At 40.3% G+C, this 243,793-nt stretch overlaps 1 protein-coding gene across 3 annotated transcripts; it reads left to right on the top strand.

The window, feature by feature from the left end:
* The first annotated feature begins 458 nt into the window (after positions 1-458).
* Positions 459-140,126, top strand: MAP2K4 (mitogen-activated protein kinase kinase 4). Of its 3 annotated transcripts, XM_044744691.2 has the most exons (12): positions 460-648; positions 10,520-10,552; positions 35,193-35,295; positions 61,210-61,384; positions 75,990-76,109; positions 88,225-88,344; positions 90,663-90,714; positions 93,634-93,761; positions 120,942-121,019; positions 123,927-124,075; positions 136,221-136,266; positions 137,466-140,126. In XM_044744691.2, the coding sequence occupies exons 1-12, from the start codon at positions 534-536 to the stop codon at positions 137,577-137,579; spliced, it is 1,233 nt and encodes a 410-aa protein (XP_044600626.1). In that variant the 5' UTR covers positions 460-533; the 3' UTR covers positions 137,580-140,126. The 3 variants fall into 3 exon arrangements, with proteins under 3 accessions (XP_070338421.1, XP_044600626.1, XP_044600628.1); XM_070482320.1 differs by lacking the exon at positions 75,990-76,109 and having other exon boundaries at positions 459-648; XM_044744693.2 differs by lacking the exon at positions 10,520-10,552 and having other exon boundaries at positions 462-648.
* The last annotated feature ends 103,667 nt before the right edge of the window (positions 140,127-243,793 follow it).

Here is a 243,793-nt window from a genome sequence, read left to right as displayed (position 1 = left end):
ACGAGACCCCAGGGCCGTGCAGCGTGTTGGGGTGTTAGGCAGGGCTTAACCGGAGCTCCAGATGGAACCATAGCTAGAGCCAAGTCCCCTCTGGAAGTGCCTTGTCAGAGACCAGACAAGAAGCATGTCCCCCTTTCAGCTTTACTATTCTGATTTTGAGTTCTGAGATTCCAACAGGGGGGTTCTTAAACTTTTGGGGACACATACCTCCGTGGGAATGATGAAAGCTACATATGCGCCCTCTTTTCCTGCAAATGCACACACTCTCCTACTTCTGCAAACCTCTTCAGGCCCCGCTGCCCTGGTGGAGGATTTCTGCCCGCCTTTCGGGTCGAGCACCAGGCACCGGAGCGGCTCCGCAGCCCAGCATCTGGGGCGGCTCCGCGGCAGGCCGGGCGGGCCGGGCTGTGGGCGTGTCCGGGGCGGGACGGGGGCGGGTCCCGACGGCGCAAGCCGCGCCCCTCGGCCGTGCGAGAGGCCGAGCTTGCTGCATTGCAGCCGCCGCGGCGCCGCTCGGCTCCTCACTCCCAACAATGGCGGCTCCGAGCCCGAGCGGCGGCGGCGGCTCCGGGGGCGGCAGCGGCAGCGGCACCCCGGGCCCCGCAGGGTCCCCGGCGCCGGGCCACCCGGCCGTCAGCAGCATGCAGGGTAAGGAGCGCGGCCGCGCCGAGACCCCGGCCCCCCGGCGCGGCCGTCGGCGTCGTCGCGGCCTGTCCCAGCCGCCGCGGACGCCCCCGGACCGGCGGAGGAAGCCACCGGAGCCGCCCGCGCCGGCCTCCCGCCCTCCCTCCGCTTCCCGCGCGTGCCGGCCGCCCCGCGCTCGGCCCGGACCCGGGCTCTGGCGCGCACAGGCCCCGAACGCGGCCTCCGCCTGCGCGCGGCCCCGCGGCCCTGCCGGGCTCCCCGCCGGCCCGCGGGCCCACCTGGCCCGGCCCGCCCCCGCGGCCGTCCGCCCGCCCGCGGCGCCGCTTACCTGGCGCGCGCCCCGCCCGCGTTTCCGGGAACGCGCCGGCTGGCTGCGGGGGGCGGGCGGCGCCGCGGGGCCCGGCTCCCCGGGCGGCCGCTCAGGTAGGCGGCGGCGGCGGCGTCCGGCCCGCGCCCCTCGGCCCGGCGCCCCGGCGCGCTCCCCGCCCCACCGCCGCCGCGGGCCCCGCGCAGGGCCATCTTGGGTCCCTGCGGGGCCCAGCCGGAGCCGACCGCCGAGCTGACCTCGGAGCCCCGGGGGCTGGTTGCACCCCACGTCTCCCAACTTTTGCAGGGCTTCTATGCGCTGGCAGGGGCGGAGGGTCTCTCGGGCCTGTGCCACCTGTAAGGTAGGTAGACAGCCCTTGGCCTGGGAGAGGCGGTTTGTCCCGGGCCAGGGATTTCTGTGTTAGCGTTGCATGCAGAAAAAAATAAGTAAATAAATGAAAAGAGTGAATTCGGTGTGAAAGGAGAGATACAGGAAATAGCCAGGCAGGGGTCACAGTGGGACTGTGCAGTGTCTGGACATCTGAGGCAGCCCTCCTAATTGATGGCTTTCCCCACTGGGAGTGCTTATTAGCTCTGTATGGCTCTTGACAGAGGGTGTTGTGAAAATACCAGGCCCCAGCCTAATGGGGATCATTTCCTTGAGTTTACTGGGGGATTTCGAGTAGTAATGCTATTTTTAAAACCAGAGTTTCAGAATATCTCATGATGACGACTTTAGCGAACTGCTCATATTCAATTAGCAGAATCCGTCGGCGTACCCTTGGTGGTGAGGGTGACGGTGCTGACTCTTTGATTGAACTCTTCCTAAAGGGCCTTGGTCTGTCTTCACCGTATGTCTAGTTAGATTCAACATTTATTGAATATTTCGTGTTTATGAGAGGGTGTGTGATTCCGGAAGCAGAGACAGGATTTTAGTCATTTTTATATCCCTGTCGCTCTCCCTGTGAGATAATTTTAATAGACATACAGAACGGTGATAGATATATGGACAGGATGATGTCAGAACTCAGAGGACACTTTCTGTGCAGACCCTCAGATAATTAATTCAAATTGAATTAGTTCCTGGATGCCACTGTGGTGCACAGCACAGTATACCGGTGAAATACAAGGTGGGTTTCCTCATCTTATGGCTTTCCACTCCTCCTGGTGGTGGTGGGGAAATGAAACAGCAAAATGACAATTTAGGATTGTGTTGCTTATCCAAAACGGGTGACTTAAAAAGTTTATAAAAATAAAGCAAGTTTTTCTGGGGTGGGGCAGGGACTTGATAGTTTGAAAAAGCTGTATAAATTTATTTATTTTTGTTAAAAAAAATATTGAGCACCTGCAGAGTGCCAGGCATAGTACTCTAGTGCTGGGTATACAGAGAGGAGTGAATCGGACAGTCTCACCCCTGAGGGAGCTTACCCTCCTAGCAGGGTCAGGGAGGGAAGACAATGTGCAGGTAAATAAGGAAAATTACTAGTTGAGAACAGTGTGATGAAGGTAAGAAAAGCTGAGTTTTGTGATAGACGATAATAGGGGAGAGGGCAGTGTGCTTTGATAAGATGATCAAAGGATACCTGTCTAGAAGGACGACTCTCAGTATAAAGAAGAGGGAGCAGTGTGTTTGAAGATTCCAAAGTGAGAAAGAGATGGAGAGTTCTAGGAACTCAGAGTGGTTGTGCTTAGGAATTATTCTGATACCTTCCATTCTCCTCCCCCACCCCTCTGCTTTGGCACCAAGTAAACTGAACTTTTTAGTAAGCAGAACCCATTTTAAAAGGGAGAAGGAGGACTTATATAAGACTTTTCTTTGAATTACTGTTGAATTTTCTTTTATCAGTACTGCGTCTAGCCTTGATGGATTTAGGAACCTGCTAGTTATATCTTGTTGTTGAACTCCCCCCTCCCCCCCTTTTTTTTTGATGAGAAAGATTGGCCCTGAGCTAACTGACATCTGTTGCCAATCTTCCTCTGTCTGCTCAAGAAAAACTGTCCTTGAGCTAATATCTGTGGCAGTCTTCCTCTATTTTGTATGTGGGACGCTAACAAAGCGTGGCTTGATGAGCAGTGTGTAGGTCCACCTCTGGGATCCAAACCTGCAAAGGCTGGGCTGCTGAAGTGGAGCTCAAGAGCTTAACCACTATGCCAACCTCTTGAACCTGTTTTGATTACTCAGAATGAAGAGAAGTGTTTGAAATTATCAGGATGTTGTCTAGTGCAATCCAGGTTATAATGCATGAGCTTAAGCAGCAATTTAGGATCTCTCTTTTTTGTTTGTTTTGTAATGTTAGAGCCTAACCTCCCATATTTCATCTACCAAAGACCTTTGGCTTTAGATAAGACTTCAGATCCTTAGATGATAGTGGTATATGCCACCTCTTCCCCCCAGTCTGCTTCCACTTGCCACCCCCAGAACACTGCCTTTCTAGGAGTTGTTAATGATCATGCTCGTTGAAACAGTTGTGGGACATATGGAATACATTTCATCTAAAAGGCATTGGAGGTCCTTCTGTGTGATAGCACTGAGCTGGGCACTTGGATGACCCTGCAACGTTTTCATGGCCTGATATTTGTGGCCCAAGAGTGAACCACGTTGGGGAATACTGTTTTCTTACTATTATAGTGCTTAAGAGCCAAAGCTTTGCAGTCCTGTATTTGAATCTCCTCGTCAGGACATAAGATTTTTGTGACCTTGGGCAAGATATTTAACCTCCCCAAAGCTTCAGTTTCTCAATTGGAAAGTAGGAATAATGCTTTCCTCACAGGTACTTTGAGAATGCGTGTAAAGCATGGGCCTGACATATAGTAAGACATGATACATGTTAGCCAGCATCATTGTTAACAGCAACAATACTGTGATTTGTAATGGTCTCATTAATGGCTTCTTTCATTATTAGTAGATGAGTCCCTGACCCCTCATGATCCCCTGCACAGTTTCTTTAGCTTCATTATTACTTGGTGCTACCCTTCTCTCTAACTTCTTGATTTCCACTTTTCATTATCGAGCATTTCCTTGCAGAATATGCTTGATGGGTCTTTATCCTGCTTGCACTGCCGTGTAGAGCACTACATGCTCTGTGACCTTGGGGAAATTATCCACCTTTTCTCAACTCTGAGTTTCTCATCTGTTAGAATAGAGATAATATGTTACAGGGCTGTTGTGAGAATCACATCATTTAATGCAGTGGAAGTGCTTTGAAAATTACAAAATATCTATAAGTATATAAGGATTGTTATTAGACAGGGTTATTCATCTGCTTTAGTTACTAGTCACTTAAAATGTAATAGATTTAAAAGATCTCATAAACACAAGAAGTTAAATTTTTATGAAAGACTTAAAGCAGGGAAACATAAAACTTTCCCTTAAACTTCACTTGGGTAGCTGAGAAATGTCAGTTTTTAAAAAGTTTTTTAAAAACAGTTCAGTTGGTTAGAATCTATAATTGGTTCTGAAGAACACAGAGGCATTTGTAAAGTACTTGTTACGAAATAGTTACAAAATTTGTATCGTAGGTACTTCTGATTTTCTTGATGTGCTGATCTAGAAGTTTTTCTTTGCTGTTTCTTGAGTCTCAAATATACATGTATCACAGGAAACTTCTGCACTAATCCAGTCCGTAGTTATTTGCCATCAACTGAATCTTTTATAAATATCAATTTAAGTAAAAAAGGATAATCTGATTCTACTTTAAAAAATTATGCAAAACTTTCGAGTGTAACGAAGCATCTCTGTTAAGAAAAGGTGAAGAAAGACTTAAAATCAATATACGTTTTTCTCCCAGTAATATTTGAATATATAAAATATGTATGAAGTGCTCTACTTGTGATAATATTTGACTGTTTTTACCATTTAGTCACAGTTTTTCAAGAACCGTAGGAGGGTTCCTTTATCGTAATTTTAAAGAACTGAATTGTGTGGACAGTGGATATAGTTCCAAACTATAGAATTGCTTGCTTTTTCCAGTGTATTAAATACTTTTTTTTTAGGAAGATTAGCTCTGAGCTAACATCTGCTGCCAATCCTCCTCGTTTTGCTGAGGAAGATTGGCCCTGAGCTAAAATCTGTGCCCATCTTCCTCTACTGTATGTGTGGGATGCCTACCACAGTATGGCTAAGTGGTGCCATGTTTGCACCCGGGATCCAAACTGGTGAACCCTGGGTCGCCAAAGCGGAATGTGCGCTCTTAACCCTGCGCCACTGGCCCAGCCTCCTTTTTTTTTTTTTTTTTTTTTTTTACCTGTTTATTTGAAATAACCTGATAATAGTCCAGCTTAGAAATTAATCCCTGGTCAAAGCACATATTGCATTTCTCTGTGTTCCCTTAAAAATGTGAGAAACCCAGGGCCAGCCTGGTGGCATAGTGGTTAAGTTAACGTGCTCTGCTTAGGTGGCCTGGGGTTTGTGGGCTCAGGTCCTGGGCACAGACCTACACACTGCTCATCAAGCCATGCTGTGGTGGCATCCCACATACAAAATAGAGGAGGATTGGCACAGATGTTAGCTCAGTGACAGTCTTCCTCAAACAAAAAGAGGAAGATTGGCAACAGATGTTAGCTCAGGGCCAGTCTTCCTCACCAAAAAAGAAAAAATAAGAAAAGAAAAAGAGAGCAATCCTAGTATTAAAATTTTAAACATTGGAAAACATATTCCTTTTAGGATACTTATTTTCTCACATTTTCCTCTGGTGTGCCTTATCAGAGTGAATTTATGCTGAAACTTCTTTAAGATGGGATATTAGTTAACCCTCTATTTTTGAGTCATGTTTTCTTTTTTCATAAATTTCTCTTTTTTAATTCCATTTCTTTTACCTATTTGAGAAGCTGGATTGATTTGGGCCCATGGAGTTTTCCTTATTTGTAGGGGTCCGGAGGTCATAATCAACTCCATTATATGTAGCCAGGTTGATCTCCTTTGCACTCTCCGCCTCTAGGAGGTAGAGGCAGCCCAAATGAGACAACCTGAGAATCTTTAATTCAGACTGAAAATTAAGAAAGGGAAACTAATAGTTATCATAGGCCTTTTTCACTGCTTTTGCATAATTTGATGCTTATATGCACCTTTTATGGGTGGCTGGGTACAGGCCCCTGCATGGATTAGGGAACTGACGTTTAAGTAAGTAATTTGCCCCAGTCAAGGTGGGTTTTAATTCACCTGTGTGATGAGTTGCCTTTGCTCTTCTTACTGCGCCACTATGCGGGCTCGCATGGGTTCTCTGAGTCATTTCAGCCGCTCGGGTCTGAGGGAAGAATCTTTGCCAGACGTGATGCAGATTCAGGAGTAGGAGGAAGAGATTATTTTAGATTTTTCCAGGGGGTGGAAGCTCTAAGCGTCCTGCCACCTCTGGGTTGATTTTGGAGCCACCGTGCTTCCTGATGCTCCTTTATGATATAGAGTTCTAAACAGTGACATCTTGAATTTGGAGGCATTTTGATTGGGAATCTACAAGCAAGTAGAAAACTTTAATTAGGCATTGGCCCAGGAGACCAGTGTAGATTTGAAAGGTAATGGAACTCTTTCCATTGTTTATATATTAAAAGGAACCAGTTTCGCGTAAGAGTTAATAACATGTATTGCCATTCTGGCTAAATTTGTCATTACTGTCCCTGCAAATGGGCATGGGTTAGCTTCTAGGCCTTTCCCCTCAACTCCACAAAGTCTTCATGTGTCTCTTCACACTCTTGGCAAGGTCGAGAATTAATGTGTACTCAGAAAGGATTCGAGAGCAAGTAGTGACAATACTGACCTAACTTGTGGCTACACAATGAAAGGGAGCATGGGCCAGCAGGTAACACAACTCAAGATGGGCCTTTTGAAAGAAGATAGCAGTTACATCCTACACAGCTTGATTCCTGAAGAACACCGCATCATTCCCCACCACAGGGAAAAGACGATCGAAGTGGATGCCACGGCAGCTTCTGCAAGCTGTATTGTATTTCATCTTACCAAAAATCACTCAAACAAAATTTACGAAGGGGAAAACAAGAAGAATGTTGCCAGATACATCTCTGATATATATCTGATGTGCCTATGTCTCTTCATTGCCTGACTTTGCTAAAAAATAAGCAACATTAAGTGGCTCCCCTGACGTGCTTGCCAGTATCCCTGAGATCTGGGTTAGGGTCCTGCCAGGGAGAAGCATCCTCTCTTGTGGAGTTGTCGAGTCCTCAGGACGCTGGGCCGGGTCTAGGAAGGGCTGAGGCAGAGGCGGAGAGAGTAGGCTGGGGATCCCCGAGCCGTGTGGAGTTCTTCCCTTGTAACTGTCTCAAGGTGACTGGGAATGAAGGAGAGGGCCTGCTTTTGTGTAGGTTAAGCTGGCCTTGTCAGGAAGGTGCCACAATCATTGCTCACCTGGGGGAGAGATCAGCAATAATAATGACTATGATAATAATAACCTGCTGTATTCCAGATTCCGTGTTGGACGTTTCAGATATATTACCTTATTTAATCATCACAAAACACTTGTGGGTATTATTATTCTATTATACAGATGAGAGAATTGAAGCTTATAGAGGTTAAATACTTGCCCACAGCCACATACTAAGTTGCCCTCCCTGGGTGTACTAGGTAGGCTTCATTGAACAGGCTTGAGATGATCGTACTGTAGCATTTAGTTACATAACCAAAGAGTAAATAAGGTAGTCTTTGGCCACAGGGAGGGGAAAGAACTGGCGTGTGAGGATTGACAAGGTCCTGAATTTAAAAAAAGAGGAGAGGATTTGATTAGTATTTATGAAATCGTGAATGGTTCTGGATGATGCAGACAACCTGGAATTACTAAATTAAGGTGGCTCCCTTTTAAGTTTGAGAAAGATCAAGTAAGGAAAGCTAAAGGAAGTAACACAGCAGGAAATAGATCTTGTGGAACACACTCTAAATACAATGAACATACAAATTTTGGGCAAGCTTAGATCACTCCTTAGATGTTAGGGCTATGATGATGTACTGTGAGTAACTTTGCAGTTTAAGGCACGTGCCAGAATTTGGAGGTCGAAGTTGGAAGGCGGCAAACAGCTAGACTTCATGCTTGTGTCAGGGGAAGACTTGGGAGGTTGGTCTGTGGGCATGGCCGGGTAGGGCAGCTCTGATTTTCTTTACGTTAGTGTGGGTTCCTTCTGTCATTCATATGATCCTATTTCAGCAGTACCAAAATCCCGGATGTCCAGGGAACCAGAAGGAACTACTGAAGAGGTGGGAAAGCACTTATGCCGCTGCTCTGCACCCTCCCTGGATTCTACCATCAGCCCAGAGGAAGGGCATGGGGATGGTTACAACACCTCATGGGGGCCACCGCACATGCAGAATTAGGTGTAGACACACTGTTTTCAAATTCTACGATAAGATTACCTGATATTATTCTTAATTTTATTATATAAAAGAGGAAAACTGGGCCTCAAGTGAAATAACTTGAGTTTCACAGTTGGAACTAGAACCCTGGTCTCCTGACATTCTTCATTTTTGTATTCTACTTTCTCAAATACTGTTTGCCTATTGTTTTGATATACACTTCACGCATCCTGAAGAGCCTTTTAAACTAATATAGACAAGGTTACTTTATTTGGTAAATACAGTATAGACAGTCCTGAACTTACAATGATTTGACGCAATTCTTTGACTTTATGACGGTGCGAAAGCGATACGCATTCCGTAGAAGCCGGCCTGCGAATTTTGAATGTTGTTCTTTTCCCAGGCTAGCCATCTGCAGCACAATCCTCTCTGTGGTGCTGGGCAGGGGCAGCGAGCCGCACCCCCAGTCAGTCCCACGGCCACGAGGGTGACTACAGCCGGCACCCTCACAGCCGCTCTGTACCCGGACAGCCATCCTGTTTTCACTTTCAGGACAGTATTCAATGAATGACGTGAGGTATTCGACACTGTATTATAAGATGGGCTCTGTGTGAGATGATTTTACCCAGCTGGGGGCTAATGTAGGTGTGCTGAGAACGTTGAAGGTGGGCTGGGCTAAGCTATGACATGCAGTAGGTGATGTGGATTAAATGCATTTTCGACTTAGGATATTTTCAACTTACGATGGGTTTATCAGGACCTATCCCCATCGTAAGTCAAGGAAGATCTGTACGTTGTAGGTTTCGAGTTATGGCCAGTTAAGGGTTCTCAAGATTGAGGTAAGAAGGTGAGAAAGGGGGGGAAATGTGGGAAGGAGGGTGGGAGAGGCCTGCTGAGAAAAAGGAGGGAGGGAAAAGCCCCCCGTACTTTTATTTCTTTTCTAGGCTTCCTGGCAGTCTGCCCTATGCATCTTGAGATTTATTTTTGGGGGTCTAAGATTTAGTGACAATAAACTTGCCTGGGCCCAAATCAAATAAAAGAGACTCAAATTTGAAGTAGAGGATTGTGTAAAATTAAGTCCCAGGGGACAGATACCAGGCTAAAAAAGAGTGAGGCGCCGAGGTTTTAAAAGTTAACTGGTTACTAGCAATAGATTCAGCTGATATCTAGTACGCCTGGAGATGCAGGACTTAAAGTATGTGAATGGAAAGACAGAATTTAGACAGAATTTTTGAGACAAGGGAGACCTCAAAAAGTGAACATACGCAAATGAATGTTAATGGACTAATTATAGCATAGCTGCAAACTTGCTTTTCATACAGTTGAGGACATTGGAAGTTTTCCTCACTATTTCTTTCCTACTGTGTTTCTCCTCTTGTATGAGATTGCTGGTGGGCCCCTTGACCCCTCCCTGCCCTTTGAGTAAAATGAGCGAGGGGGGTTATTTGGTACTTTCTCAGATCTGTACAGTAAGTAAGCGCCAGCTTTCTGATTTTGGCAGGTCCTGTTTCATATATATAATCTTTTTCTCCACATAGTCATATATAGAGGCAGGCTGTGTGTGTGTGTGTGTGTGTGTGTGTGTGTATAGTGTTTTAGAGGTCTAGAAAGATTTAGCTAATAGCTTTTTATCTGATGTGATTGATAAGATTAAATGGAGTTCCAAGGAAAAGGTGAGCCATGTTCTAGTTAGTTAGCCCGTGTTCGCTGGTGGACTCTGGGTCAGTTAGCAAGTCTTCTGAGTGAGAAATAATGCAGAGATAGATGTTGGTATGAGGCCTCAGAATCCGTTCACCTGGTCGCTTCAACTATAATTAGATAAAAAGAGCAAGTCTGTAGTTATGCTTTGAGAACTTCACCCCCTTCCGTTTTTAGCCACTTGTATTGATTCTGGACTGATGACAGAACTTCGAGTTTTGAGAATTTTTTAGCACTTAAAGTAGTCTTAACTACTTTAAAATTACTCCTCACTTCCAAGGGCTAATAGCTATTCTTTTTATTGAATAGATGTGGAAAGTAAAGGTAAAGACAGTATACTTAATGTAAGTTAAACTTGATTTCAGTTCCATATAGTACAGGCCATCTATATCAGAAAGAGGTGAACTTTTAAAGAAAGCCCATGTGTTATAGTTATCTCTGGGATAGTCACAGTTATATGATTTGAAATTTCTTGAATTAGTTTTATTCAAAATGAAATATAAAAATGCAATGTCATGTTCTAATTTTGGTTTGTTTGATTTACAGTAAATGAACTGGAACTTATCTCTTTTACTTTAGGCTTTCAGATAAACTTCTGTGAAAAGGCACAAAGTAAGCTACAAATTTTATGATATTATGCTCCTTATTTTTTTTCATATCCGTCTTGGTATTGGGAATGTGTCCACTATTGTTTCAACTAACCAACCATGGCAATTTTACATTAAAAGAGCTTCCATTTTTCATTCTTTTCCCAAATACAAAAAAATTGTGTTATAGTTTCACTTGAAATTGAAATAGGAGAAAGATATATATAAGTATTCAAAGGTATGTAGGTATAGAAAGATGTATATGGATATTAGATGTACATAGATATTCAGATGTATATACCTATAGAAAGACATGCTAGATTTAGATGTATACAGGTATAGAAAGCTACATATAGGTATTCATGTATATACAGTTATAGAAAGATGTATGTAGGTCTTTGGATTTAACCATGATTTAAATTACAAATTGAGGAAAGTTCACTTTTCAGATTGTGGTGCAAAAAGTATATAATGGTACTCAGAGATCGCATGCTTTACAACTGATTTATTTTAAACCATGCATTTAATGCATCTGAACTTTTTTTTCTTTAAAACAAAGCTTGTTTCTTCCTCCTGCCTCCTCCCAACCCCCCAATATAGACTAGTGTTCTATATTAGGACACTAGTCTTCATAGAATACAGAATAGGTTTCTATACAGTAAAATTTATAAAGTTAAATGCATTTTGAACTTAGATATCATTTGTGTAAAATGCACTTTAAAAAATCCTAAGTCAAGGAGGATACTCTCCAGTTAACGTAAAAATATCCCCAAATATAACGTAACTAGTTTGTTGTTCTGCTTATTTGTTTATACAGTGGGGAAGAATGGTGGCCGCTTTTTGATAGATAGCATTCTCCACCCCCCAGCTTTATTGAGATGATTGATGTGTACCATTGTGTAAGTTTAAGGTGAACAAGTGAACAGTGTAGTGATTTGGTACACGTATGTATAGGGAAATGATTACCACAGTGGGATTAGTTAACACCTCCATCACCTCACATAATTATTTCTTTTTTGTGGTGAGAAGGTTTAAGATTTAATCTCTTAGCAACTTTCAAGTATAATATAGTGTTGTTAACTATAGTCGCCATGCTGTACATTTTAGATCCTCTGATATGCATCATTTTTAAGTAAGTAAGTTCAAAGGAAACAAAGTTTAACCTGGAGAAAACATTTTTGCTGTTTTTAAATTTTCTGACAGAATCAAAATACTTAATTTCCATTAGTTGAACATTGTGACTTCCTTTGAAATGTAGTTGGCAACAATTTATATCTTGAATGGTTCACTCATGATATAAATATGTAATGAGTGGTAGAGTAGGGCAGCTAAACCCTAGGATAAAAACTTTTTAATTGGTCCATTATTATCATCCTTTACTTACCTTAAACTAAAAATAGTATATGATTTTCTGCCCTTAATGAACCTCCATATATGATATGTGTCTATATGTAATGAAGTTGCAACTTCTATTTTATGCTGTATTTTAATTTCTCTTTTTTTGGTGAGGAAGATTGGCCCTGAGCTAACATTTGTGGCAGTCTTCATCTCTTTTGTGTATGGGATGCCACCACAGCATGGCTTGATGAGCAGTGCATAGGTCTGTGGTGAGGATCCAAACCTGTGAACCCTGGGCTGCTGACACGGAGTGTGCGAACTTAACAACTATGCCTCTGGGCCGGCCCCTGTATTTTAATTTTAACACATCTACTATGGCAATTTTTAGCTTTCATTTACATTTTAACATAAAATATTTCTATTTAATATTTAATATAATTTTTAGTTTTTCATGTCTATATTGACAAAATCTGATGAAAGAAAACCGCTGACCATTTAAGAAATTTAAAACTGCATTCACGTTGTTGCTCTTTTCTCTAACTTAGTCCTGTTGGGGACACAAAACAAGAGAAATGTATTGATCTTATTAAGTTTACAGTTGTGACTACAGTGTCTATACATAGCTCTGTAGGTAGATTAAAAATGCCTTTAGACTGTCTACATGGTCCTTTCCCTGTCCTGTTGTTACAGAATGATGGGTTTGTGGTGTTGCCTACTTTCGTACATATGGAAGAATCTAACAAGGAAGCATATGTAATCCCACTGTGATGCTCGCTGTTGGTTGTCTTCACTTCGTCTTCCCACTGTGACTGCTTTCTCATGTCTCCCTTTTTATTTCTCCCTCTCTCTTTGGGAGGTCCTCCTCTTTATTTTCCAGCTTTTGGGATTCAACACAGTTTTATACATTCATTCATGAAGCACATATTGGATACCTAGATACTATATAGTGAGGCAGATTATTGGTCTGGAAATGAATCAAATAGGTTCCTGCCCTTAGAGGGCTCTTAGTATAGTGGACTGGAGTTGGTCCTGCGTTGATTCTAAGTGTTCAACTACTGACGCTACAGGTTGATGAGTAGCTGGACCCAGGGTGAAGTGGTGCAGGAGCTGATGTGTGCTGGACACCTCTGTTCTTCGTGTTCTGTCATGAGAGAGAACAAGCATGAGGGGTGCTGTGGTCTCACGATGGATGCTTTCCTGACTGGGGACCGTGGCTCAGAGATCCAGCAATGGGTCTGCCCTACTTTGAAGTTAAGCAGAGCTGTCTGTGCTGGCTTGGACCTCAGTGGGTGACTCGAGGAAAGGGAGCACACGTATCAGGGAGAGTTGGAGCTGGGATGTGGGTAGGGATGGCCAGCTCTAAGTTGACAGCATTTATTTTTGTGCTTTTGGTACCTGTATTTTAGGCTAAGTTTTCAGTTGCTGACATATACTAACACTTTTTTCTAAGACTAGTCCTGTGATTTGCATGACTTAAAAATTAAAAGTGCAATTTTGGAATGTTTGCAGTCTGTCTTCTCTCTTCCAGTTTGCTCTGGAATATAGACATTGACTTTATGTTGAAAGTGGTCACTCATTTCTTTAAAAATAAAGGGCTTGAAATCACCAAAGGAGTGTTTTCTCACCTATCAGGGCATACTGTAGTACCAGAATCTTCAGTTTTATTCTAAGAGTGTTTCAAAATTATCAGAAAAACTTACGTTTAATTCATTAAAAATAATTATATATCATACAATTACTGGAGGAGGGGATGGGGTACTAAGAGAGCAAAATTGGATATTGTTAGAAGTCCAGTAGGTTTGAGGACTACTGCTTCAAATGCTCAATTCTCCGTCACAAATCAGCAAGACTTATTGTAAAAAGATTCTGATGACTAATGGAAGCTCTGAAGGATTAATTTTTTTCCATTGTTTGACTTTCACACAGTTTTTGTTTTTGATGCTGCTGTATCACTATTCCTATCAGTTTGTTACAACTGCCTGTTATAAGTTAGTGGAGTTTTATTGGAGATGTGTGTGTGGGTAGTCACACACATAAACAAATAGTGTGAGATTACACGTTTAATTTTGCAACTAGGTTTTTATAGAAATTCAATAAAAATCCACTTTGCACCTCATGATCCTCCTTTTTATCAGTTATAGTTTGTGCGTTTATTTGCTTTTTGGTTTTCTGAGTATATATGTTTAAGGTAATACATATTTAAGATAATAAGTAAATAAAGTTAGAATTATTTAAGACAACAGTGTTATACTTCTTTTACCAGTGTTGGGCATTGAATTTTTCTGAAGTCTGAATCTAGGACTACTTTAGGGAAAAATACTCTTTTCATTGCAGAGCTCCTACATTAGAAGGTGGATTAATTCATCATTTATCATTTGGAGATAATGATTTTGTACTCGTGAAGATGTTTATGTGATTTATGAACAAATTTGAATTATACATCAATGGCTTTAATGGGCTGGTGCATAAACACGGTTCTTTAGAATATGATTTGCTTTGCTTTATAAAACCATTTTTTTTGGAGGGAGGGGTGAGATTTGCCTAGAAAGAAAGTTTTTGAGAAAAACTTTTATAAATGTCAAATTTACCTTAGTGTATCAACATTCTGGTTTTTTATGTGGATGAGAATTGTGACCCATTAAAGACCTTGGGGCATAGGGATTTTCCTCAGAAAATACCTAACAAAATCCTGTGCTAATCAAAGTGTTAGTAGTCAGAGGTTTGGCAAATACTCTGTTAATAAGTTAGTTTTCTCACAGGGGCACTTTTAGGTCCCCCCCCCCCCCCCCCGCCCCCTCAATGTATTTTCAGGCCATGGCTGTGTAGGGTTCTTGAGTGCTAAAAGTTCGGGTAGTGTTGAGTTTCTGTAGCTTTGCTTACACTTTTGATAGCTTTAAAAACTTTTAGTGGCTTTTAAAAATTGTTTTACTTGGGAATGTTTGTATAGCAATGGGATCTTTATTTAGAAAATTAGATGCTCCAGAGCTGACTGTTACCCTTGAAGTCACTAATAGAAATTAGATCACAGGTAGTGATTGCTTTTGGTAACGCTGCACATCAGAATATTTGGAGAAAAAGTGGAGGTATCCTAATGACAGATTCTCATTGAGTTGTGAACCTATTCTTTTTGAATAAGTATCCCTAATTGTTTTTAAATTGGTAATAATGAAAAGGAAACAATAAAGAAAAGGAAGGATATTTTGTGAATCTTTCCAGAAATTTGAGGAAGTCATTAGTCAGTTTACTGACCTGATAAGAAGTGTCTGTAAAAGATGATGTTTTGCTCGGGAGAGCATTTGACTTTACTGGATGTGGGGTGTAGAAAACCAGGGGCAGTAAGGAGTAGAGGGAGGGTCAAGCTGTTCTGCATGGGGCAAAAATCTACACCCAATAACTACAATTTTATTGTTTGGAATTTATTAAACTCAGCTAAGTTTTTCAGCAACCCTAAGAAACAGAACGACTGCACTTGCTACTATTGGAGTTTAACAAGTTCTATTGAAATTTATATAGATACTGAAGTTAGTTGAAAAATGAGGCTTTTTAGGATTTGCCATAAACCCTACTTGCCTCCAGTATAGATATATATATATTTTTTTACGATTGGCACCTGAGCTAACAAGTGTTGCCAATCTTTTTTTTTTGTCTCCCCAAAGCCCCCCAGTACATAGTTGTGAGTGCCTCTTCTTGTGCTATGTGGGATGCTGCCTCAGCGTGGCCTCATGAGTGGTGCCAGGTCTGCGCCCAGGATCCAAACTGGTGAAACCCTGGGCCGCTGGAGCAGAGCGTGCGAACTTAACCGCTCGGCCATGGGGCCGGCCCCTCCTCCAGGATATTCATCACTATCTTTGTGGCCTGTGATAAACTGCCAGCGGAAAGTCCATCTGCTTGGAAATGGCTTTTATACCAAAGCCCCTGAACGGTAGCAGTGGTATAGGCAGAGTCAAGGTTCACGTATTCTTTATACCTTGTGCTATGTCAAGGGGAATGTTGCCTAATTATCTTGGATCTTGAAAGTGGTGGGAATGTTAATTCCTCCTGAAAAATGGTTTTTGTTGCTAGAAGTAGCAATATTTCCAACAGCTATTGCACCTTAAAAATCATTTAGGAAAGCTTAATGTGTGATATTTTTGAACAATGACAAAATTAGTGATTCTCCCACATTGCAGAAAGTTTCCCTTCATTTGCCAGTTGAACTTTACTACTAGCAATGAAGATATATATATATATATATATATGTTTTTTTTTTTTTTGAGTAAGATTAGCCCTGAGCTAACTACTGCCAATCCTCCTCTTTTTGCTGAGGACGACTGGCCCTGAGCTAACATCCATGCCCATCTTCCTCCCCTTTATACATGGGACGCCCTGCCATAGCATGGCTTTTGCCAAGCCGTGCCATGTCCCCACCCGGGATCTGACCCGGCGAACCCCAAGCCGCCAAAGTGGAGTGTGTGCACTTAACTGCTGCGCCACCAGGCTGGCCCCTATTTTTTTTTTTAATTTTATTGAGATCATACTGGTTTATAACATTGTGTAATTTCAGGTGTACGTTATTATATCTGAGCTTTTGTATAGACTGAATCATGCTCACCGCCAATAGTCTAGCTTTTGTTTTTGTTTGTTTTAAGGATTAGCACCTGAGCTAACATTTGTTGCCAGTCTTCTTTTTTTAATTTTAATTTCTTCTTCTTCCCAAAGCCCCCCAGTACACAGTTGTATATTCTGGTTGTAGGTCCTTCTGGTTGTGCTATGTGGCACACCACCTCAGCATGGCCTGATGAGCGGTGCCATGTCTGTGCCCAGGATGTGAACCGGTGAAACCCTGGGCCGCTGAAGTGGAGCATGTGAACTTAACCACTTGGCCACGGGGCTGGCCCAGTGAAGGGATATTTGACACAACTTTTGTGCTTGAACAGATACAGGGCAGAAATGATGTGGAAAGTTTCCAGAGAGTGTTCCCAACTAAACCTCCAGTTAATCAAAGTGGTTTTCAATTTACTTATCAATTTAGGGTGCTGGTTTTTAAACAAGGTGTAGTAAATACTTGAATTCTCATTACATGATATTATAAGCACTTTCAAAATTCTGACACAAGTGTCTAGATGAAAAGATGTACTGGAAGAAATTTGCAACTCCCATGTTTGTTGTTCATCTACTCATTATGTAGAATTAAGTGAACATTAATCAGAAATGAAGATCAAGTAGATACAAGCATATTCCCTCCCCTTTAGAGAACCTATTATAAGGTGATATAAACAGAGGCCCAAATCTAACATTTAACAGATGTGTGTATACCACTAATGGTAAGAGACACTGAGGTCTATAAAGATGAATTAAATCTGGAACCTAGTACTCTGACGAAGCTTGTGTTCTTTGAGAGACTGAATATGTAGAAACAGACTCTGTGGTACAAACAATAATAGATGACTCTTATTTACTGTGTGCTCAACCTTGTTCTAAGCACTTTATATATATCTAAGTACTTTACTCCTTTAATTTATTTTTAAGATTTTATTTTTCCTTTTTCTCCTCAAAGCCCCCCGGTACATAGTTGTATATTTTTAGTTGTGGGTCCTTTCAGTTGTGGCATGTGGCATGCTGCTTCAGCGTGGCCTGACGAGCTGTGCCATGTCTGCACCCAGGATCTGAACTGGCGAAACCCTGGGCTGCCGAAGTGGAGCGTGTGAACCTAACCACTTGGCCACAGGGCTGGCCCACTCCTTTAATTCTTACAGCAATGCTTTGAAGTAGGTTTAATAATTATTATAGATGAGGAAACAGAAGCACAGAAAGGTTAAGTAAATTTTCCAAAGTAAGACAGCTGATGAGTGGCAGACTGTGCGACCTTGGTCTGGTCATAGGTGAGGACATATTTGTATACAGGCTCTCTTAACAATGAGTTGATTCTTTTAGCAAAAGATTTATGTCCCTCTCACTTTCCTTTAGTTAGAGGTGGAAGGAAGAACATTATGTAATTTTTAAAAACTTTTAATGCAGGCCGGTCCTGTGGACGAGTGGTTAAGTTCACGTGCTCTGCTTCAGAGGCCTGGGGTTTCGCCAGTTCGGATCCTGGGTGCAGACATGTCACCGCTCGTCAGGCCATGCTGAAGCAGTGTCCCACATAGCACAGCCAGAGGCACTCACAACCAGAATATACAACTATGTACTGGGGGGCTTTGGGGAGAAGACGAAGAAGAAGATTGGCAACAGATGTTAGCTCAGGTGCCAATCTTAAAAAAACACAACTTTTAATGATAGAAGTTTTCATACACAAAAACAGAAGAGTATGTAATGAACCCCTGTGTACCCATTACATAGCATCAAAAATTATCAACATGTGGCCAATCTTATGTCATTTGTTCCTCCTCCCTCCACCTGTCTCTACTGAAGTATCTTAAAGCTAATTCTGATTATCATTATTTCATCCACATATATCTCAGTCACATGTCTTCTAAGTGATAAGGACTCTTAAATACATAACCTCAGGATCATCATGTACAGTAATATTATCATTTTGTTAAATAAACAAAATGATATTATCAGCCACTCAATTGTTCAGATTTCCTCATGCCTTACAGATGCCTCATTTACCGTTAATTTAAATTGAGATTTCGACAAGGTCCACATACCTATTGCATTTGGCTGATATGTCTCATAAGTTTCTTTAAATCTGTGGTAGTTCCCTCTTCTCTCCTTTTTTTCTTGCCCTTTTATTCATTGAAAAATTGGGTCGTGTATTTTGTAGCATTTGCACATTTGGATTTGGCTGATTACATCCTTTTAGTAGTCAGTGTTTCACATGTTCCCCTTTGCCTTATATTTCCTCGTAATTGGTGGTTAGATATAGAGGCTTGATCGCATAGAGATTCAAATTTTTGGCGCGAACACTTCATAGGTGGTGCTGTGTGTTGTTGCATTGCATCAAGTGGCATGTGCTTTCTGGTTGTAGCTCTTAGTAAGATCCATCGGTGGGTTTAGGTGCTGTCAGTGTGATTCATGGAGGATAAAGTTCCCCTTCAGTCTTTCACATGGTGGTTTTGGCCACCATCAGTGATTTTTGTCTATTTTGTTGGGGACTGGTTAACTTGTGTTTCCAAATATTTTTGGGCTCTGCAAATAGTAGCTGTGGTCAGCCAAAAAACAAAGTTTGTGTTTGGGGCATACCATCGAATGCAAATTAGAGAGTTAAGCATTGATCATCTCTGACCTAACTGCACCAGTGTTGGTGGATATGACAGTGTGTGCATATATGCACACACATATACACAAACATTTACTGTGCTTTTCTGTACTTTGGGAGAATTAAGGGTGGGCATACATCTATCTGTGCTTCATACCCTGGAACATGAGTTGACCTATTCATTAATCAGCGTTCTTTTTAACTTCTCAACACCTCCTAATCTGTGAAGATAATCAAAAACCATGTCTAATAATACTTCTTGACGTTTTTTGGTGAAGTTGAAGAACCAGTGGGTATGCGAGACCAGTTCTGCTTAAGATGAATCTCAAACCGGAGTGCAGCTTTTTTAATTAATTTATGTTCAGTGCTCAGGTCGTTTAGGGCATTGCCTTCTCTGTACTTAGGAACCAGAATTAGTCATCAAAAGGCAATTTGGTGAGAACAGAAGTAAACAAGAGTCCTCTTCCAGGTTATAGAAAAGCTTGGTGAACTTCTTGTATTGCAGTTAGCAGTTGCCTTCTCAGTGACCTGTTTATTCTTGTCCAACAGGTGTCATTATTCACCCTTCATTATTCATTATTAGTAATAATTTCTTAACCAACTTTCCTTTTTCACTATTCTTGTTCAGTCACCCATCTAGTAACTAAATTATTAAAGTCTTTCCATGATGTTCTAAAACTGATTTGATTTTACAGGAGTTGTAGATAACAAATTAGAGAAAATTCAATGAGGATACTGTCATGTCCTACGTATTCAGGAAGTAGATAGGATGCAACATATCCTCTCTGCGTGCTGTTTACTCTCTTGATTAATCTTACTTTAGTCTAACCTTTTGAAAACCTCAATTTATAGAATACATTTGCAGGCAACAAATAGTACTTAGTTGTGTTCAGTAAGAGATGAAGGTGTTATTCACATCGTGATTTTTTTTTTTTTAAAGATTTTATTGTTTTCCTTTTTCTCCCCAAAGCCCCCCAGTACATAGTTGCGTATTCTTCATTGTGGGTCCTTCTAGTTGTGGCATGTGGACGCTGCCTCAGCGTGGTTTGATGAGCAGTGCCATGTCTGCGCCCAGGATTCGAACCAACGAAACACTGGGCTGCCTGCCGCAGAGCGCGCGAACTTAACCACTCAGCCACGGAGCCAGCCCCTTGATGTTTTTTAAATTGAGAAGTATTCAGTGGGATCCAAGGCTATTCAGATGCTGGTGAGAGGAGTATAATAGTGCTGTAGTTATCGCTTGTACATAGAGGTACAGTATTAGCTTTGTATAGAAGATGTTTATTCATGTTCCACCTCTGTTATTTGCTTTGGTAGTAACACAGTTGGACTTGAATTTAAATTTGGATCAAATTATTACATAAAATTTCTTTAAAAAAATTCATAGTGTAATGCATCACTGAAATGGAAAAAGTCAGTTGAGTATACAAAAGTTGTCACATGTCATGCAATTCAAGGCAGTTAAAAATGTCAGATATCTTTTTTAAAGCCAAAAGATGGCTAATTCATGTGTCAGGAAGTTCTGTCAGTTAGGAGCATTTCTCTAGTTAAAGCTTCTAGCTAACTTTTTCAGAGAACCTACTTGGACATATTTTGATTAATGGAAAAAAAGCAACAAATTAGATCTATCAGGAAATATGGGTAAAACCCTCAATTGAGATGTCTGAAACTATATGTTCTAAAGGTGTTAAATTAAAAACTTGAGCTTGAATAGCTTGAATTATTCGTTTATTCAACAAGTATTTGAGTTCCTGTGTTATGCCAGGTGCTGTTCTGAAAAGCACTGAGTTGCCCGCCTGCTCTCTCTAATTTCCAGCGGTCAGAAGTCATCCAGATGAGTGTTTAGGTTCTGACTGCGAAGAATGCTTATGTTCAAACGTTGACTGTGTTCCCAAAGAAAAAGGGGTTCTTAGATAGATAAACATAGTATATTGTTGATGCTAGTTAAAAATTATATAGTGTGACTTTTTTCCCCCTCCTCTGCAGTTATTAATTATTGCTGATCTGTTGATGGTATTTTAGAAATGGGGAAGTCATCTTACTGCAATACAGCTCTACTTCTGCTTCAGGTAGAGTAAGCTACTGGGAAAACGCTTGTGTTCCACTGCTTCACAGAAGTAAGTAGGTCACGTGTTTGAGTGCAGGTTGTCTCCAACCGTCAATGCAAATGGTCAGTAAAATTTAGCCTTATTGTCCTTTAAAGGTGCCGTTTAGTGGTAAATGGTTACCTGAAGGCTGTCTAAAGGATCTTAATTGATTAAAATGTATGCAAAATTATGCATATAAACAAAATTGATTCCTTCTTTTGTCTTTCTGGATCGCTAAGGACATGGTGAAAAGCAGGGTTACTACAGGTAAAGTTTTATATGCTGGTGTGAATTTTTTGCTTTGGGGATAGGCTATTTGGGCAATAGGGTCAAAAAGTCAAGTATTCCCTGGAGCTTGGACTAAAAAGTTACCTGGGATCCATTGTGGAGTCTAATAGAAAGGAAAAGAAGTAAATAAGACCCTCTATCTGATTTTCCTGAGCTAGTATAATGTGGTCATGTATTTTATTGTTCAGTCTTTGCTCTAAGAAGACCTACATGAAATCAAGAATCTGCCAAGGTGTTTGAAGGACTTTTGACTTGATAATCCTTGATAAGATGTTTTATCATATCAGTTTATAAATCAACTATTGATATGTGATAGAGAAAAATACATTCATAAACCGTATCTTCCCACTTTATCTCTAATTGGACTGGAATATTTTTCACCTCTTTTTAGGCTTGCTTATAGATTTGGATAGCATAAAACATCAATTACAAGTATTAATGGAAATTAGAAAAGATTTATTTCTTGAAACTGACTTTTGTTGCCTTTAGGAAATCTTAATATTCCTCACTTTTCAATGTTTCAAATTTTGACACTCTGAGGTGTTTTCTGACACTAAGCAATTCTCCAGTTCTCTGACACAAACTGGGTGTCCAACAATTCAGTTCAATTCTGAGGTTATCTACCAGAGTTAGTGTCAGATCTCACAAGTTAAAAGGGTTCAGCCCACAAGAAACTGCCCCCACTTTAGATCCAGCTGCAAATGGGGTGCCCAGGCTACCCACACGTCTGCTTGACCCACTACAAATTAGAGGGTTGCCTTGAACCCAAACCCCCCCCCCCCCCCCCCCCCCCGTTTCACTTATTTTCTAGAGTGGCTCACAGAACTCAAGTAAACACTTTGCTTACAACTCGGGAGCAGCCAAATGGAAAAGATGTGTATGGCACAGTATGGAGAGTGAGGCTGTCCATGCCTTCTCTGGGTACATCATCCTCCTAGCAGTTTGATGGATGTGTTCACCAACCAGGAAGCTCCCCAAACTTGTTGTTAGGGCTGTTTATGAAGGCTTCATTACATAGGCATGATTGATTACGTTGTTGGCCTTTGGTGATTGAACTCAATGTCCAGCCCCTCTCACTTCCGTTGGAGGTTAGATGGGGCTGGAAGTTGTAACCCTCTAATCAGTTGATTGGTTTTTCTGGAGACCAGTTCCCATCCTGAAGTTATGTGGGTCATGACTCTGCCTCCTCCAATCTTGTTAGTATAAACTCAGGTATGGTTGAAAGGGGCTTGTTAGGAATAACAGAAGACGCTGCTCTATCACTTAGGAAATTCCAAGGGTTGTAGGAGCTCTGTGCTAGGAACCTGGGACAAATACCAAATATATTTTTATTATACCACAGATACTGTCTGTAGCAAAACTACCTTGCACACAGTAGGCCCATAGCTTTGAATCTGTAAGGTTTTAGAGCTATGGAGGGCTAATCTACAGTTGCCTGGAAAGACGAGTGGGTACCCGATATCATTTTGGCTAGTAGATAGTTGATATTTTTGTTGTGAGATGGATCAACATGCCCCATCTCCTCAGACCAAAGGGGTCCCTTCACTATGATGCTAAATTGCCTGAATTTACTTGCTAATGAAGTTCATATAGGTTTGAGTCTAGAAGAGATTAGTAATATATAATTACTTATATATTTATTTACATATTACATACATATAATTAAATATATAATTACTTATGACTGGTGGCAATCCTTATTGATATTTTGGGCAGATAAGGGAAGAAATTAACGTTTGACAAAAATCTGGCTTTGTTGTGTAGTTAGTAATATTATTCTAAGTAAACTCTTCAAGAAGTCAGATCTGGTTGTTTTGGTAGCTCCTCAGTTTGGATGCTGCTTTGAACACAGCTGAAATACAGCCCTCTTAGCTCTATGGCCTGAGGCAACTCGCTAGAGCTCTCAGTCGTTGGCCTTTAGCCAAGAACAGCCTTGCATTTCCTTCATTGTGTGGTGCAGATATTCTTTTCTTTACATCATGGCACAGATAAAAAAGGTTTGAACACTGATTGAAAAAACACTGATGGTGTGGTTAGAAGATATGGTTAATGTGTTTCTTTCATTTTGGGTGCTTGAAAGTTAAAATGCAACTATAGGATGTTCTGGGGTTTACCAAGCAGGAAAAATAAATATGACCTAAGAACCAGTGGGCACTTTGGTTCCTTGCTAGAGTTCAGGGAAGCCATTCTGAGAATATCTGCTGTGTGTTGAGTGCCTCTGCCTCGACAGGGATGTCATCTGGAAGCCACTGCGTGGGCTCTGGGATACTGATGAAAACCAGAAGAAGCCTTGTGACTTTTCTTGACACAGTTTTCATGAGTATGCGTATTATGTGCTTTGACCCACTAGAAAGATGGCTGTTAAGTAAGTCAGGGGGCTGGCCCCATGGCCGAGTGGTTAAGTTTGTGCGCTCTGCTTCGGCAGCCCAGTGTTTCGGTGGTTGGGATCCTGGGCGCGGACATGGTACCACCCATCAAGCCATGCTGAGGCAGCGTCCCAGATAGCAGAACTAGAAGAAGCTACAACTAGAATATATACAACTATGTACTGGGGGGCTTTGGGGAGAAGGAAGGGAAAAAAAAAAGATTGGCAGTAGATGTTAGCTCAGGTGCCAATCTTTAAAAAAAAAAAAAAAAAAGTCAGTTATGTGGATAGTTTTCCAGAAATCCTAGTATCTTGTTATTGGTGCATGGTGAGACTTCAACTTGAAACTTTAGGGAGCTGATGAGGAGCTTAATTAGAATGTCGACGGGTCACGGTCTGACCTACACATCACAGAAGAAGGGGTCACTTTGACCATTCTGCATAGAAAGTTTTGTTGGAATTGGTTAACACCAGTTTTGTGTCTCACTTGTCTCCATGGGACCCCTCACAAATTTGAGGCTTAAGAACATCAGTGTCCTGTGGATTTGGCTCAGTTTTAGGCGTTATGTGGATTTAAAGTGTTCTGAGTGCCTGGACAAGGTGCTGATATCTTTACCAACTTGCTGTGCTGTAAACATTGCCGTTTCCTGGCCAGGACTCTCAGCACCGTGTATAGCAATAGTGCTTCTGTGTGAATGGAATTAGTGCGAGTGTGCAGCAGGTTAGGCCTTTCTTATTAAGGATTGTGAATGATGATGGTATAAACAGACTGGGGACACTTGAAGAACTCAGAGAATTATTAGCACATTCTTCCTCCTCTCCCCTAAAATGGGGGTGGAAGTGTGCTGACGGTAATGGCTGCCACCTTTTGGGTATCCATTTGGAACCTTCTCAAGGTGGGTGTGTAACTGGAAGTCCAGCTCTTTCAGGTTCCCCTGGAGGGTGGGCCTGCACAATCATTGGAGCATGGAGTTGGGGGGAGGTGCCGGGGGGTGGGATTGTGTTGGATAAGCTTTTCCTGTTTTGTTGGAGATTAAATTATTGTTAAATTTAGCTAATACATATACCTTGAAAAATCCCAAAAGATATCATTTGTGAAGTACTCCAAGATTATAGGGGTATGGGAATGTCCAGGTTGTATTAGCAGGCATATGAAAGTGCCTATAGATGTATTTTTTAAGGCCATTTTTTTACTTGTTCTCTAGGCCTCAGTACGATTGGGCTTAGAGAAGAGATTAATCCCTTTTAGAAAGCTCTGGTATGAGTAGTGAGGAGATTATATTTAAAACAGATATAATAAATGCTTAGTGTAGAAAAACTGAAACACGGAAAAGTAGAAGGAGAAAACAATTACCTATAATTGTAGTACCTTGAATTAATCACCAGTTTTGGAGAATGGCCTGTGTATGTATTATAAATTATCATAAGCACATATGCTTTACTGAAATGATAATTTATTAGACACATTGCCTGATTAAAAAAGGCCCTTACTGTTACTGACGTTTTCTAATGTCAGTAGTCTTTTGTGGTGGTTTTCTTTGGTGGTAATGTAGTATTCCAGTTAGGGATGTCCCATAATTTTTGCAACTAATGTAACATAAATATCACTGCTTTGAATAACTTTCTTTGTATAATCTTTAACTTCCTAAAGCATAAATTCTTAGGAATGGAGTTATTGGGTTAATTGTAAGGACATTTTGAGATGTTTGCTAAATATTACCCTCTAGAAAGTGGACCAATTTATATTCACGGCAGTAATCTGTTCATTTATTTGTTTGTCTGTGTTCATTTGTTTACTGAACAAATGTTAGGGATTTATGTGTCAGGTGTAAATATAGGCATTGAGGCATGTGAAAAATAGAATTTCTGCCTTCCTGGAGCTTAGAGTGTGGTGGGGAAGGTAGACGTCAAATAAAAATAGGTGTAAAAGTACAGCTGTGATAAATTCTGAACAGACTTCTTCATACCCTTTTTAACATTGATATTGGGATTCTTTTTATTTGTGCGTGGTATTAAAGGCAAAAACTGAATTTTAATTTTTTAGATAATCAGAAGAATTTTATAATTTGATGATTTTTTCATGTTAATGGTTTATTTATATTCTATTTGTATCCTTTTGTTAATAAATGATTTGTGTGCTTTGTTGGTATTTTCTTATTTGGGATATTTGCTGTCATCTAGATTAGATGAGGCTCTTTTTTACCCCCCCAGTTTGTCGTTTCAGAAGGTAGTGACTTCAGCTGGGGCTACATCATTCAGACAAAAGTATTTTCTTTTTGCTCCTCAATGAACCTGGGGACCTTACAGAAGAACTTGGAACTATGGAGATCCAAAGCTAAGATCCTGCTCAACAGAATCTGTTTGATTCCATCTGCATGACTGTGTGGGAAGGCATCTCAGGTTCTGTGTATTTTGGTAAAGCCTTGACGTTTATGCTGTGTTGGTAATCCCAGGAGGGTCTTCCTGAATTAACTGGCTCCCTGGGTATCTTTTTTTTTTAAAGATTTTATTTTTTCCTTTTTCTCCCCAAAGCCCCCCGGTACATAGTTGTATATTCTTTGTTGTGGGTCCTTCTAGTTGTGGCATGTGGGATGCTGCCTCAGCATGGCTTGAGGAGCAGTGTCATGTCCGCGCCCAGGATTCGAACCAACGAAACACTGGGCCGCCTGCAGCGGAGCGCGCAAACTTAACCGCTCGGCCACGGGGCCAGCCCCTCCCTGGGTATCTTTGAAGCGTTTAGACTAATCAGGACTTGGCCAGTGTAGTGTGAAGAATTATATTTGTTTGCTGGTAGTAGATATCTTGGCTTAGTCTGATCAAAAGTGACGCTCTTGGTGCCTTTAATTAACTGCTAGCTCAGAGATGTGGCTACCTATAGAAACCCATAATAATGACATTGTACGTAATTGAGGTAAAATTATTGCTGATCACAGAGGGGCTTGTGTAATCAATGTCACAGTTGATGGTTAGCTGAGTCAGAGACTGAGGAATCAATTATAAGTTTCTACTATTAGGTTTGGAAGGATTTCAGGGCATATTGTGAGCTTCATTCCATGAAACTTAATAAACTCTCCATTTTACTATGATAGAAAACTAGTTTAAAGGTTTTTTTTTCCTAGTTGGATGATCAACTTGGGAGCGTGTTTGGGGCTTTTAAGCCTTGAAACTCTCCCTGAAGACTTTCGTCAACCCATCAAGGGCCTTGTAGTTTAATGTAGTCTACAGCAAGCGAAATGCTTCTTTTGCCCTTGTGTGGAGTCTGTAAGAATCTGCTAGAAGCTGATGTGCCTTTGTGTCAAAGCAGTACCCCTTCAGGAACTGATAGAGGAATAACAGAGTCGTTGATATTTCAGGTTAAAAAAAATTTTCTACCCAAGGAGAGGACTGTGAATCATCTGCCAGAGGTCAGGAAAGGTGAGAGTAAATTAATTTGGTTCTTTCTTTGGCACTGGAGCCTCTGAGGCCCAAGCTTGTCAGATGAGGAAAATGTTTAATATTTAGGAGGCAGTGGTGTTGGTGATCTACCATCCTAGTTCAGGACCTTGCCATCATATACCTAGATGTACCAGGTCATAAAGGCTGAGAAAAAATAAGTGATGATGTGGCTGACACTGTTACACATAGTAACATCTTTACTCTTCCCAACGCCCCTGTGAGCAAGGTAATATTAATCCCGTTTGGCAGGAGTGGGACTGAGGCAGAGAGACGAAGTCACTCGCCCAAGAGTAGCTAGTACGTGGCAGAGCTGAGTTTCAAAACTGGGTAGACTGGCTCTACCACTGTGTATTGGTGTCTCTAGTTTCTAATTGAGCACCATTGGGATGCTGGATTTGGATAGGAATGGGATTTTTATGAGAGAGTAGGTTATTTTATTTATGGTACATAGTTGTGTATTTTTAGTTGTGGATCCTTTCCAGTTGTGGCACGTGGGACGCCGCCTCACCATGGCTTGATGAATGGTGCCATGTCCGCGCCCAGGATTCGAACTGGTGAAACCCCGGCCACTGAAGCAGAGTGCGTGAACTTAACCACTCGACCATGGGGCTGGCCCCGACATACCTAGCTTAAATGAAGCTACAGAGCAAGCTGAATTTTTTTTTCTTGTTGCTCATGTATTTTGTTGGTTTAAAACGTATCAAACTTTTTCCAGTTTTTTTCTTTTTTAGAGAATTTAATAATTAACTTTTCAGTTACGTTTTAATACTTATAACTAACATAGTAGTTACCGTTTTTTATAGCTATTTACCAGCCATTGCATTTTTAAGTTATATTAATCCTCACCACAGCAGTGCTTGCCAAGTAAGGGACTGTTTTTATCTTGGTTTTATATATGTGCAAATTACTAGACCACAGAAATATCTCTGTTTTTATCTCCACCCGTATTTCAGTGGTGATGACTTAGCATCTTCAAAAGTAACTTTTTCCTCTACTTCTACCTTTTAGCTTCCTCCTACCACATTCCTTTTTAATTTTGGCAGGATGCCAAACAAAACAGTCTTTGTGGACAGGTCAGCTGCCTTATCTATCTTTTTGTCTCCATTGCCTGGTACAATAGCTTGTGTAAAATTGTGATATTTCTGCACCTACCTGTGGCTGTATAAATTATCACATTGGACTTCCCAGAAATCCATCTTATGCACAAAAGTGTTAAAATGTGCTAAAAGGGACTGTTGGCATGTTTACTTGGTTTCCTAAACAAACTCAGAATAATCCAGCTTCCAAAGTGCTTAGCTGCATGGATGAATAACAGTTTTTATTTTATTGGTGGGAGTTCAAAGTTCGAAGTGAGATTTTATGAATTTTTGGAAATTTCTCTTATGTATCAAAGGCTGGAGGAGAGGGGCAATATAATATTAGCCAATAGTAGCTCAGTCAATACTTGGAATGCCTGAGATTGCAAGTCTAGGATAGAACTGACAAAGTTGCCTGTTTCTTCTAATTCCAAGTCTAACATCCTTCCTCTCTTATTCTCTTGAGCTTATGAAATGAGTTAGGGCACTGGTCACTGTAGTCATTTAGGCAGAAAAGGAATGAAAGTAAGTTCTTGTCTGCCACTTTACTTCCTCATTTCTGAAATTGTTTAAATGTAAAATTGCATAATTGGAGTTGTGTGTTCCTCATTTTATAACCAGTGATTACAGATAATTAAAAAAGTTGTTCTGGATACTCTTTCTGTTTTGAAAATGAGATACTAAGAATTAGAGCTAAGGGAGAAGTGAGAATTTGAGGCAGTCCTTTTTCTCCTACCTCTGGTGGGACGCTCCGAACACTTGTAGGTCAATCACCAGTATTTTTTTTTTTTTAAAGATTTTATTTTTTTCCTTTTTCTCCCCAAAGCCCCCTGGTACATAGTTGTGCATTTTTAGCTGTGGATCCTTTCTAGTTGTGGCATGTGGGACGCCGCCTCAGCATGGCCTGATGAGTGGTGCCATGTCCACGCCCAGAATTTGAACCTGTGAAACTCTGGGCTGCTGAAGCAAAGTGCGAACTTAACCACTCACCCGTGGTGCTTGCCCCCGCCAGTATTCCTGAAGGTACTATATGAGTGACTTGTACATTGTAGTTTTAAATTCTCACTTTTTCCTATGCTTGGTTCTAGGGACCCCCCTGTGGTAGCGGTGGGGGGTTCCTTAAGGAGGACTGATTCTGATTGGTTTTTGATTATTCCTACCTAGCTTCTTTGGCCTGTGAGTAGTGGCTTAAAAGAGCAACTGTTTAATTTTCATGATTCTATTTGTTAGATGGGTGGTAGTTCTCTGGTCTCACCTGAGCTCACTAGTGGGTGTTTGCATTCAGCTAGTAGGTCTCTTGCGGCAGACTCAGCTCAGCTGGGAAGGCTGGGACTTCTGGACCTCTGCTCCACGTGGCCTTTGTCATCTGGGAAGCTGGCCTGAACTGCCTTACATTTAGACTCGGTAGCTTCCCAAGAGGATGAAAGTGGAAGCTGCAAGGCCTCATGAAGCTTAGCTTTGCTCATACAACATCCCTTTGGCTATATTCTTCTGGTCAAGGCAAGTCCCAAAGCCAGTCCAGATTCAAGAGGTAGGGAAATAGACCCCGCTTGTCCATGGCAGGAGCAGCAAAGTCACATGGCAGAGAGTTATGGAAATGGGGAGCTGTAATTCATTGGTAGCTATTTTTGTAACCATCTACCAGATATCCCACAGTGATCCATTAGCGTTATATCAGAAAAGCTGTCCTCTAGAGCCAGCTATTACAGGTCCTTCAGTGATTTTTATTGCCATCAACAATAAGAACTTTGCTATTACTATTTCAAATTAGGTGAAATTACTGCTGTTGAAGATAGGTAGATTGAAGAAATATTTTAGAGATGGTCTCCAATCTTACAGAGTGGGTGGGAAGATTCTGGTTCTCTGATTCTGACCGTGAGGGTAACAGAATCCTTCTTTCCTATGATATAATAAAAGAAAATAAGCCCACTAGGTTGTATGAGAGGATAGTGCAATGTTGATTAAAAAAAAAATCTAATAATTCTAAGTCAATAAATATTTGTTGATCTGTTTTGTTCTAGTTACCTATTACAGGTGATTTGCAGAGTTCAAAGATAAATCAAGATAGTTAAACATTTAGAACAGAAAATTGCTCACAATTTAATGAGAACAGATTTGAGGAGGATGGGAGAGCGTGACAGGGTGGACTCAGTGTAAACAAAGTATCTCTCTGAGGACAGACTGATTTTGATGTTTTTGGAAACGCTAAAAGATGTTGTTGCTTCTTAGTGAATAATGAGGAAATGATCTCTTTTCCTCCTCTGTGGAAGGTGAAGAGAGATGCTGTTGGTAGCCTAGATTGCAGGAACTGGTCATCTTCCGTACTGGAGTGGTGGACTCTCAAGTGCCCTTGGTGGGATCTTCGGCCAAGGTTGAACTCAGCTATTAGGTCAGCTTAGCTGATTGTGGAAAATGATGTTAAAGGTTTGTATTGCTTGAGAAGTTGGTGGAGGGAGAATATTCGGGGCTCTTTATCATCTTGCTTAAGGCCAAAGAAAGCTGAAAGATGTCATCCTTCCAACTTCCATATTCTGAGAGTCTGTGAGTTGCTCTGTGGTCAGAATTAGGGCAAAAGATATTCCTGGGCCTTAGTGAGTATGGCTATGCCTGGACGAATCCTTGTTCTTCAGAATCATAGTTCTGAGTATTCTTGAAGATCTCATGCTGTGGAATGCTTCTCTCAAGAAAACTCTGAGGAAGAAATTGTACATAGATGATATGGAAAAGGTTGTTTAAGAAGAACTGGGCCTTAAGGCAGAGCTTCGAAACCACAGTTTCAAGGGTGATACAGGACATTGATCCTCTCAGTCCTTGGAGTGGCTGAGTGGGGCTTCAGGCTGCTTGAACCACCTAGGCCAGCCTCTGGGCCAGCTGTGATTCTAGTTTTCCTGGTGTGTTGAACAAATGTCCTCATTTTCTGTATAAGCCACATCGTGAAAAGAAATGGGCAGTGTTGCCCTAAAGGATGTAGCAGTGCTTCAGAAATATGATGGCATGAGGACAGATAATATTTTCCTTCTCAGTCAGGGTTCTTGGCTGCAAACAACAGAAACCTTTTCTAGTTAGTTTAACCCACAATTGAGTTGTCTGGGGTTGTCCCTGTCAAGTTTATTCCCAGATCAATAAATATTTGAAAGCGTTTTCTATATCAGGCACTGAACTTAGGTTTTAAGTATACAAAGATGATCTTCTCCAACAGGAAACTTCTTCCGTGTAGATAATTTAAGATGTTTGATCATACCTGCTTTCTGTCCTGCTGTAGATAAAGAGGAGGCTCTTGTCTGTCTCTGTTGACTGGTTAGGAATTGATTATTTGTCACAGTCTCACCAAAGGGGGAATTATAATCACAAAATTATAATCCTCTTGATCAATTACTTTAAACCATGTTATAAATATTTTATTCCTAGTTAGTTTTCTAAAACCTCCACAGGCCGTTTATGGTATCACTTCCTTCCTTATACCCTTTTCTCCCTGTGGAAGTTATTGCAGCTTTTGAAAGAAATCCATATTGATATTGATCTACTGTCCTTTTTGTTTGTAGTTTTTTCATTAAAAATATCTGAATCCGTGGTGACAGGTTGCCTTTAGGGTTTTGTTTTTTTGGGGCCCTTGAGAAGAGAAGTAAAGATGAGAGGGACCAGTCCTACTAGAGAGTCTTCCTTAGAGAAAGTGGATAGGAGGGGAACAGTTGCTAAAACAAACAAACAAACAAAAAACACACATGCCTACAGATAGGCAGAAACAGTCTCTCTAGAGTATTATAAAAGCTGTGTTTTTCTCCCTTTCCCTGAATCTCAGCCTTGATTGACTTTCTGAGGTGTTCCTTCTCCTCAAGACTGCCTTATGATTCATCTTAAACTGATCATCATTTGGAGGGTTGGGGTGCACCAGTGAGAACAGGCCATGTAACTTGCTCTTATCCCAAACCCCTTGGCCCCAGTTTTAGGCTCTGAGTCGTCTCTGCTTGGAGAGTCTTTGAACTTTTATAGAATTATTTAGTATATTTTGTTGGTGAATGATCAGAATATGTGCTTGGATAGTTTTCAAGATACTTGCAGATGTTTCTGAAGTATGGAGTGTGTTTAAATCTAAACCGTGACACTTGTGTGCTTGTTCGTGTATGCAGTATATGTCCTTTAAAGACCTCAGTTTATTTTTTGTTTAAATGTGAATGTGATGTTGAAAAAGAAGCTCTGTGTGTATGTATGTGTGTGTATTTAAATAAATATTTTATTTCCAAGACAAGTTTGTTTTAATTATAATAATATATTTTATTTACCTGCAAAGATTAGCTACTGTCTCCTCAAATTGGGCTTTTGAAGAAAGGGCCAATTTTGGTGTTTTGCTTTGCCTACTTTTCACAATGATTCTTTGTTTTGTTATTGTCCTGCCTTTGATCTTAGTCTTTTATCAGTTTTCACCATCGAGAGGTTATGGGTGATGTACCAGGTGGTTTCAAGCACACACCACATGACAGGCGGTGTTCAGCTTTTGATTTGGGGAATTTGTGGGTGTTGAACTCGTTCAAATTTATGATTGTAAAAATCCTTGACTTTATTTTATCTCCAGAAACTTTGCCATATAAAATAATAGTCATAGGTTCTGGGGATTAGGACCTGGTATCTTCGGGGGCCACTGTTCAGTGCACTATAGTTTGCCTCCTGGCCCCGAAATATTCACATCTGCCCCACATGCAAAATTTGTTCACTCTACTCCAACATCTCTGAAAGTCTTAACTCTCTACAGCATCAGCTCTCATCTCAAAATCCTCTTAATCAGGCGTGGGTGAGCCTGTGAGTATGATCCGTTGTGACACAGAATTCCTCTCCATCTGTGGACCCAGGAACTAGAAGACAACTTATCTGCTTCCAAAATACAGTGGTGGGTCAGGCATTGGATAACAGTTAGAGAGATTCTCAAAAGGAGAGAAAATTGAAGGAAGAAAGGAATCAGCAGTTCCAAGCAAGTTCAGAGTCCAACAGGGCAAATTCCATTAGGTATCAAGGCCTGGGAATAATCTTCGGCTTTTGAATATTTCCTAAAGACGAATTTCTAAGCAGTGAAAGAGCACATTCACTTAAAAATTCTCTGTCTATTGCTGTACCTCTCACCAGAAAGTTAGGTCAGTTTACTTTTCCATCAGCGATGTATTGTACTAATGATTCTTTTACCTCGTCACTCTGATCAACATGTTATCCTTAAAAAACACGTACATGTATATGCATAAAGTAAAACCTCTGAGTTTGCCGGTTTCACATGAACAAAAATTGTAGCTGTTTTTGGTGTTGGTGAGTGCCTTTCATACTTTTTCTCAATTTTCCTTTACTGTTCATACCCTTGCTAATTTTTCTCTTTTTCTTGATTTGCACGATGTCTTTATATGTTTAGAGTTTCTGGTTTTGTATTGTAAGGATTTTTTCCCAAGTTTTCATTTTCATTTTTTAAAGTTTTTGTTGGTAATATACCACAGTTTGCCTTTTAATACAGCCAAATTTGTCATTTTGCATAGAGTACTTTTTGCATGCGTAGTTTGAATGTCTTGTCTCTACTTGCTGTCAGATAAAAACTGCTTTAAAAGAAATGTTTGGTACCTGAAAGGGCAAATTATGTGGAAAATTCACACTGTACTATGATCATTTCTGAAAATGATATGTCTTGTTTTGGGAATTCACATTATCCTCTAGAAAGAAAGATCCGTCCCTGAGAGGTGATCCAGGAGCCGTGGCCAGGAGCTCTGTGCTCTTGTCCTGCAGCCCTGTCCAACTAGTGTGGTACACTCAAACTTTCAGACCTCATTGAAAGCACCAGCCTGAACAGGTTGAGCCCTCCCATGCGTCTTCTGCGTCCACTGAGGTGGGGGAGTGTTTGGATCGCAGAGATGTTTGAATAGGTAGACATATGTGTAATAAACTGGGAAGAGTGAGTGCTAGAAAAAGTGCCTGTAACATGTACATGAAACCAGGATGTGCTACAAATACTTAAAAACCCAACTGTGTTAAAAGTTTCCATATAGGAGAATGCGAAAGGAATGATCTTGTAAGGTTTATTGACATAGAAAGAAATATGGCCAGCGAGTACAGCATGCTACAAAACAGTATTGTGGTCTGATTTTACTTACAGGAAAAAAAACAATGTCTGTATCTTTTTATGGAGAATAGTCTGCAATAGATAATGATTATTTTGGGGTAATTGGACATAAATATTTATGAAATTTTTTAAACCCATATATATTTTATGGATGTATCTAATATTTTGTATATTTTTCTGTTCTTTATTTTTTTCTGAATTTTCTGGCCTTTCTGTAATGGACATGTTTTGTTTGTATGATCTAAAATATTGATACTTTTCCCCTCCCCATCCCAAAGAAATTGCTCCAGAGAAATGATTATTTAGAATACCTGTGTTGTTAACTTGAAGTTGACTGTGCTGTGATGTGTTTTAGCCTGTTATGGTTGCAAAATACTTTAGAATCTTCACTCAACTGTTTATATTACATTTGAGGGAAAATGGTTTTTATTAAACCAAGGCATTAAAGTGTAACACTGGAAAGGTGGTAATATTTTAGTATTTTTCAATATCTATGCTGAGGTAAATGACTTTTATAGTGGTAGTTTCATTTGCAAAAGTGTTAACATCTCTGAACAATGTAACCTTGAAGCACTGAGCATAGTTTTCTGTTGTATTGGAGCATAGTGAGTGATTTGTGGTTAGTAACAACTTTAGATTATTTTTATTTACTTTTTCTTAATTCTGACTTCTTTGTTGGCTTTATGTATTATATTAACTATATGTTAAAGCAAGTTTTTCTTCCCTTTGGTGTGAATTTCTTATGCCCTCAGAATAGTACCTGTTTTATAGTACTTGAAACTTTTACTTTTTATTTGTTATTTCTTAGGTAAACGCAAAGCACTGAAGTTGAATTTTGCAAATCCACCTTTCAAATCTACAGCAAGGTTTACTCTGAATCCCAATCCTACAGGAGTTCAAAACCCACACATGTGAGTATTCCTGGTCATCAAATAAAAGGCTCAACTCAAGCAAAGGTTTTAAAGTTACTGTATTGTATGATTTTTTTTTCAAGTTGAGGGGTTGGTATTTCTGTTACGGGCCATTTGAAATATTATGGGCCATTTGAAATATTACTATTTGAACTTAAATAGAAAGCTGTTGATTCTGTAGTCTAAAGTAGGTAAACATAATTTTCCTTTTTAAAGTTTATTTAAAGGGGAAAAAGAGCTGAAGATCCAGAAACATTTATATCTTTTAAATTTCTCTCTTACTGAATTCTCTGAGAATATTGTTTATACCTTAGCTTCTGGATTTCTACTTAAATTGTAAGTGATAATTAGGAAACTTAACTTTCCTCTGTAGATCTGCACAAATCATCCCCACTTACTAGATGGCAAAATAGATTCCTATTGTTAAGAAACTAAATTCCTGCAAGATTTCCATGTCACAGGAGGTTCAAAGAGTGTGTTCATGTCAGTGTACAGGTATCAGTGATTATATTTTTATTTATTCCCTGAATATTTGTTATTAAAAAATGGAAATGATATTGTAGCATCTCACTGAAAGTATTAGAAACATCTGTTAGTTAATTTAAAATAATATTTTCAGAATAATATTTTATAGAAACCTTTGATTGAATTCAAGTGAAGTGATGTATTAAATAATAATGTCTTCTTCCCCCTAAAACCTACGTGAACATGAAGAGTCAAAGCCAGGCCTTTACATTTATACTCATGTCCATGAAAATAATTTTCACCTAGTTCTTGTGTTGAGAACTGTAAAGCAGGTGGTGGAAGGTATGGTTAAAGAAGCTGTCAGCATACATTATTTTATAGTTTTTAGTAATTCCTCAACAGTTTTTATTCAACCTTACTAGAATGCAAACATATTTATTCTTCCCCAAGAGGTACCTCTATTGCTATTTCCTTTTCTTTTGATGTTGGGATGCATTTTATTTGCAAACAATAACAAATTGGTGGCAGGTAGAGTGTCTTGCAATAGGAATGCTGAAAATATTTTGTTATTTTTAAAACAACAGTGCCTAGAAGGGGGCAACGTGTATGTGTGTACATCTACTGTTATACTTTCACCTGTAACCTTAAAGGGAATCAAAGGTATTTTAAGTGAAAACTGGAGTAGCAGTTTATTTGACTGGGAATGGTGTCTATCAGTTTTATTAGACAGGTGTTCATAATGAGATTTCTTGTCAGAGCTCAGTCTGGAGCCCCAGCCTTTTTACCTTCTCTGAAACATCAAATGAAGGCTATATTGAGGAACGAAACCCGGTGCTTCTTAATTAGTCAGAGCTCCAGCAGCAAAGAAATACTCTTAAAAGAACCTTCTTCCTCATTTCCTAGAATTTCTGGTGAAAGCCAGTACAAAACTAACTCTTGAACGGCCTGTTTCTGTTAACTTGGTTGCTAGCTGAACCACGTTTGTAGTCAAAGAAAGGATATGTGTTAATTGCCACACTTAACAGGCCTTTCTTTCTTTTTTTTTTTTGAAGCCCCCTTGGACAAAGACTCAGACAACTTGACTTAACATTTAAAACTGGACAAACATTCACATATTTGTACTCTCTTCCCTCAAGAGTTTGTTCGTATATAGGGAGTTCATGGACAAAATCTTTTTTTTTTTTTCTTAACAGTAAACAGGATGAAAAAAAAACCCTTCTTCCAAAATTTGAGTTGATCAGATTTTCTTTTTTTAAAAAAAAAAAACAAAAAACCATCTACTACGTAATAATAATCCTATAACCAGCCAGGTTCTTACTCTTTCTCTCTTCCTGGCGGGTGTTAAAAGTTTGAGAGGACATGGTATTGGCATTTTACCTGATGATACAGTCTTAAGAATTTGATTCTGGCATGTAAAAATTTGGGACCCAGACTTTGTTTGGAATTTACTATTTTGCTCTTTGACTTTTCTTTCATATTTTCCATCTCTTTTTTTCTTGCTTTGTCTGTATCCTAGGAGATTTCCTTAATTTCTACCTTTGTATGCAATAATCTATTTTGGCAATTGATTTTAATTTCCAGAAGTTGATTTTAGCTTTTTCTTGGTTTCCTATTCTTAATTTATGGTTGTAAAATCTGAAATTTTAAAGTTCTTTTCTATCCTTTAGGTAATCTATTTCCTCAAGGGTCAGTTTTTCCTTTATCTTTGTCTTCCTCTTTGTGTTAGTTTTTTTCCGAATTTCTTGATCATCCATTGATAGTTGAGGATGAGGAAATTAAAAGGCTGATTGGAACTTCTGGTTGTAGGTGGTCAACTGGTGGGCTTGACTTTACTTTTCTGAGTGTTTTGAGATCTAGATGCCAGAATGAGTAAGGCCTTTGTTCACTCTATGAGGTCTAGTTCTCTCCACATAGGATGTTTTTCTTTAGAGACATGCTTTCTTTTCGTTTTGAGGGGAGCATGGAGAGAAAAGGAGAAACTGACGAGACCTTTTTCCTAGAAAGAATTTTAATGAACTCTGTTTCTGGGCCTTCATACTTTCCAACCATGGATCTTTTTTAAGGTTCTCTTGGGACTGTTGTTTAACCCTCGCTTCTGCTGCACGCTGCTCCCCCACCAGGGGTTATGGGTGGTAGTTTTTTCTATTACTGGTTTTTTTTAAAACCCCTTATTATGGAAAGTTGCAAATATATCCAAAACTATGGAAAGTTGCAAATATATCCAGAACTAGAGAGTGGTAGATGACTGTATATATTTATCAGTCAACTTTAGCAGATTCAACAGTTAATGTGGGGGGAAAAAAAACAAAACCCAGTTAATGTGACAAATATTGTTTTTATCTATTTCTCTACCTTCCTTAGTTTTAACCAAACCTCAGACATATTATTCCATCTATAAATATTTCAGGACATATTTCTAAAACACAGGGATGCCTTTTTAAAAACATAATCACAGTACCGTTATTACATCTGGTAGAATAAGTAATTCTTTAATATCATCAAATAAGAAGATTACTTCATCCACTTTTTTTTTTAATAGTTTGAAGCAGGATCTGAACTAGTCCTGCACTAGTTGACTGGTAAATTTTGAAACTGTAGAGTCCCTTCTCTTGGAATTGGTTAGTTTTGCTTTGTCTATGTATTTTTGTGTGCTTTCAGGCATTCAGAAATTTGTTTAAATCTCTGTTTCTTCATTGTTTATTTCCTTTTTTAAAAAAAAAAATCATTCTTTTCATGTGAGTCGTTGGAGGGTGAGGAGACAACATGAACAGGAAGCTTTGGTTTTTAATTATCATTGGTTAGAATTATAAATATTTCCAAGACATAAAAGATGAGTATTATAATAGAGACTCTTAGAACTACTACCTACATGTAACAGATGTTAACATTTGTCCTTTCGCTCTTTAGATGAAAGAGTAAGCTGTAAAACTAAAGAGTACAAGGAAAAACTAAAGGAAAAATGTGTGGCTACCTTCTAAATTTCCATCAGGATTGGATTATACTAGGCACTCGAAGTCTTTTTGATACTCCAGGGGTATTCTTATAAATGTGGCAGGCTTGTGCTAAAATCATGTTCTTTATATAAACTTGACATGAACAGAAATAGATATTCTGCTGTTATATTCTGTGCTTTCATCATGCTGACTAATGTGAGAGCTCTCAGAGCACTGAGTCGTTTAGAATGCACCAAATACAATTGTTGTTCTAAAAGAACAGCCCTTTCATCTTCACAACGTTATCAGAATTGTATGAGAAGAAACACTAGCTTAAAAGCTAACACTGGAAATAAATAATGATAAGTACAGATATATTTTGGGGCTTAAGCTAAACATTTTGGAGTCATATGTTCTAAATTTAAGGGAATCTCTTTGTTGAAACCAAGAGGATCTTATTTATCTTTATTATGTTTGAGCAGAAAAGGCTCAGTTGTGTTATAGAACATCTAGGAATTAGTGTTAAAGAAGTTATTTACGTCCCTAGTTAGTAACTGGTATTCTTAATTCTATGATGAGCCACTCAGTAGAGCCTTACCTTAAAATGTAGAGCAGTAATTATAAATTATCTAGGCACTTATTGCTGGTTAAATTGTGGAAACTTTATCCTTTAAACTTTATTATCTTGGATTAACGGTTTTAGTTAATGTTGGAGTCCTGGTTTCTAACTCTTTGATCTCGGTTCAGGCATTGAATTAGAATAGTGACTTCAATTATTTTGTATGGTGAATTATAAGAGAGAGAGAGAGAGAGTGTGTGTATTAAGCCAGTTTTATGCTATTTTCTTCAAATAAAATCTTATGCACAAGCCGGATAGGCTGAGTGTTTGTGAGCTGGAAGAGGGCTTTGTAGTCTTGTCTGCCCTCGTTCCCCACAGTAGTCCCTAGGACATCTCTGGGCAGTTCCGAAGTGTGAAAACCACTAGCTACCTGAGCTTAAAAGTTTTTCCCAAATCTGAAATTTTTCGATGTAATCATAGTAATTTTGAATTTCTACATTTCTCTGGTGGACTACCTTCACAAAATGCCAGTAATGGCAGAGATATTTAAAGGTACAAATTAGTAGCCCAAATTTTAAAATGCCAAATGTGTAAATTCTGTGGAATAATCTTTTTATTTTTCGCTGGTTTAGATTTACTACTGCAAAGTTTTTTCCTTACTGTGGCAAAATATACAAACGTAAAATTTACCATCCTAACTGTTTCTAAGTGTGATTAAATGTTAAGTACTTTGATGCTCAGTGGCATTAAGTACCTTCATGCTGTCGTGCATCTACCATTACTATCCATCTTCAGAGCTCAGTCATTTTCTCAGGCTGAAACCGTATTCATTAAACACTAACTCCCCATGCCTCTTCTGCCCAACCCGGGCAGCCACCATTCTACTTTCTGTCTCTGTGAATTTGACTACTCTAGCTACCTCATGTAAGTGGAATTACACAATATTTGTTCTTTTGTGTCTGGCTTATTTCACGCAACATAATGTCTTCATACTCCATGTGTGTTGTTGTATGTGTCAGAATTTGCTTTTTAAGGCTGAATAATCTTTTACTGTATGCATATATGACATTTTGTTTATCTGGTCATCCATTGATGGACAGTTGGGTGTTCCTACCCTTTGAACATAGTGAATAATGAATACTGCTATGTGAGATAATCTTTTAAAGCTTGCATTCCTTGTACTTCCTAAAGTTCACAGGTATTTAGTTCTCCTTATTCTAACATTCTCCCGCAGTGCATCTGGTGGTTGTGGTCTATTTCCCTAAGTCAGGGATTCACTAAAGAAGTGATTCTCAGCAGAGGATACTGGTAATAGGTGTGGTTGACCTGACTCCCTCTGTGGTCCCCACCCCTGGAGATTTACTGGTGTAATTCTCTTTGAGCTGGATGTTTATAGCCAAGGTAATAGATGCTAATTCTGGAATATTTATTTAAAGAAATTAATGAGAAATGCTGTTGAATTGCTTGTCTCCTAAAAATGAATTTAGTTTTGCTGTTTTAAATCGTCTTTGTTTTTTCTTTTAAAGATTTTATTTTTCCTTTTTCTCCCCAAAGCCCCCCGGTACATAGTTGTGTATTTTTAGTTGTGGGTCCTTCTAGTTGTGGCATGTGGGATGCCGCCTCAGCATGGCCTGACGAATGGTGCCATGGCCACGCCCAGGATCTGAACCATCGAAACCCTGGGCCCAAGCGGGGCGTGTGAACTTAACCACTCAGCCACAGGGCCGGCCCCCTCATCTTTGTTCTTGAATCAGAGACTTAGGCAAACATTAAAAGGTATCTCTGGTTCTTTAACCTATAGTACTGCAAAGTTCTGCTCTTTAAGGAAATGTCTGGTTTCTTTGCTTTCTATCAGTTTTCTAGCCATTTCTAATCAGGCAGCAAGTTTTTGAGTTCTGATTTAATTCAGAATATTATAGAAGTCTTTTGCCTTTGTAGTGTGGGCACGTTCTGGAACCTTTTATCTATTAATAAGGAATTATACTATTTAAAGGAAACATATCATTTCAGAATACTCTTTTTTATTGTTAACAGCTGTCACACTAGGATTACATTACTGTCCTTGTGCAAATTTGTTTTCCACAGGCGTTAATAATCGCCTCGTTTAATGCCCTGTGAGCCATTGCCTGTTACTGCTTGCTCATTTACTTTTGATTTTCCAAGGATGTGTTGCTGTTTTTCATCCAATGTGGGCTCTCCTAGTGTCTTTTACGTTGTGTGTTTGTATATTTTAAAAATCCTTTTCTCTTGTTTCACTGGTATTTCAGAAGGGAGGGGACACTAATGCATGTTTATCTGGAAATCTCTTCATTAAGTGGGCTTTTAAAATTGAAGTTCTTGACATAATAAGAGTTATCAAGCATTGCGTGTTTCTTTTATAACTGATTATCTAAATATTTGTTTCTTAATTTAGGCATTTAAAAAAAGACAAATGGGCGTGAATTAAACTCATTTGAAGGAATGACTATAGATTCTGAATGAATCAGAAAGAAATAGAAAATGTGGTGATATTGCTCACAAATATTTAAATGCCTAGGCAAGGAACAGACACAGAATCACTAGAAAGAATAAGGAATAACATTAGGGAGCTGGGAAAAGAAGAGCAAATGAAATGCAAAGTAAGTAGAAGAAAGGAAATAATAAAGATAAGAGCAGAAATCAATGACATAGAAAATGGACAAATACTAGAGAAAATCAACAAATTCAAAAGTTGTTTCCTGGAAAGATCCTTGAAAGTGATGAACCTGTAACAAGACAGACCAAAGAAAAGGCCCAAGTTACCATTGTCAGAAATGAAAGAGGGAAAATAAAATCTTAAAGAAAAAAAAAAAAAAATGGAGCCAGCCCTGTGGCTGAGTGGTTGGGTTTGCGCACTCTGCGTTGGTGGCCCAGAGTTTCGCCAGTTCAGATCCTGGGCGCAGACATGGCACCGCTCATCGGGCCATGCTGGGGTGGCATCCCACATGCCACAACTAGAAGGACCCACAACTAAAAATACACAACTGTGTACCGGGGGGCTTTGGGGAGAAAAAGGAAAAATAAAACCTTTAAAAAAAAACAAAAAAGAAATGAAAGAGGGGCTATCACGACAGATTCCACAGACAATAAAAGCATAATAAGGAAATATAATAAGTAACTTTATGCCAATAAAGTCAATAACCTGAGTGATATAGACAGATTAGAATGAGGTAGATCATAAAGGCGAAATAGATCATTAAATGCGAAAATTCTGTAAAGCTTCTAAAAGAAAAAATCTGAATACGTTAGTGATCTGGCATAGGCAAAGAGTTCTTTGAGAGAACAAAGAAAGAAATAACCATTAAAAAATGATAAATTGAATTTCGCCAGAATCAGAAATTTCTGTTCATCAAAAGTTTCTTAAAATCAGTAGGCAAGCTACATATTGGGAGAAAATATTCACAGTTTATATATCGGACAAAGTACTTTAGTATATATAATGAAGTACAACACAAAACCAAACGCAGTTGAAAATATGGGTTAAAAGACTGAAACAGACATTTCATAAAGGAAGCATAGGAATGGATAATAAGTACATGAAAAACATACTTAATAACATTAGTAATTAGGTAAATGCAAATTAAAATCCCAAAGATAGCATTTGTAAAGGAAAAAACTCAGAGTTTTCACCTATGTGTTTCTATCCTCTGAGTCTCCTTTACTACTATAAAGATGAACAGCTAGATAAAGAGATACATAAGGCAAGAGATGGGAGAGTCCCGAGCGCAGGAGCTTCTGTCCTCATGGAGTTGGGATGTATTTCGGTGTGGATGTGTTCACCAAGCTGGAAGCTCTCTGAATCCCCTACTGTTGGGATTTTATGGGGGTTTCCTCACATAGGCATGATCAATTATTGACTCCATTTCCAGCTTCTCTCCTCTCTCTGGAGGATGGGGGTGGGGGGGAAAGCTGAAAATTCCAAGCTTCTAATCTTGGCTTGATCTTTCTGGTGACCAGCCTCCATCCAGGAGCCCACCCAGAGTCGCCTCATTGGAACAAAAGATGCTCCTAGTGCTCTTATCACTTAGGAATTTACAAGGGTTTTAGGAGCTCTGTGTGAGGAATGAGGTCAAAGACAAATATTAGAACAAGAGATGCTGCTAGTGTTCTTATCACTTAGGAAATTACCAGAGTTTTAAGAACTCTGTGCCAGGAGCTGGGGGTAGAGCCCAATATATATATTTTCTATTATCTCACACCATTACACATCCACCAGAATGGATAAAATTTAAAAAGACCACACAGTATATAGGCAAGTATGACATATAACTGGAATTCTCACATATAGTTGAGGAAGTAGAAAATGGTACATCCACTTTAGAAGACTCTTTGATGGTTTCTTATAAAGTTAATGTACATCTACCCCATGACTCAGCAATTCCATTCTTTGTTATTTACCCAAGATGAAAATGTCCTCAGAAAGACTTTCATATGAATGTTCATAAAAACTTTGTTAATAGCCCCCAAACTGGAAACAACGCAGATGTCCAATAATGGAAGGATGGGTAAAGAAATTGTGGTATAGTATTCAATGAAATACTCCTCAGCAATAAAAAAGAACAAAGTGCTGATGCCTGCAGTCACACTGATAAATCTCTAAAAATGCTGAGCAGAAGCCAGACACAAGAGAACATGCTGCTTGATTCTATCTTTATGAAATTCTAAAATAGGCAAAACTAATCTGTGACTGAAATCAGAACATATTTGTGTCTGGAAGGGAATGACAAGAATGGCACAAGAGAACTTTCCAGGGTGATGACATGTTCTACATCTTGTTAAGATTTTGAGATATAAGGGTGCGTTTGTTAACTGATCCAACTGTATACTTATGATTTGTGAATTTCACTATGTGAAAATGATACTTCAATTTTCAAAAAGCCAGAACAATACCAGTAAAAATTATGAGTGTATTATTTACTCTCACTGAACAGTACTTGTAGTTTTCTGTCCTTATTCTCAAAGCACCTATGTGTTTCACCACTCACTTGATAGGTATATGAACACTGTTTTTATTGAATGCAGCTCTGATGCCTATAGAACAATAGTGTGGAGAATTTTGTTTCTGTCCAGTTGATTTCCCTTGTCATGATGTTTGAAGAAAGCTAGAGTGAAATTCTTAAGTTTATCAAGTATCTTTTGAGGATTAATCTAGAACATCTGTCAAGTTACATCAGATATGGTGTACCTCTAAGTAGTTGGATTTCCCGAGAAAAAGTTTGGAAACACGTTGGCTTTATTGTGCTTTAAAAGAACATTTGCTAGTGATTCTTTCTTTCTTTTTTAAATACAGAAAAGTATAAAGAAGAAAATCAAAATGGCCCATAACCTTACCATCCAGATAGTTCGTTTCCCTTTAAAAAATGAGTAATATATGCTTCTGGTAATAGAATTCACTTGGTTCAGAAAGTTATAAGAAGCAAGCTTCATGCCCTTAATATTTCTTTCTAAAGATAAAACCCTATGAAGTGTAATATGTCCTTGAAGAAGAACTTGTTCAGATATCAAAATATATAATTTTTGAAAATATTTATACAAAAAGCAGTTTTATTGTACACTGCTTTTGTAGCTTGATTTTTTTCACTTAGTACCTCTTGAAGATATTTCTAAATTAGTATATACCCTATTATTTTTCTGTCAGTTATATATCTTTCATTACATTGTATACGTGTATTATATATTTAACTAGTTCCTTACTGGTGGCCATTTAGATTATTTTCATTTTTTTAATTTAAAACAATGTTTTAAAGAACAACTTTGTGCTGGTGAAATGTTGTATCTTTTTGTTTAAAAAATGTTTAAGCCTTCATAGATTGGCAGTTTTTGGCCCTTCTCCTATTTTAGGAGACTGTGGAAATAGCTGTGTCTTCCCAACCTTGGCACTATTGACATTTTAGGCTGGATATTTCTTTGTTGTAGGGGCTGTCCTGTGCATTGTAAGATGTTTAGCAGCATCTCTGGACTCTGCCTACTAGATGCCATAGCACCGTGCTCCCCTAGTTGTAAGCACCAAAAATATCTCCAGATATTGCCAAATGACCCTTGTGGTGCAAAACTCCTGATGGTTGAGGACCAGTGGTACAGAGAGCGTTGCAGATTCACACAGATGGTTCCTGTTACCTCTCTTGTGACTGAGGAGCTCCAGAAATTAGATGTGAGGCATATTCCTCCTTATCTTGGGGTGTGAGTGGATACAAAAGAAGGGGAGTTGGAGGAATGGATGTAGGTATATCTCATAGAGTCCAGGGAGTGCGTCAGAGTTCTTTTTGAGCAAGTGATAGCTGTCAGAAACCAAAGTAACCCAATATATATTCTATTATATATTCAGCAAGTGTTTGTTAAATGCCTACTATCTGCTAGGTACTATAAGGGGCACTGGGTATTTCATGTTAAAAAGATGTGATTGCTGCTTCGTGAAGCTTAAGGTTTAGAGGTAGACACAGACATTTAGTAAGTAATTTATAAATAGTATACATGCTGTTGAAGGAAAAGAACCAGATGTCATGAGAGAATAAAAGAGGGGCTTATTTAGAGTAGAGCTGGTAGCCGTTGAAGGCTTCTACTAAACCTGTAGGTGTTCACTAGATTTGGGGAAGGGACTGATAAGAGTGTTGCAAGTGGAGTGAATAGCATGTATTTGAAGTTGCCAGGTGTCAAGGTGGGAAAGATTCAGCTTTTCATGGAACTGAAAAAATGCTAGTTTGATTGGAGAATGATTGAATGAGAAAGGAAAAGTCGATTTAAAATAAGGGGGGAGAGATGGTCATGGGCCAGATAATGTCCCTTGTGGGTGAAGAGTTGGGATAATATTCAAAGTGCAGTGGGAAGCTCTGTAAGGATGATAAGCAGGCGAGTGAGACAATCTGTTTTACATTCCAAAGTGATTATTCTGGCTGCGGTGTCGAGTATGTATAGGAGAGAGGCAAGAGTAGAGTTAGGGAAACCTAGTAAAGCTGTGGTAGGTAGCTGAAACCTAATGGGTGATAATGATATTAGGTTGATGACAGTGGAGGTAGAGGGAAATGAACAGATTCCAAAGAGATTTTGAAGGTAGCATTAATAAAAATTATAACAGTTTGAATGTGGGTGGTGAAGAGCGGAAGATGTGCATGGTGACTTCCAGAATTCTGGCTTGAATGAATGGATTCAGTTGCCATTACTGAGATGGAGACCACCAGTACAAAGCATCTGTGCATGAGGGAACATAGAAGAGCTAGAGTTCAGCTTTAGATAGGGGAAGTTTGAGATGCCTGTGAAGTATCTTAGAGATATCAAGGAGATAAACATAACACACACACTGGTGTTGAAAATAGAAATCTGGTGCCCAGAGGAGAGGACGTAGATTGGAAATGATAAGTTGACAGTTGTCAGCATATAGATGATAATGTTGTCTAGGAAGAGAATGTGTCTTGATGAGAGAATTGGGGCCAGGGCTGAACCCTGAGGAAATGTGATGTTTGGAGGTTCGGTAAAGAGGAGCAACAGGCAGAGAGAGGACTAAGATGCTTGAGAGGTGGGAACCAAATCGGTAGAGTGTGATGTCATAGAAACCAAGCTGTGTTCCACAGGGCAGTTGGGAGGGGATTATGGTCAACTATGTCTGATGTTCTGAGAGTACTAGTAAGCCTGCCTTGTTGCTGATGACTCCTTAGACACACTGAACTATTCTGATTTCTTATAATACTTGAGGGGGATGGGGTTTTAGCCACCGGTGGAGATTAGGGCCCAAACAGGGAAAGGATCTTAAGAAAATTTGTAGCCTGTTGGATTGGGGCAGCTTTCCTAACCTTTTCTGTAAGAAGCGTAGCACAGAAAAACTATTCTATTGGTAAGCTTTGAGTACAGCTGACACACGACCCGCTCTTAGGGAATACGCCACCCATAGCAGCAAGATATAAACGTGAACGTTTGTCATGTTCTCTCTAATATAGCTCTTTTCCTTGGTGATAAAAGTTGCTTTCCACTTCATACATCAATACTACTTCAAAATACTGCAGATTTGTATAATAAATACTTTCTATTCCCTGAATATGGATATGAGAATTTGAAAATTTATATTTGGGGTATTTGCGCAACATCTTTCTTGTTTCAGTTTTTCCTTTTGCCTCATCTTAGATCTTAGCAAAGATACTCATTTGTTAGTAGTGCCAGGAAGCAGGCAGTTTCCATGGTAACTGACAGACTGAGTTTACTGTGGAAATTTCCGGAATTAACAGAGCTGCATTGCAGAAGGATGCATAAAGCAGTATTCATCTAGAGATCCTAACAGTATGGACACAGAAGAACAGTTGCAGTGGTGTGCAGGGTATGTGTTATGTTTATTTTCCTGTCTAAGGAGGATTACTAGTTATATATATATGTGCTGAGGAGAGAGTAAAACAGATTGAGGCATTTTAGAATATGTTGGCTTGATAAAATCAAGGATGCTTAGGGGAAAAGAAGGAGGAAATAACTTTGGAAGAAAGATATATTTGATGGCATTGAGAGGAAATCAAGACCAAGATAAATGAAGTAGAAGAATGTGCTAGTGAAATAAGAGGAGAAGACACACTTCAAACTAATTAGATAATAAAAGGTTCTTACAGATGGTGGTTCTGGCACAAGAAAATATTTGTTTATCAAAGGAAAATTAGTAGGCATTAGCAAATTTGAGGAATCAAGTTCCCATGTCCAGGAAGAAGAAATCTGTTAAGGTAATCAGCTCTTAGTTGCTGTAAGATACATAGATAAGAGAGGTGGCCAAGGTGTTAAGGAGGTTTGCTGCCTTCTTATTGTACTTATTATTTACCTAAGCTGTAAGAGAATCAGGGAAGGGTTATCAGACCCCTAATCCCCCTTCCTGTTGATCTGTGGGGAATTTTTAAGAAAAAGCCTGAAATATATCTTGAGATTAAATTCTGCAAATAAAACTACAGGCATACCTTGGGTTGTGGTAGCATAATTCCAATCACCACCTCTGTCTTCACTTGACCTGCTTCCCTGGTTTCTCTGTGTGTCTCTGTCTTCTTCTTTTCTGTCTCTTACAAGGACTCTCATCATTGTGTTTAGGACCAACCCTAATCCAGGATGACCATTTCTCAAGATCCTTATCTTTAATGATATCTGTAAAGATAGGGTCATGTTTTGAGGTTCTGGATGGACATATCATTGTAGGGGCCACAATACAGCGCACTGCGTATGGTATTGAAGAACTTGGTTTTGGCTTCTTAGACCACATTCTGGTTTTTTTTTTTTGAGGAAGATTAGCCCTGAGCTAACTACTGCCAATCCTTCTCTTTTTGCTGAGGAAGACTGGCCCTGAGCTAACATCTCTGCCCATCTTCCTCTACTTTATATGTGGGACGCCTACCACAGCATGGCTTTTTGCCAAGCGGTGCCATGTCTGCACCCAGGATCTGAACCGGCAAACGCTGGGCCACCGAGAAGCAGAACGTGCGAACTTAACCGCTGCGCCACCGGGCCAGCCCTTAGACCACATTCTATGTTAAGAATAGCTAGCTCCTGGCAAGTTTCCTTTGGAAACCTATGAAGAATATACTCTGCAATAGATGTGTTGACCAGAGAGGATATTAAATTCACTTTTTAAGGACAGAACGATACAGGCATAGTTAAAAATCCTAGAAGACAGCCTCTGTGATGCAAACAAAGCAAGAGGGTAAAGGCAGAACTAGAATATTCACAGGAGGAAAACTAAAAAAATTCCTAGGAAACTGGTGAGCAGTGTCTGATGCTTCATATCTCCATCCGTCTTTCTTCAGCTCCCAACCCCCCCAGAAACAAAGTGAATTTGGAATTTTAATGAAAGATGGTTGAGGGGCCCGGCCCAGTGGCACAGTGGTTAAGTTCACATGTTCTGCTTCTGCCGCCCGAGGTTTGCCGGTTCGGGTCCCAGGCACGGCGGACATGAACCTCTCAGCACGCTATGCTGTGGTAGGCGCCCCACGTATAAAGTAGAGGAAGATGGGCACAGATGTTAGCTCAGGGCCAGGCTTCCTCAGTGAAACGAGGAGGATTGGCAACAGTTAACTCAGGGCTAGTCTTCCTCAAAAAAAAAAAAAAAAGAACAAAAAACCACACACAAAAAAAGAAAGATAGTTGGCACCAAAATAAGAATCAGAGTTTTGAGGGATTGGACTCATGACTAGATTATGACAATGGGAAATATATATAGGATTAAAAGTAAGTAGTTTGTAAATGAGTGGTGGAGTGGCAATGTAGAATTTATACACCAGCATATAGAGCAGTGAGTTTAAGATTTGACTCTGGCTGGAGAACCTTTGTATCATTACGGGAGTGTACAGGCTGTTGGCATAGGCAGGAGTGGTCTGTGATATTTTCTTATCATCTCAGCAGGTTTATAAGTCATAGTGGTGATAGTAGATCTCTATCCTTGCTTCCCTTGGAAGTTTCATTTAGCTTATTTGGGTGTGTTTGGAAATGTTTAAGAAGTGATCCATGCTCATGGTGAGCAATCATTAGTAGGCAGGGGATTCCAGTGTGGATGCAGGAGCTGCAGAGAAAACTGTCATTCTGTACTTTGTTTCCTAGCCTAACGCATGTATCTCACCTGTGCACCTTAAAGTGAAACCTGACTTAGACCTTGTGGAGATAATCATCAGGAGAATTTAGCGGAAGTTGTTAGAAGTGGAGCCAAATTAGGGTTCACTAAGAATAAACAGTACCAAACTAGCTTAGTATACTTCAAGAAAAGTGTTCTGGGACTGTAGATTAGGAATTTACCATTGACTAGGTGTTTCTTGATTTCAACATATATGGGTACAGAGGAGGAACAGTAAGCCCAATCCAGGCTCTTCAGGCAGAGTTTCCTGAAGGACCAGACTGGATGAAGTCTGTATTTCCTTTCTGATCACATTCTGTTCGTCTGTGACTCTGTATCCTGAACACCAAATTGAGATTTTAGAAAACCATGGGAATGAAAGCTTTCTTCCTTTAACAAAATATTTCATGCATTGTGCCGCCCATGTTTTTTATGCTTAAGCTTAAATAGCTTCACAGAAAGTTTCAAATTCAACTATAATTAGACTTTAACTTTTTACTTTTCTATTCGCATCTGGAGTATACATAAGGAAATAGAATGAGATAAAGTTTAAAGCATAGATTGGGATTAAGTTGAAACCGGTTGATCGTAGTTCATACAAGCTAAAATTTGAACACTATAAGGGGTTCAGAAATACCCTAGATTTCAGGTGTATGTATTATATGAAATACATGTGTTCCTAAATGTCTGTTAATAAAATTTATTTCCATAAAATCTTTTTCTCATTGACTTGTTTAGATAAGTGTCCCCCCAAATAATAAAGGTAATCTTGAGAATATAGTTCTTTCATAGGTATGTCTTTAAAAGACAATTCACATAGTAATAGTATTAAAAATTAGTTACAGATTATAAGTGAAAAGTAGTTAAGACCCTTGGTTCTTATTTGCTTCTGGAACTAAAGTTCTGATTATGTAAAAGCAATTTCAGATTTGTAGGACAAAATGGTGTATAAGTAGCAATGTCCAGCTAAAATATTTATTAAGAAACAAAGATGAAACAGAAAATTAAGACAACTTAATGCTAAACTCTATATAGGATCTGTAGTAGTAATAACATCCAGAATAAAGAACAAATTTACCTAGGGTTTCTGTTAGAGCATACCTGCAGAGACTGCCTGAGGAAAGGTGACTTCTTCTGAGCCACTAGTCTCAAAGACAGAGCATCTTCATCCCCTTTCATTCTCCCCGGCCCCCTAACACTGGTAACTACCAGAAAATAACAGTGGGGAGGGATGGAAGGAGGAAGGAAGAATGATTATAGACACATTCTGTCGCGGAAGTGTGGTCATTATGAGTAATGTTTTAGGTGAACGTAGAGAAGGATTGTAGTAGCAATACAGACAGAATTGTATTTTTGTATTTGTTACTGTCAGTTGAGAGTATAGTATTAGAGAAAGAGGAGACTGGGGCTTGGAGAATTTGCTGCTGGAGCAGTGAGTGCTCCAATTGGTAATACACTGAGCCCTGGATGTTTCAAACTATAGCTATGCCTGTGAACTGTAGAAATGTAGTAGGCAAATCCCTTTTACACAAGAAGAGTACGGCCTGAGGACAATCTTCTCTCCACAATTTTATTGAGATATAATTGATGTGTAATAGACTGTACATATTTAAAGTGTACAGTTTGATAAGTTTTGACATATATACACCCGTGAAACCATCACCACAGGCAAGGTAATGAACATCTCCATCATCCCCCAAAATTTCCTCCTGCCCTGTTGTAGTTTGTATATCTAGATGTTTGAATTGGTTCTTTTTCTATGTATTCCATGTCTATTTAACATAGTCTCTCCATCCTTTAGTTTCTTGAACATGGGGAATATAGTGATAAACACTGTTTCATTGTTGTTGTCTACTAATATTAGCATCTCTGTCATTTCTGGGTCAAGTTGATTCAATTTTCTCTTCTTTATTGGTCGTATTTTCTTGCTTCTCTGCATATTTTGTGATTTTAGATTGCATGCCAGACATTGGGTGGTGGATGTTTTTATATTCTTATAATATTTTTGAGCTTTGTTCTTTGGTTAAGTTACTTGTAAATAGTTTGATCCTTTTGGGTCTTGCTTTTTAACTTTGGTAGATGGGACCAGATCCTTCTAAGTACGTTCCTGGATTCTCCATGAATCTAGTGGGCAGGATAGGAATTGTTGTATGTGCCAGGGTGTTGTTCCTTTTCATCCATTTGGGTGCTTCTTTCCTCAGGCTTGTGTAGATTCCTTATAAGTGTCTGCTGATCAAGGAGGGCCCTCTGTGTATGTGTGGGGTTCTCTTTCTCTCTTTCTGTGCAGTTTTCTCTTATCTGGTACTCTGCCTTGTGAAGTCTAGCTATGGTGTCTACCTAGACGCCCAGATCCATCTTCTCAACACAGGGGTACTGCCAGGATGCCCCTGGATCCCCCTCCCTGCATCGTGGTCTGTGAACTCTGTCCAGGCCCCCAGTAAGCTGGGTGCACTTGTAGGGCTCCCCTTGTGTGTTTTCTGTCTCTCAGTGCTCACTGCACTTTGTTGTCTGATGTCTTGTGTCTTGAAGACTGTCTCATGTATCATTTCTGTTTTTTCAGTTGTTTCAAGCGTGAGGGTAAGTCTGTCTCCTGATGCTCTGTAGTGGCCCAAGCACAAGTGCCACACAGATACTCATTGTGAGATGGGAGCAGGAATTATGCAACTGAGGAACAATATCTTCATGACTTTGAGAAAGAGCATCTCTGGATATATTTTGCAGCATTCAAAAGAGTTTTTTATAAGAATGGTTGGCATTCCTAATAGAGTAGAAGAAATCATGACATTTATAAAAGAGGACTGGAAAATCTTGAAGGGAGAACAAATTTAGATAAATAGGCAACAGGATTACTGAAAAGGGTGATAGATGAGAAAAGAAGACATTGGTAGCAAACTGAAAATGCGGTGGTGGGATAAAGTGTATATTGCATGCAGAGGTGAGCATAAATGATACTGCATGACAGCCAAACAAAATGCACAGGGAATGATTGATTTGAAAGCATACAAATTACCGAGTTTTTTACATCTATAAATTCATAAATATAATGGAAAGGTAAACAATACCCTGGGGAAGTATTTGCAATGTGGGACAAAGGGGTGTTAGATGTTTTGATAGATAAAGAACTTTTTAGCAGAAGCAGCAACAACAAAACCAGTGCCTGCGCAAGGAGGGCTCAGTGGTGTTACCTCAGGCAGCTATCTAAAGGTGAAACTCTTGTTCACCAAATAGCTAAGAATGCCCAACGCTTATAAGAGTAATAAATAAAAATGCAGCTTCCAAGAGTAATCTAACCCTAATCACCTTCCAGGTTGGCGTGAGAGAAAAGGGTGCTGCTGACTGGGCACAGTGGGCGCTTCGCTGCTTGTGCTGCTCAGTCAGTGGGACTCGCTCTGCAGGTTACTGTAACCATGGGGACCATGGAGTGACGCGTATGTCAAAAATGTATTCAGTGAAGACCATAAAAGAGTAGGTGTGATAGGTCGTTTTGTTAACCTATGCACATAGTACACAAAAATATAAAGGATATATACTAAACTATTAATAATGGTTTTCTCTGGATTATGACTGATTTTTCTTTTTTTTATTTAACTTCTGTCTGTGTAACTGTAGGGGGTATTTAGGACTGGGTAGTCTGGTTGGAAAAAGAGGTTCAGGTACCCCTACTGTACTTGCACGCCAAACACTATTTTTAGTAGAGGGTACGGTGGGGTGCAGGGCTGGGCTAGAGCTCTCCTAGGGAACCTTGGCCAGGCCACTGTATTTCTTTAAAAAACAAGTCCAGGGGCTGGCCCAGTGGCGCAGCAGTTAAGTGCACATGTTCTGCTTCTCGGCGGCCTGGGGTTTGCCAGTTTGGATCCTGGGTGTGCACATGGCACTGCTTGGCAAAAGCCATGCTGTGGTAGGTGCCCCACGTATAAAGTAGAGGAAGATGGGCACGGATATTAGCTCAGCGCCAGTCTTCCTCTGCGAAAAGAGGAGGATTGGCAGTAGTTAGCTCAGGGCTAATCTTCCTCAAAAAAAAAAACAAAAAACAAAAAACCAGTCCAGTCACCTATATGCAAAGCCTGGGCAGCTTTATTAGACACAGTAGGTAGAAATAAAGCCTTTCTCAGTGCTCAGTCTGATTAATGTTCTGGAACATTATGTCATAGTTCTTTAATTTCAGAAATTTATAGATTAGTCTGGGTCAGTGAAAGGATGACAATTAAAATACAACAGCAATGATTCGGTATTGAATAGTAAATGGAGAAATTGGTCATTTCAGTCCAGAAGATCAGTTATCAAAGAAAATACTCAGAATGGACTTCAGAGCAAATATGTAGGCTCAAAAATTAGCGTTTTCAGATTTTCTTGTAACAAGATAGTTCTCTAATTTCAAAAGAATAATTTCTGTACATTGAATTGTATTTTAATAAGGCCTGTGTTGTATGGATTCAAACTGTATGTTAAGTGTTATGCCTATAATCTTGCATATTTTGTAAAAGTTACATTTATGAACACATATTTCACTTTTTGGGGATGCCTGTAGCATCTGTGTCAGTTGTTTTTCCTGTGTGCGCACGTGTGTGTGTGTGTGTGTGTGTGTGTGTGTGTGTGTTCCCTAGTGTATGGAACTACTAGTCTCTGGGAACCAAGAATTATTAGGTATGAGATTTCGATGGGCTCTAAGAAATCAGACACAGCAGAGTTAAGGATTTTATTCAAGGAAGTGCTTTTGGCCTATTGTCTGGAACTGGTCTGTGGATTTGAAGACATTTAGCATCATTGGCCCTTAGCCACTAAATACTCATAACACTTCCCAGTCATTGTGATGACCAAACAGCTGCCCATCTCCTCCCTTCCCATCATTTCCAGATGCTCGGGGGGTGGGGTGGTAGCTCCTCCTATGAGAATCACTGGGAAATAAAGTGTTGTTAGGGACTGTGTTAACTAAAACTAAGTTTGTTTGCATATAAACAACAATGACAAGAACAAACAATGGGTTAAACGAGATAGTTTATTTCTCTTTTCCATAGTTACAGTCTGGAGATGGGCAGCCTATGGTTGGGGTAGTGGCTTCATAGGCATCAGAGTCTAGAGTGCTTTAATTTTCTGCTTCCTCATTCTCAATAACGGTTTCTGTTCTCAAGGGCCTTTGAGGGTGGCTGGAACTCCAGTCATCACCAACATTCCAGGCAACAAGGAGAAAGGGAGAAAAGAAAAAAAAGACCTTCCTTCCAGCTGAGTCAGTTTCTTTTAAGTACTACATTCATATTGCTGCCTCTAACTGAAAGAAGTTTGATATCTTAGTCTGCTGAGGCCACCATAACAAAATACCACAAACTGTGTGTTTTAAACAGCGGAAAGTTATTTCTCACAGGTTTGGAGACTAGGTCGATCAAGGTACTGACAAAGTTCGTTTCATTCTGAGGTTTCTTCTCTTGGTAGTTGGCGCCTATCTCTAATTGTGCTCACATGACATCTTCTTTGTGCACGTGTGAGGGTCAAGGAGAGACTCTCCTGTGTGAGCAGCTCTCTGATGTCTCTTCTTATAACTACACTAATCCTATCAGGCTATTAGGGCTCCATCTTAATCAATTAAACCTTAATTACCTCCTTATAGGCTCTATATCCAATATAGTCACATTGAGGGTTAGGGCTTTGACGTGAATTTTGGGTGGGACACAATTCAATCCGTAGCATTTGGAAAGTGTAGCCTTTTAGCTGAGTGTATTGCTGCCCTGAATAAAAGAAGTTCCCATTAAGAATAATAGGAGAAATGGATGTTGGTAGCAGCTGGTGGTAAATGACACAAGGGCTCTTGGCTGAGTTTCCCAGGTTGATAATCAGGGGCTTGGAGTTGGAACCCTATGGAATGTTCAATGAAGGCAGCCAAGGATAATCTGTATAAAATTATGCATAGAAAATTATGAAAGGAAAGATGAGGGATATGTAGGAATTATTTAGGATAAAATACAGTCCCTATTCTCAATAAAGTGATATCCCAAAGAGAAGTTGGGGAACCTTTTTTCCCTTTAAGAGTATAACTGTAGGTAAATATCAACAAATAAGGGCAACTTTGCATTGCTGCTGGTTTTTACTTTTCCCATATCTTCTCAATGAGTGTGTTTTATACTGTTTGTATTCTTCTTTTTCCTAGGCCTCCTATGTAGTTCAGGACAGAAATTGTATCTTAGGACAGAAATTACAATGAGCAGACTGCACACGATCCCTTGTTGCCCTTGAGATTCTTGGTGAACTTTTTCCAGAAGTGAAATAAACTAACACTTTGAAGCTACGGGTATAACTCAGTTTCATCAACAATATTTATCTTACGCACTTTGTGCGCTTCTACAATGGAACTAAAGGGAATTGATTTTAGGTTATAGGGTCCGTTACACAGTTCTTGGAGCCTGGAAGATCTTAGGTCACATTGAAATTGTTTTAGTCTCTGAACCCTAGGAATTGCATGGTTGCATTTAGTTTTATTACTATCCAATACTTTGTTAAATTTTTTGAACATTTATGGGTCTTGGTTATATGAAAATCTAGTAAAAAATGCAACAGGCTCCTTTCCATTTGTGTTTGGAACCAATTGAGAGAGATGCCAGACAGATGGATATTATAAGATGCATCTTATTCTTGATAAAATTGGAAATGTAGCTCTACAGTTGAGGCCAGAATAGTTTGCTAAGTCCTCCTGCCCTCGGATAATTAGACTTACCTGTCCCATGAGTGGCAGCCTCTTATAAGGCATGACTGAGGGGTGGCCAGAGTGTATGTACCCTCTCTGTAGGCAGGCTGGCTTCAAGAGAAGAATTGAACGGAGTGTGTTCATTTTCATCTTCCATATTCACTGATCATCCAGTAAGGGCTGAGCTGAGAGACAGATCCTTCTGCATGGAAAGATGAGGCATGGGGGGAATAAGTGTTCCCTTAAACAATTGGGAGAGGTAAGCCCTAAAATCCTCCATATTTTCTAGTTATCCATATGGCGTCCCTTTAAAAAGCCAGGGAATGTAGTCTTTTCAAAAGGAACATGAAGATATAAACCACATGGGATACACACCCAGTCTGTTTATATTCACGAGCAAATCTGGTGGTAAGATTCAGTATGTCCGTGGATTGATTTTTCAAATTTGATTGAAATCAATCAATAAGGTTGATTTTTTTTTTCCAAATTTTAATCCTTTGTATTGGTGTCTGTAGATTTCACCAAAGTTTATTATTGCCATTAAATTTCTACTTACCTTTATATAGGAGAAAGTATTTTTTTTTATGAAGGTTATGATAGTTTACAACCTTCTGAAATTTCAGTTGTACATTATTGTTAGTCATGTTGTAGGTACACCAGTTCACCCTTTGTGCCCCCCCCCGGTAACCACTGATCAGTTCTCTTTGTCTGTATGTTAACTTCCACCTATGAGTGGAGTCATACAGAGTTCGTCTTTCTCTGTCTGGCTTATTTCAGTTAACATAATACCCTCAAGGTCCATCCATGTTGTTGTGAATGGGACAGTTTTGTCCTTTTTTATCTCTGAGTAGTATTCCATTGTATATATATCTTCTTTATCCAATCATCAGTTGCTGGGCACTTAGGTTGGTTCCATGTCTTGGCTATTGTAAATAATGCTGTGATGAACATAGGGGTGCATGGGACTTTTGGAATTGCTGATTTCAGGTTCTTAGGATAGATACCCAGTAGTGGGATGGCTGGGTCATAAGGTATTTCTATTTTTAACTTTTTGAGAAATCTCCATACTGTTTTCCATAGTGGCTGCACCAGTTTGCATTCCCACCAACAGTGTACGAGGGTTCCTTTTTCTCCACAACCTCTCCAATATTTGTCACTTTTTGTTTTGGATATTTTTGCCATTCTGACAGGTGTAAGGTGATATCTTAGTGTAGTTTTGATTTGCATTTCCCTGATGATTAGTGATGATGAGCATCTTTTCATGTGCCTATTGGCCATCCTTATATCTTGTTTGGAGAAATGTCTGTTCATGTCCCCTGCCCATTTTTAGGAGAAAGTATTTTAATGGTAACATCAGTCTATATCTAAATAGCTTCCCTGGTGTTGTTAATATCTATCCAAAAATGCATAATGTTTGAAATAATGTATTCAAGAGATACATTGTTTAATTCAGATTTGCCTAATTACAAGTCCCATTGCAGTAAAGACTACTAAAACTTGGTTTCGTATTAAAGGCCTCTAAATCCAGAGGAGAATGTTAACTGATTTTTTCTATGGACTTTTTCTGCTGGACTTTTCTATGCAGAAGGTTAGATATGGGGCTGGGATTGTTTTCCTGTTTGAGATTTGGAACCTCAGTCCTTTGCTTGTTTCTTAAATGGACCCCACAAAGAGTAGTGGGATGTCTTGATTAAGAATTACCCATGTAGAGCACTTATCGTACACTTTAGTAGAAATGTAAGAGTAAACATAAGTTCATAGGCTGAACTATTTACTGATAGGGCAAAGGCATTGGGATGACTTACTGGTTTGTGGAGTCAAGTTGAACTAATTTTCAGGTAAGAAATTAAGTAATGAAATAGCTGAGAATTTCTGATACTGTCTAGTAGAAGTAACACTTAAGCCTTGTTCGACATATTTGCCTCAAGATAAAAAACTGCAACTAAGGTTTTGGCCACTCGGTACACTTGCCTCAGTGATTGACTGCTAGAGTTTAATGATAAAGGTGCAGGTGAGGCTTCCAGGTCTGCTCACTGCAGTGCTGTGTCTGTATAGTTCTCCTTCGGAAGCTGTCACGGTTGGACTAACTCTGAAAACAATAGCTGTGAAATTGATTCAGTTTCACTGGAAAGATTGCCAGCCCAGTGTGAATGAAGACTCTTGGTGATGGCTTAACTGTAGCATGTTTTTCTGTGGTTTTCATAATTCTTTTCCTGTCTAAACGAGAAAATGGAGCTCTGGGTTGTAATCACATTCTCCTCTTCATCTTTTTCTTTTAGCAGCTTTATTGAGATATAAATTCACATACCATACAATTCACTCATTTAAACTACAATTCACTTTCTTTTAGTATGTTCAGAGTTGTGCATCTATCACCTTATTCAATGTTTGAACATTTTCATTAGCCTGAGAAGATAATCTCTTAGCTGTCTGTCAGTCTGTTCACTTCCAGAAAGAAAAAAAGGACCTTATCCTGGGACCACATAGCAGGCTGAACTATTAGCAAGATACTCTATAATTCTAGAATGAACATCATCTTTAAAGTAATAGGTAGTATTTTAACTGTTGTTATTCTGTAGTTTTTTGTAGTAATGAAATATCCTTCATTTCATTTCTCAGGAAAGCTGGCAACAGATGTCATTATAGCACAGTGTGATCGTGAGAGAGAGATCCTTTGCCGTGTTCTCCAGGGCTCAGGTCCCATCAATGCTCAGAGAGGAGCTTACACAAAGATGTGAATACCAGGAAGGTGCAGAGCATGGGGTCTGCCTTAGAGCCTGTCTGCCACAGCCTTTAAATTAGTGAATACTTTCAAAATGTTGCTCCTAATTTACACATAATTTTAATTAACTGTTTTTTCCAGCAACCCTCAATGGTAGGCTGGTGCCGTATATTTCGCTAGTGATTAAATTGAGCCATAGAGATGGTGTTTACTTTGCCAATGGTCATAGAAAAGTGATCATTATACATGGGACTTCTTCATGTTAGAATATTTCCTGGCTTAATCTGTCTACTTCATGAAAAAAAAACCACTGAGAAAATTAGTCACTGGGCTTGATCTGCTTGCCTAGGTCTGATTTCCATCTTGAAGAGTCAGTTCACACTTCACCTCCATACCTGAATGGTCACTTATGCCACTGATTTCTGAGTTTCTTGTGACTCTAGATGCTATAGTATAAATAATATTGGTAAAAGCATTTTGTAAACTGAAAAGAACTTGTATGAATTAAAGCTGATATTGTGACATTAATATTATGATTTGAGAACCTGGCATTTGGAATGCTGGCTCACTAAGTTGTTATTTAGACAAAGCGTATTAATTTTTGAATTATAACCTTGAATTTGGTTATTATTAATACTAGTAAATATGGTTATTCTGGGGGAGCTATTTTAAAATTATAAATATTTTGAGAACCTTAAAAGTAGATACAAAGAACAGTTTTATTAATCTGAGAAATCATTCCTAAATTTTGGAAGAAGAAAAATAAATAACCAAGCACAAAAACTTTTCTTGCTTATATCACCAGACTAGACTTTAAAAGAGATTCTGATCATTTAATATGAAATTGAAAAAATGTAGATGATATTCAGTGGAATCTTTTTCTTTATGTGTGTTGCTCTCTTTGGTTTGATACATTTCATTCCTACATAATGGTGTGTGTGTGAGAGAGAGAGAGAGAGAATGAGATAAATGAGATTGATTTTACACATTTCATTGTTTTTACCTTTTTACAAGCAGGGTTAGAAGTTAATACTCTGATTTCCAGGTTGGAACTTTGGAGGTGATTTTTTATATATAATGGAAAGCTGTAACGAGTGAGCTCTTTAGTCCATGAATCATCTGTTTTTCACTCCATGGCTCCATCTATTGGACAAGGGCTGAAAGGTTCAATTTTGAATAGCACGTGACAGTTTTCCTCTTAGAGACAGCTGGCTGTTCATTTAGCTATTCCCCCACCTTAGCATGGCACTGACATGAATAGGGCAGTGTACTGAGGCAGTAGTTCTCTAACTTTCATAGCATCACCCGGGGATCTTTAGAAATACTGTTTTCTGACTCCTGTCCCCAGATATTCTAATTTAAGTGTGATGGGATGATACCTGGGCATTGGGAGTTTTAAAATCTCTCCAGTAGATTCTGGGTTTTTTTTGAGGAAGATTAGCCCTGAGCTAACTACTGCCAGTCCTCCTCTTTTTGCTGAGGAAGACTGGCCCTGAGCCAACATCCATGCCCATCTTCCTCTGCTTTATACATGGGATGCCTACCACAGCATGGCTTGCCAAGCGGTGCCATGTCTGCACCTGGGATCCAAACCCGGTGAACCCCGGGCCGCCGAGAAGCGGAACATGCAAACTTAACCGCTGCGCCACCGGGTCCGCCCCCTCCAGTAGATTCTTATGTGCAGCAAAGTTTGTAAACAGCTATACCAAGGATTGAGAACCTAGAATAATTAATGTCGTTAAGGTAGGCTGAGAACTTTTTGGAAATGAGGTTTATAGCTCCTGGGATTCTGCATTTGATAATGCAGTTTTGCAAAGTTTGAAAAAGATTTTATATTTAGAAATGGAATTTCAAAAATGGAAATTTTAGAATTAGTTTCTTCAATAAATGAGAAAACAAATTTTCCCATGCATTAATCAGTGCTAGCCAAAAGGAAAAAGTCAATACCTATTTAAAATGTGGAAAAATTGCTTCCCAATATTTTAACAGAGAGAGACTGAGAACACACAGCATTGAATCGTCAGGAAAACTGAAGATCTCCCCTGAACAACACTGGGATTTCACTGCAGAGGACTTGAAAGACCTTGGAGAAATTGGACGAGGAGCTTATGGTTCCGTCAACAAAATGGTCCACAAACCAAGTGGGCAAATAATGGCAGTTAAAGTAGGTGATGCCCATAATTATTTTTGGTACTTTAATCCATTAGGTGCAATTTCTTGCTGCAGTAATACTACTGTTGTTCTCTTCTTACTTTTTTTGTAAATTTGGGTGTTTATAAAATTGTTTCTTTGAATTCTTTGAGTGTGTTTTGTATAGAGGTCGTCTTATTGGTGGCACATTTTCTGTCTCTGAAAACATGAGTGTATGAAGTGTGCATGTTCACTGCACTTTTGGCATGATACGTTAACATGTTTTAAACTTCAGGCCCTTCCACTGCCAAGGTGAGTTCAGGCTGGGCGGCTGCCCCCTGGGAGGGAGCAGGGCAGTGCTGCACTGAGCCAGGCGGGGAGCTGGAAGAAGAGGCAGCGCACTGGGTTGGGCAAGGTGCGGGGCTAGGGCTAACAGCAGTCTTACTGAAGGTTTCCTGGAAACCACGCACATGCTGTTGCCACTAACCTCAACCTTACTCGGTCCTGACCGGCTCGGCTTCTGTTTGTTTATTTCATCTGCACTCAGTACTGCCCTGTTCCCTGGTTTGAAAGTTATATTGAAATGCATACTTTGTGATAATGCTGTCACATTCTGTCCGTATTGTGAGTGTCATGCCACTTATTATGTTCATTTAAAAAAGAAAAATCAAGAATGGCCAGAAATGGAGATTGGCCTGTAGACTGTACTGGGCAGGCGTATGTTGGTGCCTGTAATGGACCGATGATTTTCATCAGCTCTTAGTTGGCCTGTGTAATTGTAATCCATTCATTTGTTTGTTCAGATGTTTAATGGATATTTGCTCTGTGTAAGGTATTTCAGGAAAATCAACAATTGGGGCAAGGAGGGAGCAATTTAAAAAGAAAAAGGAAAAACAAGATATGGCTATACATTCATCAAACTTAAAATTCACGTGGGAACAGTATATGTCCCAGTTTGAAAGAATTGAGAACGAGTTTGCAGACAGTCTAAGCTAATCATCTTCCCTATTTTGAAAGTTTATTAAATTGGCTTGATGAGAGGAGGAGCCTCAGTTCCTTACTTTACTTTTTGGAGTGGATTTGTATCATATTAATATAAAATGCTACTTGTGTTGAAGTTTATCGTGAGCAAAATGTTACTCTGTTTTAGCCTATTTTTGTTGAGCATTTCTCTTTGCTGTGTCATGTAAAACTAATGAGAAAAGGTGGGGGAAGATTTTATGATTCTCTCTATGGATTCTTAACGTTGTTTTTGGTCATATTTCTTTTACGTTGTGATGAGAACCATAGACTTTTTTTTCTTAGGAAGATACACATATAAAAAATTTTGCTTATAACCCACAGACCTCTAAAGATATATAGCCTATGACTTCTGCTCTGAATTATCTGTTGAAGTAAAATGTTGTGTTTCTTGGAATATGAAATGATTTTTCTAGTTTTATTTTGTGCCGCTGCAGTGTAAGTGGAAAGAAAGTCCTTTTATTTAGACTCTTTTGGATGCATGTTGCATTGCCTGTATGTATTATCTGTACAGGACGTCTGCTTTTCTTGGCTAGGTCTTAAGGGAAAGCTATCCTATATAACTAAAGTTCTAGACTGTTCTCCCAGATACTAGAGAAAGTACTTTTACATAACTATGTTGTGCTTTTTTATTCTGTGCTATGTGTGCCTTACTTATTATGTTGATCAACATCATAATCTGTTTTAGTAATCTGGATAGACTTTAGCTATGGTTAATAGGTCTTAAAGGTAAATAAAGAAAGTACTTCATTTTGACATAAAAAAAGTTTTTCTTAATTTGATAATATTTGGAACTGTGTAATGATGATTCAAGTTTTGAAGAAATTTAAGAGTGAAAATAGGAAATTGTTGTCCTCCATTTGTAATCTGACCTTATTTTGAGTGCTCCTGTCGGAGTGCTATTAAAAATCCCAATCTAAGAAATACTTCTAAGGTGGTCATAGGACCTCCTTATTGGCATCTGTCACATCTATGCCCACCAGATGCTACTGTTTGCCTTTGTTTATCACCTGGAATTCTTTTTTTTTGGAGGAAGAGCTAACTGCTGCCAATCCTCCTCTTTTTGCTGAGGAAGACTGGCCCTGAGCTAACATCTGTGCGTATCTTCCTCTACTTTATATGTGGGATGCCACTACAGCATGGCTTGCCAAGCAGTGCCATGTCTGCACCTGGGATCCAAACTGGCGAACCCTGGGCTGCTGAAGTGGAACGTGTGCACTTAACTGCTGCGCCACTGGGCAGGCCCTGTCACTTGGAATTGTTGATCAAGCATGATAGTTTAGCATGGGGAGAGTAGTAATATGACATATCAATCAACATGTTGGTGGGATGTACCATTGGATTCCATGACTATACAATAGTGGAAGAGTGTTTTTGCATTAAGGTACATTAAAATTTGATGCCAATTCGATGATTAATATATGCCATCTACTGCAAGTTTTAAAATGTATTGGGCTGACCCAGCGGTTAAGTTCATGGGCCGAGCAACGCCCGGGATTCCTGGGTTCAGATCCCAGGCTCAGATGTACATGTGTACACTGCTCAGCAAGCCATGCTGTGGTGGCATCCCACATACAAAATAGAGGAGGATTGGCACAAATGTTAGCTCAGTGACAATCTTCCATAAGCAATAAGAGGAAGATTGACAACAGATGTTACCTCAGGGCCAATCTTCCTCACCAAAAAAAAAAAAAAAGAAAAAGAAAAAAAAATCTTAAAATGTGTTTATTGTTGGTCTCTTTGAAAAGTAGCCTTTCATCATACCTGAGGGAGTTCGTTCCCTCATTGCTTAGACACAGGCTAGATTGACAAGTGCATACACAGAGGTAATGTATGATTAAGGAATTAAGTTGACGTTTTACATGTGGACGACTCAATTACTTGAGCAACTGTGTTTAGCTCTGGTAAGGACTGTGGAAACTTACAGGAACTATGAGACAGTGGCTCACACTCCTGTGAGTTTTTCTTTGCTGGTGGTGAAATGAGGAGCACGTTTGAAGTAGCCCTATACTAGTATTTTAATATGTACTTTGGGATATAAAAGAATTATTTTATTAGATATTGAGCTTATCCTAGAAATTATCCTTAAGATTTATTTGCAATATTGTACAAAAATGAACTGTGGAATTAGCCTCATTTTTTAAAATTATTCCTCACTTTTAGCTTTGAGGGAGCCCTTCCCCAAATTATTTTGCCACATATAAGAAATATTTGAAAAGATGACTTCTTAGTTACCAGAAATAATTATCTCCAAGACTTAATCGAAAAATCAGTGGTAATATAATAAATCAGATTCAGCAAGATAACATACAGCATATGTAAGAGTTATACTTAGAACAGTTTCTTCACCTTTGGCTGAAGACAGTTCCCCAAGCTGCCAGTAAGTTCTGTGTTAGGACGAAAGATGTGGAAAATTTTAACTCTTTAGTTTTAATTGCACGTGCCTGGGGAAACAGGTCTTGCTCTTCTGTGAGTGAGAGTAATACTATTAGTTTGTCTAACTGCCTGAATGGATGAGTCGTAGGGCTGCCAAGGGCAAAGCCATTGTTGCCACAGGGTCTTCTGAAGCTCAGAAGGACAACTGTTGGCTCTGGCTGGGTACTTCAGGCTTTGATCGGCGTCCTCTGCAAATAACACTTATTTAATGTCCTATTTTGCATGATGGTGGGATAACCAGTGAGTGAAAAAATTAGACACCCACAATCACTGTCCTCTAAGAGTAAAGTCAAGTCAGTGTCTTGTTAGCTCCCTGGCAGGGTTAATTATACTGGGGGAAAGCCCAGGATTCAGACCAAATGTTTGAAGAAGCAGTCAGGACTAGGTTTCCGAGCTAGGGTTAGAGAAATTCAGATATGGGAGAAACACCCAGCAGAGTTCGATTCACAGATGATTAGAATCAAGGTGTCAAGGCAAATCCAGGGACACAGGAGTAAAGAGTTAGAAAGAGTGGCTGTATTGCCACAGTTCAGGCCCATGGGCTGGGGTTGAGCGCCAAAGCAAGCACAGATTACTAACAGAGGGAGGAATGATTGTTTGTGAGCCTTCCAGACCTGGCAGTGTGTTCTCCACCTGACCCTGCCCGCAGCATAAATCCTGCATACCTAGACTGCCAGCTTCCCTGTCGTTTTCTAACAGACTCATGTCCGTATTCATTTCTTGAAGGTATGCGTGCCCTGTTCCTGTTTGTAGGCTATGAGAGAAAAAACGGGAGAGTAGAAAAGAATGGAAATGCGAGGGAATATAAGGAAACAAAATTGCTGTTGCTAAAGATTTAGGAAGGCAGTGGAATTGTTATTTGGAGGGTTAATGCTGGAGTAAAGCTGTTATCTTGTTGGAGAATGGAACTAATATTGGGCAGGTAGGTGGGGATAGAAAGGTGTCATGTTACGGTTGTCTCTATTGATCACTCTGATGAGCTTTCTGTCTTCTACTTGAGAAGTTATCTGGGTAATCAGAAAAACAGATTGGCTGTTTGAGGTTAGGTGCTTAGGCCAGGCTGAGTTAGTGATGTTAGGGCGTTTTCCCTTTCTTAGTGATCTGCCTAACTTGTCCTATTCCTTCAACCCTCAGAGTGTTTTCTCTACTCTTCCAACTCTCCTGTTGCATTGACTTAAGTCTTTCTGATCCTGGGCTGGTAACCTGCATTGTTGCCTCCTTGGTATTTGGATCTTGACTTCAGTGGCCTTGACCTGGGATTGAGACCTAGGTTGACCCTGATGCCTGGTGGGAAGGACCAGAGCTCTCCATCTGACGGTATCAGCAGCCCACAGCTCAACCCTTCCCTGAACAGGATGAGACTTTCATCTGCTTGTAGGTAGGCCTCCTTGGTGCAGATGGTACCACAAGTGTGGAAAGTCAGGGGTTGGCAAAATATGACTGGACTGGTTTTCCTGGTCATGCAGGGACCTTACCATTTCTGTCATAAGTTCCATTACTGAATAATTTTGGTGGGGACTGAGAACATAATTGGAGAAGGTTCATTTTAGTCTTTAAACACTGGTGTTGCACATTGTTCTGAAAGCACTAGCATGATAATTGACGTGAGTGGCCTTAAATTGCAAAAGCTCCTTTGATGGTATAGAGTGCTTTGTTAGGCAATTGTGCTGTTTCCAAAGGCCACAGTGCTAATATTTGATTATGCAGATCGCTTGTGGGATGCAGAAGTCATGGATATCTTGTTTTGAATTGGGACTGGATTCCAGTGTTTTATGCTCTTATTTGATTGCCTAGATCATGTGGCTTAATTAAGAAATCTACGATTGATTCAGCCATATCATTTTATGCTTCCTAATGTTGCTTAAGTGTTGTAGTGTTGCAGATGAAAAGTATAAGTGGAGCGCTTCCAGGAGTGAGCCGATCCCAAGGATTTGGCAGGGCTGCCCTCCAGTCAGCCTTGGTTTTGAACTCAGGTCCCTTGCGTAGTTGGGGTTGAAGCTGCTAGTACACATGTTTTTCTTTTGCTGTTACTCGTAGTTGTTTTCAGACTTGGATTTTTTCTGTTAACAGAATTATATGTAGTCCTCAATAAATAACGTAGACAAAATTAGTACTATTCTGGTTCATATAAGGGATAGGAGATGGGAAGGAACCCTGTCTACCCATGTTGGAATCCCTTGGGGCATGAGCTCTGAGGAAAGCTTTGGGGTCCAAGTGGGACTATTTGGAAATGGTTGTTCTAGGTGAACTTTCATCAACCATTTGTGTTTCTCAACGTCTGGATGCCTAGTTTCTGAAACCCTGTGCTGTCACTCAGTTGACCTGACTGAATTGTGATGTAGGACTGTATCCCAGTTCATGTAGTTATTTGGAGAAAAACCTGTCTTATGTCACCTCACTCTAAATGAGGGTCATCTGAACCAATATTTGATACACCACCTGCATATTTTCTGTCATTGTTGGTTGTCTTATGGCCGTGCCTCTGAAATTGGCAATACATCAGATTTCTACTCTTATCTCACTTTATTGTCATGGGTACTAAAGTAATGATCTGTCAATTATGATCTTTAGCCCTTAAAAATTTCAGTGCGAAGATTAACATTGTACCCTTTATATGTAGATAATGTAATTTGTAAAGTAGAAGAAGATGATGCCACTCTTATCAAGAATATCAAGCTTGTCCCATTAACTTTGTCCTCAGTGCAGCTCTTCTCATGATGTGGTATAGCATATATTTTTGAAACTAGTCTCCCAGGTTCTCTGATAATGCATAGCAGAAGATATGTAAAGGGAATTAATTGGGCCTCAGTATCCTCTGTGAGTAGAGTGGGAGGTACTTGTATTAATTAATTTGACTAAGATGTGATTGAGAGTTCATTAAATTGATTCTAAAGACTTGGATGATTTTGCAGTTAAGAATTAGTATCTCTTCTTCCTGCCTTAGTAAAATCATATGTTTTCATAATTTTAAACAATTGATTTAACAGACACTTATTATATCTTACTCTTTGACCAGTTTTGCATCTGTGATCAGCATTCCAAATACTTTGGTTTTTTTACTGTTTGTTTTGGCTAATGCTGCCATCTGCCTTGACCTTCTTAGTGATGGCATGGTGAGCGATCATGGGCATTTTTGTATGTGATCTATTTAGAAGACTCTTTGGCAATCAAGGATGACCCTGTGCAGCAGAGATAAGAATCTTGCTGCATCTGTGGGATATAGAATCTTTGTTTTGAAATTGGGAAAATAAGAATGGCTGAGATTTCCTGCAGCTCAGAGGAAGGTGAGAGCACACTGATGTGCTGCAGTGGTTCTGGGCTTTTCCAACTTTGTATTAGAGCTGAATTCTGGACATTTCTTCTGGGAAAGTAGCGTATTTGTTTGTAAGGATCGGAACGTTTGGAAGAATCCAAGGGGACACTTGGGGATCTGCGTGTGATCCTTGCTCTCCTATCCCCTATGTCACTGATTTAGGTTGATCTAAAGTCAGCCGCTGACTGGCAGCGGTCTCCTCTTCATATTTTATCCACAGACACTAACCTTAGGGTGGGTTTTTAGCAAGGAATGCTTGATGAACAAGGGTGCATTTATGGTATAGCAGTATTGGTGTTTGTAGAGCCCAGGAACTGGACACATTTTCAAAACATCATTATTACATCTATATCAATTAGGATAATTCTTGTTCTTTTCATCCTTTGATTTTAAATGAAATATTCTTGAGCCTTCACTATGTCACTCTTTATTTTCTGTGTAGGGGAGTTCTACCTAGGATCCCCTGTGGTATGGTCGCTCTTGTACGATTCTAGGATTTCCGCATGGCTGATATTTATCAGTGTCCACTTGGTACAAAAGGTCGACACAGAGGGCTTTTGATTTCATTCTTGTCCTGTGAGTGGTTGTTCTAGCTATCATACCATTTTGGCAAGACATTTGTCAATTACTTGAGAGACGGACTGCAGATACTTTTGGTAACCTTAGATGATGATGGGTGCTTATGTAGAGGAATGAGCCCCAATCACTGAGATACGAGTTTTAGATACCTGCAGGTGATAGCAGATCCAACACGGCTTTGCTAAAGAGTAAGTATTCTGGTACTGTGATTTTGGTTGGAGGTAAATTGAAAATTTACTTGCCTTTGCCCTGCTAATGGCCAAAATACTAATAGCTTGCATCATTTTATCTTATGTCAAATTGTTTTAATCGATGCCTAGAATAATTTTTAAAGTCATACACTGATTTTCTCTATAGTTACTGTATCCATCACCTTGCTGAGTTTCGTTGTGTCTCTGCCTTGATTTCTGATTGGGTAACTCGCCCCCCTTTCGTTTTTGAATACTTGTACCTTATTCCAAGCTTATTCAAAGCAGCTAAAGATGAACATGTGCAGCAGGGATATGGGTCACCGGCCTTACTCTTATTATCTTGTTATACTGCCTTTTGGACCCTCAGCTGAGCCCTACAAAGACCTCACAAGAATTTGTCATGTGAGATTTTAGAGACCTTATCTGCCAGGACTAGTGGTCATGCCCTTCCATATTAGTTTTCCCATTTCTTCTGTTCCTCGCATCTCATTCTCCCATATATTTTCTCCATTTCAAAACAAAAGCAAAAACAGAGTATTGGTTAGAATTGATAGACATTTTGTGTGTTTATTTGACTATATGGCTATTTTCAAGTCTGCCTTTCTCAAGTTAGTTCCTGGACTCCTCAGTTGTTGATTGCTAATATGTTTGCAGATGACTCATATCTTTTTTGCCTGGAATGCTCCAGATCCTAGGAGCTAAGTTCTGTCATATACACTGTGGAACTACTGTTTTTAATCAAGAGCACATATGACTTGTCATCAGTCTCTCTTTGACTCCTTTGAGTGAGCATATGATGACCTGTTTTTCCCTTCTCTAATCAGGAGTGGGATCAGGTAACCCAGAAGTCCACCTCCTTACATACACATTGTCCAAGAGATAGAGCTTGTCATCAGCCTAACCTTTTCTTACAGCTTCAGTTGGTGGGAAGAAAAACTCTGGGTTTTTGCTGAGAGTCAGGGATTCTCACATCAGCGGACAGACTGGGCTCATTTCCAGGCAGGCCCTGGTGCTTTGGTGTATGCCTGACCTCTCTAGCAACTGAGGTATCTTTGAGAACTCTGACGTGGAGACGGAAGGGTTAACTCAATCAGAGTGAATGGCAGGGACCACTACCAGAATCAGTAAGTATTTATTTAGCACCTAGGCAGAATGCTCCTTGGTGACCTGCTTCTGAGGACTTACCTGTGGGCCTTTCTGATTTTTCTTCCTCTATAGCTCGTCCCTTAGCTGCTGTGTGGTCAGCCTTTCCTCTGCCACAGTAGAGCTATCCTAGCCTTTCCCCATAATAGTGATTGGGTCATCATCATACCCTTTCCTTCTACCCCTTCTCCCTGTTGCTCCTGATCCCTGAAAATAAATTTAGGAAAGGTAGAGGAAAAAATGACACTAATGCAGTCATAATACCTCAGTAAGAGGGGTGAAATCAGTGTCCTTGAGAGTGTATACTGCCTATATCTCTCCATCCTCTGCTTTTTTCTCTCTGCCCTTCCCAGCTCTAGTCCTTCAGTGAATTTGCTTTTAATAGTTCCCTCAATCCCTTTCCATTATAACAATGTGTCTTAATCTCCTTGGAAGTTCTTCATAGTTACTAATGTTCGTTTTTTCCCTAGCCATTCATCCCTGATGAGTACTAACAAATTGTAATTTGTGTGGGAGGTCCACTTGGCAGGGTTTGGAGATAAGGCGGGAGAATCATGTCAGTGTGAAGATCTCAGGGTGAAGTTAGAGGACATCTAGAACTACACCATATTTGAACAGTTGTTCAATATCGGTAAAGGAGTATTTATACTTTTAATTCAAATTGTTAAAAATTGAGGCATTTCAAATGAGGCCTGGTATAAGCTGTCAGCATTTAAATTTACCAATGCCTTCTAGATGCCACATTGCACAGAAAAAAGGAAAGCAGACCTTTAGCAACTTCTTGGTATTTCTATATGATTGGGACTGTTCTCAAAGCGGACATTGCTGTGTTTTGTGCATGAGGTAGGAGAGGGCAAGAAGACAATTTCTAACTTAAATTTTTTAGCTTGCCTTATGGAATGTAGCTTTTTGCCTTACTTTCACTGTAGCTTAATCCATACGGAATTCCTAGTAACTGAACTTGTGGCTGCTCCAGCCAATAGCATGAGTTGGATTGGCTGTTTTCAAAAAGTGAAGCTCTTTGGAATTTTTTTTTTTTTAAATTGGATAGGAACCATGTATAACGCTAATAGTCCCAAAACCAGAGAACTGGAAATTTATTTTTTTTCCCCTGTGTCTCTAAGTGACTTTCAGTTGGAGTCATTTTGATGTTGCTGACTTTAGCTACATGCTGTTTTTTATTGGCATTTGCCTGCTTTTAAAGCTTTATTAGGAGTATAAAACAACCTTGAATATAGATTTGGACAAAAATTTTTGAAACATTTTTTTAGCTTCAAGTGTATAAATTTCCTCATTGTGGAAAACTGCTTTTATATGTAGGATAATACTTTTTGTTTTGATTTTAAATGTTTTCTCTACATTATGTTCCAAAGAAAGTAAAACTTGTAATAGTTTGAAAATACTTGTTATTGGAAAGCAATGTGGATTGATTTTCAGAAGATATGGTTTAACTTGTCACGAGAGCATGTAATAACTTAAGCTAGGTTAATAAAATAGTGGCAAGTAAAAGAGCTCAATAGCCCATAATGAAGAAACAAGAGTGATTTTAATGAGTTCTGGTATTTGGGTGAAAATAAAATATTTTTTAACTTAAGGTCCTTGAGATGATTTTGTTAAATATTTTATGGTCTTGTGTGGGCTTTTTATCCCCACTCTTGATAAGAGAAAAAAATAATGGTTTGCTGAGCCCAAATAAACATTAGTCTTATCTTTTAAATTTATAATATAAATAATTGAAAATTTACTGTAATTCAAGGTGTTTATCAATACATTTGATTTCTGAACATCCAGTTACAAGAGAATTTCGAGAACAGTCATGCACTGCATAATGATGTTTCTGTCAATGACAGACCACCTATATGGCACTAGTCCCCTAAGATTAGTGCCATATAGCTTGGGTTTGTGTAAGTACTGTAAGGGAGGAAGGCATTTTCCTCTACCCTTCTAGGTCCTTCTGGCTGGTCTGAGAATTAAATTGACAGGAGACAGATTAACAGGAGAAAAACAACAAAAAGTTTAATCACTTGTATATGTGAGAGAAGCCCGGGAAGACTGAGTAACTCACCAAAGTGGCTCAAGTCCTCACCTTAAATACTATCCTCAGCTAAAGACAAAAGGCTTCACCTTTGCATTTCCATTTTCCACTGCCCTTGATTAAGGACCATTTTACAAAAGGAAGGGAAGTTTGTTCTCGTTGCTGCATTTCATTTTAGGTGATTATGCTTCTTTAATATTAGAAAATCCTGGTCTTATTTCAAATGGTAGAAATCTTTTCCATACACATTGTTTTGGTGTTCCATTAGAAAGACTTTCCTGGTAGTGACGTTTTGTTACTAAGTATTCACTCATTTGAATCACTGATTATCATTACGTATTCTCCAATTTGAATCATTTATTGAATTAAAATCATTAATTAGAAACTACTGCTATTGTAGGTGTGTGCTTGTAGTTAATCCCCTTTTTGAGTCTTTTAGGCCTTTTGAATTAGTTTAAGTGCTCACATGTAATAGCTGTTGAAATAGAACCCTGTAACTTTAGTATAATTAAGAGTTAGCTATACTTGTTCAATCCCAGACAATTCAGATGCAATAGCGGCAGCTGCCCTTCTTCCCAGTGCTGGTCACTTGGACAGGATGTCCAGAGAGCCTGAAAAGGGTTGCCAGTTGACACCAGAATCAATTTCATGCGAGATCACTAGGCCATCTAGCAGCCCCATGCTCTATTTTGCACTAGCAATGGCATTAAAGGATATTATACAGATGAGTAGATTTTCCTGCCATGATGATGATCTCAAAGGTTAGAGCTGTGCCAGGAACTATTTCTACGTTCTGGTTAATAATAATCCTGTCCAGGATTGAGTATTAGCTCTCGGTCAGATGCTGGGACTTCAGTTAGGCCCCCCGTTCATGTAGTAACGTGTATCGTTTCTGTAGCTACAGTAGTTTTTTTAAGAAATTGGTCCCCAAGAGTCAGTTACTGATGATAACTACAGGCACACTGTGTTTTATTGCACTTCACTTTGTTGCGTTTTTTAAAACAAGACCCTCAGCCAGCAAAAAGATTACAACTTGCTGAAAGCTCAGATGATGGTTAGCATTTTTTTAGCAATAAGTATTTTTTAATTAAGATATGTATATTGTGTGTTTAGACATAATGCTATTGCATACTTAATAGACTAGAGTATAGTATAAACATAACTTTTATATTCACTGGGAAACCAAAAAATTTGTGTGACTTGCTTTATCACAATAACCACTTTATTGCAGTGGTCTGGAACTGAACTCGCAGTATCTCTGAGGTATGCAGGTTTTGAGGTCTTCCCTGTAATATACTAGCCAGTAGTTGAAATATAAGCATATGCACAAATGTAAACTTAGAAAACCATATAACCAGTTTAGGGAAACAAAATAAACTACCAGTAAAGGACACCTTTTAGAATAGTGTTTTGTAAGTGTATATGTTAGTATATTTACCCTTGCCAGTATATCTATACAAGTAAAAAATAGGAAAAAAAAAATGTTTTTAAACCTTTTAATAATGAGAATTCTTTTGTTTTTTTTTAAAGATTTTATTTTTTTCCTTTTTCTCCCCAAAGCCCCCCAGTACATAGTTGTATATTCTTTGTTGTGGGTCCTTCTAGTTGTGGCATGTGGGACGCTACCTCAGCGTGGTTTGATGAGCAGTGCCATGTTCGTGCCCAGGATTCGAACCAACGAAACACTGGGCTGCATGAAGCGGAGCGCGCGAACTTAACCATTCGGCCACGGGGCCAGCCCCTAATGAGAATTCTTTAGTAGGTAGAAATCTTTCCCAACAAGAGGGTCATTTACTTTTTATTCCCTGTTTGTCTCTAATTACCAGCTTCTTGTCTTTTAAATTAAGATATATAGGACTAAGTCTTTTTAAAACTAATTACCTTCCCAAATTATTATTTTTACAGCTATGTTTTTAAAGTTATATTTTTAAAACAGGAATAAATGTAATTAAAATGTTTATAAAAATTATCAAGGTGTTTTGAACAAATACAAGCTATATCTCTGGGCTATTTTGGCTTTTTAAAAATATCCTTTTTGAGTGAACATTCTTCTGATAATTGATTTGAAAGCAAGATTGTTAGTCCCCAACCTATGAAAATATAGAAATGAGACAGAAGGGAAATTTTCTTAATTTTAAAAGTACTAGTCTTATTTTGTTTTTATTTTTTGTTCTTCTCCTTTTTTCTTGCTTGTTCATCTGGGGAGTGACATTCACTGTAAAAGTTTTGATTAAATCAGTGTATACAAGATGGATGACAGTAAATTTTATTTGGTATGAAGTACTGTAGCTAGCAGGTGATAAATTTTTTTTAGGGGGGGGAAGATTAGCCCTGAGCTAACGCTGCCAGTCCTCCTCTTTTTTGCTGAGGAAGCCTGGCCCTGAGCTAATAGCCATGCCCATCTGCCTCTAGTTTATATGTGGGACGCCTACCACAGCATGGCTTTTGCCAAGTGGTGCCGTGTCCACACCCGGGATCCGAACCGGTGAACCCCGGGCTGCCAAGAAGTGGAATGTGGAAACATAACCGCTGTGCCACCAGGCCAGCCCCACAGGTTATAATTTTTAAGTAGCAAAATTAAATTTGTTTGTAGTTGGAATATATGAAATTCCTCATTTAGTGTGGAAAAATGAAAATGAGAGGACCTGCTTCTATTCCTTATACAGCTGCTTATTGTCATGTCACATAGAATACACTTTTGTATCTCTCTGTGCCTCTGGCTTCTCTTCTGTAAAATGGGCTCAAGAATTTAATGACTGCCTTCAACCCTTTCAAGAACATTGAGGACAGATACTTTGAAGTCTTTGGAAGACAAAATGCCACGTTGTGTATTTGTTGGTACTAACTTGCCTTGTAAGTATGTGCTGTGTATTGTACACAATGACGTGGTGTGACATTGTGAACTTTTTTATGAGGACAGAAGTTGTTTGCATGCCTTGATGTTAAACTATAACTTCATTATTAATGTTTCACAGTTTCTGAACTTGATTCTTTCCTCTCTCTCTAGTACAGTGGGAACTGACCCTCTGAACTGTCCGTGTCCTGTACTGTTCCTGGGCGGGTGGTGGGAGGCTGGAGTACTGATCTTTCATGGCCGTCTTAGAATTGTGCACAACAGTTGCTGTACAGGTGGGTTAGGGATGTAGCCCGGGTCTGCCATGTGCAGAGGAGGGCCTCATCAGCCTAGGAAGACAAAGAGACCTATTTCCTCATTTGTAGATTTTCTTCGGCATGTTTATGCTGTGCTGCATTCTGACTCATGAGTTGGAGAGTCAGGTGGAACTTTCTATTTTTAACATGTAGGAAGTGTGGCGAATGGGGAGAATTCCAGCCTAGGATTTGGGAGACCTAGATTGTTGCCTGTGTGCTGCCCCTACAGTAGTTCTCACTTTTACCTGTTCTGGACGATTTGCCATCTCTAACGGATGAGGATGCTGTGGTGTAGGGAGCCAGGGAGTAAAGAGGGCTGTTCTTGCATTGAATGCCTAGGCTCCATACAATTCTGAAATGCTGATGAGAAGTATATGTGAAGCTATCTATGGTTTTTCACATGAAAACTGTTTAAAGTGTAACTCATTATGATTTTCTTTATATTTGCATCTGGGGGTTAATTTTCACTGCCCAAGAACTTTGTTGCATAACTTCCAACATCGTCAGTGAATGCTTGTGGTTAAAAAGCCCTCTGTCCTTCACAGAATTCCTAAGTGCTATTTTGTTAAAAAAAAAAAAATTCCTAAGTGCTGTTTTGTTTTTCTGTGATAAAATTTGTTCTTGTAAAGTTTTAGGAAGATGATAATTTTTATGTCTGGTTACTATTTGTGAAGTTTGCTTGGAAATTTTCAGTCTCGTTGTGGTATAGTGGTTTTTCTGTTTCCCGAAGTTGTTTTATGTTTTTATGACATCTTTTGTCATTCTTTTCCAGAGAATTCGGTCAACAGTGGATGAAAAAGAACAAAAACAACTTCTCATGGATTTGGATGTAGTAATGCGGAGTAGTGATTGCCCATACATTGTTCAATTTTATGGTGCACTCTTCAGAGAGGTAGGAATAAGTTATTCGGGCTTTAGCTGACAAATGACTATCTAATTGGAATAAATAAGGAGATGGCAGGATTAGATTCTAATCTTCAATTAAATGCCATACATTAGTCATAACTTAATTTCTCAGTATTTTAATATATAACCATGATAATCTACACGTTAATTTATGCCACTTATTGTTACTTTGGTTAAGGGGTGAATCTCCTGGTCTTTTTTTTTTTTTATGGCTATCATTTGTGAATCCTTTATTTCCTTCCTTCATTTATAAATATTTTGTTTTCTTTCAGAACCTGATAGCACAGCTGACTTATAACTATTAACCCTTTGCTGTAGGTTTAGATCTCTCTTTTTTGGCCTTGAGCTCCCTGTCTCCCCAGCCCCTTTTTAGAAACTTTTATTCGTTTCTGTCATCAAATGTGTCTGCATTTAACGTAAGCATTTATTCGTCCCCACCCACAGTTCTTGATAAAACCCATCGGACATGGAAATTAGCAACTGTAATAGAAATTCTTTTGCTAATTCTGTTATCCAGACTTTTATGTAGAAACTAGAACGCTGATTTCTTGGTCTCATGATCATGTTTCTTCTTTTGGTCTTTCGTTATTCTGTGTCCTCCTGTGGGTTATCACTTCTGCCTCCAGCTGTCAGCTCACTTACTCATTTCCAGTCATCCCAGTACCTAAAGCGAGGAAGTGAGTTAGGGCCAGAGAGTAAAGCTGGAGCTGTAAATGAATCAGATACTTTATGTGTCTTGGACAGTCATCAAACACTTGTGATGTTTAGTTACGTGAGTAGGACTTGAACTGAACTCTTAAGCATTTTAAATACTCTTAAGAAAATACTATTCTCATTTTGAAAATGTTAGGATGAGCTGGTGCTGGTGGGGTTGTTGCAAACTAGTAAGAAAAAAACCTCTCCATCCCTCTCGTCTTTTTGGGATTGGATCACAAAAAGTGTAGCCTTGGGGTTTTTATTGTAGCTATTCACTTAAAAAATAGTATGTTGTAAGACAAGACTGAATGTAACACTGAGTAGAGATATATGAAATCTTACATTTGGAGAACACCTTAGAGGTTAGTCAATTAATTCTCCACCCAATCCCGAAATTTTTATTATTTATTTTTCTGTGCTCTTAACAGGTAACTCTAATAACGAGAAGCATTCTGCTTCATGGAGAGCCCGTTTCTTTATGGAATCACTAATTAATCACCATTAATGCTACACTCGTATAGTTTCTTTCTGCTCCTGTCCTTGTCCTCTTTATGACATAATTATTTATTTTTATGACCGGATACATTGAACTTGTTGACTTCCTTCGCCATTTCCCATAGCAGTCTCACATCACAGCAGCGTTCAGCCGTGCGTTCAGGTACGGAGCTGTATCCTGGACTTAAGTTTCACATAATGGTATTCTGTTCGTAAGGTCATGAATTTGGAACTTTCTTCATGTTGCACAAGAATCTTGCCATCTCCTCCTCCCCTTTTCCTCCAGACTCTGAGTTTATTCTTCATAATCACTAAATCCTCTGGCCACTTTACTCTTCAAATCTTATGCCGAACAGTAGTTATTTAGGGATTGGACTAGATTTTCTCTCCTAACTAGCTTGCACAGTCAGCTTTTGCAGTGCAGTGTTTACTGTCACTCTAGACTCGTAGTGGCTCCGTCTTAACCCGAATTCACCTCCATAGTGCTAGGGTACACCAGTTTATTTCTCATGTTTATTTAATCATTTGTTTAAACAACATTAAATATATAGCCACAGGCTAGATAGTGTGAAAGTCTGATCTTATGGAAAAAAAGGCAGAATAAGTGATATCCATGATTGAAAATTTATTGGAAACAAAATAGAAAGCTTAGAATAGTATTTGAACAGTATCCTTATGATTTCTTATGAATAGCTGGGTAAAATTCAGTTTTATATCTTAGGAAGGTTGAAGGGAGTTGAGATACACAACTAGAAGCATTGACATCTATATGAATGTTCTCTAGTTTTCACATGTATTGTTGTCACAGCAGTCTCAGGGGTTCGATGGTATTATCCCCCTTTTTCCAGAGAGGAAAGTGAGATTGGAGTACTAATTTGACAAAGATCACACAGCCAATAAGTGGCAGACACAGAACTTCAAAGATGAAAATTTCACTCTTCTTTCTGTTACACTGCAAGTGGTCCAGGGAGGAACTTTTAGCTTCATTTAAAAAAAAATCTACTTTTTAAACATTATAGTTTTTGAATGTAATAAACAAAGGCTTAGGAATTATACACTTAAGTTGTGTAAAGTCCCAGTGCCTAGATAGAGTGAACATGAACTTCCCCTCAAATCTTAGAATGGAAGAAGTAATAGGTACTTTCTGAATAGCAAACAATGAAGTTTTAGAAGAGAAAGCTCACCTTTAAAGAGTGCATAGTCAAAGTGTGTTTCCTGAAGTTACAAAGATTAAAAATTTTAACCAGATTTAATAAGGGTTTAGAGAAACATTTTTCTTTCGAGATTCATCACTTCAAGGAAAAAGATCAGGCCTGGCCTCATGGCTGAGTGTTTAAGTTCGCACGCTCTGCTTCGGTGGCCTAGGGTTTCGCTGGTTCGGATCCTGGGCGCGGACATGGCACGGCTCATCAAGCCATGCTGAGGCAGCATCCCACATACCACAACTAGAAGGACCCACAACTGAAAATACACAACTATGTATTGGGGGGCTTTGGAGAGAAAAAAGGAAAACATAAAATCTTAAAAAAAAAAAAAAAGGATCTTTTTGGTGACATGATAATCTTTTTGGTGACATGACATTCAGTTCTGATAATAGACACAGAATTCTAGGTTTATGGAAGGAAAGAATGGAGGTGAATGTATGCAATCAGGATGCAGTCTTACCCCACCATCCCTAGGAGAGAGACAGATGCTTTTAATTCGTATCACTGTGAGAAACCCTCCAGAGTATTTCATTTCACATAATTTATATGACCACAAGACATCGCCTCTTGGTCTAGTTCAATCAAGCATCAGTCAAGGAGCTTGTGAGATGTTATTTTTCTTCTTCTTGCAACTACTGTGTAGAGACTAATCTTGCCATTGACTAGTATTAAACCTCTGGAATTCCCATAAATTCATTGAGAGCAGTGGTTACATAAAATTTAATACTGAAGTTGGTCACTTATTTGTTGCCATTGTATCGAACCATGTATATAATTCTTTCGAGGATGGAACTAAACTCCAATAAAAAGCCCAAAGTAAAACTAGGATTTGATTTAAATGAGTTATTAAGACACCTAATTGCAAGGTTTCTAAAGTCATTTTCAGACTTTGTGAACAGGGAACAAAGAGCTTGACAGTATTGAAAAATAAAAGTAACTTTTAGCCTGTAGCTTCCAGAAGAGCCTGTACCTACCATTTACCTTATCAATACTGAAACCTAGAATCATCTAAAAAATCTTTTAATATATAAATTTTCAGAATTTAATAGAAAACAAACCCTTATTTCAAATATTTTTTGAGATTGGAGAGTTTCTAGTGTTGGAGATACTATTCTGAGTAACTTGTGATTATAGAAATTCGTTGGATTATAGCAAAGGCAGTGATATTAGCTGAATTTAGTCTCCTCCTCCCTTTCTGTCCCGACTTCTACTCCTGTTGTCCTTTCCCTTGCAAGCTTTAAATACAACTTTATGGAGGTAAAATTGACATACGATAAACCACTGATTTTAAAGTATACAATTCGATATGTTTAAGCAAATGTATACACCTGTAGAATTATCACCATAATCAAGACAATGAACGTATCCATCACTCACAGGTTTCCTTGTGCCCCATAGGTAATGCACACTTCCTCTCTGCTGTCACCATCCTCAGGCAACCCCAGATCTGCTTTCTGCCACTGTTAGATGAATTTGCATTTTGTAGAATTTTATGTAGGTGTAATCATACAGTATTATGCTTTTTTTTTGGTCTTTTACTCAGCGTAATTATTTTGCAGTTAATGTTGTGGTGTGTATCAATAGTTGGCTCCTTTTTATTGCTGCGTAGTTTTAGTAGTATTCCATTGTGTGGATGCACCAAAGTTTGTTTACTCATCCACCTGCCGCTGGACATATGGGTTGTTCCAGTTTTTGTCTGTTACAAACAGGGCTGCTGTGAGCATTTGTGTAGAAGTCTTTGAGTCGACATCTGCTTTGATTTCCCTTGGGTAAATATGCGGGAGTGGAATGGCTGGATCATATGGTAGGTGTATGTTTAACTTTTAAAAAAAATGGGCAAACTGTTTTCTAAAGTAGTTGCACCATTTTCAGTTTCCACCAGTAGTATATGAGAGTTCTATTTCTTCCACATCTTTTCTGACACTTGGAACAGTCAGTCTTTTTAATTTTTAGCCATTCTAATAGATGTATATTAGAATCTCATTGTATTTTATTTTTCACTTCTCTAAGGTGTTGAACAACTTTTCATGTGCTTATTTGCCAACCGTATGTCTTCTTTGACAAAGCTTCTCTTCAAATCTTTTGTCCATTTCTTAGAAAATTGGTTTTTTGTTTATTTCTTATTAATGAGTTTTGTGAGGTATTTTTTTATGCATTCTGGACACAGGTTTATTATCAAATGTATGATTTTAAATATTTGCCCTCAATCTGGGGCTTATTTATTGTACTCTTAACACTGTTCTTTTAGAAAGCATAAATGTTGATGTAGGCCAATGTATGAGTTTTTTCTTTTATTTGTTGTGCTTTTGGTGTTGTATCTAAGCAATCTTTGCTTAACTCAAGATCATTTAGGTTTTTCTCTTATGTTTTCTTCTAGTAGTATTGTAGTTTTAGGTATCACATTTATATCTGTCATCCATTTGGGGTTTTTATGTGGTGAGAGGTATGGATTGATGTTTACTTTTTTGTATATGGATTCCTTTGCTCTTTGTCAGAAATCATTTGTCGATATGTGTGTGGGTCTGTTTCTGGGCCATCTAACCTGTTCCATCCATCCATTTTGTCTGTCTTTGCCCTAATTCCACACTGTCTTATTTACTCTAGCTTTTTTTTTTTTTTTAAAGATTTTATTTTTCTCCCCAAGGCCCCCTAGTACATAGTTGTATATTTTTAGTTGTGGGTCCTTCTGGTTGTGACATGTGGGATGCCGCCTCAGCGTGGCCTGATGAGCGGTACCATGTCTGTGGCCAGGATCCGAACTATCGAAACCCTGGGCTGCTGCAGCAGAGCACACGAACTTAACCACTTGGCCACGGGGCTGGCCCCTTATTTGTTCTAGCTATGGAAAGTCTTCAGATCAGGTAGTGCTGGTCTTTAAACTTCAGTTTTTTAAAACTCGTTTTGGCTTTTTCAGATCGTTTTCATTTCCATGTGGATTCTGGAATCTGCTTGTCAGTTTCTACAAAAAAAAAAGTCTCCAGGATTTTTGGTTGGGATTACACCTAATCTATAGATCAATTGGGGGAGTTCGATATTTTAACAATATTAACTCTAATGACCCATTAACATGGTATCTCACTTCATTTATTTACGTCTTTAATTTTTCTCAGCAATGTTTGGTAGTTTTAACTGTACAAGTCTTTTACATTTTTGATTATATTTATCCTTAAGTATTTAATATTTTTTGGTGCTTTAGTAAGTGATGTTTAAAAAACTTTGTTTCCTCTTGTTTTGTGACTAATATATACAAATAAAATTTGTTTTTTGTTTATTTACCATGTGTACTGCAGCCTTGCTGAACTCACTTATGAGTTCTGGTAGCTTTTTGTAGTTTCCATCAGAGTTTCTATGTAGAGTATCACGTCATCTGAATAAAGAGAGTTTATTTCGGGGTGGGCCTGGTGGTGCAGCAGTTAAGTTTCCACGTTCTGCTTCTCGGTGGCCCAGGGTTCGCCAGTTCGGATCCCAGGTGTGGACATGGCACTGCTTGGCAAAAGCCATGCTGTGGTAGGCGTCCCACATATGAAGTAGAGGAAGATGGGCACAGATGTTAGCTCAGGGCCAGTCTTCCTCAGCAAAATTTAGAGGAGGACTGGCAATAGTTAGCTCAGGGCTAATCTTCCTCAAAAAAAAAAAAAAGTTTATTTCTTCCTTTTCAATTTGGGTTCCCTTTATTTATTTATTTATTTATTTTATTGCTTGCACTGGCTAGATCCTTTAGTACACTGTTGAATTGACATAGGGCTAGTGGACATCCTTGTCTTGTTTCTGATCTAAGGGAGAAGCAATCAGGCTTTCACTGTTAAATGTGATGTTAGCTGTTGGTTTTTCTCATGGATGTTCTTTATCAGGTCGAACGTGTTTCCTTCTACTCCTAATTTGCTGAGAGTTTTTATCAGGAATGGATGTTAGAGTTTTGTCAGATTCCTTTTTTACATCTTTGAGATGATCATATGGGGTTTAAAAATTTCTTTTCTTACCATGGAAAGTTACATGGATTGCTTTTCAAATGTTAAACAAACCTTTTATTTCTAGGATAAATCCACTTGATTATGATGTATTATTTTTTATATGTTGGATTAAATTTGCTAAAATGTTATTTAGAAGTTTTATATCTGTTCATGAGAGATATTGGTCTATGGTTTTCTTAGAATGTTTTTATTTGGCTTTTGTGTCAGTGTAATGCTAGCTTTATAGAATGAGTTGGAAAATATTCCCTCATTTTCACTTTTCTGGTAGAATTTATATAGAATTGATACTATTTCTTTTGTAAATATTTGGTAGAATTCACCAGTGAACTCCTTTGAACTTGGAGTTTTCTTTGTGAGAAGATTTGTAACTACAAATTCCATTTCTTTCATAGATAACAGCCCTATTCAGGTTATCTGTTTCTTTATGAATGATCTTTGGTAGTTCATTTCTTTGAAGAAATTTGTCAGTTTCATTTAAATTATCAAATTGGCATAGAGTTATTCATAATATTCCTTTATTATCATCTTAATATCTGTGGAATCTATAGTAATGTTACCCCCCTACCCTTCTTGTTCCTGATATGGGTAATTTTCACCTTCTCCATTTTTTCCTGATTAGCCTGGCTAGAAGTTTATCCGTTGTATTGATCTTTCAGGGAACCAACTTTCAGTTACATTGGTTTTCTGTATTGTTTTCCTATTTTCTATTTCTCTTTTCTTTCTTTTTTTTTTTTGCTGAGGAAGATTCGCCCTGAGCTAATAACATCTGTTGCCATTCTTCCTCTATTTTGTATGTGAGGCACCAACACAGCATGGCCACTATGCATGTGTAGTTCTGTTCCTGGGAACCAAACCTGGGCTGCTGAAGCAGAGCATGCTGAACTTAACCACTAGGCCACCAAGGTGGTCCCTCTATTTTCTGTTTTTAAAATTTTTCATTCTGCTCACTTATATTTCCTTTCTTCTACTTATTTTGATTTAATTTGCTCTTATTTTTCTAGTTTCTTAAGGTAGTTCTTGCTTCTTTTAGACTATGAAATATTTCAAACATACAGAGAATTAGAGGGGAATAGCACTGTACCCACACCGCTGGTTAGTATTTTGACATATTTGCCCTTTAGTCGTCTTTAAGTTATAGATATAGTTACAGCCCCCATTCTGTTCTCCCTTTTACTCTCCAGATCTTAACATTACCTTGAAGTTAATGTTTTCTTCAACTTGTTATTTAGGCCTTCCAAATATGTATTTTATCCTAAGTAATACATAGTATTGCTTTGTGTGTTTTCAAAGTTTACATAAGTGGAATCATCCCGTGTGTATCCCTTGTAGCATTTTTTAAAATTCAGCATAATTTTCAAGGTTTGTCCATGTAAATATAGATCTATAATATATAGAATTGATTAGTTTATATTAACTGCTATGTAGTATTCTAATGGTTAAATATACCATATTTTATGTTTCTTTAATAATCCTAGTGTAGATTGTTTCTAATTTTTTGCAATTATAAACAGTGTAAAAATGAACTTCCTTTTGCGTGTCTCCTTGACAACCTAGGTTACAGGTTCTGTAGAGTATATACCTAAAAATATAATTGCTAGGTTAAATGATATAAATATCTTCAACTTTAGAGGATATTGTCATACTTCTCTCTATAGTGGTTATACTAACTTATATTCCTATCAGTAGGAATGAGGATTTCTGTATCAGGAATTGTATTCAGGTGTCAGTAATGGAGGCTTTTAGTGGTTTACTTAGTTTGTGGTTTCCACTGTTAAGATTGCCTCATGGTCCAAGTTGGCTCCTAGAGTTCAGCTATCATGTCCACACCAAGTAAGAGAAGAGGGAAGGGGACTAAACATGCTGTCCTGGAATCATCAGCCGACTGCAGTGATATCTTGTTGGCTGCCCTTCTCTACATAGAAGACTGGGAAGTGTCGTTGCACTGGCACATTGTACGTAACAAAGGGGAAGTGTTTGTTGGGCGGGTCATAAGCATTTATTGTCACAGATCTCATTGTTTCATTTTTGGCACTCAGGTGGGTCTGAAGTGGTATCTTACCTTTAACATTACATTTCCCTAGTTACTGGCAAGGTACAGGATTTTTTACTTGTGCGTTCAGGTTTTCTTTTTTGTGAATTGCCTATTCATCTCCCTTTGCCATTATTCTATTAACTTTTGTCTTTTTCTAATTTATTTAGCATAGTGCTCTATTATTCAGGATACTAATCTTTTGTTTCTTTTTATCTAAATAGACATTTTTGTCTTATTTTTGAACTTTTAGTAAGGTGTCCTCTGTCATACTGAAATATTCATTATAATGGAGTTAAATTTAACAGGTCTTACCTTTTGTGATTTATTCTTTTCATCTATGTTTTTGGGAAGAAATTTTTTCCTGCCCTGAAGTCATAAACAACTTTTATAAAAAAAGTTTTAAACTTTTGTTTTTCAAAAAATCCATTTGGGAGTTTTTGTATTTTTACTTGCGAATGATTTGAAGTAATGGTCTAATTTAATTTTTTTCTATATAGAAGGCTACTGGCCCCAGCAGCATTCAATGAGTAGTCAATCCTTTTGCCACTATGTGCTTTGCTATATCTATTATAAGTCAAATTTCTGTACATGCCTGGGCTTTTGAGTCTGTTCTCTTGGTATGTTTATTTTCCCCCTGTATCAGTACCACCCTCTTTTATTGTGATGGCTTCATGGAAAGTCTTTGATGGTCTAGTGGTTAAGGTTTGGCGCTCTCGCTGCTTCGGCAGCCCAGGTTTGATTCCTGCTTGTGGAGCCACACCACCCATCTGTCAGTTGCCAGGCTGTGGTGGTGGCTCACATGGAAGAACTGGAAGGACTTAGAACTAGGATATGCAACCATGTACTGGGGCTTTGGGGAGAAGAAAAAAAAAGAGGAAGATTGGCAACAGAAATTAGCTCAGGGAAAATCCTTTCCTGCAAAAAAAGAAAAAAGTGAAACTAGACTGAATCAGATTTAAAAAAAAAGTCTTTGTCTCTTAGATCAATTCCCTTTCTTTAAAATAATCTCGGCTATTCTTGGCTCTCCTTTCCTATATAAGTTTTAGGATCAGCTTGTCTAGGTGCCTGATAATTTTGATTAGAATCTTACTGAATTCTTGGGTTAATTTGGGGGAATTTGAGATCTTTGTGATCTTGAGTCCTCACATTTGTAAACATGCTTTGCCTCTCTATTTGGTCAGGTTGTTATGTCCTTTAGTAACAGTTCTTGCTTCTTTTCATAAATGTTTTGCCTCTTTTGTTACATATATTCCTAGTCCTTTATAATTTTCCTTTCTATTGTGAATGGTGTCTTTTTAAGCATTTTATTTTCTAAGTGGTTACTGTTGGTGTGTAAATATGTTACTGATTTTATCTGGATCTTGTCTCTAGGATCTCTTGATCTTAGTAGTTCAATTTTTCATTATCGTCTACCCTTTTTTCAGTAAATCTGTATTCGGGAATTTCTACTTTTGCATTTCAGTCATGTGGTCATCTCATGGAAGTAACGTTGCTGTCACTGCTTTTTGAGGCAGCTCAGACCATTCCATTTCTTTAAATGCAGCTCATTGCTGTTGTCTGTTCTCAGTTATGTCCGAAAAGAACTGCCAGAAGAAGTAAGAAGTTTATATTGGGTTGTGTGCCTTAGAAACTACAAAGATTTCCCTTTCTGGACCTAATTAGTCCTTCACACCTCCTCTTCTCAGCCTCAGTTCCCAGTTTACTTGTCACCTTAGCCCCCTGTGCCCAGGTCTGTCTTTCTCTTTGGTTGCCTTCCTGTTTTTCCATCCTTCCCCCTTCTCTCATTTTCTTAACTATAGCTTTCAGTCCCTGCCAGGCATTTTATTTTGTGCTTTACATATGCTGACTGATTTGATCTTTATCGTAGTCCCTTAGGAAGGTCAGCAATCCCATTTTGTAGATCAGGAATTGAGGGAGCTAAAGCTTATGTAAGTAGAAGGTGGGAAAGCCTGGATAATAAGTCAGGCCTTTCAGATGCTCAATCAGTGATCTTTCCACCTCATTGTACTACTGAGGTTAAGTTCCTTCCCTGCTGTTTTTCTAAGTGGATGAGTTAAATGTGCTATCTTTTTCTCTAATAAAAAAATTCTAGTAAATCTATTGAAATGGTGTCTTTAGATGAAAATAAATTCAAGTGTGTGTTTTGGGTGAAGGGTGTCACTCAGTCTTTTGTGAGAGCCATTCTGCAAGAGCATTCAAAAGAAAGAGAGAGAGAAGAAAGACTTAAATAGGGAAAACATAAGTAAAAGGTCACTATGTCAAATACGCTTTACAAACAGCATTCTGTGAAGCTGTGTTGCCACGTGAACGCTGTAGCAGGTGGTCCTTTTGTAAGAGTGCTGTTACCATCTGGTCCATCATAGGATGCTTTCTCTATGTGTAAGTTAGGTATCCTTGCGTCATAGGAGAAAGGAGTTAACTAAACTGGCTTCTTTTCATGGCTCTATCACTAATTAGCAGCACTGTTCTGGGCAAACCGTTTTACTTTAACAGGCATTAAGCTCTTATATAATCAGTCCAGATCAATGTGAGGGGTAGGTTAGTGATAGAAAATCTCCAAGGATACAGCTGGATCCATAAATTAGTAACAACATGCAAAATCCTTTAAGATATCTTCTGTCATCATCCTGGTAGCTGTTTTCACTCTTATAAGGTATTTTGCAGTTCTTGTTCATATGTGCACCTAGTTGTACAGCATTATAACGTATCTGCTCATATTCTGCGTTTTCTTTTGCATACCTCTCATGAACTGTATAGTTTTTCAAATAATTTTGTTTTAGATAATCCCTTTAATAGTGTACCATTCCCTCTTGTGAGATAGTTCACTGGTTTCTAGTTTTGTTTTTGTTTTTTCTTTTTGTAGTTTATGGACTATTTGTTTTAGTTACATTCTCAGTCATGGGATGACTCCATCAAAGGGTGTAAACACTTTTATTTCTCTTGTTTTCTTGTCAAATTGCCCTCAAACTGGTTTAAACCACTCTATATTGCAGCCAACAGTTTTGAATGATTCAGTTTAATTATAGCCAGCTTTCATTCATTTAAGGAATGTTTGCTGAGCCCCTCTCCTGGTAGAGTGTATCTTCTAGTAGGGGAGATAGATGACAAACATAATAAATCAGTAAATTGTATTCTATGTTAGAGGCTGATAAGAGCTGTCCAGAATAGAGCCGGGTAAGGGGATGCTGAGTGGAGTGACTTGCATTTTGAATCAGCTAGGCATCTTAAATGTTAGCCACTTGAGAAGGTGACATTTTGAACAAGGACTTGGGCATTGGGTTTGCTTTATGTATTTTTTTCTTTCTTTTTTACTAGCTTAAGAAGATTATATAGTATCTCAAGATTACTGTAAGCTGTTTTCTTTGTTAGTGAGAATGAACAGGTTTCCACATATTTTCTATTTTTATATGTAATTGTGGCAAAATTTGAAATTTTTTTAAAAGCAGAAAAGTTTTCTATGTAAGGCTATCTATGCCCTTAAAATTAAGAGTGGGGAAAATTGGGCAAATAAGTTTGTGTTTAAACATGAGGAGAATCTTCTATCCAGGGCTTTAGTAAGGAACCAAAAATTATCACTAGTTTGATACTAAAAAAAAAAAAAGAAGATTGGTTCTTCTCTAATTGTATTTCTATTTTAAGTAAAAGAAAGGTGGTACTTAATATTAAGATGTATAAGAATAACGTATATTTATTATTTTATAGGGTGACTGTTGGATCTGTATGGAACTCATGTCTACCTCGTTTGATAAGTTTTACAAATATGTATATAGTGTATTAGATGATGTTATTCCAGAAGAAATTTTAGGCAAAATCACTTTAGCAGTAAGTATCTGTTTTTCAAATTGTTGATTCTATATATACTTATATAAAGATGCTGCTGGGGTTTGTATGCACATATCTGAATGTCTTCACAGAATGTTATTGATGTTACTGTGAAATCATTTGTAATAGGAATAGAGACAAGATCACTTGTGTGGGGTAATTAACACAACAAGTCGTAAGAACAATTTTCAAAATATGCTCTATATAAATACTACAATTTTTTTTCATTAAAATCACATTGAACCCTAATAGAGAGTGCCATAAATAAGACTAGTATAAGCAATTTTCTGTTTCTTTTTTCCCCTGTTGCTTTAACTCTTTTTAAATAAGTTATATTATCACAATTATCAGAATCTCAGCAGTCTCCTTGAAGTCCCTTAATTGAAACTCTAGACAAAGTTTATTTCCTGTGGTTTAAGATTTGGGTTATCCAATTTAAACTATTTTTTTCTGTAACCAACATTACTACTAATTTGGTCAATTCACTTTTACTAGAGTACCAGAAAGAAAAGAGGTACTCTTTTGCATATGCATTTATAGGTTTGAAAGTGAATTCATGATCATTTTATTTCTCGCTCTGAATCTTTCAGTTGACAAAGCCTGTTCACAGTTTTTTTCCCAAAAAAATTCTTTTTAGAGTAAAATTAATAAGATTCTTACGAATCTCTGAGAATCTGAGCTAATGACATGACCTAGGTGGGTGGATGTTGTAAACTAAGTTTTATAAGAAGTTGTATGATAGATATTCTGATTGCATGTAGTTTCCTATCTCTTTCTTTCCTGCATCTGCCACCTCCAGCAGAGTCTACCTCTTAATTGCCAACTAATGCTAAAAATAGATAGACAGTGCTGAGCTGTATTTTACTTGTAAAAGGTGTATGTGTGTATAATTGGAATTGTAAAAATCTGATTAAACTAGTCATTGTAATCTTAAGATTCCTAGGTGTCATGTTAATATTTTAAGTTATTCACTTGAATTAATGCTTAAATTTGTTTTATGAGCTAAATATTAAGATATTTACCTTTTCATATAATTTTTATAAAAAGAAGCTGAGTTATATTAGAAACGTATTCATTTTTCAGATAGGTATATGGAATTTTGTATTGATCAGTTTAGTCATCTTTCTCCAGTATACCACACCCAGTATTATTTTGGAACTTATTACTGTTCATAATAATTGTAATGGAACAGTAGTAGAATAATGATAGTAGCTAATGGTTATTGAATGTTTATTTGTCAGGCCGATGTCTTATGACATTTCATCTCCATAGCAATTCTCTATGGTAAATAGTGTAACCCCCCTCTTTACAGATGACAGATCTCAAGCATGGAGAGGTTAAGTAATTAATTTTCTTTGAAGTTTATACAGTTGTAAGTGGTAAATGATTTAAGCCCAGGTAGCCTGATCCCAGAAACTTGGTCTTAACTACTGTACGACAGGGTGATCATGAAGTAGAAAAACATAGATAAAATTATTTTATCATATATTTCAATATGTGTAGTATAAATATGCTAATAAATCATTTATTATGGGTTTGCCTGTGCTTCTAGACTTGGTGATCACCCTTTACATTAAGCACAGCATTTAAAATTACTCTGTGTTAAACTGCTTCTTGCTGATTAGTAACCCAGTGAACACACGAGCCTAGCTGCTGGACATGTTACAGGTTTGCCTGTTCTGCAGTCCTCATACCCAGCAGCTTGATGCAGTGGAGACCCGACCTTTCTGTAGCAGATTCTTCGTCTGTTCTTAGTTCTCTTTTAGTTTGAGGTTGTGGAATTTTAATTGAAGTCTATGTTACCTTCATTCCTGAAGAAATCTCTGATTTTCTGATCATGAGCAGTGATCAAACAATAGGGTAAATTCTGGATAAATTGCTGTAGCGGCTGAGCAGAGAGATTCTGGCTCTAGAAAAATTACTTTAAAGGCTCACTACCCAGTGAGAGTGAGTGATTGTGGGAAAGTGAGAATTTGGAAAAACTTAGTAAATGAGGGTTGATAATGGAAGCAGACTGTTGGGCTTTTTTGTATTCTTGAAAAGTTCAAAGGTACAAGAAACATACAACTTTTAATGACTAAAATTGTAAGTTATCAGGATTTCTTAGTTGTCTGGGAGCAGCAGGAAAAGGGAACTAAAGTTTCAGATCTAACACCATCATTCAGCATCTTTAGTTAACATAAAAAATAAACAGAATATGGAAACATTAAACTTAAAAGAATGCAGAGGGCTACGTGGGTTGTTACGTATGATGATGAACTGTCGTGCTGTTTGATTAGAAGGAAATTGTTTATCCCGTCTCCGCTTTTTCTCCCTAGACTGTGAAGGCTCTAAACCACTTAAAGGAAAACTTGAAAATCATTCACAGAGGTGGGTACGAGTCAGATGAGAAATTACTGTTTTTCCTTAATAGGAAAAAATTATTGAAAATTACAGTGTCACTGTATGAGCTTTCTTGAAATATCTGTATTTTTAGCAAAATTTACTGTATGTACCCTAAAACTTTATTACTTTAGGATTTTTTACCTATGAGATTCTATAAATTTCAGTCTAACTTATTAGTATGTTGGGCTTAGAAATTGAAATAGATTTTGCTTTAAGTTCTTATTACCCTTAGCTGAAAAATACTTACTTGTTTGCCTGATAGGTAATTAATGTTTCTCTGGGTACAAATAAGGCACGAAGCTGGTCTTGTGGACATTCAAAGAAGGATCTGAGGGATAGTACCTTTGAGCATTTTAAAGGCACGTTATTGTCCCCGTTAAGTGTTTCTTCTTTACTTTAGAGGATGTTTTTGCAAACTGAGAGGGGTTCTTTAAATAGTATTGTACACTGAAATTCCTCTGAGGCATTTGTCTTTGTGAAAACAGTGATCTTGGCCTTATTAGACACGTGTCCAAATTTAACCATTTGATGTAGATCTATCAGAAGACACTGGGAATCCTGAATTTAATTCAGCAAATAGATTAAATAGTTGCTCTATTTATTACTATGCCAGATTCAGGTTAGTGAGGTGGTGGCTTTGAAGAGGCACATAAGTTCACTCTCTTCAGTAAATTTGTAATGCACAAACCCAAGAAAATACATGACAGTGTGTGGTTCAGCCTGACAATATATAGGATAGAAAGGAAAAGGTCATATTCACAGAAGTGAAAAATCTTGAATTCTAAGAAATATAGTTTCTCATGGTTAAAGAAATTAGTAATTGAGGCACTTAATTTAAGTAATTTTAGTTTGGGGGTGACCCTGGACCACTGAAATTAGTTACCCTTGAACATCAGAGTATTTCATTTGATTTTGCCTGGCTTAATGCTTGTTGAAAATAATATTAGGTAGGCTTCTTATTTTCTCTTTTGGCCTAAAATTATGTAGGGTTAGGTCCCTGAATAAACTCTTGTAGTTCATCTTGTTCTTATTTTGGTGTTTTCCCTCCTTTTCTGGCTGTGTTTTGTAATTACGAGAGTATCTCCTTTAGGGCGTTTGACACTTACCTTAGGGATGCTTGCCAGTCATGGTACAGTACTAAAGCGGTGCTGACCACACAGCTGAGCAGAAGTGGAATAAAAGGGAAAGGCGTCAAAAATAATTGTGGTTTTCCTATTATTAAATAAAATGATGACTTGATAGTCTTTCAGTCAATTGGGACCAATTAGCTTTTTTGCTGCAATTAGAGTGCTTTCAATCACAAGTAACAGAAAATCCTGATAACTGGCATAAACTTCAAGGAAATTCATTATCTGTCTTAAGTCCAAAGATAGGGTGGCTCCAAGCACAATATAATTAGTGCTCAAGGTCCCTTCTTTTGGCTCTGCCCTCCTGAATATGTTGGCTCCATCCTCAGGATAGTAACAACTAAAGCAGGTCCCCAATGTCATATCCAGACATGATAGCCTCTTGAAGAGGTAGCTTTCTCTTCCTGTGTGGCTGTCTTAGGAGGAGGGAAATCTTCCTTAACGTGTCTCTGATGTTTTCTCTTGTTTCATTCACTAGAACTGCATCTGTCCTTACCTAAACTAGTTGCCCTGGCAAATAGCAGAGACTACCCTGATAAGCTTAGACCAGTCAGGACCCAGTTTTTGGAGGTGTGGATAGAGCTGCACAGAGGAGGATGGATACCTCAGTATAGTGCAGGTTCTGTTAGAAAGGATGGTGTGGTTAGGAATGGATGTTTGGTAGGCAATCAGCCGTGTCAGTGATGGTAAGATATATTTTCTGGATTTTTTTGTAGGTCACCTGAGTTATGGACAGATGTTTTTTTGTATTCTGTATTTATTTGTATCCTTACTTTTTATTCATTGAGCCATGACAGTGACAATGAAATGGGTAGAAGAATTGAGATAGGGATAGAGAATTAGTAAGCAAAGGGGAAGAATTGGCTAGACAGCTGATGAATATATACTGGCAGTGAGCTGATTGTCAGTGAGGAAGAGGTGATGACCTAGGGGTCAATTTGATAAGACTGGATAAAACCTGAAGAACCATATGGAAGGGCTTCAGCTTTCTCCAGTTTGCAGGAAAGTGCACACTCTGGGAGTGGTAAAAATGAATCTGGTTTTTCAAGGATGACTCTAAGAAAGGGTTGGTTAGGAGAAACTTGATGAAACCATCTAAAATCAGAAAAATCTCTCAAGGAGAAATAATTATTAAGTAGGTACATTGAGTACAAATAAAGTTCAGGTACTATATTAGGTGTTTTAATTTCCACAACTCTATGAATTAAGAATTATTATTTTTAATTTGTTGGTGAGGAAAGTGTGGTTGCTAAGTGAAAGTTCAGGAGCTCACCCCAGGTCACATTGTGAATTTCAACCCAGATTTCGAACCTTTACTTCTCTGATCCTGAAGTTGTGGTCTTTTAGATATACTGGATTGGATACTTGGCTAAGTTAGATAAAGCTCTACTTTAAATTGTGGGTTTAAAATTGGTTTGCTTTGCTTTTAGTTGTATTGTCTTTGGCACATGTTGTAAAGTAGTTTAGTATACTCTCATAGATTAATTTCATTTTTCGTTTTTTGTCAAGTAATGAATTTGAAACAAGTAAATGGATGTCTCTTGATGCAAAGTAAACATTATAGAATCCCTAAATTTATTGTGAAGCATTTTTTGATACTGAGTTTTTAAGCGTGAGCATTCAGAAAATTGTTTTCTCATTTTTCTCCTCTTATATATGTGAATTTTAAGGACTTGATCACTTATGTTGTCTAAGGTTTTTCAATATTTTTGCTTAAAGTACTTCAGAATATAGCTCATTTGATTACTGTACTTTAAATGGCATCTATCTCTTGCAGATATCAAACCTTCCAATATTCTTCTGGACAGAAGTGGAAATATTAAACTCTGTGACTTTGGCATCAGTGGACAGCTTGTGGACTCCATTGCCAAGACAAGAGATGCTGGGTGTAGGCCATACATGGCAGTAAGTGCAAAGGCCAAACCTTCTTGCTTGACAGTCATTGCACAGAGAGCCTGTGTCCTTGGGCGCTATACTCCTAAGGAATGTGCCATTGGTTACGGTTTTGCCATGCTAGAATATTCTTCTCTTCCTTAAAGACCAAACTCAGGTTCTAGCTTCCCCATGAAACTTTGTGAAATTATCCTAGCGAACTCTTGTTTCATTGTCCTACTCTATTCCTCTTATCTGGCACTTAGCATTTATGGTCTTTTCTGATTACCATTTTTTCATTGTATTAACTATTCAACCAGATTAGTTCTCAGAAGGCCTCTTTGTGTATCTTGCACCTGTGTGCTATCTTGACTGTAGTAGGTAACGTGTGTGGTAAACACATTAATAATGTGTCCTAGGCCCAAAGTGATTCTGTTTCCAGTTAGAGAAGAATGGAAAGACTTGAATTCCTAATAGAACTGAGTATGTCTTATAGAACCTGAGGCTATGTTTGAATATTGTTGGTCCCTTCTGTAGAGGTGGGTGAAGCACACTGACAAATGCGAGGGTGAAGGCCTTAGGTAGTTACCAACCTGGAGCCTCTTTCTCTTCAGGAAGACAAACCTACACTGTCTTTCTACACGTAGAGTCATCTTACCCCAGTGTATTTGCATAGACTGTTCCTCCAGCCTGGATTTGATTGGAAATTTAGTGTCTGTATTTTAAACATTTTCCCTATGTGTTGTGTCTCCTTAGTGCGGCCGTGGTTCTTGGGGGACCAGCGCCCTCCTCTAAGTGGTGACATGCAGGGTTTGCAGTCATCCGTTGAGGCACTCCCGTCAGCAGTTCCCACGTCAGTCTTTGTAGACTCTTCTAAACTGAAGATAAGCTTGGAACTGAATAAAATTTTTGTCTCCTTTTATTTGTTAGTTTCTTTGTTGATTTATATATTTCCAAACTCAGTGGTATAAGCAATAGAAAAGTAAGGAAAATCATAGGCTACATATTGTAGCTTTTTTATCTTGTTTATGGATGGGCGGGCTTAGTGCTACTGCACGTTTCACACTTATTTCAACAGCTTGAATACATTTTATTTTCAGCATCTTTTGAAAATTTTACATCAGTACTTTTTTCTCTTTTTATTTATCTCAATCTGTAAATAGTTCAAAATACAGTATTACATACATTCTTTGCACATGTTCTGTTGCCTCTTTATACTCTGCTCATTGTATTTGAAAATTTTCAGTTATTGTCAGTATTTTAGAATTGTTGCCATTTTCAAGACCCGGTTTTTGTTCTATCTTTTCATGTAACCTTTTCTACAAATGAAAATGTAAGGGGTGTGTGTATGTGTTAATACAAAAAGAGACCTTCATTTTAAGTTTGGGCTCTGTGGATGTTGCCTGGCCAGTCAGATTCTTGGGAAGGTTTGGAAGATCGTGCATTCATTGTGATAATTAGGGATAAATGGAACAACAAGTCCAAAGCAAGAAATAAAAAAAATTCAACGTGAAGCATTTGGGAATTCATATAATTTACATATTTAGTAATGACACCCTGAGAATTAACTGTAAACTGTTAGCTACACTTTTAGGGCTTGTCTCAGTACTAGGGTTGACTAAGTGCTTTTGCTCTGTAACTCTGGCTAAGAATTAAGAACTTGATTTATGCAGGCTTAAAAATGTAATTGCAGCCCAGATAGAGCTGAATACCTGAATTCAGGTAACTATTAAGAAAGAAGTAGACTTTCGGCTTTTGTGCATAAATAAGGTCCACAGGCCCAGCAGGTGCAGGGCTTTTCTTTGTCTGCCGGCCTTCTTCTGCTGTGGAGGAGGCTGGGAGTGGACTCTGTCTCTGCTGTTCACGGGGCAGAATGGAGGGCTTCCGTCCGTGCCAGTCCTCCGAGGCCTGCATGATGCACAGGAACGTGGTCAGCATTGATTGTACAGGCTGCTAAGTGGCTTGACTCTTCTTTGATGTGTCTTGTCAGAAGGTATCAGAAATGTATCTTGTCTTTCTATTTAAGATTTATCATTTGTCTTTAGTCTATAGAAATTGTGATTTCTTATTAGATTCTTTAATATAAAAAGTGTATAAAATGTAGAGTGTAAACATAAGGTTTTCCGTAAACAAATTGTTAACATTTTGCTGTCTCTTGACTTCCTCATCTAGGGGGCTGTGTGTGAGTGTCCGTACATACACACCTAGGTGTCTATATATGTACGTACATGTATTCTGGACGATTTGAAAGTAAGTTGCAGATATCATGAATTTTATTCTGAACACTTCAGTGTATATCTCCCAAGAAAAAGGGCATTCTTCTGCATAACCACAATATCATTACCACACCTAAAATGTAAATCTAAAATAATTAACAAGAATTTCATAGTATCGTCTAATATACAGTTCATACTCAGATTTCCCAGGGGTCCAAAGTAAGTGTATTTTTTAGCTGTCAGTCAAGGACCACATCAAGACTATACATTGCTTTTAATTGTTACATTCTTTGCTTTAAACTGGTCTAGACACACACCCCCACGACTGACTTTTTTGGGACTGTTTTTAGAATGTCCCACATTCTGGATTTGTCTGATTGTTCCCTCATGATTAGTTTCAGACTACAGTTTTTTTGTCATGAATGCATATGATATGTACATTATGTTGCGTCACATTACAAGCATATGATACTATTTCACTAACTGCAATGCTTATAGACGGGCTTTTTTTCTTTTAAGCAGTTGAAACATTTGCAGAATAGGAACTCATTTTCTTGCATTTTTTCCTTTGTTCTCCTCCCTCATGTGAGTAATTGATAATCTTTTTATTTTCGAAGGATTCCTTCCCCCAATACCCTCTCACCCTTCCCTTCTGCTGCCCTCCAACATGAAGAGACTTCCAAAGGGTCCCCTCAGTTCCCCTGTCGTTTAGCAGCATTTCCTCTTGCTCCTCTTCTCCTTATATCACAGAAGCCCATCCATGTTAGGTTATAAGATTAGTCTTAATTGGTAATAAAAATAAGAGCTCATTTTAAAGCAGTACTTTTTGAAATATGTCAGTTTATTTATCTTGGGCATTTCTCAAACCCTGACATAATCTCTTAAAGTATAGGCAGCCTGTTAGGCATGAAAATCTAATCAGGTTGTATCTCATCAAAATGAGGAAATTGTCCATCTGTATACCTTCCTGTGATCTTTGCATAACAAATTCGGTAATGCTGGTTCACTCATTCATATTTTGTCTGTCTCTCTGTCTTTTTGGTTTCAGAAGAACTTTATTCTTCAGGGTGTAATTTTCATTTTCTACTTGTACAGAAGACTAAAAAAATGGTATTCCCGTTTTCCCCTTTGTATGACCATTCAGGTTTTTAAAATGTCTGAAGAAATTATTTGGCAGTTCCTACGAGAGGTGTTTTTGTTGAGAGGCTTTTTGTTACTGATTCAGTCTCTGCTTATTATAGGTGGGTTCAGATTTTCTAATTCTTCTGTGTTCAGTTTTGGTAATTTGTGTCGTTCTAGCAATTTTTCCACTCCATCTACGTTATCTGATTGTTGACGTGCAGTTGTTCAGTTTTCTATTCTAATCCTTTCTGTTTCTTCAAGGTGGGTGGTAATGTCCTCGCTTGAGGTTTTGTTTTTAGTTACTTTTATCTTCTCTCTTTTGTTTTCAGTCTAGGTGAAGGTTTGTCAATTTTGTTGATGTCTTCCAAGAACAAACTTGATTTCTCTGATTCTCTCTTTTTTTTCTGTTTCCTTGATCCCTGCTTTAATCTTTATTGCTTCCTTTCTTCTACTGTTTTTGAATTTAGTTCTTCTTTTTGTAGTTGCTGAATCTATAAAGTTATGTTATTTGAGATCTTCATTTTAATGCAGGTGTTTACAGTTATAAATTTCCCTCTGAGCACTGCTTTCTCTGAATTACATAAGTGTTGATAATCAGTGTTTTCATTTTCATTCATTTCAAAATATTTTCTAATTTCCTAGTATTTTCTTCTTTGACCCATTGACTGTTTAGCTGTGCTGTTTAATTTCCACATATTTGTGAATTTTCCAGTTTTCTTTTTGTTAGTGATTTCTAGCTCCATTCCATTGTGTTCGGAGAAGATACTTTATATGATTCAATCTTTTTAAACTCATTGAGACTTGTTTGTGGACTAAAATATCTAACTTGAAGAATGTTCCATCTTCACTTGAGAAAAATGTGTATTCTGCTGTTGGATGAAGTGTTCTTTATATGTCTTTTAGGGTCAGTTGGTTTATGGTGTTGTTCAAGTCCTCTATTTCCTATTGACCTTCTGTCTAAATGTTCTATCCATTATTTGAGGTGGAGTATCGAAGGCTTCGACTATTATTGTAGAACTGTGTATTCCTCCCTTGAATTCTGTCAGTGTTGGCTTCATTTGTTTCGCAGCTCTGTTGTTCAGTGTGTATATGTTTATAATTGTTATATCTTCTTTATGAATTGACCCTTTTATAGATATTTCATAGCTTTTTGTCTTTTGTAACAATTTTTGACTTAAAGACTGTTTTGTCTAATATTATTAGTGTAACCTTCCCAGCTCACTTTGGTCACTATTGCTTTGAGTATCTTTTTCTATCCTTTCTCTTTCAACCTATTTGTACTTATTGATCTATAATGAGTCTCTTATAGACAGCACACAGTAGGGTCATGTTTTTTTATCCCTTCTGCTAATCTGAGAGTTTAATTCATTTGCATTTAAAATAATGACTGAATGACTGATAATGTAGGACTTCTGCCTTTTGTTCTTTGTTTTCTGTATATCTTATACCTTTTTTATTACTCGTTTTCTCTGTTGTTTCTTGGTTTTTTTATTTGATTTTTTTGGTGTACCTTTTTGATTTTCTTCTCATTCCTCTTCTGTGTATTTTTAGATATTATTGGTTATTGCATTCAGTACAGTTACTATCCTAGATTTGTAACAGTCTAGTGTGAATTAACACCAACTTCAAAGGCGTGCAGAGCCTCTGCTGGTGTACGGTCCTCCCAGCCATGTGTCATTGTCACTAATCATGTATGTGAACGTTGTATACCTAATAACACAGTTATTATTTTCTGCATTTGTCTTTTAAAAACATATAAGAAACAAAAAGAGGAGTTAGAAACCAAAAATGCAATCATAATGGATTTTATATTTACCTATGTCGTTGCCTTTACTGGATTTCTTTATATCTTTATATGATACAGAGTTACTGTCTAGTATCTTTTCATACTCTATTGCTTTTTTTAATCTATGAATGTCTTAATTTCTCCTTCAGTTTCGAGGGACAGTTTTGCTGGGTATGGAATTCTTACTTGACAGTGTTTTTCTTTCAACACTTTACACATGTCGTCATACTCCCTTCTGGCATTCATGATTTCTGATGAGAAATTAGCTGTTATTCTTGAGGATCCTTTGTATAGGAGGAGTCACTGCTTTCCTGCTGTTTTCAAGAGTCTCCCTTTGTCTTTCAACAGTTTGATTATAATGAACCTTGATGTGAATGTGTTTCATTTTTTTTGTTTGGAGTCTGTAAAGTTTCTTGGATATATAGATTTGTGTCCCTTATCAAATTTGGACAGATTTTGGCCATTATTTCTTCAAGTATTCGTTCTGCCCTTTTCTCTCTTCTCCTCCTGGGACTCTCATCATGAGTATGTTGGCGCACTTGATGGTGTCCTGCAGGTCTCTGAGGCCCTGTTTGCGTTTCTTTATACTAGTTTCCGTGATTTTTCTAAAGTGTTGTTTTAAAGACTGTGTTCTTAATCCTGTGTAATCTCTGATGTCTCTGTTCCCTTAGCTTGTGTTCAGCTAGTGTTTTGACAGAGATTTCTTTTTTGGATACCAGGATCGAAAAAAAAAAAAAAACAAAACAGAATTCCTTGAAGAAAACCAAAGGAATAAAACCCCAGCTATTCCAGTCTTTGCAGTTTAGTTTTGTGTTGGGGTGCTCCTTCAGTGCTTAGCTAGGCTGTTTACAGCTCTGCCTTGATGTTCACTTCCTTCTTGCCCTGAGCCTACAGATCAACCAGAGATGAAAACTTAGTGTCTTCTCAGGTCTTTTCTGAGTCTGTGTCCTGCCCTGGGCTGTGCACAGAGCTCTTTAAGTTTCCCAGTGTACACAGGTGATTTTGAATGGCTTAGTATCCCAAAGAAACTCTCCCCTCCACTTTTTTCCCACGCTTTTGATGCTCTAATGTATGCCTTAATTCCAGTTTTTTGCACCAGGCATTTGTGGGTAATTTGCTTGCCTTACAGTGTTTCAAGGAATGTCCACTGCTTTTCTGCCTTTAGTGAGTTCCAAGTAAGGCAAACAAAGGCAGGCACCTTGTATCTGTCCTTTATAGAGCCCCCAGGCAGGTTAGAACAGAGAAACACAATTCTTTACCAATAAGGTCTGCTCTGCTTCCTCCTTCCTCTGGACCCAGGGACCAAAGTCCCTGGGAATGCTGGCTGCCATCTTCAAGACTGCCACTGAGCTGGAGCAGGGATTGGGGCAAGGTCAAGTAAAAAGGCCACAGGGTTTCTTACCATTTTTAAGTTGCCGTTTTCTTGATTCAATGTTTCCTGGGTTGCTATGAACCTTTAATTTTTTTCCCCAGAGTTCTAACAAAGTTGATGGACAGTTTTTGCTTTCCTTTTTTTTTAGTTTTTTATTGAGATTATGATGGTTTACAAGCTTGTGAAATTTCAGTTGTACATTAATGTCTGTCAGTCATGTTGTAGGTGCACCACTTCACCCTTTGTGCCCACCCCCACTCCCCTTTTCCCTGGTAGCCACTAATCTGTTCTCTTTGTCCATGTGTTTAATTTCCACATGTGAGTGGAGTCATACAGAGATTGTTTTTCTCTATCTGGCTTATTTCACTAAAGATAATACCCTCCAGGTCCATCCATGTTGTTGTGAATGGGACGATTTTATCCTTTTTTATGGCTAACTAGTATTCCATTGTGTATATATACCACATCTTTATCCAATCATCAGTTGATGGGCACTTAGGTTGCTTCCACCTCTTGGGTATTGTAAATAATGCTGCAGTGAACATAGGGGTGCATGGGACTTTTGGAATTGCTGATTTCAAGTTCTTTGGATAGATACCCAGTAGTGGAATGGCTAGGTCATACGGTATTTCTGTTTTTAATTTTTTGAGAAATCTCCATACTGTTTTCATTCCCACCAGCAGTGAGTGTATGAGGGTTCCTTTTTCTCTACAACCTCTCTAACATTTGTTACTATTTCTTTTGGTTATTTTAGCCATTCTAATGGGTATAAGGTGATATCTTAGTGTAGTTTTGATTTGCATTTCCCTGATGATCAGTGATGATGAGCATCTTTTCATGTGCCTATTGGCCATCCTTATATCTTCTTTGGAGAAATGTCTGTTCATGTCCCCTGCCCATTTTTTGATCAGATTGTTTGATTTTTTGTTGTTGAGTTGTATGAGTTCTTTATATATTATGGAGATTAACCCTTTGTCAGATGTATGATTTGCTAATATTTTTTCACAATTGGTGGGTTGTTCTTTTGTTTCAATCCTGTTTTCCCTTGCCTTGTAGAAGCGCTTTAGTCTGATGAAGTCCCATTTGTTTATTCTTTCTATTGTTTCCCTTGTCTGAGAAGACATGGGATCCAAAAAGATCCTTTTAAGACTGATGTCAAAGAGTGTACTGCCTATATTTTCTTCCAGAAGCCTTATGGTTTCAGGTCTTACCTTTAGGTCTTTGATCCATTTTGAGTTTACTTTTGTGAATGGCATAAAAAAATGGTCAATTTTCATTCTTTTACATGTGGCTGTCCAGTTTTCCCAACACCAGTTGTTGAAGAGACTTTCTTTTCTCCATTGTATGTTCTCAGCTCCTTTGTCAAAGATTAGCTGTCCATGGATGTGTGGTTTTATCTTTGGGCTTTCAATTCTGTTGCATTGATCTGTGCACCTGTTTTTGTACTAGTACCATGCTGTTTTGATTACTGTAGTTTTGTAGGATGTTTTGAAGCCAGGGATTGTGCTGCCTCCAGGTTTGTTCTTTTTTCTCAGGATTGCTTTAGCAATTTGGGGTCTTTTGTTGCCCCATATGAATTTTAGGATTCTTTGTTCAATCTCTGCAAAGAATGTCATTGGGATTTGGATTAGGATTGCATTGAAACTGTAGATTGCTTTAGGTAGTAGGGACGTTTTAGCTATGTTTATTCTTCCAATCCATGTACATGGAATGTCTTTCCATCTCTTTATATTACTGTCAGTTTCTTTCAGGAATGTCTTGTAGTTTTCATTGTATAGATCTTTCACTTCCTTGGTTAAATTTACCCCAAGATATTTTATTCTTTTTGTTGCGATTGTGAATGGGATTGTGTTCTTGAGTTCTCTTTCTGTTAGTTCGTTATTAGAGTATAGAAATGCTACTGATTTATGTAAATTGATTGTATACCCTGCAACTTTGCTGTAGTTGTTGATTACTTGTAAAAGTTTTCCAATGGATTCTTTGGGGTTTTCTGTATATAAGATCATGTCATCTGCAAAGAGTGAAAATTTCACTTCTTCATTGTCCATTTGGATTTCTTTTATTTCTTTTTTCTGCCTAATTGCTCTGGCAAAAACCTCCAGTACTATGTTGAATAAGAGTGGTGAGAGTGGACACCCGTGTCTTGTTCCCGTTCTCAGAGGGATGACTTTCAGTTTTTGCCCATTGAGTATGATATTGGCTGTGGGTTTGTCATATATGGCCTTTATTATGTATTTCCTTCTATACTCATTTTATTGTAAGTCTTTATCATAAATGGGTGATGGATCTTGTTGAATGCTTTCTTTGCATCTATTGAGATGATCCTGTGGTTTTTATTTCTCATTTTGTTATTGTGTGTATCATGTTGATTGACTTGTGGATGTCTAACCATCCCTGTGTCCCTGGTATGAATCCCACTTGATCATGGTGTATGATCTTTTTAATGTATTACTGTATTCGGTTTGCCAAAATTTTTTGAAGATTTTTGCATCTATGTTCCTCAGTGATATTGGCCTGTAGTTTTCCTTGTTTGTGTTGTCCTTGTCTGGTTTTGGCATCAGGGTGATGTTGGCTTCATACAGTGTGTTAGGAAGTGCTCCATCTTCCTCAATTTTCTGAAATAGTTTGAAAAGGATAGATATTAAGTCTTCTTTGAATGGTAGACTTATCCAGAGAAGCCATGTCTGGTCCTGGACTTTTATTTTTGGGGAGGTTTTTGATTATTGTTTCAGTTGCTTTACTTGTGATTGGTTTATTTAGATTCTCTGTTTCTTCCTGATTCAGTTTTGGGAAGTTGTAAGAGTCTTAAGAATTTATCCATTTCTTCTAGGTTGTCCAATTTGCTGGCATATATTTTTTCATAGTATTCTCTTATAATCTTTTGTATTTCTGTGGTATCTGTTGTGATTCCTCCTCTTTCATTTCTAACTTTATTTGAGTCTTCTCTCTTTTTTTCTTAGTGAGCCAGGCTAAGGGTTTGTCAATTTTGTTTATTTTCTCAAAGAACCAGCTCTTTGTTTCGTTGATCCTTCCTACTATCTTTTTAGTTTCAATTGCAGTTATTTCTGCTCTAATTTTTATTATTTCCCTCCTTCTACTGACTTTGGGCTTTGTTTGTTCTTCTTTTTCTAATTCTGTTAGGTGTGGTTTGAGATTGCTTATCTGAGATTTTTCTTGTTTATTTAGGTGAGCCTGTATTGTGATGAATTTCCCTCTTAGGACCACTTTTGCTGCATCCCAAATGAGTTAGTATGGTGTGTTTTCATTTTCAGTTGTCTCCAGATAATATTTTGTTTCTCCTGTAGTTTCTTCAATGATCCACTGGTTGTTCAGGAGCATGTTGTTTAATCTCAACATTTTTGCCCCTTTCCCAGCTTTCTTGTAGTTGATTTCTAGTTTCATAGAACTGTGGTTGGAAAAGATGCTTGATATTATTTCAGTCCTCTTGAATTATTGAGGCTTACTTTGTTTCCCATCGTATGGTGTATCCTTGAGAATGTTTCATTCACACTTGAGAAGAATGTGTAACCTGCTGTTTTTGGATGGAGTGTTCTGTGTATAGCTATTAAGTCCATCTGGTTTAGTTTGTCATTTAATTCTACAATTTCCTTGTTGACTTTCTGTCTGGATGATCTTTCCATTGGTGTTAGTGCGGTGTTGAGGTGCCCTACTATTGGTAATGTTGTTGATGTCTCCTTTTAGTTTTGTTAATAGTTGCTTTACGTACTTTGGTGCTCCTGTGTTGGTTGCATATATATTTATAAATGTTACATCTTCTTGGTGGAGTGTCCCTTTTATCATTATAAACTGCCTCTCTTTGTCTCTCTCCACCTGTTTTGCCTTGAACTTTACCTTGTCTGATATAAGTATGGCAACACCTGCTTTCTTATGTTCACTATTAGCTTGGAGTATCGTCTTCCATCCCTTCACTCCGAGTCTGTTCTTGTCTTTGTGGCTGAGGTGTGTTTCCTGGAGGCAGCATATTGTTGGGTCTTGTTCTTTAATCCATCCTGCCACTCTGTGTGTTTTGATTGGAGAGTTCAGTCCACTTACATTTAGAGTGATTATTGAAATGTGGGGGCCTAATGCTGCCATTTTGTTGCTCATTTTCTGGTTTTCCTGCATTTCCTTTGTTTCTTGTCCCATGAACTTTAGACTACCAATTCGGGTAGGTGGTTTTCTATATTGGCTTTCTTCTTATTTGTAATTTGTGTCTCTATTCTTGTTATTTGTTTAGTGGTTACCATGTGGTTTGTATAAAACATCTCATAGATGAGATAGTCCATTTTCTGATAGCCTATTATTTCCTTAGATTAAGCCATTCCATCCCTTTTCTCTTCCCCTTCCAGGTTGTTATTGTCAGGTTTTTTTTTTTTCCTTTTGTGTTGTGAGTTTGTGGTGAAAATGACAGGAGTATCTTTATTCTTGGTGTTTCCCTTTCTTTTATCTTTAATATTATACTTAAGTATTTGCTAACCTGTTCTGATGGAGAGCTGCAACTTTCTGCTTTTGTTTTTCTACTTATCTTCTTTGCTCTGGGTTTTGTAACCCCTATCCTTTTTTTGTTTTTTTCAGGTATGAGGGTCTTCCTGAGCATTTTTTGTAGCGGGAGTCTTGTGGTGATGAACTCCCTTAACTTTTGTTTATCTGGGAAAGTTTTTATTTCTCCATCATATTTGAAGGACATTTTCACTGGATAGAGTTTTCTTGCCTGCAAGTTTCTGTCCTTCAGAGTTTTGAATATATCATTCCACTCTCTCCTATCCTGTAAGATATCTGCTTAGAAATCTGGTTACAGCCTAATGGGCGTTCCTTTGTAGGTTATTTTCTTCTGCCTTGATGCCTTTCATATTTTCTCTTTGTTGTTGACTTTTGCAAGCTTCACTACTGTATGCCTTGTGGTGGGTCTTTTTACATTGATAAAGTTTGGAGATCTGTTAGCTCCTGTCACATGGATTTCCAGCTCTCTCCCCAGGTTTCGGAAATTCTCGGCCATTATTTCTTTGAACAGGCTTTCTGTCCCCTTCTCCTTCTGTTCTCCCTCTGGGATACCTATAATCCTCATGTTGCATTTCCTAATTGTCAGATAGTTCCTGGAGAGTTGCTTCATTTCTTTTTAGTCTTAGTTCTCTCTCCTCCTCTATCTGAAGCATTTCTATATTCCTTTCCTCTAAATTGCTAATTTTGTCCTCCATATTATCAACCTTACTGTTCAGAGAGTCTAGATTTTTCTTGATCTCCTCCATTGTCTTTTTCATCTCCACCATTTCTGATTGGTTCTTCTTTATAGTATCAAGCTCTTTTCTGATGTAGCTCCTGAACTCATTGAGTTGTCTATCTCTATTCTCCTTTAATTCACTGAGTTTTTTAATGATTGCTATTTTGAATTTGTTGTCATTTATGTTATAGATTTCAGTGTCTTTGGGAGTGTTTTCTGGGTACTTGTTAATTGCTTTCTGTTCTGGAGAGTTAATATATTTTTTCATACTGCTTGATAGTGTGGATTTGTGCCTCCACATAGAGCTAGAGTTCGGTTAGTGCTTCCACTTGATTCTCCTGGTGGTGACAGGGCCGCAGCTGTGTAATCTGCACCAACCAGGATCCCTGTCAGCTCTTCCTGACTGAGCCTGGGTCCCTCCTTGTGATCACATTGGCCCTGTGGGGTCTCCAGTCAGCTGTGGGAACAATCACAAGGGGGCTTTGGCATGTTGGTGCCTGCTCTCACAGATTGCCTAGACACTCTCCCTCCTTAGATTCTGCAGCGGTGTTATGGGCTTTCACAGCAGCCGGGAGCTTGTTCACCTAGACTCGCAGCTCTGTCACTGTCAGGTCCCGCAGGATCTCACTCATCCACTCTGGGCCACAGCAGAGCTGTGGGCATCTACTGCAGTCTGTGGTTAGCTCACCCAGCTGCACCCCTTCTGCCCCAGTGCCTCCCAGCCTTTGTGTTTGCTGGATGGGGCCTCTCTGATAAGGCTGAGTAGAGGCTTTCCCTGTGGTTGCTGTGGGACTGTGAATTTTCCCCTGCACCAAGAAGCAGTCATGCTGGGGCTCTGGATTATCACCACCTGCTTGTGTGGTGCCCCTGGGTCTCCCTTGTCCCCTTCAGGCCGCAGCAGGGCTATGTGTGTTTAATGCAGCCAGTGAATTGATCAACTGGCTGAGCTACTTCCACCCTAGGACCTTCCAGCTCTTGTGTTTGCTGGGCGGAGCCTTTCCGCTAGGGTTGACCAGAGACTTTCCCTGCGGCCACCGTGGGACTGTGGATTTTCCCACTGGACTAAGGAGCAATTATGGGGCGCTTAAGGCTGTCGTCACTTGTTTCCACAGTCATGTCACCGATGCGCACGCCCACCCTTGGTGCCATGGCAGTGCTATCAGTGTGTCAGCCAGGAGATAGTTGATTGCAAGTACTAGGCTGTCTGGGGGTCAGAGAGTTTTCACCTATCTCCACCTCTTCCCTGGGGGTAGTCCATCCACCTTCCAATATATAGCAGCACGGGTCTCTTAGGCGTCCTGAGGTGCTGTGTGGATATCCTTTGTTGAACGGTGAATGTCCAGTTAGTTGTAGTTCAAAGAAGAAGAGACAAAGAAAACTGCTCACTCTGCCATGTTGCTGACATCACTCCTTTGCTTTAGTTTTCAAAGTTTCTCTTGAGCGGTGGTCCCTTGGAACTACCTACTCTGCCATTTTATTGATATCATTTTATATGTCATTTTTAATGAAGACAGTATGGCTTTACTCTAATCCACCCAGTAATTGGACTCCCGGATGCATATACCCAAGAGAAATGAAAATGTACGTCCACACAAAAACTTAATACAGGAATGTTTATGGCATATGACTACATTAGTGTATAATAGCCGAAAGGTAGAAGTAACCCAAATGTCCATCAGTGGATGAATGGGTAAACAAAGTGTGGTCTATCTGTACAATGCAATATTACTCTGTCTTAAAACAGAATGAAGTAGTGATTCATGCCACAACATAGATAAACCTTGAAAACATCATGCTAAGTGGAAGAAGCTAAACACAAAAGACCACATACTATATGAGTCCATGAAAGTCCAGAATAGGGAAACCTCTCATGACAGAAGGTAGATCAGTGATTATTTAGAGCTGGTGGTGGTAGGGGAGTTTCAGTGGAGTGGGTGGTGTTTGCCAAAGGGTGTAGGGTGGAGAACTGTTCTAAAATTGATTCTGGTCATGGTTGCACATATCTGTGAATATACTAAAAGCCATTGAATTCTATATTTTAAGTGGATGAATTGAGTGGTATGTGGATTATATCGCAGTAAAGTTGTTTAAAAAGCAACTGAAGACCACTATTCACTGTGAGTCAGTATGGAGACTGCTGAGGTGTATATGGTCCCTGAGAATTTAACTACAAAAATCGTGTTTACTAAACAACTATCCATTGGTAGTACTGCTGCTGCTGTCTTTGGAAATGTGAATTTGCAGTTGAGTAATCAATACTCTTTCTTTCTTTCTTTAGTGGTTTGAATTGTTTATTTCTGAATGTTAGAGAACAGCTGCCCCTCATAATCTTAGGTATAAGTTCGTGATGGTTTCTTCTATGAACAGCTTTTTACTTCAATTTTGAATTTCTAGTAAAGCATATTGGAATATTCAGGGAAAGATTCTAGGTCTGATTTTTTTCTCCATTGAGTGCATAAATGTGCACATTCCCAACTGACTCGTACCACTTTTCCTGTTGGTATCTGTAACTTTGAGATATATGGTTTACCCCAGTGGCTTGACTATTTTCACTTCCTGGTGACTTCGAAATCACATTACATTATTCTGTTTTTTATAATGTTAAATAAAATAACTCTGTGTTTGAAGAACTTTACTGTTTGTTGTTTTGTAAAAGTGGAAGATTATGTCCCTGTTAAGTATATAAAAAATAAAATATTGAATAGTAAAATGGAGAATTAATTACCCATAATTCATTCATAAAGGGAGAAAAATTTTCTTTTTTTGAGTATATGTTCTATTTTTATGTAAATGTAATCGTATTGCATATATGTCTTTCATCTGCCTTTTTAGGCATTTGTAGGCATTTTTCTAGGTTGATGCATCTTCATATATAATGGATTTAGCCACAAAAATTAAATTTCTGGGACTGGCCTGGTGGCATAGTAGTTAACGTTTGCACCCCCTACTTCGGCAGCCAGGATTTCCCAGTTTGGATCCCAGGCATGGACCTACACACCACTCATCAGGTCATGCTGTGGCAGCTTCCTACATACAAAATAGAGGAAAATTGGTACAGATGTTAGCTCACTGACAATCTCCCTGAAGCAGAAAGAGGAAGATTGTCAACAGGTGTTAGCTCAGGGCCAATCTTCCTCACCAAAAACAAAATAACTTTCTATTTCTGCCTGCTTAGGTTGTCCTTGTGTTTTGTTATACTAAGTATCTGTTTAATAGGGTATGTTTTTAAATAGTTGTCAGTCTGTGTCAGAATGTTACAGTTTTATCTTTGTCAAGTTGATAGACCACAATGTAATTTCTTTTTAATTTAGGGCATTTTTTGTTATATATTTAAAAACTATTGATAAAGTTAGATATTTTTACATTTTTTCTTATATTGGGCTAGTTCTATGCATTATCCTTTGCCCATATTTCTATTAGAGTGTTAATCTTCTGTATTCATGTAAAATATAATGAGAATTTTCATCTTTTTATTTTTTTAAAGATTTTATTTATTTCCTTTTTCTCCCCAAAGCCTCCCTGGTACATAGTTGTATATTCTTAGTTGTGGGTCCTTCTACTTGTGAAATGTGGGACACTACCCCAGCATGGCCTAATGAGTGGTGCCATGTCCACACCCAGGATCCAAACTGGCAAAACTCTGGGCTACCTCAGCAGAGCCTGCAAACTTAACCACTCAGCCACGGGGCCAGCCCCTCATCTTTTTCTTATTATGATGTTACATATGTTTTCTCAGATGTTGTAATTTTTCTTTAAGTTTTACATATTTCTTGGTTGAATTACAGAAATAGAAAATTTTAATATGGTGAGCTTATAAATTGTTAACTTTGAGGTTTCTGGCTATTGTCATATTTTGAAAGATCTTTCTCATGCCAAGATTAGGAATAGTTGCAGAACTTTACTTTAGTACCCAAATTTAGGCTTTTCGTTTTTACATTTAAATTTTTTAATCCTAATGTAATCAGTATTGGTGTATTATAAAAGCAAAGAATATAACTTTTCTCCTCACAAATAGGTATCCAGTTAAAAATTTTATTTTTAATTATCTGTTCATTCAAACTTCATTGTTTAGAATTAATACCCTTATACTGAACTCTTGAATTTGGGAATGTTTCTGGACTTTGTTGTGTTATCTTTCTGTTTTTCGTATGAATGGTGATTTCATAAAAGCAATAGGAATTTTATTGGCATTTCATTAGTCTTGTAAATTAATTATTGCTGTTTTATAATATTGGGTTTTCCCAATGAAGAATATGTTATTTCTCTCTGTTCATTCAAGTTGTCTTAATGTTTATTGTTAAGCTTTCCTTCTTAAAGGCTGTACATATTTCTTAATAAATTCTTTCGAATTTATTGTCAACTCTAAATACTTGTCTGCACCTACTGTCTCTGCTTTTTCTCCTTTTATTCTTTTTTGGACCCATTCAAATGAGTTGTTTTACCCCCATCAGTCCATTTTACTTGCTGTCATCAGAGGGAACATTATCTTGCATGTTGCCAAAGCCATGGTTAGTTCTGAGTCATGATCTTCCTTAACCCCCTGTAATATTTGAAATACTACGTTCCTGAGACACCTTCATCATTTGGTTTCCGTGACGTTTCCCTCTCTTGGCTGCCTTACTGGCTAGTCCCTCTCTCCTAATTCTCTGCATCCTCCTTGTCTTCCTGATCTCTTCATACTGGTGTGTCCCAGGGCTGAGCGTTCAGTCTCTTTTCTTCTCTTAATTACTCACATTCCTTTAGTGAGTTCATCTAGTCTTAGGGATTAATACTGTCTGCCTCTCTTGTTCAGTGATTTGAGTGCCTGTCACTTAGCAGATGCTCAGGAAAATGATGGTTGCTGATGATTTCTTTCCTGACCACACTTCACCTGTAAACTCCAGAATCATGTATCTATTTTCCTATTTTATAACCCCTCTAGATTCCAGAGAAGTTGTAAATATAGTATGTTCAATGCTGAACTCTTGATCTCCTATCACTTCTCTGCTTCCTACAGAATCTTTGGGCTGCTTCCACCTCCCTGTTTCTTCTATATTTCAGTGAATACTAACTCCCTTTCTGGTTGCTCAGGATACAAACTTTGGAGTGTCATTTCTTTCTACTTTTCATATTCTACATCCTGTCCATTAGCAAATACCATCTGCTTTATTTTCAAAGTATATCTAGAACACACCCTCTTTTTAAAACCATCAGTGCTCAGTGGTCCAGCCTCTGCTGCTTCTCACTTGCCTTGTATTTGGTCCCCAGAGTGGTCTCCCTGCTCAAACCCTTGCTCCACTGCAGCCTGTTCTCAGCATAGCAGCCAGAGTTCTCCTTTCACAGCGCTGTCAGGTCATGCCACTTCCCAGCTTTAAACTCATTCCAGAGTCTCTGTAATGGGCTGTAAGGCTCTGGGTGATCTGGCCCTCAGCTGTCCTTCTGAATTGTTCTCCACTTACCTTTGCCCAGCTCCAGCCACCACACTGACCTCCTCGCTGTTCCACAAACGTATGGAGGATGTTTCTACCTTGTGGTCTTTCCCTGTCTTCCTTGAACTCTCCCTGTGAATAGTTTTAATGTACTAGTCTTTCACGTTAGTTAGGTCTCTGAGCAGATGTCACATCCTTAGGTAATCCTTCCTGGACCACCATATCTGAAATAGCGCCCTCCATTCCCCTCTTATCTTCTTAACTCTATTTTTCTTTATAACCCTTGTCACCACCTGACTGCTTATTTTAGAATACATATCTCCTGACTAGATCGTGTGTCCTTTGAGTCCACAGTCTTTGTTTAGTTCCCTACTGTGTACTTGGGTGCTAAGGCAGTTTTTTGTTGCTGTTTTGTATGGGATTTGCTTTTCTAATAGTTGCTGATATATAGGAAATCTATTTGTAGTGATATGTTTATTTTATAACGAGCCAAATTACTGATCTGCCTCTTTTTTGAATAGGTTTCAGATGGTGCTCAGGGTACCATTCTGCAAATAATTTTTGCCTTGGCCTTCCTCATATTTAGTGATCTTTCTCATATATGTGAATATAAACATACGTATTTTAGTTTTCTCATATTTACTTTTGTTGCCTTGCCTAGAACTTCTAGATCAATGTCAAATGACAGTGTCAATAGTAGAATTCTTGTGTTTCTGACTTAAATACCTTTTTTTGGTTTACTAAGTGTGTGTGTGTATATCTGTATGTGAGAATATGTGTGTGTGTGAGAGAGAATGAATGAATCAGAAATGGCTATTAAATTCTGTTAAATGCCTTTTTGACATCATTCACTACATGATGAAATATTTTTCTCTGCACAGTTATTGACATGACAAGTCATAGTAACATATATTTCTGGTGGTTGAACCTTTCTGGCATTCCAGAAATAATCCCCATTTCTGGATAATTAATAATCCCTATTAATGTATTTTTACATTTGGCATGTTAATATTATGATTGCTGCATAAAGATGTTTAAGTGAGATTGGTTTATAGTTTACATTGTAAAGGTTTTATGTGGGTTATGTTAGCTTTAGAAATCCACTTGGGAAAATTTCCAGGTTTATTTATTTTATTCATACAGTAAGAAATTATTGATCATCTTGTGATCTAGTGAACATATCTTTGGCCTCCTCAAGCTCAAAAAATTTTCCCCAGAGTTTGAAACAGTTATGGTGGCATAGTTTTCTTTTCTTTGAGATTGAATATCCATCTTGGCCAGGAGTCTTTGGGGAAAGATAGATAATTCCTTGAAAGTATGAAGTGTTACTCTTTCCTTAGCATGAGCATGTGTGTGCACATGCATTTGTATACATAGACATATTTTCATTTTCTTAGTTGTTGTAAATGTTAGGTGTAAGAACTGTTTCCTGGAGTGGTTTTTTTTGTTTTTTTTTGCTGAGGAAGATTTGCCCTGAGCTGACATCTGTTGCAATCTTCCTCTTTTTGCTTGAGGAAGATTCACCCTGAGCTAACATCTGTGCCAGTCTTTCTCTATTTTGTATGTTGGTCACTGCCACAGCATGGCTGCTGACAAGTGGTATAGCTCCACGCTTGGAAACCAAGCTCAGACTGCCAAAGTGGAGCATGCTGAACTTAAGCACTAGGCCATGGGGTCATTCCCTGGAGTGTTTTTTAGTATCCAAGTCTATGGTAGTTTTAAAATTTGTCCACAGTTTCTTTTTTTTATTAAACTTTTTATTAAGATTATGATAGTTTACAACCTTGTGAAATTTTAGTTGTACATTATTGTTAGTCATGTTGTAGCTGCACCAGTTCACCCTTTGTGCCACCCCCCACCCCCCTTTCCCCTGGTAACCACCAATCAGTTCTCTTTGTCTCTATGTTTAACTTCCACCTGTGAGTGGAGTCATACAGAGTTCGTCTTTCTCTATCTGGCTTATTTCACTTAACATAATACCCTCAAGGTCCATCCATGTTGTTGTGAATGGGACGGTTTTAGCCTTTTTTATGGCTGAGTAGTATTCCATTGTATATATATCATGTTTTCTTTATCCAATCATTGGTTGATGGGCACTTAGGTTGCTTCCCATCTTGGCTATTGTAAATAATGCTGTGATGAACATTGGGGTGCATGGGACTTTTGGAATTGCTGATTTCAGGTTCTTAGGATAGATACCCAGTAGTGGGATGGCTGGGTCATATGGTATTTCTATTTTTAATTTTTTGAGAAATCTCCATACTGTTTTCCATAGTGGCTGCACCAGTTTGCATTCCCACCAACAGTGTACGAGGGTTCCTTTTTCTCCACAACCTCTCCAATATTTGTCACTTTTTGTTTTGGATATTTTTGGCATTCTGACAGGTGTAAGGTGATATCTTAGTGTAGTTTTGATTTGCATTTCCCTGATGATTAGTGATGATGAGCATCTTTTCATGTGCCTATTGGCCATCCGTATATCTTCTTTGGAGAAATGTCTGTTCATATCCCCTGCCCATTTTTTGATTGGATTGTTTGATTTTTTGTTATTGAGCTGTGTGAGTTCTTTATATATTATGGAGATTAACCCTTTGTTGGATAAATAACTTGTAAATATTTTTTCCCAACTAGTGGGTTGTTTTTTTGTTTCAATCCTGTTTTCCCTTGCCTTGTAGAAGCTCTTTAGTCTGATGAAGTCCCATTTGTTTATTCTTTCTATTGTGTCCCTTGTCTGAGGAGTTATGGTGTCTGAAAAGATTCTTTTGAAACTGATGTCAAAGAGTGTACTGCCTATATTCTCTTCTAGAAGACTTATTGTTTCAGGTCTAATCTTTAGGTCTTTGATCCATTTTGAGTTTATTTTGCTGACTGGTGAAAAAGAATGCTCAATTTTCATTCTTTTACATGTGGCTTTCCAGTTTTCCCAGCACAGTTTGTTGAAGAGACTTTCTTTTCTCCATTGTATGCCCTCAGTTCCTTTGTCGAAGATTAGCTGTCCATAGATGTGTGGTTTTATTTCTGGGCTTTCAATTCTGTTCCATTGATCTGTGCACCTGTTTTTGTACCAGTACCATGCTGTTTTGATTACTGTAGCTTTGTAGTATGCTTTGAAGTCAGGGATTGTGATGCCTCTAGGTTTGTTCTTTTTTCTCAGGATTGCTTTAGCAATTTGGGGTCTTTTGTTGCCCCATATGAATTTTAGGATTCTTTGTTCAATTTCTGTAAAGAATGTCATTGGGATTCTGATTGAGGTAGCGTTGAATCTGTAGATTGCTTTAGTTAGAATGGACATTTTAACTATGTTTATTCTTCCAATCCATGTGCATGGAATGTCTTTCCATCTCTTTATGTCATCATCAGTTTCTTTCAGGAAAGTCTTGTAGTTTTCGTTGTGTTGTCCACAGTTTCTTTAATACGCTTCCTTTCAAAAGATGGAGACTAAGTACAGCCTTGAGTGTGGACTGAACGTGATGACTCACTTCTAATGAATAGCACGTGGTAGAAATGATGATGTGTCCTTCTGAGAGTAGGTCGTAAAAAGGCATTGTGGCTTCTTTGTTGTTTTCTTTCTTGGATTGCTCACTTTGGGAGAAGCCAGGGACCATGTTTTAAAGACGCTCAAGAAGGGACTCATGTGGTGAGGAACTGAGGCTTCCTGCCAGTAATTATGTGAATGAGCTTGATGACAAATATTCCAGCCCCAGTAAAGCCTACAGCCCTAGCTGGCATCTTGATTGCAAACTCATGAGAGACTGAGTCAGAACCATCCATGGAAAATGCACCCTGAATCCTGACTTACAGAAACCTTGCAATAATAAGTATTTCTTGTTTAAGTGTTTTGGGGTAATTTGTTACAGAACATAGCTAACTGATAGAATTGTTTCATTGATTCTTTTTAATCTTTTGACTTGTTACTTGCTTTCAAAACATTTTAGCCTGTACATATGCCTTTGGGGATATATTAAGGTTATTTTTAGCATGATAAATGGTCAAGTGAAAAGTGAAATATTAGAAAATATTAGAGAAGTCTGTTCAGGGGCTGGCCCGGTGGCACAGCAGTTAAGTTTGCATGTTCTGCTTTGGCGGCCTTGGGTTCGCCGGTTCAGATCCCAGGTGCGGACATGGCACCGCTTGGCAAGCCATGCTGTGGTAGGCGTCCCACATAATAAAGTAGAAATAGATGGGCACAGATGTTAGCTCAGGACCAGTCTTCCTCAGCAAAAAGAGGGGGATTGGTGGTAGATGTTAGCTCAGGGCTAATCTTCCTCAAAAAAATAAAATAAAGTAAAGGCCTGTTCAGTATTATTAATTACATTTGTTCAATACTTTTTCATCTCTTTAATACAAAAAAATTGAGAAAGATTAGTTCAAAATTTGTTATCATTGTGGTTGTTAATTTCTCCTTGCTTTTATGTATTTTATTTTATATATTTCAATACAAAGTAACCTGAGTTGTGTATTTATTGTAAATTATTTTTTGTGTATAAAATTGTTTTTTATCTGTTACTTTTGCTGTTTTTGTTAGTGTCACATATCCTCTTCTCCAAGTTGGTATTTTCCTGTTGTACTTTTTAAAAGCTTTTTCTTTTTCAAGTCTATATTTCTGATTTAGATTTAGGATGCAGGATCTTTAATTAATTTCATAGTTCTTAAATCACCACTCTTCTCAAAGGATAGTTTTCAAAATGTTAAAAATATTACACATACAAATAAAGAAGGAATTTGTGTCAAAAATGTATGTAACTTATTAATCAGAAAACTTAGGCAGGCAAGATGGTGAAACTGGCTCAAAGAGCATCTGTGTAATTCAGTATTTATGGTCACTAAAGAGAAGAATGTTGGAATGAGATGATTAATTTAAATTCAAAATTTCTAATTATATCCCGCTCAATAAAACAATAACTTTTGGGGTTATTGGTCAGAAGTCATTCACATCGCTACCTGACAAAAATTGACAAGTTATCATGTAACTTAAGCGTCTGAGCCCTAATGAATACTAAGTATCAAGAGAAACAAAAGTACATTTACATAATCCTTGGGTGGGCTTGTTAGACAGTGCTCCACTGTGACATTGGAAGGAAATGGAATCCTTTTTTAAATTTATTGATAAGTTTTCCTAACACACACATGCGAGAAATTCCAGCTCTTAGTGACAGAACACACAACAGTTTTGGAATGACATTATCACCATGACCACAAGTGATAGGTACCCATTTTTGGTGTACAATTTGAATTTTGACGAATGTAGTTACTCAGGTAATCACCACATCAGTCAAGATACAGAATATGTCTATTATCCGAAAAAGATCATTTGGTCCTATTTTCTGTCACTATCAATCAGATTTGCCTTTCCTAGAGTTACATATAAATGTAATCTTACAGTGTGTACTTGTTTGTGTCTGCCTTCTTTCCCTAAGCATATTTTTTTTTTTATTAATGTTATGATAGATTACAACCTTGTGAGATTTCAGTTGTACATTTTTGTTAGTCATGTTGTGGGTACACAGCTTCACCCTTTGTGCCCTCCCCCCACACCCCTTTCCCCGGGTAACCACCGATCTGATCTCCTTGTCAATATACTAACTTCCACCTATGAGTGGAGTCATATAGAGTTCGTCTTTCTCTGACTGGCTTATTTCGCTTAACATAATACCCTCGAGGTCCATCCACGTTGCTGTGAATGGGCCAATTTTGTCTTTTTTTATGGCTGAGTAGTATTCCATTGTGTATATATACCACATCTTCTTTATCCAATCATCAGTTTCTGGGCATGTAGGCTGGTTCCACGTCTTGGCTATTGTAAATAATGCTGCGATGAACATAGGCGTGCAAGGGACTCTTGGGATTTCTGATTTCAGGTTCTTAGGATAGATACCCAGTAATGGGATGGCTGGGTCATAGGGTATTTCTATTTTTAACTTTTTGAGAAATCTCCATACTGTTTTCCATAGTGGCTGTACCAGTTTGCATTCCCACCAACAGTATATGAGGGTTCCGTTTTCTCCACAACCTCTCCAACATTTGTCGCTCTTGGTTTTGGATGTTTTTGCCAATCTAACGGGTGTAAGGTGATATCTTAGTGTAGTTTTGATTTGCATTTCCCTGATGATTAGCGATGATGAGCATCTTTTCATGTGTCTATTGGCCATATTCATATCTTCTTTTGAGAAATGTCTGTTCATGTCCTCTGGCCATTTTTTGATCTGGTTGTTTGTTTTTTTGTTGTTAATCCGTGTGAGTTCTTTGTATTTTATGGAGATTAACCCTTTGTCGGATAAGTGGCTTGTAAATCTTTTTTGCCAATTAGTGAGCTGTTTTTTTGTTTCAATCCTGTTTTCCCTTGCCTTAAAGAAGCTCTTTAGTCTGATGAAGTCCCATTTGTTTATTCTTTCTATTGTTTCCCTCAACTGAGGAGTTAGAGAGTCCGAAAAGATTCTTTTGAAACTGATGTCAAAGAGTGTACTGCCTATATTCTCTTCCAGAAGCCTTATTGTTTCAGGCCTAATCTTTAGTTCTTTAATCCATTTTGAGTTTATTTTGGTGTGTGGTGAAAAAGAATGGTCAATTTTCAGTCTTTTGCATGTGGCTGTCCAGTTTTCCCAGCACCATTTGTTGAAGAGACTTTCTTTTCTCCATTGTCGGCCCTCTGTTCCTTTGTCGAAGATTAGCTGTCCATAGATGTGTGGTTTTATCTCTGGGCTTTCAATTCTGTTCCATTGATCTGTGGACCTGTTTTTGTACCAGTACCATTCTGTTTTGATCACTGTAGCTTTGTAGTATGTTTTGAAATCGGGGATTGTGATTCCGCTGGCTTTGTTTTTCTTGCTCAGGATTGCTTTAGCAATTCGTGGTCTTTTGTTGCCCCATATGAATTTTAGGATTGTTTGTTCAATTTCTGTGAAGAGTGTTCTTGGGATTCTGATTGGGATAGCATTGAATCTGTAGATTGCTTTAGGTAGTATGGACATTTTAACTATGTTTATTCTTCCAATCCATGTGCATGGAATGTCTTTCCATCTCTTTATGTCGTCAGTTTCTTTCAAGAAAGTCTTGTAGTTTTCATTGTATAGATCCTTCACTTCCTTGGTTAAGTTTATCCCAAGGTATTTTATTCTTTTCGTTGCGATTGTGAATGGGATTGAGTTCTTGAGTTCTTTTTCTGTTAGTTCATTGTTAGTGTATAGAAATGCTACTGATTTATGTATGTTGGTTTTATACCCTGCTACTTTGCTGTAGTTGTTGATTATTTCTAATAGTTTTTCTATGGATTCTTTGGGGTTTTCTCTATATAAGATCATGTCATCTGCAAACAGCGAGAGTTTTACTTCTTCATTACCTATTTGGATTCCTTTTATTTCTTTTTCCTGCCGAATTGCTCTGGCCAACACCTCCAGTACTATGTTGAATAAGAGTGGTGAAAGTGGGCACCCTTGTCTTGTTCCTGTCCTCAGAGGGATGGCTTTCAGTTTTTGTCCATTGAGTATGATGTTGGCTGTGGGTCTGTCGTATATGGCCTTTATTATGTTGAGGTACTTTCCTTCTATACCCATTTTATTGAGGGTTTTTATCATAAATGGGTGTTGGATCTTGTCGAATGCTTTCTCTACATCTATTGAGATGATCATGTGGTTTTTGTTTTTCATTTTGTTGATGTGGTGTATCACGTTGATTGACTTGCGGATGTTGAACCATCCCTGTGTCCTTGGTATAAATCCCACTTGATCATGGTGTATAATCTTTTTGATGTATTGCTGTATTCGGTTTGCCAAAATTTTGTTGAGGATTTTTGCATCTATGTTCATCAGTGATATCGGCCTGTAGTTCTCCTTCTTTGTGTTGTCCTTGTCAGGTTTGGGGATCAGAGTGATGTTGGCTTCATAGAATGTGTTAGGGAGTTCTCCATCTTTCTCAATTTCCTGGAACAGTTTGAGAAGAATACATATTAAGTCTTCTTTGAATGTTTGGTAGAATTCTCCAGAGAAGCTGTCCGGTCCTGGACTCTTATTTTTGGAGAGGTTTTTGATTACCGTTTCTATTGCCTTACTTGTGATTGGCCTATTCAGATTCTCCATTTCTTCCTGATTCAGTTTGGGGAGATTGTAGGAGTCTAGGAATTTGTCCATTTCTTCCAGGTTGTTCAATTTGTTGGCATATAGTTTTTCATAGTATTCTCTTATGATCCCTTGTATTTCATTGGTATCTGTTGTGATTTCTCCTCTCTCATTCCTAATTTTATTTATTTGCGATTTCTCTCTTCTTTTCTTGGTGAGTCTGGCTAAAGGTTTGTCGATTTTGTTAATTTTTTTGAAGAACCAACTCTTTGTTTCATTGATCCTTTCTATTGTCTTTTTTGTTTCAATATCGTTTATTTCTGCTCTTACTTTTATTATTTCCCTCCTTCTACTGACTCTGGGCTTTGTTTGTTCTTCTTTTTCTAGTTCTGTTAGGTGTCATTTGGGGTTGCTTATGTGAGCTTTTTCTTGTTTAGTGAGGTGAGCCTGTATTGCGATGAATTTCCCTCTTAGGACTGCTTTTGCTGCATCCCAAATGATTTGGTATGTCGTGTTCTCATTTTCATTTGTCTCCAGATAATATTTGATTTCTTCTTTAATTTCTTCAATGATCCATTGTTTGTTCAGAAGCGTGTTGTTTAGTCTCCACATTTTTGCACCTTTCTCTGCTTTTTTCTTGTCATTGATTTCTAGTTTCATAGCATTATGATCAGAAAAGATGCTTGATATTATTTCAACTCTCTTGTATTTATTGATGTTTGCTTTGTTTCCCAAAATATGGTCAATCCTTGAGAATGTTCCATGTGCACTTGAGAAGAATGTGTAACCTGCTGTTTTTGGATGAAGTGTTCTATATATATCTATTAAGTCCATCTGGTCTAATTTTTCATTTAATTCTATTATTTCCTTGTTGATTTTCTGTCTGGATGTTCTGTCCATTGGTGTTAATGGTGTGTTGAGGTCCCCTACTATTATTGTATTGTTGTTGATGTCCCTAAGCATATTGTTTTAAAGATATACCTATGCTATTCTGTGCATTAGTTCTTTCTTTTTATTGCTGAGAAGTTTTGATTGTACCTGTAGACCACAATTTATTTATCCATTCACCTGTGGATATCTTGACATAATATTGAGTTTTTTAGTACCTGCTGTGTTTCTCCATTTATTTAGATCTTCTTGCTATCTCTCAGCAATGTTTTGCAGTTTTCACTGAACGGTACTCATTTCAAAACAAAATATGTAGGTCTCTAAACTAGTTGTTGCCAACAGGCAGAGAATATAATACAGTTAACTATTATACTTCTCTGGACATTTCTTTCAGCAGCAGTTTCTCTCTGTCTTACCTAAGGATCCATTGTCAGCTCTGTGCTCCTGATGGCCTCCCTCTCTGTTCTTCTTCATCCTTGACGCACTATGTAAATAATGGTCCCTTATTTCAAGGAAATGAGTAGTGCTCCCTTCACAGAAATTACTAAAAATGATTTTTGCTGTTTATATGATAGGATAATATATTATGATATCGGCAGTGCCTTAATTTGGTTAAAATGACTACTACACAAATATCTTTGAAGATATACATAGTGATAAACTTAGCTTTATGATGAAGAATGGGTGCAATAATTATAATAAATTTAGCTCATGTTTGCTTTTGTATCTCAAATATATTGTGGATGGCCTTATTCACAGAAACAAAGACTGGTAAAATAAGAAGACCTAGTCTTTTCTTTTTCTTCTGTTTACCACTACTTGCTAGTAATGTGACCCTGTAATTCTTTATTGTTTTTTCTTTTTCTCCCTTTGTGTGTTCTCAGCTTTAGCTTTGTAAATGCTTATAAGTCCTTAGGGGGGAAAATTAGTAGAATAGCTGTGTGTGCCCTTTATGGAGGTGGCCACTGAGCTGGGTTTTTTGTTGTTTGTCTTTAATATGATTGTGACTTCCTGTTACTCCCTGTCTGACCCTAGTCATGGATTCATCTAGGAGTGTGCTGGCGTTTTGGCTACCTACCCAGCTTTGCTTCCATTTGCCTGCAACTTGAGGGGATGCATAATTAATGACTATGACTTTTCTTTGTGTTCCAGCCTGAAAGAATAGACCCAAGTGCATCGCGACAAGGATATGATGTCCGCTCTGACGTCTGGAGTTTGGGGATCACATTGGTATGTGTATGTTGACTCTATCTTGTTAGAGTAGTGTAACAAGAAATTCAGAAATGAAAGAAAATTTAATCAATCTTCCCCCCATCATAAGAACTGCTTCTTTTCTCTTCTAGTCTTTGATTTTATTTACCTCGCCCCTCCCTCCCCTGTTTATAAACACAGGGACTATATTATCTAATTGTTGGAAAAAAGCATATTTTTTACCTTAAATCAAACCAGAGTTGATTATTTCCCTTGAGGTTTTATGACATGCCTGGGGCTCTTTAATGTTGTCGCTCTGGATCTCTTGGCCACAGATGCTAGAAGCCAGCAACAACACTAAGATCAGCAACAGGGAGGCAGCTCGCCTGCAGTCAGTGGGGCAGTGAAGGCGCGTCGGCTGCTCCCGTCCCCAGCAAGGGTCTTGTGTGCAGTCATACAGCGTATGGTGCCTGTGTTCAGTGTACGTGTTTATATGCGTGAGAATAGTTTCTATTGGGAATCTTCTATTCACTGAACAGGCGAGTCAAAAATGAATGAGCTGACAGTATTCAGTTGTTGAGGAACTACCTGCGTAACAATCCTAAATGAAAGTTCTACTTTAGAACAACACTGAGAGAGAATAGTAAGAATGCTACTTAATTTGCACCTAAAAAGCACAATTAAATAAACTCTTCTTTCTCACCTGTGAGCTGTATTGAAATTTTGGTTCTATTTAAAAAGTATCTTTATTTGCTTATTTCCTTATTACCAAATTTTGTTTTGAAGTTTTAGATTTATTTTCTTGTGCTGTTTTACCGGGACTTAATGACATTTTTGGACAGCTTCTACAGCTTCTTCAACATTTGATGTGAATTTTCCATCACTAGATGGGGCTGTGTCCTGTTTGATAGGCAACCCAAAACTTTTCCTTCCATTTTCCTCCCATCTTCAGTACAACCCCACAGCCCAGAGTTAACACTGATTCAGAGCAATGAACTTTTTTGTAGCTTATTAAATAATCTCCATTTCTTCATTGCATTGTATGGTCCTAGGATCCTCTTCCTATACATCGGAATCACATACCCTTTGTAGTTAGCCTTGGTGGGTCATGTTGCCAAGCCTAGGGAATTCTCTCTGTAAGAGAGTGGCAGGCTAATAGTTCACCTCGGCAGAGGACTCCCTTGAGTTTCCCTTGTGACCAGATATGGGCGATGCCTCCTGGAGTCTCCTCTCATTGTGGATCAGCTGACTAAAGGGGAAGGAATCCCTTCCTCATAGTCAGGACAGAACATGGAACTTGGGCATATTTTCGGTCTGCTGATTGTTCCAAAGACTGCAGCAGGACCTCTAGCTTCTAGCTGAGGCTGCTGCTTGGTGTAAGGGATATTCATGATTCAGAAATACCTACCTCTGACCAAGCCAGCTATGTTTAAAAAGGAAGCATTTACTTTAGTCTAAAAACAAAATGTTATTCTGTGAAAGGTTTTAACTTACAAATTTTTTCAGCAAGTTCCTTTAGTATATCTGGCTAAACTTTGTTTAAAATCAAATTCAGTACTTACAATTGCTTCATAATTTATTTTTGATATAGATAATCTTATAAAAATTATAAGAAATGTGTGAAATTAATTTCTAAGATCCTGTCCTTTGCCTTATGATGTGTTCCTACTTTTTCCCTCTCTTACTAAAACCTGTTCTCAAGATTGAATCTAATCAAGTTATTCTTAATGCTGTGAATAACCAAGAAAGTTTACTTCTTTCAAAGCATTTGTATTTTAATCAAAAAGAAACTTCAGCGAAAAGAGTGATTTGTGTGTGTGTGCGTGCATGTGTGCCTGCCTTCTCACAGGCGTAGGTGCAGAATTGGAGACAGCGGTGAGCTGAGGAGGCATCTTTCGGGGAAGAAGGCCTCCCCACACCAGCTGTCTATTTCAAGATGGGTTCATGTTTGCTTGACAGCTTTCCTTTCGTTGTATAAGCTAGTAATTTAATATTTGACCAGCTTGACAAGATTGAATCTAAGCTGAAGAAAGTCTGAGACAGTGTTCTCAGATGGTGCTTTCTTTCTCTCTTACATGCCATTTTCCTCTCTAATAAGTTTGAAGTCTCATCCTCATATATTGATCACCTGTCAATGCACATAAAATGGGTTTCATTTAGGCCACACTGCAGATTTAGATATATTTCCTGGAAAAAGCACAATTTCCAGGTTTTCATTATTCTCAGAATAGGGAGGGAAAAAGATGAGAATACTATTCACAGATATTTTTGACTCTTGACAGATTGGGACATGCCTCTGTGAGACTCTTCAAGTCTGGTTTGCTATCCTTTAGAAATATTATCCTGAGCATTGTTATTAGGATTTAGGGTGCAGGGTTTGACCCTGACTTGATTTCTTCAGAAATAGTACTTTCAGGTTGTGGTTGAAATTGTAGTAACTACAGAATAGCTGTGGATCAGGATTTGCACGTTGTTTCCTTTCAGCTCAGATTGGGCTTTTGTTTGTTGAATGTTTTTTTACCTTACAAAAGAATTTGACCACTGTTCTGGACCATGACCTCCTGTTCAGATGACTATAAATTGTGCAGACTTTGTACTAAAAAAGTTCTAAAACCAGCCTTCCAGAATCTCTCATACAAATGATTCAGAACCACAGGCTGCCCTGGAGCATGCACTGTAGGGACGTTGTCACGGTTTAAATTTGGTGTTTCTCTTAGGTCTTAGTCCTTGAATTTGGTTGATACAGAAAACTCTGTATTATCCTGATTTCTAAATATCACCTGCACCTAGCCTAAATAATTCAGAAGATTCTGCCTCAGCCTGATCTGGGTTTGGTTCAAGGCTCTTGCAAGACTTTCGGAGGTTGAATTTTCAACATGGCCATTCCACTGAGAAGCAGTAAATAATGCCTAGTGTGTTCTGCTTTTTCGTCTGTGTTCTCTTTAGTACGAGTTGGCCACGGGCCGATTTCCTTATCCAAAGTGGAATAGTGTATTTGATCAACTAACACAAGTCGTAAAAGGAGATCCTCCACAGCTGAGCAATTCTGAGGAAAGAGAATTCTCCCCAAGTTTCATCAACTTTGTCAACTTGTGGTGAGTACGTGATTTATGCATACTCAAAAACCTGAGAACAGTGAGGTTTACTTAATCTTAGCAACTTTGGGACTTTGCGCCAGGGAAGGGGAGCCACCTTCTTATCCCCCGGCCTTCTAAGCTGGGACTGTGGATCACTGTGCTACATGGAAGGTTCCAGCTAACCTGGAGAAGTTTCACTCTCTCATCCTACTGCTCAGGTACTGATGAAAAATAGATGTGGGTGGTGGAGAAGCTGCTGCCTCCAGATTTCTAGTACCTTATACAAGAAAGACGGCCTACGTGAGACTGATCATCTTATTCTGATAGGGTTCTCACAATCAAACTGTACCAGAAGCTTTTATTAAGTCAAGACCCTACCGGCTCAGACTTTCAGGGGTGGATCACAGCTCTGACGTAACATATAACCTAGTGGCTGTGTGTAGTAAAGGCAGGCCCAAAGCTCCACTGGTAGAGCTGTATATTGGCTCTCTGAAAGCTTATTCCAAAGAAGGACTGAACCCCACACCTGTTGATGTTGTTTGTGCACCTTTTTAACAGTTGTGTGTGTATGTATGTGTGTAGCACATAGGAATAAATATATGCGGATATGGCAATAATAAAGTCATGCTTTGTACTGTTTCAATCTGTACTGTTTCAATCTATTTAAATACATCCTTGTGTTGTTATTTGAATGTTTTAGGTAATTATTCTATTTTTCCAACATGTTTCAAGAATAGGATATGTTTATGAGCAAAAAGCCAGAGCATTTAGTATATCCTCTTTTCATTCCTGAAAATGCTTTTCTCTTCCACGTAATTTTTTTTTTTTTGCCGTGAATGCTGTTCCTGTCTATACTTTCTGGGTTCTATAGGACTTATATTTCATGGGCTAGCATTGCCTTCTTTTCTGATACTTAGAAAACATTTGAACTCTAGTTTTCAAGTCCCTTTTGTCTTCTCTAACCAAATTCTAGCTTTATGTTGGTTTTCAGAAGGGAGAGGAATACCTCAAGATTTTCTTCGTAGAAGACCATAGGATAACTCGAACTGGCTGCTGCTTCCTTTTTAAAAACAATCTATTTTTACCAATTTGCACATGTGTATACAGTTTATATAATTACATACATGTGACCATTTTGTATATTACATTTTAATGAAATATTTGGTTAAAAGAATCTGTGTGAGTCATAGAGCATATCTAAAATGATTACCTGTGAGGCCTCCAGCAGGTTTGCTTTCTTCTTAATTCCTTGATCTCTTTATCAGTTTTGTTTTATAAATGTGTAGTGCTGGTATGTTTTTTGTTTCTGTGTCCCTTGGTGCCAGTTCTCTCCTGTAGATAATGGTCATAGACATCAGTGTCCCATTGTTTTCTGAGTAGCATCGTATTTCCATCTCATTCCAAATCATTATTGTCTACAGTTAAATTCTATCTGTTTTTATGATCTGTTCCTTTCAGTTCTCCACATTGGTTCATTCTCCCTTCCACTGTCCTTAGGCATTTTTTGTCATCTCTAACCTGGACCATTCAGGTTTCTAATTGGTTTCCGCACAATCCAGTATAGCCTTGTTTCAAACCATTTTCCTTTTTGTCAGAGTTGTATTTTTTATGATGTTTATCTTTTTTCCTTTCAATGATCAATTAACCAATTAAGGGTTTTTTTTATTGCAGTGACATTGGTTTATAACAGTATATAAATTTCAGGTGTACATCATCGTATTTCAATTTCTGTGTAGATTACATCATGTTCACCACCCAGAGACTAATTACAGTCCATAACCACACACGTGTGCCTAATCACCCTTTCGCCCTGCTCCCTCCCCACTTCCCTGTGGTAACCAAGAATCCAATCTCTGTCTCTATGTGTTTTTTTGTTGTTGTTTTTATCTTGTGTTTATGAGTGAGATCGTACAGTATTTAACTTTCTCCCTCTGACTTATTTCGCTTAACATAATACCCTCAAGGTGCATCTATGTTGTCACAAATGGCCAATTTCATCCTTTTTTATAGCATAGTAGTATAAGGTTGTGTATATATACCACATCTCCTTTATCCATTCATCTCTTGATGGGACCTAGGTTGCTTCCAAGTGTGGGCTATTTTGAATAATGCTGCAGTGAACATAGGGGTGCAAGTGTCTTTACATATTTGTGTTCTCATGTTCTTTGGATAAATACCCAGCAGTGGAATAGCTGGATCATATGGTAGTTCTATTCTTAATTTTCTGAAGAAACTCTACACTGTTTTCCATAGTGGCTGCACCAGTTTGCACTCCCACCAGCAGTGTATGAGAGTTCCCTTCTCTCCACATCCTCTCCAACACTTGTTGTTTCCTGTCTAGTTAATTATAGCCATTCTGACCAGAGTGAGGTGATGTCTCATTATAGTTTTGATTTGCATTTCCCTGATAGTTAATGATGTTGAACATCTTTTTCGTGTGCCTATTGGTCATCTGTATATCTTCTTTGGAGAAATGTCTGTTCAGATCTTTGGACATTTTTTAATTGGGTTGTTAGCTTTTTAATTGTTGATATGTTTGCGTTCTTTATATATTTTACATATTAACCCCTTATCAGAGGTATGGTTTGCAAATATCTTCTTCCAATTGTTAGGTTGTCTTTTTGTTTTGTTGATGGTTTCCTTTGCTGTGCAGAAGCTTTTTAGTTTGATGTAGTCCCATTTATTTATTTTTTCTCTTGTTTCCCTTGCCCAGTCGGACATGGTAGTAGAAAATATGCTGCTAAGACTGCTGTCAAAGAGCATACTCTGTATGTTTCTTTCTAGATTTTTTTACTTTTTTGGGGAAGATTAGCCCTGAGCTAACTGCTGCCAATTTTCCTCTTTTTGCTGAGGAAGACTGGCCCTCAGCTAACATCCATGCCCATCTTCCTCTGCTTTATATGTGGGACGCCTCCCACAGCATGGCGTGCCAAGTGGTGCCATGTCTGCACCCAGGATCTGAGCCGGCAAACCCCGGGCCGCCGAAGCAGAATGTGTGCACTTAACCACTGCGCCACTGGGCCGGCTCCTCCTTCTCGAATTTTTATGATTTCAGTTCTTACATTCAAATCTTTAATCCATTTTGAGTTAATTTTTGTGTATTGTGTAAGATAATGGTCTACTCTCATTCTTTTGCTTGTGGCTGTCCAATTTTCCCAACACCGTTTATTGAAGAGACTCTCCTTTCTCCATTGTATGCTCTTGGCTCCCTTATCTAAAATTAGCTATCCATAGACGTGTGGGTTTATTTCTGGGCTCTCAGTTCTACTCCACTGATCTGTGTGTCTTTTTTTGTGGCAGTACCATGCTGTTTTGATTACTATAGCTTTGTGTAGTACATTTTGAAATCAGGGAATGTGATACCTCCAGCTTTGTTCTTTTTTCCTAGGATTCCTTTGGCTATTCAGATTCTTTTGTTGTTCCATATAAATTTTAGGATTCTTTGTTCTATTTATGTGAAAAATGTCATTGGGACTTTGATAGGTATTGCATTGAATCTGTAGATTGCTTTAGGGAGTATGGACATTTTAACTATGTTAATTCTTCCAAACCAAGAGCTTGGAATATCTTTCCATTTCTTTGTGTCTTCTATATCTTTCAGCAATGTTTTATAGTTTTCAAAGTACAAATCTTTCACCTCTCTGGTTAAATTTATTCCTAGGTATTTTATTCTTTTTGTTGCAATTTTAAATGAGATTGTATTCTTAATTTCTCTTTCTGCTGCTTCATTCTTAGTGTATAGAAACACAACTGATTTTCGTATATTGATTTTGCATCCTGAAACTTTACCGTATTCATTTATTATTTCTAAATTTTTTTGGTGAATTCCTTAGGGTTTTCCATATATAAAATCATGTTATCTGCAAATGGTGGCAATTTCACTTCTTCCTTTCCAATTTGGAGCCCTTTTATTTCCTTTTCTTGCCTGATTGCTCAGCTAGGACTTCCAATATTATGTTAAATGAGGGGTGACAGTGGGCATCCTTGTCTAGTTCTTGTTCTTAGAGGGATAGCTTTCAGTTTTTCTCCATTGAGAATGATATTAGCTGTGGGTTTGTCATATATGGCCTTTATTATGTTGAGGTACATTCCTTCTATATCCATTTTCTTCAGAGTTTTTATCATAAATGGATGCTGCATCTTGTCAAATGCTTTCTCTGAGACAGTGATGTGATTTCTTTGTTTTGTTAATGTGGTGTATCACATTGATTGATTTGCAGTTGTTGAACCAGCTCTCCATCTCTGGAATAAATCCCACTTGATCATGGTGTATGATCTTTTTAATGTATTGTTGTATTCGACTTGCTAGTATTTTATTGAGGATTTTTACATGGATGTTCATTAGTGATGTTGGCCTGTAATTTTTCTGTTTTTGTGTTGACCTTCTGTGTTTTGGTATCAGGATAATATTGGCTTTGTAGAATGAGTTAGGAAGCTTCCCCTCCTATTCAGTTTTTTGGAAGAGTTTGAGAAGGATAGGTATTAAGTCTTCTTTGAATGTTTGGTAGAATTTACCAGGGAAGCTGTCTGGTTCTGGACTTTTATGTTTTGGAAGGTTTTTGATTACTGTTTCAATCTCCTTACTGGTGATTGGTCTATTCAAATTCTCTGTTTCTTCTTGATTCAGTTTTGGAAGTTTGTATGATTCAAGAATTTACCCATTTCTTCTAGAGTATCCAGTTTGTTCGTGTATAGCTTTGCATAGTTTTCTCTTATAATCTTTTGTATTTCTGAGGTGTCCATTGTAATTTCTCCTTTTTCATTTCTGATTCTATTTATTTGAGCCTTCTCTCTTTTTTTCTTGGTGAGTCTAGCTAAGGGTTTGTCAATTTTGTTTATCTTTTCAAAGAAGCAGCTCTTCATTTCCTTGATTTTTTTCTAGTTTCTTTTTAGTCCCTATTTCATTTATTTCTGCTCTGATCTTTGTTATTTCCTTCCTTCTACTGATTTCAGGCTTTGTTTGTTCTTCTTTTTCCAGTTCCTTTAGGTGCACTGTTAGATTGTTTATTTGGGATTTTTCTTCTTTGTTGAGGTAGGCCTGTATTGCTATCAACTTCCCTCTTAGAACTGTTTTGCTGTATCCCATAGATTTTGGCATGTCATATTTTCCTTTTCATTTGTCCTAGGTATTTTTTGATTTCCCCTTTTGATTTCTTCATTGACCCACCTGTTATTCAGTAGCATTTTGTTTAATCTCCACATTTTTGTGGCTTTTTTGACTTTCTTCCTGTAGTTGATTTCCCGTTTTACACCCTTGTGGTCAGAAAAGATGCTTGGTGTGGTTTCAGTCTTCTTAAATTTATTGAGACTTATTTTGTGGCCTCATATGTCATCTGTCCTGGAGAATGCTCCATGTGCATTTGAAAAGAGTCTATATTCTGTGGTTTTTGGATGGAATGTTCTTTATATCTACTAAGTCCATCTGGTCTAATGTGTCATTTAAGGCCAGTGTTTCCTTATTGATCTTCTGTTTGGTTGATCTACCCATTGGTCTAAGTAGAGTGTTAAAGTCCCCTACTATTATTGTGTTGCTGTCTATTTCACGTCTTTTGTCCGTTAATAATTGCTTATGTATTTTTATGTGCTCCCTTGCTGGGTGCATAGACATTTACAAGTGTTATATCCTCTTGTTGGATAGTTCCCTTTATCATTATGTAGTTCCCTTCTTAGTCTCTTGTTACAGTTTTTGCTTTGAAGTCTATTTTGTCTAAGTATTGCTACCCCAGCTTTCTTTTCCTTGCCATTTGCATAGAGTATCTTTTTCCATAGGATGCATATCTGATTATGTTACTTCTCTGTTTAAAACTGTCCTTAATGGAATGGTATCACTCTCAATTGGGAAACATTTGTTCTGGAAAGACAAAGAATCTTGCACAGTGTAATAATTTGTAGCCCTCCAAAGGGCTGCTGTGGAATATAGACAGATATACATTAATTAAATTTCACAGTAATGAAGGGCAATAATGAGTTAGGGTTGGGTTAGAGGTAGAGAAGCACTGGTCTAGAGGCTTCTCATTGCCCTTAAAATAAGTCTAAATTAATGTGGCTTTCAAAATGCATTATGATTCGGGTTTATTGCTGTGGCCACATTTCTCCATGCTCCCCTTGAACTGCTTTTCTGCCAAACTGAGTTTTTCAGTTGTGTAAATTGAAAGCATATGGAAGATAACATAGGAGAATAGCTTCATGGCCTTTGAATAGGTAAAAGTTTCTCAAACAGCATGCAAAAGGCAACTCAGCATAAAGAAAAGAGTGATAAAATTGTATTTGAATAAATTAAGAACTTCTGTTGGTTAAAAGACACCACTGAATGAAATGCCAACCTACACAGTGTGTTTGTCATATAGATACTTGATAAGAACCTTTTCTCCAGTATATGTAAAGAGCATAAGTACAAAACACTTATAGATATGAAAATGACAACCAAAAATGGCCAAATACCTGAAAAGACATTTAATAAGATGATCTTCAAGTAATCAGTAAACATATGAAAGGGTGTTTATTCAACATTGTTAGTCCTCGGGGAAATGCAAATCAAAATTACAATGAAATACCAGTCCGTTACAATCACCAGAATGATTACAATCTAAGACTGATGTACCAAGAGTATCTGAAACAACGGGAAGTCTTAGACGTTACTTATAGGAGTGTAACTTGGTGCAGTTTCTTTGGAAAACTGTGGCAGTATCTTATATACCTGATCTAATACAGATGGTGCATGCATCATGATCCAGCAATTCAAGTCCTAATTATATACCCAACAAAAGAAAATTCATAAATACACTAAAAGATGTGTATAAGAATGTTAGGAACAGCATATTCATAATAACTTACAGTTAGAAAGAAAAAATATCAGCAGTAGAATGGATAATAAGTTATAGCATGATTCATACAATGGTATACAGCATCAAAGATTGAACTACTGCTATACTCAACAACATGAATAAATCTCACAAACGATGTTGAGTGAAAAAAGAAACACTTAAAACAGTTATTTACATGAAATTTAATAGAATTAATAAAAGGTAATAGAAGTCAGAATATTGTTACTCTTCTATGCTTAGGACTGCTTTTCTATATGTATGCTTCAATTAAAAGTTTGCTTAAGGAATAAAAAAGAAATGAAGATTTGTGGATCAATGATGATCTCAGCTCACATTTTAAATTCCTCCCTGCCTACTGAAATCATCAATGAAATTTTTTAAAAAGAAAAAAAAGAGTCTTTATTTGTTCTGGAAAAGAGCAAAAAAGTACTATCCTTGACAGGTTTTTGTGAAATTGTGTAGATGAGACTGAAATCAGGGAGGGATTGGCTAATCCAGAATTTGTCACGTGCAGAAGAAAAGAAAGGCAGAAGGAGGATATGAGACCTGCAGTGGAAATCCTTAGCTTGGGACAGCAGGACCTGAAAGAGAAGGCAGCTTGTGGATAGACAAGCAGGAAGCCAGTCTTGATCCTGAAGGTGTCTTGAGGAAATGCTTTATACACTACATCCGTGCACATCTGGGACTCTGTGGCAGTATTCACTCCTGCCTTATACTCAGCAGGAAGGACCTGTTAAGAAAAGCTCAAGCTTTGCTGAAATAACTTACGATGCGGACACTTGTGTTGGTTAGAGGGTTGCTAGTGCGCTGGAAGCTGTTTTGACAAACCCAGAAGAGAAATTCCTTGGCAAGGTGATAATGCTCTAGTGGTGGCTCTCGCTGTTTCTCACAGTCACCTAGTTCTATGACCGAGATCAACCTGTGATATTTGATCAATATTGATTCTCTTCAGGGATGAAGAAATAAAGGCAAATCACTGGCATGTGAATACATTCAGTGGTTCAGAGAATTGAATCAGTTTGAGAAATTTAGCAAAAATTCCCTTGTCAAGTTGCCACTGAAAATGTCAGAGAAAAAATTGTAAGAGTGGAATAATTCGAATTCAGGAAAAGTTGTTTTCAAACAGTAAACATGATTTCTGAATTGAATGGGAGAAAATGGTGGGCAGACAGCATATTTGATATTACAGGTTAACCAAATCTATGAAGTAGGCAATACTGTTGAGTTCATCTTCCAGAAAAAAGGGATAAAAAGATGATCATGAGGCAAATGATAAGAGACATGCAGGAAAAATGTAGGAGATTCCATTTAACTGATAGTAGAGAAAGAGTTAAAATGAAAATTCTCTTGAAGAAAAACTTGAGTCCTTAGATTAAAATACTGGACCAAATTAACTAAAAGGAAAAAAGAAGCCATGGCTGGGGATGTTGTAAGATTTTTTTCATTTTATGCATTTCAAAGACAAAACTTGACAAACATTCAATTAAAACGTATACACACAAATGTACACACCAATGTAGACAGACACAAAATCAGAACACTACCTGAAGAGTTGAGAAACAGTTGTAGAATCAATGTGACCTCTTCAGGTTACTATGGTGGGTTACATCTTGAACAGTACTTGGAGTGAAACTACTGAAATACTGGATAAGCATGTCAAAGTGTCTTTTTAAATGTATCATAAGTTGGTAGAAAACTAAGGGGTCTACAGAGCTCTAAAACTAAGTGTAATCAGAAATTATGGGAGGTAAGGATTTTAAGAGCCCCCTCATTGGAAAGACGCTCCCAGTTGACAGGCAGAAGCAAAAGCAATTCCTGGAAGTCAAAGAATTCCCAAAGATCAAGTTAAATAGAATATATGTTGTTCAGAAAAAATTCCAGCACTCACACGAGGAATGAGATTAATAGAAACAACTGATAGTAGGAATATATCTGTGAAGACTTTAGATGTTAGAATAATCAGAAACAGAAAAAAGTGATTTTTCATGAACTTAAGGAAAAATGACATAGTTTGGAAATATAAGCAAGAAACAGAAACTGTCAAAGAACCTAATAGAACTTATAGAAATAAAAAGCATAAATGAAAACACTCAATAGCTCGATTAAACAACAGATTAGATACAACTGAAGAGAGATTAGTGACCTGGAAGTTAGATCTGAAGTTCTGCCAGTGGAGCTTTTTGAGATGATGGAAATGTTCTGTAATCTGCTCTGTCCAGTGTAGTAGCTGCTAGCCCTTGCAATGTGGCTAGTGTGAGTCAGGAAACAAATTTTTTTGTTTTATTTTATGAAGATTAATTTGGCTAGTGACTGCCTTATTGGATAGCACAGGTTTATTGAGGTTAGCGTGATTATTGATAACCATACCAATGGCCGCAATAATTCTGAAAAAGAAATAATAATTTCATTAAAGATTTCTACTCAAATAACACTGTGAGTTTATACATTGACACAATTTTCTGCTCCGGTAAATGAGATAGAAAAATAGAAAACTAAAAAGGCCTGGCAGTTTTACAAAGAAAGTCCACATCTTGTGTGGATGAAGAGTGCGAAGGGTATAAATAGAAATACTGTGAAGGTCTGAAGCCATGGGCTTGCTATATCCAGGTCCAGAAGCAGGCAGTGGCAGCTGGGACAGTGTTTCCTGTAGGACCAAAGTTCTGTAGGTACTGTGTTCTGGACTCAGGATCCACGGGAGACAGACTCACTGCATAGAAGTCAGGATCTGATGGGTGAGGAAATACTGATGTCAGTCACTGCCTGGGCCACCACAAGCTGCAGGACTACAGAATAGCGAGGATGTAGAGACTGTGTTTGCAACCAGAGGACTGGATCTGTAATAGTCCTAATGTCAGCGGAAGACTGGGACTTCAATCTCCATTATAGTGCTTTGTTCCATGGTGATGGGCCTGAAAAGAGGAAGTGCTGGTGAAACTGTTCTACATGGTGGATCTCTAGCCCCTGCTTCAGTTCGTAGCACTTAGTCGGCATGCAGGTATTTCTTGAACAAATGTATGGACTGGCATAGAGCATAAGCACATTTTCAAAATGAGTCTGCAAACAAAATTCCAAAATATATCAAGTCGTATGCAAAGAAAAGCAACCAACAAACTAGAATATGAATTCATTTTAAATTGAGATGACTTTATGGAATAGTCTAAAATACACTTTAAAATAGTATAGTTTAGGATGCCTAAGGAAATAAAAGTGTAAGTTCCACTAAAACTGAGGAAGAAGTAAAACCGAAATGAACCAAACAATTGGATGTGAAAACTATTTAGAAATCTTGGAAATGAAAATACATAGCTGTTGATTCAAAGGACACAGCTGATTTGATGTCCTCTAAACTGGAAGCCACTGAAGACAGAATTGGGGACTGGAAGATAGGCCTGAGGGATTTCCCCCGCATGACACCGATTAAAGCATGAAAGAGCAGAAAAGAATCGGGGACAATAGGATGAGTAGTCTAAGATGTGTCTAATGGAAATGACAGAAGACAGCTCTGAAAGTGGAGAAGGAGTATTTAAGGTGCTACAAGTAAAAACATGTGAGAATTGATCTAGGATAGGTTCTCACTGAAATTAAAGTCTCTGTATCATGTAGGATAAACACAGGTAAATTTGTACCCAGATGCACTGAAGCAAATTTACAGAACAATAATAAAGTAAAAGTTAGCAGGAAGAGAAGATAGAGTCCCTGCTGAGGAGTAATTAATTAGACTGACAGCAAACTCGTTATAGCAACAATAATTGCCAGAAAACAGTGGAGTCAGCTCTAGAGCACTGAGGAAAAATAATTGTCAACCTCATCCTAAAGTTTTATACCTGGACACTCAATTACCATTCAAAATAAGGAGGCAATGCAGTTTTTTTTCAGGAATGGGAAGACTAAGAGTTTACCATTCATAGATTGTTTTGAAAAGATATACTTGACCAGGAATACAAGTAGACCCAGCAGAAGGGTGTTGCAGCTTGGTTCCCTGGAAAGCAGGCTTTGAGACAGAGGTATGTGTGCAGGAAGTGGAGTAGGTAGTGATCTTCAGATCAACAACCAGCGAAGGTGAGGAAGGCAGGATTAGGCAGAAAGAGAAGTTGGGCCGCAATGCAGTCTCAGCACAGGCCTCAGCCGACCCTGGAGGAAGCTGTGAAGCTGGGCTGGCCCTCCACGGTTGACTTGACATGGGATGAGGGTCTTGGATTTTCATACCCCTTTGTGGGTCAGTCATTAGATACAGGCCGTCCCTGGGAAGGCTAGGGTGGCTCTCTTCAGTTGAGGTAATCCCTGAGAGCTGACAACTGAGGCTTGTATGCTGGCAGAACTCCCTGCAGTGGAGGAATAAGTCCTTCATTCCTGAAGAAGGCGCCTCTCTAGGACAGTGCAGTGTCCACTACAAAAGGCACAGGATGTGAAGAACGGCATTGAGTTGAGAAGTAAATGAACTATGTTACCAATATTAACTTTTGATGGTAAAAAGTAAATTTAGGGGCCGGCCCTGTGGCCCAGTGGTTAAGTTTGCGTGCTCTGCTTTCACGGCCCAGGGTTTAACCAGTTCGGATCCTGGGCATGGACATGGCACTGCTCATCAGGCAATGCTGAGGCGGCATCCCACATGCTACAACTAGAAGTACGCACAACTAAAATATACAGCTATGTACGGGGGGTGGATTCAGGGAGGGAAAAAAAAAAGAGGATTGGCAACAGTTGTTAGCTCAGGTGCCAATCCTTAAAAAAAAATTTAATTGAGGTTGGAGGAGAGTGGTGATTAAAATATGGTCCAAGATGATCAGGTAAATACAAATAAAATGGAAATACTTGTGGTAACATTAATTAGACAAGGTGGAATTCAAGGGGAAGATACCAGCAGGGCAAAGGCTTTTAATATACCAATAGTCCTTAGTGAAGTTGTAATGTTGTAAACTTTTGGACCAGAAAATATAGGATTGAGATACAGAGTGCAAAACTTTTAAAAATCTAAGGATAAGTTGATAAAATTCATACATAGTTTCAGAATTACTGGATTCCTGTTTTCTCTTAGGTGGTATCTGTAAATGTATGGGTATATATTTAGAAACACACACATACGTACAATTTTATACTTATACATACATTCATATATCTAACTATGCAATATTCTACTGTGCAGCTATGCCATAATTTATCCAGCTTTCCAATTAACTTGTTTCTGATTTTTTTCTTTATGTTTGACAAGTTGTCTGCTTTGTTACTTTTGTATCTGAAGAAAAAAACTATTTGATTCTTTCTAACATTTTGTTTGTGAAAATAAAAATACTTGGTAATTGTGTCTCCATTTTAATAATGTTATTTTTATGTTATTTTAGCCTTACAAAGGATGAATCCAAAAGGCCAAAGTATAAAGAACTTCTGGTGAGTATGAGACTTGGGAAATTTTAGGTGTTTCTTCACCCTGAATCCCCTTAGCATGCTGGTCCACTAAGCAAGCAGTGGGCCTCTCCGTCATGGACAAACAGCTTGACCTTACTTAGTGTTTTTTGAAATGTTTTTGAACAAAGATATTTGGAAAGAGCACATTTGTAGTTATAATTTTCCTACTAATTTACTAGCTAAACTCTCATGAAAAATTTTGGCCTTGACATGTTATAAAAATTACCCCGGAGACTTTTATCATTCACTTTAAGGAGCCATTTTCCACTGCATGGTCTGTATATGCATAATGCATCCATAAGAATTTATTGTGCTTACTCTGCCTTTATTAAAAGCTTTCATGCTCATTTGCATCATAAGGCCAATTCTCGTTTCTTTGAAAGTTCTCACTTTCATGGAAGTTGGGCATTATAGTCAGTCTGCTGGATTTGGCACTGGTCTCAGCAGTGAAGAAAGTACTGTGATCTGATAATGTGGGACTATTTTAAGAAAAGACCTCCTTGTTTGTCACACTTAGCTTCTAGCTCTCCAGGATGTTAGGTCAAACTTAGGGTCAGCCCCAGCAATTACTGAAGATGTTCCATCAACATATGTAGAGAAGCTATGGAAGGAAAATATTGATGGAGATGGAATATGAAAAAGTGGGTTTGCGAGGCAGATATGGGGCTCTAGGCTTTGGAGAAGCTCATAGGATAAGTTTCTATTGAGCCTGTTGGAGTGGAAGTCAGGATTGAAACTGAGACCTTTTTGTAAGATCCTTCTGCCGCACAAGGGGGAAATGGGGAATTGTAGTCCCTGCCTGTGTCCCAAGAGGAACAGCAGCTGGTATTCACGTCGTTTTTCTTGGCTCTCAGATGGTGGCAGAGGCTCCAGCCGTGTTTTGTGCTGAGGAACAACTCTGCTCTCTGCCTCAACAAATGCTCCCTGGCACACAGATAAGTTTCCAGACTTCACCGTCAGGGCAGCTCCTCCCACCGTGCATCATACCTAGGCACGCCCACACCCTCTAACGTATCTGCATGAAATACGGGCTGTGCTTGCCTCTCTGAACTTGTGCTACAGTATTTTACAGCCATATGTGGTTGGAGACTTTGGTTCTATACTGTGTTGAAGTTGGGAAAAGTTCCGTGTGGGCTCTGATAGGAATTTTGATGTTTTTTCTTTTTTCAATTTTCTTGCAGAAACATCCCTTTATTTTGATGTATGAAGAACGTACCGTAGAGGTCGCATGCTATGTTTGTAAAATCCTGGATCAAATGCCAGCTACTCCCAGCTCTCCCATGTATGTCGATTGATATCGCTGCTACGTCAGACTCTAGAAAAAAGGGCTGAGAGGAAGCAAGACGTAGAGAATTTTCATCCCGTATCACAGTGTTTTTATTGCTCGCCCAGACACCATGTGCAATAAGATTGGTGTTCGTTTCCATCATGTCTGTATACTCCTGTCACCTAGAACGTGCATCCCTGTAATACCCGATTGATCACACAGTGTTAGTGTTGGTCAGAGAGACCTCATCCTGCTCTTTCGTGATGAACATATTCATGAAATGTGGAAGTCAGTACGATCAATTTGTTGACTGTGATTAGATCACATCTTAAATTCATTTCTAGACTCGAAACCTGGAGACGCAGCTACTGGAATGGTGTTTTGTCAACTTCCAAATACTGGAAGTATGCGGTGATGGATGTACTATGTCTGAACCTAGAGACTCGGGCTTGAGTGAGAAGAGCTTGCACAGCCAGCGAGACACATTGCCTTCTGGAGCTGGGAGACAAGGGAGGAATTTCCTTTCTTCACCAAGTGCAATAGGTTTACCGAGTTGATATTCTGTTGCTTTACAGTCCCAGTTGATGTGTGGGGATCGATGTGCTCAGCCAAATTTCCACTTTGAAATATGTTAAATTAGAATGAATTTATCTTTACCAAAAACCATGTTGCATTCAAAGAGGTGAACATTAAAATATTGAGACAGGACAGAATGTGTTCTTTTCTCCTTTACCAGTCCTTCTGCTTTTCATTGGGAAGACTCAGGAGTCTGCCACTTGTCCAAGAAGGTGCTGATCCTCAGAATTTTCATTCTCAGAATTCGGTGTGCTGCCAACTTGATGTTCCACCTGCCACAAACCAGCAGGACTGAAAGAAGAAGAAGAACGGAGGGCAAAGTTTACAGATGGTTTAGCTCTAGTATCTCATCTGGGACACTTGTAGCAGCTATGTATTTCCCCGTGGTCCCGAGCCTGATACTTCAGCCATCGTAACTCGCTAACAGGGAGAAGCAGCTAGTAGCAATGTGCCTTGATTGATTAGATAAAGATTTCCTGTAGGCAGCAAAAGACCAAATCTCAGTTGTTTGCCATCACTGGTCCACGTCTTCAGTTTCTGAATCTCTCTCCCTACCCGTCTGTTGCTGCTATGTGACTTTTTTTGCTTAATCCAATATTTTGCCTTTTTTTCCTATATCAAAAACCTTTATAATTACCAGGGATGTTCTTTACCAAGGATTTTTGGCCCCAAATCTCTTATATGCTCTAATGTTTAAAAGGCTGAGACACGTGGGGCCCAGCTGATGTGATAGGTGATAAAGAAGCATCTTTTCTAGAGACAGATTTGACCAGATGAGAATCTGAAATGGCAGACTTTTAGATAAGCTCGTCACCTCTGAGAATCTCTAGCAAGTCACCACCATTTCTTGACATTGGAATCCAAAAAAAAAAAACAAAACAAAAAACCCTTAACAGTTAGGAGAGGCCGCTGAGATCTGCCGTCTTTTGCCGTGCTTCCTCTCTTACCCGTTAGCTAGGTTCTCCTTAGGTTTTGCTCTGGCCGCCCTGGCACTGAGCATTAGGCTCTGTGCAACAGTTAAGCAGCACTGTGAGTGGTTCGAGCACACTGGAATATAAAACAGCCATGGTCTGAGATGCACGTGATGCCATTACAGAACCAAATGGTGGCAGGTATTGCTGTGTCTCCCCCCAGAGTGACAGTCATAAACACTATAAAACAATAAAGGGAGAATGGTGCTGTATAAAGTTACATCCCTGTAAATTTCAGAATTTAAAATGATTTATCGCTTTGGTCCACATGCCTGATTTTCCTGTTTTCTCCCCCACGGCATCCTAAACCTTAGCCTTCCCAGTGTTCTGAAAGGAAGCATTGCTCTGTGTCTTCCTTTGACACCAAGCCATCATCCTCCATTGCTCCCGGGGACTCAAGAGGAATCTGTTTCTCTGCTGTCAACTTGCGGTCTGGCTCAGCATAGGGTCACTTTGCCATTATACAAATGGAGGTAAAAGCAATTCTGACTGTCCAGGAGCTAATCTGACCGTTCTATTGTGTGGATGACCACATAAAAAGGCAATTTTAGTGTATTATTAATCATAGATTATTATAAACTATAAACTTAAGGGCAATGAGTTTATTACAATGTATCTTTATTAAAACAAAAGGGTGTATAGTGTTCACAAACTGTGAAAATAGTGTAAGAACTGTACATTGTGAGCTCTGGTTATTTTTCTCTTGTACCATAGAAAAAATGTATAAAAATTATCAAAAAGCTAATGTGCAGGGATATTGCCTTATTTGTCTGTAAAAATGGAGCTCAGTAACATAACTGCTTCTTGGAGCTTTGGAATATTTTATCCTGTATTCTTGTTTGAATTCCTCCTCTATTTAAGATATATACATGGAATCGAAGTGTTTATGTAATAGTTATATCCTTTTGCCTGCAGGTCAGTTGTAATAAATCTAGGATGTGATGATGACTTTGTAATTTGATTTTCTCAAGTCAGACCCCGAGAGGGGAAAATCAAGTAAATTTCCATTAAATTATCTGTGCATTTCACACTGGGGAAAATTCTCTTCTTCCGGAAGTATTTATGGCTTCTTTCTTCTCCTCCTCCCTTCTTGTGGTTGCTTTATCTCTTTGCTTGTTCTTCTGGAACCACGGATGTATCCGTGAAGCATGAGCTTTCCTTTCTGTTTGAGCAGGTGTGATGCAGTCTGTTCAAGTTTGTTTCTTTGTTCGTTGTCCTGACCTGCCCCAGCTTTCTTATTGGTCGAGGAAGGCGGTGCTTTTCTTCGGCCTGCGTCATGGTGGAGAGATGCGACTTGTGAGGACCCAGTCTGCTGTGACCTGATGCCTCGTTGCCAGCCCGGCTTTCTGCTCTGCTCTGCTGCTGGGCAAACATTAGGTGTCAGTTCAGATTGCAGTCACCCACTGCCACCTGAGCGAGAGGGGTAGGGAGAGGGTTTGTGAGTCAAAGACCTGGGAGGTGTATGGATGGGAGGACAATGGAGGTGAGCAAAAAGCCATGGAAACCTGGAAACTATTGGAGAGAAGAACTTTGAAGCTCCAGCACTGAATTCATGTGTTACGCTATCAACCTCTTGGTCATTAATGAAATGCTGACTCACTGATCGCATGCTAATTCAGTACGTTACCCTTTTCCTGTGCCTGCTTCTAACCTGATCTGAGATGCAGGAGTTCCCGTTACAGAGCCAGAGGTGGTAAGTATCAAACCTTCTCCAGGGGAGGGTGTGGCTGTAGGAACCCTGGCCTCTTCAGTTAAGCCTTGGCTGCTATGGAAACAGATGCCCCGTGGAGTTTCCAGATCCCAGCTGAGCACCACTATGTGCAAGAGTCTCCTGAGAGAGAGGTAGAAGGTGCTCCGTGCTTCATGGGGCACTTCCCCTATTTGATCCTGACAGTAGCCTCCAAAGTCAGGATATACTGTCCCCTTTTAGATAATGAGAAAAAAATGAGGTTAAGAGAAGTGAAGTCTGACTCTGATAGCAGTAGGGAGGAGAGCTGAGATTCAAATCCTGTAACACTTACCGTAAGAAATTACATTAATGAACAGACTACCATCACAGAACTGTTGAGATGAGCAGTAGGAGAGTGAACTGTGGCAGGAGATACTCTGGATAAACCTTACCGAGGCCTGCTTTGTCATCTTGAAATGAGTTGAAGTTAGAGGTTCTGGGGGCCACAGTGGGGCTTAGTGGTTGGCATAAAGACAGCGGTGTAGAAGGTGCCTTAGAACTAACTAGAGAAGCTCTAGTTCCCGATTCTTAAGTGTGACACCTGAGAATTCAGTATAGAGGCCTCGATGTCCCTGTTAGCATGATGACGTTATGTGCCAATCACTGAGGAGGCATTAGGCAGGAAAGGAACCTGAGCTGATTCAGTATTAAAGTGCCCTTTCACTTACTGATTCCATCCATCTCAGCTGCAGGAGGACACATCAGGTCTTGAAAGCGCCCCAGGACACTACCTGCCCTGTGTAGGTCCAGAGGTGGTTTTGTGTCCCCAGCTCTTGGCCAGGGCTTTATGTATCAGTCAGGTCCATGGTATCTATGCTTTTAACTTGGGGTGTAAGAGATAGAGAACCTAAAAACTGTTGGTCTTGAACTTGTTAGCTCCCTTAAATAACCTCATTAAGTGATTTGAAGAGAAATCCAGTCAGCAATAGTGACACTCTTGTTAGGGTACACTGTAAGAACCATGTGTAATGGAGAGTTGGTATTAGACTATGTGGTATAGGAATACCTTTAGTATGTGACACATCAGCTTCCGTGTATCTTCTGGGAATTTACTACAGACTGAAGTGATGTATTTCTTGGTCTTCCCCATCTTTCAGATAAATGAATACCCGAGAATTCCTAAACCTTGAAATCTGGGGTAACATTTTGTTTGTTTGTTTTTCTGAAGTTATGCCAGATTGTGTTTATATTTCTTAACTATAAAGTTTGATTCTGCTATTTAAAATTGTCAGTCCGTGTAGCATAGTGTAAAGTCACAATTGAGTAATCATAATGTGTAATCAAATTTCTATCTGCATTTGAAATTTCTATCTACATATACATTTTGCTGAAGAACTGTGATAAAAAAGGACTTCTAGTTTTTCATAATGCTTGTACACAGTTTTAATGTGAACATAAGTCTTGGAGGTAAATAGGGTATTGCAGCTTCAGTCCTACACACAGGGTCCCAGTCTTCAATAATTCGGTACTTTGCTTAATGTAACGCATTGATAGAGTCAAGCGTCAGTCAACGCCTCAGGCCTCTTGATGCTTGGTTGATAGCCTTCTCATGAAACTGTGTTTCCTATTTGACAATGTGATGAATCACAAGGTTTGATTATAAAATGCCTAGATTTTTTTTTTTTTTAAGCAAAGGCTTGTTACATACACAATTCCTGCCTGTCTTGTAGACTCTGCATTTCTTGCAGTTCATGGAACCAATGCTGAGGGCATTTTCTTATTCCTTTCGAAAAATGCCTTTAGCACATGATTAGAAACATCATCACGTAATCATCCCTGCTCACTTTTGATCCCAAATGGTATCTCACAGCCTAATTCCTTTGCTACAGGACTGGATCACAACCAAAACCCACTTTCTAGAAGGTAAATCCATTTTCAAAGCATGAAGAATTGCTTCAACTGAGCACACAAAAAGTATAAAGACTTGTTAGGGTCAGCTTTTGTTCTTGACGTCAGGGCCTGTCTTTGAAACTTGCCTTCTACTTCCGATTAGGAACCAAGACCTTTTGATTAGATCGTCTAATTTTCTCTAGTTCCATTTATTCTTTTCTACTCCCATTGCCATTACATACTCACTCATCACCTTGTATTCCTGCCTGCTGACTGGTCTTCCTCACCTCTGGTTCTGTTTCTCTCCTTCCATCCCCTCTACTGCCCTTAGGGTTTGTAAAGTGCTAATCTAATCGTGTCTTTCTGTTTAAAATTCTTTAATGAGTCCATGGGAAATGCAAGATAAAGGCCAAACTCATGTTTTTAGATGTATAGTTTTAAGCCTCAACACATGGGTAGGAACTATTATCTCCATTTTAAAGGTGAAATGGGTTCACTGTGGTTAGTAACCTGTCCACTATCACAGCCAGTGAGGAATGTGAAAGGGTCAGGGCTGGTCACGTGTCTGAAAAGTTGGACAGGGTCATAGTCATACAGGAATTGTACATCATGCTGAGGTTGAGCTTTCTCTCTTAGGTGCTGGAGAACTATATGGGACTTGAAGCAAGGAAATGGTTTCATCTCAGTGGTTCTTTAGATAATTCATTCAGTGACTAGGCTGGAATGGTAACAGGGAGACTTGAAGGCCAATTAAGAAACTGACAATATTCTAGGCAAAAGTTGAGGAAGGTAAAGTAGTGGAATTGGGAATGGAGAGGAGAGGATTTAAGAGATAACTTAGGGGGTGACATTAGGTAGATTGGTTCTTGATTAAATGTCTAAGGTAAAGAAGGGAGTAGGGGAGCCAGGAATAACGTCGTTTTCTGGCTTGGGTGTCTGGAGTGGTTTTACACAGTCTTGTGCTGCTCGCAACCCCTCATGGTAACAAACCTGCTGTGCTCTCTTGTGCTTTGTTCTTGTTGCCTGACCTGATTCCTTCTGTCTGGAATTACTTTCTTCATTTGTCTTTTGAAAGTACCTACTTATTCTTTAAGACCTGGGTTAAATGGCACACCCTGTGAGAAGCCTTTCCCAATTCTGTCCTTTGAGCTCAAATCACATTTTTTACGTATCTCTATGCAGCACTTAATCATGTATAGTTAGAGTTATTTGCCTCTTTCCTTACTTGGTTGTGACTTATTTGAAGTCAATCTTAGTCATCTTTATGGCCCCAAGTGGTATAGTCAGCCTAGCTGTCATATAAGGATAGTGCTTTTCTGTTAAAAAGGCCATATATGCATGATTTTATCACTCTGTTGAAGATAGCATTTCATTCTATGGAGCGTAGTGATTTTTCCCTAGAAAGCTGTAAAAAAAAGTTTGATGTATATATCCATGGCATATTGCTGCTAAAAGCAGAAAGGTGAATGTAAATTGTAGTTGGGGCTGTCCCACCACACAGTCAAAAGTTAGCAACAAAATTTTAGGTACTGTGTAAACGGAAGTAGTCAACTCTTGGTAGCCATTAAGAAAGTACTAGTGACTTCTGTTTCTGACAGTTTGTTAGATTAGATACCATTCGTGGTACTCCTAATTGGAGCAGCTACACTGGTGATTACAAAATAAAAGTAGTGCTTTTTAAGTGCTTTCCTGAATTGGCTCAAAAGTAAGGAATCTGCCAAGACCCCGCATACGTGGAAGCAGGAACTCTTGATCTCCCGACCTGCTTTTTTTTGCATGCTTCTAGAAAGTAAATCCATTTTCAGTTGAGGAGTTGCTTCAACTGAGACAGAAAAAAGTGTGAAGAACTTGCTGAGAACATCTTTTGTTCCTGAAGATGCCAGGGCCTTTCTTTGAAGTTGCCAACTTTCTTTGAAAGTAACCAAGTACCAACAAGTAAGTTGTGCTGAGAGCTTCTGCTGAACCCTGGAAACCTCGAGGTTTTGTATGTAAAATTATGCAGGGTTCGAGGCTCAGGAAATAACGTGTGGAGCCTACCCAATGTAGGGTATTCTACTGGGAAATCCTCCCGTAAGGCTGGCCCTTCAGAGGGCTACATACAACCTGTGAGGTAGAAAAAGAAAAATCTACCGACCGGTTGGAGATGGAATTGAAACATATTTGCCTTCATCTTGGCACTGAGTTGATGAAAACGTTTTAAAATCTCGAAGAATCTAACCACAAGTCAACTTCCGTGGGTTCATGGTCTGAATACACACTACCTCTCTATTGGTCCAAAACCCTCAAGCAGAGAATTTCAACGTACCTCGGTTGGTACTGTCCCCAGGTAACTGGCAAAAGCAAACCAAAATTGTCATTGGAGGAACTCTCCTTCAGCTCAGACCCTCGAAAAATTACCACAGGTAAGGTTCAAAGGAAAATGAAAAAATCACAAACACACAAACAAGATGCTGGGAGTGAGGACCAGCGGAAACAACAAGCAGGCACAGCGACTTAGATTATCAGATAGAGAACATAAAATAAATCCTTAACACGTTAAAAGAAATCAGATAGCTCGAAAATATAAGCCAGGAATAAGAGACTATCAAGGCTATTAAGAAGAAATGAAAAGGATCAAATAAAACTTCTAGAATTGAACAACATAAAGATTGAAATAATAAAGTGAATGGTGTGGTGGGGACTGCTGATTCCCCTCCCCCCCATACACTCAGTATTTATTCTTCCTTTTATCAGTAAAAACATGGAATAAAAACATGAATTTTATCTGGCTTTTTTTGGCTTTGCTAGTGACTATTTCCTCCCTCACTTTTATTTAGATATTTTGTTATTAACTAATAATAATGTAATGAACCCTTGTTCATTGTGAAAATGGACAAGTGAAAAGGAAAGTTTTAACTTTAACAATAACCTGTATCTAACCACAGTTGACTCATTATCCCATTTCCCTGCCTCTCCGTAGCATCCTCCGGAATCCCCGTGGTCACGGTCCGCTTGTTTTCCTTTCTCACTGTTGTCTTTCTTCCCCCTCCGTTCCTCCCTCCTTCCTTCCCTTCACTGACAGATAGATAGATAGATCATATTTTTGAGTCTAGGTAGGTAAGCTTTGATATTGAGAAGTGTTAGTCGTCCTACTTTGTTCTTCGTTTTGGGTTTGTTTGGTCATTCTGGATCACTTGCAATTCATACGGATTGTAGAATCAGCTTTTCAATTGCTGCAAAGAAGTCAGCCAGTATTCTTATAGGGATTGTGTTGAATCTGTAGATCAGTTTGGGGGTTAGTTTACCATCTTAACAATGTTAAGTCTTCCAATTCATGAACATAGGGGTGTTTTCCCAATTGTTTAGATCTTTAAATTATTTCAGCAGTATTTTGTAATTTTCAGGGTATAAGATTTGCGCTTCTTTTGTGAAATATATTCCTAAGTATTTTTTTGATGCTATTATGAACACAATTGTCTTAATTTCATATTTGGATTGTTTATTGCAAGTGTATAGAAATACAATTTTTTTTTAGTACAGATCTTGTATCCTGCAACCTTGCTGAAATCATGTATTTGTCTAATGGTTTTTTAGGTTCCTTTGTATATACAAGATCAAATCATCTGGAAAAAGACATAGTTGTACTTCCTCCTTTCCAATCTCGATGCCTTTTATTTCTTTCTCTTGTCTATTTTCCCTGGCTAGCATCTCCAGTACAGTGAGAGCCATCGGGGCCCAGACATTCCCAGTGCTCCACGCGCAGTGTGGCACTTCAGTCCCTGAGTGGAGGGGAGGGGAGGGAGCCCACGCTTCTTGACCACTCTCTGCTGGGATTGGGCCCCAGCCACAGGCAGCTGGGGGCAGGATGAGAAATGCTAGAGTCCTCATCCTTTGGGAAGAAAGCCCTCTAACTGGGAGCCGGGGAAAGGGGGCCTTGTGGTTTTGGCTGCAGCCGTGTAGAGTGGAGTCTCTCCCTTGCTGAACCAGGGGGTGTTGAGGACAGAGCAGGTCTTGGTTCAAATACCACAGACTCACCTTTCTTACTGAATTTTTGTAGAATTTTCTTGAATTGTGTCTCTTCATTTGCTCTTTTCCTTAGGACCCTTTCCAGAAGCTTAAATTTCTTTTTTAAAAATAATTTTCAGGAGTCAGCCCTGTGGCCAAGTGGTTAAGTTTGCGTGCTCCGCTTCAGTAGCCCAGGGTTTTGCTGGTTCGGATCCTGGGCGCGGACATGGCACCGCTCATCAGGCCATGTTGAGGCAGGGTCCCACGTGCCACAACTAAAAAATATACAACTATGTACTGGGGGGATCTGGGGGAGAAAAAGCAGGAGAAAAAAAAAGATTGGCAACAGTTGTTAGCTCAGGTGCCAATCTTTAAAAAAAATTTTTTAAAAAGATTTAAACAATAATAATTTTCATGACTTTCACTGGTGAGCAAGTTAGTGGAGCTCCTCACAATGTCGTGCCAGATGTTGATCTCTTCTCTATATACATTTTATAATAATCTTACCAAGTTCTTTGAAAATTCTGTTTGAATTTTTAGTGGAATTGCAGTGAATCTATAGATGAGTAGTTCTCAAACTTTAGCATATATCAGAATGACTTGAAAGGATTGTTAAAAGAGCAATTGCTGGGCCTCACCCCTTGAGTTTCTGACTCAGTAGATCATGGGTGGGGCCTGAGAATTTACATTTTCAACAAGTTCCCAGGTAACACTGGTGCTGCTGTTCCATGAATAATACTTTGAGAACCACTGCTGTAGATGAGTTTGGGAAGAACTCACATGCTTATAATATTATGTCCTCCTATCATGAACATGATATATTGTTCCACTTATTGAGGTCTTCTTTAATATCTCAATAAAATGTAATTTTTTCTGTAGACATCTAGCACATTTTCATGAGATTATTATTAGGTAATTGATGTTACCTGGTATTATTATAATGTGATCTCTTTAATTATGTTTTTACTTGTATCTAGAAATTAATTCAATTTTGATATATTAATCTATTGCATTGCTAAACTCCCCTGTTTTTCTCTGACAGTCTATAGTTTGGGGTTTTCTGTTGAAGTGGCCATATCATCAGCAAATGCTGAATGTTTTACTGCCTTCTTTCCTCCTTAAGCCTCAGTTTTGTTTTTATTTTATTATTATTTTTTTTAATCTTACTGGCTAAGATCTCTCACACCACAGTAGGCAGAAGAGTGATAACAGCCATGTTTGTCTGATTCCTTGTTTTAACGAGCGTGTATCTAACATTTAGACTGATGTTTGCTGTTTTGTTTGTTTTGTTTTAGTAGATATTCTTTAACTGAATGAGGGAGTTTCCTTTTAAATTATTGACTTAGTTTTGTTTTTAGTGAATAAAGTTAATCAAATTATTTGTTTGCATCTGCTGAGATCAGTATATGAGTTTTCTTATTTAATCTGTTAATGTGGTGAATTACATTTTTGGATTTTTCTAACATTCAACCATCTTTTAAATCATCCTTTAATTACTGGGATAAACACAGCTTGATTGTGTTTAAAATTTTCACAACTATAATCCCAACTGATACAGGCCTATAATTTCTTGTAAGACTTTTTTTTTTTTTTAATCAAGCTGTTTGCTTTGTAGAATGAATTGAGGAGTTGTTCTCTTTTCTCTTGTCTGGAAGAGGATGTATAAAATTGGGGTAATCTATTCCTTGAAAGCTTTTTAGCACTTTGCCTATACAACTATTTTCGCTTGATGTTTTCCTTGTGAGATTTTTAAATCACTGCATTAATTTCTTCATAGGCTGATTCATATACTTTTCTTTTTTTTGAGGAAGAATAGCTCTGAGCTAACATCTGCTGCCAATCCTCCTCTTTTTGCTGAGGAAGGCTGGCCCTCCGTGCCCATCTTCCTCTACTTTGTATGTGGGACGCCTCCCACAGCGTGGCTTGACAAGTGGTGCGAAGATCCGAACCCAGGATCCGAACTGGTGAACCCCAGACCACTGAAGCGGAACGTGGGAACTTAACCGCTGCACCACCAGGCCAGCCCCCAGATGATTCATATACTTTTAAAAATGATTTTGGCATCAGTTCTTGGAAGTTAATTTCCCTACATCATCTAAGTTGTTGAATTTGTTGGCATGTGATTATTGATATTATTCTTTTATTTTCTTTTAAAGCCTCTGATTTATTTGTTCCCTTTTTCATTAATGATATTGTTCTCATCTTCTCTTTTTCCCCTTGATCTTTGTCTACTGAATTAATTATTTTGAAAATCACCTTTTGGCTTTCTTTTCTATTTCATTTGTTTCTCCTCTTAGTTGTATTACTTCTTATCTTCTACTTTCTTTAGGTTTACACTGTTGTTATTTTTCTAATTTCTTAACGTGGACATTGACTCACTAATTTTGAGACCTTTTGCTTTTTTAATACAAGTGTGTAAGGCTGTAAATTTCGCTCTAAGAACAGCTGTTGATATCCTATAACTTTGATATAGAATGATTTTATTATTATTCTCTTTTAGGTTTTCTTTAAATTTCCATTATGATTTCTTTTTTTTGCACCAGGAGTCATAAAACAGTATATTTAAAAATTTCTGAAAACTTTTTGTTATTAATTTGTAATTTAACTACACTGCAGTTAGAGATGATAACATGTATGGTATTTATTTGAAATTTAAATTTGTTTTCTTTAGCGCCAGTAAGTGATTTTTTTTACACATTACTCTGTGCTTGAGAAAAATATATATTCTCTAATTGTTGGGTGCAGAATTCTCTAGATGTATTAGATCAAGCTTATTCACTTTCTTGTTCATATCTTTTATATTTGTGCTGAATTTTGTTTGTTTAATGGCAAAGTAAATCCAAAGAAAATAGAAAGAGAGAAGAGCAGAAAAAAATGTGGGAGAATTCAAAGACAAAATTTAATAGAGAGGGTCAATAAAGACAAAATTTATTTCTCTGAAAATGGCAATGAAAGGATAAACCCTTGTTGAGATCTCTCTATAAAGAATGAAAAGGTGGAAACTACATTAGGATTGGACAGGGAGTGAGAGCTATAATCAGATGTGATGGCAGGAAGATTAAACAAATAATGGAAGGTCATGGAAAAATACATGCTGAAAAACTTGCAAACCTAGAGGAAATGGAAAAACACAGATAGAAAAATATAGCATACCAAAGCTGATTCAAAAAAACAATACATGATTAGTTCTTTATTAAAGTCAATGAAACATAGTTTTAAAATCATCAGAAACACACTTTACCAGATGCCTGGTTTTAGTGGTAGTTTTCCAAAATATTCATGCAACAGACAATTTCAAACTTTACCAAGTGTTCAGAGAATGGAATAAAAGGGATATTCTGCAATTCACTTTTTGAGGAATTGAATACAGACCTCACAACCAAACTCACGCCTACACCAAAAGCTTGATTTTGACAGAGTGGCCATTCTCTGTGGAGAAAAGTAAACTTAGTGGTTCTGGGCCAATAAGGAGAAAATTAAACAAAGCTTTATAACATGTATACATGGGAGAGGCTCAGGCAAGCTGAGCAACTCACCAAAATGGCAGAAGCTACCACCTTAAATACCATCCCCAGCTAAAGACAAAGGAGGATGTTGGGGTGGGGGGAGTCAGTTATGGGAGATTACCATAAAGCACAGTAAACAAGAGTAAGATTGTTATGCAGGTTTAAGTCCTTGCCTTCTGCATTGATTAAGAGTTTCTAGAGATAAGGTCATCCCCCCTTCTTCCTGGTACAGAGAGGGAGGCACCTTTACAGGTGGAGGTTTTCTTTACAAATGTAAATGTCTCTTAACAAAGGGTCAGTAAATTCTACTTTTCGGAGTTTCTTTCCTGTCTGCAGTTTTTAAAGGTAACCAGCCCAAAATAATCCTCATGCCAAAGAGACATTTCTTGGGGTGGCCAATTCCAGTCCCCCACAACCTCTACACATATCACCATGGAGGAAGCTGAGAAGGGTAACAGAGAAGGATGAAGCAGACCACAGAAAGCTATATAAGCTATGAATCCATTTATGTAAAGTTCAAACCAGGCAAAACTAAAAAACATATATTTTAGTAATACATTCAAAGGTGGTAAAACATAAAAATCAAGAGAATGATTAATTCAAAACCCAGGATATTGATTTTCTCTGGACAGAGAGGAAGGGAGGTACACTCAGAGAGGGGTGTACAAGGGCTTGACTCCAACATAGTACTAATAGTTGATTCCTTAAGCTGGATTATGGTGGGTACATTGGTGTTTTATTTCTTAAATTGTATATGTATCTTTTATATACCCTTGTTTATCTGAAATATTTCACAATAATTTTTTTAAAAGATACTAGGGAAAAACAACAAAAAGTGGTAAAAGAAGAACCTTGGCAGTTCTCACTGTGCTGGACAAGGCCATGTGGGCGACCTGCCTTCAGGCAGCCATACGTGGCACTGCCTTCCACCCTCTCCCCTGGGATACCACTTACAGGAGCACGGAAAATTAAGCAGGGCACAGCCAGCCTGTGACAGGGCCGGTGTAAACAGATGAGTTGACCAGTCATTTGTTCTTTCTCTGGACTCTGGACTAGGAAATACTGAGCTAAGGAAGCAGTGGGATGCGATGCTGAGAGGAAACACAGGAAGGGAGCGCCTGCGTTAGGGGGAAGCAAGCTGTGTGGGTCACGTGTAAGTCAGAGTCCGAGGGAGCAGAGCAGGAGGAGGAGTCAACCGCCTGGAGGCGGGGAGGTCTGGGGTGAAAGTGCTTCAACCCCCTGCTGAAGGCCGTAGAGCTGCGGTGACCCAGCAGCCCCGCAGGTGCGGCATCGGAGCCCCGCCCCTACTGTGGCTCCTGCTCCTTGGGAGCCCCGCGAGGACCAACACGCTCCCTGCCCCCAGGCCTCAGGAGCAGTCGTCTCTTGCTTACATAGTAAGCCTGACAACATACAAACCAGTGGTTCTTTTTGAAACATCAGAAGCATTTAGAGGGCTTCTGGGCTGGCCAAGATGCTGTGAGCCCACGCCAGCTTCCGTCTTCTGCTGACGACACCTAAGAACTCCAGACAGAACACAGCAGCAGCCCCCTGCGGACTCCGAGAAGCACGTGAGAGCAGGCGGCTGTGGGAACGACCTGGAAACTTGGGCACACGGACTATGCTTTGTCAAGACGCATAGAAATCAACACCAAAACGAGTGAATTTTTCTGAAATAATTTTTTTTAATTTTTTTTGGAGGAAGATTAGCCCTCAGCTAACTACTGCCAGTCCTCCTCTTTTTGCTGAGGAAGCCTGGCTCTGAGCTAACATCTGTGCCCATCTTCCTCTAGTTTATACGTGGGACGCCTATCACAGCGTGGCTGCCAAGCAGTGCCATGTCCGCACCGGGGATCCGAATCAGCGAACCCCGGGCCGCCGGAGCGGAACGTGCGAACTTAACCGCTGCACCACCGGGCCGGCCCCTCTGAAATAATTTTTAAACAACAGCGCAGGAGAGAGGGCTGAGTGGGACGTGGGTCCAGAAAATCGGGATTCTACCGGGCTCAGCCACTTTTTGGTTGCTCGATCTCCATCACTTCGTGGAACCTCAAAAACAAAAACATTCCACAAAACTACCGGGAAGTAAGCAAGCAAAGCGAGCTGATTTCTGTGCATTTTCAAATTGTGCCACTGAAGACGCTGATGCAAGGACACTGCCAGAGGTGGACGATGCTTCCGCAGTCGTGCTGCATTTAAGAGGCCTGCACCAGGTGGTGCAGAGGACGGTGTGCGGGGAGGCGCTGGTTTCCCAGGGGCCTCGATGGCTTCTGGAATCCTTTCTGACCTGGGGTGGTAGCAGGGTTCTTCGACTCAGCCGAGCCCCCAGGCACCTTTTCCACATGCAGGTGACCATTCCTAACCTCTCCAAACCAACTGCCGACACTGCAGAAGCTTTCTCTGCCCTGGACGTTCATCCGTTCTTACTGGTGGTCGGTGATTTATCCTGACGGGCATAGTTGTCGGGATTCCTGACTCTGCGCGCAGACGGCCTGGGGTTGAACCCTGGATCGGCACTTACTGTTGCAACCCTGAGTCCTGTGTCTCAGTTCCTCCTCTGTAAGATGAAGATAAAAACAACAACTGCCTCATAGTGTTTTGGTGATGGTTTAACGAGAAAATGCATCCAAATGTTTACCACGATGTCTGACCGGTCGTGAATGACCAGTGCACGAGCCCGATTATAAAGTCACTGCCGGAAACGCGAGCTGTAGTTCATGCTATTGACCACTTGGGGGAGCCATATAGCTGAAAAAAAAAAAAAAAAAAAAAGGTTCCAGGAAAGATTTCAGTCTGCCTGTTGGAGACGGGGCGTTAAGCTCCATTCCCTCATTCCTGCATTTGGGGAAACAGAGGCTCAGAGAGGAGAAATGGTTTGCGCAGAGTCATGCAAGCAACTGGTAATCTGAAGACCAGAGTCTTTTTATTTCACAATTCATTGACGAATCACTTGACAAAAAAATCAACTTTAGTTACAAGCCTACGAGGTTCCAAGCATGGCTGAATTTACTGCTTCTCTTTTGTGTGTCTGTGCAGAGTTTAAAGCAATCCCACCCCTCTCGAGTTCCCGGCTGATGAGTTTGTGTCGCACTTTTTATTTTGTTAGGGTCTGTGCTTAACAGTTATTGTTTAATACGTATCGCGCCCTGATATAGACACAGTTCTTACAAAACATAGGCAACAGGCCTCCTTTCAAGAAACTTATGCACAGGAATAAGGACACACACACACTCCCTTGGTGATCTAATTCAATTTCAAAGCTTTAAGTACCCCCTAAAAGTGGCTAATTCTCAGATTTATATTTCTAACCTGGGTCTTTCCCCTGGACTTCAGACTCATTTATCTAACTCCTCACACATTTCCACTTGGAAGCCGGAGAGACGTATCATGTTCTCATTATTTTAAAACTGAGCCCCTTATCTTTTCCCATACTTGTTCCTCCAGCAGACTTTCTTATTTCAGTTAAGGGTAATTCCATCCTCCGGTTTGAGCAGCCAAAACCTTTGAGTTGCCCCTAATCCCTCTCTTTCTCTCATTCTCCACGTTGACTTCATCAGCAAACATGTTGGCCCTATCTTCAGGACAAATTCAGAATCCAATCACTTCTTACCCATCCGTAGCTCCCATGATGGTCCGAGCCACCGTCCTCTCATCGCTGGTTATTGCCACCGCCTCCTAACCGATTGCCCAGCTTCTGCCCTGCTGTAGCTTACTCTCCGCAGAGTGACCAAATGATGCTGTTAAAAATCTCAGTGTGTCACTCAGACCTCAGCTCCAATCCTCCAGTGGTGCCCCGTCTCACTCAAGTCCTCTTAACTGTCCTTCCCAGTGGTGTCTGCAAATGTCTCTGACCTCGTCTCCTATTCCTCTCCCTCCTGGCCTCTCAGCTTTAGCCACACTGAACTCCTCGCTGTTCACTGAACCTTCCAAGAGGGCTCCCACTGTAGCCCTGTCTCACCTGCCTGCACTGTTCTGACCAGACACCTGCAGAGCTCCCTCCCTCCCCCTGTTCCTTCCTGTCTGCACCTGCACGTCACCTTCCCCTCACACACTCAAAAACTGCACACCCTCCCACCCACAGTTCCTTTCCCCCCTCCATAGCACTTATCACCATGTATTCTACTTACTTATCTTGTTTAATGTCTGTCTTCCTCCTCTGGAATGTTAGCTTCACGAGGGTAGGGCTTCCCATCTGTCTTGTTCATTGCTACATCCCCAGGGCACACAACGATGCTTAGCACGCTGTAGGAATGAAAGACACAAACTTCGAGGGCTAGTCGATGTGGGGCAAGGGGTGCTGGGAAAGGAGTGAAATGATTTTGACCTGCTTGTCCCTGTTTGAGTTGGGGCAAGTTCCTGAATCCCTCTTGGCATGGGTGGTCACCCAGTCCAGTCCTGGATTTTACGTATGAGGATGAAAAGGTCTCTTTTTGCTGTAAAGTGTTGATGTCATGAGTTCAGACCCTGCAAATGTTGATGAACCGCACTTAGATCCTGCAAGTCCTATAGTTACTATGAGGCAGGACACAGTGCTTGTTGGTTTGGAAAGCCACTGGCCATGGGACAGGGTAAGACGTGATGAGGCAGACAGTGATCCAGCATGTGGGAAATGTCTGCAGATGGTCAGAAGACAGGTCAGACAATAACAGAAGGGTTCTTGAGGGGAGTGATGGGAAAGAAATCTAAAAAGATAGGTTGGAGCCATGTGTGCAAGGATTTGTCTCCAGGCCAGAGACCAAATTCTTGAGTCTGGAATTTCATGGGTGAGGCACAGATGATTTTGAGCAGGAAAAGATCTAAATAGTAGCTTAGAAAGAGTAATCAAGGCTGGATGGATTAGAGGGAGGGAGTGTGGAGTCAGGGGCCAGTTAGAAGGTTGCTAAAGATTTTTAGACCTCAGATGATAAGGGCCTGGACTAACAAGGGTGGCAGTAGGGCTAGAAGTGGAAAAAACAAGTTTGAGATATGTTGTGAGGGAAAATTGGTACAAGACTTGGAACTAGAAAGTTGGAGGTAAAGAAAAGGCAAAAGAGAAAGTCACTTAGATATAGTGACCAATAATGGAAGGAAGGAAGAGGAAGAGAAGCAGCTAAAATGTGGAGGAAGATGAGAGGTTCATGGACTGTCCTAGTCAGTTCTGGCTGCCATAACAAAAATACCACAGACCGAGGGGCTTAAACAACAAATGATTTCTCACAGTTCTGGAGGCTGGAAAGTCCAAGATCAAGGTGCTAGCAGATCTGGTGTCTGGTGAGAGCCCGCTTCCTGGCTTGTAGACAACCACCTTCTCACCGTGTCCTCACATGGCGGAGAGAGAGATGTGGTGTCTCGTCTTCTCCCATTAATCCCATCGTGAAGGCCCTGACCTTGTGACCTCGTTACCTCCCAAAGGCCCACCTCCAAATACCACCACTTTGGGGGTTAGGGTTCCCACTGTGAATTTTGGATGGACACAAACATGCAGTCTATAGTGTGGACTCTCAGTATTTTGTAGATGAAGACACTCAGGGTTGAGGTCCCTTTCTGGATGTTCTCAAGCAAAGCACCAAAGTTGAAGAGAATGTTCTTTTCCATATGAAATGATCTGTGATTGTTTGAAGGCAAGAAGGAAAGAACCAAGATAGTCAAGAGAAACAACCGGTACCCTTACAACCACTCTCTACCCAACAGCCATTGTGTTTTCCACTTTCAGTACAATAGTCAATAACTTACACGAGATATTCAACACTGTATTATAAAATAGGCTTTGTGTCAGAGGATTCTGCCCAACTGTGGGCTAACGTAAGTGTTCTGAGCACGTTGAAGGGAGGTGAGGCTAAGCTATGATGTTGGGTAGGTGTTCATTTTCGACTTACGATGTTTTGAACTTACTATGTGTTTATTGGGACATAACCCCACTGTAAGTCAAGAAAGATCTGCAGTTCCTCATCTCTGCCATGACTCTCTTTGCCGTTACCCTGCTTCGTTTACTTGCTTGCCTTTATCACTATGTGAAACCATCTTATTTATTTATTTGAATTTTCATTTATGTTTTCCCCTTTAGACTGGAAATAAGGGGGATCTAATACATGAATGACAGCAACGGTGAAGTTATGGGCCAGGAGCAAAGCTTGGGTGCCAATCACACTTAGATCCCATGGGAGCGTCACTCCATTGATCTTACCATCTTTTCACTCTACCTCACTCTTCCCGTGCTCTTGCTTCCTTCATATCCTGCTTAAAATCCATGGTCAATCATTTTAACCACCTCCTTGCCCCTCTTCATTATTATTATTATTATTTGAAAAATCATAACCCTGATATAATTCAACTCTTTACCCATTCTGCACCCATACAAGCTGAAAATAGCTGGAGAAAGAAACCCCACAACTGTATTGATTGATCTCCCTTTAAATTTGTGGCCATGAACTCAAGTGGCTATTTAATGCTGCTGGTAGAATGTAACTAGACTGTTCACCCTCCTATTTCTCCCAGATGGTTGTTTCATTCCTCTTCTCTTCTCTAAATCCCAGCTTATCTTGGCTTATCCCCACTTTAGTTAATGGCCCTGCTTCCCATTTTACTGCTAAAATAGAAGTAGTTGGGAGAGAACTTCTACGTTCTCCCAGCAGCATGTGCACCCATTTACTTGTTCTGTCTCTGTCGAGCCTTCCTTCTCTCCTGTCAGTAGATGCACTATCCCTGCTTTCAGCAAAGACCAACCTCTTCACTAGAGAACCAGATCTCACCCCTCCTGCTCCTCAAAGCCGTGGCTTCAGCCATTGTTCCCTATCTCTCTGGTATGATCTGTCTTCCCCCTCTCCATCAGACCTTTCAGCCTATTATCATGCTGTTACTTCTCTCATCTTGAAAATGTCCACTCCTGACTTCACTTCCCCTCTGACTCATATCCATTTCCTTCTTACTCCTGGCAGCAAAACTTTTCAGAAGTTACTTACAAGCTGTCTCCAACTTCTCTGCTTTTTTCCTCTTGGATTTATGTTAGTGAGGGTTTTTCCCTCACCTCTTCACCAGAAATGCTTTTGTAACTCTTACCAATGGCCTCCATGTTGCTGAATTTGGTGATCACGTCACAGACCTCATCTTGCTTAACTTCTCAGACCCATTTCACAGAGTTGACCACTCCCTTCTTTTGAAGACTTCTTCTCTTGGCTTCCTGGATACCATGTGCTCCTGATTTTCCTCCCACTTCACTGGTAAGTCTTTTCCGACTTCACTGTGGAAGCTTCCTCATCAACAGGTGCTCCAATCATTGTCCTGCCTGCAGAGCTCAGGCCATGGGCCACTCCTATTTTCCATGTATACTAATTCTCATGATCTCATCCAGAATCATGGCTTTAAATGCTGTATATAATATACACTTATGATTCAGACATTTGTATTTTGGAACTTCCACTTCTGGCCATGAGGGATAACGGTGTCCAGGGTTGTCCTCCCACCATAACAACTACAAAACAGGACAAAAATATATGAAACAACACTTTTCCAACATTGGACAGCAGGCAGCTCAGGACTATGATTCTTCAATTTATTGTAGTCCATCTTCAAATAACTTTATACCACTTGACCTATGATGTAAGAACTTCATCACAATATACTTCAATGTACCTCTCCTTTCATCTTTTGTGCTACCGGTGTCATACATACTTCCACATATGTTACAAATTACTTCCATAAATGTAACAAACCTCACAAAATATTGTTATTATTTTTACTTTAAATAGTTCATTTTCTTTTGAGGAATGTTAAAAATGAGAAAAATGTTTTTGTATGTACCTGTATATCTACTATTTCTGATGCATTTCAATCTTTGGAGTAGATCCAAGTTTCCACCTGGAAGAATTTCTTTTTCCTGAGGAAAATTTTGGTTTTGCTCTTTAGGCCTTTCAACCGATTGGAAGACCACCCACATTATCAAAGATAGTCTCCTTTCCTTAACAGCAGTTGAGGGGGCCGGCCCTGTGGCCGAGTGGTTGAGTTCACATGCTCCGCTGCGACGGCCCAGGATTTCGCCAGTTCGAATCCTGGGCGTGGACATGGTGCCGCTCATCAGGCCATGCTGAGGTGGCATCCCACGTGTCACAGCTAGAGGGACCCACAACTAAGAATATACGGCTATGTACCAGGGGGCTTTGGGGAGAAAAAGGAAAAAAATAAAATCTTTAAAAAAGAAAATCTTTAACCTGAGTTGATTGTAGATATTAATCACATCTGCAAAATCCCTCCACATCAATGGCTAGATTAGTATTTGAGTACTAGTTAGCCAGCCATGCCGACACGTTAAACTAACCACCACGTCCACCTTTTGTCAACTTGACACTCGAACACATCTCCTTAAACCATACTTAATTTCCAAATAAAGATAATAACAATGTAACACTTTTGCCTAACATGATATGACTATCCTGCATACAAGCAAAAATGTGCTTACCCTTTCTACAGAAGAGATTGCAAAGTCCTCAGGTGACATTCACTCTCCTCCGCCGAACAGGTCATCTTGTCCACTGGTTATTAAAATCCTTGGCTGAGGCCACCCTTTGGTTAGCAGTCACGTGAGATACAAATGGCTTCGTGGTTTTTTGTCCATTCGGAAAAGTCTATCTGCGTACCTCTTCCTCAGACATTCTTATCACCAAATTTCCAGTCACGTTCCTTCTAAGTCTCTGACCATCCAGCCCAACCCTGGGTCACAGCTTGTGAATCGGTCTAGACTCATAACTCTGGCCATTTCTCCTTTCAGGAAAAATGAACGATCAGATGCATTGCCCAAAATTCCACCCCCTGGGAGGATTTCTCTTCACCACTCTCCTTCAGAGATGTTCCAGAAAGGGCTGTAGTCTTCCAGTTGTCCAATTTTGAGTAGTGCCTGCATATCATGAAAACTTTCTGTAAACCATGCCTGAGTTTTCTTTTCCTTAGTCAACTGATCATAGGGAGCGCCCCTCCCCCCCCAATAAGGCTATAGGTGCAACCTAGAGAAGGTAATGTAGCAGGAGTGGGGCATTTGGGCTACTTCTTTATGTAACTTAGACCACTTCCATTTGCTGATGGGCGCTGCTGTGCACAGTCAACTTTATGCTTGGTGGGTCAGTCCATGACGGGCAGTTCAGATTGGGTGGAACTTGGTGCCCATGGTTAGTGTTCAGACTCTACTAAGGCCCAGTGGCAGGCCAAGAGCTCTTTGTCAAAAAGAAAATAGTTATCCACAGAGGATGGCAGGGCTTTGCTTCAAAATCCTAAGGGTCCTTCTGTGATTCAGCTATAAAGGCCCTAAAAAGGCTCCAAACAGCATCCCTATTTGCCACTGACACTTCAAGCACCGTTGGATCTGCTGGGTCACAAGGCCCAGCTGGCAGAACAGCTTGCACAGTAGCCTGGACCTGTTGCAGAGCCTTCTCTTGCTCTGGACCCCTCTCAAAAGTATCTACTTTTGTGAGTCACTCAGGCTAGAGTTGCAACCCAAATCAGGAATATGTTGCCTCCAAGATCCAAAGAAGACTACTAGGCATTGTGCCCCTTTTTCGGTTGTAAGAAGGGCCAGATGCAACAACTTATCCTTTACCTTAGAAGGGATAACTCAACATGCCCCACTCCACTGGACCCCTAGAAATCTCACTGAGGTGGAAAGCTGCTGAAATTTTGTTGGATTTATTTCCCATCCTCTGACACACAAAGGTCTCACACATAGTTTAAATTATTTTATTCCATTATAGTCAGAGAATGTGCTTTATGTGATTTTAATGTTTTAAATTTTATTGTAGCTTGCTTAATGGCCTCTCATGTGGTCTATCCTGGAGAGTGATCCATATGCGTTCAAGAAGGATATGTATTCTGCTTGCTGAATTCCTCTCTATAGACATCTGTTAAGTCTGTTGGTTTATAATATTGTTCAAGTCTTCTATATCCTTGTGACTACTTATTTTTTCTTTCCTGTCTTGAAAGAGGGATATTCAAGTCTCTGATAATTACTGCTGAATTGTCTATTTTTCCCTTCAGTTCTGTCATTTTTTGCTTCATATATTCTGAGGCTCTGTTAGGTGCATTATATGTTTATATCTTCCTGTTAGATTGACCTTTTTGGTGTTGCAATGTGTCCCAATGTATCTCTAGTAATATTTTTTGTTTTAAAGTCTATTTTGTCTTTTATTAGTGTAGCCATTGCAGTGCTCTTGTGGTTGCTATTTGCATGGTATATATTTTCTTCCTCTGTTTAATTTCAATCTATTTGTATATTTGAATCTAAAGTGTATCTCCTTTAGTCAGCATACAGTTAGATCTTGTTTTGTTAAAAAAGTTTTTATTTTATTATTATTATTGTTTTGTGTGTGTGTGTGTGTGAGGAAGATCGGGCCTGAGCTAACATCTGTTGCCAGTCTTCCTCTTTTTGCTCGAGGAAGATTGTTGCTGAGCTAATGTCTGTGACAACCTTCCTCCATTTTATGTGGGAATAACAGTGTGGTTTGACGAGTGGTGCTGGGTCTGCACCCGGGATCAGAACCTGTGAACCCTGGGTTGCCAAAGTGGAGCATGTGACCTTAACCACTACACCACTATGCTGGCCCCTAGGTCTTGTTTTTTATCCAGTCCAACTATCTCTGTCTTTTGACTGGATTGTTTAATCTATTCACATATAGTACTCTTGTTGATATGGTTTGATTTATGTCTAATATTTTGTTTTCTATTGTCTCATGTCTTTTTTCTTCCTTTGTTTCTCCTTCACTGCTGTCTTTTTCATTAAGTGAATATTTTCTCTTGTAACATTTTGATTCCTTCACTGATTTTTTAACTGCATTTTTTGAGATGGTTTCTTAGTGATTGCTCTAGGGCTATGATATACATCTTATCAGAAGCTACTTCAGATTTATACTATGTCGATTTCAAGGAGATATACAAATATTACACTCATATAGTTCTATTCCCTACTCCCTGTGTTTTGTGCTATTGTTTTATCTATTATGTTCATATATGCTACAAACCCATCAATACAGTGCTGTAATTATTACTCTCTGTAACTTTATGTCTTATAGAGAAGCTGAGAGAATAAAGAAGAGAAGGATATATTTATAGAGTTTGTTGTATTAAACTCTTTCTTCACCATTTTCTCTTCATTTCTTCCTGTGGATTCAAGTTACTGTCTAGTGTCATTTTCTTACTCCCATACAGGTCTGTTCCCATCCACTGTTATTGTCAAATATACTATATTTCTATGTTCTAGGTCCAAAAATACAAATATATATTTGATATATATGTTATATGTGTATATGTTCATATGTTTAGGTATACAACATGTAATAGATGTATGTTTAGACATATAATTTACGTGTTTTTATATATATCTATAATCAGTTATGCATTTGTTTTTAAGTCAGTTAAAAGAAGAAAGGAGAACAAATACACACACATACTGTCTTTTAGAATTACCTGTGTAATTTCTTTCAGCAGAGCTCTTTTTCTCTTGTGGATTTGAATTACTGTATGGTGACATTTGCTCTGCCTGTACGACTCCTTGTAAGGTGGGTCTGCCGGCAATGAATCTCTCTGTTTTCATTTACCTTGGAATGTCTTAGTCTTTTCTTTGTCTTTGAAACATAGTTTTGTTGGATATAATATTTTTAGTTGACAGCTTCTTGTTCCAGCACTTTGAATATGGCCATTCCGCTGCCTTCCAGTTGCCAATGTTTCTGATTAGAAGTCAGTTGTTAATCTTATTGGGATTCTCTTGTATGCAGGGAATTATTTTTCTCTTGCTACTTTCAAAGTTTTTCTTTGTCTTTCAATCTGCTGACTATTATGTGTCTGGATGTAAATCTCTTTGTGTTTATCCTGTTGGCAGTTTGGTGAGCTTCTTGAATGTTGGATTAATTTTTTAAAAAATTATCTTTGGGACATTTTCAGTCATTGTTTCTTCAAATACTTTTCTTGTCCTTTTCTTTTCTCCTTCTGGTGCTACCATTTGCATATATTGGTACACGTAGTGACATTTCATATTTCTCAGAGGCTCTGTTTATTTTTCCTCATCCTCTTTTCCTTTCTCTTGGTTGATTCTTTCTTCTGCCAGCTTGAAATCTCCTGTTGAGCCTCTCTAGTAAATTTTTTGTTTTGTTCATTATAACTTTCAACTCCAAAATTTCCATTTGGTTCTTTTTAATAATTTCTATCTCTATTGATATTTTCTATTTAATGTGACATTGTCATCATAGCTTCCTTTAATCCTTTATGCACTGTTTCTTTTAGTTATCTTGACATATTTATAATAGTTTCTTTGAAGTCTTTTTGTCTAGTCAACATCTGAATGCCCTCAAAGGCAGTTTCTGTTGTCTGCATTTATTCCTGTATATGGATCACACTGTCATATTTCTTTGCATATCTTGTAATCTTTTTGTTGAAACTGGGCATTTCAGATAATATATTATAGCAACTCTGAATACTGATCGCCCCTCCCCCACCCCCCTGAGGGGAGGTTTGTTATGTTGTTGTTTGCTTGTTGCTAGTTTATTTGTTTAATGACTTCTTTGGACTGGTTCATTGAAGTTTATTTCCCCATGAAGTGTGAAACCTTTGACTTGTTCCTCAGACAGCATGGTCTTGGGCATCTTCACCCCCAGGGAGGATAATGGTTTTAACCACTCTCCCTTTGTCTTTCTCTAATCTCCCTGTAAGCATCTGGCTGGTCTGTCTCTGTTGGTATAATACCCAGCTGTTACACCACTAATTACTAGCTGATTGTTCTATTGTTTTCAACAGTGCTTTGGGGCTTATATTGCTTCACAGTTTGATCCAGTTAAAGTCAGGCCCTTTGTGGAGCTGAGTTTTTGAGGCCAGTCTTTGAGGCTTGTTTCAACCCTATGATAGCTCTTCTTAGCTGTCTCCCTGTCTTCCTTGGTTCTTTTTATTAAACGTCTAGCTGATCTACCATTTTGCTTATTGCTATCCTGGAGCTACCAGTCTTCTCTAACTGCTCACCAAAAAAATCTTTACTGCTCATGAAAGTGCCTTTTGGCTTGAATTTCCCCACCGTCTGTTGCAAATAATGTCAGTCTTTTTTGGGAGATATACAGAGCTCAGCTCTCTGTTCTTATAGCCTGCCTCCTCTACTCAGTGGAACTTCTGCACTACTGCTCCTGAGCTGGGGTTGGGGGCCGTGGTCCACTTCTCTTGGAGTGGTATCCCTGGTCCATGAGCATAGCTCTGGGCGTAGGTCGTAATCTCTTTTTCTTAGCTTGCCTCTCCAACTACAGAACCTGCACACTACAAGTGAGCTAGGGTGAGGGTGATCCAGGTCAAGTATTCTTGGCCTGCTGTGCCCAGGGTAGAGTTTCCACCCTATGAGTGTGGGCTGGATGGAGGAACGGAGCCCCAGACCTCTGAGTCTTATCCTCCTGCAATAGAGAGTCTGAAACAAGGAGCTTGGGGTTGGGGAGGGTTAGGAACTGCTAGAAATCTGTTCCTCCCAAGGGGAAACTATACCCCTAGCCTGATAGCTAGAGGAAAGGGAGCCCTGTCTTCCTGGCCACATCTTCCCAGAGTAGAACTCCTTTCATACTGAGCTGGTGGAGGTGTGGGGCGGGCCATGTAAGGCATGAGTTGTGGCTCAAATAACACACTCTCACTGCCTTACCAAGATTTAGTATGTTTTCCTGAGTAAATGTTTCTCCATTTGCTGTATGCCTTCAGGACAGTTTCCAGAGACATTAGATGGTTATTTTTATAATTTTCACCAGTCATGATTATTTCACTGGGCAGAGTGCTGTGGTCTGACTGTGTCCTCCCCAAATCCGTATCTCAAATCCTGACTCCTGATGTTAGGAGATGGGGCTTTGGGTGGTGATTAGGTGGAGCCCTCTTGGATGGGGTTATTGCCTTATAGAAGAGGCTCCAGAGAGCTCCCTAGCCCCTTCCACCACGTGAAGGTACAATGAGAAGTCTGTGACCTGGTAGAGGACCCTCGCCTGACCAGGCTGGCACTGTAATCTTGGACTTCCAGCCTTCAGACCTGTGAGCAATAAATTTCTGTTGTTTCAAAGCTACCTAATCTGTAGTTTTTTTGTTATAGCAGCCTGAACAGCCTAAGGCAGAGAGGGTGTGCGGAGATTCTCAAACTTCCATTCTGGAAGTGCTTCTTGAAGGCTGTTGTGTCTATGTGTTGATGTTGTGTCTGAGAATCTTGCTGAACCATCTCCTTTATTCATTCATTCGTTTACTCATCAATTCAATAAGCATTTGTTGGTTAAATTACTCTGAGCTTTGTATGTAAATGAGCACAGCGTTTCCAACAATAGCAACTCTTTCGACTTTTTCAATATTATGCTTCTTTTTTGCCTTAGTGAATTAGACCAGACCTTCCAAACCAATGCAAGCAGTAGTGATTAAAGCACGTATATTAGCTTTGTTCTCTATCTTCTAAAGTGTCTCCATTATGTATTTTGTTTACTATAGGTTGTTTTTTTTTCTAAGATTTTATTTTTCCTTTTTCTTCCAAAGCCCCCGGTATATAGTTGTATATTTTTAGTTGTGAGTCCTTCTAGCTGTGGCATGTGGGATGCCGCCTCAGCACGGCTTGCTGAGTGGTGCCATGTCCACGGCCAGGATCTGAACCAAACCCTGGGCCACCCACGCAAAGCATGTGAACTTAACCACTCGGCCCTGGGGCTGACCCCTATTATAGGTTTTTAAAAGGTAACCTTTATAAATTTAAGTCTCTTTTGTATCCCTGCTTTCTGAAAGTTTTTAATAAGAACGTGTTGACATATATAAAATGCTTTTCCTTTATCTGTTAAGATAATCATCTGAGTTATCTGTGTTAATTTTTGTGAATTAGGTGGATAGATCTTCTAATATCAAATCATCCTCCAATATATGGAATACACTCTGATTATGATGAACTATTTTTAAATATATGTTGCATTCTGTTAGTCAATATTTTATTTAGGGTTTTCATTTATATTCGTAAGTGGAATTGGCCTGCAATTTTCTTTCCTTGTATTTTCCTTGTTTGGTTTTGTTATCAAGGTTATACTTTTTTCCCTATTTTTAAAAACTTTGGTGGGGGGGGGGGTTCACTTTGCTAGAAGGTTTGGTAGCGCTCACCTGTGAAACTTTCCCTGCCTGGCTTTTGTGTCTGAGTGTGAGTTTGAGGGAAGGCTTTCTATTTCTTTCTCAATTTCTTAAGCACTATTGGTCTAAATAAGTTTCTCATTCTTACATATTAATTTGTTTTGCATTTTATACTTTTTAAGTAATTCATGCAGTGCTTCTGGATTTTAAAATTTGTTGGTGTTTGCTTGTTCATAATATTATTTTAAAGTTATTAAAACATTTTCTGTATCTGTAGTTATTTCTCCTTTGTGATTAATTCCATCTTCTCTCTTTTTTCCCTTGAATAGTCTTTCCAAAGCGCCATCTTATTAGCCACTGTTACGAACAAACTTTTGTTTTGTTAACCATCTATAATTTTTTTGTCCCACGCTTTGTTGATCCTTTTATTTATGATTTCCATTCTGCTTATTTCTTTAGGATTTCCCCCATAATCCATCATCAACACCGATGAGTTCATTGCATTCTTTCATACATGGACAGCTTCTGGGATATGCTGCCTTTGAAGAGAATCACAGATGTTTTAGAATATTGAATTGCAATAGTGCTTAGAGATCATCTATTCCATTGAAGGCAGATATTTGATGTGCTGATTTTGAATGCATTTACCAGATTCATTTTTCCCCCACTGAGGCTGGAGGCATCCTCAGGGCTGCCAACATAGTTCTATGAGCAGCCTTTCCAATGGAGGCTGAACATAACTGGAGATAGCCCTGCAGGTGAAGATTCTTTTTTCCTATTTAAATGAGGTTCGAGGATCAACAGCATTGAAATCACCTGTGAGTTTGTTAGACATGCAGAATCTTGGACCCTGACCTGGACTACTAAATCAGAATCTGTATTTTGACAACATCCTCAGAGCAATCATTTGCACATTGAAGTTTGAGAAGCACTTGGTCTTATGTCTTCATTTTGCGGGTGAGAAAATGAAGGCCTTGAGAGGTAAAGTAATTTACCCTAGACTGTGCACAAGAAGGGGGTTTTCATAGGAAAATCAGGAGAGAGAGAGAGAATGGAGGCCAAGGGTGTGGGAAATGAGAAAAAATGAGTGATGAGAAAGGTTGGGAGGCGATCTTCACCATGCAGGGCACAGTTCATCTCAGGCCAGCCTCTGGGCAGGCTGGGTAGCCAGGAGAAGTTTTATTCACAATAGCAGAAGTTTGTCTCAATGTTCTTGGTATTAGACTTGAATGGCTGTCAGAAAACACACCTAGATTTCAATAAAACTCAAGTTCCTTTTCTGGCAGTGAGAGGAGCAGTAACAAAAGCTAGAAAATGGGAACATCTGTTATATGGCTCTTGAGGTGCCCAGGTGTCACAGACCCAGGACCAGCTGTCCTTTCGTAGCATTTTCCCTTGGACCTCCCACTATCTGCTCTGCAGGCCCCTGCCCTGGGCTGCGTAGAGCCTGCTGCCTGGAAGATGCAGTCATAAATCTGCAATGACCCTACCCTGTCTGCACACAGAGCTCCTTTCCAGGAACATCAGGGATTATTTATTTCAGACCATAGAATTCTCTGTAAGGTTTCAGCCTCAGATGCAAGAGATGCATGTTCTATTTCTGTTTGACATCCCGTGTCAGGAGTGAGCCCTGGAAGAGGTGTAAGTAATTCAGCATTATATACAGAGGGTGAAGTTATGTGGTTATATATCAACACCAGGCACTGGAAGTCCTTGGAAATCAGGAGAGTATAATTTTAGAATGAACGTAATGAAAATGTTAAAAGGAGATCCATTTTTCTCCTCTACCTCTAAGATGTGCTAAAAAATAATTTGGAGAATTTTCCAAGTGTGGATGAATGCCTTACGCTGGAGTGACCCCCTTGAGGAGGATGCTGCGCTGGGAGGAGACCTCCATTTCACCAGCCCTGACCTGCCCGGAGTTTTAAGACCAGAATTCCTAGCTGCTTCTCAGATGTTGTCCCAAGAACGTCCTGTCAACAGCACCTCAAATTTACCGCGTCCGAAATTGAACTCATCCTCTCCTTCCAAATTCCTCCTCCTTCTCTATTTCATACCTAGGCCATTGGTGCCACTCACTTCCCTGTAGCTCGGGCTCCAAGAAGTTGCCGACTTTGACTTCTCCTGGTCCTCCATGCCTCTCATCCAAAGAGTGCCTGGTTCCTATCAGTACTCCAGAGAGGTTCTCAGACCCATCCTCTTTCCATTCCAACCCAAATGTCCTATTCAGCCCTTCCTCTTATTATTGTAATGACCTTCAAAGGGCCTCTAGTCTCTGTCCACACTGTCCCCAGGTCTTTCTTCTGAAAGGACCCAACAGACTCATCTCTCCCTCTTCAGAGAACTTCCCTCTCTCCGGCAGAATAAAGGACACACTTCAGAGCATTGAAAACAGTCTTCCCTGTGAGCTGGCCCCATCCGCCGTCTCTACTTCCTCTGCTTTGGCCACAGCAGCACCCGCTCTTCCTCATACGCTCACACCTTTAATACCTTTGGGCATCCTATTCTCAAGCTCCAAGTACCCTTCCCTCTTCCTACATATCAAAAACCTACTACTTTAGCAATTTTATTCTTTTGCCCCTCAGCTCTCTGGGGATAATGTCTCCTCCACATTTTGATGAAATCTTAAGAATGAAATTCTTAAGAATGAAAAAGTTCTCCGATTGTTTTTAGCCTCAAGAACATTCTCACATTAGTAATTAATATATCCAGTCCAATGCAATGTTTAAGGAAAAAAAGCCCTCCAACCTTATTTGAGATTAAATGTCCTGTCCCCTCTCCCATCCCAGCTATGCCTGTCAGGGAAGTTATGGGGTGGGCGGGTGTGTCCACGCTGAGTGGGAAGCCTCTCTTCTGTTTTCTACCTTGGACTTCTCTTCCTCCTGGCCTGCCCCCAGCGTACTAGCTGAGGTTTCGGACCCTCCTGGTCTGAATGGGGGGAGGGAGGAGAGGTGAGGGAAAGTAACGGTCCAGCATGACTGGCATTCTCTAATTGAGCGTTGACTACTTCTAACCATAGCAAGTTAGTAGATGAGCAAAGCTGACTCTGTTTCTTGGGGTGCATTTGTGGCTTCTCTGGGATCTGCACTGGCAATAATCAACTATGCTCCTTGTAGCATATGTGATATATTTTCTATCAGCGGCCACTTAGTCTTTCTCCCTCTGCTCTTAGGAATCCAGGTCTAACCATCCACCTCTGGTTGGGGTCATCATGCCTCCCCAGGCAGATCTCTTGGGCAGTATTCAAGTGGTCCCTCAAAAGCCCTCTCTCTCCCATGGTCCACCTCTGATCCATTAGACACACTCATGCACCTTTGCCCCCCAACATGGCTGGACATGCCTACCTCGTCTGGAGTTGAGTACCAGCTGCCTCTTAGAAGATGTATGTACTTTCTAGTTTGCCACAGTCCTCACCACTCCCTTTTATCTGCTCTTCTACCTACTTTACTCATTTACGTTACCTCTCTGCCTTGGTAGAGGCTTGATTTTGGGATCTAGCTCTGAACTAGCCATCTTCAAATTGTTTTTAGCAAGAAAATTTATTTTATTAAAAAAAATGGAATTTTTTGCAAACCTGAATATATAAAACACTTAAAAGCAGAGATGCCTTGGTTGAAGGCCAAAGAAAGTAGTCTGGAGCCACATATCCCCTCATGTCCACTGTGGGGAGCCTTGGAATTCTGCAGGATGTAGTTGGAAAAGCTCCACCCCAGACTTAGGAGGCTGTCTACATTCTGACCCTGCAGACACCTGCTGATTCTGGCCTGACAATCTGTAACCATGAGTAGCAGCCAACTGGACCTTCCAGTGCCCACCCCGATCCCTACCCAGCGCACGGTGCTCTTTCCTCTGTCGGCTTGACGGACAGCCGTGTGTGACCGGGTCTGCGTGGCCCCGCGGCTGATGCTGTCAGTGAGGGACTTGTAGGAGACACATTTACAGATGTTCCACTGCTGTCTGCGTTTCCTCTAGCATTTTACAAAACTATTGGATTTCATCAGGACTTCGGCCCCTGTCTAATGAATTTAAACAAGTGAGGCAAATATGAATCAAATACTCACATGAAATGGAAACAATTCAGGAGGAGGGCCCTTGGTCTGTATATAGAATACACCATCCTCCCGTTTCCTAAATATTTGCAATTCTGTATGCCAGAGGGTGAGCACACGGGTGAAGAATGTGAGCTTGGAGAGTAAGAAAATTGTCTTCTTTTGCCTTTAAGGTGTTTTGAGACTGTGCCAACACGAGGCCCTGCCTTGGTTTGGGCTCCGTCGGGGGTACTGGTTTGCTCTGTACTCAGCTCTGCCTCCCTCTTCCCGGGGTCCCATCTTGGGAGTAAAGATTGCTCTTTTGCTTGGTCTGACACAGAATGTGTGTCTCCTCAGAAGGTCCCAGGCTAGCTCAGTGGTCCTTCCTGTCCTCATCTTCCTTCCAATTTGACTTAGAGACTGTGGGAATGCAAAATTATGTAACCACTTCGGAAAACAGTTTGGTAGTTTCTTATAAGCATTCACCTGCTCTATTAACAGGTATTTACCCAAGTCAAAAGAAAACATATGTCCATTCAAGGGCCTGTACTCAAATGTTCACGGCTGCTTTATTCATAATGGCTCAAAAACTACAAATAATCCAAGTGTTTGCACGTGAATGGATTAACAAATTATGGTATATCCATACCACAGAATATTACTGAGCCATAAACATGAACAAACTTCAGAAATGTGCAAGAACATGGGTGAATCTCAAACCTATTATGCTATTATTTACAATAGCCAAGAAGGGAAAACAACCTAAGTGACCATCGTGAGATGAATGGGTAAGGAAGTTGTGGTATACATACATACATATATATGTATATATATATATACACACACACACACACACACATATATATACACACACACACAATGGAATATTATTCAACCATACAAAAGGGAAATCTTGCCATTTGCAACGTGGATGGAACTTAAGCACTTAGCATTATTCTAAGTGAAATAAGTCAGAGAGAGAAAGACAAATACTGTATGATATCACTTATATAGGGAATAAAAAAAAAAAACCCAAAATTTGTAGAAAAAGAGAAGAGGTCAGATTTGTGGTGACCAGAGGTGGGGGTATAGGGAGATGGAATTGGAAAGGTGGTCAAAATGTACAAAATTTCAGTTATAAAATAAATAAGTGCTAGGGATGGACTGTACCACATAAATGACCATAGTTAACACTGTTGTATGGTGTAAATGAAAGTTGTTAAGAGAATAAATTGTGAAAGTTCTAATCACAAGGAAAAAAACATATTTTTTCTTTTTTTAAATATCTATATGAGATGATAGATATCAACTAAACTTACTGTGGTGATCATTTCACGATACAGGTATACCTTGTTTCATGGCACTTCACTTTGTTGTACTTTGCAGATATTGCATTTTTTACGTGACCCTTCACCATCAAAAAGATTACAACTCACTGAAGGGTCAGAGGATAGTTAGGATATTTTAGCAATAAACTATTTTTTAATTAAGATATGTACATTCTTTTAGATGTAATGCTATTGCACACTTAATAGACTACATTATAGTGTAAATGTAACTTTTATATGCACTGGGAAATGAAAAAATTCATATGACTTGCTTTATTCCGATATTAGCTTTATTGTGATGATCTGGAACTGAACCCACAATATCTCCAAGTTATGCTTGTATAGGTATGTCAAATCATTGTGCTGCACACCTTAAACTTATGCAGTGCTATATGTCAATTATATCTCAATAAAACTGGGGGAAGGGGGAAAGCATTATGCTAAGTAAAGAAGCCAGACACAAAATAATAAATATTGTGTGATGCCACTTTATATGGCATTCTTAAAAATAAAAAGCAAAACTGGAGTGGAAGCGAGCAAGCAAATGATTGGTTGTCAAGGGTTCACTGGGTGTGGGGAGAGAATTGACTGCCAAGGGGCATGAGGAAACATTTTGTGATGAAATTTTGTAACTTTAGCTTTTACATTTAGGTTCTTGGTTCATTACTAGTTAAATTTTGTGTATGGTGTGAGGTAAGGATCGAGGTAGGATTTTTTTTTTTTTTTGCATATGGATATCCAGTTGTTCCAGCACCATCTGTTGAAAAGATTTCTAATTTCTCCACCAAATTCCTTTTGCATCTTTATTGAAAATCAATTGACCTTATATATATGTTTGAGGGTTGTGATTATTTTTTAAATCATAGCTTTTATTTTAAGTTTGTAACTTTAAAAAAAATCTGAGTTTCCCTTTGGTTGTAGACTCTGCCTTTTATGTCACAGCTTCCTAGTGGTAATAACTAGTAACAGTAATAACTAACATTTATTGAGCAATTAACATCGACCTGGCACTGTTCTGAAACTTCTACATATATGAACTAATAAAACCCTTACAATTACCCTGTGAAGTATGTTTTATTATCTCCATTTTATGGAGGAGGAAACTGAAGCTCTATGACATTAAGTAATTTTCCCAGGTCCCAAAGCTAAAATAGCAGAGTGGGGCTGGGACTGAGGCCATCAAGCTCTCATACCCACTCAAATCTAACAGTACAACTGCCATCTCTGCCCAGGTCCTGGATATGGTAAATACTTAACAATTATTAATTGAATTAAAAAATACAATTATAGTTATAACACTGTATTTTGATTGCTTACCTATTTATCATCACAAACTAATTGTCTGTTCCTTTTTTAAGGGAAGGAAATGTGCCGTTTATTAATTCTACAACATTTAGCGAGGCTCACTGTTGTGTTAAACAGTGTGCCAGATGGGAGGACTGCAAAGATTAGCAAATGGACAAATGATTAAATGAGTGGACAAGCACATTGGCTTCAACTCGTAGGTTTTATCCCCAAAAGGGCTGACTTAACTCACAAAAATTATCCGTCTGATTTAGATTCCAAGTGGGAATCCACTGCCTGCTGCATCCTCGACTTTCTGACCTTCGGTTTGATCATCCATAGCGTGGGGCTAATAAAACCTGCCCTGTGTCCGTCTTAGGGTTATTGTGAACCCAAAATAACGCTGCCCATGAAAGAATTCAGTAAAATGTACAGAGCTAAGCAGATGTCAGAGGCAGTTAACTTCACTTTAAACTTATTCCAGGTGGTGTGAGGCCAAGTGCGTGATCCGCTTATACGTGCGGTTTGCAGCCCCTGTCTGGGGGCAGCAGAAGGGCGGAGAGCAAATTTTGGGTTGATGCCGGGAGGGTGGAAGAGGAATCTGGCCTGGAAAGTGATCAATGGATTGTGTGCTGGCCACTGGGGCCATGACAGTTCATCCTCACATCCTGGTTTGTGGCCTGAATATGATTCCCACAGGTGGTAGTACTAGACAAAGTGTGTGTTAGGGGCCTGTGCGCCTGTGCTGCAGTGGACAGAGCTGGGCAAAGAAAAGACTCCGGGGAGAGTGACTGGGAGAGGACCAAACAGGAGCTTGAAAGTCCTTTGGACTTTGGGGATGCGCATTAACTCTGTCAATACCAGCAAGCTTTGACTATCTCTTGATTAGAAAGAACGTAAAATAAAAAAAATCCACATTGAGCCAAGAATACTTAATAGGGAAAGGCTAGTCTCTTCAACAAATGGTGTTGGGAAAACTGGATAACCACATGCAGAAAAACAAAATTGGATCCCTATCTTATACCACTCACAAAAATTGACTTGAAATTGACTAAAGACTGAAACATAAAACCTGATACCATAAAACTCTTAGAAGAAAACATAGGGAAAAAGTTCCTTGACATTGATCTTGCCAATGATTTTTTTTTTATATATGATCCCAAAAGTATAAGCAACAAAAGCAAAAATCAACAAGTGGGACTACATCGAACTAAAAAGCTTCCACACAAAGAAAGAAACAATCAATGAAATGAAAAGGCAACCCATGGAATAGGAGAAAATATTTGCAAGCCATATATTGCATATGGGGTTAATACTCAAAACTTATGAAGAACTCACACAGCTCAATGACAAAAAAATCAAACAATCCAATTGAGAAATGAGCAGAGTGTCTGAATAGACATTTTTCCAAAGACATCCAAATGGTTAAAAAGTACATGAAGAGATGCTCAACATCACTGATCAGCAGGGAAATGCAAATGGAAACCACAATGAGCTATCACCTCACACCTGTCAGAATGGCTATCATCAAGAAGCTAAGAGATAACAGATGTCCACAAGGATGGGGGAAAAAGGGAACCCTTGTGCACTGTTGGTGGGAATGTTAATTGGTGTGGTCACTGTCGAAAACTGTACGGAAGTTCCTCAAAGAATTAAAAATAGAACTTCTATATGATCTAACAACCCTACTTCTGGGTATATATTTAGAGGAAATGAAATCATAACCTTGAAAAGATATCTGTACCCCTGTGTTCACTGCAGCAGTGTTCACAATATGGAAACAACCTAAGTGTCCATCAATGGATGAATGGATAAAGAGATATGGTATATATATACCATATATATCTATGCAATGTATATACATATATATATATATATATACACACACACACAATAAGAATATTTTTCAGCCATGAGAAAGAAGGAAATCCTGACATTTGCAACAACATGGATGGACCTTGAGGGCATTATGCTGAGTGAGATAAGTCACGCAGACAAAGACAAGTACTGTATGGTATCACTAATATGTGGAATCTAAAAACCCAAACTTGTGGAAACAGAGAATAGAATGGTGGTTACCAGAGGCTGAGAGTGGAGGAATTGGGGAGATGTTGGTCAAAGGGTACAAACTTACAGGTAGAAGATGGGAAAGTTCTGTAGATCTTATGCACAGCAGAGTGATGACAGTCAATGACAGTATTATGTATTTCCAAGTTGCTAAGAGACTAGATCTTAAATGTTCTCACCACAAAAAAGAAATGATAATTATGTGATGTGATAGAGGTGTTAGCTAATGCTATGGTGGGAGTCATATTGAAATATTCAAATATATCAATTCAACATGTCGTACACCTTAAACTTACACAGTTGTCAATTATATCTCAATAAAAAAATCCATCTTAATACAGTTCAATTCCATAAATATTTATTGAACACCTACTACGTGCCTGGCATTGTATTAAGTACTGCAGGGACCATAACGATGGACAAGACCCCAACCATGCCCTCATGGAGCAGGTGTGCCCCCCGTTAGCTGAGGCACAGAGGAACATGACTTCAAAAGAAGTGTAACCCATTGAAGGTTGCCTTCTAGGACTCCATGGGCTCATTTTTGGCTTCATCTTAATGTTGACTTAAACCTCATGCTCTTCTTTGGCTCCCACAAGAAAACTGAACACACTAAGCATGCATCAGTGAAGCGTTAGTATGCACGTTGATGCTTTACCGAGGGTTTGTGAAGTCATGGTAGGTGGATTACATTCTTCAGCACTTAGAATTTCCCTAGGACATTCCTGTTTGACAGGTTCCCCCCCAATCTCTCCTCCCAGCCCCAGCCAGGAGGCCTGTCCCCTGTCACTGTTTCCCCCATGGGACTCTTCCCACTCCTTCCTTTTCCCTTTGGAGAGACTCCTTTCCTTCCACAGAAACCCTGGGTTCCAAGCAGACCTGGGAGGCTCATTCCTCCTCCCACAGCACACTCAGCAGCCAAGTGTCTTCACCAAGAACGCACTCGTAGAGCAGCACATTGAGTATATACACAGGTATAGGATTTATTAGGAATTTTTTTGAGGTAAAATACACATAACACAAAATTCACCATTTTAACCATTTAAAAATGTACAATGCAGTGGCTTTTAGTTCATTCTCAATGTTGTGCAACCATCATCACTATCTAATTCCAGAACATTTCATCACCCCAGAAGGAAACCTTGTACCCATTAATCAGCTACTCCCCATTCTCCCTGCCTGTTTCCTCCTCTACGACTTGTTCTCATTTAACAAGACATCAGGAACATCCCTCCAGTTCAAAGGACTCGTCCTTCTACAGAACTGCAGTACGATTTTGTAACGTGCCTGTGCCACAATTGGGCAAGCATTACCCTGTTGATGGACATCCAGTTGTTTCTCAGTCTGGGTCCCTTTAAACAGTGCCACAGCGAAGACCCTCATTCACATGTTCTCGTGAACTGATGCTATTGATTTTTAAAGGTTGAGTTCCAAAGTGAATCTGCTTGGTCAAAGGGTGTTTGTCTTCTCCAATTTAACAGCTGTTGGCACGTAACTGTCCAAAAAGGTTTGTACAGTTTTTTGGGGTATAAGATGACATTTTAGTTTCTGTTCCAAAAGTTGGACGCCACTCATATAGTTTCACATATCTTTTAGGTCTGTCTTGGTGCAAAATCTTCTTTTCCACTTATCTGAACAGACTTTGTCTTGGGATCAGAGTGGACAAGGAGTGGTTGCCCCCGGGGGTGACCTGTCACCGGACTCTGGGTCTTTCTGGACTCTTCTCTGAAGCAGTGAGCATCTGTGGATCTCATTTCCGGTAGGGTTAACTGTGGACGTCTTTCTCTTCTTCAGTAGCAAGGCTGGCAGAGTGTTTCTTGTGCGTGTGTGTATTTTTAATAAACCTTTTACTTTAGAGCAGTTTTAGATTTACAGAAAAATTGTGAAGATAGTACAGACAGTTCCCATATAGCTCATACCCAGTGTCCCCTCGAAATAACATCTTACATTGTGTGGTACATTTGTTACAATGAATGAACTGATATTGATACATTCATATGAAGTAAAATTCATACTTTATTCAGATTTTCCTAGTTTCTGTCTAATGCCCTTTTTCTGTCCCAGGGCCCCACCCAGGAGTCCACGTTACACTGAGTTGTCATGTCTCCTTAAGTTCCTCTTGGCTGTGTCAGTTTCTCAGACTCCTGCTGCTTTGCATGACCTTTGTAAGCATTTTGAGTGAGACTATTGTTTTTCTATGTTTACAGAAATTATATGAAGACTGGAGATAGATGAATTCTGCCTGGGACGATGGGAGAAGGTTTTTTGGAGAATGTAGTATTGAGCTGGGCCTTTGCAGGCAGGAGAGACTGAGTGAGGAAAAGCATGGAGGTGCAAATGTGCTGGGTGAGCTCGGGGAAGGGGTCCAGTCAGGGGTGGGGGGGGAGTGGGTAGGGCCAAGAGGAAGGGCTTCTGTGCCGTCAGGGGATGGCGCAGGGCCCACAGGCACGGCTATCTCAGAAAGGACTCCCACCCACTCTCCCGACTTCCTCTTCTCTTTTTCTGGCATGGCAAACGATGTGGTTTATCAGGGAGAGAAGAGACACTGCTCAGCACTGCCCGAGTATGGAGTTTTCTTGGTGGGACTTCCTACGTGGATGTTCTCCAGCCTTTGCCCATCTCAATAATCAAGAACACAGCCTGTTTCTCTCGCTCTCATTGCAGAGGTCTGCGGCCTTTATGGGGTTAATAAGATACACAACTTTTAAACTATATTAGTAGAGCTTACTTTACAAAGTCATAAAAATGCACAATTCTACCAACATTATATTACACTTGCTAAAAATATCACATGACCATTGGTTAGCTCAGAGCAATAGATATCCCACAGACTAATTTAATCATTGGCAGAGGGCCATGCAGTCTCCAGACAGGATCGGAATCAAACTGGGGGATGCTAAATATAGAAATATAAATTTGGGTTTGTTTAGAATCATTTGAAAACTGAAAGAACACATAAGCCAGTGTGCAAGCATGGCAGTATATCCCAAAGGCACAGCTCTTGTCGGCTCCCTTAGTCACCTTGTGCTTGGCCTGTCCTGCACCCCCTACCCTGCTTTCAGCTTTTCAGTGGAAATATTAGACAGGTCTCCATGTCTGAAAGTCATAGCAGGCTTTTGAAGTCGTCTGGGCGGCGAATAGATTCCTCCTCTAGAGGGAACGCGTTCCCAGAGGTTTGCTGTACCGCCCCGGTGGCAGACGGATTTCAGAGATGAATGCAGCCATCCTCATAGCGCTCATGCTCTTTGACATTGTGTCCCTGCCACTTTTCTCATCTAGCTGTGAGAATGAGGGTCTATAGCTTCTCCCTGAAGTTTCCTCTGGGTCCAGGGTGTTAATGAGTCCCATAGGGCATGATTGAATGGGAAAAGGGGATAAAGAAAAATGTTTCTCTGTAATCATTGTGCCTTACACGCCCCTGTCATTCAATGTCTATTATGAGAAGGGAGCTCAAAGCACAAATATACTTACCGAGAGGAGCTTTGGGTGGGCAGGGATTCAAGTGAATAATGCCAGGTAGGGAAAGGCGAGCGGGAGGCTCCCTCGTGTTACGATTTGGGACATCTTCCCTAAATCGCTGAGGAAGTCAGCGCAGTTGAATTAAAGGGCTCTTGAGTGCCCGCCAGGACAACTGACCATTTTAACCAGCTTTTCAAGTGGCTTTCAGGGCCCTGCAAATCTATCCTCTGGCTCCCTCTCTCCGATTGCTTATGCTACTCCCCTCCTCGTCCACAGTGCTCCTGTCACACCAGCCCCTTTGCTGTCCTTCAGATAGGCCAGAAGCTTCCATCTCTAGGCTTTTGTCTTCCCACCCCGCCCAGGAAGCTCTTCCATCAGATACTTTTCATGGCCTTCCTCTCCCTTCATTTAGGGGTCAGTTCAAATGTCACCTACCCAGAGAAGTCTTACTGAAGCCTTATCTGAAGCAGCCCTTTTACAACTCTGTCCCCTCTCCCTGCTTTATCTCCTTTGCTATAACACATTACTACCTCATGTATATCATATCATATTACGTCTTTGCTTGCGATCTATCTCCCCATCTCAAATGCACACTACGTAAAGATGCTCAGAAAACATTGGTTGAATGAATAGATGAGTTACAGTTATGTTCATTCCTGATTCCTGGATCCAACTTCCCTGCAAGCTGACTGTGCATTTGCATGCAAACTCCATCAGGATTCACACACTTGTTCTTTCATTATTTACTCCTCTCATTGCGTGGTGACCACACTTGTAAATGTGTAATTACAGACTGAAACACAAACTTTGAACGAGGGCAGTATTAACCAGAGAAGGAGGTCGTCTGGAGAAAGAAACCCTTGAGCTGGAAACCACAGAGCAAGAGGGGTGACTGAGTGGAGGCAGAGAGAGAACATTGAGAGAAAACAGCACCAACCCCATAGTTTCTCAATGGTATGACACACATTCACACTTCTGCACTTGGGATGAGTTTTAGAATGGACAGCATCTCCCAATGACTTTTGGCCAGGTGTCAGTTTTGACATGTCATTGCCTGCACACTTGAGAATTCCATTGTTGTTTATGATGGCGTGACTGGACAATTTAAGAGCCATTTTGATAAAGGAATGTAAGTTTTGATTGTCAACTGAAAACCTTCATTGATACCTTCTGGTTAGACTAAGAAAGTGCCAACATCAAAAATTGCAGAACGCATGTCTGTGAGTGGAACGAAATCTTGGAGACGATGGAGGACCCAGCGCTGCCAGCCCTCTCGAGGGCATGGAGGATGGAAATCTGTGAAAGAACATGCATGCTGATGCCTTAGAGATGAAAAGTGATTCAGAAGTGCCCGGCTCTCAACGTGAAGACATTTTAGGAACCCCATATTAACTAATTTAGCATGTATTTTCATTTTTATGTAGGCACAAGAGTGGTAAACGATTCAGTCCTATGTTTAAATAAACCTAAAAAAACTTTTGATAAGGATAAAATAACAATTCTGAATGTGAAAAAAGCACAATGTCAAAATTCCATTGGCAAGGATTTTTGTTTTTTAAAAGTTATACAGAATAACGGTGCATTTGAGAATCAGTGAGATCTTGGATTTGATGCGATACAGTACAGTGAGTCTGAAGACCTGGGAGACAAGCACAGTCCAAGGTGACAGGGACAAGCGGTGAGGGCAGCCGGGTTCAGTGGGAGGGGGAGCATGAGGCAGTCTGGGAAGGGCTAGTTTCTCTGAGATTGAACTAATGGGCTATTTTCTGCAACATCAATGCATTGTCATCTTAATAGCCCTCGGTCCGGTTTAAGTGTAAGAATTACTGTGCTACTGACATTGAGAAAAAACACATGGCAGATAGACACAATACTCACTCTCCAAATTACCCCAAATAAATAAATAGAAGATTGTTACAGGCGCCCCAGGGATATATAGGGAAGAGAAGAAGGCAAGGGCGAGGTAATGTCTGTGGGCGGGGAGCGGAGGGGAGACATCTGTGCAAATGCTGTTCAGCTCTCCGGGTCATTCAGTATTTGCGAGCAGTAAATGAAATTGTCCAAATTTGTTTTCTCATGAAAATGTCAGCTCGAGCGCTTAAAGTGAGTAATTCTTTTCTTATGGCCTGAAAAAAGAAGCTCTTTTTATTTTGTTGCCCTCGAGACAAAAGAGGCTTTTTGTTCTTGTTCCATGTTTCCAGTTCGCTGGGATTCTTCAGCTTTGCTTACAGAGAAGGCTGATATAAATTTTCAGGTGGAAGAAACGAGATGCTGACACGTTTGTTTGGTTTAAGCCAGAGCTGTCACCACCGGCCTGCCGGGACCTCGGAAGGAAGGTTCCCGGTCTCCCCTTTGCCTGTCCCCAGGTGAGACCTGTCCCCACAAATGGGCCACAAATGGTTCTTTCTTCACAAGATATTTTAATAGGATGGGGCACAAAAGGGACATGGCTACATAATTCTTGTTAATAAATGTCTCTAACTTGTATTAACTTGTTTAGTTACCTCATGTTAATTATGCGCTAAGCAAAGACCGTTGTCAGATTTTGTTTGGGCTTAAGCCTGAAAATAACTTGTGGCTCTTGTTTGAATACCTCCTTTCCTTCATCTTCCTCCCTCCTCTCCCCTCCTCCCTTCCCCTCCCCTTTCCTCCTTTCTCCCTCATTCTCCTCCTCCTTCCCCTCCTCTTATATTTCTTCTATTTCTTTTCCAAAGAGTAGAGCAGAGACCAATATTTAGTGTCTGGCTCCCAAGAGCATCCTCAGCTATTACGGCTGGAAAGGGTGTCAGAAATCACAGACCCGGTGATTTTCAAACTGCTCTGAGGAGTCTGAGGAATTTTCACGTGCAATCTATGGGACGGGATGGGAAGGCCTGGTGGGCAGGACATCAGCCCGTCTCCTGATTCAGCTAGGGCGCCGTGGTTTTCTTTCTGGTTCTATATGTGTGATTTCCGTCTCAGGTTTTGTCAGGAGAAAAAGATTTGAGTCTTGGGCAAGTCTGAAAATGTGGATGCACACTAGGCCTCTCACCGACAGATGAGGACACTGAAGTCCGGAGAGGTAGAGTGATCTGCCTGAGGTTGCACAGCTTCTTCATATGGGGATTGGAAGCAGGAGCCCCGCCCCTCCGTGTCACAGGGCCCTGGGTGGAGGGAGGACCCGGTCTGAGACGCAGAGATAACATGGGCAGGACGAAGGCAGGAGCGTGTTTCTGTCTCTCTGCAATGCAGAGCAAGATGGGTCTCTCGAACACCTCTTGGGCTGCAGGAGGTGGTACCTCCATGCGGTCACTGAGAGCAGCATTGCAGATGCCACCCTGGCTGTGTGTCTCTCTTACAGATGATGAGAACAGACGAGGTGGTGCCTGCTATAGAGGTTTCAGGGTTTGTGGTGTTGAAGCTGCAGCCATTTCCGAGTTTCACTGTAAACGAAGTTTTCTTCTCTGCTTTTTGGTTTATTATTATTTTGGGGGGTGGGTTTCTGGGAGAGATTTATGGAAATGCACAGCAATTTTACCATCTTTCCTAGCAGTGTGAATTCAATGTTTAGGGTGGAGTCATATTTAGGTCTATTGACCTAGAGAATATTTTTAAGTAAATAATTAGATGTAAAAAAGAATGTTCAATATATTCATTTTTTAAAGCGTTACTTTTGTTGTCTTCATTAAAACAGTACAGATTTTTTGAGAGTTAATATAGTACTGTGGTAAGAGACTCTGGAAACCTACCTCTGCTCCTTGCTAGCTGTGTGACATTGGGCAAGTCGCTTAATCTCTCTGAGTCCCCAGTTTCCTCCTCTGTAAAATACTAGTTATAACAATGCCTTCCATATGGGGTTATGTAGGGTCACTATGTAGATTAAATGTGTTAATATATAGTCTTTAAGATAGTGTCCAGCATGGGATTCATTGCACTTTACCAATCTGAGCATTGGCATCTCTCAACAATTCTAGAAAACTCTTAGTCTATATTCTTTAAATATTGCCTCTTCCCTATTTTGTTGGGCCTTTTCCAAGGCTCATAGCATGGCTTTTATATTTCCATTTCTTTGTCTCCCGAGGCTCTTCTGGATAATTTCTTTGGTTCTACCCTTCAGTTCACTGACATTCTGATACACTCTGTCCAAAATGCTTTGTAACCCATTTGTGAGGGAGATGGCTAGCTGTGCACAGTCGTTCATTCTCTCCTTCTTCTGTATTAACAGTATTGTAGTTAGATACACGCATCCTGGGCTATATGGCATTTCCTACACAATGGGGCAGTTGGATGTGGCCACGTGACTAAGTCTTCAATAGATGTGAGTAGAAGGGATACGTTCCACTCTGACACAATGGGTGTGTCTTTTCCATACCTTTTCTCCTTCTTGTGAGCTGAAGTAATGCTACTCAAACACAGCAGGTCCAGTAACTGTTACTGGTTTGCAATGGGATTGTTTAACAATGGAGAGAAAAGTATTGACACTTGATAACAATTCAACATTGTCACAATACCCAACATGTAATCATTTTTCTGGTAATCCATTTTATTGTGTTTTACAATGGGAATGGTTCAAAAAGAATTGGGGAAGAAACCCAACTGTTCTGTCACCTGTGTCTGTGGCCAGATGAGGTTAATGTCCTCGGGGATGGCCGAGAAACAAGATGGACGGAGCCTGTGTCCCTGAATGACCGCCCGGAGCAAAGCTGCCTGCCAACCTGGGATGCTCACCTCAGACTCTTATGTAAGAGGGAAATAAACCACCTTCATCTTTAACCTACTGAATTATTGTCCCATCTCTTTCTGTGGCAGTCAAGCCTTACCCCGTCACACGTCCATCAAGTTTTTAATTCCAATTATTATACATTTTACTTCTAGAAATTATGTTTGGTTCTTTTTCAAATCGCTTTGGTTGTTTTATAATAGATTCTCATCCCTTGATCATATTTGTAAGCCTCAGTTGTTTTTTAATCTTTCAACTTTTGTTGAAATAAAATCTTGTTTAAGCACCAAGATACAACAGATAGGAACTTTCAAACAGAGGTGACAAATCGCCATACGCAGATATTCATCAGGAATTTCTGAGAACTTGTTTTGCAACACAGATTCTTTCAACTACTTTAGGAATATAAAAGGATTAAAAGAGCAGACAAAAAAAGATTTTAGCTTGAAGGGTCTCTTTAGGAAAATCACTAGGGAGGGCACCATCCTCTCTCTACCCCAGTGAGGGTCCTGCACCCGGAGCGCGTGGAGGGCAGAAGCAAAGTCTGCTCATGTGCACAGCGGATGTCTGGGTAGACTTTGCCTAATTAACTTAAAAATTGGTTGAAAATATCTTTATTTCATTTCTCTCTCCTTTAGTTGGCTGTGACTGAAAACTGTAAAAGTAGTGTGTATCAGATTTTTAGGGCTTCCGTAACAAAATACTGCAAACTGGCTGCCTTAAAACAACAGAAATTTGTTGTCTCCCAGTTCTGGAGGATGGAAGTCCGAATTCAAGGTGTCAGCAGGGCCACGCTCCCTCCAGAGCCTGGAGCAAGGATCTTCCTTGGCTCCTCCAGCTTCTGGTAGCCGCAGGCATGCCTTGGCTTGGGGCAGCATCACTCCAGTCTCTGCCTCCGTCTTCACATGGCCATTTTCCCTCTGTGTCTGTGTCCTCATATGTCACTCTGCTTTCTGTGTGAGCCTGTGTCCAAATTTCCCTCTTCTTATAAGGACCTCAGTCATATTGGATGAAGGGCCCACCCCACTCCAGTATGACCTCATCTTAGCTAAACACATCTGCAACGACCCTGTATCCCACCAAGTAAAGGTCGCCTTTGGTAGTGCTGGGGGTTAAGACTTCAACATGTCTTTTTAGGGGGACACAACTCAACCCATGACACAGGGAGACAAAGTAAAGGAGGAGGGGTCACAAAAAGGGTAAGAAATCCATCTTCTCAGGTTCTGCTTCCTATAACTCCTGCTTCTGCTCTGCTCAGTTCGTCTAGGTCCTTACTGTCTCCCCACAGTTTTGGTATAAACTTCCTTTTTCAAAGACTCTTGACCCTCAAACCTCCTGCCTGATTCTGTGCCCCATCGCTGAAGTCTGCCTTCCACCCCGTCACCCCCGTGTCATGCCCCTGGTCCCCTTGACCAATCCTGCTCACCTGCCCTCCCAGCCCCCAGACTTTGCTCAGCAGGGCGTGCAGACGGAGTCACAGCCCTGACCCTCCTTCCCCTCCCACAGCAAACACAGCTTGCCTCTTTGGCATCGTTCCCAGCACACCATGAGCCTCACATGTCCAGCAGGCTTGCCCTGCAGCCCCCTTCCTCCCAAACCATCTGCTGGATGTCGAGCCCTGGCCATCTGCTTGAGGACTGCTTCCGCTTCTCCAAGCTTGGAATCCCAGAGCAAACTGCTGGGGTGGGAGATTTCTCACCATGGACCTGGGGCCTGTCAATACTTTTCCTTCAGGGCTTGTATGGCAATGATACACATTTATCAAAGCCCAGGGACCAGTGCCTACAAGGGGAAAGATAGAGCTGTTGGAGAAACATTTAATGTTAGCAAATCTCCGTGCGGAGTGTGTGAGATTCAATTGAGGACCAGCGTCCAAACTTCCTGCCCGATTAACCCTTTGTGTTCCCACAAAGTCACTAGCAGAATGTAAGCCTAGAATGTTAGAAAAAAAAGTACGGCAAGCTTTTAGCTCAGGTGAGCCCAGGAGCGCTGATTACTTACTTAAGATGGGGTTTCCCTGAGAAGATGCCTCCCAGAAGAAGTGAGCCGAGCATGAGGACGATGGGAGCTGTGGGCTGCCTGTCAGGGCAGGGAGGCGAGCCAGTTCACTGTCTTCACTTCACTTTCTTTATCTGCAAAACAAGAAGGTGAGCCAGCTGACAAAATCCTTTTGGCCCTAACATTCTAATAATAATAAAAAAATGGATCATAATCTTTTAAACTGCATTAACACATTGAATCTATTAAATATCTATGTCCCAATTCAATATTCATAACTTTTGTTGCAGAGAAAAATTCAGTAATTTTTTCTTTCTGTGAGTAATAAGACTCACTCTACCCAAACCCAGGAGAGAAACAAGTCTATAAGTTACTTATACAAAGTTAAAAAACTGTAGGAATCTGGAAAACTTAAACCCCTCAAACATTAGGGGCCAGCCCTGTGGCCTAGTGGTTAAGTTTTGTCGCTGGTTCGGATCCTGGGCGTGGACCTACACACCACGCATCAAGCCGTGCTGTGGCAGCTTTGCACATAGAAGAACTAGAATGACTTACTCATTCTACAGGATATACAGCTATGTCCTGGGGCTTTGGGGAGAAGAAAAAAAATGAGGAAGATTAGCGACATGTTAGTTCAGGGCCAAGCTTCCTCACCAAAAAAGCAAAAAAACCCCAAAAAACAAACAAAAAAACTACTGAAGATTTGGTTCTTTAAAAAAAAACCCTCAAACTTTATAAAATTCACATTTTCATTTTTCCCCCCAAACACACAAGCCAGTCTTAAAATTTTTTTCATCTGAACACGTTGTCGTCCCTCTTGATCCGTCCCTCTCATGAAGGCAGCCAGAAGGTTCTTCCTCGCTGGAAAGCAATTCTCTAAACCCAAACCAACGCTAATGATTCAAAGTTGAAAGAAGCATTTTTGGATGCTGCAAAAGCCAGTCAGACCTGAGATCGTCCTTCTCATTTGCCCTAATGAAGCAGTGGTTGAAAATTTGGGAAAATTTCTTTGAAGATTCTGTGCAACTGTAGGTACCTACAGATAGGGCCTTTCAACATAGAGTTTTATAACAATATTTTCAGGATATAACAGAAGTCTCTCATAAAATCAATTCTTTACTTAAAAAAATTATTATTTAAGATACAATCTATGTGTACATAGACTAATAATTTGACCAGGAACTTGTGTGGCCGATTTGGGACTCGGGTACTACATGTGGCAGTTGGGAAGCAGACAGGTTGGTGGTTGCTGTGAATGTTCATTGGTTGTGCATTTAGCACCCATTTCTCCCCCTCTGTCTTCCAAACAGCAGCCCGATTGCCTTTGGGAAACTGCCCCCTGAATTGTGTGGCCACCCTGCATTCTGTCCAGAGCTCCAGGGCTGAGCCCTGCTAGGAGTAAACCAGTCCAGGACACCCCATCTCCCTTGCACCAGCCGATCGGCCTATAGCTTTCCTCTGTCCACAAGGATTGGTTTAGAGCGCTCGGGTTGTGCACAAATCAGCTCTTTTGTGGGCCGTGGCTCTCTGTCTGTGGGTGTGCATGAGGCCACAGGGCCCCGGTTTCTGCTGCCGGCAGCCACTTTACCATCAGGAGGGAAGCACACCTGAGGATGAATTTGATATGGACAAAGGTGAAAAAATCAGTGAATGCAGGGGAATCTTGTGGGAAGAAGGGAGGAACAGATAGTAACCATAAACAAATAAATGCGCTTGGCTTGCAAAGAGAGTAGATAGGATCATACAATGGGTGGTGAAGAGGGGGTGAGAACCTACCTTTGATCGGATAGGCAGGGAAGCCGGTGACACAAACCCACTGTGGAAGCTGGGAACTAAGCAAGAGGGATTTCACACTGATGAGGGAATTTCCCATGAATCTTTGTAGCAGACTTCCAGTTGCATCGAATATGTACATGTCAATTTCTTGTGTTGTGACTCATGGACCTGACCCCCCCTTGCTGCCTTCTTGGCTTCAGGTACCACAGACCCTGTGCAGTGTCTTGCCTACTTCTGTGGACCAACATTTTGGCTTTTGCAGTTTATCCCAGAGGGGCATACGAACAAAAGAAATAAACGCCTTCTGACTCACCCTTAGACTGTGTCTGCGGGAACAGAGAGAAAGAGACGTTCACCTTACAGCTTCCCCTGCTTCCTTGCAGACTTGCCAAGGAATGTGGTCTGGGGTGGAGGAATTTCCACAGCTGTGTGCAGGGTGACGCTCTGATGGCAAGGCCTCAACTGATGTTGTTAGCCCATATGGAAGGCTTGGCCTTTGCAAAGAGGTCAAGGAAACCTAGAAAAAAAGTGGAAGGGATGAAGGTGAAAGTGGTGGGAGAAATATGAAAAGAATTGGGACTATTTCCCCTTGAACGGAGGAGTGTAAAAGTAGACAAGTCACATAGTAGCTTGACGTGGAGGAAGACCCTCTTTCCTGGGTCTCCATTCCATCGTCTGGGAAATGAAGCAGATTAACTATATGATCCATAGAGTTTCTTTCAGCCCTAAATCCTGGGATTCTAGAAATAATATTCACATGTATAAAAGATATTTATGAATAAGGTGGTCACTGTTTTCCAACTCCATTGCAACAAAAGAAGAAAATAGGAGAGCTGAGGCGAAGTTTCTTGACCTTGAGGGTTGTTTTAATGGTAGGAGAAAACAATGGAGTTTATAAAATCCCCATTCCCAGAAATATGTAAGGAAAGAATATGTTGTTATTTTTCTGGGGTGGAATAATCCCAAAATACACTCCCTAAAAATGTAAATTTGATTGCATGGAGGTGAATATGTTCAAAGGTAAATGCCACGTCCTATGTTCTTAAAAAAAGTCCTTGCAGCTAACAGGGAGGTCGGAGGTGACTTCTTTTGATATGTTCTCTGTGCATTTTCAACATTTTAGCTGTGAAGCCCTCTTAAAGAGAAGGTGCCCTCCAAGCTAGACAAGTGAGGTTTATGCTGTTCAGATGGACAAAGAGGAAAATTTGGGAAAATCAGGTGTTTTTGGCTTTACCAAAACAATGCTCTAAGTTGAAAGAGTGTGGCGGGGAGTGTAACGACACCCTAAGACGTCCACGTCCTAATGCTAGGATCTGTGAGCTTCATGTGGCTAAGGAGATCGTGCAGATGTGACTCGCTTTAGGACTTTGAGAGGAGGAGTTTATCCTGGGTTACTCACATGGGCCCTCTCTGATTGCAAGGGTCCTTAAAAGATGGAAGAAGGAGGCAGGAGGGTCAGAAAAGGAGTTGTGACAACAGAAACAGAGATTAGAGCGATGCGACTGCGGGAAGGGGCACAAGCCAAGGAATTCAGGGTTCCTCTAGAATCTGGAAAAGGCAAGGGAACAGACTCTCCCTAGAGCCCCTGCAGGCGTCGGGGCCCTGCTGACACTTTCACTTTGGCCCAAGGGAAACTCATTTTGGACTTCTGACCCGCGGAACTGTAAGACAGTACCTTCTGGCTGTGCTAAGCCACTGAGCAGGCAGGACCAGGATGCGGTATGGAGGTGGCCGATGATATGGGTTCTTGACCAGGCCGGTGGGCAGCAGGGGCAGGCCCAGCAAGAGGGCCGTGCTTTGGGCCCATGTGCAGCTTCCATATGCTCTTCTACCCATTAGATCCTTTTGTATTAACTGGGTGTTCCTTCAACATGCAACTCACACTTGGTGACAATGACTTCCATCAAAGCCTATAGTAACCAGATTGATACTCACTCTGAGAACCTGAGTGTTGAGTGAAGAACAAAGGCCATTTGGAGGGAAGTCTGACCTGAATTGGTCATGGTGCAGAAGGAAACTAGAAATTGGGAGAGGAAAATCCGGAGGGAGAAAAGGGATTCGCACAAGGAGGTGGGTGGAACCCCCAAATAAACTTCTCTAATATTTGGTTTTCCCTGGGGGTTTTGGTGGAAGCCCCTGTGCTGCTGCCCACATCTGGGTGTGGTAACTAGTTGGTGTTACCACCATTAGTACACGTGCTCTTCCCATCCTACTCTATCTCCTCCTAGCTCTAGCCTTCCTGGACCACTTATATGACTTGAGAGAACAGGCAGCAATGTACAGGCTCTCAGGGAATTCTGCTGGCCTCGTGATGCTCACTGGCATTATGGAAATAGTCCTAATAGTATTTCAAATTCAGGTACTAGCAATCCGTTTGTACTCCTTGCCCCTTCTCACCATTGTGGCATTTTTATAATTTCATCTCAGTTCATCCACTCACTCCTTTTCACTTAACAGCCCCTTCCCCATGATCAGTGATGGGCGTTTTTTGGACAGATGGGGGAGTGAGTTGCAATTGTGACTTTTGCTCCCAATTCAGTCATATTTGTTCCAGGTGGGGTATTTCACTGATCTGATTTTGTTTTTGTGATCTCTTGGCATTTGTTAACTTATTCCCATGATTAGGAAATTCCCCTGATGGGTGTGGGCACTTCCAACTCCTGGGAAATAAGGATCTTGCTCAGAATCCTCGGTGTTCTTCTCGCATCCCTAGGGTTAGGACCCAGCATCAGTAGACAGGGAAAATGCTGAGATTATATGCGCTCTACTGGCCCATTGGAGAAATGGAGGAAGGGGGACGGATGTTCAGAGACTAGAGGGGATGCAGATCTCTCCGTGTGGCCCTGTCCTAACCATAGATAAAGAAATCCAGGATGTGTCCCACCTTACGGAAGAAGTGCCACAGAGGGGAGTTCTGATCACCCTCTGAGCCTCACAGAGTGGAGTCAGGGCTCTCGGGAAGTGGCCCCACCCCAGGCTCTATTAAGGGTAATTCTAGACTCAAGTCTCTGACATTTCATGACAGCCTGCTCTTGTGTCCTATCGTGGCAGAGACGATGACATATGTTTACTTCCTTTTTAGTTTCCTCTTGTTGGGTAGAGGGAAGACTGCACTTCTAGCCTCCTTGCAATTGGGTTGGGATCATGTGACTAATTCTGGCCAATGAGCTAAAGTGAAAGTGAGGTATGTAACTTCCAGGCCGAAACATAGGTCACTGGGGATGAGGTCTCCATGTTTTCTCTTCCTCTGATATCGTGACTCTGAAAGCCAGGTATGGAGACCTCAGATCACAAGATGGTGGAGCCTCCATTGACTTGCATCCCTGTGAGAGCATGTGGAGCAAAGACTGCCACAAATCTGCTTTGGATGTGTAGAATGAAGGCAAAATAAATCTTTGTGGGGCTAAACCACTGGGTTTTGAGATTAATTGTTTATCCAGACTAACACCAAGTATGGCTCATGTGGTGTTTTTGAAGTTCTGAAAGTGTTTTTCTCATAGAAATTTGCCACATTTCGTTTCTTTCCTTTTTAATGCATTTGAGTGCTTATCTTATGACAGGAATAGTAATAGGAGTAGAGACGTACTCCCTGAAAGAAAAATAACCCCAACAGGGATAATGTTTTAATGGAGTTTTCCATGTTTGCTAGCCCGCAGCGGCATAAATCAGGTGATGGAGAAGATGGAGAGTGACACGGATTTTGGTCAAATAGAGCCAGAGGGAGTGAAGTCTGGGGCAGGATGCATTCACACTGTGAATATGGCATTCCTGGTCACAGCGGCCCTCTTTCCTTTTAATAGTCTCCATGCTTCTAGTCTATATAAAACAGAAAAGGGCACTTACTCACACTTAACCTGTGTCTTCATTGCCCAGAGCAACAGGTCATATTTGGCGGGGATTGGAGAGAGCAGGGGGAGGAAGAATTCGGGGCAGATATGTGATGGAGCACAAATTTGGATTTTGGCTCACTTTTTAAAGCAGCTGTATGAGAGAAAACTCAATTATCCCCCCTCACTGTTACCTTCCACCTGGACTGATGCTCAGGGGCGAGCCCTCCAGTCCGCAGGGAGGGGTTCCTTCCCTCCCTCCTGATGCCTGTGATTGCTGTTATTTGTTGTGACAGCTCTGACTTTCTTTCCTTTATTTCAATTCCACTCCTGGGCCTGGCCTTCCAGGACTGCCCTCCATGCTGCAGACAGACCTCTCTCCTAAGCCCCAATCACCGTTTACCTGTCTCTTCATCATGTTTTGATGGTGAGAGGTTGATCTCTGTCTTCAAAAATGACAGCTAGCTGATCTGTTTACCTCCTCTCTGTCATCATGGGTGCTCATGCTGATGACTGATTTCATAGGAATGGGGAGGAATGCAATAAAGCTTCATTTCTTCCTGCCATTGTGGGTAAGATTATACCACACTACCTCCCTCAAAGAGATGGATATTTCAGTCTGCTCTGTGTGCCTCAGAGCCGGGGTTCTCAAGGATAGCTGCAGAACAAAATCCCCTGAGAGACTTAAATGACTAGGATACAGCCCACAGGCTCCATCTCAGGACAAATGAATCAGTTTCTCTCTCTCTTCCTCCCTTCCTTCCTCCCTTCCTTCTTTCCTTCCTTCCTTTCTTTCTTTCTCTTTCTTCTCTCTTCTTTTTTCTTGTAGCTGGACACTGTGTTCGGTTAGTCATTGATTAATCAACACTGAATTAATAATTACTTATCAAGCGCCATCTTTGTGCCAAGCACTGTTCAAGAGGCTGGGGATGTTGTGACGGAAAGGACAGACGACGTCCCTGTTCCAGCAGAGGTTATGTGTTCTAGTGAGGGGTGAGGACAGACAGGAAATAAACAGTAAAATAAATGAGCAGAGTAATTTCAGATAGTGAAGCAGGCTATGGATGGAAGTGGGGGATGTGATGGAGAGACACTGAGGGTGTTTTGCTAACTTAATATAGATGCTTCTGGAAGGCTCACTGAGGAGGCAACAATGGATCTGACAGTCAAAGGACTAGAGGTAACCATCACGAAATATCTGGGACAGGGTGTTCAAGGCCAAGGGAACTGGAAGACCAGTTGTCCCCGGATGACAATTCGTTTGGCATATTTCAGAAAACAAGGCCATTGTGGATGGAGGGTAAACTGAATGCAGAAACCCTAGCTGGAGAAATTAAAAAATGCATAGAAGTGGAGTGAGCTCTGTGGGGCACAGGCTCGCTGGGAGAAGGGTATTTGCTTTCACGGCAGTGATTTGCTGAAGTTTAGAGCAGGCAACCTGCTCACCGCCTGTCCGAGCATTCTGAAGCAGCTAGGGCTACAGGCTGGCTCCTCTCCTGACCCCCTACACTTTCCTCCCATTTCTGGGGTCTGCTGGGATCACCGCCCAGGTGGAACACGTAGCAATGCTCTCTATTCTGCTTTCCCCAGCGTCGGGAGAAGCCCGTGTCTTCCCTTCCCTTCAAGAGGAGCACGGACTGTGGATCTGGTCTGCTCCAGACCCGTACTGCTCCAGAGCTTACTACATAACCTCTGGGAGGATGCTGTAAGACTGATATAGTATAACAGAGGGGAGGCTGCCTCCCCGCATCTGAGGCACAGAACATATTCAGTGAGGGTTCCCCTCCTTCCCATGAGAGAAGGGCAGAGAAAAGATGCTTTCCCATCCCCATAGGAGTTTTGAACAAAAGTAACAGAATTCTAAGTCTTGACAAAATCTAACTGAGCAAGAAAAAGTGTAACTATGACGACTTTCAAACCTGAGCAGTGGCTGCGGCCCCTACCGAAAGAAAACTGAAAATACTGTCCTTATCTGACTCCAAGAATAGCGGCTCCTCCCTGCCTGACTCTCACACTTGATCTCCAGTCCCCGGAGGTGGGCCTCGTCCATCAGCGTTCTGCGTTCCCTCATCAGAGGGCAGAGCATTTCTGAGCTCTGCTGGCCAAGCTCGGGGGCTCCTTCCCTAAAGGAGAGGATGAGGGGATCTCATTTTAACCAGAAGATCTGAGGAGGGTGAGGCTGGTGTCCATTTTTATTTAACACACAAATGGGTTCTGTGCTGGATTTTGCATTCTGCCTCCTGGAGTGAATATTCTTCTCCCTACACCCTCCTTTCCCAGCAAAAATTGTGGGGCTTGGGTAGTTGACTATACTCCTGTATCCAGTCGGACTGCAAGAAGTTAAAATTATTTCTAGAAAATCAGTTGTCCAGAGTTAATGTAATTCTAACAGCGCATCTCTGCTTACCGTTTGTTGCAGCTGGTTTCCACTTTGCCTGAATGTGAAAGCAAGCCACGCCACAGCCGGCTCTGCTCCCCAAATAATCCTTGTAAAACCCCTCCCAGCAGCCCTTCCTCCCTAGCTCAGAGGCTGAGGTGTGTGCCAGGTAGTGGCTGTTTTGTATTTATTACTCTGTTTTGACGGCTTCCTGTGTGTGGCCATTTGCCTACATAGACATCAGCCACTGAATTTGGTCATCTACTCAAGGCATAACTTGTCATGTTGGCGAGTTAACAGAATAAAGTATAGGGGGTAGAACCCTGGATGTAGAATCTGAACACCTGGTGGAGAATAGCCGCTCCGCCACTTCCTAACCATACTCCTTCCGCATCTCGAAATGGAGAGAGGACCCAACCAACTTCACAACTGGATCAAGACTGTTGTGAAGATCAAAATCGGAGTTGTGCAAACTCGATGTGCTCTCGGAATACTAGGTGTTCCCGGCAGCTGAGGAATCAGTGAGAGAGTGTTCTTGACTCTTTGTTCTAGGAGCTCCACGGAGCCAGAAAGAGCAAAGGGAAAACAGGAAGAGGCACAGGCTTGAGTTGGTGAAAAGGGATGGGGAGGAGGCAACAGAGATGTTGAAAGCCCTTCCAGCATGCGCAGCAGGAGAGTGCCTGCTGTGTGGTCCAACCTGTCGCCAGCTGGGCACCTCCCTGCCTCTCTTTCTGCCGGCGTGGGAAATTGCTGCTTCTCCCCTGCCCAGGGCCAGGTGGCCTGTTAGCCTCCAAATTCTCTCAGAGGGAGGAGCTGGCCTCCTCCCCGAACTGCCTCCTCTTTTCGTCTTCATGTAGAAAACCGTTTTCACTAAGGCGGAAGTGAGTCTGTCTCCGCTACGTGCATCGGGATTTCCGTGTTCATAGAAAATAAAAGCAAATCATGACATGTCCGTTAAAAGTGGCTGGAGTCCCGAGACCTCATTGACCTCGCCGGCTCCTCATCTGTCAAAGGTTTGAAGTGTGTAGAGCTGTTGTGAGCGTTAGATGTGGCCGTGCCTGTCAGTGGTTAACCCAGAAGGTGGTTCAAGGAATGTGACAGAGGACTCATGTGCTTTCAGAATTTCAGCCTCCATTTTACAAATGAGGCAACAGAAGCCATTTGTTCAAGTTTACACAACTAGTTAGTGGCACGGCTGGGACAAAGATCCCGGTCCCCTGATAGCCACACTGCGTTCTTCTCACTCATATTTGACTGAGAACACAAGGAAAGGAGAGTCTCTGTCCCCTCTTTATAGCTGGAGATAGAGCACAGTGACAAACATGGCTGGGTTTATGTGTCCCGAAAGATTAGGACTGTTAGCTAAAATACAGGATAAGTATGTCCCAGTTATACTAAACATGTATTCACCATTTATGTGAAATTCAAATCGAACTGGGCATCCTACACGCACATTTGCTACATCTGGCAACCCTACAAAAGATAAAATTCACATTGGAAATGTTTATCAAACTGAATTACGGCTGCGTAGACTTGTCCTGGGTCTCTGCTCAGAGGCAGAGTCAGGGCACTTTCTGGGAGTTCTGAGGAGGGCTATAGCTACATCTGCAGCGGTGCCAAATCTCGATATGAAACCAGAGCAACTCAATCACTTATTCACAGTCTAGATGTTTGCACTGGGTAGACAAAATATTGAGATGCTTGGCAGAATTGCTCAGTTGTCCTCTGGAAGTCTGGCATCTTGCATCGTGTCTTTCGAGTTCATCCCGTGCTAGGACAATAACTACAACTCCGTTCTCTGATCTGTTATGACACTGTGTGCCCTCTCCCCTCCTCTTCTAGTGGGGCCCGGGACTTGCTACTAGAATTTTCAAGGATTCGGCTGAAGCCTGGACGTGTTTTGCATTTCGTTCATTTTTTGGCGTGAGGCTCACATGTATGTACAGTTGTTTCACTTCAGTCTGCTGATAAAGCTCAGACTCCTGCAGATTTCTTTTTCTTAATTTCTGTTATGCAGGAAACCCGGCAAGAAAATCAGATTTTTTTGTTCTCCCTCAGAGCACAATGAACTGACATAAATCTTGTCCATGTAATAACACTCTGACCCCGTCAGGAAGATGGATGGAGAGGAGTGATTTCAAACAGCACTGGAAGCCCCTAGCAGGTTAGGGCTTCTTCTGGGAAAAGGCACATTCATTGGTCAATTATTCATTCATTCAACCAGCTTTACTGACCCCTATATGGCACAGAAGAGAGATGAGCGTGGTGCGACACAGTAGCTAGAAACATGGTCCCTGTGGTCAGTCTGCCTGGGTCCTAGTCTTAGTTCTGTCACTTCCTAGTTGTGCAGCCTTGCAAAGTTTCTGTGCTTCTCTGCACCTCTATTTCCTTCTCTGTAAAATAAGAGTATTGACTTCATAGGATTGTTGTGAATATTAAGTGAGAATTCTGTAGCTGCTTGAGAACAGTGTCTGGCATTTGTAAGCACTTAGGAAATGTTAGCTATTATGGTAGACACATAGCTGTTGAGATGCTTTGATCTCAGGAATGGCGGGCTCCTGTCCCCAGAGGTAAAATTCAGAGTTATTGTTTGGCAAGTTGGTTCTGAATCCTGCCTGGGGAACCTTGTCCTGGATCTCAAAACTAGTCATGATCATCTCGTTTCCCTTGGCTGGTAATTGGTCTAGAAATGGCCCTGACCCAGAGTTGTAGCTAATGAGATGCAAATGGATACCTTCTTGTTGAGACTCCTGGAAAATCTTTTTTATTTCCTGTTTAAAAAAGAGAGAGAGAGACCATTCAGCTTAGAACATTGTTCTGATGCTTGGAGGTACAGCAGCCATTTTGTGACCCTGAGGTCACAGCAAGAGGGCAAAGGCCAACTTGCTAAGGGTGATAAAAAGAAAAGATAGAAAGAAGCCAGGTCTCGGGGCCGGCCCGGTGGCGCAGCGGTTAAGTTCGCACGTTCCGCTTCTCGGCGGCCCGGGGTTCGCTGGTTCGGATCCCGGGTGCGGACATGGCACTGCTTGGCAGCCATGCTGTGGTAGGCGTCCCACGTATAAACTAGAGGAAGATGGGCACGGATGTTAGCTCAGAACCAGGTTTCCTCAGCAAAAAGAGGAGGACTGGCAGTAGTTAGCTGAGGGCTAATCTTCCTCCAAAAAAAAAAAAGAAAGAAGCCAGGTCTCTAAGCTCATCTTCAGGTTAATCCACCAGATCGCCTACCTCCAGACTTCATATTAAGTGAGGAAAATTAACATCTGTTTGTTAAGCCACTGTAATTACATTTTCCATCACTTGCAGCTAAAGGGATTTTTCATTGATACAGCCAAATCAACAAAAAGGTAGTCCCTTTCTTCAAAGAAATCACAGTCAAATGAAGAAAAAAATACAATGTATCCTAGTAAAACAAAATGAACTAGCAACGTAAGCAAAGTGCTTTGCGCGCACAGGAAAGGAACACTTGCTGGGTGATGGGGGGGTATCTTATTGGACTGTAAAGACACAGCTCTGCCCCTCTAGAGTTGACTCTTGATCCCAGTGCATGCACCTATCAGCCATCATCTGGTTCTCAAGCAGAACACCCTTCCACAGAAAGGAGAAGCAGAGTCGCCCACCTTAATGACAGATGATCACATTATCTTTGTGCTTCCGGGTCAATGCTGAAGCAGCTGATGTTCCCTTCCTGGCCCAGCTCTGGGATGCTGACCCTCACCGTGTGGCCTACATCTTGCTATTTTGCTCTCTGCCCATTTACACAGAAGACTGGCCTATCTGCTGACTGTCTGTGACATAATAAGAAATATATACTTGGTCTTTTACCCTAGTTCCTGACACAGAGCTCCTGAAACTGTTGTAATTTCCTGAGTGATAGGGTGCTAGGAGCATCTTTGTGTTACTATTTGGTCTTTGACGCCGATTCCTGACATAGAGCTTGTAAATCCCTTGGAATTTCCTGGGAGCATCTTTTGTTCTAATGAGCCAACTCCTGGTGGGCTCCTGGAGGGCTTCAGGATGGGGACTGGTCATCAGAAGGACCAAGCCATGATTAGAAGCTTGGAACTTTCAGCCCCACTGCCCAAGCTCTGGGGAGGGTGGAGGTCCTGGAGATTGAGTTAATTATTGATCATGCCTACATGATGAAGCCTCCATAAAAATCCCTAAACCATAGGGTCTTCCGGGCTGGTGATCACATCTGCATGCCTCACTCCAACTCCATGGGGACAGAAGTTCCTGAGCTCAGGACCTTCCAGAACTCACCTGTATACCTTTTCATCTGGCTGTTCATTATACACATGTAAATAAGTGGTTCCGAGAATTCTGTAAGCCATTCTAGCAAATTATTGAATCTGAGGAGGGGGCCATGGAAACCCTGATTTATAGCTAGTTGGTCATAAGACCTGGTGACAACCTGGAACTTGTGACTAGAATCTAAAGTGGGGGCAGCCTCGTGGGACCGAGCCCTTAACCTGCGGGTGCACGCTAACTCCGGGTAGTTAGTTTCAGAATTGAACTGAATGGCTGGACACTCAGTTGGCATCTGGCGAGTGAGAGAATTAGTTGGTGTGAGGAAATCCCCCAACATCTGGTGTCAGAAGTGTTGTGAGTAGAGAAGAGAAAACGAGGCTTTTTTTTTTTTTTTACCCACTGTTCCTCCCACCTACCTCCAGCCACCACCCTTGTCTGTGTTTGGCATGGATTAGAGATGGAAGACAAAAGGATAGGTAGAGAGGAAGGAGCCCGGCTGGGGACTAAGGGTGTCACAGGCAGCATCCCAGAGGTGGAATGAGCAGAGACGTTGGGTGGAGGAGATACACTGAGGAGAGGAACAAGGAGAGACGAGTCTGGAAAGGATGAAGAGGCTGATGGAACGACAGCTTTGAGTGCTAGCAAGGAGTTCAGAAATGGCCCGCCTGTCATCAGGGAGCCACTTGAGTTCCTGAAATGAGGATGTGATCATTGCAAATGACTTTTTTGGCAGATGTGGAGAGCCTAGTTGGAAATAGTATTGATTAAAGAATCAAGGAAAATAGTCAAAAGATTTGCAGTCATGAGAAAAAAGGAGACTCTTCAAAAAAAATTTCAGAGCTGTAACTGGCCACTTAAAGTTCAACGTGGACACTGGGTAGCTGACTGGGTCAGTTCAGGCCTTCATTTTGCTGTCTTCAACGTAAGACTTGCTGACAGAATTCATCGACTAGTTTCTCCTGAAAACAACTGATAGAAAGTGTAAACCTCAGGCAGCTAATGTCTTAGCTATACAATTTGTTTTTTTCACTCAATTGGGAATCAGTTTCTGTGTCTCACAGATGCAGTCTGTGAGAAGATTTCTCCTTGCTGAGTTGGCCTGTCTCTATTAAGAGAAAACCAACTCAAATGAAAAAGTTAGACGTGTTAGACAGCATGACAGTTTCTATCTTTTATTAGAGAGTTAACTATGAGTCAGGCACTGATTCAGAGCTTTACATATATTAACTCATTTAATTCTCTGAGGTTAGTATTACTTAGCCCCATTTTACAGATAAGGAAGCTGAGGCTCAGAGAGCTTAAGGGTCACAGGTTAGGTAAGTATTGGACGGCTATTAAATGATGGAGGCAGCGTTTGAATCCATGCTACAGAATCTGGGATCTTAAGCACTACATTATGCTGCTTCTTATTTTTTGAGTTAAGTGGCCAGAGTATGACTAAGTCCCTAGGGCATAGGACAGCCACTTCCAAGTCTGGATGTCGCCCAGAGATTAAATGGAACATTAAATGGAAGAATGTCCATCCTCTGCATGGGTTATTCCTGATGCACCGCTGGATTTCAGCTTCGAGTTGAAGGACAGCATCAACCCTCTTGGTGAGAAGTGACCTGGGGCCTTGTGGGGAGATGACATCCCAGTGGGAGCGAGCGCCTCCGGGAAGCCGATGGAGCCCGTAACAAAGAACTGTGTAATTTCTGTTAAATAAACAACTGGGGGAAAGGCAAAAATCCAAAAGGGACATTGCATAACATTTATGAGAGTTTTCTAAAACATTAAAAAGGCACATTAAGATTGAATTGACACTTAAGCTTTTTGCGTGTGGACGTAAACTATATCTCAAAAAGTACTGTTAAAAACATCTAATTTGACACTCAATAATCTTTGAAATTTTAAGTCAACAGAAGACGGTTGTATGAGAGATAAGGGAATGTCTTGCAGATCTAAAGGGAAGGGATGGAACCGTTCATTTCAGGGAACTTTAGAGAGTGTTGCCAAAGCAAGTCTTACGAGCATCATGATATTCCACGATGAGAAAATGCACACAGATTACATTTTGACATGGAGCTAATATGAGTGTGAACTAAATGGGAATAAACTGTAATGGAAAAAGTCAGTTTTAACGTGGGCGAACACACTGTAAGTCCTTTAGGTCTGTATGTCAAATTTCATCCCGAGAATGAAGGGCATGGGGCTTCAAGTTACACCTCAGTTAAAGGGCCCTGAAGTCACTGTTGGTTGTGCCCCGAGCTTGTGGCCCATTGTTAATGCGGGCTCATAGTCAACAAAAGATTGGGAAGGGTTTTGTGAATAAAACAAGCAGCTTCGTCTGAAATCCACACCTGCAAAGTTGTGTACAGCTTCTATCATTACCCCTTAAGGAAGAAAAACCGGCTGGAAAGAAGATCCAGCGTATATCTACACTGTCAGAAGGACAGAGAAGGAGGGGTTGAGGCTTCCAACTCAAAGTCCGGCTGAAAAGACCCCAACTTTTCCGTGGGAAGCATGTTCAAAACCTGTAAATTCACCAATGGCATGGATCTTTTCCATTTACTCCCCTAGGGCCAATGTAGCAGGTATGAACGCTATTCCATCGATTCAAATGAAAGTCGACAGTGGGCCTCTGTCCATCTTTGTGGCATGAAATTCCATCTCAGACAGAAGTGAGGTCCCCTCACCTCTACTGTCTCCTCCACCAGTACCTCAGGGCCTTCTAAAGCTTCTGAAGGCCTTGCCCAGAGCAGAGCGTTGGCAAGGTCTCTATGGATTTTGGTCCACTGTTGTTACTGTTGAGGTACTTGTATTCAAACTTATGTGGTCTCCTGATATTTGATGGTTTTGCATGTTTTGGGGCATAAGAATCTGCTGAAAATGGGACTTTAGTGTGTGGGGTTCAGTTCCCCAATGGGTACAACTCAGCTATTTATAGCAAGGTAGGCTTTCTTCAAACACCTGGTTACGAACTCCTTCTGATCATTGCTCTGAGGATGATACGCTGTGTGAAAAGAAATATTTTAAAAAGAGAAAAATTCACAACTCTCATGGAAACATAAAATGAATATGTATCAAAGGTTTTTTTCACTCATTAATTAATGAAGGAACCAGTAAGAGGGTAAAATCAGTTCAAAGAGAATTCAAAGAGCACACGCATATATAAGCAATGAGAAATACTAAGATAAATTTTCTAATAGATGCAAAACGAATCATTATCCACAGGGCAATAATTGCTGCATCTTCAGCAGACACAGTTCATTTGTACTTCTGTGGTCAAGGATCATTTGCATTACTTGCAGAGTGGTGAAATAGCTCAGTGACAATAAAAGGCACAGATCTCTGTGGAAGCAAGTAATCCAGAAGGGTGTACTTAGTGTTTGATTGAAAGGACACTCACAAAACTTTTTTGCTCACTTCAGCATCTTTCACGATTTTTCCTGATAGTTGCATACATGTGCTGAATTCGAAGGCAGGTTTCAGGCAGAAATCCAGCAGCCAGGTAATTCTTATGACTGAAGGTTGTGGTGGAAAATGAGTTGGCTGTAATGAACGGAATCAGATGGCAGGTGGAGAGGATAAAGACGGCTTCTACTATCAGGTGTGCACGGGATCCAGCAGGTTAGCGACTGTGTCCAGGGAATTGTTTCAGAGGTGACTTCGGGGTCAGCAGAGGCTTAGCAAGGGTGCTGCAGCCCTTGACCTGGCCGCGAGGAAGATGCCAGTTTTGATGTGAGAGTGCCAGAAATCCTACGCTTTTCATAGAACAATTTGGGATTGGCCTTGATGAAAGTTTGCCGAGGAAGAATAAGAAAGAAGAAGACACTCTTTAGAGGCAGTTAGGTGTTGGGTTCCTAGACTGGAAATGATTTCAGTCTTATTTTCCTAAGTTTTCATTCTGTAATAGGAGAAACCCAAATGTTGCTTTTGTCCTCTCATCCCTCACTATGTGTCTAGCACTCCGTACCTCCGTCTTCATTTGTCGCGGAGCGGAGTTCCTTAGAGCCCAGTTCCAGCTGGCAGATCTCATAAGCAGCTAAGCCACAGCCTGGAAAAAAAATTTTTGCTCTAAATCTCCCCTGTGTCTATTTATATAATCATAAACATTTTCCCCTCTAACTTTTTATTTACACTTTTAATTTTGCAATAATTTTAGATTTGCATAATGATTACAATGACAGTACAGTTTCTGTATGCCCCTCACCCAGTTCCTTGTAGTACCATGGTAAATTTGTCAAAACTAAGAAATAATACTCTTAGCTAAACTCCAGACTTTATTCAGATTTCAACTACGGTCATCCCTCAGCATCCATGGGGTATTCATCTCAGGATCCCCGAGGATGCTCAAATCTCTTCAGTAAAATAGCGTAGTATTTGCATATAACCTATGCACCTCCTCTCATATACCTTAACTCATCTCTACATTACTTATAATAACTAATACAGTGTAAATGCTATGTAAATAGTTGACGTACTGTATTGTTTAGGGAATAATAAGAAAAAAAATCTATGCATGTTCAGTACAAACACAGCCACGGAAGGCCTTTCCATCCATGATTCGTGGAATCAAGTGATTTAGAATTTTTGCCTCCGTTCTCTGGAATGGTTTAGACAATTTTGTTTTTCTACAAAAGTTCTAGGAAATAAATTTTTTTTTCTTTTTCTCCCCAAAGCCCCCCAGTACATAGTTGTATATTCTTCGTTGTGGGTCCTTCTAGTTGTGGCTTGTGGGATGCTGCCTCAGCGTGGTTTGATGAGCAGTGCCATGTCTGTGCCCAGGATTCGAACCAACGAAACACTGGGCCGCCTGCAGCGGAGCGCGTGGACTTAACCACTCGGCCACGGGGCCAGCCCCTCTAGGAAATAAATTTTTAAGAAACATATTCAAAAATTTCCCTGATTACTTGTCTATTAAGTTTTCTACATCTTCTAATGTCAGAATTTGGGGTAATTAAAAAAGTAAACTGATCCAGTTCATTGTGATTTGGAAATTTATTAGGTAGTGTTTTGCCTTGCAATTTCTCTTCTTGTGTATTTGGTACCTTTTTTTCTGATTTCTAATACAGATGTGCATTTTCTTTTCCTGAGTGGGTGTGCTATTGATGTTGTTTCACTCGTGGAGGGGACGGTGGGGCGCTCCAGGTCTGTGAAGCCTAGTGCATGGAAGCCCAGAAATGGGCATTAGTGAGGTCTACATCTCAAAACAGAGAACTGGAGGCTTTACTGGAGCAAAGGGGCAGATCCTCGGGTACTCAGAGTAGATCTAGATGATGGTGAGCCATTAACACTTAAGACTAAGTTTATCCTCACTTCTCTTAGAAGCTCTTTTTGGCAGTTGTTCTAGTTTGAGAGTAGAGAGGGAACGTAGCACTCTGAGAGAAAGAGCAGAATATGCTTTCCACCCACACCCTCTGTCACTCAAACTATTTTCTGCTAAGCATCACACAAGATCTGGTTATGCCATCCACAAAGGACATCCCGCCAACTTGAGAGTTAGCACCATTTTGCACCACTATACTGATAGGAGTAGGTATTTTTAGTTATCTGCGGCAGGAAAAACCATAGTATGTCAAGTAGTTCAAAGCTGTCTCCTTCTCCCCTCATTTTAAGGACATGAAAACTGAGGTTAAGCAAGGCAAAATAAATATACCAAGCGCACAGAGAATCAGTGCTGACACTGAGACTTTGAATCCAAATTTCTTTGCTTCTGATGAGATGCTCTTCCCAAATGACCCTTAGTGCTGACCAGGCAGACCTAGTGGCCATACTGAGAGCCAGAGAAAAGTTTAAATGCATGAAATCCAGGGAGATTTTCACAGCCTGGGTGTCTCTGTGCTCTTTATCGTGGATTATGGTTGCCAGGGGACCTGACCTCGTCAAACCGCTCACACAGAGTCGAGCTGAGGCTCTTTCTCCACTGCACTTTACAAATCCCCGTGGAAAACCAAGGCCTATTTGGAGGAGTTGCTTTATCTCTTCAATCTACTGCTGAAGTAATCCTGAACTTTTAGTTTGAGGCCAAGGGCTGGGATCCTTGCCAGTCCGTATACACACTGTCCATCTGCAGGGGATACACTGGAATTCGGGCTAAATGGAGATTCCCTCTTTTGGCTGCTGTGTGCTGTCTCAGACTGTGTATCTTGAAGCAGGATCCACATTCTTGGCAGGTCAGCTCTGAAACGTGTTTGACGTTGGTGGAAAAGGGCCGTTCTTGGATCCAGGAGCCTTGCTGCTCGTGTCTGTCTGCACTCCCGAGGAGCAGGCTTGAACATGGCCTTTTTGCAGAAGCCAAGTGTTGGAGAGTCTGTTTGCCTCTATCTCAGACACTGGTGGAGTCGAATAGGCTGACTCCTGGCTCAGAAAGGTCCTTTTCCCCTCCTTTGTGCCGAACACATACAAACCCGCCTATGGCTCAAACGGGTGTGTTCAATGCCCACTTGAATTCACTCTTCACAAGAAGACTTATTATGAGAAACGTGAAAGCAAATTAAGGTTATGCGGTGCTGTTATGGGATGACAAGAATTTAATAAAGGCAAGACCGTTTGTTTTCTGGTCGACCTCTAGGATGCAGAGGCTTGCATATTCATCTGTATCACGTTCCATCCATCTGTGGAGTCACACTCTAGCGTAACAGATTTTAGCCCCAAATTCTGGGCGTCTGGCATGAACCTCAAACAAGATCTGGGTTTTCCTTCCAGCACCAACTGCTTTAATAATTTCTGATAGCCCATCTGGAGTCATCTTAAACTTCTGTTTGTGGGGTAGAGAAAGATTGCCTTTGAGTGGAAGCATCCAGTTAATACAGATGCAAACCCAGAGGAAACTAACAAAGGTAAAATGATGTAGTCCGCTGAGAATGTGCTCTCTGCTTTGTAAAGTCCACTCCCAGTGACCATTTGGTGACTTTCTGAAATGAAGCCCCCATGCCCTCCTCCAGCCCCGGTGAAGACAATTTGACTGATGGGGGACGCTGCTGTGTTCCAGGTATGCAAAAGGTGGGCAGAGGCTGCATTGCATAAAGAAAATCCAGGTCCTTTAGCAAAATATGTGCACGCTCTAATGAGAGAAGGGATAGGCACGCAATGAAGCAAGTGCTTCTCCCGACAGACGATCAGTGTCGTTCGGAAGAGCTGTACCAAACAGGTTGGCTCTAAACGCGATCCTCCTCCTCTGCCCAGCAGCTACGTGTACAAGATAAGATAATCTAATTTCTGTGGCTTCCAGAAGAAATGAGGATGAGGGTGGGGCACGGTGGGCAGAGAACACAGGAAAAACGCAGAGAGATGCGTGTCTTTCCGAGGCCTAGATTCAGCCAAGCACTGCGAATGTTTTCATCCGCTGTAAAAGTGTAGGAACTTCCCCCCTCAGGGACCTTAGCTAGTAACTTACTTACGCAACCAATATTTAAACAGAAAAAAAACCCAACAAGGTTTTAAAAGTTCTTTTTTCTGACTCTACTAACCTCTTATCTGTAGAGTTGTTTTTTGTGCTTTTCATAAGCCTGTAAGTTCAAATCTGCGCAAAGACACATATTTTCATGCTGTCATCTTGGAGATTCCTTTATGTCTTCATGACTCCGCATGTATAAATGCAAACGTGTGTAAAATCTTTCACATTTGAGGTGAACCAGATCCTTATCCTGTGTTCAACATTCTGTCACATCTGCAATTCCAATTTAAAAATGCCACTATGAGAGCGACTTCAGGGAAGAGTATTAAAATAGCATTTTTTAAAAACAAAAGTTACTTTATACTGATGTTAGAATGTTTATAAAGCACAGAAGAGGGAAGTTACAAAATTGAGTCACCCATAATTCCACCATCTAGACTTTAACAGTTTGATGAACACAATTCCCGACATGAAATCATATAAAAAACTGTTTTTAAAGTCATTTTTACATACTTTTTCTTTTCTTAATTTTTCTACCATAGCATCATAACAGGTAAATATTATTCTATCATATAGCTATACCATAACTTATTTACTAAATGCCCTATTGTTGTAAATTTAGGTTTTTCCAATAACTCATTATTATTACCAGTGCCATGACACCATGGTGACATTCATTGTGGCTATATATTTGTGCACGATCATGATTATTTCCTTAAAATAAATTCTTGGAAGAGGGTTGCTGGATCAAAATGAAGGAAAAAATTCTAAAACACATAACCTTATTGCCTAATTACCCACAAGTTACGTAAATTTATCTTCCCATCACCAATCTTTGAGAAAGCTAACTTCCCTCCATACCTGACAAGAACTGATAAATTATTTAATTTTTTGCTAATTTGCTAAATAATAAATACTGTATGGTTGTTTTAATAAGTACTTATTTGATAAGTAATGGTAATAACTTTTTGTTTACTGTTAATTTAATGTTGATGAGTTTTAAATGGTCTGTCCCTGCTTTTCAGTTTTTTATTTTTTAAACCACTTTGTAAATAGCCAACTTATTGAATCCTCTTATTAGTTGAATCATTGTTTTAGTTGTTTGCTTTTAGATTTTTCTGGGAAGACAATTATATAATCTTCAAATTATGGTAATTTTTACTTCTTCTTGCCATAGTTTCTACTTTTTTTCTTAGTACATTAGCTAGAACTTCTCTCCTCTAAATCCTAGGGGGATTTCTCCAGCTGGTTTTAATTCCCTGATTAATTTTCTTCAGCTTGTGATATGTTGCTCATTACCTCCACTGTGGTTTAAAATTTGATATTTGTTTTTCATCTCCAAGTATTTTTTCTTTACTTCAGATTTTTTCTATTTCTCCTCCAGTTTTGTATATGCGATGTGCTCTTGAATCTCACTGAGATGTCACACTAGAGATTTTCCACTCCTATCTCCTGGAATGATACCCTTTTAACTTGTCGATTCCCTTCTTTTGAATTGCTGGATAGTTTCATTATATTTGGTGATTTTGTTGTTCATTCTTAGAGTGGGGACTTGATGCTCACCCAGAATGAAGAGTGAAGATGTTCTGTATCAAACACGGGGTGGGTGTTTGTTCAAACACCGTAGTCCTGAGGTCAGGAGCCAGGTCGACAGAGCGCCCACTTTTACTAACATGCCCTTTGTGTTCACTGCAAGCTGTGGGGTCAGCCTGTTTCCAACTTTTGCTCATTTTATCAGAGAAGCTGACCAATATGGACCTTTCTTTGACTGCCCCATGGCTTGCCCACCCTCTTAGTTGCTATAACTCAGAGTTCGGAGCTCTTGGTAGTGATTCTTCTGCTTTCGATGTCTCTTTTGGCCTGTCTCTTAAAAATCAGGATTCCATGGATCTCCCTTCCTCATTCTCCACACTCTCTGTATCTCTGTTGCCACCATACTCAGCTTCAACTCTCTCCTACATGCTTAAGACGAACCAAGTCAACGTCCCCAGTCCAGACACCTCTCTTGAATATAAAACTGGTTCCTCAGATGATTCAAACAAAACATGCACAAAAATGATTTTATTACGGAAGCACCCTTAACCGATCTTCATTACCCAACTCCCGGGTTGAACAAATATGCCCTGTTCTTGCTAGAAGCCACAGGGACAATGCCAGCAGAACACTGGGAGCTCTGGTACCACCTGCACACTTCTGCTCCCACCAGTGTGCGCTCCTTAAGAGTCAATTGTGCTTACTCTCACACTTGGTAATGTCATTGGTGCTTACCACGCAAAATAAGGAAATGTTAACAAGAAGACGTGCTGATGCTGTGAAAACCATACTGGAAACTTTGTAAAGAATTTGATCAAGGCAGTTGCTTAAAAAATGCTGTTGAATTAGATACAGGTGGGTTAAACGTAAGTCCAGAGACTTCAGCTTCATCCGCCACGGAGTAATGAGTACCAGGTTTATCCTGCCACCAGAAATAACTAAAAATCTGGACAAAATATACAAAACAATGGCTTTTGGACATTGAAAATCAGATAGCAGAGGACAGGGATCATGATGGGGAAACAAAGGAGGTGAGCCCTAGGATTACCCAGCTTACTGTCTGGAGAGAGTTTGCAGGCTGCAGTGTAGGGAGGGGAACCCAGGCAGAGCTGCTGGTCTCCCAGAGTTGAGGAGTCAGAGATGGGAATGTGGGGACACCCAGGCAGCTGATCTCACAGGGCACATGCATGAAAGAGGAGGGACCTGCACAGGGAGAAAGCGCCAGAGATCTGCAGAGGGTCCTTCTGGGGTCTTAGGTGCTGGCTGGGTAGCTATGTATGTGAGAAAATGTCCCCAAAGCTGGAGAAAGAACCACTCAAAAGGATTAGAGGAAACAATGCCTGTATTTTGCCTTTGGGGGCGATGTTAGCGATACTAAGGGAGAAGCGGAAAGACCCAGGGCCTGGAGAATTGACAAGACATGGGTGAGGAAGTGGGTTGTGGAGGACTCATCTTGGGGCAGAATGGATATTCTGGGTGCCCCATTTTTTTTTAAATTGGAGTATAAGGTACATATAGAAATGTACACCGATCATAACGTGTTCTTTGAGTTTTCACTAACACACTTGTATAAACCAGATCAAGAAACAGAAAGCTCCCAGCTCCTTTTTCGCTGCCCCTAGTCATTACACCCCTCCAACTCCCCTTCCCCCATTACCCCTCATTTTCCTTAGCTGGGCACCTATACAGTCCTCAACATAGGCTGCTGCCGCCACTTCTCTGGTTGACACTGACAGCCAGTTATGAGCTCTGTGTGGTGTGGCAGATGTCCAAATGCTGGCTGTCTTGGGGGTGCTGCTTGAATTCTTTGGAACACCCTGTGGGGCCTCCCCACTGCCCAGTTCCCTGACAGAGGCGTTCTGGCTCTGCACTGATGTCCTTTCTTCGTCAGCTCCATTATTAAAGTCTGCTTGCCTGGCAGGCAGCCCTCTTAGTGGGGTACCAGAAAGATGGCTCAAGTCCAGCTGCGTTCCACAGTGTCCGCTCGACCCATGGGAAACTGATGTATCCTGGCCATGCCCTGCAGTGGACTGAAGGCCACTCCACGATCCCTCTGCTTCATTTGCCTCTCATTCTTTTTTCTCCTGTCCAGATAGACACATGCGCAGCTTAGCACGTCTGTTAAGGACGGACATCTCCAACTGGAGACTGGAATGTCAGTCCCCCTTCCTGTGGACCCCGTCCTTACCATAAGAGATTACCTCCCCTCACTTGACTTTGGGCAGGGGAGGGGAAAGCCACTGTTTACCATGAGGCTGATGAAAGCCAATACCTACAGCTCTGCTCTCCCTCTGCTCATTCTCTTTTTAAAGGGGGGCTGGGTTGGGGAAAGTGTGGGGAACAGCCAGTGTCTTAAGGGTATCTAGGATTTGTTTAAATCAGGTACAGTATGACGTGCAGACACAGAATGGACTGTCATGAAGTAAGACGTTTATTAGACTCACAGATCCCTAGAAACAGGAGGCACAGCAGATAGGGCCACATGGGGACCACCAGGACCAGTCACAAGGCAGAGGGAGAATGGGGAGCTGTGGGTAAGAGCGGTTATTGTGGTGTCTATGGGAAGGAACAGGCGAGACAGGGTGATCAGGCACAGCATTTGCTGGACTGAATAATTTCAGTGGGCTCTGGGGCAAAGGGCCACGTACCAGACTACTAGGGATGATTAGAGCAGATGGATAGTGGCCCAGAGTGCACGATCCTAAAAGAGGAAGCAGTTGGGAGGGGGACCTCTGGATTGGTTGGTCTGCATTTGAAGGGTATTCTCAGGGGCAAGTTGTCTACTGTTGCTAGGAATTAAGTCCCTCCGTGGTCAGCAAAGCCCCAAGGTGTCAAAGCATCAGAATACAGAATATAAAACACATGGTTGACACAACCAGTGTGACTGTCTCATGATAAGCTCTGGAGGAGGTCTCTGGTTGTTGTTGGCTCTTTCTAGAATGTCTGATACATCATACCTCTTTGACTCCAGTTTTAGATCCTGGCTGTCAATTCTGAGACGACAGGAAATATTCCATCTAACCTTCTGCTACATAATCATCAGCAAAAAACATCTTTCATTTTATCTAACTTTCATATTGGAAAGGAAAGAGCTGGAAATGAAAGAGTTAGTAATTAAAGTAGCATATGCTGAAATGGACTCTACTTTTGTCTGGGTCTCTGTGACCGGATTCTTCGGTTGCAAGCAATGGTACCCGAGTGGGTGATTTAAACAATAAAGAATCCGTTGAAAGGACATGGAGTAGCTCACGTGGAAGGACACGTGACTGCCAGGCTTCTGAGAGGGCAGAGTGCACCTGCCGGCCTCGATCTGCTCCAGCAGTTTCTATATCCAGAAGTCAGATGCCGACGAGGGGAATCCCTGGTTGGAGGTCGGGGGTGGGGGGACTTTGAGTGACATTCTTACCAAGACTGCATCATGAAGGAAAGGAGTGATTCCATGCTGGTCCCAAAGGAATTCCGGGTAGGCAAAAACAAAAGATGTTCACCACGGGGAGACAGGTGCACGTAGAGAGCACAGAAGGGGCTTCAGAAAAGCCATCTTGAATTCCATCTCTGTCACTTATTATTTCAATCACAATTTCTATGGACTCCTGTTTTCTCACCTGTGATACAGAACGAAACGATAGCTCCCTTACCACGTTGTTGAAACGAGTAACTGAAAGTGCTGTAAAAATGCCAAACCACTAAGCTATTCATAAGGCATCAGCACAAACGACATCGTTCCTTCTGTTGCTGAATCTCTATTAGGCAGTAGACGGTGTGTGTCCTTGTCACTGTGCACTGAGGGCCTCCGGAGGAACACACACACTGACTTGACAGTAAAGCATAAAAACTTCAAAAGTCCCATGGAAATGCTAGCAGGTTCTAACCTTATAAACATTTGGGCTCTGAATCCCCAAAAGGAGTGAATCTGACATATACTTGTTAATATCTGCATCACTAACTGTAAGTTTCTGTGAAAGACCTTATTTACCCAGATCCCCTATTTATCTTGAAATGGACAGGAATTGAATCAAGAGGACTTCATGCTTCTCCGCGTGCAGAATGCCTGCCAGACAGATCTTATCTGACCTGTTGCTGCCCCCGTGCACAGCCCTGAGCGGCTCCAGAATCTGTGCTGACAATATTCCAATGTGTTCAGCTGATGTGCCAAAACCTATTGAAAACCCTCGGCCTGGACTGTGCTAGCAGCACCCTTTAAAGTCCTTGAAAGCCAGGCCCCTCCTGGGAGGAAAGAGGCCGAAGAGGCGCCTTGCTGGGGGGAAGTGGAACATCCCCAGATCCAGAGGAAGCCTTCGGCATTGTTAGGATGTCCTTCTTTGCTAACGGACAGAAAAATATGTGTAGCATGGGCCCTGCTTAACCCTGGGCTGTGCCCTCTGCTGGATGTAGGCCTGTTCTGGTAGGAGCCTTTGCCTGAGGGTCTAAGGAGCCTCTGGTGAGAAAGCTGATCCTGAGGGAGTACAAGGGTCAGGTGCATTCTTCTTTGCCTTGAAGAGACTCCCAGTTGGTGGAGAGATGGGGTCATTCTGAGAACAGAGCGAGTTACTTACATTAATTTCCTAGCCCAATCTCCCCATGGTTGGGATATGTGGGGGAGGGGTGAATTTCTCATGAAAGTTGCGGTTGTGAGATAAACCTCAGTTACCTGAAGTCTTAAGTCAGGACAGAAACGACGTTGCTTTGCTATTGTTGTAAAACGGAACTGTGAAACAGGGAGAGAAGTTGGTTCTCCTGACAGTCTATTTCAAAGCTTAGGAACTTAACACAACCACCATTTTATTAGCTCTCACCGTTTTGTGGGTCAGGAAGTTGGGCAGGACTTGCTTGAGCAAATTCTAGGCTCCAAGTGACATGGAACTATTGGACCACTTGAGGATGTTGATCTGATGCTTGTCTGGTCCAAGATGGCTTCATTCACATCCCTGGCATGCTGGCAGGGATGGCTGGATGGTTTGGGTCAGCCGAGTGCCCCTCCTTCTCGGGGGCTTCTCTGTATGGTCTCTCCAGCAGGGTAGTCACACTTCAACACGGGGGCTCAGGGCTCCAAGAGACCAAGGCAGAAGTTGCAAGTCCTGTTACAGGCTGGAATGGCATTACTTTCACATACTTTCTTAGGCAAAGTAGTCACGGGCCAGCCTGGGTTCAAGGGGAGAGGAAGTAGACCTACCCCTGCTTAGGAGGAGGGTCAAGGATCTATGGCCACCTTTAATCTGACGGAGAAACAGTCTCCCTTCTTCTGCAGGGAATTCAGGGCCTGGGGACAGCAGTGACCGCTTGGTTGCCCAGTGTAGCCAATGCTCTAATGAGGCAGCTTGCTGCGTGTGACACAGGGGGTGGGGACGAGGTCTTGCATGCAGCACCACCCTCATTGGGAGAGGAGGGAGAAGACAGCCTGGGCAGGTGTTAGCTGACCGGACTTGGGGCACATCATGTGGGAGACACCCTTTGGGGACTCCCAGAAGCACTTTGGGGCAGGGTGATGTACAAAGCCCCGCACACCCCCTGCAGGGATCTTGATGTCCAAAAGAAGGTAAGAGCAGTGGAGTCTGGGATACTACTGTAAACGATCTAGTCCGTCAATGCATCCTCCCCACCTGACACATGCACCCATGGGCAGATAGAGTTTGCAGAAAAGCCAATTGTATGCATCAAACAGTCACGCCCAATCTGGTGGTTTCTCGAAAGCCTATCACTCAGAGGGTGGCAGAGCTGTGCAGGAGTGGCCCCCAGACCCCAGTCCACCTCCACGGTGACACTACTGAAATGTCATGAATCACTTAAATGAAATGTAGTGAACACCATACCCCCTTCATTGGGGGTGAACCAGAATCACACACAGAACCTTCCTGTTTAGTCCTCCCAGCTCCACCGAGCTGTGCTGTTAATACCCTCAGTTTTACAGATAAGGAAGTGAGGCTGAGAGATGTTAAGCGATGTGCCAAGATCACACATACGGCTCAGGCAGATTTGAGTTGAAGGCAATCTGACTCCCAGCAGTTGTCTCTCTTGGAGGCGCCCCCTACCCGGACATCCTTCCAGGGCCCCACACCATGGGTGCCCTAAGAGGAGCTCACCCAGATTTCCTCCTCGGCCGGGGTGCCTTCAGCTGAGCTCACAGAACCCAGTTAGGCGCCCTCTCACTTTGTCCAGCAAAGATTTCAGGGGGCCTCTTGCAGGAAGTCCCTGCGGGAAAGGTGCGGGACACTCAGTGGGGTCGCGTTTCCCAGTCTGTGACAGCCCTGCTGGGTTCCAGCAGGTCCCACCTGTTGTGAGGTTACACTGGAGGAGACAGGAGGAGGGTCCTTTGGTTTTGAGGCTTTTCTGTTACCCAAAACAACCTTGCTTAGGTTCTCCCACTGGTGGACTCTCAGGAAAAAATACTGACTTCCCTGGCTTTGGACAGAGCCTCTGGTTGTAGGACTGCTGCTTACGTGGGAACTCAGAGTGAGGGAGTCCTCCAAACACCATCTGCTGACTGTGCCCCACAGGCTCCGTGCTCGCCATTTAGGGCACCCAGGCTCCATCTGGATGCATGCCCCGTTTGTCCGTGCTGGGAGGCTGCTGGGAGGCAAACGCAGGCATGGATAATGTCAACAAGAACAATGTTTTTCTCCACTTTTTTAAACTGTCAGCCCTGCGATGACGTGTCTATTGCTATTTTTCAATCATGGTCACTGAAGCCAGTTTCAAAATCCATTTAAAGAAGCAGTTTAAAACGTGCTGTTGTGTGTTCAGAGTTCAGTACCTTTCAGAAATCGATTATGAAGAATTCCACCCGAGGCAGGATTGAGCGCAAACTAGCATCTGCATCGTGGGGTCAATAGAGCTGGATGTGAACCAGGCGGTGGCCGGCTGACAGCTGGGGCAGGGACAGGACCTGTGTCCATTCCCTCTCATCACGCTTCCCTCCTCTCTCCCTCCCTCCCTCCCTTCCTCTCTTCTCGCCTCTCCACCTGTCTCACAACACCCGGAAAAGTAAGACTGCAAAATTTGGGGGTTCTAATAAAAAATTAGAATGAGCTCCTCTCCCCTGTTCTCTAAGCAGCCAGACCTGATCGCCTCTATCTGCCCAACCTTCAGCTGATTGTTCCCACTGATGCGGGTCGTGAACAGTCCATCCCTCTGCTCCATTGCATGTGGGGGACAACCCATGTTTCTTACTGTGCGTTCAAGGCCCTCCACGTGCCTGCTGCAGCTTACCTTTCCACATTCACCTCATCCCCATCAGGGAAAACCGGGCTCCAAAAATACTTTCTACCTCTGTGCTTTGCTGGTATTATTCCTCTGTCTAGAAAGCCCTTCTCTGCCATTTTTAGTTTTCAAAAGATTACCCATTTCTCAGAGCCACGCACAAGTCTCTGTCTTCTTGGGGAATCCTTTTTGAATCTCACAGCCTGCCTGAACCAAGTGCATCTTTCTCTGTGTCCTCATAGCATTTTCTAAGTACTTTTCTTACAGCCCTTACATTCTAACACCAAGCCTGGCGTGTGGTAGGTGCTTGCCAGTTTGTTGAGTTGTGAATCAGTGATTTGTGTGCATGTCTAGTTAATTATTGAAGTTCAGAGGTTATCTTTGGGACCTTTCCTCAAAACCAATAGGTGCTCAATAATTGTGTGGAATTAAATGATAGGGGTTACCACACATATTTCTTTCTTTCTGAAATCGCTTTATGTTATCTTGAAAAAATTTTTATAATTTTCAACTCTTTTGATAAAGAGTCATATTTTTCCTATTCAAAAGTAGACAATCCTTGGTTTATATGTTCGTTGAATAGATGCCCCATTCACCTCGGGCACAGATTAGATTTATTTTAATGTGAGCATGGCATTTACCACCACTTGGTGGCAGTGTACCCCAATTACAAGACCTTGCCAAAGGGAATACTGGACCCTGATAAATGCTAAAATTACAAAGCAGAGGTTATGAAGTGACAGTCAATAACATTCCATATCTAGATTCTATTTTGGTGACAGAAATTCTAGTACAGTACCCTATACTTAAATACTTTCTAAAGTCAGTCTCTTTGGACATGTCACTATTTCCCTGATGAACGTCTTAATTTTCTTTTACTCATGGGTGAAGAATAGAGATATAAAGATCTTGTGAAGAAAAGCCAGGTAATTAATCACCAACAGCAGCAGCAACACCAGCACCCTTTCCATTTTTTAGGGCTTCTTTCACTGTAAAAATTAAAAGTTTTATTAAGAATGTTTTCAATGTTTAAGATAAAATGTTCATATATAACTAGACAGGTTTAACCCGTCACTGTGATTTATAAAGTCCATACAGAAGGATGAGTTCTATGCAAAATTTTCTACTGGCCCAGAAAGTAATTCAGATACAGTTCTGAAAGGAACAAGGGCCACTTCTGTCTCTAGAAAAATCTAAACCCACAAGTCCAGGAAACATAACTGGGAATGTCATCTGCAGGAGCAGTTTGGTAGAAAGTAGGAGGAAAAAGGATGATTTTGGAAGCTGGGTCTGGATACAAGTCACACTTTCTAAACACACGTGTTCATCCTTGTACGTGCTCCCGTAGTCACGCAGCTAAGATTGTAACCGGGAAAGACGAAGCTGTGTTTGGCATTTGAAGGGGGCGTTGGACATCCCAAGAGAGAAGCAGCCACAAGATCAGGGACCTGGAACTCAAGAGGACACAGATGAGGAACTGGGTCGTTGGGCAGGGTGCATGTTCTGGGTGTCCCCTGTCATGGGTGACACTTGCTACTGCAGAGATGGGAAGAGCTGCTTAAGGGCACCTTTATTTGCAAACCTAATTTCTGAGCCAGGGTTACTGGGAATTCTGAAAGCACCGGCGGCATTGGGAGTGGCAGTCATTGAAGTTCTGCGAGGTTACCAAGGACCTTGCTTCTTTGCTTAGTAGGGAGAGAACATGACTATGTGTTTGGTAATTGGAGGAACTTGATTGCAGGAAACACTCTGGATGACTTTATTTGTAACTGATTTATTTATTTATAATTGTATATATCATTATAATTTTAATACATATCTTATACTATATATGATATAATGTATTTTATAATTTTATTTTAATTATTTATAGCCTAATTTATTTATACTAGAAAAGGCACCTTCGTGTGGTCAAACATGGGATCTTGTATGGATAACATTACTAAGACCATGATGTACCATCTACAAGACCTGCTTTGAATTCAGAATCATTTAGAGTTAGAATCCTTCTGGCTAATAGATCTTACATTGAAAAATGGAATAACATATGGCAGGATTTCCTTCCTTTAAGGCTGCATAATATTCCATTGTGTGTATAGACGCCATTTTGCTTATCCATTTATCTGTCGATGGACATTTGAGTTGCTTCCACCTTTGGCTATTGTGAATAATGCTGCTATTGAACGCACATTTTTACTGCCTTGTTTGGTTGATATGTTTTCTCCTAAAAGAAACTTTATTCGGTCAGGAAAGCAGGTTGAAACGTCAGGCATGAGCAGGGAGAGATATCCTCTTCAGGGCCAGGGACGGGTTCTTTTCTGCTTGCGTCCTCTCACCCCTTCACATGGTGAGTCCAGAAGCCCCAGAATGTTCTCATTCCTCAGCCATAGTTGTTCCTGCATCAGGAGAGCCAGACTCAAATGTGTCCCCTTGTGACTGGAGGCTGCTTGTTATGGCACTTGTGTCATGGAGGCATTTACAACAAAATTAGAGCACAAGAGATGCATTCGGAAAGTCCTCTGGAGTTGGGGGGAGGGGTGGAACTGCACCTTGTGATGAAATGCGCTAAGCACAGATGCAGTGGATTCTGAGCAGCCGCAGGTGCTGGAGCAGTGCTAAGAACATCCCCCTCAGGTGATACAGATTATAATTGGGCTCTTCTGAGATGCTCAGGCGATCTGTTTCCTTCAGTCTCACCTTTTCTATTCTTGCGTCCACCTATCGAATCTTTATTGGGAGTCTCTTGTGTACTGTAAAAGGCCTTGTGGAGGAGATCTGAAGGTCCAATGACTTCATCCTTCACAGCTTTTATTATCTAGACAGTGCAGTATGGCACGTAGCAGAAAATGGGGATGAAGCAGATGTCATTGAGGCCAATCTCAGTGACCTTGGTGTATAGTTAGGCGTCACTTAGTGATGGGGACATGTTGTGAGAAATGCATCATCGTTAGCCTATTTCATGGTTGTACAAACATCACCGAGTGTGTACTTACACAGCCTGAGATGGTCTAGCCTACCGCACACCGAGGCTGTACGGTGCTAATCTGACAGGACCGCTGTCGTATATGCAGTCTGTCATTGACGGAAACATCACATGACTGTACCCTGGAAGGAGAAGTCTGTATCTCAGAAGCAATCTAGGAAAGCTGCTTGGAGGAGGGAACATTTTTTGGTTGGATTCTGAGGAAGACCTCTCTCAGAGTCTGTACTGGGACATTCATTCCTTATTAAAGACATTTTGATGATTTCTCAGTCAGGAAAAGAAAAAAATGAGAACATTTGACTTAACAAACTACTGCTGGTACAGCTGGGGTGTGGCAGTTGGTGTTCATTGTCTTGACTTTAAAATGTGAGACTTTCTGAGTTTTTTAGGTTTAAGATTTGATTTTCCCAGAATTTTCAGAGGGTAGGAAGCCAGTTGCAAACTTTCTATACAGTTGAGAAGGAACAGTTACGGAAAAAGGCCTGTAACACTTCTCCTTTTCTCCATCAGGTTTATATCAAAGTATGTGCTTGTCACCAGATTCTTATCTTAGGATCTTAATCCGGTAATCTGAAGGGAATTTAGGAAACTAAGGGGCTGGTTCTCCAGCAAAGATGTGACTGGGGAGTTTTCAGGCAAAGCTAAACTTTTATAAAAAGGAGAGCAAGAGTGAGAAAAACACTTCAAACACATGAGGTGTGAGTGAAAGGGTGGCGGTTCCGTTAGGGAACAGTCAGTTAAAGACCCACTAGAGATGAAAAGGAAGTTAATTGAGATGAGTTTGCTCACAAGATGCCCTGGGACATAATTTAAAAAGAGAACTCTTGGGCCATATTCTCTTTCACACAATAAGGAGATAGTTGGTTTAGTCTGGAAGCCAAGAACATTGAGGTACGACTGCTTGGGGAAGAATCTTCAGGTTAATCACTAAGGCCTTTAGAAAAATACTGAGGCTGGGCTGGATTGGAAACTGCAAAAGAGAATGTGTCTCCATCTCTGAGCCCATTTCTCTTCTCTTATTCACGACAAAGTCACAGCGATCAGCTCAGCTCTTCACACTTAATAGGCAGTCAAATATTGTTGAGAGAATTCATTCAACAAATATTTATTGAGCACACCCTAAGTAGAAGGCAATTTTCAAGGCTCTGGGAACATAGCAGTGAATATATATGTATACACATATATGTATGTATCAGAGAATATAGTCCCTCCTGTCTTGTATAAGGAAATAATTCTTGATGAAGGCAGTTAATAAACAAATAAAATAAAATAAAATATCAGATGGTTGTGTGGTCTAGAGAAAAGAAAGAAATCTAGGAAGGGGAATCATAGTTGTTTCCTTTGGGACTGCTGTTAACACAGTACTACGGACTGAGTGGCTTGAAAAACAGAAATTTATTGTCTCACGGTTCTGGAGACCAGAAATCCAAGATCAAGTGTTGGCAATGCCATGCTCCTTCTAACGGCTCTTGGGAAGGAGCTGTTCCAGGCCTCTCTGTTAGCTTCTGTTAGTTCCTTGGCTTGTGGCAACGTAAATCCAATCTCCACATGGCGTTCCCCTGTGTCTCTGTCTCTGAGTCCAAATTTCCCCTCTTTATAAGGACATCAGACATATTGGATTAGGGCCCACCCCAATGACCTCATCTAAACTTGATCATCTGCAAAGACCCTATTTCCAAATAAGGTCACGTTCACTGGGGGTTAGGGCTTTAACATCTATGTGTGAGACACTATGCAACATACAACAAGGGTTAAGTGGTTGGTGAGCTGCTGTTTTATATGGGTGGTCAGGTGAGGCCAGATAAGGCAACATTTGACCATAGACTTAAAGAAATTGAGTGAGCGAGCCATCAGACATCTGGGGGAAAAGCCTTCCAGGCACAGGCCAGAGTGAAAGAAGGCATCTCATATTGCAGACACAAGGAGGCCCATGTGATGGGAGCCAGGTGAGAGAGAGAGAGGCAAAAGAGGGGCCTGAGAGGTTATGGAGTTTTCCCTCTAAGTAACATGGAGAGCCATTGGCAGATTTGAGTTGCAATGTTTCATAATCAATTTACATTTGAAAGGATCCTTCCAACAGCTCTGCTGTGAATAGACTGAGAGGGCAAGGTTGGAAGTGGGGAGACCATTGCAGGGGAGAATTGATGGCGGCCTGAACAAAAGCTGGAGTGACAGAAGTGGAGGGAGAGGTGGTCAGATTCAGGACACGTCTTCAAGGAGAGCCAACAGGATTATGGATGGATTGCATATGGGATGTGAGAGCAAGAGGAGATTGAAGGATGGTGTGTAGGCTTTGGGCTTCTGTAGTGGAAAGGGTGGATTTGGCATTTGCTGAAATGGAGAGAAGAGGTTTTGCTGAGATAGAAACGAGAATTTGATTTAATATGTGTTAAGTTTGAGATAATTTTTGCTATCCAAGTGGAGATAGCAAGTAGGCATTTAGAGATGGAATCAAGAGTTCAGGAAGTCATCAGATATAGATGGTATAGAAAGCCATCGTTTGGTATTCAATCAGCTAAGCAATGACGAAAGCATGGAGGGCTACCCAGTGGTAAAATCTGAAGGCATGAGTGCAGTTGAGGGTGTGGGGAGGAGAGAAAGACGATGGGTTGAGAACAACTGTGAGGAGCAGGAAGACCATAACCCCGCCTTCAGGTCCAGTGGCATGAGGAAGGTGAAGGAGAAAGTGGTTAACACTTTGGAGGCCTGCAGGGAAAACCACGTCCTCAGAGGGGAGCCAGGGTTTAGTCACAGCAAGGTGATGGGAACCCTCTGAGGAGGTTTCAGAATAGGGGGAGTTTACTCAGATTGGATGCGTGTAGGGAGGTGAGGAAGCGTGAGAGACAGGGTTGGACTGAGTGATGTCCGGAGTGGAAGTGTGATGAGCGGTGACTAGACAATGCTGGGCTTCCTGTAGCAACTACTTCAATGGGGAGACAGGCCATCAAGCACTCCAAGGCAGATTGTGGTCGTCAGGCTGCTGGAGTAGCACAGGGCCTTGTAAGGTGGGCTTTTGCTAGGATCACCTGGGACCCTGGGGCCCCATCTTCACTCTGCTTTTGGTATTTTGCAGCCTGGAGGCAAGATGTTACATCTGGAACTCTAGGATCCTCCTTCATGTCTGCTGCTGGCTGTGTCAGGGCCATGGCAGGAAGTTGCCAACACAGCCCAGAGTCCTGCAGATACAACGTGGAGCGGCCTCAGAGAGGAGGAGAGCCTCCTTTTTGGAAGTAGGTTTAAATGAGATGGTTTGTTGAAAAGTGACGTTGAAAAGTGACGATTGTGTAGATCAGGAGGTAAGCTCGCGGGCAATACACGTCAGGTCTGATGTTTAGTTATTGCCAGTTATAAAGGGGCTTTGAGATCCTGTTCATTATCTAAACAGATTCTAATTATCCAAATAGATTCGCAATTTTGTTTTATGATTTGAAGATAAAAGATCATCTTTCCCTAATGCTAAACAAAAAGGATGTTTTCTCAGCTGAATAGAAGGTTGAACTGCTATTCATGGTGTTTAGTCTTCAAACCTTTGATAGAAGAAACTTTGGTTCTTATCACTTATAGCTGTGTAAAAAAAGGTAGAGTTTGGGGTAAGTAATATAGTTTATGAAAGAAATTTCAACACATGTGTGACTGGAGTAGAAAAAGCAAAACAACTAGAGACTGCTCCAGAGAAGGGCTGAAATACCTCTTCCAGGCTTTTTTTTTTCTTCTTTTTTTAAAAAATGACTTCAGAGGAGAGAATCACTGCTTAATTCTAGACTAACAAAGGGGAAGCATTTTGAGAAGATAATTTTCGAAATAGGCCTTTGAGGGTGGGAAGAATTTAGGATGGTGTCTGGGAATTATACAGGGAGAATGGTGGTAGTAGAATTTGACTAGAGAGCTAGCAATACAAGACGTTTTAAGAAGCCTCTTAAAAACAAGTTTTACATTTCTTTTTTTTTTTTCCTAGTAGAAAAGCAACACGTGAAAGGCTTCCCCCCAACATGGCAGACCTAGTTGACTTGGACAAGATATCCCTTGCTGTCACAAATACGAAGAAATGCTGGATAAACTGTTATAAAGGATATTTTAGAATTCCTACTCAAACTAAAAGAAAGAAGTCACAAGGTGACAGAAATTAAGAGATAAATCTAGGCCAGTGAACAGTGAGGGACAGTGAAGCCCACAGTGCTGAGGGCTGTAGGTTTATCGCCCATGTCGGGCAGGAGAGATGGGTTAGGGCCTGCTGAGAGGGGGAGCTGGAGCAGACCCTCCCACATAAAGCCTGGAGCCTCCAATGGCTGCTTCTTTGTAAAAACCTCTCCACCTGCTAGTCTGGGAAGCGACAAGGAAGCCGGGCTCTTGGGTGACAGAAACATAAAGCCACCATTGAGAAAGTCAAACCCCAGGCCTGTACCACAAATTTAAACCATCTACTTGTTGTGAGAAGATAAGCCAAGAAATTAATGTGAAAACCTCTTCTGGAAAGAACGGAATGAAACTTCTGGGACTACAGCATACACCAACTCAATACTGCTCCATAGGGTAGCTTCACAACTCACAGCACAAAAAATTTCCAGAGGGGGAAAAATGAAGAATGATATACCACGAGGGAGAAAAGCAACTAGACTCATTCCCTAGGTGATATCATACAGTATTATTTAAAAACTCCCTTAATACTGTGGATTCCTATGCTTGTATCTCCAGCCTCGACCTCTCCTCTCAACTCCACATGGTCCTCGACTCCAGATTACCTTCAAGATAGCTCCACCGAGGGGTCTAATAAGAATGTCTAATATAATGTGTGTGGCAGCTCGCCTCCAAGATGGCCCTAAAAAGCCACCCTCCTAGCACTCATATCCTGTGTCATCCCTCCCACATTGCACTAGGGACCGGTCAGGGTGATCAATGGAGTATGGCCAATGTGACATTATTTCACTTTTGAGACTAAGTTATAAAATCACTGCAGCTTCTATTTTGGTTACTTTTTCTCTTTCTCGCTCTCTCTTGGGTCACCCGCTCTGGAGAAAGCCAGCTGCCGCGTCTTGACATTCAGGCAGCCCTGTGGTGAGGCTCAGGTGGTGAGGAACTGAGGCCTGAAGCCAACAGCCAGCATGAACTTGACAGGCATGTGACTGAGCCACCCTGAGGGCAGACCCTCCAGCCCACTGCACCGCTGGTCGAAGCTTGACTGCAATCTCATGGGCCACCTGAGGCAGAACCACGCAGGGACGCTGAGGTCGGATTCTCGGCCCTCCCACGCTGTGAGATAATAAAGGTTTGTAGTCTAATCTGGTCAGTTTAGAGGTAGTTTGTTATGTAGCAATGGATAACAAATACAATGCATCCAAAACACACTCCCAATCTTCCCTAAATCTTCTCTTCCTGCAGCCTTTTCTGTCTCTGTGAGTGGTAAACTCCATCCTCCCAAGATCTCAGGCCGAAACCTTTGGAGTCATGTTTGAATGATGAGATAGATAGTCTTCCCTATATTTGTCACACCCCACATCCAAGTTTTCAGCAAATCCCTGTTGGCTCCATCTTTAAAATACATGCATAATCTGACTACTTCTCTCTACCTCTGTAGATACCGTCTTGGTCCAAGCCACTATCATCTCTTGACTGGATTACTGCAATAGCTCCTATTGGTCTCCCTAATTCTGACCTTGTCCAGTTTCAGTCTATTCACAACAAAGCAGCCAGTTATCTTCTAACAATATAAATCAGATCATGTCACGCCTGTGATCAAATCCCTCTAATGGGCTCCAGTATCACTCAAGACAAAAGCCAACATCCTTCCTGGGGCCCTGATGCCCTTTGTTACTTGTCCTTCCTCCAGCCTCACCTTCTACCATCCCCCTGGCTCCCTTTCCTGCAGCCACACTAGTAGCATTAATTTTCCTCCAACAGGCAAGGAATGATTCTGCCTCAGGGCTTTTACACTCATGGTCCCCTCTGCCAGGAATGTTCTTTCCTCTGATAACCGCAGCATTTGTTTTCTCGTTCCACCTTACACAGGTCTCTTTCATGACAGCACTATTTAAAATTGTAGTGCCTTCCCTTCACCTTTCTTGCTTTTTCCCCGCTAACTTTTTCATCGTCTGACATCCTATATATCTCACGTATCTTCTACATTATCGCTCCACCTCTACTAGAATGGAAGCCCCATGAAGATGAGGAACTTCATCTCTTCTCTTCGCTGATGCATTCCAAGGCCCAGGAGAGATGTCTGGTGCTAGTAGGCACTCAAAGATTTTTTGGAAAAGCAAATACTATAAAAAAGAGAAGAAATATTATAATATTTGGAAAAGATCAAAAAATCTAAATGAGATTATAATCTATGTTTAAAATTACTGAAAGTGAAAGGAGTGAGAAGCATGAAAAAAAATTCAAGGCGCTCTTAAAATCAGCCCAAACAACTGAATTTCACTTCAAGAAATGGAAAATATAGCAACGAAAAAGAAAACAAAAACAAAGACAACCAAAACCATAAGAGATCAGTTAGATTCAGAAGACAGATCTGAGGAAACTACTCAGCATGGAGCATAGAGATATGATGAGATTCAGATTATAAAAAAGAAGTTAAAACTTTGATGAGAAGCCCTGTCATGTATTTAAAGGATTTCCAAAGGGAGAAAATACTGACAATAGGGGAGATGAGGTACTTAAAAAGACAATGGTGGAGAATTTTCCAGATTTTGGAAAAAACCAAACCCAAACTTAAATCTTCAGGTTAAAATAATATATAGAATGCCAAGCAGGATTAAAAAAATAATCTACACCTAGATACGCTGGGGTAAAACGTTAAACCATTGAGAAGGGAAAAATGCTAAACAGAGTAGGAGAGTAAAAGGTAGAATATTCTCAAAAGACAGCTAGGAGACTGACAGCAGACTCTTCATAAGTAGTTATATATGTCAGAATAAAGGTCGCTATGTCTTCAGTCCCTAAGGCAAAGAACCACCACCCTGGAATTCCATACCCAACTAAAAGTATCATTCAGGAGTGAGGGCCAAATAAGAAGATTTTCAAAAAAACCCTCGCTGACCATTGCTGAAATAACCACTAACATGTGTTTATCACTAGGAAGAAAATTGAACACGGAACATTGGAGAGGGCTTGGGGTTACAGTAGTGTGAAACAAACTGGGGAACATTTTGATAATTGCAAATAAACGTTGGCTCATAAACACAGCACTAATTTGGAGGAGAGGACTAAAAACAAGAAGTTAAAATACGGAACAATAAGGTGGCAGATGGCAGGAGGAAGGTCAGAACTGAACCGTTCCAAGACCTGGAGGATAGAGATTTTGATGGGATTGGGTCTTTTTTATGTCAAGTATGCATTTTAAATTTCTAAGAGAATGATACACATGCATAATTTTCAAGCTGATGAATGGGAAAGGAGAATGAAGAAATTTTAATCCATTTAATAAAAGTCAGGAGAGGAGAAAAAAAGGTTGAAAATTAAGAGAAAGCAAAAACATGTCCCAGGAAAACAGTAAACAAAGAAATTCAATTAGTGGTATTCTTTTTTTTTGTTTTTGTTTTTGCTGAGGAAGATTTGCCCTGAGCTAACATCCACTGCCAATCTTCCTCTTTTTGTATGTGACCCACCACCACAGCAGGGCCACTGACAGTTGAGTGGTGTAGGTCCACGCCTGGGAACTGAACCCAGGCTGCTGGAGCAGAGCACACTGAACTTAACCACTAAGCCACTTGGGCTGGTCCCAGTTAGTGGTGTTCTTATTGGATGAAATTAATTTTAAGGCAAAATGCATTGATGCAGATAAAGAAGATTACACTGAATGATAAGTGAAAATATTCACAAGTAAGGTATAGCAATTCTAGTCCAATGACCTAGACTCAAATATATAAGGAAAAAATTGACAGAGCTGCAAAGAAAAATTTAAAAATTCACAATTATAGTAAGAGTTTTTAACAGATCTCTATCAGAAACCAATGAAAAAGAAGATGAAATATTAGTAAAACTATACCAGACACGAATAACGTGATTAACAAAGATAACTTAATGTCAAAATATATAATCCTGGACACAACCTCTCCTCATTTTTTTTAAAGCATGTGGAACTTTTATGTTTCCTGACTACAAACACCACATAATTGATATTATGCAGAAAATATCCATTGACCACAATGCACATTTTTTAAAAAGTAAAGGTAAAGATCCTCTGTTCTTTGGAAACTAAATAAATACACTTACAATAAGTGATTAAAGAAGAAATAATATTGGAAATTATGAAATAATTAGAATCACATAATAATCATCGCAATATGTGCCAAAACATGCGAAATTCAGATTTATATAATAGAAAAAAACATGAAAGACTGAAAAGTGAATGAACTAATCATTCAACTCTTCAAATTAGCAAAAGAGAAAACCAAAAGAAAGAAGAAATTATATGCAGAAGAAATAAATTGAAAAAAAAAGAAAGAATAAAGAAAGTGAACAAAACTACACATATTAGTAAAAAAGAACAATACAAAGAAGAAAATAAAAATCACCCATGCATCTTATGATGCGCAGAGGCTCCCTGTTAATATTTTGGTGCAAGTCCTTCCTGTCTTGTATAGAGATGGAGCTGGTGCTAGAGCTGTGACAAAGATGGCAGAAGAGAATTGCTGTACTTTTCCATACACAAAGTTTGGATTTTAAGGAAAAATGGTTTGAAGGTGGCAATGGGAGAAAGAAAGACTCCTACTCTATTTTCTGGTTGGTGCACATGGATTTAGGAGAACACCAACTTGAGAGAGTTGCAGAAACATCATTATCATCAAGGGACCCCGAGGTTTCCGTTGGGTGAGGAAGAGGCAAGGCTTTCAGAGAAGAGAGTGAGGATATAGGAGAGCTCTGGATTAAAAATCAGGTGTTCCAGAGATACTGTTGAGAGGTTTAGAGAACAAGGAGGTAGGTGGTAAAAAGGGTCAGACTGGAAAGAATACAAAATGTGGGGAAAAGAGTCCCAGTGATAACGGATGGTTTTAACTTAGACACCTGGAAGGGACTGTGGTCCACAGGGAGGTGGGCATGACATGATTATTCCCAGTGGGTGGGCTTGTAAAGAATGGAATAAGTAAAAAGAATGATCAGTTTAAGCCATGGTCTTAAACTTGAACAAGATGGTGAGGGGTCTGTTGGGGAAGCCGACGGGGGAGTGGGAGGCTGCACCTGTCCTCTTCTGCCATTGAATTGTCCTTGTCTTCTCTCTTTTGGCATTTTCTGCTAATTTCTGGTCTACCGAGGGCACCTCTTGTTTTTTAGTATAATTATAAACTATTTTATTTTCTTCTGCCAATTCCAGGGTGAGGGGCGGGAGGAAACGATTGCAGCGTAGGTGCTACGTGCCACCTAGATCTGGAGACGGAGCTTCTGTTTTGATCTTATTTTCCACCGGCTATGGGGTTCAAGTTCTCCTCTCCAATTAGCTACTTCAAAAAACAAGTCTTTCCAGGGTTCACAGTTACTGATGACAGCTTCCTGAAAGGAACAACAAGGCAGGCCAGAATATGAGAAAAAGATCTCTAAATGAAGGGAGTTCAATTATGTTATATTTGTCATTCCATCAATTATGCTTTCCCCCTTGTCCCACCCCTAAAATGTCCTCTGGGCTTGATCCCCACAGAGACCAGTGGGAACAGGCTTATTTTCCCTCAAGACCTGGATGTGTTCACCATGGCCTCGTTTGGAGTCCTTACGCCTCCTGCAGCCATCATCTTTGATCCAGAGTTCATTCTTATCACTCAGATGACTCAGGCAGGACGTGCCTGTGCAGTCTTACAGGTGACAGTTTCCCCAAGTGCTCACAAACTCGCTGTTTTACAAGTGCATTTGCTCCTTGCAGATTTTGGCTGCACTATAAGCCTTGGGACGAGAAGCATAGTTGACTCTGGTTATCTAAGCTTTGTCCAAATAAACTGGAACCTCACTGTATCTCTCTTGGCTATAGAGCTACGTATATGGACAGTCCATCCTGGATGCTCTCCAAAGAGAGGATAGTTATTGAAATATTAAAAAAAAAAGACCTCCTTATAAGGAAGTTTCACCTAGGAGGAAGGCCCCCAGCAGTGGCTTCAGAAACAGCATTATAGTGTAGCTCCTGGGTGTTGGAGCCAAATATGATTCTCCCTGCCCTGAAGCAAAGACCCAGGCTGGTTTTTATAGGCCAGACATAAATCTGAAAAAGTGTTTATAAAATAGACTTGGTCTATCTGGAAGGCTTAAAAAACAACTTTTATAGGTTAATTCTGAGGAAATCGATTTGAGGCTATTTAGAGAAGTTGCTTTGTGGGGAATGGATCCCTCTCACCTTATCTCCTCCTGTCCAAGTAGGGTGTGTGGTTCATTCAACATAACAGCACTATTAATTTTCGGCTCCTCACACTCTTATAGGCAGGGAGGCCTGCTTCCTTGCGCCACTGTGAAAAGACAGGGGAAACCTTTATGAAATATTCATTGGTGGACCTCAACTCTCAATGCTTTTTTTTCTACCTTGTTATACCGTTCCAAGTTTGTAGTCCCACTTGGTGTTCCAGCTTCCAGTTGAAGCAGGGATGGCCGGAATGGATCTTACCCATAGAACTCTTGTGCTGGTAATGCCTTTAAAGCGTATTCCACTAAACCTGCCAATTTTATAGATGAGGCAGCTGATGCCCAGAGAGAAGGAATCTCTTCTTTCAACAAATCCCGCTAGTGTAAAATGTGATGCTCATGCTGGGGTCTGGGTATTTAGAAGGAAATTAGCACTTCATTGGAGGGAGTGCAAACTGGTAATTACCATGAATTACTTGGCATTTAAGGGTAATCTGGGAGAATCGGTGGGATTTTTGCCCACTGCAGATTGGAGGCAAGAGTAAGTTTCCTGTACTGGGAAATCTCCTCGCATGAAAAAAAAACAGTGGGAAGTCCAGTTTAGTCAGACAGTGGACTACAGAAGGGAAAGACTAGTAAGTGAGGTTGCAGAGATGGGTGGGGCCAGACGACAGAGGCCATTAAGGGTTGGAGTGAGCAGCGTGACTTCATCGGTGGGCAGTGCTGGCCATCAAGGGCTTTTCCCAGGAGGTGAAATGGATGAGCTAGGAAAGACAAGAACAGTAAGACCAGAAGCTCAACAAAAACAAGAGGATGACCAGGAGTGCGTTCTGTCCCAGAAACAAGGGAGAAAAGAGATTGAAAAAGTGGACGGTGCTTCAGTGTGTCCAGTGCTTCCAAGAAGTAAAAAGAGTGACAGAGAAATCCTGGGGCAGGAGCCAGATTACAGGGGGTTCGGCAGTGGGTGGTCGATGAGAATGTAGAGACAGACTGTGGAAAATTCTTATGAGTAGTTTGCCAGTAAAGAAAAAACAAAGATATGTAGGTAGTTTGTGGGGGAAACAAGGCCTGCAAGGAATGATTATAGGTAGAGAGGAAGAAATTGGTTGTGATGAAAGCCAGGGTTTTCAGATGGCTGGAACCCTGGTTGAGGGTGAGTGCTCAGCTTTTAAATGTGTTCTTTTTTTATCCGTGATATTGGCATGGCAAGCATTTCCTAAAATTTAAAAATCCGAAGGTGCTATTTCATTTTCTTATGTTACCACTAACAACACTGGACTTAGAAATCTGGACCCGATCTGACCATTATGGTGCTGAGAGTTGCCCCAAGGTACTCACCCGTCATCTGGGGTCCCCAAGGTTCCGCCTCAGGATGGCAGGCATTCACAAGGATCTGCAAAATACAGTGAATAGCCATTTAGATTATCCCGACTCTGCAGATCAGATCAAAGGGGATTAAACTGACGTGTTGCCCCCTTTACTTAAGCATTTGGCAAATGTCTCATTCTTTTAGAGATGATTTTGAGTTCTGTAGAATTAAGACTTCTTTCTTCCCCCAAGCATATTTCTCTCAGTTTTCAAAAGGTCGGGTACTTGTGGGAAATTTAATCCACATGTTTATGATTCATTTCGACTCCACTCCTTTCAGATTTATCTTTGGAGCAGGAGTTGGTACTTGAGAAGCCTTTTAAAGTTCAGGACTTTTAGAACCAGATAGTTATTTTGCTAGCTGTGTCTTGAAAAAACACATATCAAAAATTTTCATAAGATCAAAACACAGAGTTTGGAGGGTCGTCTGAATGTAGCAACCTCCCACCTCTCGGCAGTGTGTTTTCAACAACAAATCCGCAGGCAAAGGCCAGTGAAAGCACACAGGGAGCAGCTTCACGGAGTGGTAAAGAAGGGGTATCTGTGTTTATAGGAGTGTCATCCGGGTTGCTTCAAATACTCCTAGAGACAGCAGGCCTGGGAAGCGTCATGGCATCTGTATCCTCCCTGGTAGGCCCTGCTTCTTTTTATAGCTTCTTATGCATAGATCCTTAAGCTGTTGGAACATTCCGGATCACCTTGTGACTAGTTCAGCGCCTTCATTTTATAGACGAAATGGAAGCTCAAAAAAAAGGTTAGCTGTCTTCCTCAAGATCTCACACACTTCTGAGCCTCTTCAAGCTCTCGATACATCCATGTCGTGCCAAAGGGAAGAATATTTGATGGGAGTGAAGGTCACACCGTGGGGACTTGGGTTGGGTCTGGGCAGGGGGTGGTGGAGTTTGGGGAGAGTGGAGAAAGAGATTGAACCCTTACTCTCACACGGAGTGCCCTCTGAGTTTCTCTCTCTTTTAGATCATCTGTGTGTTTTGGGTTGCTTCTCCTCTTCGGAAGAGGGGGCTGAAATGGACCTCTGAAGGAATGATCTTTTAAAGCCTGACACCAGAAGGGTGTTACACGGGAAGGGTGAAATCCTCTGATGTGAAGCCCTATTTCTACAACCTTATTTAACAAAGATTTTAGAGCAAACTGATTACTCTGTAAACAGATGCCTTCAATGCTCAAATGGATACATATTTCCTGTTCCAGAACACTAATGCTTATTAGATGAGTCAATGGGTGACCATTCTAAGTATGTTGGATCCACTCAGTCACTGCAGGGGAAATCTATTAACCTTGGATACAAACTTTGGCCCAGAACAACTACACTTGGTTATTTAGTTTAGTTGTAAAAAATGTGGGAAATAGATGCATATCAGCAAAGGTCTTGGTTGTAGTTCAGCAAGGAAACTAGTGGTGAAATTTATGAAGGTTTTTATCAGAGTGAGGTCAATAGAACATATTCACACACATGCCATTTAAAATAGCATTTATTTGTTTTATAAATGATTATAAAAGTACTATATGCTCATGGTGGAAAACTTGAAAAATGCCAAAAGCATAAAGAAGAAAAAATAAATCACTTATAATTCCACTACTTAGAGATAACCAGTGGTAACATTAACATTTGAGAGTTTCCTGTGTTTTTAGTGGGTTTATAGATTCTTTTATTTTTTGTACAAAACAAATTTTGTACAGAAGTGTGTGAGATCTTGAGGCTCAGAAGTGTGTGAGATCTTGAGGAAGACAGTTAACCTTTTTTTTGAGCTTCCATTTCATCTATAAAATGAGGGGGCTATTTTTATATGTTGTAAACTGTTTTGTTTTCTAATTGTAAAGGTCGAAAGGAGAAAAAGATGTTTCATAAGCATCTAAGACCAACAGCCGTGGTTTTGTTGGGTCTCAGGACTGGTACGAGATCTAAAGCATTTGCAGGATCCGAAGCAGCTGAAGGTCACAGACCTTTATTCTCCATGTGTTGTTTTCCTTTCTATTTGTCTGCTTTTCTTCCCAAACTAATTACCAACCTCAATTTTTCTCTACCTGCTAGTTCCTTCTCACACGTAGTTTCTCGTTTCTTATGTTTTTGCCTGCTGTGACTCACACACAGCCCTGTGCTACCTCATGGCCTCTTGTTCCACATACCATTTGTGTGACATTTTCCAGTTCAAACTATTCAGGGAGAGAATCTGATTTATTCAGCTAATAACTCTTATCTCTATTGGAGCATGGCTTTGCACACAGGCTCTACCATAAATTGCTGGCCAGTTGGGTTAGTTACTTCTCTAATCTATTCAGGTATGGGCAGATGATGAGGAAATTTAGGTGAAATTTAGAAAATAATATTGAAGACAGCAAAAATCACCCCAAATCCTGTTCCTCTGTAATAAATACTGTTAATGTTTTCATGACTTTTTTCAGTCATTTTTAAGTGAAACTCTGTATGTGTGTATACACTGTGGGTGCATGCATGCATGAGTATATATTTTAAAAATTTACAACTCAACAACAAAAAAATGAACAACTCAATCAAAACATGGGCAGAGGATATGAGCAGACATTTTTCCAAAGAAGATATACAGGTGGCCAACAGGCACATGAAAAGATGTTCAATATCACTAATTATTAGGGAAACACATATCAAAACTACAGTGAGATATCACCTCACGCCCATCAGAATGGCTATAATTCACAGGACAAGAAATAATAGGTGTTGGAGAGGATGTGGAGAAAAGAGAACCCTCACATCCTGCCCGTGGGAATGCAAACTGGTGCAGCTACTGTGGAAAACAGTAAGGAGATTTCTCAAAAAATTAAAAATAGAAATACTATATGATCCAGTTATTCCACTACCTGGTATTTATCCAAAGAACATGAAATCAACAATTCAAAAAGATACATGCACCCCTATGTTCATCGCAGCTTTATTCACAATAACCAAGACATAGAAGCAACCTAAATGTCTATCAGTGGATGAATGAATAAAGAAAATGTAGGATATATATATACAATGAATACTAATCAGCCATTAAAAAAAGACAAAATTGTGCCATTTGCAACAACATGGATGGACTTTGAGGGTATTATGCTAAGTGAAATAAGTCAGACAGAGAAAGAGAAATACTGTAAGAGTTCACTCATATGCGGAAAATAAACAACACGTAGATAAGGAAAACAGATGAGTGCTTACCAGAGGAGAAGGGGTTAGGGGTAGGGCGAAAGGGATAAAGGGGCACATGTGTATGGCGACAGATGGAAATTGGTCTGTTGGTGGTGAACACAATGCAAGACATATAGAAACAAAGTTTACACAATGTTGTAAGCCAACATGACTTCAAGAAAATAATTTTAAAAGTTTAAAAATTTTATTGATTACATCCCATTTCTTAGCCAAACTTTATATTTTCAACATTTTCTCACACATGTAGCTATTTTTCTAAAACTTGATTTGTAGTGGTGTAACATAGTCCATTTTACAGACTTACTAATACTTTATTTCAGAATATCAGTATTATTAGGCACTTTCTGGTGTGATCTATGTGATCTTCCAAATGAGCTTTTTCCCCCCAAGTCCCTTTATATTCTTTAAAGAATTGTATTAAGTTTGCAGTTAAAATTGCAATAAATTTGAAAGAATTTACAAGTTTACAATATCAAATACTTTGATAATTTGATTTTTGATATTACTTATTATTCATTCTAATAGATACTCAGCTGGTTCTGGTTTCAGCTGGTTTTAGTTTTCTATATATGCACTAATTTGGTACTGAGTATACTATTACTGCTGTGTCTGACTTTAATGAAAATGCTTTTGGTGTTTCATCATTTCATATGATGTTGTCTATTGGTCTGAGGCAGGTTATTATTATTTTAAGGAAATATACTAGGATTTTCCCAAGTTTAATTCAGGATTAAATGTGGAAAAATTGTTTAATACTCATTTGCATCTATCAAGAACATACTATGCTTTTCTCTCTTTTTAACTTGATAAATAGATTTGAAGCATTTAGTTGAACTTTAATTTCTGTACCAACTCTACGTTGCTTTGTGTATTAAATTTGGCAAAGTTTAACATTCTGTGTCTATATTCAGAGAGAGATTTAGCCGATAGTTTTCTCATTTTTCCATTTCTCTTTTCTTTTTGTTTTTTCTTTTAGATAATCTCTGGTGTAGAGGGTGCAGTTATTCAGACTCCCTAGCTTATGGCACGTTTTTGTCACTGGTCTGTGCCAGGCAACACTGTGTATTTATTTATTTATATGTTTGTTTATTCATTATTCATTCCCATTTGTCCCCTACACTCAATTCTCATTCCCTTCTCTCTCCCACCCACGTAAACAACTATTGTAACATTTTAAATGTGCATTTGCTTATTTGACTGGGTTCTTTGAAAATGTGTATTATTGTCATGTGGTATGTATTATTAATTTATTACGTTGTAGATCTCATTCTGCTTTTCCTTTTTAAACTAAGCCAGAGGTGTTAGGACCGTCCATTCCGCCGTGTTTCTGGCCGCTGCACGGCACTCCGTGGCTGTTCACACATTTAACTTCTTTAACTCTTCAGATTTTGCATCACGATGATGCCAGCTCTATTAAAGAAATTTTGAGGTGTTCCGTGTTTTGTTTTTTAACATTTTGGCAAAGTTTAACTGTATAGAATATTTGTTCCTTGAAAGTTTGAAAAACTTCAGCCATAAAAACTATTTGTACCTGGTGTCACTTGGAGAATAGTTCTTAAACACACACACACACACCTCTCTTCCACCTTTATTGGTCCGTTTAAGTTTTTAGCCTCTTATTGGGAAATTTTTAATAATGAAATTTTTTTGAGGAAATCATTACTTTTCAAATCTAAGTGGTACATAGTATTAATAATCTTTCTTACAAATTCTAAATAATCTTTTTCATAATTGTGGTTACATTGATTTTTAGATTCCAAATGTTTCCTATTTGTGTTTTTGCTCTTGCTTTTTTAAAAGTTAAACTTCTAACCTTATTTCTGATATAGAAGTAATGTCTGTCTATTTAATAAAGGGGGTTTAATGATTTTCTTTTTGTGCAATTAGCCTTGCCCAGAACTTGTTCTATTCTATTATTTTTTTAAAAAAGAAATAAGGTTCTTTGTTTATCAATTTAAATGCTCTTTAGTTTTCTAAATTAATTTTTAAAAATAATTGTATATTAATCTGTTTCTTCTGAATTGTTTAGATTTATTTTCTTGGTCTTTTTCAGCTGAACGAATTGGATACTTAGTTCACATACTTTCACTCTTTCTTGTTTAATAATAAAATCTCACTCCTATTAATTTTCCTCAGTGTATCTTTGGTCACAGCCCCTACATTTCATACATTCTGTTCTTGTTGTCATAATTTTTAAAACAGTCTATACTTGCAGTTTTGATTTCTTCTTTGTCTCAAGAGTTATTTAAGAGAGTCTAACATTTCCAGTGTTTTAAAAAAATTCTTCTGTTATGAATTTCTGGGTTTATTACATTGTGGTTAGAGAATGTGAGAATGTGGTCTGCATTGTTTCTACTTTTTGAAAACTAGCAGGATTTTCCTTGTGGTCTAATATATAATCAATTTGTACTAATGTTCCATGGCATTTGAGAGGAAAATGTATTTTCTGAATATTTCTAAAGTTCAATGTACATCTATTAAACTAAGCATATGAATGTAACATCCTTTAATCCTTTCTATTTCTACATATATCTGTATATGTTTGGTCTACTTGAACTGAGACAGCCTGAAGGCATTATATTAATGACGCCCCCTGTAACTGGTTTTATCTGTTTATCCTTGCGTTTCCAACAGTTCTTTGCTCTATTTCATCAGTGGAATCAAGGAAGTGTCTTCCAACATTTCTTTAGTTGTGTTCTCTAAGATGCTGCAAAGGACAGGTGTGTTACAAAGCACAGTATGGCTTAATTTTACTTAATCTGGTTTGGCTTATATTATATTAGACAGATTTAGACCATATTCTAACACTAGTTCGATCTTGGTTATCATTGTTATGTGCGTTTTCACATTTTCCTGTATTTTTGCTTCTTCCTTTATTTAATCCTTCAGTATACATCCATTGAAGACTTCTTCCACATGTCTCCATTGCACTCTGAAATACATACTCATTGGACAGCATTTTAAGCTACGTATGCCCCTCCCCGGGACAGGATTATTCTCTCCCACCTCAAAGAAGTCAGGTTCTGCCATGTGTCTTGCTTCGGCTAATGGGATGTGATCAGAATTGACATATGCCGTATCCAAGCACCACATTGTAAGGGTCATTGCTTAATCTACCATTGTTCTTTCCTCTGTTGTAAGAAAAACATGTCCAGACGGGGCCACTCCTTTTTCCCAAGTCCCTGAATGGAGCCAACGTGGAGCACCACAGCCAAACTGTCAGGACTTTGTCATGTGAGCGGGAAATAAGCCTTTGTTGTTGTAGCCACTGGGCCTTGGCATTCTTTGTCAATGCAGCGTAACTTATTGATAGCTGATGAATATGTACATGCACTGAGTATCAGGCCCTGTTTTATCCATTGAGGGTCTGATTAAGATCTAAAACTGATGTGGCCCCTTCACTTGTGACACTTATGGGAAATTGAGAATGTCTAGGAAGTGCTGCTGGCCACTATTTATATAGGTCTCAGTAGTATTTGATAGTTTTCTTTGTATAGAATCTGTATATTTCATGCTAGGATTTTCCAAAATATTTTGCATTTTTTGCTATCATGAACATAATTGTTTTTACTATGTTGTGTAAGCACTCATGGCTGGTATATGGGGGATCTACATCCATTTTTGTATCCATTTTTGTATCCATCTGGGCACTTGATTAAGTGTTCACATTCAAGTATTTATATAGTTATTCACTGGATTTTCTAGGTATATGATCACATTTCTAATAATAATTTTGCCTTTTTGTAATGATTATAGCTAACTGCCACTTTGTATCTCATTTAATTGGCCAGATTTCCACAAAAACTTAAGTAATAACGGTGATAGCAAACATTTTTGCTTTTTTTCTGATTCTAACAGGAAAGTGTCCAGCGTTTGACTCTTAAGATATGACTTGTTAGTTTAAAACAAAAAAATCTTTGCCACATTGAGAAGATCATTTTCTGTTTCTATCTTTCTTCGAGTTTTTATTCTGAATATGTGTTGCCTTTTAATAAGGGCACTTTTAGTGTCTACCGAGTTATGGTGTGTCTATTTATAAGACTCCTTGTTAATTGGTTTCCTAATATTAAAATACTTCAGCGTTCCATGGTAACGCTAGTGGAGTATGATGGATAATCTTTTAATACACGATTTCCTTCAATTGGCTGATATTTTATTGAGCATTTTGGAATTTGTGTTCGCAATTGGTTTGGTTTATAGTCCTTTTTCGTGTGGCCTATCTTTGTGAGGTTTTGGTATCAAGATAATTCTTACTTGTAGCGGACATTTAAAATTTTATTCTATTTTTTTACTATTCAGGAACAGTTTATACCGCATAGGGATTATCTGTTCCTTGAAAGTTTGAACTGACTTGATAATAAAACTGTCCGGGTGAATATCTCTTCAGGAGGTAATTCTTTAGTAACTTCCTCAGTTTCTTTGATGGGTTTCTTTTTCAGGTCAGGTTTTGTACTTCTTGAGTCAACTCTGCAGTGGCTCCTTCAGATGAGGACCTGCTTCAGATTTGAGGCTGTCCCTTGATGGAGGATTCTTTCTCCTGATTAGACTAGATCTTTAGCTGAATTCTGCCTCTCGAGTCATAGTATTTTCCTTGAGTGCAAATTTCGTGCGAAGTACTGATGAAATGCCTAAAGGAGAGAGGAGCGGGACCTCGGTCACTTGTACACCTGCTCATTAGTGCAGATTTTCATGGGGGCTAGAATTTGATTTGAGACTTTTGCTTTCACTGTAACATACACCAGGAAATGAGGTTGGGGAGTGGGCAGAACAAAATCTCCCACAGACCTCTAATCATTGGAGCCTGCTGGTATTCCCCCAAAAGAACTTGAAGACTGTGGGCATCCAAATTGGCTTAGTTCGGTATGTTCTCAACAGTCCTCTTGCCGTATGAGAATGGAGTTGGGAAAGGAGTGCTCTGGCTGCCTCAGAAAGGTATTCCTTACACAGTAGAGAGCTCTGCCATTATTACAAGCCTTAAGTGCCGAGTAAAAGTTTCCTGGGGCTGCCATACAAAGTACCGCAGACCGGGTGGCTTGAACAACAGAAATGTATTGTCTCACAGCTCTGGAGGCTGGAAGCCTGAAATTAAGGTGTTGGCAGGGTTGGTTCCTTCTGAAGGCTGCAGGGGAGTATCTGTTCCATGCCTCTTTCCTAGCATTTGGTTGATTTGCTGGCAATCTTTGGCTTGTAGCTGTGTCACTTCATGACTTAATCTTCATATGACATTCTTTTTGTGTCTCTTCACTTCGTCTTCCTTCTGTGCATGTCCACCTCTTTGTACAAATTTCCTTTTTCTTTTTTTGTTTTTGGTGAGGAAGATTGGCCCTGAGCTAACGTCTGTGTCAATCTTCCTCTATTTTGTGTGTGGGACACTGCCACATCATGGCCTGATGAGCGGTGTGTAGGTACAGGCCCGGGATCCAAACTTGTGAACCCCGGGCCACTGAAGCGGAGTGTGTGAACTTAACTGCTATACTACTTAGCTGGCCCCATCACATTTCCCCTTTCTATAAGGACACCGGTCATACTGAATTATGGTTCATCCTGATGACCTGATTTTAATGTGATTTCTTCTATAAAGGCCTTATTTCCATGTTAGGTCACATTCTGAGGTACTGGCGCTTAGGACTTCAATAAATCATTTTGGAAGACCATAATTCAACTCACAACACTGAATAAGGCTCCCAATAGAGGGAAGGCTTCCTTACTGTCATTTGGGCAGCTGGCACTCTGTGTCACGTAGCAAACATGAGTGGGTATGTCACCAACTGACATTCTTAATCTACTCCATCAGTCATCTCAGTTAGTAGATAGTGTTTTTGAAGTCTGTTGACAGACTGTTCCCATCTTCCCAATATTAAGTTTGCGGGTAATTTTGGGCCTCAGTATTTTCTTTTTTTGTCTTTACCAGTATTTTTCTGGGACGTGGAGAGGGGCTATGTCAGGCCCTGCTAGCTAAAAGCCAAAAGTTGTAAATCAAATGTCGTTCTGTCTCCAGGTTCCATTTTGCTGCCTTTTACTTCTTCGCCATCTGAAGATAAGCAGGTTGCCACCCTGGACCACACCTCTAACAGCATCTCTGCAGTGGCGTGCTGGGTGAGGCAGAGAACAACTCTAGGAGGCATTGTTGCCTGCAAAGGCAAAGACTTTTGTGGGGACCATTTGTGGGTTCAACCTTCTCCACACGCTTGTGGTGTCATACCAATGGGCTCTGTGTAGCCTCTTCAGGGATCCCCAGCTGTCTTTACTGCTCACAACTCTATTATCTTCTGAAGTCTTGCAGCTTATAAAATAGCTATTTTGGCCAAAGCCGTACAATAAAGAATCATATTTGACTCTCACATTTCGCCTGTGCTCTCACTAGCTAAATAATGTGACATTTCGAATTTGGAATCTTCAAGTTTAGCTTACATTTTTGGCTTTTACTAATTTTATCAAGGTCTTACTGGGATGCTTGTCAGTTTCCAAAGTGCTCTGATATGATCTCATCTTATTCTCACAATAAGTTGCTTTTCTGCTCATTTTTCATGGCGATAACTCACAGAAGTTACTGGAGGCACAGGGGCGACTTGGCCAAAGCCACACAGATAGCGGGGGAGCCAGGACACCGATTCAGGTCTGCTGACTCTCAGCCCGGCTCCTTTCCATTAGGTCATTCTGCTCCCCTGCTACCTTGCCTCCAAGCCAAGTCTCGGCTGTCGCTCAAGATCTCAAAATACCACCGCCTCCTCCCCGAGCCTTCCCAGATTAACAAGATGAGAATAACGGACAGCTTTCCACTGTATTGCTCTGTCTGTGTAGATCAGGGGCGGCAAACGGCTGGCTCCATGGCCCGCTTTTGCTGGTCTAAGGATGGCTTTTACATTTTTAAAAGGTTGTAAAAAAAAAAAGAAGAAGAAGATGTGACAGAGACCCATGTGTGGCCTACACAGTCTCAATCATTTGCTATCTGACCATTTACAGAAAAAGTTGGCCAACTCCTGGTCTAGATAACTGTATCTCCCTTTATCCACTTTTAAAATTCACTTGCCCTCCATCTGTATGTATTTCACCAATTTTTGTCACCTATTTATTTATTTAACACGGACTTAGGATTGTTGCTTTTGATATTCAAAGCTCCTACTTGCTATTTCCTGATATTTTTCATTCTCCTTCTATCAGGCACTGAGCAATGGGTACAATGTGGAATAAACTGTGCCTTAAATTTATTTGGAAGGAGAGGGCCTTGGGATCAAGCTTGTTAGTTCATGCTGAATTTCCAGTGAATACACTAAGTACTAAGGCAGTTCAAGGGAGGAGAATTCTTGAGGACTAGAGAGTAAGCCCCCTGACGACAGGGAATGTGTCTTTCTTGTTTACTGCTATCCCCAGCATTTAGCACAGGTGCCTGGAAAGTATTTTTGACTGAGAATAAGGCCTGAATTCACTGAGGAAGATTTTGGGTTGGAAATGGGACTTTTACTGACATTTGAAGACAGGGTAAGAATTGGACAAACAAATACGAGTGGAGATTATACTTGGGGCAGGTAGACTGATATAAGAAGAAAGAGCCCAGTGCATGTCTTTGTCATAGCATTCATTATCATTGAAATGAGTGAACAACTAGTATACTTAATTGTTTTTAATAGACTTTATTTTTAGAGAAGTATTACGTTCACAGCAAAACTGAGTGGAAAGTACAGCGATTTCCCACCCCATGGCCTCACACATGCACAGCCTCCCCCATGATCCACATGCCCCCAGAGTGGGACACTTGGTACAAGTAATGAACCTACACTGACATGTCATCACCACCCAGAGTCCCTAGTTTACATTAGGGTTCACCCTGGCTGTTGCACATTGTCTGGGTTTGGACAAATGTATAATGACATGGATCCACCATTGTGGTACCACACAAGGTGTGTTTAATTTTTGATCCAGGGAGAAACAGTAAGCCCCTGAGTGCAGGGACTTTGGTATGGTCTCTGTACATGCCCACCGCTCAGCACAGTGCTCACAACGTGACGGGGACTTGATTCCTCTCTGTTGAAAGGAGTGGTGGTCTATGAGACTATGAAAGCAGATCAGGGCCTGAGAGTGGGGAAGTCTTCAATGCTAGCATTTATCCTGACATCGACATTTATCCTGTCTATGGTCCAGGGGGCCCACACACTACAGCCCGCAGGCCGAATCCGTGTATTGTCCATGGCTGCTTTTGCATTCCAATTACAGAGCTGAGCACCTGGGACAGAAATGGTGTGCGGTCCCTTGGCACACAAAGCCTAAAGTATTTATTATCTGCCCTCTGGGTAGGTAAAGTTTGCCAACCCGCGCTGAGAGTGGTGGCGAAGGGTTGGAGAACTCTAATGCTTTCTTGAAGCTGGTGCTGGGTTTCTAGTGGTTGCAAGGACTGGGGCTGTAAAGTACAACCTGTCTACCAATGCCACTCAGTCTGGGCACCTCCCCCATCCTGGAAACTTCCTTGGGCATTCCTGTCTCAGCTGAGAATTCTCCTGGTCACATTCAGGGAGGCATTCCATTCTTAGGAAATGCTGTGAGCTTTGCTCATGTCTAAATAGCTCCCCGTGCATTGGCTAATTTTATAATTTTTGAGAGATGCCTAGCAGATGATTTCCTCAGGGATTCCCCAGGCTTCTTTATTGCTCATAACTCTCTTATCTTCTGAAGATTAACAGTTTATAAAATGGATACTTTGGTTGAAGTTGCGTAACAAAGAATTACATTCGCCTCTCTGCTTTTCTCTCTCTTCTCTTGGCGGCTGAGGAATATGGCATTTCGAAATTTGAATCTTCATGTTTAGTGTACATTTTGGCTTTTTCCAATGTTATCAATAAATTATTACACAGGCAGATAGATTCTCAGGGAATTTTCTGGTTGTTCATCAAGGTACTCTTTTACACTCTGAGAGTTTGAGGCCATATGGTGCAGTTTAAAAGACGCTCCGAAGTAGTTTCCAGAGAAAATAGGTTCGACCCAGAGAAACTGATGTTTACAGGCCTGGTGTGTGATGTTTTGTATGACTGCCTGCTCAGCTGTGCCTGACACTCTAGAAACATTCTTTATTTACGTTTCTTTAACTTTATTTTCATTATATAATGTTCTTCTTCAGACATATTAATACATTTGGGACTCCTATATTGCCCAGGTTTAATCTCTAAGTTTTTCTCTTCCTACATAAGTTCAGGTGATTTCAGGGCCCTCGGTGAACAATAGGATAATGATATTTGGGGTAAAGTGTACAAGTGTGTGAATTACTCAATAGCCTAAGTGTTTGTGCATGAAATTTCATGCAATGGTATTTACTATCTCATGAAGGTGTATAGGCTGTTGCCACATAAGAGCTATTTCTAGTGAGTAAATGTGTTTCCTGAGTTCTCTGAGCCACTCCGGCAAATTAAGCGAATCCAAGGAGGGGGTTTTGGGAACCTCTGATTTAAGCCAGTCCATCTGAAGCACAGGTGACATCCTGGACTTGCGACTGGTGTCTGAAGTGCGGACAGTATTGTAGGACTGAGCCCTCAACCTGTGGGATCTGACGCTATCTCTAGATAGGTAGTGTCAGAATTGAGTTGAATTGTAGGACACCCAGCTGGTGGAGAATTGCTTGGTGTGGGGAGAGAACGCACACCTGGGAATCGGTAGTCAGAATCATAGAAAGTCACACAGAGAAGGGGCCATCCTGGAAGGATCCTATTTTATCTACATGTTATTTTTTCCATGTGGGGAAGTGACCATGTGAGAGTATGAGCAGATCGAAAATTGGTATCATTCATGGCTGAGATACTTTGGGGTGCAGATATTTCACTTTGGGAGGCCCTTGTGAATGGAAGGAAGGATGAATTGCTGGAGATATGCTCCAAAGCCAGGAGGAGCTGGTGGCTGGCATGGGCTTTGGTCCATGGGCATACACTGCCTCGTTGTTGTCAGGGGCTCTCTGTGTATAACTGATGCTCCAGGTTATAGACGCACCAAAGAGGACTCCTGGGTTCCTGCTCCATGGTGGGCAGTCGGGGAAAGCTAGGACGGACATTCAGAATGGGGTAGGCATCCCTGAGTAGCCTTGACAGTATTTAGGGAGACGAACTCATAGCAAAGATCAAGTTTCCTGCCAGTCAGAGAGATGGGGGACTAGAGCATTGAGATTTAGGTCAGTAAATAAAATGAGACCTCAGTTCTTCTTACAAGTTGGAGAAGTCGGGGATGTTTCAGTGACATGAGGACTCTGAGTGGTTACTAAGGAAACTTCGAGACAGCAGAGACTGGGAAATAGAAAGAAAAATAGGCAGTGAAGCAAATGGTGGAAGAGAGTAAAGGTTTCTACACTGCAGACTTAGGAAAGACTGTAGAAGGTGAGTCAAGATAAAGGTCGGGCTGCAAACTGTCCCTGGTAGGTGGGGAGGGGCTAGCAGTGTGGGAGAAGATGGGCATGCATAAGACAGAGTCTGAGCTGGGCCAGAGGGTTCTGTTCTGATGGGCGCTGACATGACAATATCATGGATGTTACTCATTATGTAATTCTACAGAGGGAACTAAACAAGTTTTAAATGAAGTATTTTCTTTTTCAAGCAACTAGCGTATTCCGCATCTCTGGGATGCAGTAGAGCATTAGTGTTTGGAAAAAGTGACCAGTGCATAAAATAAAATCGTACTAGCATAGCCCGTTATCTGTGTTACCTCCTTACTGTGCCTGTAACATAAAACAGAATGATATGGCTTATTTTATGAAAATACAAAGCATAGCTGGGTTGAAGTGTGCACAGCTCTATTCAGATGTGCGACAAGAACAATTTAACTTGCTTTCTGCTTTGTAACTCATCTCATTTTGCTTTTGAGTCCCTCTGCCCTTTTTCTTCCTCTGTGGCTGGAAAAGAAGCCATTTTTTACTTTTACTTTTTTGCATACTTACCCCTTGCCCCCATGCCTCTTTCCCCCAGATTGGTCTCCCACAATAAGGTAATCTGTATGAACAAATTAATGCATATAGCTTATATTTTCTCTGTACACATATAATTCAAAACAGATTATATATGTACTAATAAACATATACACATGTATTGGGATTTTTTAAAAGCTTAAGATACTGTTAGACACAGTTTTCTGATATTTTCACTCAGTTATGCCTTACAGAACTCCCTCCAAGTCAATTGACTCACTCTATTATATTATTTTTGGTGGTTGTGTAGTATTCCGTGGTGTAGATGGATTATCGTATATACAGCTCTTCTTCTACTGAGCTGCATCCACGTCGTTTCCAGTTTTTTCCTGTGAACATTGCTACAGTAAACATTCATGTGGGTGTCATCTTACAAACTAGTGGCTCAAAAGCAGTTTCTTGCTTGGGGTGGGGAGGAGAAGAGGTGGGGTCACCCTCTCCTTTGAGCTGTGGGACAGATGTGAACTCTGATGAAACTCTGAGAATGGTGTCATTTAATTTAGTTAACTTAAGCTGAGTCTAAATAAGTCTGAAATTAGAGTTCTCCATTCCTATATCAACCCATCCTCACAAACTGATGGATACTTATCATTAAGAAACTGGGGCCGGCCTGGTGGTGCAGCGGTTAAGTTCGCACGTTCCACTTTGGCAGCCCAGGGTTTGCTGGTTCGGATCCCGGGTGCAGACATGGCACCGCTTGGCAAGCCATGTTGTGGTAGACGTCCACATGTAAAAGTAGAGGAAGATGGGCATGCATGTTGGCTCAGGGCCAGTCTTCCTCAGCCAAAAAAAAAAAAAAAAAAAAGGAGGATTGGCAGCAGATGTTAGCTCAGCGTTAATCTTCCTGAAAAAAAAAAACAAACTGTGTACATTCATTTGTTCATTTATTCTTTTACCAATCCATCTATCTGTCTTTTATCCATCTCCCCACTCACCTATCCACTCACCCAAACATTAGTTGAACATCTATTATGTACCTGACACTACTTTGGGTACAATAGAAGAAATAAAAGGTATGTATGTGAAAGGGGTTATAGTGTAGTTGAGAAGCAAGCCATATGTGTAGGAACAGCTGTTTAATAGTAAAGGCTGGCAAAAGATTGGACTGAGACATGGGACGCTAATCAGGGTCCTTGTTCTGCCTTTGCTTGCTTCTTGCTCATTCTAGGACCATGAGGAGGTCACTTCACCTCTCTCGACCTCAGTTTTCTCATCTGCAAAATGGCCAGCAGACCTAGATCATAACTGAAACATCGGGGGGCCTGCAGGCCAAATCCACCCCATAGCCATTTTGTCTGATCCTTTACAGTTAAAAAAAGACCCACCATTTAAAAACCAGGATAGTTTTCCTAAAAATATGGATTTTCATCTTCTCTCAACAAACAAGGGAAAGATTTGTTAAAACTGTGTCTACCTGCCAGTCACGCTAAGCAAAGATTGGCTAAAGCCGGGTAGTGGCTGCCTCCTTCAGACAGGAAAGTCCCTCCTAGTTTCTCACAGTCCTCACCATTCCCTAAAGTCCTCCCATTTGACCTCACATTGAGCTGTCAGTGGCCAATTAGCATTGTGCTAGCATGGCTGATTTTTCTTTTGGTAGAATAATACACTTCTTTCATCTATGTAAAAGTGGGGGAAAAAAGATGGACCGAGGGCTGCCTGTTTCGAGGAAAATGGCATAGATTCTACAGGGAGACCAAGTCAGGAATACACCTAGGTGTTTCAGAGGCAAACAGAAGCTTTCTTTGAAAACCACCCCTGGGGGCTGGACTTCCAGGCTGTTTCGGAGTGGCAGCCTGTCGCTCCCCCACTCTTGTGAGCCCATGTCACTGCCAGTTATACACAGCCTGTCAAGTTGCACCAGAGGAGAACAAGTTAGGAGCCAGCTCTGCCGAGGGACAGAAAAAGACAGAGGGAGAGCAGGCCCTGCTATTCAGAGAAACTTCTTTGCTCCTGCAAAGGCAGTGTCTTGGAAGGCTTACGGTCTCTGATTTCTATATGGTTTTTGGCACATCGTTTTAATCAGAAGAAGAAAAGGAAACACTGCAAAGCCTTCAAACCCTAAACACAATGAGCTGGCAATGGAAGACGCAGTTAAGTCATTCCAATAATATGCCAGGCTCAGAATAACAACATCTGTTCCTGCGGGGCAGTTAGCAGGGGATTAAAAACAAGAAAGAAACCTTAGATTTTAATGCAAATAGATTTACTGACTGGCGATTTGGAACCTCCATCAGACAGCGTCGCAGTTATCGTTAACGGCGTGTCTGTGCCTCATTCCAGGCTGCACGGGGCTGGGCGCAGGAGCGGGTGAGTTGGAGAGATACGACCCCTGACCGCCACGATTTATAGTCCATGCACAGACACACTTCAGTGCATTAAAAAGTGCCATGGGCTCTCCTGGCAGGAGCATCAGACCCTGAAAGACTCCCTCTGCTGTATATAGGACTGCAGACTCACAAGTGTTTGCACCGAGGTATCAATGTCGATAACAGCTCTAAATCCCTCCCTTTCCAGATACACTTTCAATTCCTCTGAGTCCATTGAGAGATGTCCTCAGTTGGGTGTTAATTAACACCTAATTTCCCTCAAACCATAGGGCAGGGCTTTTTGCTTCCAA

Source organism: Equus asinus, chromosome 13 (genome assembly GCF_041296235.1).
Source record: "Equus asinus isolate D_3611 breed Donkey chromosome 13, EquAss-T2T_v2, whole genome shotgun sequence".
Taxonomy (NCBI): domain Eukaryota; kingdom Metazoa; phylum Chordata; class Mammalia; order Perissodactyla; family Equidae; genus Equus; species Equus asinus.
This window is presented reverse-complemented; position numbering and strand designations above follow the sequence as displayed.

What these genes read in the sequence shown, in the direction of transcription:
- MAP2K4 (XM_044744691.2), top strand. Translation starts at nt 534, where the DNA reads ATGGCGGCTCCGAGCCCGAGCGGCGGCGGCGGCTCCGGGGGCGGCAGC. An exon ending in CTTCTGTGAAAAGGCACAAA is followed by an intron (nt 10,553 to 35,192) that starts GTAAGCTACAAA and finishes GTTATTTCTTAG; the next exon opens with GTAAACGCAAAGCACTGAAG. An exon ending in GGTGTAGGCCATACATGGCA is followed by an intron (nt 93,762 to 120,941) that starts GTAAGTGCAAAG and finishes TTTGTGTTCCAG; the next exon opens with CCTGAAAGAATAGACCCAAG.